Source organism: Drosophila willistoni, assembly GCF_018902025.1.
Source record: "Drosophila willistoni isolate 14030-0811.24 chromosome 2L unlocalized genomic scaffold, UCI_dwil_1.1 Seg72.1, whole genome shotgun sequence".
Taxonomy (NCBI): Eukaryota; Metazoa; Arthropoda; class Insecta; order Diptera; family Drosophilidae; genus Drosophila; species Drosophila willistoni.
The window spans coordinates 2,160,615-2,409,779 of record NW_025814049.1 but is presented as its reverse complement, the minus strand read 5'-3'; the positions used below and the strand labels follow the sequence as shown (position 1 = coordinate 2,409,779).

The window sequence follows — 249,165 nt, the reverse complement described above, 5'->3', positions numbered from 1 at the left end:
GCAGACGAAAATTTTGTTCCTTAACAAGAAGAAAACGATTTTCTTATCTCTTTATTTTACTTTTGAAAGCAATTTATATTTATCGATTCGTTTGACCTGACCATAAAAAGTGCAGAATCAGCATTCAAGTGCAATGATATGTAAGCCTTTTTCCGTATGCAGACATTGTCTGGCTGTCTGACAACTTGGGTCCTTGACAGCTATATCTGTCTACTACTTCTACAAATACATATATATAATATTCCCCAGCTGCCATTTGCCAACTTCAAACTCTACGCATAGACAATGTAAAAACGGAGAGAAGAAGCCTGGCACGAACAAGAAGAAATAAAAACAAGACAACAAATTATGCTAAGTATTGCAGTTAGACAGGATGAGGACGGTTTAAGGATGAGTAGCAGCAACAGCAGCTAGATAGATGGCTGCGAGCAGATGCTGATGGCTATTGGGGTTAGAGAGAAAGCTTTTTACACTGGATTAGTTGCAATGTTCCTTAAAGATGCGTTTCAATTAGCCAACAAGAAAGAAAGCATGTTGTATTTTGTACACATACATACATACATACCTGTTTTTCGGTTAAACCTGAGAATCAGTTGCCAACTTGGCAACTAACAAAACTCAAACTGGCAAGCTAAACCAGATGTTGCGGTCGATGGCCATTATTGAGCTTGTCAATGACAGCAGCAGGAGCAGCAGCAGCAGAAGCAGCGGCAGCGGACCCATAGAAAGCACAAGGAGTAGAAAGCCAGATGAAATAGTAGAAACTGAATGTGGTAGTATGTTGTTTGTAGTAGGAGGAGCAGTTGAAGTAAAAGCAGCCAAGGCAATTACAGTGGCAACAACAGAGACGTTCGTCGACGTCAACGACAACGACAACGACGACAACAGTTATTACAATTACACACAAACACACACACACACATGCACGCCTACGTTCACTTGCTCCTTAATCTGCTCAGGATAGGAGTGAAATGTGTGTGTCTTTGTAGTGGACAGGGACGGAATGAGATCTACTTGAATTCACTTCCCTTTGTCTCTTACGAAAATTAACCAGTAGCGAATCTAAGAAATGACAACTTTCCTTAATAAGGGTCCAAAGAACTTACTTTTTGAAAACTATAAAAAGAATCTTTTGAAAATTCGTCTAAATTAAACACAAAAACTATTAGCACACATCGTTTATAGCAGTCTTATACAGGACATTTTCTAAAACTGAATTCCTGAGTTTTTGCCTATTTCATCTTTTGGGTGATAAAATTACCCCCATTTCTAGAACTGCCTTTGAAGAAAACTAGTCACTAAGAATAAGATATCGAGCTTCACTAAGTCAAGTACTAACTTAAGTCCAAAACAGATAGTAAACTCATATTTAGAATACAAATTTATTGCCGTCAATGTTGATATATGATCGTTTCCGTTGGAACTTTCAAATATATTTGTTTACCTCAATAATATAATATATGTATGTATAAGCATATCACAAATCCTCATTTTTTAGTTCCAGATAGACCAACAAGAACTTTTAAAATAAAGTTAGAATTAATTGGTGACGACTGCTGCGACATGTAGTTAAAAACTATCCTTTTTTTGTCCTTAACAAATGCGTGTCGCTCAGGCATTAAATTGAGATATTGAGATTCAGCAATGAAAATGATTTCGAATGAAGAAAGAACGTGCTGAATTACTTTGCTATTATGAAATGACTCTTCTTAGTAGTATGTCCTTTTATACCCGCAAACCCTATAGTCCACCCCTGAAGTTAACATTGTGTTTGTGCTTGTTTGTGTGTGTGTGTGCGTGCGGTTACTTAATGCTGTTTGCCCTGGCAGAGGCCAGTTTGTGCGTGTTGTTGTCCGGCTAGTGAAACTTCCTCTCCCCTCTCTCTCCAGTTCGCTCTTTACCACACTTCTGTCTCCTTCTGTCTTTCTCGTGTCGTTGTTTGTGTTTTTCCCTCTGACTGTGTGTGTGTGTGTTCAGTTAACCATAATATTATTTGCACTTGCTTGGCCAACGCTTATCCCCAAGTTGTCGACCACACGCAAAATGGCCAAGTCAGCTCCAACTCTCTCTCTCTCTCTCTCCCTCTCTATGTCTTTCTCCCTTTTGCTTTGGGTCTTTTTTGTCGTTTCCTGCTAACAAACTCTAGTCATAACAATTCCCAGCCAAATGGCCGCGTTTATGGCTTTTCTGCTTCGAAAAGCCGCTTAACCAGTCTCATTCCCATTCAACTCGATTCATGCGGATTCAAGTCGATTCGCCATTATCCAGCATTCAATTACTTCATTTCAGCTTTATGCTTTTAATTAAAAATACTTACACCCCATAAAGTAACACCGAAACTCAGGTGAAACCTACAACTAATTGCGACTTATGTTAAGAAAAAAAAACAATGCCTGGTTAAAGGATAAAACCCACCTGTGCACACAGACCCATTAACATTTCTATTGTGATGGCCATGAAAAAATTCATTGCCTACATTTGTGGGGTTACATATGTTCGGAAAAGTATGCTATGAAAAATTCAAAGCCTGGCAAACCGTTTACACTTGCTTAATGGCGCTCTAACAAGTCTTTCCAATGGTTATTAGCCATGGCAATGGACACATAGTTTCTTTAGGAAATTGTTTTCTTTTTTTATTGAATTTCATTTATAGGGAAGTAAATTGAATTTGGTAAGAAGTTCCCATGTCTGAAAGAATGTGTAGACAGTGCTTAAAGTTTGTAAGTTTTTCAACAGACAATTTTACTTTTATACTTTCAAATCTAGCAATCGATTTAGGAAATTGGTTAATAAATAGAAAGATTTTGCTCATAAGCCCATTTATATTTTAAATTGTTAAGCGAATAGTTATATTTACAATTGTCACCTAAGTTTCTCGATTCCAGAAGACTCTGACTTTTCAACATTCAATGTTTTTATGGCGTTTTAAAATATGCCAAGTTTATGGAAAATTCGACCGATTGATTAGAAATTGCTTAATTTGGAGAATTTTAAAGACAGCACTAAACCTCAGTACAAAAAAAATGTTTCTCTGGGATGTCCTTGACGTCATTTACTCCTTGAAAGCATGTAAACCAGGTGAGATTTCAGAATGTAGAACATAAAGTTAGGTTGTTTTATTTTGCTCTCCTTTTTGATTTTGACAAGAGAAGTCTCGGCAAACATAGAGTCTATACTCTAAGCCCAAAAATTTCTAAACAAAACGTGACTCCTTGACGATCAACCAATTTGATAGACTTCGTTCTCAGAGTGTTTAACTAACCTCAGTATTTGGCCAAAAAGTTCAGCAGGAATTACTAAAGACATTTCATTTAAATTCTGTAGGGATTCCTAAGGACATTTCATACAAATTCAGCAGAATATCCTTCGGACATTTCCCAAAAAGTCACCAAGGTTTGTAGAACAATCTTTGTAAATTTTAGTGAAGTAAAAGTAATTAAAACCCAAATGTTTCAATCAAATAATTTTCCCTACAAGAATTAAACAATTTTTTATAAGATTTAAGACCATATAACATTATATTTTAATTTTCCAATAGATAGATTTAATTTAGTTTGCTTTAACCTAATTACTTTCCCGTTTTACTTACTTCTATACATATATTTTCAGTTGGTCCCCAAGTATTTACTTGCTCAATTTGCAATGCATGCAAATTTGTTCTCCTGTTTGCTATTTTTCCTACTTGCCACTTAACATATTTGCTAGCATTGGCTAGCACAGGGAGTTGACCAAATGGAACTGGACACATCGGTCTGACCACCAACCAACAACCACCGAGAGGACCACAGTTTGAGGTATCCCGTCAGGAGACTTTTAATTGAACTCTTGCAACAGCACCGCGGGGATCAATTGAGATTTATTGCCAGGACGTGTCACTTTTACAGTTCTCAATTTGCAGTTGTTGTGGTTATGTAAAAGAGAGAGTAAGAGAGAGAGAGAGAGAGAGAGAAAAACCGAAAGAGCAGCTAGCAATTAATGTATTTTTATTTAATTTGCTTAACTCCAAAAGGGAGGAGTCGGGGGTTAAGCAAACTCGTTAGGCTTGGGGCGAAAACTTTCTAATGCCATTTGCAATTCAATGGCCAAGTAATTAGGGCCAAGAAGAAAATTTGATGCCTGTTTATTTGGAGCTCTATTTTTAGGTTCATAAACTGGTCCTTAAAATTTACAAAATTATATATTTGGTATTCCGTTTTGGCCCTTAAATAAATTTATCTAAATTCCTGTTTATAAATGTTAATTTTTGTTAAATTTAATCAACTAATCGGTTATGGGAAATTTCATTATGAATTTTGTATACCAATTGGCATTTCCTTTTCCATACAACTTACAACTTTAATGACAATTTAAGCATCTTAATGACTTAATGGCTTTTGGCTTTGACTTTGCCTTGGACTTGGACTTGGCAGTTGTCTGTGTGCGTCTTGGACATGATTTTCGCCGCATCATTGGCAATGCAATTAACTCACCCATAAGCTGAATAGGTGGGGGATAATTAGGAGCAAAGTTTCACTTAGCTTAGTTCTCCTTTTAGCTGTTTTTTTTTTTGTGAGTGAATGAATGGTGTTAAATGATTTTCTATGACTGAGCGAGAAATATCATTAAAACTTTCCTATAATTGCATGACAAGGCAAGGATTTTGGACCACGGAAATCGAATTGGTATCTATGTAGCTACCTACATATATTTATAATGAGCCTGGACTTTGTGGTTTATCTGAATATTTGATTGAATGGATATTGCAATTGCAATTTCATGTTTTGTTGCTATAGGTAAAATTTTCAGCCTGAATAAACAGAATTTCAGTTAAGAAGAGGTTGCAAAGGGAAGGGGAGGCAAATGCCATACAATTGAATTTTGAGTTTTCCACTTGAATTGAGTTGAGAAGGAGCTCCAGCAGCAGTTCCAGCTTCAGCTTCAGGGCAGACAGTATTGTTTGTCCAGTTTTGTGGGGTTGCTTGGTTGGTTGGTGGCCACATTGACTGACATTTATCACTGGGAGGCTCATCAGATTGTTGTTGTTGCTGGTACTTCTGTTGTGCCGGAGAGAGAATTCATTTGCGTAATTAGTGGCCAAGAGGGCGTTTGGTAACCAGCAGCAACAACTGCAGTAATAGCAGCAATAGCAACATCAGCATTACCCAGAGCCTGACCGCAATGTAAGTGCTTTAAAATCACCGCAACAATGTCTATGACTACGTTTTCCCTAGATTTTACCCCCTTGTGTCAGCAGTTTTCGGTTTCTATTTCCCATCTATTTTCAGTTTTCCTACAAAGATTGTCCTTGCAGACATACACACACTCACACACACACACACACATGCGTTTTTGCAGATAAGGACATCAACGTCCTTGCCTCAAGACTTATTGTTAGTCGATTTTGCAACATATTTATGGCACTTGATTGAGACAATACTTAATTAGAGTAACAATTTTCCTTTTTGTATTCTTAAACAAAAGTTGCTTTGGTTTGGTAAAATCTTTTCCTAAAAATTTGAAAGAAAATCTATGATTTTTCTGGCAAATAAATAAACAAATATATTTATTTTTAAATCATGTATGTAAGTCAAAAATTCAATTTAGTTATTGAACTTTGTGGACAGATAAATAAATATATGTCTTAACCTTTTAATATTGTAAATGTAAATGTTTGTCCATTAGTCCAAATAAAGTCAAAGGTTAAAAATTTGGAGTCAAATTTATAAAAAGGAGATCAATATTCAGAAAGGAGTTAAATTTAAAAATCAGGTAGTCAATTTTCAGAGACTAACTAAAAAAAAAGATAACAAATAAAGAGAAAAAAGACTGAAAATAATGGCTTAATAATGTTGTTTCCATCTCTAAAAAAATGCTTATTGAAATGATTTTTCCCTTAGTTTTTCTGTGGATATGTAAAAGAAAAACGTTTAAAAAAATGTTAAGGAAAAGATAATGCCTTTAAAATAAATACAGGATGTTTTTAACAATTTAAATTTAATTATAAATAAAAAGATTTTCCAGTGAACCATCCGTTTAGTAGATGCCGGTTATAAGAATACTCAAGGGACCGGCAATATTGTTTCGTTACAACCGATTTCATATAATTTTGTATGAATTCAATAAAACCATCCTTCAATAAAAGCGGAATATCGTTGTAAATGGCAACGTCCAACCCGCATCTACTCTTATTTCAAAAGCCAGCAGAAAAAGGTTATCAGGTTGACATTTTAAGGACCAAGTTCCAAAGGCAATGACCATACAATATGTTCAATTCTAAAACAACTTGGGAATTACAACCAAATAGAGCCAAAGAAAATTGCAACCAAATAAAAAGAAAAATTAGCAAAGCTTGTAATACAAGACTCAGCATACTCTTAGGCACATAAAAATTAAAAGATTATCAGATATTCTACCATAGCAAACCTAGTTCAAACTCTTCTTTAAAACAAGTTTCGATTTCAATTTCAAAAATATAGCTATATAAATAGACATTCCAATTAAATATTTGTTAAATTATAACAATTTTATTGGTATAAAGACATATTTAACTAAAGCTAAAAGTGAATTTTATAATTTAAAAACTTTTGATCAAATTAAGCTGACTAATAAAAAAGAGTTATGCTGTCAAAAGAAGTTTAATACATTTTAGTCTAATATAGACCAGAGCACTAGTCGCCACAACTTTTGGCTTAATAAAAATATTATTGTAAAATAAAGTTGTTCTTTTTAATGAAATATTGTGGGAGTAAAACTGATATTTGTTTCATATTCGGGAAATTTTATTAAATTTGTTAATGAAAGACAAAATATTCTCTGAAATAAATGCATTTATACTCAACTAACTAAAGAGTTTTTGTAACTTGAAATCATTCTTAACTGAAGCATTTTCTATTCAAAACCAAGATAGTATATACTTCGCTTTAAATTAGTTGAAGAAGTTAAGAAGAAATGTCTGTATTTACTTTACCAAATAAAGGAAAACTATTTTAGATATCTCCTTTCTTTTGGCACATAAATTACAACCCCCAAATTATCTCTTTACCAATTAATTCAACTGAGTTTAGTTAAAGGGGCTTTAAAATATTGCAATTAAATTAGATAATGGAAAACTTTTAGCTAAGAGATAATTGAATCATTTGGCTTTAGTTAGCAAGCCGGAAAACTTGATTTAGCTGGAGCTGGGAGTCAAGGCAACGCCACGTGAAGGAACATTTTAACGCTAAAGCTACGTGATAAGTTACAAGGGCAAACTAGGCAGCGGCGCGACGATAACGCGGTTAAGGCGCCTAAAATGCGGCAATGCTAAAGAAAAAAGCGAAAGCAGCAGCAAAACTAACCAAAACACACACACACACATAAACGAAAATCAAAACAAAAACAAACGCACACACAACCAATTTACCGGCAAAATGCACGTGATGAGAGTGAGAGAGACCAAGGAAGAGAGAGAGAGAGCGTGCGACTCGTTCGTTAAATCAACGAACTGCAACTAAACGAAGGATATATGAACGACAGGACGAATGGCGCAGAATCCAACGAGTAGTATAAAAGCGTTGCCATCGAAAGCCAAGCAACGCATTTTCCTGTCGTCACTTGTGAGATAAAGACCCAAAAAAAAAAAGGAAGCCTGGAAGAGAACACCACAGAAGGACCAAAACGAAACGTGCGTCTCTTTCCCTCTCGCTCTTTGTGTTTGTGGTGATGTGAAAACAAAAGTGAAACTTTAAGGAGAAGAACCCAAAGTATATACAAAACTCGGAACCATCAAGTGCAGTTGTTTGACACCAAGTTTAAAAGGATTTTCTATTTTTGCGCCTTCTCCAAAGTGCTTTGTGTGTGTGTGTGTTAGTGTGCCAGTAAGTGTGTGTTTGGCAAGTGCAACGAAAAAGTTATCCACTTGAAGCGAATGCATATAATACTTAAAGATTTCAAGACATTTGATTGATTGTACATTGCAAGAGTTTATATATATATCATTTTGGCCATGCTTAGGGCCAGGCCGAAACGTATGCGCCATAAGCCCCTTTGGGCTTTAATATCCTTGACCGTATTGCTATTGGTTTTGCCGGATAAGAGTAATGCCAATACAGAAACCGTTGAGACAACAACAACCACAGCGGAGCCAGGTGAGTAATTTTTAGAAATGACCTTGTTCATAAACACACACACACACACAGAGAAACACACGACTTAACACACATACACAGACATACACAGCTGTAGGGAAAGAAGAAAAACCTAAAGGAAGCAGCGAAAAAGCGCCAAAGCAAATAAACTGCTAAAACAAATGAAATATTTTTACCCATTTCCTGACTAAGGGTATCATTATTTTCGCATCACATTCGCATTTCAGAGCATCTCAAGGAATAAAAGTGAAAATGAAAGCAATTAGTGTTTTATAAGCTGAATGTATGTACGGATGAGTTTTGTAAGGAATAACTTTTGGCTTTATGTATGTATTTGACTTAGCAATTGATTGATTCATATAAAAGTGGACCATGTCATAAGTCTTCAAAAAGTTATTGAAGCACTTGCCAGCGATTTTTTCGAAATTAAAAAGGAAAATTGGAGCAGGAGGGTTTTATTGAAAGTTCTACCACCCAATTTGTTTTTTTCTATTATGATTTTAAAGTAAGAATATAAGACTTAATATTGAAAACTCTAATGTTTTCAAAGCTAAACCAATCATGTCTTACTTTGAGTAATATTTATATCAATACTGGTTACTTATACACAATGCAGTTAATATTCCTGGGATGAATGTGACCATTTGCCCTGATATCCCCCTTCTGACACTTGAGCTATAGAAATATACAACAATTTTTAACAAATACAAAAAGAATAGAATAACAAGACCCTTGGAAGGTTCCCAGGTGTTAACCCTTATCAAAAAAATGTTAAAAACTGGCAGCCCTTAGAAACTACTTTATTTCAGACTGCGAACCCTATAAACTAAATGAAATTTAAACTTAAGCAAACATTTAACATTTATTAAAAAGGATGACTTAATTTCAATTAACTCTGATTAGTTTAAGTCTTTAAGTTTTAAGTGTATTTATGTTAGAAGAAGAAATAGTTTAGAGCTTTGTTTGTTATTGAAGGCTTTACTATACAAGGATGAAAACTCTATGTGATTTTTATGGCTTTAGTATACAAAGATGAAAACCTTTTGAATTTAGAAATTAGCTCTGATCATTTGGCTCCGTAAATCTCCATATCCCAAATCTCTGAACCAATGGCAAGTGTAGTCCAACTTCGTTATAAGAAACACCTCAGCTTCCGGCATCAAATGAAGAAGCTTAAGTCCAATCAAAACAAAAGAATACAAAACAGGAGAAAAGAAAAGGAAAAAAACGAAGCAAACAACAAGCAAAGGAAAAAAAAAGGTAGCCGGGTAATAAAAAAAAAAAGAAAAACGTGATAGACTAGAATTAGGGGTTGTATTGCCCAGGAGTCGTCAGTCGATTCGAGTCGAGTCGAATTGAATGGAGTCGAGTATCTGGAGGGGTTGGGTAGATATGCGTATAAAGTAATTAATTTCCATATCGTGAAATGGATAAATTGCGTCGCAAAATTCACCGAATGGCAAATTGCGTTTATTTTTTCCTCTTGTTTTTTTCGTTTTTTTTTTTTTTTGCTTTTGGCGTGTTTAATGTATGTATGAGAGATGAAAGAGTGAACTGAAAAATGACGCAGTTTTCAAGCCAAGTCAATTTGAAGAGGAGAATGCTGCAGGTAGCCAATGGCAGTTGCCACCAGGAGTACTGCAAATATTTGCTCAACACATATGAAGCGAAAGGAATTTAATTTACATGGGGCAAACCGAACGCAGAGCAAAAACGGAATGTAGAATTGCAGCCAAGTTTGGCTGAGTCTGTCATAAAATTTGACTTATGCGACAGAGAGAGAGAGACAGTTTGTGAGAAGAGAACTACTGATGAAATATGCAATAACACAAATGGCAACTAAAAGAAGAAAAAAAGAAAAAAAACTGTCGAGTACATACCATAAATCTTAAAGCTACAGCCAGAAATGTTCATGCTCTACTGATGATGATGATGACGATGGCGATCATGATGCGGGGAAGGCAGAAAAGTAGAAGTAAAAGATTATGTTGCATACCCCCAGGCGAAATGGTCTCACATGCGTTTTTGAGCTTAGAACAAAAGCCAAAGTCAGCACACATTGACACAGCCACAGCGGAGAGTAGAATAGAGAGAGAGAGAGAGAGAGGGAGGAAGAGGGAGGGAGAGAGCATTATGCATGCAAATGTTATAACTGACTAACAAACTGTCAAAATCGCAGTTACAGCTAGCACAAAAAATGAAAATGAAATGGAAATGGAAAGCGTATGACAAAAAAAAAAAGAAAGAAAGAAAAACCTCTCTTAGATATTATGCCATCTATAGTGTCATCCACACATACATATATTTATATATTTGTGTGTGAGGGTGTGTGTGTGTGCAAGTTAAAAGATAAAGATGACTTGGTCGTCACCTCCCCCTGCGATCCGTCTGTCGTCTTTTTTGCTCTGCGTGTTTTGCATAAATGCAGTTGAAACTGAAGCAAACTATGGGGAATATCAAGCAGATATGCCAGAAGAAACTGCTTCTCCTTTTTTTTTCTCTCGCTTTATGAATGATTTATAAACCAACGTTCAGCTGCCGCCACCGATGCCACCACTGCCTAGTTTGCCAGCGATTATCAGCAGCGGCTACTCTCTCCCTCCCTGCCCTTCTCTGATATAGATATGGGCAAAAACTAAACTAACTAACCGAAACATATAACGAGCGCAATGGCTTAAAATATCCTTAAGCAGCATTTCCATATAGGAGACCGTTGCTTTCAAATTGTTTCTCATCATATTTGTCCACTCACTCACTCACTCAATACATTTGTTCAATTATTAAGTTGCTGCTGCCAAAGGGTCCCAGTGTGACCCAATTCGGTTTAGTCAAAGGGCAGCTCTCTCTTGCTCTCTCTCTATTCTACCCTACAAATATAAGCTAACATCAAGCAGAGGTAAATTTTTCTTCAGGCAAATATATGATTAAAGTGCTTTGGGACTGTCTGGAATAAGACAAATTACTAACATAAAGTTAGTAAATAAAAACATATAGAAGGTTGACATATTCTTTACCAAAAACACAGATAAATATGACATTTAAGGCTAAGCTGCCATGAAGCTTAGATTTACTTGATATTTTGTATATGGGCGTAACGTACATAATCAATATAAATTAGTGTATTGTTAAGGATTTACCCTTTGGCGGTTGTAGGCAAATTTGATCCCAAAAGAATGCAATAAATACACTAAGCATTCATGTTTTTGTAACATATAAAGAAGTTTTTGAATTTCCTGTCGATTAAAACAAAAATCCTCAACGGAAACGTTGCTTGTAAATAATTTTTAAGTTACAAAGCATACCAAAAACTATAAATTATAACTTTTAACTGTTGCAAATAATGAAAACTTTTCCAGCCAATTTTGAGCGGCAAATTTCCCCCATTTCGTAGTCCTATATTGAATATATTACCTCTAGTTATCAATAAGTTTTTAAAAGTTGCAGTAATTATGAAATATCCGACTTATTTATCACAAAAGTATTTCGAAATACCTTATGACTTTGTTACCAACTGTTAAAATCAGGCATTAAGAGTTTATTTCATATTTCGTCAACGTTATCAACTGTGACTTTATCAACGTATTGAGTTTTAAGAATAATATAACATAAACCATATAATGACACTTCCAAAGAGAGAAAAAGTTTCAGCTTAAAAAACTTATCCCAAATTCACCATTAATACTTCCAATAGACAATAAATATTTGCTTGAAAAATCATTTTAAATAAAATACAACTTTTAAACACACACATTTCCTTCAAATATCTTTGTTTCATTTTACTTTCGTTTTACGAGCTTAACAATTATATTATTTTTGGTTCTCAAAGTGATGCCCATGTGAAATTCAAAAGATTTCGGTTCAACTAAAGGTAAAACTTTGAAATGTTTTAGGACAACAACCAGCAAGGTTTTCATTTCCAAAATGGCATATTTTTGACCTACAAAGAAAGAAAGAATCGTAAAAATAAATAAAATTATTTGATATTTTGATATATTCACTTACCTATGCAATTACGCTGACCCGCACTGAAGGGCAAATATGCAAAGGTATGACGATCATTTGAGTTCTCGTTGAGAAAACGTTCCGGTTGAAATTCATCTGGTTGAGACCAATACTTTGGGTTACGATGTATATCAAAGACATGCAAAGTTATTTGAGTGTAGGCGGGTAAAATTAAACCATTTGCCAACTCAGTTTCTCTTGTGGTCTGACGTCCCATAATCGGAACCGAGGGATACAGACGCAAATTCTCTTTGATAAAGCATTCCAAATATTTCATTTTGGACAATTGAGTTATGTCCAGATTACTAAAGTCATCTAAAGAGAGAAGCAAATATAATTAATTGTTGTATATTGAGTTGGAATAGTTCACTCCTACCCTCAATATACTCTTGAATTTCTTTGTAGCAAAGTTCCTGCTTCTCGGGGTATTGAGCCATGTTCATAAGACCAAATATTAGACCCATTGAAGTGGTATCAAAGCCCTCAAACATCAAAGTGTCCACCTCTTCACAGATGCCGGCATGATCTATGAAACCATCTTTCTCAGCCAAAAGTAAGGTATCCAACATGGCGAAACGTTGCTTCTTGTTGATAAAACTGCCAAATAGAGTATAAAAATATCAAAGAAGCTAACTTCGGCTATGCCGAAGTTTATATACCCTTGCAGTATACTTGGCAATAATATTTTTCCTTTTTGAAATTTCTTTCCCTGCAACTCAATTCATCAATACACAAACAAAATATTATTTCTCTTTTTACCACAAGTTTTTCTTCTTCCATCATTTTCTAAGCAAAGCACGGCACGCATACACATACAGTTCATGTAGCGTTGCGTCTGTGTGTGTATGCGTGTGCTCTGTTGATTTGATGATGGCAGTAGTAGGCAGCAAGCAGCGCTGCCGGCAGCGTTTGAACCGATTTATATTGACTGTAACTTGTGTTCTATTTATCGGATCAGATTCAAATTTTGGGATCTGAGATTTTATATCTATTACTATCATATTGGTAAATTTCATGGGGATACTCCAATTTTTGCAAAAATGTTTCTTCTAGAGCTATATGATATAGTGGTCCGATCCCAAAGATTTTCATACTTTATCTCACCCGGGTGAAAAAAAGCTCCCAAAAAAAATTTCATCCCGATAGCTCTTAAGATGGCTGAGTAAAACGCGTACGCACCGACGGACAGACGGACAGACGGTCAGACGGACAGACGGACATGGCTATATCGACTTAGCTTCTCATGCTGATCAAGAATATATATACTTTATGGGGTCGGAAACGTCTCCTTCTGTGCGTTACAAACATCTGACCAATTTTATAATACCCTCTGCAAGGGTATAAAAAATTATAGAAATCCAAAACTTTTTCAAATGACTTTCGCTCACATATCATCATCTGCTGTTTGTGTCTTTTTTCTTTCGGCCAGTTCGTCTTCAAAGAGTATACGCCTTTTGGCTATAATCTCACTGGAGAAATCATGAACTTCTTTCAAGTGCGATTCATAATCACTTGCCGCAAATAGATTATACAAGTGATTATTCCAATACAGCGGATTACTCAAACGTCTGATAAAGCATTTTTCAATCATTTTAAAGCTTTCACGATAACGGTCACCCTTCTCGGCCATATCATCCAATTTAATGCCCATTGCGGTTTCTAAAAATAGAAAATAATTTATTTATATACATACATTTAGTTTTAATACAACTCACCACAAACACTATTCAGGGTAAAACGTGGTATAAGGTCACTAAGAGATATCTCCGTTTCCTCCTGCCCAATAAATGGTTGCACAAATTTTATACTTTCCGATCTAAACACAAAGGAATTTGATAAGATAAAGTCTTAGCTTCTTAGTTAACTTACTTGAAAATCTCTTGAAATTGTCCCAATATATTGAAATGAAATGTGGGTGTTAACATCTTGCGACGCATATGCCATTTTTTACCTGAATTGGATAAGTTATATATTATTGAAAAGTTCTTAAGAAACGAAAACTCCTTTCTACATACCCGTTGAGGTCAATAGTCCAGTTTTAAGAGCTGGATGTATAAATTCATAAACCAATCCCTTGGTTATTAAATTCTGATCGTTAAGTATTAGTTCCGCATTTTCGGCATCAATAATATTATAAATTGGCACACCCATTCCATATTGTATGTAACTTTTTCCCAATGTCTTGGCCAAATTACGCGAATAGTTAAACACACCAGCTGGATATAAGAATATAAGTATTAAATTTATATCACTTAACGGTGTTTTCTTATCAACTTACCATCGTCTTTGCCATATAAATCCAAGCAGTTGCCAAATATCGTACGTCCGGGGGGTAAGGCGGCTATACTCTCTACAGTTTTGCCTGGCTTGGCTCGCACTCGTCGTGAACAGAATGAGAGTATAAAGTATTCATTATTAAGTTTATATAACCAATGTATAACAATGGCTAAAGCAGTGAACCACAAGCAAGCAATTATCATGATGTTTGCTCTAGCAAGTTGCCGTTGAAACTAAAATTTTGCTCTAGTACTATAGACCCCACCAAATAAGACCTTATCAATTACTTAGTATACATATGTATAGACAGAATACTCAACAACGAATAAAACATTGATAAGATTAATTCTCTTTTGCATTAGAGGCAAACTTTTTCAAAAGATTAAAAATGTTTGAAATCGCTGATGAAATTTAGTGAGCCAAACCAACAAATTGAAATACAAGAATTTGAGTAAAGTTTTTTAATCTATATTCTAAAAATATTTTAAATCTAATTTCTTTTCACTAGCTTAACTCGAATATTATTTTTGGTTCTCAAAGTGATACCAGCATGAAAACCAAAAGACTCCGGATCCATTATGGGTAAAATTTTAAAATGTTTGAGAACGACAACCAATAAAGTTTTCATTTCCAAGAAGGCATATTTTTGACCTACAACAAAAAAAGATAATAATTAGTTGACAGTCGTGCGGTTAGTGGAATTAACTTGCCTATGCAATTCCTTTGACCCGCACTGAAAGGCAAATAGGCATAAGTAGGACGATCCTTTGAGTTCTCCTTGTAAAAACGTTCGGGTTGAAATTCATCTGGTTGGGGCCAATATTTTGGATTGCGATGTATATCGAACACTTGCACACCGATTTGAGTATTTGTGGGTAAGATTAAACCATTTGCCAATTCAGTTTCACGTGTTGTCCTACGAACTATAATGGGCACGGGGGGGAATAGACGCAAAGTTTCCTTCAAGAAACATTCCATATATCTCAATTTGGACAACTGTATCATATCCAAGTTGCTCAAGTCATCTAGGGCCAGGAAAAGGTCTTTAAATTTGCAAGTATAGATATTTATAGTTTAAGTCGTACCCTCAATATTGTTCTGAATTTCCGCATGGCACAAGTCCTGCATCTCCGGATAGAGGGCCAAGTTCATCAGACTAAAAATAATACCATTTGATGTAGTATCATATCCTTCAAACATCAAAGTGTCCACTTCTTCGCAAATGCCTGAATGATCTATAAGACCATCTTTCTCAGCCAAAAGTAAAGTATCCAACATGGCGAAACGTGTCTTCTTGTTAATGTAGCTAAAATTGAATCGTCATTAAAATAAAAATGGATTTAATTGATATTTGCTTTACATATCATCATCTGCCGTCTGAGTTTTGAGTTTCTCGGCCAATATGTCCTCAAGGAGTATACGTCTTTTGGCAATAATCTCACTGGAAAAGTCATGAACCACTTTCAGAAAAGGTTCATTTTTACTGGCCACAAATAAATTATAGAAGCAATTATTCCAATATAAAGGATTACTCAGACGTTTGATAAACGATTTCTCAATCATTTCAAAACTTTCACGATAACGATCCCCCTTTCCGTGCATATCATCCAATTTAATACCCATGGCGGTTTCTAAAGAAAGCAAATATCTAGTTATAGATATATATGTCTATATAAACTTACTACAACTCACCACAAACACTATTCAGAGTGAAGCGAGGTATAAGCTTACTGAGAGAAATCTCCGATTCCTCCTGTCCAATGAATGGTTGAACAAATTTTATACTCTCCGATCTAAAAGAACACAGTAATTCGATAACATAATGTTTTTGTTTGGAAAGTTTAGTTAACTCACTTGAAAATCTCTTGAAATTGTTCCAATATATTGAAATGAAATGTCGGTGTTAACATCTTACGACGCATATGCCATTTTTTACCTATAGAATAAAAACTTATATACAATTTACTTTGAATAAGTTTTTGATTACTCACCAGTTGAGGTCAATATTCCAGTTTTAAGAGCTGGATGTAAAAAATCATAGATCAAACCCTTGCTTATCAGATTCTGATCGTTAAGCATTATCTCTGCATTTTCGGCATCAATTATTTGATAGGCTGGCACTCCCACATTATACTGTATATAACTTCTCTTCATGGTCTTGGCCAAATTACGAAAATAGTTGAAAACTTCTCCTAAAGTAAAACTCCAATTACTGCCGATTGTATAATTCCAAGGTGACTAAACTTACCATTGTCTTTGCCATATAGATCAAAGCAATTGCCAAATATCGTACATCCTGGGGCTACGGAAGCTATACTGTCCAATGATTTGCCCTCCTTGGCACGCACTCGCCGTGAAAAGAACGAGAGTATATAGTAATCCTCACTGACTCTATATATCCAATGTAGAATCACCGATAATGCGAGAATTGGCCATATATAACAAAAATCCATGATGTCTTTCCTCTACCAAGTTTTAACGTCAAATAAGAATTTGCAAGCAAAACATTTAGTATACATATACACTTAATACTTTTAAAAGGTAGATAGTAGGCAACAACTAATAAAAATATTGATAAGATTAGTCAAGTTTTTGTAGACTCTCTGGGAGAGAGAGAGAGAGAGGGAGAGATAGAAACTTGTACTATTTTTTTTTAATAGATTACAAATGTTTGATTCAGCTGATGAACTTGAATTGAAAAAATTGTAAAGAATTTAAATTAAAAAAATTTTACATATTCAAAATAGTTTTAAATAAATCACGTTTTTTTTCGAAAATTTCCATAAATTCAGATTAAATACTTAATATCTTCTTTACGCTTTTATAAAGCTACATATTTGTAAAGACGAAAAATTTAACTTAGAATACTTTTATAGTATTGATGACATTACTTGAACGAATTTAAAACTAATGTGATGAATGAATGAGAATGAAAACGTGAAACTCATCATTATAATTACATTTTCGCCGAATCGTCATTATGATAAGAGTAAAGCTTAGGTATTTTACTCTCTCTCTCTGTCTGCTGGAAGTCTCTGATGGATTGTAGAGATAAGAAATTTGTGAGGTAGGTCAGCATTGCAGCTGATTATATTGGCTCAACTCGTTTTTGGTTTATCAATTTGGCCAAATTTGTAGTAAGCATGACTTAGCTGATTTAAATGATTTACATAAGATTAAAATTGATTTGACGACTAGTACGTAAAATTTTAAATTATAAGTATTTGAATGTCTTATTTGCTAATTCAAAATTAAGCCAGCGAGGGGCCTGTAGCAATCCAAATACATAAATATAAGAAGGTAAATTTCCATTGTAAAGAAGAGAATATGAATAAAAATCGGTCAAATACGATTTATTAAAAAATAAGGTTTTTGTCTCTTAAAATTTATATCAACATAAATCTTTGCTTAATCTGTCGTACTTTGCCCAATTTTAACCGAATTCAGAAAGTTTTATATCAATTAAATCGCAGTTTCAACATGATTTTGGAAAAAAAATCATGATTTATATACAAAAATCACAATTTATGCCAGGATTTTTATGTAGATTGAAAAACATTATTCCAATTTGAAAATAAAGACATGAATTTATTAAATACCCAATAAATTGACTAAATTAGAGCATCATAAAATTAAGGTTTATTGGAATATTTTGATCTTTATTGGTATAAGATAAGAAAAGGAAAGTTCATATTTCGAAAATCGATTAATAATTGTCAAAATTACAAATTCGCAAAGTTAAAAGTTTTTAAGGATTTTCCGAAATTTTTGAATTAAATTTTGTTTTAATTTTCCTATTTTGCTAAGCTCTGTTTTTGCTTAACCTGCTTTATGGCTAATCCGGCACTGATTCAGATGTACACATGAAAGACTCTATTTAAAATCTAGTAAAAATTTTCTTTCGTGTTGTTTTTGAACGTAAAAGTTACCCAGCTGAACTTAAAATCATGTTAAAATATATAAAATCTGTGTTTTTTTATTAAGTAGAAGCACTCAAAAAGGTATAAATGAGTTCAAGAAAATGTCTCCCGCTTGAATAGTATTATTTATTTACGAATACAAGTTTATAGAAACTAGATAAGGGGAAAGAATTTGATATTCTAGACGGGAAATAAAACTTAGGCGGGAAATAGAACTTGAATATCTAAATTTTCTATAATTCAAACGGAAGAGATGGAATGGAAATGGAAAGATGGTCGTTAGATTTCCTAACAAACTAAAAAGCAATTACGCTTTTTTATATACAAATTAGCTAAATAAAAAAACAATCTTTCATTTTATAATGGACTTACTTTTATCTTTTGACCCAATTAATTAATAATTTTGAAATTAATGGCATACAAATGATATGAAAATATGTAAATAAAGACATATTGATAATTATTTAAAGCATTTTTGCCTACTTAAAATGCAATACTATGAAAAGCATTGACCTACTTTTTCATCATTCTAACTGCAATTATCAACTCTGGTCCTCTTTTTTTTTGTCGTTTTTGCTGTTTGTGTTGCAACTATGATATGGGTGCTGTTGCATTGTTCTAATCAAATAAGCGTAGGACTTTGGATGGCTCCAGTCCAGCTAATTGGCAACAATTACAAAGGGACAAAATGCAATTTGGCTAGATTTACAACAGTTGACCCAGTTTTTATGCACACACACACAAACACACACATACATAAAAGAAGAAAAGAGAAGAAGTTTTAGGGAGAAATGGGAAAATTTTATTGTTGCCAATGGCGTTGACTTGACTTTAGTTTACTTCACTTTGGATGCAACTTCAACTCGTCGATAACTCTGAGAAAACGAGGAAAATTCAATTGAAGAAAGAAAAGCTTCCTTCGTTTGAGTGTGTGGAAAATGTTTGTATGTGTGTAAGTGTGTGTGTGTGTGACGTTGTGCATATTGAAAAATTTTGCAATTTCGATGGCACTTGAAAGTTATTAAATTAGATGGCATTCTCCCATATATGTACATATAAAATATTTATAGCTAAAAGTTGTTGACGATGACTTTTTCTCTCTCTCTCTCTCACTCTGTCTCTTTTTCTCTCTGTTTGTAGATGCTTCGCCTGGTTGTCGTGCACCGGATGTACGCTTTACCATCAGCAAACCGGAAATGACCACCGAGCAGCCGTATGCGAAATTTGAGACCACTCAGGTATATCTGCCAGAGGATTTCACCACAGCCGATGTGGAATTTGTCGATTCGATTGGTGTAGCCCGACATCCCAGCGAGAATCATGCAGCAATTGTGAATCCCTATTCCATTGATTTGGGCGAAGGAGAGGGCGGTATGCATTCCGCTAGCCTGGTGGCCGATGACGATGTGGCCGATGATGAGGCCGACGATGACACAGATGATGGGGCCGATGATGAAGGTGGTCGACGCCACGTGGGGGAGGATGGCTCCTACAAGCGTCTCAATAGCAATCGCAAACAGGGCAAGAAGCGACGTTCCGGTTCCGGTCGTCGTCGCCGCATCGAAAATGAGAATGGACAAACTGGACGTGGTCGTGGCAGTCGTTATAAGCGTCATGCCATATTGCATGATGCGGAGGCTTCACCGGATACAGATCGTTGGTCTGGCAGTAAATTGGCTGCCGAGGGAGATGTCTACTATGTCCATATAGCAGATATACTGAAGAGTCGAGAACCGAATCGGGAGTTGCGTTCCAAGCTCCACAAATTGAAGCTGAAGGCCAGGATGGCCAAGTGCATGGCCAAGGAGGGAGCCACCATGGAAATGTGCCAGAAGCTAATAAAGACCAAGAAGCAGCCCAAGCCCAAGAAGGCAAAGGAAGATGAGATGAGGCAAGGGACGAAAGATAATGCTCATCATCAGACACATCATCGCCGCCGTGGTGACAGTCACGATGCAGAGCTCGACCAGCGTGACATCACTGCGCGTTGGCGTCGCAGCAGCAGCAGCAACAACAACAACAGCTCCATCTCTAGCCAGGCCAAAGGGGATCCCGGACAGCTGCTGCTGCAGGAGGAGGACGAGGAGGAGAATCATCAATATAATAATCAGTCGAGCAGTGCAGCAGTGGCCCTGCAACGTGTAAAGCGCAAGTCGGGCAAGACCACGGGTGCACTGAGCCGTCCGAAAGGCGGTGGCGATTCCAGTTCAAAGACCACCAGCCGCAAGGATAAGGGTAAGTTTGGCACTTACACGTAGCCGGCCAGACACTGGCAATGCCACAGTGCCCAATGCTTATAATGAATTGCCGCCGCTGTCGCTGTCTCGTTGTCTGTCTGTCCGTCTGTGTTGTGCAGAATGTAGAATGGATGGCCAAAAACAAATTTGGAGAGAAAAACAAAAAAAAAAACAATAGCCAAGACTTCGGTTCATTCATCGAAGCGGCAAGTAAGGGCTCTGGCAAATGCAGCACACGGCAATTGAAAAAAAAAAAAATGTATTTCCCATAATATATCTGAACAATAAAGTAAGACCTTTGAAAGTTTTCCTGATTATAGGTAACAATAATAACTATTGATAAAACTTTCAACAAAATAAGCAATTAAATTCAGTGAGAGGTTTCCTAAAAGTTATCCTTTTCTTATATAGTAATGAAAATTCGTTCGAACTCATCCTGTTTACTTTGTTAAACTAATTCCTTTTTATAAAACTAGGCAGAAAAATATCAAAAATCATACTTAAGGCCTCAATCCAATGATCAATTAACTTAGTTTCAGATCTCAAAACCTGAAAACCATATTCAATAAAGATCCTTTATTTGAATCTGTGGATAAAATTATTATATAGATTTCATTTTTTGAACAATTTAGCTTTGTTCTATCTGCGTCCATACCTAATAAGTCATAAATTTAATTGACACTATTATGTTTTTTTTATTTATTTTTAACTATAAAAAGATATAAAACTAATTAAAACATTCAAATTTTTTTAATGTTAAGAAAAGCTTTAGGAACTAAATATTTTCAATTCTATTATTTGATATTCATTAAGCCAAGTAGCATTATTATTATGGCAGATTTAGAGACCGCATTATCTATTGCCAGGGTCCTTAACGAAAAAAGAAACAAAAGAGCTTCAAGTTTAAATTTGATAAGGACACACAGACACAGAGCCAAAAAAAAAAAAAACACATATACCAGAACATGCAACATAAACATCGTTAAAGCTAATCGCAGTCGCTCATAATTGACATTGCCACAGCTCAGCTCAGCTCAGTTCCATCCATTCACTTGCCACCTGCCACCATTTGCCATCTGCTTAACACCTGCACCGCAGCAGATCCACCTTGCTCATTCCCCTCCTATCTACTGTCTCTATCTCTTTCTGTCTCTCTTTTTCTCACACTTTCTCCTATTACTACTACTTCAACTGGTTTTCCGTTTTTCCGAGAGTGGAGAGCCTTTTGGCATTTCATTTTCCTGTCGTCGTCGTCGTCGTCCTGGTGCTTTATTTGACTAGCACAAAAATTTATGATGCTGTGTTCCTCATCTTCATCTTCTTTGTGGCGGTCTTTGGTTTGGTTAACTGTCCTCCAAAGGAGTCCAACATTGGACCTGGTTGACCGCCTTTGTCACAAGGAAGCGGCCTTTTCAGGTTTTTCCCTTTTCCCTTTTTGGTTTTCTCCTTTTTTTTTCTCCTTTTTTGTGTGTGTAAGCTAACGCAGCCTTTTGTTTACTTTGTGAATGCTTTTCTTATGTTTTCTTCTTTTTTTTTTCTTCTTTCTATTAGCCAGTAGAGTGGGAGGTGGTTTCCTCTCTTTCGTCGTCCTGGCATAATATTATCTTTCATGTTATCTTTGCCTTTTCACTTCTCGCTTAGAAATGAAGTTGTATCCTGGCCCGAGTCTACCCCAGCCCCGCCAGTTAAGTGGTCGTCCTTGTTGGCGCTTTTAATGCATATCTAACAACCTTAAGTTGGGTTCCCATTGAAGTGCCTTTTTTGATGCACCCATTAACTGCTAACATCTAAGGGTATATCTGGCCGAGGTATTGAGGGTAAACTGATAAATTATTAGAGGCATTCCATAAGTCGTCACTCACCCACTCTGTCTCTCTCTCTGTCTGAATGTATGTTGTAGTTCTTTTCACTTTTGTTTGAGCCTTTCGACATTTGCTGCGGTTGAAGTTTGAGTCGGTTTTAATGTGTTTGCCCAAGTGGCGTTTCGCTTTTCACACTCTTCTCTCTCTCTCACACACGCATTCTCAAATCGTGTCTATCATTTCGTTGCATTTACATAAAGCTTACCCGCTTTTTCTATCTATCTATCTATCTATCTGTCTATCTATCTATCTCCCCCCTTTAACTTTTCTTGGCATTGTACATTGGCCCATTTCATGACAATCGACAACCTTTCTTTCTGTTTCGATTCTCTTCCTGTCGTCGTGTTACTCTTATAGGCATCTATGAGGAGGATGGCTATTCACCTGTGCACCCCGATGACCCTGAATTCGATGAGGATGAGGAGGAGGACGAGGAAGTGGATATATTGCAACAATTTACCGAAGTATCAGAGATACGTTTTCCTGGTGAAATTGGACCCATGGGGGATAGACGTTTGTGTAAAATACGCTGTGTCAAGGGCAAGTGGGTGGGTCCATTGTGCGCCACCAATGAAGAGGGTAAGTGAATGGGACATCGATGTCATCAGCACCACCACCACCACTACCAACAACCACCAAAAACAACCAACCACAAGCACAACCACCACTACCACCACAAATACAAGATATATATGCACCACAAAGGAATACATACCTACAATTAAGTCATTAACTAGTTGCCATATTAATACTGAATCAAAATAAACCACAAGAACAACAACATGTTGTTTCATTTCTCTCTCTATCTCTCTCTCTCGCCCATTGCCACCCACTTGCTCTTCCTGTCTCTCTCTCTCTCTCTCTTTTTGTGTACTTTCTCCTAGATGACAATGGAAATGTGAAATTTCAGCCTTTGTATAAAAGTTGCCATGTGAATCGCATACCATCACATCTGCTGCTCAGCTATCGGAATATCTCAGTGGTAAGCAACACAACGACATGCACATTTCACACACACATACACACATTTCAAGCACAACACATACATGTACATACATTATTTTGTACACTCGAAGAAAAGGCCAAGGCATATTGGTTAGTTTTTCGAGTGTTTTGTAGGGAAAGGGCTACAAGATGAATATAGAGCTTGAATCAACAACTAGTGAGAGCTACTAGGTCACTCTCTCTCTCTCTCTTTCTCTCTCTGTCTCTCCATATTTCTCTTCCCTGTCACTCTCGTCCTGCCTCTATCTATCTCTCTTTATCTGTCTATCTGTCTCTTTTTATCTATATTTAGTCGTAAAAATCCTATTCTCATATCTCACAGCCGCACTGCATGCTTTGGAACTTTGGAAGAATTCTTCTGTATCTTGTTTTCTGGTACTCAATCTCTCTCTCCCTTACAGACACCGATACCACCAAATCGCGGCTGGCGTAAAACTCGTTTATCCAAATCGACATTACTCTCAAATAGAGAAATTGTGAGTGGAAAACTGAAAACTGAATACAACAAACAACAACAACAACAACAAGAAGAACCGAGAATGCGTCTTGGTTTGCGTCTTGAATTTAGCAATGCACTTAGAAACACTCACACACACAGACAAACACAACCACAACCAAGCGTTTAGCGGGTCCAAATAGTGGGTCCTGGTTATGGCTTTTTTTTAGGCTTAAACACAACTACAGACAAGGAGACTTTCTTCTACATTTTTTTGTTTCCTCTTAAGTTCTATGATGGAAGAGTTGATTGATCTATATCCATGTCTATATCTTTCTTCCTTCCTTTTGTTTATTCATGCACTTGTCTACTTAAATGCACTGCATCCGCTACTTTCCTTCTACCTCAAAACTCAAAATACAACCAGAACGTTGGCTGGGATCTGCCGCATGGTCATTCCCTTCAGGCACGATGTGCGGAATTGGGCATCTATAAGCTATTGGGAGAATCCAGGGTACTTTGCTCGAATGGCTTGTGGGCTCCTCGGATGCCCAGCTGTGTGCCCACCACAGTGTTGACCAACTATTCGGAGGACAGTGCTCCCTCGATAAGGATTAAAGTGTTGAATGGTTCGCATTCGTTTGAACCGTCGGGAGTGATGGCTGTGCCGCCGCATACTACAGTATTGCTCGATTGCATGTATCCGAGGGTAAGAGGTACCCCCGAATGGAGTTGGACCAGCTGGTATATGCAGTATTCCACAGGTAATTGAAGTCTTAGCGATAGATAATTAACTTGACACTGCGTGACATTGTGCTATAATTGACAGGCTGGTCACCTGCTTTGGAAGAAAAAGCCGTACGCTATCGTTTGAGCATCAAGAACATCGAGAATAATGATTCTGGGACATTTACCTGCACTTCGCCGCGTGGTTTGACCAACAGTATTGCTGTCGTGGTGGCCACTTCGATTTGCCCGCAGCTACCAGAGCCGCTGTCGCCGCTAAAATTACGCCTTGAGGGCATTAAGCTTGGCCAGCGGGCCTATTATGATTGCCCCGAAGGCTTTCGGTTGGATGGCTCGTCGAATGCCACCTGCCTGGCCTCCGGCAATTGGTCATCGCCATCGCCAACATGCCATGCCATCCAATGTCCACGTTTGATGCTGGACGATCCACATCTCAGTTTGATTGAGTTAAATACATCGGCATGGGGGCGAGCGGTGTTCAAATGCCAATGGGGCTTCAAATTAACTGGACCGGCGCAGCTGGACTGTGAGCCGACGGGCGTCTGGAGTGGCCCCGTTCCACGTTGCAAGGGTGAGTTTGAAATGAATAAATCGACAACTGTGTGGTGAGTTGTGGTGAACTAAAATGTTGAGATCAGGTGATAAACAGTGTGGCTGCAGATTTCAGTAATTTAGCTACTTATTAGGTAAAAGTTGGTTCAGCTTAGCTTAAGCTAAAAGTATGTTCAGGGGCAGATTGCTATCATTACAATTTGTCGATTAATATTAAAGACATTTGCTACACTTTAGTTAATTTAGGTTATGTTTTTTTCTTGCCAGTTTCTTTTGCCAGTCTTTCAGTGGTGAATTATGGTAAGATGTGGTAAAGTAGAAATCCTTCTTTTCAACAGTGTGGCTGCACATTTTAACAATAAGAAAAGTCAGTAAGAGGAAAAATTAGGTAAAAGAAGTTAAATTTGCAGCTGTTTTGATTTGTTTACCTTAATTAACCTACTTTCCATTCTTAGCAGTTATTAAGAGGTGAGTTATGGTGAATTGGGGTGAACTAAAACAGTGTGGCTGCAGATTTCAGTAATTTAGCTACTTATTAGGCAAAAGTCCAACTGGTATAAATAGCTTAGCTTAAGCTAAAAGTAGGTTCAGGGCAGATTGCTATCATTACATTTTGTCTATTAATATTAAAGACATTCGCTACAATTTTGTTATTTTAGATTAGTTTTTCATTCAGTGGTGAATCATGGTAAGATCAGCTTTTCAACAGTGTGGCTGCACATTTTAACAATAAGAAAAGTCAATTAGAGGAAACATTAGGTAAAAGAAGTTAAATTTGCAGCTGTTTTGATTTGTTTACCTTAATTAACCTACTTGCCGTTCTTATCAGTTATTAAGAGGTGAGTTGTGGTGAATTGGGGTGAACTAAAACTGTGTGGCTGCAGATTTTACTAAATTTGTATGTTTGTGTTGCATTTTATTTTGCTTTTCATCTTACATACCCTTTTCAGGAGAATTGGGTCAGGATTTTTTCTGTTTATCCACCACATTGGGCTATATTTTCTTTACCTCTCTTTCAACAGTCATTCAGTGTGTGATGCCTGTGGCACCGCTTAATGGACGTATTGGTGGCACCAGCTTGAGCCAGCGACGTCTTACTGTTGGCGCTTTGGTCACCTTCAGTTGCAATGACGGCCACACTCTGGTCGGTGAGTCGAGCATCATATGCACGGAGAATGGATTTTGGTCGCATTCGCCACCATTTTGTAAGTAGACACAGCAATGTTAAGCTGTACAAAAAACAGAAAAAAAATATACTATATATTAACGCTGCAAAAAGTGGGCCCTAACTCTCAGACCTAAATGTATTAATGACTCTTGTGTTGTATTTCCGCCGATATATCAACGTTAACGAACAAAAATAAACCACACTCAAAAAATCGCAAATCAAAAATATCAACAAACTATACGAATCTGAATCGAATCGAATCATCACCATCATCCCATGCATGCCCATGTGACCCAAATGACCACCATCTTCACATCTTCATATCGATCTCTCAGGCAAATCACAGTGCCAGTATCCAGGTGATCCGCCCAATGGTTTAATTGCGCCACTGAAATTCAATTACGATGCCGGTGACTATTTGAGTGTGCAGTGTCGTCCCGGTTACGTCCAGACCAATGAGGATCTTCAGAAAACGGGTCCATTCGAACGGCCCAAATGTCAGCCAGATGGCAAATGGTCCGATCCATTGCCCAAATGCCGCAGCTATGAGGAAGTATAGGAGATCGAATTCTTAAATCTCATCCGAGATTGAAGTATAACTAAAAATCAAACCACACACATCCACACACACACGAATACAGACATACAAAAACACACACACACACACCACACGACATTTTTTAGAAAACCGAGTGATATTTAGATTAAAACAAAACTGAAGCAACCAAAAAATAAAAAAACACAAAACGAAAACTTAGTGAGAAGTATCAAAATTTCCAAAGAATTTAACATTTATTTCATTTCATTTGCGGCCCACAAAAAAAAAAATAAATCAAATAATAATAATAAATAAATAAATTGTTAAACATTTTGAAAGAAAAAATGTAATGTATTATATTTAAACTAAAAAAAGAAAAACTCAAATTGTTAAACTACTTTTTCACATCTATTTCCATTTTTTTCGCTTAAAATGTTTTTTTTTCTTATTTTTTATATACATATATACAATATATAATGTGTATACTATACATTTAATGGATCTCTATCTAAACTATTGTACTAACTAACTAACTTACTATATAAACTTTAAATTATACTCAACCAAAAGCTAATTACAGGTTACACAGTTGCATAAATGTAAAAAAAAAAACAAAAACAAAAAACTTAACCAACAAATATATATATATATATACAAAATATATGAGAAATTAGTTTCAAAAGATGTTTATGAGAAGACAGAAGAAGATGATGATATTGGTGAATGAGTTGGTTTTAGTTAGTTAGGATGGCAAATTGAAATGAAATGAAAGTCATATCCTTTTTGATTATACGAATTATAAGAGAACGTAATGTAATGTGACAGCAAATTTGTGTGTGTAAAGGAGAAATGAGATGAAATTTTAAATAAAACTCAAATATATATACACAATACATTTATATGCCAATGCATTTGTATATTTATTCTGACTTGTGTGTGTGTGTATTGTGTTAAATCTAATTTCAAATGGTTTTCTACGCTCTCTCTATCTCTCTCTCAAACTCTCTCTCTCTGTGTGTGTTTTTGAACTTAAATTGGTGAAAAGTGCTGTGCAAAATGTATGCCAAGGAAATGCTGCATATTTCATTATGCCAACCTACCAAATGTGGCATGTGGCATAGCGGATTTCTCCCACTCCCAGGTCCCCCTCTCTCTCTTTCTATCTCTCTCGCTCTCTCTCACTCTTTCACGGTATATAAAGTCAACCAGTTGCTAATGCTGATGGCAGCGCGGCAACGGGGCAAAAGTCACTGAATGAATGGGAGTGAAATGCAAAAATGTACAGAGAGCAGGAGTGATAGAGAGGGTTTGGTAGAAGGGGAGGGCCAACGCACATACCTTTACGCCCAGGGGTGCAGCTAAAACAACACCTGAAGGGGTCACCGTCACAACTTTAAACTTGTGAATGCAAAGGAACTCTCTGAAAACTGAAGTATATCTTCTTAAGCTAAATAATAGGTTTATGGCCTCAGCTGCTTTAGGGTCATAACTCTTATATACATTTTTTAATATCATCGTCAATTTTTAATAATTATAATGTTATAAAGATATTTTAGCCTTTATTTATCTTCTCAGTTTTATACAGGGGAAAAATCAAGGATCCCAAGAGGTAAGTTGTAAGGTTTAACTACATAATTAGACCATTGTTGGCGGAAATGTGGGCAGCTTTTCAAAAGCAATTAATATAATAGCAAATAATTAAGTTCTGAGTTGGAATAAACCAAAATTGTTATTAATTTTATATTTTTTCATTCAAAATACTTTTCAACTAATCGATGGTTCTAAATGGAAAAATTGAATAGAAATATCGGATATAAAATATAAAAATTAATATAAATTTTGTTTGTGTCTTGCCTTTTGCGTTCTTTTTTCAAGACTTTTACACTTAATAAGAAGACCTTAATTGGATATGAGAAGATGCTTAAAAAGGTTGTTTAAAATTATTATAAATTAAAAATTATAATCAAATTTTGTCAAACCTTTAATTTTCCTACCTGTTTTATCAGATGGTACAAAACTCTAATACTCCAAGAAGCAATTGGTCTTCTCTTAATCGATTTTTAGAAAGAAGTCACTTCTATATTCCTGCTGAATTAGAAGAAAGTTATATAAGTTAAAAATTGTATGAGTTAGAAGTTTGTCAACAACATGTTAATGGGAATGTACAACGGGAAAAGTTCTTAATCTTAGTTCAAGATTAAGAATATGGCTTCTGGTCCGAAATGGTTAATAAATTTGAAGTCAAAAATATAAATTTAGAGCTTCCTGGCTCGGAAAAAGGTTTGTTATATATCTAAAAACGGCCAGCACACAACTAATTATAAATTTTTTAATGTCCTATCTAATGTGTCCTGTTTTAAACACTTTAGACTTCGACACACTGATTACCATTAGTTTCTATCATAAAATCCAAAGACTTCTCAATACAAAAATTGGTTATAATTAAAGAATTTACAACGATGTGAAATAGCGTTAAAAACTTATATAAAAAGTTTAAGAAACTCTTTGAAACTTTATAAAAATTATAAGCTAGGTACCCAACATATCAACATTTTATTTTAGAGCAACTAAAGTATTCCTTTATCCCACATTTTAGCCCCTCTAAGCCACAAGATATGAGCTACGCCTATGCCTGCAATTCACCTGCTCATATACACAGAAGGGCAAAATTAATTTGTTTTGTTCTTTTACCTTTTTTGGTTTTTGTTTTTTTTTCCGCTGCTGCTGCTGCTGCCGCTGACTCGAAACGATTGAAGCTTCATTTCCCAGCCGCCAGCTCATTTTCCACACATGGCCACAAAAGAAGCCATTGTCGTTTATTCATTTTCCACACACACTGAGAGAGAAACACACACACACGCCCCCATTTAATGGCAATTTGTGTGATTGTGTGTGTGGCAACAGAAAAAGGTGTCTAAATTGAGATGCCACACCCCCTTCCGAAAAAAACCACTCTTCGCCCAACGCCCACATGTCGCAACATTAACTGCCGTGTGCGTAATTAAAATTAACTGCTGCTCCGTCTCCATCTAGACCAGAGAGTTGCCAACCGGTTTTCACTTGCCACTGTCGCAAATTGGTTTTGCTTGTTTGCTAGAAACGTTACCCGCCCCCAAAACAACCTCCCTCCCCACCCTTTTCCCTTAGCCAGCACTTAAGCTACTCAAACTCAAAAAACAGAGAAAAAAAACAAATATCATACATAAAACTCTAATTTCACTCCCATTTTCGAGAGCAAACTTGAAGACACACAAATTGAGGCAACCTAATTAGCCAGGATTAGCAGAAGCAGAACAAAGGAACAGGAGTGGCACAACACACACACTGACACACGCACACACTGCCAATTAGAAGCGTGTGTGAGTGTGCGAGATGCATTTCCATTTCCGATTGTTGTTTTTTTGCAACTTTTTTGCGCCACTTTTCATTAGCACCTCAAAAAGTTAGCCAGGCAAAAGCATTTCACCACCCAAAAACCTCCAAAAAAAAAAAGTCGGAACTAACCACATTCCCTAACCCTTTTTGTCCCTAGCCACGTTCAGCTCAAACATATCACAACTGCAATATTTTCACAAACCCGTAGACGCACGGTCCAAAACCAATGAACTATGCATGTCACGTAGCTCAAAGCAGCGTCAACCCGCTCTCACATAGAGTCATAAAAAATGAAAAAAAAAAAACCATAGAGATGCTTGGCCCGGGCTTGCACTCTTTGCCCTCTGGCCTGTGGTCTTCTGGTCTCCTGCTCTCTGCTGCTGCTGCTGCTCATGGATGTTAAATGCATGGCAAAGCTTTGGGGCTAACTACACTTGAACCCTCAACACCCACATTGCCTCCTTACATACACCTTCCCACACTCAGCAACTCAGCAGCTTCGTGACACGGCGGTTGTTATCCATAAAGTTATATCTATGCCATTTATTCCCACAATTTGCTAGCTTTAAACTTCTCATATTTGACAAATTTAAGCAAGCGAGAGAAGAGGAATAGGAGATGGAGAAAAGTTTCCTGGAAACACATTTGATTTGACATTTACATTCACGCCTCACAGCAAAAGTCTTTAGCTATCATCAATCACAAGATTTTTGGGGGCGCCTGTCGAATGCTCCGAGAAGATGAAACACAGATGCGAATAGAGTTAACCAAATGTCAAACAAGATAACTCAAAAACCTGAAACAGACGAGCAACAAAAATTCAAATTTTTTTCTTTTACGAACTAAAGTTATCCTGCAAAAAAAGAGATTTTTTCTTAAAGTTATTGTTTCGTAAAATAAAAAGTAGTTGAGCAGTGGAAAAAAACTCTCTCAATTGGGTAAATAATCAACTGGGTAAGTCTAAGGCTTTAGATAATACATAAGGTGTTCCTTTTTGGGGGCTGTTTATAATACATAATATTTCTTTAAATAAATTTGTATTTTAAAATATCTAGAAGGACCGACTTAATGAGTTCCCGCATCCTTTGCATAAGAATAGACGATTAAATTAAGCCACTTAAAAATCGGTTGAATATTGACCATAAAAAACAGATGGATAAAATAAATTTAAAATTCCTGAAAATTCTCAAAAACTCATATCTATGCAAAACTCTATTTCTGTAATTATTTTAAAAGAATTTTAAAGTTTTTACTTTTAGTTCTTATTATTCCTATGGAAAAGTTATCTTATAATTAATATTAAAACTATTCAATTTCAAAAGTAAAAAACGTTCTTCCAAAAACCTTTTCAAGTTTTGGAATATTTAAACAGATCAGTTTCTAATTTCTCTAATTTTTCAATTCATTTATACTCTATGTCATGTGCCAACAATAGCTAAAAATATATCTCTCAGTTCTTAAAGAGAATTTATACATAGAGAGAGCCAGAACTGAATATGTCAAAATAAAATCTGTCTCAATTTGTATGTCTAAACATGTATAACAAATAATGTCCATAGTCAATAGTCCTTGGGTCAGAGGGAGGTGTCTGTCGGGGTTAAGTAACATGACAGTTGGCCAATTATTAATGATGATGTCTGAACTGGGCACTGCCAGCCACGATGGGGCCTGTCTTTTCATATTTGATTAATGTCAAAGTTTATTTACTTTTTTTTCCTTAAACCCCTCCACTCCATCGATACATAATTCAATACGAAAAGCAGCAGCAGCAAAAATAACCAAAAAATCAGATGCATTCAGGAGTAAATATGAATGGCAAATGGAAATGCTTTAAAGTATTTTTTGGGCAATTTATATTCATTTGAATGGAACGAGAGGGAGTCAGACCAAGTTGATGGACATATGCAGAATGGCTTTCTGCAGGGAGAAGAGAGAGAGAGAAAGCACATGGAATGCCTTAATTACAGCTTCCCCATCATGAATTGCAGTCAGTTTGAGTTGCAATTCATAATTTGTTAGGCTGATTGGTTGAAATTGAAGAGTGGTCGGCCGACCACAGGACGTATGCTTAATGAAGGACACAACTTTGAGCTACGAGCTCGAGGCAGCTGACCATGACCGGCGGTTGGTGGCCTTAATTAAAATTTCACACCTTTTTTGTCAAAGGACACGGTTTCTGTTTCTGTTTCTGTTTCGGTTTCAGTCTCAGTTCACCTTCTAATTCTGTGTAAATATTAATAAGGCGAGTTTGGGGGCGGCCACAGAGAAAGAGAGAGAGAGAGAAAGAAAGTCAAGTCCTTGAACGGATTGCCAAGGCAACTGACATATATCCTCAGGGAGTATTTTATAATGCTCTAGGCTCTATTTAAACCAACAACCACACAGTCACACCCACACTCATAAAGAAATTGTTAGCATTTCCCTTGTGCTAAAAGAGATTTATATATTTTTTGTTTGAGCCAAAGGAAAAAAATTAACATTTAGATTAAACAGCGGCAAAGTGAAAAATAAAATTAACATTTTTACCATTTTGCCATAAATATTTATTTCATACAAAAAAAAAAGCTGCTTTCTTTCCCTGCAACAATTTCACTCCGTTTGCATTCTAAAAAAGAGAAAAAAACCTTAACCAGAAATGAAAAGAAAAGAAAAGCTTGAGCTCTGGCCAAGTATTTTGCATTTATTTTGCGCTATGTAACAAGTCCTTCAAGCAGAGCTGAAAGGATACACTTTTTTCTCCCTTCTCCTCCCCTCAATCTCGTATCGCTATCCTCTCTTCATCGTGGCATTGTCTGGACAGCAGCAGCTGCTGTTGCCAGAGAAAATTGATTTTATTATATGCTTTTTTTTTTTATTCCATTACTATTATTATTATTATTATCAATAATAGGTAGAAAGGGAGCAAGAAATTGAAAATCAATACAATTGGCTGGCACCTTGCCCAGATTCAAAACCAATCAGCTGCAAAACTGAATCTCAAACTAATAAGGATATATAATAAAAAAAAGTTCAACTTACCATTGAAGATATCCTTTGATTGCATTACAAAAACCTTTTAAAAATCAAAATATAAAAATTAATATTACAGAATTATAATCAATAAAAACCAAACTATTTGACTCAAGTAAGTTCTATTCTTAATTCTAGGTAGATCCAGAGATTATAATACCATGATTTTATAGATAGTTTTATAACTGTATCGATCTCTTTACTTTGTTAATATATAAGTTAACATAACATTCAATATTCTATTAGATAACATTTTAAGCATTGAACAAATTATATTCCATATCTAATCCTAAGTAAAAGGATACACCCAGTAAAGACATATACTAAGAAGTTCTAAGAATTTAATCATAATATGTTGAAAATACTTTAACCAAAGTAAATTCAAAGCTAAAAAACCAAACAAATGTTTACTTATCCACTTAGCCGTTTACACCTACTAAGACTACATTAATACCCTAAAACCAAATCGATTTTGGTCACTGTTCAAGAAAGGGAAACCCACTTATTTAGTTAGTCAGCCTGCTGCTGCCTTTTGACAGTCATCCCCAGTCACGCCATTGATATGCAAATGAACTCACTGAAATGTAGAACATAAACATCGACTACAGAATTTTCATTTTAGAAATTTTGCCAAGTTAATCGAATAAGACAGAAGGTAAATTTAATTTGCACAAAATATATACATATATATGCTAAGTGTAAGGCAAAAGTGACGAGGAAGGGTATGATATGGGAAGGGGTGGGGGTGTTGTATGCAGTTTCCGTTTCGATAAGCACAGCTGACTGAGTTTTATAAAATAAGAAAGGAAATAAAACACGAAGAACAAATTGATAACCCGCTGTGAGCACTTCATAAAAATGTTCCCAGCAACAAAATAAAGGGAAAAGGTGGAGTGGGGGGAACACAAAAAAAGTTTTTTACACCTTAGTCAGTCTGAAAAGCAATATAAATAATAAGCAGAAACAGCAGGCACAACAACAGCAACACCAATAACAACAAGCATGGTAATAAAATCCAAAGCTAAATTCAAGTTGAAGGCAAGTAATATAAAACTAAATACATAGTATCGAATTTTGAAATATCCTGTAAGCAAAAGGCAATAAATGTTTTGTTGACTGTGAAATTTCTTTCGAACTATTTAAAGGAATATTTACCTTAAAGATTTAAGGTAAAAAAAATGGCTCCTGTAAATTCACATCCCATTTACCTTCTGTAGACTTATATAACAGGCTTTTGTGTCTCTAATCTTGATCAGATTGTTGATTTGACTTATTGTTAGATAAACATTTTAATCGAAGTAAACATATCTTCTTAAGCAGATGGAAATGTAAGGTGGGCTTAAAATTAAGGCTTGAATAAGTAATGATATGACCACATGACCAGGTGAAATATACATTACTTATGAAAATTCAGGGTAATCATAACCCATTCAACATGTTCATGGTCTAGTAATCTAAGGTAAGGTTTGGTGTAATAGTTATTTTGATTTCCAAGGTACAGATACATATTGTACCAAAAAGTTCTTTCTACAAAGCTTTCAAAAAGTTATAATGTTAATGACAAGTATTGGCAAAGTTAAACGGAAAATTCTACAAAAATATATAATCAGTCTTTAATAAAAGGGTTCTTAAAGTATTTTTACCACTACCTAAGTTACCCCAGTGCCTTTACGGCACTATATCCATGCACTTGCTTCAGTTTTCTAGTTACTCTTGCATACTTTTAGGGGTTAACAATATACCTATCTGGTCGTTAAAGCAACAGGGTATAGAAAAGGACTCCAAGTACAAATGACAATTGACACGCGTTGCTAGCACTTGTTTGAGAGTGTGAGTTTCTACCTTTCTCTTTCCTAGTCTCCCTCTCTCTCTCTCTCTCTCACTCTCTCTTGGTCTTTGTTTCTCACTCTAACCTTACTTTTTGTTTGCACTTGGCGCAATTTATTTTATTGTTGTTGGGCAAACAACTTTCATAAGTTTCCAGCTGTTTCACAAACGGCACTCAATTTTGGTCGCCGCTAACTTTTCTCTGTCTGCTTTTTGTGGGGTTGCAGGGATGGGGTTTTTTTGGCTTTGGCTTTGGCTTTGCCGTTTTTCGAAAGTTATAAACTGAAATTTACATTATTAGTTGACAGTACAGTACCAAGTCCCAGTTTTCCCATTACCATAATCTCCCATTGCCATTGCTGTGGTTGACATTTCCACAAAATTTTTGCACAAAATATTCAAAAGCAGCCACCAAACAAACAACACAAAAAACAAAAAACCAAAATGAAGATGCCATTTCACCTAGTCCACAAATAGTTGCATGTGTATTTGTGCAAAGGATTTGCATACCGCCAAAGCGAATCAATTCAAAGCCAAATAGTCAATCATTTTTTGTGAAAATAAAACCAAATCAAAGGCTAGCCAAAACAGCAAACAAACAAACAAATAAACAACTCAACAACGAACAAAAAAAAACACAACAACAACAACAACAACAAACATTTGCAAATTGCAGCTGTTGGGTTTGGTTGGTCAGCAGCACCAAAATCCTTTGGACTGACCCCAAGCAGAATGATCATTTACATTTTTTCTTATTTCAACTTATTAACATTTAAATGAAAAGAGAGACACAAAATCACAGTAAGAAAATTTAAACTAAATTCAGAGAGAATTAAATAACGTAATTGTTTATTTAAATAAAGTGTTTAAGTCTACAATCATTGTTTTAAAGTTTAATCTAAATGATTTTTTGTCCAATAAATTGTTCGTCTTTTACATGAAGAGAAGAAATAACAGATGATCTTTTTGACCTATCAACGATCTAAACGATTTGGTATATATTGGGAAATTAAAGGTCTTAGCATACCTTTAGGCTTCATTTGAAAACTTCATTGTGAATAACATCTAAAGAACAATTTATCTATTAACGCAATTTAAGTTACAGGATCATAGAACAAATCCCTTACAATGCAATTCAGTGAATGATATTTTAAACAATAAATAAAGTCTAGCCTCAGCTCCATATAAACAAATACAAACACAAACACATACATAACAAAACATACACATACATAACTGTATATACTCGTATTCATACACTTGAAAAAACAATTAAGCCAGGCTATTGAATGGGTTATGCATGGTCGAATGGGGATTGTCGACATATTGAAGTTGGTTTTTAACTAGGCTCACTGTTGAACTATAAATATTTGGTGTGGCAAAAAAAAAAATGCAATATGAAAAATTAATAAACAGTCATCAAATGTGAAAAACGGAAATACCAAAAGCAGAACAGAAAGTGGCAGCTAGTCTCTGGTAACAGAAATCACTATGAACGTAAAGAAGAACAATGGCATTTTGGGATCAATAAATTTGCTGCGAATTTAAGCAAGCCAAAGAAGCTGGCTGAGAGAATACATTTCAATGTATGTAGTGAAAAGTCTGAAAGATTTTTCCCTTTAATTCGCCTCAGACGCAAGTCGAGTCAGTCATACGAAAAGATGCAATTACCCCCAAGGCAAACGCAAACGCAACCCAATCCAATCCAAACCTTAATACAAATCCCTAAAGTTCTCACCCAACAACAACAACAACATGTCTGGCTGTGACTCTTGTCCTGGTTCCCGGTTCTGTTGCCTGTGTTGGCTCTGTTGGCTGGCACTGGGTCTGGATTTGCTCGTAAATTGCCAGCTTGATATTAAATTACGTGTGACTTTCTACTTCCCGTTGCCATGTAATCCATTTCCGGTTCGTTGGTTGGATTTTACATTTACCCTTAATCTCCCTGCTAAGCGTCACAAATAAAAAATGGCCACCATTCGCCTCGCCACTCGCAATTCGCGCGGCATTCGCCACTCTGCAAAATATTTGCAATTAAAATGCAAACCCGCTACCGCTGCTGGCTCTGTTTGGTATCAGCTTCCAGCTTTCCTGCTGACCATTCATTTCGACTCCCTTTTGACCTAATTCACAGACTGAGCTTTTCAGGCGGTTGGTCAACACACACTAATGTGTGTGTGGCGGCCAGGATACTCAGCTAGTTGGTATCCACTTCACTTCTACTGCCATCCGATAATATCCAAATGATGTGCATTTTGTTGCCTTTTTAGTGGCAGCGGCTAATGCTAATGCTAATGCTAATGCAAATGCTTCAACTACTGCGGTTATCCAGCTAAAATGCACGTAATGGATTATGGGAGCGAAAGGGAAAATCCAGACAGCGATGCGGTTTTTCTGGTTAACCGCAAAAACTAGATGAGCAAAGATGAGCTCGAGCTTTACTTTTGATATGTCTGCATCCCTGCGGCCCTGAAAACTAGGCAACGAAATTACAACACCAAGTGCACTCGAAAAGTAGGCAACAAAATTGCAACTATTACACATGAAGTGAATTAATGGTCGAAAATTTATGAAGAAAGCGATGAAAACCTAATAGCAAACTGCTAGAAATGTAAAAACAAAAAATGCCCTGAAAAGTAGGCAATGAAATTAGGTCTACTGCAAGGAATATTGCTTAAGCGTCCCAACATATTAAAATATAATTTGTACTCAATGTATAACAGGAGTTATTTTATCCTATCCATCTTTTTCGATCTGTTAGTGGATAGTTAGATACCAGCTAGTTCAAAATTCAGTTTAAAAATATTATAAAGTGCCCTAAAAACTAGGCAACGAAAACACAATTCTGGCATATAGGATTAATAAATTATCAAAAATTTATGATTAACCCTCTTAAATCATTAATACTTTCCATTCTTTTAACAATTTGGGAAATATAGGTTGAAAAGTTTCCTTTCACTTAATACCAATTTTATGAAATTTCAAAAAAGTTTTAAAAACTTTATTTGTTAGATTATATGACAACCGGCTAAAAATTCACGAAGCTTGGATAGATAAGTTAAATGGATGAAACCAATGAAAAACCAGCACAAAAAATTTAAGTCCAGTATTAATAAAAACTAAACTAAAACTAAGCCAAGCAACAAAAAAGCAACTAGAATCCAGGTCCAAGAAGACAACGTGAAAAATAAAACTTAAAGCAAAAGGCAATACAAAAGGGAAGAGATTGAAATATGTTTATTTTAGATTTCAGTCTTTGTTTTATATTGTAATGGACGAACATTGTTTTAAATATAGAACTAACAACTTATTGCAAAATAAACTTGAAATTTTCACTGACTAGAGCTCAAGTAATGGATAATCAGATTTTAAATTTTTGCAGATTTTGTATTTTAGTTACTTCTAAGTTCATTAAAAAAAGGAAGGGGCAAAGATAGGCTGAGCCCATATTGAAATTATTTGCATGAAAGTTAAAGGAGAACTTAAAGTTCATTTTCTGCATGAATATTTTAACTGTGCCCTAGGGGGTTAGTCTGGTCATTGGTGGTCAACCAATTGCTGTCAGACTTTGGCCGGTAACCTAAAGCAAAATTGAATAATGCTGTTACCTCAACGCTTTACCTTTCAGCCCATCCACCCGCCCACCAGTTTTCTTTCTGCTAACCAAGGCTGTCTGCCACATTATCCCATGCCATGCCATGCGGACACCTTCTCTTTTAGATGATGGTCTGGTTTGGTTTGGGCGTGGTGAGGAGAGGTGCCTTCTTCTTCAGGCAAATGCTTTTAATTGAGTGGCCATCGTCCGCCTGTGTACGTGTGATTTCACAATGTTAAAGTGAGCGAAACTCTTCCATTAGCTTTATCACAGGACACCGAGCTGCTAAAAAGGACACTCAATTAAATCAGAAAATTGGCATAGTAGTGTTTAAACTGTTTCTAGCAACAATTGGCCAACATTTTGCATGTTAAGCAGGAATGAAATGTATGTCAACATCAGGATTAACCGGAACGAGCAGTAAAACAGAGGGACACAGAGAGACGAGAGTAAAGTGGAGAAAAAAAGAGAGAGAGAAAAGAGAGGTGGCTGTTCCAAGTGTCGCTCATTTCAAGTGCCGTGGCTTTTAAGTGCTTTAAATTGCCCTCACAGACACATGACTGTGTTGGTATATGAGATCCTTCGTCTGGTCCTTCATCTGCTCATGCAGCTGCTGCTGCTGTTGCTGATTTACGCCATGTGAAATATGACAGTTTTTGCGCTTTTATAGCTTTTAATTGTGGGGCCCAGAAGCATTATCAACCAACCAGCCCTACCAAGCTATCCTTTCCTGTTGCTGCTGCTGCTGCAAGGACTTCCTTTTGTCATCTGCAGCACAACAAAGCAGGTCGCATCAATTACATTAAGCATACGCCCTGTTTTACTCATCAGCTTGATGTTGCCACTGTTTATTTATGAAAACTTTCCATCAATCAAAAATTCAATTATTATTACTTCAACCACCTGAACAACCGCAAATCCACAAGGATAGACACACACACACACACACTCACACCTTTAACCATAGGAATTATAATAATATTTAATGTAATAGCATTGACCACGCTCAGTAGGTTAACGAAGAAAAAAATATAAATAATAATAATAAAAGCTGTTGTATTTGCAATTAATTACATGGCCATTAAAGGCTTAAACAAATTCCAGCCAATTCGATACAGCATTGGATTGCAGTCTCACACAAAGCTCACACATACATATTTCTGATTACCAATTGCTGCATTTAAATTTAAATTTATGCAAGAATATCAAATTTATTTGTAAAGGGATACAAAAACAAAAATTTACCATAGATAGCAATACATTGACTTAAAGGTATTTGAAGGCATATGCGTAGGCAAATAAATTAAAAAGGATATATAAAGGTAAGTAAAACTAATTTTAAACTAAGTGAACTATTTTTGACTACTTAGGAGGTTAGGCGGATCTATGGCTGCGAAATGGGGGAACTTTACCCCTTAAAATATGCAATGTGCTGAAAAAGTATTCATTATTTATAACAAATTTATAACTTTTCGTATGGCTCGCAAATTCATAACTTCACTCTATCAACAATGTTTGCTTCGTATATTGTTATTTACCTGCAGTACATTCCAAAATTTTTTTTAATGCTTCAAAAGACGCATTACTGGGCTGCTTGTTGCATACTTTTGGGGGTAAATATGCGTTTTCCACAACCCTAGACTGATATTATCTACACTACTGCTGATAAAGCTTCTAATTTAGGTCAAAAGCAAGCTTTATTTTCCTATTGTTCCTCTCATAATAGTTCAGTTACTTGCTTGAGGGTTGCATCTTTTACGAAATTACCTTTAATCTTAATACATCTCAAAGACAGATTTAGGGATACACATATCTGCAAAAATTGGAAATCGTGCTCAATTGACATTAATCAATAATTCATTTTTAGATAAATCTGAACATTTTGACAAAAAAAAAATTGTCTTTTAACAAAGTTTGCAACGAGGTTCATTCTTTAGCTAGCAAACAATCCAAATGTTTTTTATTTTTTAAGAAAATAGAGATTTTTGACTACCTATTGCATACTTTTGCGGACTAATTAGTTGAATATCACTTTCATAGATCCGCTACAAGGATTGCTTATTACTTGTGAGTTGCTTTATCACTTGTGCGGTTAATTAGCGGATCCTTGGGCCAAAGTTGCATTTAGAGCCTGTTCTTTGTGGCTTTTGAAAACTTTCATACTGAAAAGTTTTGCACTTTTTTCAAAGTTGTGCTCAAAGACAGCTCTGGTAAAACAGGAAATTTATTTTATTTGTGTCTATTTATAACTCTATTCCTAGGAAAACAAGATCCAATCAGTCTTTAAACCCCATATGTTATACAGCTTCCGATCATAAACCAGAGGAATAAATCCCAGTGGAAAATAAAATCTAAACTACGCCCCTACTGGCTTGCTAAGTAGAATTATGGCCTGAAAGCCTACTAAGTCGCATTACAAAGGCAAAATTCTGTGCATATACAATGGAGTACAGGGGTGGGAGGGGAAGGCGAATGAGGTGGAAGAGGTATAAAAGCTGCAACTAAAAGCAGGCATGCGATATGCATTAGCTTGAGCTCCATTTTAATACACACTGAGCAAATAATTCACACAATAAGCTGGCCAAGTTCTCCAAATGCCATTAGCCATAATTCATACGAAAAGCAGAATAGAGTAGACATAAAGATGAAAATAGAAATGGAGAAATGAGAGAAATAGATAGGATTCTAGATAGATAGATGGATACACAGACAAAGAGAAAGAGAGAGAGAAGGGGAGAAGGGGAGAGAGAGAACATATGTCTGCAGCAGGTAATCACATACACAAAGATATCTCGGGGACTGAAAATATGGCAAAGTTTCTGCAGTTTGTTGCAAGCGAAACACGTTTATAGCATTTTACCAATGGCCTGAGAGCGCTTTTCACTTTTATTGTGTGTGTGTGTGTGTCTGACTGTGCCCCACCAACAATATATCTGTCTGGGTCTGCTGCTTTCTGCTGTCGGCAAACATGAGAGGAGCATGCGATAAACGATGAGAAGGGGTACGGTGCAGGGGGAGAGGCAGTTGCAGCTGCATGCTTATACATTTATGCGCCTTGCTTTTTTCGTTCGTTCAGGGACGGATTAAATATGTATCGAAATCGAAACGAAAGGCATAAAGAAGCGTGAAAGAGATTTTCTACTCAATTTCTAGGTTCAAGTTAGTTGAAAGTCTTTTAATTGCATTTCAGAGGAGTTACTGGCAGTTAGAGTAGCTTAAAATCTCTCAAAGTTTCCTATCTTCTACTCTTTCTTCTGTTCGATGCGTTTTGTTTACGAATATGTTGGCAGAGAAAGTTTAAGTGAGAATGTCCAATATCCAAAGGAGGCTTTACCTTTGAGGCTTTTACTAATCCTTTGTTCAAAAGGCCCCTTGGAATAGCTCAAACCATCCCTGTCTTTATACCTTTTACCTGGGTTTTTTTCTCTTTTTTTGTTTTTATGACAGCTTCCGGCTGAAGTGGCAGGCTACATGTGTTCATGTCCTTTTACTGCTGCTGCTCCTTCTTCTGCTTCTTCATCTTTTGCTTCTCTTGGTGCATTTTGTGCCATCCTCTTGACTTTTCATACATCAAAGACTTTGCCACGACACTGAAATTTGTGTTCTCTTGTGCAAATCTTTTAATTATCAATTCCAAAAATAAAAAAAAGACTTATATGTATATATATATATTTGAATAAATATATTCACTGTCATATGCAAGGCATTGAAACGAAAATTGTATTCGAATTACGTATTCAAGTGGCCATTTGTATGACAAATTTGTTGATTTGTCTATTTTGGAATTCTTTCGGCATTTTATTGCCCAGTGAACATTTAAATGCCTGGCGACCGCAAAACAACACCAACAACAACAACAAAAAACAAGGACATTTGCATGTTGCCACACACTTATGTACATACAACAAAAAAAAGGGATAAAGAGTATAGAATGGAGTGGGGGGGTCACAGCCAAAATCCAAACACATTTTCCTCACATTTCCGTTTTGGGTCTGTGTGTGTGTTTCTATGTGCAAAATTTGCGCATTGTTTGGCTTTTAGCAGTAACAGCTTAGGCCAGGATTTAGCTTTGTCCCCTCTCCTCTTCTGGCCCCCTCATCCTCTCTCTATAACTATGTCCCTCTATCCCACTTGGCCCCTACCCCTCCCTGGCCTGGTGTCTACGTGTTTGTATGTAGTTGTTGGTTTGGAAAATTTTTGTTTGTGATTTATGGCATTAAATGCACAAAAATTGGATTTTATTTGAATTTAATGGGTTTTTAGTGTATTTTAATGTGTTGGCCTTTTGTGGCAATTTGCAGATTTACAGATTTCAATTCAATTCGATTCGATTCGAGTTGGTTTCTCTCTTCTCTTTTCTTTTTTTTTTGGTTTTTCTCTTTTGTTGTTTTTGACAAATTAAAGCCAGACAAATTGATATATGCAATTCATTAAACAGTTAAATTTCAAATTAATCAATAATTGTTTTCCAAATGAATTTAATTGACAGACATTATTATGAGACGGAACACATAAAATTTGTCTCCCTCTCGCCTCACTCAATGAGGAGACAATGAGAAAGGGGAAATGAGTTATAGACTGTTTTACCGTGATCCAATTGATTTGTATGCAAATTATCGTTTATCATGAAATGGAATATGAACGAACAGGGGCCAGCAATTTAATTGCTCAGTTTAACTATACAAATATTTATGAATCCTTTAAAGTATAAACGGATACTCTTAAAATTGGAATCCTTAACCAACTGGAACTGGTTTAGCGTTTCTATGAAGAATATTCTTCTGATAAGTGATGAAACGACTTTTCAAAGACCTTAATAAAGATTAGAAAAAGAATATTTAGAGCACTGACCTTTAAATGCGGTTTAATGTCCTTCTGTAACCTTTGCAAAAAAGGACTCTGGACCTGATCTTAAGACTAGAAACCGTAACAGGACTACAGAATTTTATCTAAAATTAAAGTGAAACTGCTTAAACTTCCCAAAATTTGATTAAAAACCAATTTTCAATAATTTATAGGGGTTTTTGGACGGATACTTTCCGCGGAGTAGCTAATACAATCTTATGATTGTGATCAACTTCTTCGCAGGACACTACTGAGTATCATTTTTAGTTATAAACTTAGTTGTGTCTCAAAATATAGAGAGAAAAAATAAATAATTGTCGGATTTTAGTTGATTTCACATATTAAATTTCGTTTAAAACTTTAATAACCCAAAAATTCAGAAACTATTTCAACATAGACAGACTGAAATGATTATGATATGGGGAAAAAAAACTGATCAAAAATATACACTTAAATTATTTTATGACTTTTTGAAATGATACAAATGATATTAAAATTATATGAAATCATAAATTTATTTATTTACTGTTATGTGTGGAAGACACACTATGTGAAAAACCCTTTCTCTATTATTCGCCTCACTTTTCTTTGGCTTTCTTTTGCTTTATTTTGCCTTATTTCACTCTTCTTCATATGGCCTTCAATAAACATAAAGTTCATAAACATCTCCCGAGGCAATGGTCTTGTCTCGTTTCTCATCATTTGCACAGGGAAGAGGGAGGGTGGGGAGAGAAACGAGAGGAAAATCATAATGGAACAGGAAAAGTGATGTCATAAAAATGTTTATCTCTTTTGCGCTGGAAATTGAGCAGCAGCAACAGCAGCAGCTAGAACCATATTGCATGGTCATTCTCATATACAATATTTATATATATGTACGTACTATATATAGAGAGATATATACAAAAATTGACAATGCTGCTTCTTGTGCCTTTTCTATGTGCAAGCAAGTGGAAAATGCCAAGAGAAAACGAAGCAAGAGATCAGAAAGAGGCACGGAGTGCAAGCCATAGAAAAGCCAAGCCCCGAGCCAAAAGTTGCACTGGCTCCTTCCTCATCGTTGAGAGTAAGAGGGAGGGATGGGGCAACAAAAACAAAAAAATGATTGCCAGCAACGACAGCAACAGCAGCAGCAGCAGCCATGACATCAAGTTAAACATTTAAACCTGGCCCAAAAACACACAACACACAATGCTAAAAACTGTTGCAGAAGCCACAACAAGTTGTCCAAAAAGGTACTCCAACCAACAACAACAAAAAAAATAAAAAAGAACGAAAATAAAATAAAATATATATCAAGTAGATAAAAACTGAAAAAGTGCCAACTGAAAACTATACTCCATACATGCACTATACACTGGCTTTATATATGTATGTGTCTGTAAGTTTGTCCATGAAACACACATTTTTCATGTTTTCATATTTTTTATAAGCCTTGTCAAGCTTTTATGCACAATTTGCCAACAACTTTTTCGGAGGGGGGGATATATAGAAAAGTTGCAGTAGAACAAAGACTCCCCACCGTCTCCCTCTCTCTCTCTCCCATTCGTGCGCTTGTTGTGTGGAGCTTGTGAAACCTGCTTAAGGTAATGAAATGTATATACTAACTTCAGATTATGATATTAACACTAGTTTCGTATCAAATTTCTAAGCAAAGATAGAAAGACAGTCAGATTATACTTTAGTTAAACAAAATTTCTGTTTTCTGATCTTATTAACTTTAAGCAGGAGGATCGATTATACAGGGCGAAATTTTTGTATTCCTTCCTAGGATATCCCCTTAGATTATTTACTCTAGAGGGACTTACAATCCATTATTTAATATCTGTAGTTCACACAACAAAAATATTAAAAACTAAAACAGTTGGTTGTGGTTCGATAAAGTAAAGAAAATAAAGATTACAATCCCTGACACGATTTCAATACATAAAATCCTTAAAAAAAAGTCTTTTTTAATAAATCTCGCTACATCACGAACCTCAAAGACTAAAACCAAACTAATTTTCCTAATAATTTCCTTGTGTTTGACTTTTTATTAAATTCATGTAAAATAAAACTCAAAGGTTGCAGTTGATAATGATTCATGCCTTTAGATGGATAAATGTATATATATTTAGGTTAGGGCAACGGGGCGGATGAACTTTGAGATCATCATAAAAACCCCTTTTTCTTCTAGCATACCTCTTCTTAAGCATATAAACATAAAATCGATAACAATTGCATCCCGTTTTTATTTTTTTAATCGTCTAGACAGGAATCTTAGGCATAGCGAGGTGGGGAATCTGTCGAGCCTAAGTCTAGTGCGATGGAAAGCCCTAATATTGAAAACGGAAACGATTGAAAGGTGATTTAGCACTAACTCATTAAGACTTGGTTGCACTTAACAATAGGAGAGGCGCGCCTTAATGTGGAGTTTGGCTCCCGTTTGTAAATACTTAATAATAGATTTTCTTTTAAACGCCTAGTTTTATGTCACCAGAGACTTTATCGGAAAATGGTTGTTGAAAATTAAGTAACAAATTAAGTACTTGGTGGTATGTTAGGCCGATTTCGACTTCAATTATGAGCTTATAGAGGAAATATAAATAACTATTATAATTTTTGGCAACCCCTAGATGACATTATGGCTACGCCTTGACTACAGTTAATGTTGTTGATTAAAAGGTATTACTAACCTCTTAAATTTCTTAAATTTGTTAACTCAAACTCTTCCTCGTTCATGTACATAGCTTACTTCAAAGTCCTTTAAACTTCTTGTGCTCCTCTCAACCTTAATCACGCTCAATTCCAGTGAATGAGAGTTGCGACAGACTCTCTCCGTATCATTTAAAGCCAATCAAAAAAGAGCGTAAATCTAAAATGAACTTAAATGATATAAATTTTCAGCATTTTAATGCTTTTCGATTGCAACAAAATAAATTGATTTTAAGTCTTTAACCATAAAAATAGCAATTGGGATTGCATGTGCAATTGCTTTTTATACACCAACACACCTGTTAAGGCCCACCTCTGCTTCCTATCTCCCTCTTTCTCGCTCTCTCTCCCTATCTTTGTTATCTTCTTCTCTATCTCCTTTCACTTTTTTGCACCCAAAGCAACAAATTTTCCTCGCTCAGTTGTTGGAAAATGCTTTTTAATGTGAAAAGTTTTTGCCGACAACATTGCACTATATAGTGTAGAAAATTGTTGCCAGAAGGTCATCACCTGGTTGCACCTCTGATTAAGTTGCCCCAAAACCGTAATAAAAGCGAAAAATAAAAAAAAAAATGAAAAGCAGAACCGGAAGAAGGGGGGAAAAAGTTTTCGCAAACAATGGCAATCAAGTGAAAGGCCAAATGCAATCAAATTGAGGAGAATAACAATAACAACAACAACAATTGCAGTAAATAGATGACAACAGCTGGCGAGGGGGAAGTAGAGAAGCCGTGGGGAGGGGAGGGGAAATAAAATTGTTCGCTGTGTGGAAAGGCAAACAAAATATTGAATATGATTTGCAAAACACACATGGGCCTAGTCCTTGTTACATCTTCATGTATTTCCTGTTCCATTCTCCTCCTGTTCACTCAATCAATAACATGAAAAGGAGCAGGAAGACAGAATTGAGAAGAAGGGGGGGTGGAGTGGGGAATGGGGGAAGCTGCTTACGTGACTACCAAAAGCCGAAGTAGATATAGACCGACGACAATCGGACTGACAAACTGACAGACAGACGGACATATATAGAAAACGAAATGTTGGCAACATCTGCTCGGAAATCGAAAGGAAAGTCTGGGCTAGCGAGCTAAGGGGGGGCGGGGGCGGGAAATGGAGAAAGCCGAAAGCAGGCTATGCAAATATGCTTTTTGTCGCCTGGTTTCTTCTCCCCTCTCGTTTTCTTTTTCAATGCTTACTTCCTACGCATATTTACATAAAAATGCACTTGATTCCTTCTTTACCCACATGTGTGTGTGTCTGTGTGTGTGTGTGTGTCTGCAAATATATCTCTATACAACTGTCAATGCGATTTACAATGAGCCCGACAATGACGAACCGCCCCCTCCATTTACATAGTCATCTTTCTTTGCCACGATATTTTTTACCTTTTCCCAAACCGGTTAAGCAGCCTAATCGGCTTTTGGTATGGCGAGGGTAACCCCAAAAAATACTAGAAAAGTAACACCTAAAGGACCACGAAGTTATAAATTGCATCCTTGTTGATCTAGGAATATAATGAAATCTATAAATTTGTGAATATTTGAACTTGTTAAAGACTATAAGCCAAAATAGTCCTTATTAGCAGTTTTAAATTTAGCCATGGAATTTTAAAGAAGTTAAAAGTAGAGTTCTGCCAATCATTTATAGCCTTCTGTTGACTGAGATTTTCTAGCACATTGGTCCAAATTATAATAAGTTGAATCATATATGTATATATATAATATATATGTGTATATAAAATAGCGAAATTTCATTCAAGTAATTGGCCAGTTAAATAAAGTAAAAACCATCAAAGGGAGTCTGAAGGTCTGAATTGATAATGAGTGCTTAGAGTTCTTTTACAAACATTTCAACATTTCATTCTTGAAAATCTACTAGAGTGAAGTCCTTCGACTCTGGATTTTTAAAACAACGAGATATGTTTTCTAAAATACAAAATATTATTCCAGCAAAATGTGCAGATATCGATGAAGTTTAATTAAACAGGACCTTCTCAGAAAAGTGTCCAAATGAGTTGTTTATTTATTTTTTTATTTATTTATCTACGTCAATTAACACAGCAGTCGACGAAAAAGCTTAAGCTGAACAGATAACAATTACTTGAAGAAAAGTAAGCTTAGCCGCAACCAAACCAAGTTAATCAAAATACTAAATATAAAATACGTTTTCCACATATGGAAAGGTATTTATGCTATGCATATCTCATTGATAAACAAAGAAAATATATATATATCACCTGAATTTGTATAAGGCTTAAATTTCTTCAACTCAATTGAATAATACTAAATAAGGTAACTCACCTTTTCATGGTCCTTAAAGCTAGCTAGCTTTCAACTCCATCTCTTACTCACACATTGCCATATGCCCACATTCATACATATGCATTTCACTTACTTTTAGCATCAACAAGAACAAAAAGAAAGAAAATAAACCAAAAAAAGGAGAGTAAACACAAGCACAAAACACAGTAACAACAACAAAGACACTTTCCATTTCATGCTGGCCTAAACTCAACATTTCCCTCTTCCTTTCCTTGCACCAAGAAAAAGGAGGAAGAAAAAAAGAGAAAATTCGGAAAAATTCACATTTCGTGTGAAACGATTTTCACGTTATTAGCACAAAATAAACGTTAATTGAATTAGTTTTATGTCAATGTGCATATTTTAAGGACAAAAATAAATAAAATAAACAATATTTTACAAAGGAAAAAAAAATAGAATGAAATTTGGAAAACAACGAGCGGGTGGAAAATGAATGAAGAACATTAAAACCAGATCATTGAGATCAAGGGCTTAAATAAAGGCATCGATTACTTTTAGAACTAACAAAAACGGATGATACTAGTAGTTGAAATCGAATGATTTAGGAATAAAAATTAATATAAATAAACATTGCCCTTATTAAATATTAAGCAATAGTCGAAGGTAGAAGCCTAATCCTATTTGGTTAGCCATTTCGCTACCTTTGTGTTTGCTTTACTTTGCTGTTAAAGCGTTTTAAGTAGCTAAGCTCTCTCTCTCTTTGGAAAAGGTCCTTGCATTCTTCTAATTAGTTTTCTGACCTCGTTGCTCAGCTTTCTGGTCGAAAGGAATGCCGAGAATCATGCCAGGTCAGTGGTTTAATTTTATGCTAAGCTTCTTGATCCATTTAATGTGGCTTTTGTTCCTTTGCCTTAATTACCAGACTCCAGTAATTTGACACTTTGACAGAACTTTAATTTGTTCACATTTAACCCCGAGCGATTTAAGTCAGTCCAAGAGCATCAATAATAAATGGCACATTTGTTGTTGTTTTTTTTTGTTCTTCGTTTTTTGGTTGTAAACCTTTCTGCTGGGCGAGAAAGGGGGGCCACTTATCTGTCACATGTCATCCCAGGCAACACCAACAAACATCATTTGTCAGTGGCCTCCCCTTCCTACCGACTCTCACTCCCCTCTCATTCATTTATTCGTTGGTTCGTTCGTTCGTTCACTCCTTCGCCTAGTTTATTTGCTTACAACATTTTGTTGTTTCCTCTGTTCTCTGGTCTGGCTCTTCCTCTCGTCACACTCAATTGTTAAAAATGACAACTAATTAATTTCTGTCTACCTCCCCCCCATAATAGGAGCACCACCAGCAGCAGCAAACAACTGACCCCAACCGATGTGGATGCAGTTTACGAGTTTCACCAGCATCCAAACAGGCACAAGGAAGTAACCAAAACCCAACCATACCGAACCCAACTAAAGTAAACCACTTAGTTTTTACCAAATACCCTTTACAAATACCAAATTTTTTGGGGTATATGATTTAAAAGATTTTGACTACTTCTATAGAAAGGTTTTTGCCTTAGAACCTAGAAAGGGAGCACATTTTTGTAGTAATATATTGTAAAATATTCAAGAAAAGTCTCCCTTGATAGGGCACAAGATCAGGAAATAAAATTTATAATGTAAAAACTGTTATAATCTTTTAACTATTATTTTAAATACTAAGTTATTTCAGTTAAGATCTTATTCTTTCTCTTCAAAACTATTAAATTTTACTTTATAATCATTATAGAGACTACGAGTTTTATTCAAATTATAATTTAGAAACTTTATCTAATATAAATTTTATAGTGGCTTTATCTAATATAAGTTTCATAGTAGCTTAAAAACCAGATATCCCCTATATATACATATGTATATCATATAAATAAATGGTATAGCTAACAGTTCAATTAAATAGGTTTGACTTCATTTTTAGACTTAAAACATATTATCTTTATAAAGAGGACTCAGATTTAAACCAAAAAAATTTTGTTAAGTAAAACGATAAATTATTTATAAAATACAACGATTTTTTTTCTTTGGGTTTGGTTTTTATATTTTTTTATTATATTTTCAAAAACATAGCTGAAAATTTACATTATTTTTGGCTTAAGCAAATAGTTTTGACCAACCAAACTCTAAAAAAAATTATTCACATCAATATTTTATGGCACTTGGTAACTTAAATAATAAAATACACTATTTCATTATTTAATATTTGGTATGACTACTCTTATTCTTAATTATTGTAAACATTCGAGTTGATAAGGAATCGTAATATTTTTCAAACCAATTCACTTGAGCGGCACTGTATCTTTATCTCTATACAGAGTTCAAAGGGAATACAGAGTAAACCAATAGATTAAAAGGTTCGTCCGGCTATCTACATATTCCGGGGTTCCCCATAAATACAGACATCTTTTTTCTTCGGTGTTAATAAAAAGAAGGAAAAACAAAATACATTAAATTATATTACATGGAGACAAAAAACGACTAGGACCAAATTTTACAACTGAAATTTGTAATTCAAATATTCAGTCATTGTCAAAAAAATTTACCACATGGAAATTTATTTTAAGAAGATCAAAAAACTTTAAATATAGTTTCAGAAAGTTTTATAAAACATAATTCATTATAACGAATAAAGTATACAGTATTTAATTTGTTTTTAGTAATTCCATTTAATCCCATCAGTTTAAGTAACTTTTCTTTCCAGGGTATACAATTATTCACACAATAAAAATTGCTCACGCAATATAAAAACTCTTTTGTTTAAGAGAAAACATCTCAATTAAAATTTGTGTAATTAAAAAAAAACATTTTGGTTTTTTGTTGGTAAAAATGTTAAAAATTTACAGAAAATATTTCATGTACTTTAACTTTAGGCGACTTCGACCATAGAGAGATGAAAAAGGATTAACAATTTGTGTGTAGGCTGGCTGGCTATTGAAGTCATGTGAAAAGGGAATTGTAAGGCTTTACAAATGACTTCATTACCCTGGCATTCATCAGGGTATATTAGTTAGACACACAAGGCACTTACAGGAGATAAGCAGCTCCCTTCTCTCTGGGAGCTCTAAATGGGAGTCAGTTCCAGAGATCTGTAGACAAATGCCATCATTAACTGCAGCCGATTTTATTGTTTCTCTGCAGTTCCTCTCACTTGCTTCTCTTCTTTATTTTTTTTTTTTTTTGTTGCTAATGATTTGGTTCTGGTGGTCAACTTAATGACAGGACTTTGGCAAACTGCATTTAGGAAGCAAGCGAAAATATGTGTGTGGTTCCTACTGGAAATGAAGCTTTTCCGCCTGCTTCATTCTTACTGGAACCATTTGATTTCCCCTTCCACTTCCCCTTCGCCTCATCCTCATTGCCCACTTGCCTTGAATTCTGTGCCTCTTCTAATGCTGCAATTTGTGTCCCGCTGAGCCTGTGGTTCTGGGCTCCATTTGCCTGGCTTGGGTTACTTTCAAACTTGCACACACACACACACACACAAATACACACACTCATACACTTAGTTGCTAGTTTTAGTGTGGTGGCCAAAAACTTTGCAGGACCAGGATAAGTTTTTGCTGCTGCAGTTGGCGACATTTTCGGTTGCCAAAAATAAAAATAAAAAAAGAAACCCCAAAAAAAAGAACTTAGCAAAGTGCCTCAACGTTCCGCTTTTGAGAGTAGAGTTCATTACGAATGCCGCGTGTTGACTTATGCATAATTACAATCCATCCACCCACGCCCACGCCCACGTCCACCCATATAACTCTTACCCTCATCAACGCCCACTAGTTTTCAACCCAAATTTTTCCTTTTTTCTTGGCTTGCCTCCATTTTCATCTTGGCTGCATTTCGTTTCGCTTGGGTCATATGATGCTCATTTGTGTGCATAAAGCACTGACCTGTTTCTAATGCAACAACAGCGCCAACAACAACAAAAACAACAACAACATGGCTCTCAGGCACTTTGGGTGCAGTCAACTGAGTCCTTTTCCTGGCTCACAAAACTGTAGCATACTTTTTTGCTCTATGCAGAGTGCTGATGCTGACAAGCTAAGAGTTTATTTTACGCACGCCTTGACCAGCAGCCCAAAAAACAAGGTGGGGGGCGGGCCACGGGAAGGGAGCGAAGGGCGGGAACTTGTGGAAAGTTCTATGAAAGTCAAGCGTATAAACAAGAGATTAAAATGTCATAAACAATGTCTTTTTTTCCTCTCTTTTGCCTTCTACTGGGGGGTGGGGGTGGTCTCTAAACAACTTAATGAAACCTGCCGGCCAGAAAGTGTTTCATATCTTTTCGTTTTGAATTTATATTTTTTTATACCAATTTCGGGTGAAGTTTTTACTGCCAGCCAGGCGAGTAGTTTGGCCCATTTGCCACCTCTTCACCATCTCCCTCTCAGTCAATACGAACTCAATAAATTTTCATAAAACTTTTTGATTTGTATTTATGACTTTTTCCACACAGAAAAATCCATGAAAATTCAATTAAAATTCAGTTACTCTGCCTAGAGTTGTTATAGGCCAAGTATAAGCCTTTTCTTATGGAATATGTAACTATTTTTCATCCAGTTTTATTTTAGTGCATAGAAGTAACTAATAAAAGGTATATATACCTCTTCAATAAGCAAAATCTTGAAAAGTTTGGAACTCCTTTTGTAGATTGACCATCGTCTTTATGGATCATGAACCATAACCATAAACTGATCTAGAAAATATTTTCGGGGAGTTCGAATTCAGTAATTTTCGAGGGGAGCATTTTGATACATTAAGCTTTCAGCAAAATTTCCCGACCACTTGGAAGATTAATTATTTGGAAGTATAAAGAGATGAAAATAGTTGAAAATTATTGCAAATATTCACATTTTAACATCATAGCATTTAGAAATCAAATAATGAATCTATAAATATAAATTTTATCCAATATACGCTTCAAGTTTTGCCTTCTATATTCTATATCTGCCAAAAAAGTCTGAAGAACTAGATCTTAATTAGCGGATCTTAACACTTCCAGTTCATAAATGTTTCAAAAATTCTTACAATTCCCAAGGACAGAAAAAAATTTTACAAAAATTGCTATGAATATTTAAAATATTCCATCAAGAATTATAATAAAATGGACTTAAAAAGGACTCAAGAAAATCTTCAAATATCTTCTGAAACAAATTCCCATTAAATGTTTAAACTTTAAACAATTGATAAGTATATCTCTTAGGTTGGTATTACAATTTATTACAATTTACATATGTTTCGGAAAATACAATTGTAACAAAAGAAAAACTTTATTGTATTTTATAAGGTAGTTTCTTTTTTTCTCGTAATCGAAAGGCCTGGCGAATTCAGGAATTTCTGGCTGATGATAAATTATCATACAAAGGCATAAATAATGCAAACAATAACGAAACTGTTGAACACTTAGATATAAGAGCTATATATATATATATATATCTAAAGATTGAACAATTTCCGGGCATACAAACACACTCACACACGCGCGCGCTTACAAACTATTTACAACAAACTGTGCGTAACTTTTCCATATGCAAAAAATACTGACGCTAAATGATAAAATAAAAGAAAAGTCGTTCAAGCGAAACAGAATTTCCATTGGCAAAGGTCAGATCCAAATTTTGGTTTTGTTATTTGTTGATGCTGAGTATTTGGACTGACTTTTGCAAAGGGAAATTATGCGGTGTAATTTCTAATTTCCTGGCTAAATAAGGGGGGAGTATAGGAAAATAAGGAATGGATAAAAAGCAAACATTGGAGGGAAAATAAAAATGTGTTTTGAATGGGGGCGGGTTTTAGACTAATCAGCGCTGGCATTAATTGTAATAGTCTTGCCCTTAGGATCATCGAAACGATCCATGGTATTGATATCCATCATCCAGCAGACGCCAACAAAGACAATGACCAACAGGAGGACAACTACCAGCAGACCCATCAGAATGCCGGGTGTGACAAATCCAACGCAGTCCCAGGAATCACCAAATACAAATTGCGTCTGGTAGCTGGAGTCGAATGGAGCCTGGAGTTGAATGGAAGTAAAACTCAAGGTGTTGTATTGATTATTGGTGGCAGCCGAAGCCAAGACCAGGCTAGCGCATGTGTAGGAGAAGCTAGTGGGAGCATTCACATCCGGACTACGGAAGACAACATTATCGTATTTCACATTGCTTATGCTATAATAGCCGCCACTAAGGGTAACATCGAATGTAATGGGTTTCTGTGCGTTTTGTGTTTCAATCGTAACAGAGAATTGGGTAGTGCTGGCATTTTGGACTTCAGCTTTGCCTTCCGGGAGTTGGCCAATTGATTCTCCGTTATATTTGACATCCGTGAAGAAAATCTGAAATTGATTTCCACCAAAGAAAATATTACCGTCCGCTGTGGCAGCAGTATCACGACGCGAGCGGCTCAATTGCTTTGGTTGCGGAGATGTACCGGCTGCAGCCAAATAGAGATAAGCCACTTTGCACTCCAATTGCTTGGTGATGGCAGCAATAGCAGCGTCTGCAATGAATCAGTTAGTACTGAAGAAATGCATTTGCCTTTGTAATACACTTACCATGTGACTCCAATTTAGCTTCACGTGTCTCCACATCAGCATCGGCATCATCAAAGGTTATAGTAACTGCCTTGCCAGCCGAGCATTTCAAAGGTTTAACCAATTGGCCACTGGCATTGATGGTGTTGTATTCTCTCTTGGTGGCCACCGAACGCAGAGCCTCTGTGGGATTCTCCACACTGGTGTAATAGGTCTTTGGGCTGACCCCCTTCAACTGGGCATAGCACGATTGTTGACCTTCGACACTTGAGCAAAGGAAATCCTTGTTGCTTAGCTAGAGAAGGATTAATTAAGGAAAATGATATAGAAAAATGATCTGAAAGTGATTCAAAGTCTTTTTATACCCAAGCAGTGACGTTATTATTTGCTATATCTTGGTCGGATTAGCATAAAGCTCAGTAGGACATATAATGGTACGATCAGACAGTTTTATGGTGCTCCAATGTGATCTAAAGCTAACTTTACCCAAATCCACATTCAAAATCGGAATAATCGGATCATTATATGGCTTCCCGGACAAATATCACTTCATGCAAGGTCACTGATCGACAATATATAAACGTAGGGAGCTTGGACGATTTCTCTAATGTCACTGCGTTGCAAGGCATGGGTATATAAAAACTTATTTATTATTTTCAAGTGCCTCTTACGCCATTTTCCTCAAAGGCCACAACCATGTGATCTTCCAGCAACGTCGACAGCTGATCAGCGAATTCAGTTTGGGACACTGTGCTCAGGGCAGGGTGTGACGCACTAGATAAAAAAAAAACACAAAGAAAAACATTAAGGATTACAAATGATTTCTATTTTGTTTTTTGAATGCCCACCTGTTGGCTCCCCATAGGAAGACGGGCGTTTGTTCGGCCAAGGCGACCCCCAAAATGACGCACAACGCAATCAGCGATTTTCCCAACATATTCGCTACGAGTTCTCTCGCTGGGCACGACAAGGCACTTTATAGCAAAATCAAAATTTAAATCAAATTAGCATAAACACAAAAGTGCACAAAATCAAATAAAAAGCAAAACGAACCAAAAATTGAACAGAAAACTACAAAAGAAAAATGGGAAAATTAGATATCTCCTCCAGTCCCAATTTCGTCTGTTCCAGTGTGAAAAAAAAACCTTATGACGGTACGGTCATGTGATTAGAGGTGGCACTCTCGGCTTATCGCGAGAAGCGCCCTCTGTCGTCGTTAAAATGATAACTAATCGATAAGTCTTGCAGAATCGATAGTTATTAAAAATAATGGGAGTAGGGTGCCGGTAAAACTGGAGCAAATAGGGGGAGCCCGATATTAAAAACAGTGGGAGTTTAAAATAGTGGGCAAAATACTGGGATGTGCGTAAACAATTGCAGGTAAAAAATTTGTTTTTCTTTTTACAATTACAATTACAATTACAATTATACAATTATAATAATTCTTTTGCTTCGAAATAGAAAACCACGCCCAGCCTAGACGCACAAATGTGATAACGTTCGAATATGCGTTTGAAGCGCCGTCCCTGGCAACGAAGAGTCCGGCGTGCCCTGGACCTGATAAAAATGCAAACACGCCGAAAATTTCAATTGTTGTCAGGTGAGGAATCTGACAGTCAGTGGTTCACGTTTTGAGATTAACAAATTGTCTGGATACTTCTAGTGATTGGAGGTCTGGTCTTGATGCTGTGGCTGGCTGGGATTTTGATGTCTAGCGATGATGATCAAGTGAAGGGCTACGGGGACGACCGAGCTTTATATGCTCCCTGCTTGGCCATAGATGCGGTCTACACTTGGGTCAATGGGTCGGAGGCGAAATTTATAGAGTCCATAAGGGGCTACGATCCAAACTATGATCCCTCCCGGTTCGACGATAAAAACGAATTACGATACTCATTGCGTTCCTTGGAAAAGTACGCCAATTGGATACGACATGTGTATATAGTGACCAATGGTCAGATACCAAATTGGCTGGACTTAAGTTATGACCGTGTGACCATAGTCCCACACGAAGTACTAGCTCCGGATGTGGACCAATTGCCCACATTCTCAAGCGCAGCCATAGAAACATTTCTGCATCGCATACCAAAGTTATCAAAACGATTTTTGTACTTAAACGATGATATATTCCTGGGAGCACCGCTCTATCCCGATGATCTGTACACAGAGGCGGAGGGAGTACGGGTCTATCAGGCCTGGATGGTGCCCGATTGTAGTTTAGATTGTCCCTGGACCTATATAGGAGATGGAGCCTGTGACAGGCACTGCAACATTGAGGCTTGTCAATTTGATGGAGGCGATTGCAGTGATGCAGAGACTCAGCCAGGTGGCCAGGAAGCTCCGTTGCCAACTACAAAACGGAGATTTCCAAGATATAGAGGTCTGCGTAAAATTTACAAAGGAAGTTCCTCGAACTTCAAGGATGTCATGCGCCATAGAAATGTGTCCACATTGAATGAACTTCGTCAGATTGTGGAGCATTTCAATAAGGATAAATTAAAGACCCTCTACAAAGAGTTGGAGGCCAGCTCGACTTCTCAACCCGACTATAAGTCATCAACTGATATCTACTCTCAGTCCCTAATAGCCACCAATATGCTGCTTAATCGTGTCTACGGCTTCAAGGCTCGTCACGTCCTGGCCCATGTGGGTTTTCTGCTCGATCGTGACATTATAGAGGCGATGCAACTGAGATTCAATAAGGAGTTAAGATTTACTGCCAGCCAGCGCTTTCGATCGCCCTTAGACTTGCAATATGCCTTTGCCTATTATTCCTTTGTCATGAGTGAAACGAAAACTTTGAGTGTGGAGGAGATATTCGATGAATTCGATACGGATGGTTCCGGTTCCTGGTCGGATCGAGAGGTGCGTACTTGTTTGACACGTTTATATCCGCCGCCCTTGGATTGGGCAGCTATGCGTTACTTTGAGGAGGTGGTACAGAATTGCTCACGCTCTTATCAGCAAGCTGATAACATAGTTCACTCCACACTTGTCTATGAACGTTATGAGGATTCAAATTTGGTAAGCTCGGCCTGAACTTTTCGCAGATCTTTTCTAATGTCCTTTCTTCCTTTTTCTTTAGCCTACCATCACTCGGTCTTTGGTGTCGCAGTGTGGCCTCTTGGCCGATGCTTTAAGTGCCAATTTCGCTATTCGACCCAGGTATCAATTTAATGTCAGCCCTAAACGTGCTTCCTCGAGTAACTTTATGATGCTCACCTCGAATCTGACTGAGGTTGTCGAATCTTTGGATCGTCTGCGTCGTAATCCCCGCAAATTTAATTGCATCAATGATAATCTGGACTTTAAACGCAACGAGGATAATGAATTGGTGCGTCATCTGCTGGAGGATTTCTATCTATCTTATTTTCCACGTCGCAGTAAATTCGAATTGCCTCCGCAGTTTCGAAATCGTTATGAATCCTGGCATGATTATCAACGCTGGCGTAGACGCAAACGTGCCGTCCTTGTGGTTGGCTATGGCATTACTATCCTTTTGATCATATTCTTGATGCGTTTCATGTGCTTGCATAAGGCTAAATTCGTTAGACGATGTGTCCAACGACTGTAACTTCGAGATTCCATTTGTGTATATCTTTTTTATATCCTATACATGTATATGTTTTTTCATTTTGCTTTGTGTGATAAGATGTAACTTTTGAGATGCATTAGATGCTAAGAGAGATTTTTAGTAGATAACTAAGATTAATCTTAAAAGAAACTGAGGCTATAACTTAATAAATAAACGGTTAGTATAGACAAAAAATAAAAAATATACATTAATTCACAATCCTTTTAATTATTCCCCATAAAATTTCCTTTAAAGTTGTTTTGAAAAAAAACTCGGTGCTATGAAACATGCTATTGATGTTTCAATTTTAGTAGCGGTAGCACTTGCTAATATTACAAAATTTATTTCAATTTTAGACGTTATACATACATATACTTACAAAATTAAAAGGAATTTATAGTTATTGCTGTCTGAGCCTGAGACAACACAAATAAAATATTAACATCAGAAAATAGTTCTTACAATGTACATTGGTTATTAAAAATCATTTAATTAAATCTTTTTTTAAAATGCAAAACTTAGATGTATTGCTCTTAGATCCTCTTGATGATTAGGGGTATTTATATTTTAAAATCATTTATATTTTTTACAAAACTTTTGTACATACTGGCAGCACTAAAGCTTTTTGTTTTTGTGTGTATTTTTATGTCCATTCAAAACGAAAAGCCAAATGTGGTCATTTAGTCATTTCAGTATATTTTGCATTGCGCAGGGATTTATTTAATTACAATTGGGTGGATATGTCCGATTTGATCAAATGATAGCGAAATCGCTTTGAAGTAATAACCAGAAAACTCGTAAAGTTTAAATTTTAAGTGGAAATTCATTTGGTATATATGTATGTATAAAAGATAGTTTTAATGCCAGATGTGATTCCATAGAAGAATTTTTTATACAAATTTCATCAACTATATATATTTATAGGAATCTACAGTAGCGGCCACGAATGTATGAGGTTTTTTTTTACTTTAGTTCTGATTTTTTCAGCTCCTAAGTAACTTAATGGAATAAGTTTAATAATTCCTGTACTTTGTTGGTTATTGTATTCAGATGATGAATCGTAAAAATTGTTTTTTAAGTTTATTCGATTTTTTTCACTAGTGCATTTAACAAAGAAATTTATTTTATAATTGATTTCATTTTGTAAACAGTTATTTTATTTTAAGTTTAGTCTCTGTTCTGAAAAATTATTAAGAATTCTACTTTGTAGAAAATAAGTTTTCAAATGTGTTGATTATTTTTTGTATTTTAATACTTAATTGTTATTGTTTATAACCTGTAGAAAATCGCTAAGGGTGATTATAATAGATTGTAAAGCAGAGAAAATTTTGGTCTAGAGATTTTTAATATTAATAATTTAGTATTAAAACTAGATTAGAAGTGGTACTCCTTTGTCTCATTTGATTCAGTCGGTCATTAAATGAATAAGTTAGTTCGATCACTAAGTTACAACTTGTATTCATTCAATTATTTTAGTTTTCATTCATTCATTCGTTTTATTATGAGACTAAATGTCTTAAATGTCGAATTAAATACATAAGAAGAGTACTAAGTTGATTATTATAAACCAAATGGTTTAACAAATTTCATAAAAAGATATGTTGAAATAGACTTAATGTAATAATTTCTAGAGGTAGATATATAAAGATTACATAAAGTAAGTCGAAATTTTCCCATATCGCGTCTCATATTACGTCTAAGTCTGTCAACCGTTTATCAAATTTGGTATTTTTTGTGTTTTGTTTGTTTTTTTTTATGACTTTTGGCTAGTGGCCAGACTTTCTGGAGCACTTAACAACCCACCGGGGGGAAATTTCTGTCTTTTTTTTCTCTTGTTGTTGTTGTTGTTGTTGCGGGTTTGGGGTACGATGATTACCGCAAATTGTGACCACCCGCTGAGCGGTGGGCGTTGCCAAAACAATTCAGTTTGTTGTGTGCCACAACGGAACTACGTCATCACATTTGTGCTTCTAGTTTTTTCTTCTATTATTTTTTTTATGCCAAATCAAGGGGCAGTGGGTGGATTTTGTAATTATGGACACACAAGCCACAAAAGCAACACTAACACTAAGGGCCACATTAGATGAGAGTTTGAAATTATAACCACAAGCAGAAAGGAAAGAAAAAAAACGAACCGTAGCAGAGCAAAGTTAGCACTTTACGTGGCCGGAAGTCAGGGGGCGGAACTAGAGCAAGTCCAGACTGAGGACGTCTGTCTGTCTATGGCTATTCCATTCGCTCTTTCTATCTCTCTCTCTCGCGTTTGCTCTTTCTCTCTTTGTTGTGGTGGGCGTTGCGGCTGGAAGAATCCCCAAAGAAACGTTTGGCCATATGATGATGATTTGCTTTTGCTTTTTGCGTGCTTTTGGTGCGGGGGAGAAACATCTTCTTTTTGTGTGTGTCCTTTTTTTATGATTTTTATTTTGCCAACTCACCAAATCACCGCACATACACACATATATACATGTGTGTGGGTGGCGGTGTGGGTGTGGCATTCGTGCCCGGATGCTGTGGCATAAATTGCGTCCGTCGTTTTGCCTTTTCAACTCAGCGGGGGGACACTTTTTGGAAACTGGAATATCAATTACTTAAACAGCAGCTAACGCTTCGACTCTGAAAAATTATCTAAACACTTTTATCAATTATCTAACGATTGTGATCTGAAACGTGTGTCCTTTAAATGTGATCACGTACCAAGTCTCTAGGTCTCGTAACTCATCCTAAATGATCTCTCCCGCGAAGTAGCCCACACACACTCTGCGGGTTCGTTTTCGTTTTTCCTCTCCTTTTCTTTTTGGATGAAACGTGCACTGAACGAAATTTGGTTTATTACCAGCCATCGAGTGTTATTTGTGGTCTCGGTTTTAGGTCTACCTCAAAGCCGGAAGTGTCATGATTAATTGTACGGGAACAATGTTTAATCCTCAATGCCGAAATTATGCAAAATGAGAGCTGTGTCTAAATGGGGGGTCTCAAAATTTGGTTTAATGTAGGGAAATCATATGCCCAATCAGCAGAAGTAGGAAAGGTAATAAAACTGTATACATCAATTCGCCAGTAGTGAGTGTAAAACCTTCTTAAGTAAAGCCATGTTTTAACAAATTATTTAATTAAAGTTTAAGTACCTAGCTAGATAAGCTGAATTGGGTGGATATATTTGAATATATCTTGGATATATTTGAGAATACAGATTTTTTAAAAGTAATTGCTGACATAGCACTTATTCTGGTATATAATGAGCTAATGCTAAGATTCAAGATTGGCCCATCGAAAAACGAAGAATATCGTCCAGAAACTGTTCCACCTAGATTTCGTCCCTGTGCAAATTGCCTAATTTTCTGGAAAACTATTTTCAAACATCGTAAAACAGACACTTCTGCGAATTTTTCAAAATTCTTGCGACAGAGTTGTTCTTTACAGAGTTTTTAATGTACGGAAGCGGAATTAATAAAAAAGTTGAACAATTTCCCGAAATAAAAAGACATGTTTTCAACTCTACTTCAAATGGCATTTGATTTTTCTCATATCTTTGAAATGGATCTTATTTTGAGACCAATTTTCTTACGATAACCCCCTAGCTATATATAAGGATCCACGGATCGTAGAATCTCAGAGTGTAGTCTTAGTAAAGGTCACAGTCATTTCAACCCGTAGGGATCCAAAAATCCATATTTATTCATTTGATCAATTTTCAAGATCAAATTCTAGTTCTGATTTTCTCGATTTTTCGGCTCATAAGTAACTTAATGGAATAATTGTTTCTATAATTTGTTAGTTATTGTATTGAGATGATGAACCATAAAAATTTACTTCTTAGTTTATTCCGTTTTGCCACAGGTGCATTTGAACAAAGAAAACTCAGGTTTTTGGGCATATATTTAAGACGTTTTTGCCAAAAACTTAAATATTACAGATTTGATTTCTTTGTAGAAGTAGAATCAAAACTAAGAAAAACTGCAGACCACAATTAATTTAGCCCTAACTGACGATTTGAAGCCAACTGAAAATCTGAATTTTGTATAGAATTTTTGGTCCTTTGGGCGAGGCCATTTCGCGACTCTAATTTGTACTAAAGTACTTTTTTCCTTAAACTACGAAAGAAAGTAAATTGAATTTTCCATCGAATGAAATATTTTTCTTTAAAATCGGATACAAATTAGATAGTTTTTTATCTATTCTAAATAAAGGACATATATAGAGATGAAAGTTTATCCAGACATAAGTATTCTAATTTAATTTATCTAAGATTTTTGATTTTTAATAAGGGCATATGATTCTAACTTTATATGAAAATATTTCATTCAGCTATATGTTTAGTTTTTAAAGCATCTGAATTTACAAACTCCTGATAATTGATTTCAATCTTTAAATACTTGTCAGATGAACTTTAATTCAAATTGCCACATCAGTGAAAAAAAAAACAATCTTAAACATATTTTTCAACGTTCATCATCGTTTGATGTGTCGTATATAGATTTCCGCCATATCCTGACTATGTTCTATCGCAAACTTTTTTTTCGTGACTTTCTCTAGTCTGTGAGGAACTTATTTAAATATTCATTTAAACGTCTTTTGAGTAAGTTTCTTTGCCGCCTTAGACTCAGACTCGTCGACACCCGGTTCTAATATTTTTCTAAGAAAAATCCATGTAATTGGTCTTTAAGTATTAGAAATATATTTGTATTTAATTAGCTTCGGTACACGAAATATTTTTGACATATTTGTTGATAAATGTCTTCCCCTTTGGCTGTCGGTCGCCTGTGAAAATCTCGTTAATAGAATATTTTCATTTATAAATTTAAATAATTTTGTTCTATACGATTTTCACTGCTTTTGGCGGCAAATCCAAACGATGAATCAAAGTGAATAATCATAATAATTATTTTCAAATTGTTTTCTTTGTTGTTGGGTATATTCAGAAGGTGGGGTGGCAATGGGTTGAGGTGGGGCATGGCGAGATGTGCTTTGGAAAATGCATGATAAATAAAAAAATTAAGACATTAAATCGTTCATTCGTTGGGCAATTTACATTCATTATTATTACCAGTATCATCAGCTCGATGTGTATGGGAAGGTACGTGCCCATAAGCCATGGGAATTGGAATACGATAAATGATGACACACACACAAGCTACACACAAACACACACACACACACATTTGGATATGAACACTGTCAGCGACATGAATGTACGTCTACACATGGGCGCAGGTAGCAAAAGGATCGCAACTGAAGGAAGGGAAAAAGTAAGATTATTAATGTTTCAGAATTTACGTTACTGAACTTGGTTACATCTTCAATCTTATCTACTCAAGTCAATTTTTAAAGATTTATTTTTATTTTATAAACAACAAAAAAAAAAAAGCTCGCTCAAAACACATCAGTCTATGAAGGTTTATGATAATAACTTTTAATATCTGAATATTGAGGCTAAGAGACAAAGTCCTATACTTCTTAAAAAGTAAATTTCAAAAAGCGTCTGTTTTTATCAAGAAAATTCTATATATTGATGAAACTTATCTAAGTAACTTTGTATCTGTGTAGAAAGTTGTACTTGAGTTCGATTAAATTCTTACCAAACCACATTAAATGTTACACCGTATTTAATATTTACTATACTTGGAAAATCATGAAACTGTATCAGACATATTTCCATAGAGCATTTAAAAGAAGTATTCGTGAACCTTTTCTTCTAGTTCTTCCATTGCAATATTTACCTAAGTAAACCATAAGCGTCATCTTCTAGAATCTAGCGTCTGATTAAATAGAAATTTGTTTTAATTCAAATTAAGAAAGGAACGATAGTTCTAGAGCTCCAATCAATTACACAAAACGTAAATTTGGGAGTTGTGAGACAGGCTTTAATTTCCATTAAGGGACCCTGAGGAGCGGTGAAACAATTTACAACATTTATATAATAGACATGGTATGGCTATTGCAATTCTGGAGTTCTTTAGCAAAGATGATAGAACTTGGTGGTTCTTCAAATAGCTATACAGACAACCGGCTCACCCTTTTATGTTGCCTTTAAAAAAAAATCTTTTTTTGGAAGATTGACCTTGAGCCGGCTAAATTACAAGGTTGATTTTAATTTCAAATAGCTCGTAATCTAACCAGATAACATTTATATAATATAATATTTAAAAGTTCAAGATGTTCTGTTGTTGATTTTAACAAAGTATGTTAAAGCTGGGAGTTAGGCTTTATGTATATTAAGGGAAAATGTGAGAGTTGTGAGATGAATTTTTTTTAAAATAACAAATTATTTGGGAGTTGTGAGGCAGATTTTTTATGTTTACAGACAAATAAGATCATTTTTGCGATACTTTATTTCAATTTAAGATAAATTTGGGAGTTGTGAGACACTAATCTTTATATTGTCAGATTGCTAAAGAGTTGTGCTACTTTTTATACCCTTGCAAAAAGGGTATATAATTCTGATCTTTAGAAGAAGTGGGCAACGCTAAGAAGGAAGCATCTCCGACTATGTAATGTGTATATTTTGTGACTTTTTTACTTTTAGAGAGTAACAAAGAAAATACTTGGAATCCTTTATTCCAATTTCGGAGTTGCTAGACAGTCGTTTTTAGATTATTTGGCAGTTTCATTTACATAAAGAAAAGAATCGTGACCTTTTGTGAATGGTTTATTTAAATTAAGTGCATATTTCGAAGTTGTGTATTATTCCATGTATATTTTACTTGGTCTAATATGTTCCTTTAATTTCACCCCAATTGCTCCTGCGACGCCTCTGTTGATGGTATTTTATGTAGACTTGGTTATGGACATGAGGCGACAGCCAGAACATTGCGTTACTTGCATTTCTTTTTGGAAATTAATAAAATCATAAAATTGTAATTAATTAATTCAACAACAGCAACAACAACAACAAGAGAAAACAAAAATAATGAATGAAAGGGAGAGACATAAGACAAACTGCATTGCCATGCCGACGGATCCCCAATCCCCGGTAGCTGATCGGCTGTCTGGGATATCTGAATATTGGAGGCCTTCTCTCTGATTATCGATTCAGGTGCGTGAGTGCATTTTTTGTTGTTGTTGTTGTTTTCTTACTTTTCTGCTTCAACAGAATTTCAAACACGACAAGCTTTGGGTGCCCGATGACAGATGGCATACCATGCCACATGAAGCTATAAACCCTCCCAACCCCCTCATCAACCATCCCTTGCCCTCTTCAATTTACTCATTTACAAATCATTTACATTACCATTTGATTGCCGCACTGATTGTCCATCTAGAAAATGGTTTCTTTCCTCTTGGATTTGACTTTGACTTGTGACAAGTGCAAAACTTTAATGGGGCCCCGGTCGCTTTGAAGACTCCGAAATGCATACATAGAAGAAGAAGTCTTTTCCAGAGTCCTTTGCGAGACATGTGTTTGCCTTTTTAAAACTTTTCAACAAAAATGGGCGTGCCCTTGGCCCTTTTTGACAAATTATGACAGGTCGAGAACAAAAATGTTTAGCCATTTGATTTATGTGAAATTGCTTGGCTTCCATTCTCAACTGCACAGAAACCACCACGCATCCTGGCAAACTGTTATACCGGCATCCTGGTTGGACTAGGACAACAGTTTTTCTGGCACTCGGTAAATTTATTCGCATTTCTCCCTTTTTTGATTTTTAATGATTTTAAAGTGATTTTTAACGTCGTGCTGCTGTCGGGCATTATGGTTGTTTAACTACTTAACGAAGGCTATATAAATCCGCATATAATTAATGGCAATATAATTTACAACAACACCAAAAAGGGAGGGGGGAAAGAAGCAAAGGAGGCGGAGCAGCAGCTAACGAAGAACTGGCAACCAGGATCATTGTCACATACACAGAGAGATTTTCTGATGGTGACTGATGGTAAAAGCAGTAGCAGAGAAGGGGATTGAGCAAAATGACAGCCACAACGAATTCGAAATGAGCTACTCGACGTATAATCAGGAGAAAATATCAATAGAGCTGCCTTAAAGTCACCCCATGAGATTATATTTGGTTTGCTTACTGATCTAGATCGCAGTTAGCCAAAGTGTTATACTTACAATAGTTCTTAAACCGTTTTATTTAATACAAACGAGACTTTATAGTGAAAAAATGATAATTTCTTTATTAATTCTTTTTTATATGCGATTTCTTTAATATATTTTATAAAACGATTCAATTTTCGTTTAAATAGATCAAGTTTAGTTAGCTTAAAAGTTGAGGAAAATATATCCTGATGATACTATATACATATAAGTAAAATCTTTACTGAAACTCAAAATATATCTCAGTTTGAAATTGCATTTAACCTCTATATAAATCTTTTTTCTTCTTTATAGAAAAGAATCTGGAGAATCTAGAAGAGTCCTGTAGAGTAAATAATCAAAAATCAATATATACACGATTTGCCTTCTTTTGTAACAAAAAAGGGTTCTAGAACTAATCCAAGCTTTGGCCAGTCTTATGGAGACTTTGAAGTGCATGTCGGAAAGTTCGACAAATGATGCTTTCACTAACAAACATTTAAAGACACATTTTTGATCACTCTAATCATGAATGTATGTATAAACTTCTTATGATTTTATGGTTGTCAAACAGACAAATCATACCATTATTCAAAACTCTCTCCTAATTTAAATGTTGAGTTTATAAAACTAAATTTAATTTAATTTATAATATGAGAAAACGATCGGTAGCCATTCTAAAGTTACATTTTGGGTGTAAGGTAGCTTCCAGAAAGTAGGATCTGGGATATAGGATGTATAATGTAGGATACAGGATGTAGGATCTCAGATGTAGGATCTGAGATGTAGGATCTAGGATGTAGGAACTAGTATCCAGTTCTCCATTTAAATTCGAGTTAAAAATGACATTTATGACCCCAATTTTATTCAGTATCTGGTTTCTCCCTATCAAAGAAGCAACCGAAAACCATGTTATAGAAAATCTATAACTACTAAATGAATTTCTGACTAACCATTATCTAAATATGATGCCAGTCTTAGATAAAAACCGCTTGAGTTTTAACTAAGATAAAATAAGTAATCACCCCTACAGAAATGTCTACAAATGTCTCTTTGATTTTCGTTTTATACAAATGTGGTTGATTTCCGAAACTCTCTTTTATTATAGTGTAGGTCATTCATTTGTATCCTCAAAGCCGAACCACAATGGATGACTGCTCTTTTGTCGCAGCAGCCTCAACACTTTGTACATTTGCCGCAATTCAGATTCAGATTGAGCCCCCTGCCCCTGCCCCTGCCCCTGCCTCACCAGCAGCAGCAGCAGCAGCAGCCGGCAACAAATTGCCTGCAAAGTGTTGCAATAATAAAAACTCATGCTCGGAGGCGTGTCCCAAAGAAAAAAAAAGGGAAATACAAAGCTGCAAACAGAATACATCGGAATACGTATGGAAGGGTGTATCCAGTGGCCCCGGGCTCCAGGGTGGGTTTTTAGCTACAATTAGGAACAGGGAAGGGGGACATAGTCAGGGGTACATGGAGGGTTTCAGCACACAAAAGTCAATTGTCATATAGAGTTGGCCAATAAGTTGGTAAATGTAATTAAAAAATTCACACACACACATTGAGAGAGAGAAAACGAGAGAAACTAGGGATCGAAATCAGGATCGACATCGATATTAGAAGAGGCGTGACACGTGAGACACCTGGAGTGATTGTTGTGCCCTCTGTCAAACACTCTCCCTTTCTTCCGTTCCTCCTTTCCTACTCTGACACTCTGCTTATTTGTGACAATTTGGTGCGTTAAATTAGAAAAATTAGTCACAGTGAAGTTACTTTTAGGGCCTCTTGGGTCGGTAGTAAATTGCCTAAATGGCCAGTTTAATTAGACCAATTGACATTGGAGTGGCCATGGTTCAAATGGGGTGTCAAGATTTATAACTAGAGCCTGGAAATAATTCAAGAAATATATATATATACATATATAGGTATATAATCGACTTTTACTTAAATTTCGTTTTGGTTTATTTACAAAAGAAAAGATAAAAACTAAATGTTTTCAACAGAAAAGTATTCAAAACTCAATAAATACTTCGAGCTAAATTAACACCCAAGGCCAAACTAATGGGAGGAGGAGCATTGCTACCCACACCACCGCCGCCACCTCCTCCCACTCCCACTCCACCACCATTTGAAGCTCCATTTCCAGTCGTGCCGCCGCCATTAAACTTTTCAAAACCGCTAATCATTTCCGTTGAGGTTAGCTTCTTACGCAGATCCGGTTTGGGACCGCTTAGGCACATTTTCTCCAGCTGCTGATGTTGGGAGCGAACCGCAAATCGATTGACATGCACGGGTATGGGCACTACAATTTTGGTGCCACTTGTCACACCATTCCGACCCAGGCCATGTGACGTTAGGCCGGCCTTAACACGTTTCCATTTAGCACGACGATTTTGAAACCAGATTTTCACCTAGCGAATTTAAAGAGTATTAAGAGAGAACCAAAAGTTAGAAAATTTCCAGGGGTAGCTACCTGTACTTCACTCAGTTTCAAACTGGTTGCTATTTGACTACGTTCGGTTAGGCTAAGATACTTTTTGGCATGAAATTCTCTTTCCAATTCCAGCAATTGTTCGGAGGTAAACGCTGTTCGTCGTCGTCGAGATTTGGAGCCACCATTCCCGCCCTGTGAGTCTTTGCCACCGTCTCGGCCACTGCCTCCGCCGCCGGAGTTATCATGTCGGGAATGAAGGCCACCCTCATCATCACTGCAATCTTCGCTATCCGAATTCGTATAGGCTGTAAGGAAAGAAATTTATGTAAATACAATAACCAAAGCTTAAGATACATTATAGACTAATAGACTAACAATCGCACTACCTATTATCTTTTGTTACACAATAAGTGATCAAAGTCATTAATTAATTTGCAATATTTTAAATTATTCTTAGCTTTAAATAGATCATATCTCAAATTTATGAAAAAGGTATTTTAATATACATATTCATTTTCTCGTACACTCGTTTTTAACCAGGCTCGATGACATTAATGGTTAGCCGAAAAGGTCACACTATTGATGACTCTATAGTTTTGAGAACTTTTATGCTTTCAATCTCAAGATTCATTTCAATCGTACTTCAATACTTTAATGCTTATACTAGTTGGGAATTACAACTAAATAAAGCGAATCCAAGAAACCGAGCTGATTTTGAAACCTTTGAAACTTTTTGAATTCTTACAAATTAAAGTTTGAAATCAAATATTGTATGGCATGATCTACATTTTGATGGGTGGTAATTAGTGATTTTAAGGGTGAAATCGGTCGACGTTAACCAAATGTTTTTAGTTCAAGAGGTAGAATAATGCTTTTGAGGATCAAAATTTTTCTATATTTCCTTTTGCCACTAATGAATGTTTAGAATTATAGCTTTTGACAGTTCTATCATAAAATTTTTTAAGAAGTTTTCGTTAAAAACCTCACGAAACGTAAAAAACATCAAAGACTTAAAGGTTGCCTACGTTTTTTTATTATACCTCATTGCATCAGGGACGGATTTTCCAAAAAAAAGTTGATCTGCCTAATCCGAAACAATCCGAATTATTATATATATTATAAATATACCCCTAAAATTAGAAGAATTTCTTAGAATCAACACCTGATAAACCTTTAACCATAAAGTTGGGAGAGTTTAGGATTTCCGTTCCTTTTTAATTGCTAATTTAATTGGGTAGTTTCCCACTTCCGCCTCATTCTAGATGCGGCACGGCTTAGAATAACAATAAAACTATTATCCTTTTAGCGGACCTTTACCTTTATAGTGCGGCTTAAGAACTTATTAAGAATTGTTAAGACAATTCAAAATACGTCCATATCTTAATAAATATTAGCCATTTTTTGTTTCTGATATTAATTCTGAATAATTAAAAATCATACCAGATCTACCTTACTTAGTTAAACAATTCAAAGTTAGTTCTAATATTTACCTAAGCAACGTACTTATAAAGATGATCTCAGGATCTCCTCTCGAGAAAAAACACATGTTCTATCATCTCCTTATTTTTTGCAAAACGGAATTTGTCGTTCTTGAAAATAAGTTATTTAGGTTGAGTGGAGATTTTTGAAACTATAACAAATTGAAATTGATGTCATTTGTTTTGTTGTTGTCTGAACTGTCACATCCTGTTGTCTCCTCTTATGTTAATGGCCATTAAGCATTCGGAAGGGGGGGCCCTAACAAGTTCCAATTGCCAACTTCTGGCGTAAATGGCCTGTGTCATAAGTTTTTGTATGTGGTTAAAGATACAAATATTTATTTATAACTGGGCAGGGACTACAAATGCAGAAGCAAACGAAAAAAAAAACGACACTTGAAACTTAATCTTTATGTTGTTAGTTGAGCGTGAAAGCTAAACGAGTCATTGGCATAAGATGTGTGAAACATGAATGAAGGAATGGGGACACAAGGGTAACTACCCCTCATCATCATCATCATCATCATCCACAGGGTCTGGGTTAAACTTGAGTTTCGGTTAAGCGATTTTTTAACACTTACACGCTTCAAATAAGGACTCTGCTGTCACTGATTTATATAGGAAAAGAACCTCACCCACTTCCCCATCCTTGGAGTGTGCGTTGCTCAGAGTTATGAATATATTAAATGGAAATTTGTTGCGCTTTTGATGGGCCAAAAATTGAATTAAATACACCCCCAAAAATACAAGACATTGGTATTCATTATACTGAGGACATGAAATGCCATGAGGATAGACTTGATGTTGTTCGCTGCGGTTAGCCTTAAATCGTAACGTTTGTCAAAATGTCAGCCCCATTTTGATGGCTATTATTGTTGTCTTCGGTCCAGATTGAGTTGAAGAGTTGAAAAGTTTTTGAAACAGAGTCACACTCACAAACACACTCACACACACACACACACACACACACAGTTCTTTTTGATTGACATCAAACATTGGGTCTTAATGCGTTTTATGCTAATTCCGATTATGACCAAGACCATTTTAATTACCGTGACACAAAACACTTTACCAGATACGAAAATTTGACAAAACTGGACAGGAATATGAGTAACTATAATGAACACCATCTCACAAGGGAGAGATTCGATTTCCTTTTTTAAATCTGCAACTAATTAAGTTTGTTCTTCTATTGAAATAATCAATAGTGAACTTTGAAATTGATAGTTGGGAAAATTTTGTTTAAAGTTCTTATAGAATTGAAGAAAAGGGTGAATTGAAAAGGCTTTAACAGAAGTCGTATTTCTTAGGCAGTCCTATTTAAAGGCAGTCTAAGAATTCTCTTTTTAAGACCGCTAAAAAAATGTTCTAGACTTTATATAACCATTTGTTAGAAACTAATTCAGAAATCCAGTTTATTAGATTTGCAATTAAATAACAAATATCACAAGATATGCATCAAAAACTCTAGGATATCTTTCTGAAAAATTCTTGGTATTCCTTTCCAATAAACCTGTCCTAAAAGGTTATACTGTATGTATATAATATCATATTCCATAGCAATAATATCTATGAGTTTTAATATCCATATAAAAAATGATTATTGCTGTTGAACTATTAAAATTGTCTAATATTATAAATCATACAAATTTCTGGCGATCCAGTGAAACTTAGTCCATATATAAAACATATTGCTATACAATATGAAATTTTTAGGCATTTGGTTTTTGTACTTTAATTTTGAATTTTCATATATTTTAATGTGTTAATGGCTTTGATTCGGTCATTGTATTAAGATAATGTGGCATAAATTTATTCAACTTAACTTTGGCCGTTTTCTTTTAAGGTGCGTTTTAACGTGAAGCCACAAATTTTCAAACCAAGCAAAACTTTATGCCAACTATTTTCATTTTGATGTTAAAGTACGATTTTTCTCGAACTATCAACTTTCGTAGTTTTAACAAAGTTTAAGAAAAACGATTTTTAAGAATAAAATTACTCAAAAATTTTTCAAATTTTTCATGATGCCAATTTAGTTTTTGAATAAATAAATTTTAGGTAGCGCATTTTTAAATCTGATCTCCTCTTTTTAAAACAGAAATTAAATCCAGAGATAATTAGGAATCAATGTTTTTTCCATAACTTAATTTCTTTTTTAGAAAAATCGAGTTCATTTAATAATTTCTATGTCTTAGAAAAACCTCTAAAGAGGCTTTCAAATTTTTCATGAATTTTTCTTTTTATTTATTGGTTACCTACCTCCATTGCGTGATTTGTCCATTTCGCTATTGTAATTTCTTGGGGACATGGTCAGACTTATGTCACTGCATGAATCTCCGCTGCATTCGTAATCCTCATCCATGCCCACGTCCAGAGCAGGTTCCATGGGACTGTGACTATTTGATTTGGAGGGTGAGGAGTGAGAGGCTTGACTATGACTGGCCTCCAAATGGGAATGACCCGGATGCTGATGCTGTTGATGTTGCTGCTGATGGTGATGCTCATCCTGGAGTCTGGCCGAAGCCATATGCTGCAGACGAGCTTGGACAGTTAAATTGTGAACGTATTCCTGATTCATAAGCTCTGCCAAGCGGCGATAGCTCAGATCCGTTGGAGCTGCACTCGAATTGAAGGGCAGGAAACGAGTATCCAAGGCATGAGGCTTGTCCAAGACTGTTTGTGGTGGCGCAGGTGGTGGTGCATGTGGTGGAGCCGGCACTGAGGCTCCATTTGGTGTGGGATAACAACCGCCGGCAATCAAATGGGTTAATCGCTCATGGTTCTGGGCAAAATAGCCATGCAGCCAGGGATTATACAAGGGGAATTGGGTTAAACCCAAGGCAGAACTGGCCACCATGGCCCGAGCATTGAGCTCCTGCTGCTCCTCGGCCGGAGATGGAGATGTCAGGGCAGGTGGCGAAGATGATGCAGATGATGATGTTGTCGCCGCCGTCGTCGTTGTCGTTTGATGGGCTATCAGACTCTCTATGGAGAAGGGTTTTGGAAATGGTTTACTAACCATTTTACTAGTATTATCCATAGTCAATGCTGGAAGCGCTGCTCCCACCGTTGCTATCGCCTCGGGGCGTTCCAGTTTTTCCATTTTCCAAATCGACAAAAGTTGATATCAAATTGTGTTGTTCCCAACGCGACGCAGAGAAACTAACGCAGTGAACCGTTCAAAGATCGGCGAGCAACTGAACGGAACATCACGTACACGTACTCGGACTGGGGCACCCAAGAGTCACCACCGAAAACAACCAAACGACTCATTGGCTCCGCCCTTAATTCAATATGGCGCATGACATGTTTTCCTCGAGCTCTGCCATTGGTTGACTTGGGCTAATTGCCGTCACAGCGAACCAGTTTTGTCCCCTGCCCTCGCCACCTGCTTCTCTCTCTCTCTCTTTAGTGGCTGCTCTTACCTAATTGAGTTCTGCTCGAGTCGCGCTATAATCAGACTACCCACAGACTATATAACCAGACCCAAGACCCATTGCCAGACCGCCCTGCCATTAACTATGTGTATATGGTAGTGGAGTGGTGGAAGCGACGTCTTTCCCCCTCCCCTTAGTATCTCGTGAGGCATATTAGTGACCAATTTAAATTCAAAATCATCAGTTTCAAGTGGGTGTGACGACAGTTGGTTAGCTTGTTCGTTCGTTCACTTGCTTTCCGTTAAGCATCATTAGGCAAAACACTAGAGAATGAAGGCTTAAATTCTATAATATTCTAGACCATGTGAACACCTCAGCACCTGCAGCAAATTTCTCAAGAAGTTCAAGTCGTTTAAGTTACTTGTTTAGTTAAATTTTTGGTTTTTTAAAGGTGTTATACGCTGTTCGATTTTGGAATAGTTAATACGTGTTTATTTTCACTTAAAGTTTAAGGGCAATCCACTGAATATTTTTCGAGATATACCTCAATTAGTAATGTCCTATCAGTTTGTATGTATTTTTGAAACTATAAACTCGTTTTCTAAACTGAAAGCAGTCAAAGTAAGTCATCTACATATATGCCATATTCTTAAACAATCTTTTTAAATAGTTAAGTTATAATTAGGTATATATGCGCATTTATATATGTATAATCTTCTCAAATACATACAGGTATGGATACCTAAGATATTGAATGACTCAGATTTAGAAAGCAAAAAGAATTATTACAATTTCTTTTTAAGAACGTACGACAAAAATTTGGGTGAAAAATTTATTGCATATTTTCAAACTAATAACATTTTCCCGAAAATTAAAACTTTCAATATTCGTTTTGATTCTTTACTTGCACTACTCTTTACTTTAAAAGAATCCATCATTCCTTGACATCGAATAAGCCCAAGCGGAAAAAGGGAATCACCGCCTTTTTAGAGATCCTGTGGAATATCATTTACAGGATGGGCACCTTAATATATTTATGTATTTGTTTGAAAAGCTTTTTTTTAGTTCTATTTGAATAACAATTACAATTAAATTTTAAAACGCTAATTATTTTTACAAAAATCTTTATAAAGATTTTCTTATAAGAAAATAAGCCAAGATTGAGCCTATAGCCAACTAATTTCTTGGAATAATTCATAAAATTCTAACTAATTAAACTAATTGCTTAGAATTGATTCATAAAATTCTAAGCAATTAGTTATCTAAATTTTTTTAAAGTTCATGTTAAAAGATTATAATAAATCTATAAATACTGAAATCTTTTAAAACCTTTATAGTTTTTGAAAACTTCAAACTAAAGATTAAAAGAGTGTGACTTAATTAATGTTTGGTTATGTCTTGGAAATATAATTGGAAAAGAAACTTAAAAAACTTGAAGCTTATTTCCGAAGATGTCAAAATTATTTTGTCTAGATATGAAATATTTAATTCACTTGTTTTGGAAATAGTATTAGAAAAGTTCGAAGAAACTCGAGCTAGATTTCAGAAAATGCAAAGTATTTTTTGTTGATTTACAATATAGATATCTTGTGTTGGAATTTACCATGTAGTTTTGTATTCTTGGTAATCTTGGCTAGATATCGCAACTTATCCATGATTTGTTATATATTTTATTGGAAAACTATTGATATTGGCTACAGCATTCGTAATAAGCTCAGAAATCCTCTAAGTCCACGTGAAATATTTAGTTTCTTTATAAGCAAATCGGAAATGCCATAAATTAATATTCATTTCATATATTTTTCACACTTCTTTTTCAAACACAGGTCAGGCCAGGTGCTTAGCTGATTGTATATTTGCATATGTATGGGTAATTGGCCATAATTGAGCGAATATTTTTTTTTGGGGGTTTGGCTTGGCCTTTTGTTAATAAAAACTTGTCTGATGGCCAATTAAATTAATAAATAATTTAATTTTGTTAGCAGTCACGTTTGAGTGTTTGAAATATTTTACGAGCAAATTACAAAGGAAAACATTTTGTTATTTTCGCTTGATTTTGTCTTTGGTTGATTCTCTTGGTTTTGTTTATAACAATTGCATAAATTACAATATAATTAAGCGCTTCGTTTGATAATTTTATGATGAAAAGCTAAACAAATATTTGAATTTGTTATTTCTTTTTTGGCTCGCTGTCAAACAATACACAATTGCAGATGCAGATAGAGATACCAAGAGTGTGTGTGTGTCTATATAGTATCTAAATATGACTATATATCTTGTTTTTATTCTGCTTTAGCCAGCGGAAAACGGGCAAATTAACGAAATGCAACGAAGCGTTTCATGTGCTCAAATAAATCAGAGCACTGTTGACACCCCGGGAATGGGGTTGGGCATTTTGGGGATGAGAATGAGAATGGAGATGGTTATAGCCCCCAGATACAGACTCCATTTCATTCCCTTTCTCTCTGTCTCTCTCACTCTCTTGAGTGTCTGTCTGCGCCAGCGCTTTTTTTACATTTCTTTTTTCGCCTTTGCAAGACAAGACACAAATCGAAATTATTTACTGACAAATTGTTGCAAATAATTGAAATATTTGGGCAAGCTGGCGAGATAATAAAATGCGCACAAAATGCTCCCCAGTAAAAATCAAAAAATAATTAAGACAACACATTTGTATATACTTTTTTTTTCTTCTCACTAATGAAAAATTCAAATTTGAAATTCGAAATTCATTGACATTTTAAATTGTTCTCTGCTTTCTCTGTCTCTTTTTCTATATGTACATATATATTGTGAAGTTTAACATATGTTCCTCTTGACCGCAAACACACGATGCCTGTCCAGTGTTTACCCAACAACAAACAATTTGACACGCCCACTCGAACCACTCGACCTATGGATAATTGTGTCATTTTGCTACCCTTTTTATTTCTAGCCCGTTTTTGTACTGTAATTAAGTGTATTGGCAGAGAAGGCAATTGTTTATACAATTCATAATTGGAAATTGGAAAGTAATTACAGTTTTCATTCCTAGTTAAGGGGTAAGCATGGTTTATTTAGTAATTAATGGGCTTTTATTTGCATATGGCCTGAAGTGGTCATCAAATAGTCTACGTTATACAACAAATAAATAATCAATACAATGGAAGATTGGTCAATGTTTAAATTAACGGACAGTTTTACCTTTGTTATGGAATTTTATCTTTTACTTTTTTGAGAGCATACTTGGGACTGGTGGCTAATTGAGCATAAAATATTGTAAATAATGTTTGTTCTATAGACAAATGTAATTAATTTCTGCAGTAATTAAAGTTTTTAAGTTTCTTATTCGATAACACTGGACCCCCTTTCAGCGCCTCTGACTACGATAGAAAAAAACATCGATAATCGTTGTTAATTATCGATGACAATATAGTCAAAACATCGATACATCGATAGTGCCGTCGCCTGGTCACTCTTTTCGTGAAGAATAATTGCGGTTCGCGTTTCCTGCATTTTGCTAAAAGGTAAATAATTCTTAAAATTCGTAAACCATCTCCCTATTAAATGTAATGAAACTGTCAAAGTTTGTGGGTTATAATACCCATTTATGTTGTGACAAAGTTCTTGGGCCTAAACTCTCTTGTAAAATAGACAAAAACTCTGATTGAAAAAATCAATTGGTAGCCGGAAAAAAATGACCTCCAGCTGTGTTTAATTTTTTCTAATAGTCGATGCGTGACTAACTTTTTCAATCATTTGCAGACTCATTATGCCCGAGTTGACTGAAATTAAGAGCGAGGCTGCTCCCTCCACCTCCGCTGAGGCCACTAAGTTGGCGGCAGAGGATGTTCGCGTTGAGGATGATGGCAGCGACAGCGATTCAGATGGCGGCATTCCTGCTCTGGAAGAGGCCGGTGGCGCCACCACACAGTTGGGTGGAGGTGCAACAGGCTTGCCCATCGACTTGGTATCGAAGGCCAAGCAGTCACGCGGTGAGAAAAAAGCCCGCAAAATCATGCTGAAATTGGGCCTGAAGCAGATCCAAGGTGTTAACCGGGTTACCATTCGCAAATCGAAGAACATTCTGTTTGTGATCAACAACCCCGATGTGTACAAGAATCCCCATAGCGATACCTACATTGTCTTCGGTGAGGCTAAAATCGAAGATTTGTCGCAACAGGCCCAGGTGGCTGCCGCCGAGAAATTCAAGGCACCCGAAACAACTGGTGCTGTGGATAGTGCAAGCGGTGCTAGCACTTCAGTGGCTCCCATAGCCGAGGAGGATGAGGAAGAAGTCGATGACACTGGCGTGGATGAGAAGGACATTGAGTTGGTCATCACACAGGCGAATACAACGCGGGCAAAGGCCATTAAGGCTCTCAAGAACAACAATAATGACATAGTCAATGCCATTATGGAGCTGACCATGCTCTAGAGTGTGGAGTCGCCCCCCAGGTCAATGGGAATTTGATTTCGTTACATTAAACACACCCGCCTTTCGAGAGAGACACCCAAGAAAAACAGCAAACAACAAAACAAAAAATGTGGTAGCACCTACCAGAAACAAAAAATTATCTTCATCATAATTGTACACATATATTATTTGGTGGTTCTACTAAACTATAACAACCAGTCAAACATTTAATTATATTTTACTTTTTTTGGAAAAGAATAAAGTGGATTTCCTTTAAATGGATTTTTTTAGTGATCATTTATTATGAATTTTTTTTTTTTGTCAATCAATTCGTTTTGGGACTAGCATAAACACTTTTACTACATTAAATTTGGCTAAGAGCTTAATTTATAGTCGATTTGTTAGATAGGAAAGTTACTCTCCAAAAAGGGGTTCAAATGTCATGGAAACTTCTCGATCTTTATGTAATTTAACAAACATAACTCTTATCAAGGCATACATACAAGCCTTTACATGCGTGTGTGCATATGTATGTTTGTAGATCGGTCTATTCAAATTATATAGAAACTTCTAGCAAAATATTAAACATAAGTTTGTTGCACAAAAATGAGTCATTAATGATTAAAAATTTCAACCTTGGCTTTAACTGGTTTTAGGTTCAATTTCAGATGAATTATGGGAACAAATATTTTGAAAATATTTAATGCAATTGTATATTCTATACTTTTGCTTTTTAGTTCATTAGTAATTTGTCCTCCAAGCTTCTAAATTTGCATAATCTTATGGATTTCTTTCTTATATCTTTTCAATTTAAAAGACTAAGACTTAAAAAGTTTACTAGTTTTAGTGCGGACAAAAAATATATTATATTTCATTCAAGAGTTCAGACATCACAAATAAACGTTATTTTCGTTTTTATATATATAAAAGGATTTCCATATAATCTGCTAAGATCCCGTATGCACTTAAATGTGCTTAAGATGGAGATTATATAAATTGAAGTAGATTTCCATTGTTTTTAGGAAACCTATGTTAGAAGATTCATCTTGCTGAATTAAGACCAACATTGGAGCTAACCTAAGGGGAAAGATCAAGGAGTCACACTTAATCTTGGCCGAAAAGAATTACAATGCGAAGTATTTGTAAGTAATAACTTTCAACTTATTCAGCAAATATTACCATATTTTTCTTTAGCTACATTAAAGTAAATGCTCTATGTTAGCAGCAACTAAAATAAGATTGTTCTTAGTCTTTCAAATTTCAAAGCTATCGAACTTTTTAAGCTGAGGTCGCTTTTTGTTTTTAAAGGAGACCTTAAATATTGACATTTTAGAATAATTATGGAATATAAATAATTTTATATATGTTAAATATTGTCTTATAATTTTGAATATTATAATAGAACAAAACTTGAAAATAGTGTAAAATTCTAAGAATATGTTGGAAACCGTGGACGTAGTCAAGTTGAATTTAAGCTCTAAAGTTGTTTAACAAAAAAATTTTGGATTAGAAAAAACCAAATTCTTGAAGAGATTCTCGTAGGAATTTGACTTAGGATTTGCTCTGCCAAGTAAGAAAATAATCTTAGGAGGAGGGTGTAAGTACATAGTTATTGTTTCGGAGACGCTGGCACACTAAGGAGAAGAGATTCAAATTCATTTAGTTGCTACTGTTCCTGCTCTTAGGTTCCGGCTCTAGTTTGAGAACCCTAGCTTGACTTCTGGCCTGCAGACGTATATCTGCTGGTGATTGCATCCAAGGCTCGCCATCGGCCTGCATGGGAACGGTGGCATTGACTTGCAAACGTATCTGTTTGGCCTGACCAATGCGCACTGGTTTACTTATATTGCACTGTAATTGGGCTATGTGAAAGGAGGAGACAATGCCAAAGACTTCCATAACACCATCCGAAATGGAATTTTGCCAACGTACTTCGCCCTCGGCGGAGTTGCTTAGTTCGCAGAGTTTGCATCCTGCCCCCCAGGAGTCGATGTTGAGAAAGACCAAAGCCTGCAGCTCGGGCAAATCGATGAGCTTGTTATCCAAATGTAAGATGAGCTTTTGGTTAATCCTTTCGCAATCTGGCTGCATCACTTGCTGGGTGCCAAAGCAGAAGTACAACATCTAAAGAAGGGAAACAACAGGAATACAATAAAGAATAACTTAGAGGGGATTGAGATTACTCTCTACCTTATTGAAAATCCGACTGCTAAGCAGATAGAAACGCGATTCCCGCGTCTTATGGAAATTATAGGTAATATAAGCATCGACTCCCACACTAAAATAGTTGTAGACATGGATGGTCTTTGTCGGATGCCTCTGGATGGGCAGACGATAGTGTAATTTTTCGATTTGCAAATCATAACGATCCAAATTTATGGAACGAGCACGGCGAATGCTGCGCAATATCTGTACAGGATCAAGATCCGAAGGAGGCTCCGGGCCCCAGCCCAAGACGCGTGACAAGTCATTGCCAGTGCCCAGCGGCATGATGGCCACCGATGGTTGCGGTTTGATTTGCAGGGCATATATTGTATTCATTACCCAACCGATGGTACCATCGCCACCGGCCACTAGTATACGACAGGGACGCGGACTAGTCTTGGCCACCCATTGCAAAGCATCCTGGGGCCCGCGTGAGCCCAGTTCCATGACCTGCAAGGGATTGAGATAACCCCTTAGCAGCGACAGGACATTAGCTCCCGTACTGCTGCCAGATTTAGTATTCGCTATCACCAGCAGCGGCTCCCAGTTCTCTATATCCGGCGGATGTATAGCAGCCAAATGCAAACGCATCGATTCTCGTGTCCGCGCTGCCACAATGGAATATGGTGGGAAAATCATGTCCTTGAATTCACCCAAATCACAAGATGTGGACAAATCCAACTTTTTAAAGCAATTGTTGTGATAGCAACGCTGACACCAGGCACATCGCCAGCCATCTAGCCCAGGCTCTGGATCCGTATCCGTGCAGGTGGCCGTATGATGATCCACTTCCTCGCCACATGTCGAACAATTGACATTCATTGGCAAATTGCCATGCACCCATAAGTGTTGAACGGACTTTGCATTGCGCAAGCATTTGTCCTTGCAGCGAAAATCCCGATCGGCCTGACGTTGACATTGTGGTGTTGAGTGGGTGCACAGGCCGCAGCAATCGCAAAACAATCCGGCCGATGGAGTCAACAAAATCTCACATACATTGCAGAAGCAGGCCTAAGAGGGGCATGAAGGGAAAGAGTGATTATAAGTTTGCGTGGGTGGGCAACAAGTGATTAAAAGCTCTTCCTTCTCCTCCTTCGCATTTTTGGCTCACCTGTTCCAGTATTCTTATCGATTTCCAACTGTGACGTGATTTTCGGGAAATGCAAACGACAGCATCATCGGAGAGAATGATGCGACAGAATGCAAAGATTACACTCAATGCCACCAGGGAGCCAATTAGTGCCTCAACGCTTAGATCGATTTTGGCTATGTCCATTATCTTTTAATTTTATTTACATTTTCACGTTTTATTTTATTAGTTGTTGTTGTTGTTTTAGATTCCGCAAATACCGATGTCTTTCAGTGATGCTCAGTTGGGTTTTTTTATGGTTTCGGCGTAATTTCATGATGATTTTATATTCATACATATGTACATATTGGAATCTCTCTCGGGATGAATGATTTTGGTCCTAAAATATTCTGTGGGCATATCATTTAGTTGGCTCTTTAAATTTAACCAAAAGTAAACATGACGTATCTAATATAGAGATTTATATCTAAACATTTTTGGTTTGAGCTGGAATTTGGTCTTTTGCTTTTCTTGGTGACGGTGATAAAGACTCTGAAGTTGGATTTTTAAAATTTAAACAAATGAGCGAAAAAAATTTAAAAAGAAAAATAGTTAGCCTTTTTCAAGCTAGTTTCTGACCAGCGCTGTTCAAATCCCGCCACATATCCAACGATAAGTCGATAGACACCGCCTTACCATCTCTATCCTAAGCGCACGTGGAATATTGCGCTCACGTTTTTAGTTGTTTAATTTTAAATTTTTGACATTTAATTTAATATAAAATGGGCCGAAAAGCTGAATATAGTGAGAAGGAAAAGAAGGGACCTGGACGCAAAGCCCGTAAGCAAGGTCCACCAACTTTTCGCAAGCCGACTTTTGGTAAGTTCTCAAGATATTTTCAAAATATTTGACCAGATAAAAAATGTTCTTGTTGTTGTAGCTCCACAGGAGGAGGAGGATAAAAAGTTGACGCATCGTCAGAAGCAACGTTTTGTGAAGCGTGAGCAAAAGAAAGTAGTGCAAAAGGCCAGGCTGCAAGAGAAGAGGGCAAAAGGACAACAGCCACAGTCTCGCGGGCAAAAGAAATACAATAGTGACAGTGAACCAGAAGATGAGGAAATCGAGGAGCAGGTGGCTTCCTCAGATGAGGAAGTGCCACAGTTGGTACCGGCTACAGGTTATACGGATGACAATGATGATTGGCTGAAACCCAAAAAGAAGCAACAAAAAAAGGCAGCAGAACCGGAATCTGAAGAGGAGTCCGACGAAGAAGAAGATGAGAAGGAGTCCGGAGAAGAGGAGGGGTCTGAGGAGGAAGCTGTAGAGGGATCCGAGCAAGAAGAATCCGAAGATGAGTCTGATGATGCCCAAGTCGGTAATCTTGATGATCTCGATGACGATGAAGATGATGATGCAAACTCCGATGATGATTTTGATGTGTCAGGAGATGAAGAAGCTGACAGCAATGACGATGATGATGAAGAGGATGAGGATGACGATAAACTGCCCATAGAGCGAGCAAACAAAAAGCTAAAGAAACGCCAAGCTGAAGAGGATAAACTGGCTGACGATGAGTTCCAAATGACAGTTGATCAACAGGAGATCTTTCAGTTACCCTCGCCAGAAGACGACGAGGAGAAGGATCTTACTATCCAGGAAGTCATGCAGCGAATTAAAGATGTCACTTTGGTTTTATCAGATTTTAAAAAATATCGTCAAGCCGATCGCGCGAGAAGTGAATATATTGATCTCCTACGACACGATCTTTGCCTCTACTATAGCTACAATGAATTCCTAATGGAGAAGCTAATGGATATGTTCCCATTAAACGAACTAATGGAATATTTAGAAGCATCCGAAGTGGCTCGTCCTTTGACCATACGCACGAATTCTTTGAAGACGCGTCGTCGTGATCTGGCTGGAGCTTTGATCAATCGGGGCGTGAATCTAGATCCCTTGGGCAAATGGACTAAAGTCGGTCTGGTGGTGTTCAATTCTCAAGTGCCTCTGGGCGCTACTCCTGAGTATTTGGCTGGTCATTATATGATTCAAGGAGCATCTTCCATGTTGCCCGTAATGGCCTTGGCTCCCCAGGAAAATGAACGTATATTGGATATGTGTTCGGCTCCAGGAGGCAAGGGATCACATATTGCAGCCATTATGAAGAATACTGGAGTTCTGTTTGCCAACGATTCGAATCGCGACCGTATTAAGGCCATTGTGGCCAATTTCCATCGTTTGGGCATTGTCAATGCGGTTGTCAGCTGTGAGGATGGTACTAAATTCCGTAATATAATGACCGGATTCGATCGAGTCCTGCTGGACGCGCCGTGCACAGGAACCGGTGTGGTATCCAAAGATCCCAGTGTCAAGACTACCAAATCGGATGTCGATGTTCAGCGTTGTTACAATCTCCAGAGGAAGCTATTGCTCACTGCCATCGATTGCGTCGATGCCAAATCATCTAGTGGTGGCTATATAGTTTACTCCACCTGCTCGGTTCTGCCCGAAGAAAATGAATGGGTCATCGATTATGCGTTGAAGAAGAGGAATGTCAAATTGGTTCCTACTGGACTGGACTTTGGTGTGGAGGGATTTGTCAACTTCCGGCAACATCGATTCCATCCAAGCTTAAATCTTACCAGACGTTATTATCCTCATACACATAATATGGATGGTTTCTATGTGGCCAAATTGAAGAAGTTCTCCAATACCATACCCATAACCAAGGAGCAGCAGGAGGAAGATGAAAAGCAATTAGATCAGGCCATCGAAAATGAGACAGAAGAAAACAAATCAGAGGAGAAGGAGGTCAAAGAAAAGGCGGAGCTTCCAGAGGGAGAAGTTTCCCAGAAGGGAGGCAAACGAGCCGGCAAACCTCTCCTTACCGAAGTGGAATTGGACTTGAAGAAGAAGAAGTTGGAACAGAGTAAATCGAAATATGTGGCCAAGGTGTTTGAGAAACCCGTCAAGGTAAATAAGAAACCGAAACCGGATGCAGAACAAAAGGATGAAAATGAACCACAAACGAAGAAGGCCAAGAAGCAACAACAAGCTGAGAAAAACGATAAAAAGCCCCAACAAGCAGAGAAGAATGATAAAAAACCACAACAAGCTGAGAAGAACAACAAGAAGCCACCTCAAGCAGACAAAAAGGCAAAAAAACAATTAACGGAACAGGAAAAGAAGCCAATAAACGGTGAAACAACGTCACAGAAAACTCAATTAAATGGCCAAAAGAAAGTACAGAAAAAGGCTCAAGAAACAACACAAACAAATGGCATAGAAAAACTTCAAAAACAGCAGCAAAAACCACCGGCAAAAGTCAACAAAAATGAGGGGAAACAATCGCAAAAGTTAGCAAAGGCTCCACGTGTGCCCATTGATGAAGTGCCTCTGCTGGAGGGCAAACCCATCAAGAAGGAAAATAAACTTAAGCAAAAATCCAAACAATTGGGACAATTGAAAAAATCAAAAACCGGCGCCAATGCCAGTAAAAAGTAAAAATTTAAAAAGTAAAAAAGAAAATGTTAAAAACCAACAATTTTGTTTAAGTAGATTTTAAGATCACAGTGTGAAGAACGAAACGATCATCATATTAAATGATTTTTACTGTATTTTATGCAAAACAAAACAAAAAAAAAGAACTTAGCTACAACTAATGTGTAAATTTGAAATTATAAAATTTGTTTATAACTAAACATTTAGGCATATTCAATAAATTGCATAAACAAGCAGAACAAAATGCAAAACCAAAAGAAAAAAATGTATTTGGATTGAAATAGAGTCTAAGGAGAGAAGACCTTCATCCTCTTAATGATTCATGATAAGTTTACGAGGGTTATGCTTTAATTTGAGGAATTGATGAATGAATCGTTTGACTATAGAGCATGTAAATGGGCTATAGCTTTACCTATGTATATATGTTCCGGCCATTCCCCTTGCTTAAAGCTCCAAAGCAATGAGATCAAAGCTTCTCTCCCCCAGATAACATTCAATCATTTGTTTGTTTTATTTGCAGTTTAAAAAGTGGAATAATCATGACAGGTTTATTAATAATTCTAAGCGGGTTTCTAGTGACCAACGTAGTAATGGGAATCAATGAAATGGATATAAATCGTTTGACAGCTTTGGAGATACATAAAAATTTAAATGCAACAATATCACCGTGCTCTAATTTCTGGTCCTATGCCTGTGGCTCATTTTCCCAGCATTCGAAATACATTGACAATTTTCAACGAGTGGAGTTCAAGTATGCCCAAAAGATGGAGGAATTCTTTGAAGCCAACAATCTCAAGGATTTTGAAATCGAAGCACCATATTTAGTTGGCCAAATGAGAAGCTATTACAAGGCTTGTGTAAATGCTCCGAAAATGAATTACCAGCCAACTGAACTGATGAATATTTTAACTCCAACCACAAATAGTTGGGAATGGTATGTAGCAAAGTTGCGAAAATATGGCTTAAATGATGTCTTTCTACATGAACAAGTTGATGTGGCTTATAATGATTCATCAAAGCAAATAATACAACTAAAGATGTCCGAGGCAAATACTTTTAATCCGAGATTGCTCTTGGAGCTAGGCAAAGATGCAGAAGAAAGGCAAACAATTATGAATCTCTTGAATGCCACTAGAAACCTAGAAGAAAAATGTTACGAAGATAGGGATACATATTCTTGGTCCCTAGAGGAGTTAATAAAAGAAATACCCCAAATTAATTGGCAAATATATTTTCAAGAACTCCTTGACCTCAAGGAAACTGATCTCAAACGTTTTAATCTACGCTTTGAAGTCAGTCAGTTGGAGTGTTTGAAGGAATTGGGAAATCTTTTAAAAACTAAATCATTGGATACAATTTTGCCATATCTAAGACTACGTTTAATGATGCATCTAAGGAAATATCAAGCCAACCTAAATTGTGTACATCATATGAGAGCTTTGCTGCCTCTTGGAATGACTTACATTTACAATAAATATATATATCAAAATCGTATTGAAGATACTCAAAAGATGGAGGAGATATTTGCAATTTTAAGAGGAACCTTTAGCAAATATGTAGAAGCCAATCGCTTGCAGTTAAAATCAGAGGAATTAACTTATGTGAGAGATAAGCTGAATGCCATGAAATTAAAATTGGGCAATTTGCCTGAAGAGAAGTCATCAGAATATTACAATGAACACTATAGAAGAGCCAACTTTAGCGATTTTGATTTTATAAAGAATCTGGAACAGGCTTTGGCTTTGCGTACCTATCTGCAACATGCTCCCCTCTTGGTCAATGAATCTCGCCTCCAACTCTATCAATATTATGTCAACGATGATGTGACAAAGGCACGTACTTCTCCTTATTATGAGAATGAAAGGAATACTCTAATTGTGCCATTGATATTCTTGCAATGGCCTCTATTCGATCATCGACAGCATCCAATTTTTGTACAAAGTTTAATGGGTTTTATTCTCGGACACGAGCTAAGTCATGCCTTTGAACAGGAAGGCATACTCTACGATTCGTTGGGCAACGAATCCCCTATGGGTTGGCAAATAAGGCAAAGTGAGTTGTTTCAAAACTCTTTGCAATGTGCAGCTGGAACACCATTTGCATCACTAAAGGAACGACTGGCGGATCTGAATGGCTTGCAGTTGGCATATGATAGCTTCTTTGGTCTACACCATGACTCCCAGCTCTTTGAATATCGTCCGTATGAATTTGAAAGTGAATTTTTAGCACCACAATTGTTCTATTTGAGTTTTGCGCAATTCTTTTGCGGTTCATTGCCTCCAGTCCTGGGCCATGATATGGACGATGTGCGTGTCAATGTGAGCGTGAAAAATATTCAGCAATTTGCCAAGGATTTTAAGTGTCCACTGCAAAAGAAGCATCACGAGCAGGAGCAGCAGCAGCAGCAGCTGAACTACTGTCAAATGTGGCGCCCATCTCAAGTGTAATGAATTGCATAAAAAGTTGTGCAATCTATTCAAGGTTAGACTAGAAGAATGTCTCTTAAAAAGTAAAATTTGTATTCAATATGAAACTAAATTCTAAAAATTAAAATAAGAAAATGCAAAAGATACATTTACTACTAAGTACAATGATTTCTAAAAATATTATAAATTTTTAATCCTTCAAATGGTCCATACAAACTTGAAGAATTTTAAAAATTGTAATTGTTCTCGAAACGAAAATTCCAAAATTAATAACAAAAAATTTAAAAATCATCAAAATTGTAAAAAATTGATAAATTTAAAATTTAAAACTGATTACTAATTGTAAGTGTTAAAAATCGAATAATAAATTTATTACTTCTTGTGTTTGTCAAAAACTAAATATATAGTTTTGTTCGACGTGCAAAACTGATTTGAATAAAATATGCAGAATTAAAAAGAATAATATTAATAAGAACAAAATTATGGGATTAAAAAATATAATTCTTATTTAAAAAAAAAAAGTGAAAACAAAACTTGATAGGATAATTCCTTGGATTATGTCGGATAAAAAAAACGAATATATTGAGGGCGTACATTTTATTATACATATTTGAAATTCTAAATAATTTAAGGAGTGTTCCAAAATATGTGACTTATTTGAAAATGGTAAAACAATTTTAAACCTTATGCATAAAACTTTTGCAGATTGTTGTTAAAAGATTTTTAACTTGGCCTTTGTCAAATCAAGTTCAGTTTAAGTTGCATTTCTGTATCAGTTCTTATATGCCCTTTTTGGCGGGCTACCAACATTTGTGTGGTCTAGGTTTCAGATTGTTCGTGAAGAGTAGACAAAACCCATTTAACGGCCCATTCAATTTGATTGTCAATTGCAGTTGACAGGTAAGTGCAACCAGCACAACGTCAATTGAATGCTAATATCAAAAGGAAAAAAAAAAAAAGAAATCTCAAAACAAAAAAAAATAAAGAGTGCAAAAGATAGAGAGAGAGAGAGAGAGACAGAGAAGAACCAAACACAAATGCCGGTCTCAGTGAAAGCTTCTCCACTCACACATAAAATGTTCTCCGAATTCGCTCTCTAGCGGCACACCCACACATTGAAGCTCTGAGAAGCTTTCACCCACAGAGCCACAAGTTGTTGTGCCCTTTGATAATACACAGTGGTTGAAAAGTCTAATATCTTTAACTAGTTGATCAAGTATCAACTAGGAACTAGCTCAGTAATGAATGTAAGGATAAAGGTCAGCTCTTATTTAACCCTTTAAGATCTCACATCAAAATGAAATATCGAATGGTAAAATATATATAATTTAGCCTATTATATGAATGATATTCCAGCTACGTTTTGGCTAAGAAATTCTGTGTTTTGTTCATTAGCATGAATCAAATTTGGCATATTAACCTTATATATATAATAAAACATGTTTTTAACTAGTTTACCTTTTTTTTCTTCTTTTAGCTCAGCGTTAAACAAAAAAGATATATATATATAACAATACATTTATTTTTAGAAACCAAAATTGGTGTTCAAAAGTTTTCATTTATGGAATTAATAATACTTTACGAAATTTAATTTGTAGGCAGGTTAAATACAGTGATTATGAATATCAAAATGTTCTGATTAGTATGATTTTTAGGATTTTAAAATATTAAAATTATAAGCTACATATAACGATAGCGATTATTATCAGTATGTGTGTAATGAAAATTGTAATTCTTTTGCTTTTCGTTCATATGGCATACCCTGCGTATACGTAATGGTGGAACAAGTTACTGTAACCGATGTAAAATCTATATTGCGATACTTGGTGATTTTATTGTTAGTAAGGATTTTCAATATATTATATAATATAATATATAATTTTAATAACTTATTCTATCATTTTATCTTTTTAAAGTTGGTATAGGATGCCGAAACGTCCTTCCTTTAAGTATCCTGGAAACTTTTTTTTGAGCATCCTTAAAACTTTTTATTAAAACTTTGGTTAAATCTACCTTTAAACTTTCTTTATAATTTGCTTTCAAACCTTCGATTAAATCTTTTATTAAAGACTTTATGCTCTGACATTTAGCATATCTGATTTCCCATCTTCCACAGTTTTCGATTCACACAAAAAAATCTCATATGTTCTCAGATTCACTAAAACTTCTAAGAAATTATTCAAATATACATATATCTTAAGAAATCACTTTCACTTCATATTTTCTTCCTTATTTGACAATTTTCTTTCTTGCATTTCTTTTAATTAAATTCTTCTAAATTAAAGCTTTCCCAATAACTTTTGCCCCACAGTGCTTCACTCAGGTATCCTGCTTGTTGCTTTTGCTCTTTGCCTTGGGTCAGGTTAGTGTGTAGGTTTCTGTGGTCTGCCATTTTGCTCTCACTTTGTATGGCTGAACCTCTGACTGAGAGTGACTTTGTGTGTGTGAGAGAATGTGTGTTTGAGTGTGTGGGTGTGTGGCCGTATTGGTGTGCTTTTCATTTTAGCGCCGGCGGCGGCATGCAAAAGTCTAGGGCAAAGCTCTCTTCTTGTTCTCATTCTCGGCACAGTTTGGCGCTGTCCATGGGGGGAGATTGTTGCGTTGTCGTCGCAGTCATCGCAGTCGTCGTCCAAAGTCGTAGTCATCGTCGTCATTCGAAGTCGTTTGTCGCAGTCTCAGTCGGAGTCACAAATTTTGTTATCGTCTAACGTAGAACACACGGTTAACAACGGCAACGCGTCGTCAAAATACGTTGATTTAATCAAACAAACAAAAAAAAAAAAAAAACGGGAAGAAATCTTTATATTATTGTGACAGCATCCGTCTTGAAACGCCTACGAACCACGAGGACGGGGGTAGACCATAGAAGGCCCTTAGGCCAAAAACGAGTCAGACCATCTTAATCTACCATAAATATATTGGTTTTTGTATGGTTTTTTACTAGAATTATTCTCAAATCTAAACACAAAAGTGGTGAATGTGTCATGATCTTATAAAAAAAAAAAAAACCATCAAGTGTGTGTGTGTGTCTGTGTTAAGTAATATAAAAAGAACAACAAAGAATAAAAAATAAAAATGTTGCAAAACAAATGATAAAGGCGATAAACAATTTAAAGCTTTGAAGAGCATGTGAGTGTTAGTTGCTAATTTTTTTGAAAATATTTAACTGATAAATGCACCCGCTCTATATAGTCGGTATCTACATACATACATATATATTGTATGGTATATAGACAGTGTATCTGATAGATACAAATTGAAAGAAAATGCCTCACACTCAACACATAACCAATTGAGTAAATATGATTTATAAAGAGCTGGCCGAATTAAAGGCGATGATCACTTAGCACTGATTTAATACCCATTAGCATACACAAAAGGCCCACCCCAAGCTCTAAATTGAAGAATAAAGACTTTTTAAATTTAGAGTCTGAGATAAGAAAACAAGAAAATTGCCAACACCCACTGACACCCCCTCTAACCCACCCACGCTTTTTTCCATCTGTCTCCTCTTCTGTCCTTGTTTAATTATGCATCTTAATAAGTATTGCATTTCCAATTGTTAAACCCCGCCCCAATCACAATCTTCTTCTTCTTCTTCTGTTGTATGCACCCACATCTTCTGTTGACCCAGTATAAACATTGTAACATTTTCACCAGAATGGAAAATAAACATTTAAATAATAAAACACAGAAACAGAATAAAAAAAAAAAAATGAACGAGTAAAAATAACAACAAGAATTGACTCTATGTTTAAGGAAAAGCAAACGCAAGCAGCGGCAGCACAAATTGTTTATGGCTCTTGAATTTGAATTGTTAAGTAAATAAAATAAAAAAAAAAAAACACCAACAAAAAAATAAGCAAAAATTTAATTATATTTGAGTGTATGAAAAAAGAAAAATAAATGGGGAAAACAAACTACATTGTAGAAACAAAAAATGGGTTCTACTTAGCCCCCTTCTTCCCCCTCATGCCACTGTTATGAGTTATCAGAAGTTGCCTACATTCTGCTGCCAATTGGCCACTTCAGTAGCGCTAAATGAATGCGAGTGCCTACCACTTGGAAATGCAGTTTCTATGTTTTCTAGTTCCTTTTTTCTAGTTTTTTTTTTCGTTAGCTAATTGCGTTTTCTAATAATATAAATAGGTATGTGACTATATTGAGTCTAAGTAGCTAGTGTTCTGTGTAAGCACTTTTATTTTTAATTGAAACAAATAAATAAATGCACTTGACTAGTTAGTTTATATATAGAAATGTCGCAGGAATCTTTTATCTTTGAAAACGTAAGTCGATTAACTACATATATATGTCAACCATGTATTCACTGGGGGCCAACAGAGTTAACTATAAACATTAAAGTAGAACTAAAAGTTCCAGATGATCAATTTATGTCAACTTTTGAAATAGACAAGGAATGTGTATCAACACATATGTACAACGTATTTTAGACTAATATATCGCTTATAACTCCAAAGTTATATTTTACAATTGTTATGAAATATTATAAAAAATATGTTATGGTTAATTTGTACAAATTTTTTGATTGCTAAGTATATCTTAAACATGACATTTCACATATTCAATCAATTGCATTTGATATACATACATAAAAGGTTTTACCTCGAAGCTGCTAAGGTCCCCTTTAGTAACATCATACCTATATTTCTGGTTGAAATCAAGACGCCGGCTTCAGCTTCCCAATCTTCTAGGACGGACATCCAGCAGATCGTTTGCATACGCACAGGTTCTCCAGTCTATGGAGCAGCGCATCTATCATGGTGCTTCAAATGACATTCGCGAGTGAATTCCACGTCAGTCTATAAAAATCAGCTAATCATCTTCGGTTTTCTGTTATTACTTAAGCTCATAATTAGTAATTACTAATAATTAAAAAAAAATACTAAAACAATGTGGGTAGAGTGGCGCTGGGCAGTCAAAGTTTGATGGAAAAAAAACAGCAAAATCCGAAAACATATGGCCCTCTAGATCGCCTAACGGTGGGCTATATTTGATTGCTCAAGTTGGAAGTGGGGATCTAAGAGAAAAATTTTCTTCCACAATACGGATATTTTAACTCTGAAACTGGTCAGGTTTCACTATCCAAAAAGGAATAGCCTGCAAAATGCTCGATTCTCCCCCTTAAAACACTTTAAAATAATGATCAGATATGTAATATCTAAAATTATTACTTAAGAAGCATTTTCTATCGTCTTGCATGATTCAAAAATATTGTAACTTTTTATGGTAAGCCTTTAGTGTCATTGGTTTCATCTACTTGCGAAATGATTTATAAAGTTTTTTCACTTCTTAGAAGTAAAAATGTTTAGGTTATAGAGAGGTTTATGGTGGAAAGGAGACTAACTAGAATTTTCAAAGCTTTCATACTTTTGTTTTTCATTTGTTATGAAGCAAAATTTAGTAACTTTAGAGACAGTAAGGTAATATGGCAAGGTTAAGTTAAAGATACATTTATACCTAATCTGGTTGTGAATTTTTTGGTTTTTCCAAATGTGGAATATTTATTTCATATAAAATATACCAGCAAAACCTCAGTAAAAACGTAGACAATCTTTTAAGTGGTTGCCAATTTAGTTGTTGTAATTAGGAAAGCAAAATTTTTAACAAATCATTTATTAAATAATGTGTAAATATATATCGAAGTAATTTTTCTTTTTGTATTGATGAGGCAAGGACATTAACAGCTTAGCTTCATATAAACGACTGAAATAAAAAAGAGACTTAAAACCACTTGATGTAATCGAGAAATTGAAGTAGTCTCGAGGGGATAAGTTCATGTCCTCAAAGGAGTTTGCAATGATGTTTGAGTGCTGGGCAGTGGCATATGAGGAGTGGCACCTGTTCTAGCTCTTTTCTCTATATTTCTTTTACTTAAAGTAATATATATTTTGAGGAAACTGTTATAGCATTTGCTTGCCATTATATCTTCTTTTTTTCTATAAATTCCAATTTGTTAAAATGTTCAATAAATTAAGATTAAACTTAAAAGTCTTCACATATAACAAATAAAACTAACTCATAAGAAAGCAAATTGGTTTTTAACAATTCATTATTTAGATTATATAGTAGAGTATCATAAACATCCATTAATTATCTCAGTCAGATCCGCCTTGATATATAAAAATGAACTACGTCATTTTATACACGCAATTTGTAGTTTTGTTTTTCTCAAGTGAAATAAAATACTTTCTTGGAAATCTGTCTACCAAGTGGACTACTATAATCTGATAAAAGAAAGAACATCTGAAGAAGCAAGAAAGGTTCTTTGAAGGACGAAATGCAAATGGAATTTTAAAAGTTGAACTCCTTATACACATCAACTCTTTAGTCTTTGATGGAACGCACCATTGAATGCCCCTTCATAAGATATTTTTATTTTAAGCATACTCTTAAAATTAAACCCCTTCCTAAGCAGCCTTCGAGCGCTCCTGACTGCCGCCTGTTGCAAATGAAAAGTAAATACAAAAGAAAAACTTTAAAAAACAAAACTGAAACTCATGAATTTGAGATATATCATGTATATTGTATATCTACATACAAAAGTATATATATATATGTATTTATCTACCAACCTGCCTACCTCTACATTCATTCATACATACATATTGTTTATGTCTGTCTGGTGGGCATTATTATTATGCATGTGGCCTGTGTTTTCCCCTATGCCAGATGCTTATCCAGTTCCTGTTTCTGTTTCTGGTTCTGGCTCCTGATCCTTGGCCTGATGTGGCACGTGTGTGTGTGTGTGTGTGTGTGTATTTGTTCTGTGTGTGTAGGCAATAAAATGCCCGCAGCTTTTGCTTCAAAAAAAAAAAAAAAAACTTGCAAATGAAAATGAAATTATCTGTGCGGCGCGCATAAAGCAAACTTTACAGAAATGTTACGCCCTCGTAACGCCCCTACCAAGCGCAGCTTCCCCAACCCACCCTACCCCATCCCTGACATCTTGGTGTAACCTTTATGCTAAGTTCAAAGCATATTTGAAGGAGATTTTCTTCTTGTTTCATTCGTTGTTGTTGTTCAAAGCAATAAAATTAGTCCATATGAAATGAAGTCAAAAGTTGTCTGGCAACGCGGCGTATACATGCTATTGATATTGCGTATACGTCGTGTGGCCGTACGGTCCAGAAGCAACTGGATTTTCAATTTTGTAAACTTTTACTTGTAGTTTCGGTTTGTTTGTTTGGCTTTACATTGTTTGGCTTTGCTTTTTGATTCTCTCTACGTGTATTTGTATGTGATGAACAACTAGTGGGCGATTGAGGCAGGGGCACGGCCATCAATTGATGGGTAACTGAGCGACTGGTTGACCGACCGACCGACTGACTCACTGACTGACTGACTTTTCGCTTATTTATTTGCTTTTCCAGCAAAAACAGAAAAAAACAAAATGAGAATGTAAAAATAAGAAGAGAAAATAATGAAAACCATAAATATCGTTCATAGCGCCTGAATGCGTTTGGCATTTTGTTGCTTGATTTGTTCAACAGCTACCCGTACCCTCCCCACCCATCCTCCCCCTACACCCAACTCTATCTGACTCCTCTGTATGTGCCTGTAACTGGGTTTCTCTGTACGCTTCGCTGACTGTGAGCATTCATTCATAAAGTTTATATTATATAGTAATATCTTTGCCTTTCTCTCTTTGTCTCTCACTCTTTATCTCAATCGTTTTCGATATGTTTTTATTCGCAATTTTTACGTGCTTTTTATCACGCTTACTTGACATATGGCATTGGCTTAAAGACATTTAATTGATATGGTCATGATATCAGTTATTAGAAGCAACACTGACAGAAAAATTAACAACGATATTTTTACTTTTTATAAACCATTAAGTGAACAAATGAACGGTAAATAACAGCAGTTAATGTGTATTGGATGAACCTTAAGAAATTTAAAATTTTTCGGTAACAATTTGTATAATTTTTTCGTTTCTGATAAACATATTTTAATTTGGATTAAAGTTACTGAAAATTTTATGTTATCAAATCTTTTATTTTCAGCTAATATTAATTTGAATTAAATAAAAAAAGGTTAAATTTATAAAGAAGGTTAACAGTTTTATTCCCTTATATATTCTTTTAGATATGTATAAATAACAAACCAAATCTTATTTAAGAACAAGTTTGACACCTCGAGATAAATTTTGTATGGAATGTTTAATAGAAAATTATAAAGAAATATGAAAAGACTATCTAAAGAATTCAAATTAATTGAGATTATATTCTTTAACGAAATCTGATCAAATTTGATTACTTCTCTCGCTTCCAAATCGTTTCTATATCAAGTTACTAACATTATAATACCTAAATAAATTCAAAAATTTGCCAATTTTCCATGTCAAAAACCCAAATTTACAGAACAAAATAATTTATGAATATATTTCTTCACCCATATTTTTGCCTCTTCCTAAAAAAAAAAAATCTGTTGTATTTTAATACCTTCTTAAAAACTTGCCAGTACATTTACGCAACAAAGTTGAACAAAAAGTTTAAATTTTCCAATTAATAATAGTCTGTAATTTCATTTCAGTAGGGGGAAAAAGTTATACATTATGTGATTCAAAAACATATTGAAAACTGGACTAGCCTTAAAAAATAAAATTTAAGTCAACCTCTTGAAAATGTAGTTTCCCTTTTAGAAGGATATATATATATAGAGATGTCCTGGAAATTTCAACTGTTACTGTTTTTCCTAGTTTTGCCACACCTACAAATTCGCCTAGTTCAAGGTGCACTAAATTGAAACAATTTTTGAAAAATAGTCACACTATATAATTATAATATAAGACAATAAATAAAAATCAAAAATTGGTAAACACAAATGAAAAGATTTCTGCATAAACTCAAGCGATATTAAAAACGAATGATTTTTGCGAAATTAGTAAAGCAAAATCATCATCAATGTCCTTGAAATGTTTATCTAATATTTTAATGTCTATTGTAAATATTTACCATTTATAAATTCCTCTTTAAAAGCTCAAAACGTTTGAAATTAGGTCAATCAGTGGAAGCACTTTAAAGATAAGATAGGTATCTAGTTTTGATAATGCTTGAAACTTATTCAACATTTCTGATAGAACAGAACGGTTTCCTTTCAATCTTGGTCATCTATCAATCTAACTGCCTTTAACTGTTGTTTTACTTGAGATTGATATGATGTATATTTCTTAAAGTGTATTTCTAGTTCTTTATCGTAATGCACATTTCCGATATCTTTGACAGATAGAGGCATGTGCCTGTCACAATGATACTTGACGCGAGGATTGTGGGAATTTTTGTGGGGTGGGGGAAGGGGGAGAACTTTTGGCGGCAATGTCTGTCTTCATTTATATTTGTTGTGGCGCATTCATTGCACATGCTTGCCGCCAATTTATTTTCCATTTGTTTTGACACTTAATAAATCATTAAATAGTTTCTGGGCAAATAAAATATCACACATACGCCCGATTGGCTCCCGATTGGAAAAATATAAATTTCTATACATTTCTTTTTTCCCCTTTTTTTTCCTTTGGATTCGTTCATTTGCTTATTTACATTGGCAATACACAACATTCAGACATTTTCTCCGTTGGGGCGTATTCAAGATTTTCAGATTTCAGTTTTTATTTATTTATTTTATGGTCTCGCTAATTGTGCGCATTTAAAGGCCAAATTAGTCGCTACAGTTGAGAAATGCTTATGGCTGCTGATAATCATCTTAACCATCATCATCATCATCCTACTAGCTGCCAAGCTGCGCTCCATCTCCTTTGTCACACACGACCGTTCAAATAATGCGCTTGTTTGCCCTCTCATAAATAAATCGGAGTTAAGCTCTTTTATTTTTGATGTTTTTTGGCTACTTTCTACTGTATGTGGCAGCAGGGGCCAGATGGCTTTTGTGATTGTATGGTTTCTCAAATATTTAAGCAACGCGTGCCGCCTACATGCGTCTATAGCTACACACACACACACACACACACTAGCACAATCAAAGACCCATATATAAATTTTAAATTTTTGCCGGATTCTGGACAGTTCGAATAGACGGAAATTCCGTTTAGCTAAATCTATTTATGGCCTTGGCAAGATCAAAGACGTTGCATTGCATGGTCAAGCATTTGCGCAAATGCATTTTAATTTCTCATAATTAACGTTTGAATTTTAAACGGAATATGTCTAACATTACCCATCATCACCATCACCATCAACATCAACATCATCAGGAGCAGAAGACCCCGGGATTGGAAGCTTCTCTTCATCAAGCTGCAAGTTTATCTTTTCCGTTTGACATTGACAAAGCTTCTTCAACTCTGTGTTTTAGGGGCCACGAGCTTGCCTGTTATTTGTTCATTAATAAATAACTTGACACTCTTTGTTTTAATCACGGTCTCTCTGCCACTCCACTCATTCCAGACAGCCAAAATTTCATTATCATGTACTCGTTGCTGTTACCAGTTGCCAGGTGTATAACCTAGGTTACGTTTACCTTACCTTTACCTTACCTTACCTTACTCTACCTTTACCTCAACATTCAACCACATCCCATGTTTGGCGTATACATCTCATTCATTTGCTCATCTGTTTGCCCATCTGTGTGTATCTCAAGCTTTGTTTTATCTCAATCAGCAGATGAAATTATCGCCCCCTTAGGAAGAAACAACAAAAAAAACAACAACTCTCTATCTATCTTCATATATCTGTGTACTTCAATTAAGTTTATGCCTGATGAAATGCATGAAAAAATTACACAAAGGAAAAAAATCTGTCTTAAAGGAACTTTTTTGTGCCAGAATTTAATATCAGAATTAGAATTTCATTTCAGTATTTATAAGCCATAATTCGGTAAAGTCTTTCACATCGAATAAATCGTTGAAGATTTAAATATTTAATACCATTAGATCGAAAATATTAATAAACATTTTTTAAATTTTTGTAAGTTGTTTTAATATTTTTTGGTTGATTAGCAGATTTTTTTTTAAAAGTCGATGTTAACGGTCTTTGAGTCTTACCTACAGAAAATCCTAGTAAATAAATTCTCAAAAAATAAAAGTGAAATTTTAATTCAAGCCTTGATCCTTTCTAAGATACTTCTCAGATTAGTCAGGACAAATATATCAAATGATTATTAACCTACTCTTTGTCTGTTAAAAGATGCTTAGTTAGATCTCTAGAGTCTATATAAAGGAACAAAAGTATTAGTTTCCATTTATTTGGTTATAAATTTAAGAGCAATACTCTAGATATTTAATTACTATTGAAATTCTTAAAGGTCATTCAAGTTGTACGTAAACGTTCAATTTCTTTTAAACTTTACAATCACCAAAGTTTGATCAATCTTAGTAAATAAAATTAGAAATTAAAAGTAATTAAATATAAAAATCAGAACATTTTTAAGCATTTTTAAATGTTTAATTCTTTAATATAGAAAAAAAACGTTTTGTTCTATTTCTAAAATTTATGAATCCTCTTAAATTGGTTCTATTTTAATAAAAGATAATTTTAATTCATTCATTTGTTCTCCTCGTGCTAATATATATACATTTGATTTATGAGATTAAGATACAAAGAATTTAATTCCATTTAATGCAAAAAGATTTTGTGAATTTTGAAATATATGTATATGCATATAAGTTGTTTAAAAATAGGATTTTCTCATTGTCATTATGTGAAGCAATTATTAGGATGAACTTTTAAGTCATAAGCTAAAAATTCCATCTTGGTAAAATGTTTGATTGTTTGTTTTATAAATTTTTGTATCACTATCAATTTCATTCAAGTATTCCGCCATATGGTTAAATTATTTATCAAGCTCACGTTTGCAAGATTTTAATCACATTCATTAGAACAAAATTGCAATTTAAAGATTATGGCCAGCTAATGTGTAACTAATGATGGGGAGTAGATAGAGACCAGTTTTGCTGAAAATCCAAACAAAATGCATTAACATTTTTCAAATGAATGAGAGAGAGCGAGTGTGTGTGCGAAAGGTAAAGAGCAAGGCCAGGTGTTTGTAATGGCCACAATGTATAAGGGGGAGACAGAGAGAGACAGAGAGAGAGGTTCAAAAGGGGAAAACTAGGTGGTAAAAGTAAAACAATTCTCCAGCTAGGGTATGGGTATATAAAGAGTGCAATTAGCTAGCATTTGCCATATGATTAGAATTACACATATCATTTCGGTTCAGTTCATTTCAGTTGAGTTCATAATTGCAGCCACGCCCTATAGAAAAAAAAAAAACTGCTCTGAGGCGGCAGTTTCCCCCTATAAAGATTGCCTATTTACTTATCTATATATTATCTGAACCACTCCGTGCCACGTGATTTATATATGATTTCGTATTATTTGTAGAGATTTTTATAGCATTTAACAAAAAGTCCGAAAAAAAAATAAAAATTGCCCCTGCACATAGAAATATATGCTGATGATTTCGGTCCGTGACTTACTTTTTATCTGAGATAATAGTCAGCAGATTATAATCAGCATTCTATTATGTATATATATATATGTATATGTATATATTTTTCGGTTAGTTGATATACATATTTCTTTTTTCTTGCAATATTTACAGAGATTCTCTCAATTGTTTAATTGCGCAGCAAAAAGTTCAAGACCAAAGCCGCAAACCCCACGCCTCGTTGACAGTTTAAACAAAACACGAATAAGAAAAAGAAGAAGAAGAAGGTGCCAGAGGTGAACGAGACACCTAAAAGCTGCCCCTGGGTGAAAGTCATAAAAAAGTGCAACATTGTTGTACATATGGCTACATAGTAAGTGCTACTACTACTATTTGCTAATACCACTAAAAACAGAAACTAAAATAAACCCACCAAAGGAAAAAGAGAGGTGCATTAGAGATAGGGACCACAGAGTGTGACAGAGAAAGGTAAAGAAATAATTGCATTTCTGCAACCAAAACCACCCACATCGACGGCGCCATGTCCGATGACGATTTACGCGCTCTGGTGGAAAGTCTGGATGACGCCTCACCGGAGCATATTGCCAATGCCATAGCCAACTTTTCACTGGACATGCTGGAGAGGGCCAGTACACTAATTGGAACCCAGCATCACCATCGACAGCAACACCAGCAGCAACAACAACTACAACAACAACAACAGCAAAATCAACAGCCGCCGCACAGTGGGGCGCTCATCATCAATCGCACACTGGAACAACAATGCAGACAGCAAACTGAGTTCGAGGCCAGCCAGCAAGGGGTGAGTATATGAAGGAGGGCAATGTGCAAAATCCATATTTCGACACAAACACACAAAACTTTCCACTTAAATGAGAAACTTTTAGCATAATCCGCAAATGAATTTTCCATAGAATTTCACCAGGAAAATAAATAAATAATGCCAAACTTTACTTAATGTCATTATTTCTATATATAGATATTTTTTTTTTGTCGATATAAATATCGCATGTTTATTTGCATTTTATAAATATACGAAATCCATGAATGAAACTCAATTAGTTGTAGATTTTAGCAAGTTTTTTGTTTATATATTTTCATTTGTCATAACCCTGAGGTTAAACAGCAAAAAATTGTCAACTAAATGCCAACCAAGTTGTTATTATTCGCGTGGCTTTCAACAAAAAAAAAAAAAACTTTTTATCAGAGGCGTGTATACTAAAAGGGGATTTAAAGGAGAAAGATTGGCATTAAAATTTAATCTTAATCCTTAAGTGAAAAGAAGGAAAATCTTCTTCTTTAGTTAAATTCATTTTGACAGATTCTTTTGTTTAAAACTCATTTGCATAAATGTAAATTGTTGATGGGATTCGAATTGAAATTGCCTAAATTATAAACCTAAGACATTTGTATAGATTTGTATTTTCTTTTGTAGTAGTTACAAATTTTTAAAGTGGACCTTCTTTTCAACTTTATAAAAGAACTTGATATTGAACTGAATAAATTAATATTTAAATGCAAGTCTATCAGAAATTAAGCCTAAAAGTTATGTGTTTTATGTTATGCTATTAAAATTGATTTTTACGCTAAAACTAGTTGCGAATTATAACTAGTTGAAGCGAAAATCATAGCTTAGAACTTGAAAGGTAATTTTATCAAGAAATAAAAGTCTGTCAAATTCCGTTATTTACGAAAAAATAAAAAAAATCTCAGAAATTTTCGTTTTTTGGATTTTAAAGCGTTTGCGAACTGTCCCAAAACTAGTTGAGAATTATAACTAGTTGATGCAAAAAGCATAGTTTGGGATTTCAAAGGTAATTTTATCAAGAAAAAAGAATAAATTCGAGATTTTTGCTTTTTGGATTCTAAAGCGTTTGCAAACTGTCCTTAAGAACAAAAAGCAACTTTGATAGAACAGATTTTAATAATTTGAAGAATGCTATCAACATTTTCAAAAAATTTTGAATACAACAGCAATAACAAGCAGGCTGCAAAGGATCATAAAGGACAGTTCATCAGTCCTTGACTGCTCTCACCTATAAAAATTAAAATACAATCGAATTCTAATGAATTTTTTTCAAAATAAAGGAAACAACTTATATCTTATTGGATAATTTCATTTTTAGTCAATTTATGAAAACAACTACGCATAGAAAAACACTCCACATGGCCTCTAGTTCGTAAGAAATCTAAATTGTTTGTTTATATTTGTGACTCATATGCTTGTCAAGTAGTTGTGTCTAGACCAAGTCTTATATGTCTTTGAGGGAATTTCGAGGCACGTGTAGTCATAAGAGAATGTAGCCTTTTTGCTTCACCAGTTTTGAAATATACAAAAAATATGATGGAATAAAATGTAAGAATTGCGATTGGAAATATCCAGTCATTTCCTTTCCTGTGTTCAGCTAAGACTTCTCGGTAAATGGTTTATCAAAAAGTATATTATTATTATTATTGACAACCATAAATTGATAAGCCCCAAGATCTTGTAATTTATTAGGTTACAAATTTTTAAAATCAATCAAAAATTGATTAATAAAGAAAAAGTTAAAAAGTTTGATGTAAGAAAATTTAAAAATTCATTGCAAATTGTTTAGAAAACAAAGTCAAATTTTATTTGTTTATGATTTGTGATTTCTTTTAATTGACTCAAATTTTACCATTCCTTTCACTTGCCACATCCATGACAAAAAATATGTAAATGATGATTTGTGTATTATATAATTTATGAATTTTGAAACGAAATATGTTGTGAAGGCCATTGCTTATCATTTAATGCTTGCGGACAAGCCTCTAAAAATTTGACAGAGAGAGAGAAAGAGAGAGACAATTGAGCTATATAACCTAAAGGAAAAATGTCAAACTGATAAGAGGCAAAAATTGTAGATAGAAAATCAAATGATAGACACAGACATTTAATATGGCCAATATGTGTATTAAATAGATTTGTGCAATTTATTTTGATTTTGATTTCCATGCCGTTAAAAGACTTGGCAAATAAAATAGATGGCCAATGCCAGTAGGTCGTATACTTAATATTAATATATATGATAATTTATAGCAGGCAAATAAAGACTGTATGTATGGAAGACCTAACAGAACGGAAGAGGAGGTGGAAAGTATGTATATAGACGGCAAATTTGTTTAGTTTTTCGTACACGTAAATAGATTCAATTGATAATGCTCGTATGTATATGTATGTACACTGTATATTTACCACATCCACAAGAGAAATCGTTTGCTTATTTATATACAAGAAAACTAAAAGATGTGAGGAAGAAATTCTCTGAGAAAATGAATTCTGGAAATTTCGTATACCCTATCAAAAGTGAAAGATGCTATTATGAAAGGTCAGGGCTTTTGAGTTTTTATGTATAGTCATCTCTATCTATTCGTCATATCAATCAAAATGAAATTCGCTTTTATGACAGCCATAAACGTCTTTCAGACAGCTGGAACTTTTCCACTTTTAATGTGAATAATTTCTGTTAAATAAACACAAGTCTTTATCTCATTTTCTACTTTTCGGTAATTTCGGTATACTCAAAATACCAGTTGCCACAAAGCTGCCTCACCTCATTTGATTCGGTTCTCTGTTGGCCACGAACAAATGCCGGAACATTGGCCATTCTACCCTGCTTTGAGGAGTTCAAGGGGGTTCATTATGATACCACAGGTAAGTAAGATTAACCTCTCTCTCTCTCTCTAGTCTAGTTTTCATTCATATAGTATTTTTGCTTTCTTTAGAGAATGCCACCCGCATGTGCTTTTCGAATGGCACATGGGACCATTATTCCAATTACGATCGTTGCCATCAGCAATCGGGCTCAGTTCCTATAGTGCCAGATTTTTCACCCAGTGTCGATCTGCCAGCCATTATCTATGCCTGTGGTTATTTTATAAGTTTTGCCACTCTTGTGGTGGCTCTCATTATATTTTTAAGCTTTAAGTAAGTTTAGAGAGTGAAATTCTTTTACTGGCCTTATTTAATTCTCCATTTTGTTCTCTTAGAGATTTGCGTTGTCTGAGAAATACGATACATGCGAATCTGTTTCTAACCTATATAACCTCAGCTCTATTGTGGATTCTCACATTGTTTCTGCAAGTGGTAAGTTCAAACTGTAAATGATTTAAGTAATTTAATTAACGTTGCCCCTTAAAGTATGCAATGGTCAGTTGTAAAAAGATAATTTAACCACTTTTTGCTACATGACTTACCGAAAATTCTTTATTGCCTGCATATAACATACTTTAGGGGGTAAAGGTACTTTAATTTTAAGTTACGAGACCAGCAAAATTCATTTATTTATGTATTTACTTCAAAGATTACCACCGAATCTAGTCAGGCTGGCTGCATTACTTTGGTCATAATGTTTCAATATTTCTATTTGACCAATTTCTTTTGGATGTTTGTGGAAGGTAAGCAAAAAAAATTTAATTGATAAACTTTACCAATTATAATTATTTATCTTTTATATTCTAGGTCTATATCTGTATACATTGGTAGTGCAAACATTTTCCAGCGATAACATAAGTTTCATAATCTATGCTCTTATTGGCTGGGGCTGTCCGGCATTATGCATTCTGATATGGTCCATAGCCAAGGCGTTTGCTTCACATCTCGAAAATGAGCATTTCAATGGGGTAAGCTGTTACATGGAAATATATTGAACATAAATATTGAACGTGATATATTTTAGTTGGAAATTGAATGCCCTTGGATGCGCGAATCTCATATTGATTGGATATTCAAAGGTCCCGCTTCAGTGGCCTTGCTTATCAATCTAGTTTTCCTTATACGCATTATGTGGGTAAGTTAAGAAGTTCCAATTATTAAAAGTTCATACTTCTAAAGATTCTTAAAGATATGCATTTTAATTTATAATAAATAATAGTTTGGGTTTGGGATTCAGTGATCAAAATTTACTCGACTTGCTGCTGTAATTTAGTTTTCTTTACCAACTAATTGTAAACTAATGTCCAATCACTAATAGATTTTTAAATATTTCCTTTAAGTTATGCAATAATCAAGTAAAGAATTGAGTTTTTTAAAACAATATACAATGACATTTTAAATTGTACCTGAAAAAAAGTCGAAATTTGTTCCATTCAATGTTTCATTTTAAAGGCTAAAAGACTTTAAATTCGAATTTCGAGCTTAACACACGAGAATGTAAAACTTTATTAAGGATTAATTGTATAACTAATTTTTCTCTATTTATGAATTTATATACATACATCAATTTAATGAATACTTGATTCAATATACAGCTTAAGAAACTTCTCCAATATGTTTTTAAACGTTTAAATGCATTTAAATTAAGAGTAAGATAACATTATTGGAAGAGTAGATAACAGTATTAAAATTTTTAATTTAAGAAACGTTCTCATGAGAATTGGTTATCATTTGAGCTACTGAAATTTTTTGTTCAGCTTAATCAGTTCAGCAACTAATAAATATGTTTTCCTTAAATGCTTAACCCCAAATGAACTAGATCGAAGCCATCTAGAAACAACTTATTAATAGCGTCATTATTAAAAACACTTTGTTGCAGGTTTTAATAACCAAACTACGTTCCGCTCACACGCTCGAGACGCGACAATATTATAAGGCCTCCAAGGCATTGTTGGTCTTGATTCCATTATTTGGCATAACATATTTGTTAGTTTTAACTGGGCCCGAACAGGGCATAAGTCGCAATCTCTTTGAGGCCATTAGAGCCTTCTTGATAAGCACACAGGTAAGTAGACATTTTTGTAAACTATATAACATTTCTCTTTAAATTTGTATGCGATCCTTGACTTTTTCAGGGCTTCTTTGTGGCCTTGTTCTATTGCTTCCTCAATTCGGAGGTGCGTCAGACACTAAGACATCGTTTTGTACGCTGGCGCGAGAGTCGAAATATACATCGCAGCAGCTCCATGAAGAATCGCAGGTGGGAAATCTATATATAAATGTTATAAATTAATATTTGTTTTAAATTAAGGCATCAACATTTAAATGTTGTCAATTTGTTTGTCACTCACATCATTTGAATGGGGCTTCTAAATGTTGTGGCTTTCGCTTAAAAGAGAGAGACAGAGAGATGAAAATTTGTAAACTAAATTATATATACATATATACAATAAATTTACCCTTTCAGGCAACGCACATCCAAAGACTACTCGCTGCGGTCGCGAACCGAAAGTCTACGGTGCGTATCACATTCGAAAAAGAATAGAAAACCTATAGATACATATATATAAATAGATAGATGTAGGATAGTTTCATTTAAATGTTGCTTCTATCGCCTAAAACACTTCATTTGTTTGCAATCATTGTCCCATATCTACTACCTTGCACTTTTCTATTTACTTTTGATCTTTCAAACATTTCTTTTGCCATTTTTTAAAAATTTTCTTTGGTTCTTTTGTTCTTATTGTAGACTGACTTCCACAAGTCCCGTGCCCATTGGACACTATGAATGACTCCAAATGCCATAAATCTACACCTACACCAACAATATGTACACACACACACACACACAATACCAGAGAGATTTCCTTTTATACTATTATATATAGATTATTAAACCCCCCCAACCCCCATGTCCTGTAAATATATCTGCATGTTTTTTATGTCTTTAAGTCTACCAAAATGTAAAGTAAAGTAAAGTATTATTTTTTATACCAAAAACACGAAAAAGAACAAAGAAATTCCCCAAAAACAACGTGAAATTGTTTTCTTTTACATCTTCCGCTTCTCTTGCAGCACCGAGGAGTGTGTAATCTGCCTGAAACCTTCACCACATACACGTCTTGGCTCACTCAAACGATATCACAGTATTGATCTCTCGGATATTGTTTAAACACTGTCAAATTCATAGCGCCGAAGACGTTCAGCGAACTGACCGAATACAAAGCCCTCGGCATCGTATGTGCGATATAGTCGATACCACTGCTCATTCACATAACGATTCTGAAAAATGGGCTGGCAATGTTTTGGAAAATAATCAATTGATCCTTGCAGTGCCCTTAGCAAATCAAATTCACACGGCGAGTGTAAGATTTTCAAATTGCCTCCTTCGGCAAAGTTGTCATCTGGTTCCATTGGCAAAGGATTTTCAAGTTGTCTGGCTATATGTCTAAGCGGAGATGGCGCCACTTCTTTAGCCACGGGTCTGTTTTGGCTTGATTCCGTTTTTATCTAAAAAAAACAAAAACATAGAAATTAATTTGCTAGCCATTTGGTTAAAATTAATAATATTTACTTGCCATTACAATAAACAGTAGAAGTAATGCTTTTGTCATAACTTATTATCCTTAAAATGGGGAAAAGAAAAAGACATCTAAAGAAAGTCTTGCTTAGTTTTGGACTTGTTTTTGTTTCTTTTATTAGTTTGGTTGTTTTGTTTTGTTTTTTAAAGTGACTTTGAGTTACAAGAAAAAGGTTGAAAACTAAAACTAAATTTTTGATTTTTTGTTTTTTGATATTCTCACTTAAGTACTTAAACAATTTTCAGGATATTCGAACATAAAATGTAACATTTTTTGTTTTGTTTGTTGTCGTCTCTGATTAGTTTTTCTTTAATTTTTAGCTACTAAATTTGCTAAAGTGCCAATGCGTGCAAAAATTTTCATTATAATTCTAATACTAAGATTAATTTTGTATTATTTTTGTTTTTGTTTTGTTATTTGTTTAAGGTCACCTTGTTTGTATCACTGAAAATGTAATTTAAAATTAAACTTAAGGCAACAAAATATCAATTAGACAATTAGAAAAGAGAGCAAGAATAAGAAACTAAATCATTATCAACATTCATGGCGAATAAAAATTCTTCTTCTCGAAAAAAAATATTGAAAAAATATGCATTAAATGAAAATAAAACCTTTTCGATAAAAGATCAATCAGTTCTCTAAAATCTACCTGTATATATATATATATAAATATTAAATATGATGTATATAAACCTAATTGGGTGTGTTCTTGTATGAAATCTACATTAAAACTAAAACTATGAACTGCTATCGGTTTTAATCACTCTACGTCCATTTGATCATCTTCTCATCGAGGATTTGTTTCCCTTTGGGGGGATGGATATTTGGGTAATGATTTGTTAATGGTTAATGGATTAGAGGATCACATAACCTCGTACGGTTCGTGTGCGCAATAATTCGTAATTAATTGTACTAAGTTTTTTGTATCAAAATAAAAAGAAATTCGAGTTATGGTTAAGAGCTGTGTCATGCGAAACCATTTGGAACAGTCAATCGCCTGGTATATTTATGTATATATCGTGTGTGTCAGTGTGTGTGTTTTTTACTTCACCTATTCGTGGACGCCTTTTTTGCCATTTTCAAATATCATAAAAAATAACAATTATACTAATAACTAACTAACGCTCATTTGGGTTTTATTTTTTTTTTTTTTGGGAAGGGGAGCGAGAGGTCATTTTTTTGTTCTTCTTTTTTTTTGCAGGTTTAGGAAGGCGGCGACAATGAGCCTGCTTAAATATAATATCAAATGCATTCGCCTGGATTCTGCGCACAATATTTTGGAAATAGAGCCTCAGCTTTAATGCCCAATTCGACCAGACGATTGCGAAATATTGAGATTCGTCGAAATACTTCCGGCGGTACTATATCAAAATCATGATCATCATTCGGATCGGACCATAAACGTTCGGCCAGACCACCAGTTCGAGGCCACAGTCGATTATCCAATTGATGCTCATCGACTTGTTCTGTCCACATGCAAGCCTCGCCTCCAAGAATCTGTAAAGTGAAGTTGAAAATGTTGTATCAGTATCAGCAAGAAAGTATCAGCAGAGGAGCTGAACACGCTTATTTTCAATACAGGTAACTTATTACTATATGGTATTCAGGATCATTGGTCTATAGGACTTTAAAACAACAACTTGTTTGGCATCTCTCAACTATTAAATGACCAAAATATTGAAATATTGCTATTAATTAAATAGTAGTTTCAGAATCAGCAGATTGCAAATAATATATCAAGACATGGAAAAACTTTCTAATCACAAAACAGAAACCAAACGGAACTCATTGTTCTACCTGTTTTCGCCTCTTCTTGTCCAGACGCATGCGTTCCCATGGCCGATGTTTGTAGATATTCTGCCAGGTGCGATATGGTGAACAAGCCGCATCTCCTGTGGCACGCCAACTACCGAAACCGCAATCCAAATACCAGGCATCCACATGAGAGAATATCACATTGTAACCATTATCGAGTAGATTGTGATTCTCTTGCCACGTGCCGCTCCAGACTTGAACAGTGAATTGACTATTTGGAAGACATTTGGTATTGGTCAAGGCGCTCGACCATACGGCCAAATATTTAGGCACTTGGCCACCATTGGCTAACTTTAATCTGGCCATGGTCTGTAGCATAAAATCACACCAAAGTCCACGTAAATCCGTATCATTGAAATACTGAGCCCAACAATCTAGGTTCACCTCGTCGCCGCCCAAATGGAAAAAATCCGTTGTGGGCCCAGTTAGCTGCAGCAGCTCCTCGTAGAGTCGCTGTAGTATGAGGTAGGTGTGGTTATTCTTCGGATTCAATTGTCCGCATGGCGGTTCACCGCAATAGAAACTCCATGGCTGTTGATTAATGCACAAGGCCAATTCGCCGAGTCCCCGTTTGGGGCCCCAATCCCAACCATTGCCCGCATGGGCAGGAGCATCAATTTCCGGGATTACTTGTACACCATAGATTTTGGCAAATTCTGTTATCTCTCTCACATCTTGCTCCGTATACGTTTCACTCTCCGAATAGGCACCATATTCCGCCATCTCGGGATAGTAACGGGAAATGTAAGGAAAACTCTGAGCATCTGTCAAATGCCAATGGAAACGATTCAATTTAGCCAAACCCATGGCCGAAATGGTACGCTTAATCGATTCCACTGAGAAGAAATGCCGCGAAGTGTCCAACATAAGGCCACGATAACGAAATTTTGGTGCATCACTTATAACACTCTTGGCATAGGTGTGCAACAGATGATCCTCATCATCGTACCAGATGATCTGCTGCAATGTAGAAAGGCCATGACGTGCTCCGAAATAGCTATGCGCTGTTATATGAGCCAAAAGTCGTCGCTTTTCCACTATAAAATTAAAACTCATTAACTCATTTATGGTTTTTGGTTCATTACATGGACTTACATGTAGTTTTCAGTTGATAACTTTCATCATTATCCATATTAAAGTTAATATCCCCTGATTTTTGTACGCTTATTTTGATTTCCAAGCTGTCCACATCGCCCGCTTGTTTTTCCAAGCTAAATGTATAGCCAAAAATTGAGGATCTCTGATTTTCCCCATCTAATTGGGAGCGCCGTATTACAGATTCCCCACTGGCAGGCACTGTATCAGCAGCAGCGCCGCCAGCACCACCAGCAACAGCAGCAGCTGATATACTTGAGGCAGAGTTACTAATATCTAATCTCTGAATTTGTCTTAAGTCCTTGACAAACCAATCGAAGGCCACTTGCAAAAGTTTATGCACCTCGCGGTGCGGTGTATCCAAATTGAGTTGGACATCATCCGTTGTGAAGCGTAGAGTATGAGAACTCAGCAGTGATTTAATAGTAGGATGAGGCCAAATATTAATATCCCCACAGGTCATGGAGCATGAGATGAATGATATACGTTTCTGTCCCTTGCCATTGCCATTAGCATTGGGATTAAACGGCAGACGAATGCAACGATCGTTCTCACATTTGTAGGTCCAAGTTTTCTCAATGGGTCTAGAAGGTTAACAAACGTTATTAAAACTTAATTTTAAAAAGCTGTTAATTCGAGTTACTCACATGGCAAATGCTGCACCATCTTTATGGCCATGTCTCGGCTTCTCTAAAGCGTCATTGTAGGCTTGGGTCTTGATCACTCCCTGATTCCAATATAAAACTGTTAGAATGAAAATCGCTCCAGAGACCAGAACCAATAAAAAGCGCCGCAAACAGACGGCCAGTGACATCTTATTGTCATCTGGTTCCATTGGCAAAGGATTTTCAAGTTCTCTGGCTATATGTCTAAGCGGTGATGGCGCCACTTCTTTAGCCACGGGTCCGTTTTGGCTTGATTCCGTGTTTATCTATAAAAAAAAAAAAGCAAACATAGAAATTAATTTGCTAGCCATTTGGTTAAAATTAATGTATTACTTGCCATTACAATAAGCAGTAGAATGGTTTTGTCATAACTTATTATCCTTAAAATGGGGCTAAGAAAAAGACATCTAAAGAAAGTTTTGGACTTGTTTTTGTTTCTTTTATTAGTTTGGTTGTTTTGTTTTGTTTTTTAAAGTGACTTTGAGTTACAAGAAAAAGGTTGAAAACTAAAACTAAATTTTTGATTTTTTGAATTTTTGTTTTTTGATATTCTCACTTAAGTACTTAAACAATTTTCAGGATATTCGAACATAAAATGTAACATTTTTTGTTTTGTTTGTTGTCGTCTCTGATTAGTTTTTCTTTAATTTTTAGCTACTAAATTTGCTAAAGTGCCAATGCGTGCAAAAATTTTCATTATAATTCTAATACTAAGATTAATTTTGTATTATTTTTGTTTTTGTTTTGTTATTTGTTTAAGGTCACCTTGTTTGTATCACTGAAAATGTAATTTAAAATTAAACTTAAGGCAACAAAATATCAATTAGACAATTAGAAAAGAGAGCAAGAATAAGAAACTAAATCATTATCAACATTCATGTCGAATAAAGCTTCTTCTCGAAAAAAATATTGAAAAAATATGCATTAAATGAAAATAAAACCTCTTTAATAGGGATGTCTCTCGATTTTGTTTTTTTTTTTTTGTTGATCTCTATGGTTCGATAAAAGATCAATTAGTTCTCTAAAATCTACCTGTATATATATATATATAAATATTAAATATGATGTATATAAACCTAATTGGGTGTGTTCTTGTATGAAATCTACATTAAAACTAAAACTATGAACTGCTATCGGTTTTAATCACTCTACGTCCATTTGATCATCTTCTCATCGAGGATTTGTTTCCCTTTGGGGGGATGGATATTTGGGTAATGATTTGTTAATGGTTAATGGATTAGAGGATCACATAACCTCGTACGGTTCGTGTGCGCAATAATTCGTAATTAATTGTACTAAGTTTTTTGTATCAAAATAAAAAGAAATTCGAGTTATGGTTAAGAGCTGTGTCATGCGAAACCATTTGGAACAGTCAGTCGCCTGCTATATTTATGTATATATCGTGTGTGTCAGTGTGTGTGTTTTTTACTTCACCTATTCGTGGACGCCTTTTTTGCCATTTTCAAATATCATAAAAAATAACAATTATACTAATAACTAACTAACGCTCATTTGGGTTTTATTTTTTTTTTTGGGAAGGGGAGCGGGAGGTCATTTTTTTGTTCTTTTTTTTTTTGCAGGTTTAGGAAGGCGGCGACAATGAGCCTGCTTAAATATAATATCAAATGCATTCGCCTGGATTCTGCGCACAATATTTTGGAAATAGAGCCTCAGCTTTAATGCCCAATTCGACCAGACGATTGCGAAATATTGAGATTCGTCGAAATACTTCCGGCGGTACTATATCAAAATCATGATCATCATTCGGATCGGACCATAAACGTTCGGCCAGACCACCAGTTCGAGGCCACAGTCGATTATCCAATTGATGCTCATCGACTTGTTCTGTCCACATGCAAGCCTCGCCTCCAAGAATCTGTTAAGTGAAGTTGGAAATGTTGTATCAGTATCAGGAAGAAAACATATAAAATACTACTTGTAGATTTGTTATTAGATTAACAGAGCTATTTAATAAAGACCCTAATGTTCTCAAAAATCTTGAAAATATATTGAATTCTCCAAGTTGTTAGAAAACATGCACACCATAAACCTTTTTCTAAACCTTTCTCTAATAAAAGTGCTAGTGTCTAGAATTTTGAGATTAATTAATTTAAGATTCACGTTTTGAATCGGCAATAAGGAGCTGAACACGCTTAATTTCAATACAGGTAACTATTACTATATGGTATTCGGAGGCATTGGTCATAAGATAATGCTAAATTCTGGCTCCTAAATTTGACATTATAAAGCCTAAAATTGAACTACTTTTGATGGACTTTAAAAAACAACAACTTGCTTGACATCTCTCAACTATTAAAAGACCAAAATATTGAAATATTGCTATTAATTAAATAGTAGTTTTAGAATCAGCAGATAGCAAATAATATATCAAGACATTGTTGAACTCATTGTTCTACCTGTTTTCGCCTCTTCTTGTCCAGACGCATGCGTTCCCATGGCCGATGTTTGTAGATATTCTGCCAGGTGCGATATGGTGAACAAGCCGCATCTCCTGTGGCACGCCAACTACCGAAACCGCAATCCAAATACCAGGCATCCACATGAGAGAATATCACATTGTAACCATTATCGAGTAGATCGTAATTCTCTTGCCACGTGCTGCCGCCCCAGACTTGAACAGTGAATTGACTATTTGGAAGACATTTGGTATTGGTCAAGGCGCTCGACCATACGGCCAAATATTTAGGCACTTGGCCACCATTAGCTAACTTTAATCTGGCCATGGTCTGTAGCATAAAATCACACCAAAGTCCACGTAAATCCGTATCATTGAAATACTGAGCCCAACAATCTAGGTTCACCTCGTCGCCGCCCAAATGGAAAAAATCCGTTGTGGGCCCAGTTAGCTGCAGCAGCTCCTCGTAGAGTCGCTGTAGTATGAGGTAGGTGTGGTTATTCTTCGGATTCAATTGTCCGCATGGCGGTTCACCGCAATAGAAACTCCATGGCTGTTGATTAATGCACAAGGCCAATTCGCCGAGTCCCCGTTTGGGGCCCCAATCCCAACCATTGCCCGCATGGGCAGGAGCATCAATTTCCGGGATTACTTGTACACCATAGATTTTGGCAAATTCTGTTATCTCTCTCACATCTTGCTCCGTATACGTTTCACTCTCCGAATAGGCACCATATTCCGCCATCTCGGGATAGTAACGGGAAATGTAAGGAAAACTCTGAGCATCTGTCAAATGCCAATGGAAACGATTCAATTTAGCCAAACCCATGGCCGAAATGGTACGCTTAATCGATTCCACTGAGAAGAAATGCCGCGAAGTGTCCAACATAAGGCCACGATAACGAAATTTTGGTGCATCACTTATAACACTCTTGGCATAGGTGTGCAACAGATGATCCTCATCATCGTACCAGATGATCTGCTGCAATGTAGAAAGGCCATGACGTGCTCCGAAATAGCTATGCGCTGTTATATGAACCAAAAGTCGTCGCTTTTCCACTATAAAATTAAAACTCATTAACTCATTTATGGTTTTTGGTTCATTACATGGACTTACATGTAGTTTTCAGTTGATAACTTTCATCATTATCCATATTAAAGTTAATATCCCCTGATTTTTGTACGCTTATTTTGATTTCCAAGCTGTCCACATCGCCCGCTTGTTTGTCCAAGCTAAATGTATAGCCAAAAATTGAGGATCTCTGATTTTCCCCATCTAATTGGGAGCGCCGTATTACAGATTCCCCACTGGCAGGCACTGTATCAGCAGCAGCGCCGCCAGCACCACCAGCAACAGCAGCAGCTGATATACTTGAGGCAGAGTTACTAATATCTAATCTCTGAATTTGTCTTAAGTCCTTGACAAACCAATCGAAGGCCACTTGCAAAAGTTTATGCACCTCGCGGTGCGGTGTATCCAAATTGAGTTGGACATCATCCGTTGTGAAGCGTAGAGTATGAGAACTCAGCAGTGATTTAATAGTAGGATGAGGCCAAATATTAATATCCCCACAGGTCATGGAGCATGAGATGAATGATATACGTTTCTGTCCCTTCCCATTGCCATTAGCATTGGGATTAAAGCCCAGACGAATGCAACGATCGTTCTCACATTTGTAGGTCCAAGTTTTCTCAATGGGTCTAGAAGGTTAACAAACGTTATTAAAACTTAATTTTAACCAGAGGGCCGGGGCTAACTTCGACCGCGTCAAAGTTTGTATACCCTTGCAACATTTTTGGTAACTCTTTCCTTACCTATAGCCATCAAAGTGGAAAAACGTTTTATCTAAAAAGGCTAATGTTTGCGACAGAACGGCCAGCAATCGTAGCATAGGAAATAACGAAGTTATTGGACAAAGTCACTGTTTTCCACCGATCGTTCCTATGGGAGCTATATGATATAGTTACCCGATCCTTATCAAATTTGGCACAGTCATTAACAGATATATTAAACTAACAAATGTTTAATTTGAAAGCAATCGCGTCAAAAGTAACGAAGTTATTCACCAAAGTCACTGTTTTCGAAAGATCGTTCCTATGGGAGCTATATGATATAGTCACCCGATCTTGATCAAATTTGGCATAGTCGTTTATATGTGTAATTAACTCACCAGTATTAAAATTCACGACAATCGCTCAGAAAATAACGAAGTTATTAAGAAAAGTCACTGTCCGTGACTTTGCCATTTGTATGGGAGCTATATGATATAGTGATCCGATCCGGCTGAATCCGAGATATACAATGCCTGCAGTATATACAAGCCTACATGCAAAATTTCAGCTCTGTAGCTCTTACGGTCTAGGAGGAGTTTACGTTGATCCAGACGGACGGACGGACGGACGGACGGACGGACGGACGGACGGACGGACGGACATGGCTATTTGAACTCGTCTCGTCGTGCTGATCAAGAATATATATACTTTATATGGTCGGAGATGCTTCCTTCTATGCGTTGCACACTTTTGACCAAAATTAATATACCCTTTTTGCAAGGGTATAAAAAGCTTTTTATTCGAGTTACTCACATGGCAAATGCTGCACCATCTTTATGGCCATGTCTCGGCTTCTCTAAAGCGTCATTGTAGGCTTGGGTCTTGATCACTCCCTGATTCCAATATAAAACTGTTAGAATGAAAATCGCTCCAGAGACCAAAACCAATAAAAAGCGCCGCAAAGAGACGGCCAGTGACATCTTATAGAGATAACGTAGCCTGCAAATAGAGAAGAGAAAATCGAATAGTTAATAAAAAGGTACAAACAAACACAACCACCTCCAATGGTTGACATCATCCATTGAACTCCTTGGGGGATAAATTGAACAATAATAATAATGAACGCAAAGAAGCCCTTTCTCTTTTCTCTTCGTATTTTCTTGCCCCACATTGAACTTTAATCAATGCTCGCGACTTGGGCTTGACGTGCGATAAAATCAAAAGGAAAGACCCTTAGGGAATGGGGCCATTTAAACATGGGAATAGCGGAAAGTTGTTTACTCAAGAACCCAACCCCAACCTTAACCGCCCAGCTATCTTCCCCGTTACATTGATAGGACACGCAAACAATTTACTAGGACGCAGCACATCTAACGAAATCTATAGTTACCAAAAACATATCAGTTAAAATACTAAGCTCATTGTCGATTTAGGAAAGTTTACTATATTTGATACCCCGCACACTTCTTGGGAGATGTGGAGTGAGAAAATTATGAGGTAAATTTCGTAAACTCCTCTGTGCAACAGTTTCTTCAATGGGTGTGTTTTTTGAATAGATAGAATAACATTTTAATGGGCAACTGAAATGGAGAAATCCACGATTTGACTGCCTTAAGGATTTTTCATTATTGAATTAACAAATTAACAAAATTTTACGAAATTTCTTTACTCAAGCTTGACCTATATTTCACAGAAAAAAGTCGAGAATATCCTTTATATGGCTTAATAGTTTTATAGACAGACATAAATACATTTATATACATAAGTGTTATAGGCTAATAGAATATTCTGGTTTCTCTTTAAATATTATACAAAAATATACTTATAACGAGTACCTAAAGCCCTTAAATAGTCCAAAGAAGTTCGAAGTTCAAAGCTGATCGACAGACTAATAACTACATGTTTAATATTCTACAAAAATTTGAATTATTAATTCTAAGAAGCCTAAATTGAATATTTTAGGTGAGAAAAAATTAATTTCAAACCTTTAGTATTCCGGCTTAGGGTTAATAAGATATATGAATAAAAATCACAAGGAAAATTTTTGGTTTTCCAAATACATATGTATATGTAAGTTTTGATATTCTTCAGAGATCAGTGAAAAAAACAGATGGAAAATAAATAACAACGAGAAAATAAGTTATACTGTAGTTTTTCTCTGTGCAAATTTTGCCTATGCAATTCAATTGAATTACAATTACTTAAAACAGGAAAACAGTTTCATTTGTTTTTTCTCTCATTTAGTTTTGTTTTGGGGCAAGACCTTGTGACCTAGCTGGTGACTGGCACCATGCAGTGACTCTCTGGGCTAGCTAGACTAAGTTGGTTGTGTGTGTGTGTGTAGGTGTTTTTTAGGGCACACCTTGGTGTATAACCTTTGCGTGCGTTGCCACATGAATCGATGAAGTGGAACTTAAATTTTTCATAAAGCCACAAAAAAGAAAAAGAAAAAAATAAACGCAAAAAATGAGCATATGACGGAGTATGAAATAAATGCAGAAAACATGCAAACATTCACACACCCACCACCCACACCCATACACACACACACACACATAGACACACATTTGTTGCGCTTGGACGTGTTATGACCCATAGAAATATCTTTGTACCCCTCTGCATTACCTTGAGCATAATAAATCAACAGGCTTTGCATAATTAATGCTTTAAAAATAAGGCGAACAAGATGGTAAAAAAGGATTGCAAAGGTTGTTGGTAGCATGGTGACAGCCTCATTAGTTCCTCTACCCAGGACTAATTGCAGATGACTGTGGCAGTGGTTCAAAGGAAGCATAATTCAAAGCATGTAAGAAATTATTTGTAACATTTATTTAAAAAAAACTTAAACTAAAAAAAGGAATTTTCTATTCAGTTGAAATGTAGTATTGATCATTTAAAATTTAATTTGCATTATGTGAATTTCAGGACACAGTGCGTTTGTCGAATGTCATGAGAAGGCAAAAAAAAAAGTGTAGCATACATTTGTGAGCTATGGTTTTGGTTTACATTTCGTTTGGTTTTTGGCTTACCCGCAGCAACGCTTGCGCATTGTGGCCGCACTCAATGACCAGCAGCGCCAAAAACTATCCATCATTTTGAAGAAAGGGAAACCCACACACACACACACACACACAAACACACACACGCACAGCAGACAGACAGGCAGGCAGACTGACAGAAACAGAGACTGAGTCAGGGGACCTCTAATGAGTCAGTCACGTTGACTGCCAACTGTTGAAAGGCGGCACGGGCAGCAGCCGTGGCATCATCATCATCCTCATCATTCTCATCGTCTTCATCTGTTCGTTCGTTTTGTTCGCTGTGAATTGACAAATATTTCCCTTTTGTCTTTTCAGTGTCTAACACAAAAGTGACAAGAACTTAAATTGTGGCAACTGTTTTGCCGCTGCTGTGTTGTTGCCCATGGACAAGCGCAATGAACGTGCCTCTTTAGCTACAGGGCGCGCGCAACACTCGAGGTGTAGTAAGTAACTAGTGTGGAAGAGAAAAAACCATTGCCAACTAAGCCTGGCCAAACCTAGGCACGGATTTTCCAAGATGGTCGACAGTTGGCATGGCCCAAAAAATGTAACAACAACAACAACAATAGTAAACGGAAAACGCAAACTAAAAACCCACAGAGAAACAAAAATATACATACACACACACAGAAGAGGGGGAAAAAAAATGGCGTGCAACTATTTACATATGTTCTTGAACCAGTCGGCCGACCTGTCGCCCCCTTATCCACCATCATATTACCTTTTTGCCTGCGATTGTGTGCAGCTGCCTAAGAAGCTGAGAAGCTACCCAAGCTTCACTCACACTCACAGTTGAAAATATTAGTCATGGTCACATATATAAAATAAAAAGAATGTGACATTTGGTTGCAGCAATTTACCTGTAAATTGCTTATGCATTTCAATTAGATTGTGGCCCAACAGCTGCCAATTAGACAATAGAAATTACATATAATTTGCGTAATGTGTGGCAATAAAACGTGCCCACCATTAGATACATTCACACTTGATGAAAAATTTTCAAATAATTTGTAAATTTATATGCTAATATATCATAAAGATTGTATCTCAACAAAGATTAATCGCTTGAAATGGAAAGCAAAAGACTCATGAAGTAATAAACTTTAAACATTTTTATTCAAGCACAAAAATATACATGCAAAGAGATGATGAAATGGGCCAAAACAACATTGTTCTTTATTTATTATATATTTCAGTGCTCTATAAGAATAAAAATACTAATAATGTTCACTTTAATGCTGAATCTGTGTTATAATCAGAGATCCCAGAGATCTTCTTAATGTTCGGGATCAAAAATTATGTGAAAGGATATGACTTTGATCTAAAATGACTACAAGTCTGCTTAAGCGAAAGATTGAGTTGATTGAATTTTTCATAATTTATTTCTTTATCTTTTTTCCGAGCAAATATTCTCTGTATATCTTCTTACATTCGTTCAAACCGCTCATTAATGCTAAAGGACTGACTGGTAGTTATTATGAAATTTTTTATTGTCCAATTTAATATTGCTTTAAGAAGTTGTCGGAAAATGCTTAAGGCCGTATAGTGGGATCTTAAATCCACCTTCTCAGCTTCTTCCATGTACATATGTTGAATAATGCACCATCTCCATATCTTCGGCTAGAAAAGCAAGTCCTTCACGATAACAGGTATTTTATCGAAGCAGCCTACTTTCTGGCTTTAGAGTTATCAACTGTAAGTGAGTTTTTAAGGTTTTTACAGCTATGCAAGAATTAAAAGCCTTTATTTTACTTCTTATTTCTTTACTTTTTATTCAAAAGGTAAAGAAGACGCAATTTCATACTTTCCACAAACAATTTTTAAAGACCTTTGTTCGGTTTCAGTCATGGCGCTAGATGTATACGGAAGAATGCCAACTTTTTCTACCTTCCTATAGTTCCATTCAGGACTTTCTCATTGTTATCCATTTTGATAAGCAATTTTTCCCTAGGATTATTTTAAAGACAAAAAAAATCGGGTTTGTCTGCATTTCAAAATCATTGCTAAAATGACTTCATCTGTGACTAGTTAATATTAATTTTAGAGCATCAAAGATTAATTTGAAACAGTTCCAAAAGGGGGAAGCGTGTGTGCTTCCTAAAGAAAATTGGACCCACTTAATAACCCCAAAATGATTTAAAGCCAAATAAATTGCTTTCTAATCGTAAATAAGACCAGGCATGATTATACATATATGCTTCACATAAATTTATTTAATTAATGATTGGATTAGTGTAATCAATAAAGTAGACTAAAGATTCTACCAATCACTTTCACTTTAAATTAGATTAAGTAACCTAAGTAGTTTCAAGAAATACCTTTAGGATGTGTATCAATGAGTTATAAGTGGTCTGTAGACCATTTATCAACCACTTAAAGCAAGGCAAAATGTTTTTTTTAGTTTGTTTTGTCTTTGCTTAAGTCTGTCAACTATCATATTTCGATCTCAATTATAGCCTGGTATAAGCATTATAAAGGTACGCAACTGTTTGGACTTTGAGTCGCATTATTATTTATGGTCGTATGCCGTGAAAAATGTCAGTTGGCGACAAGTGTTGTTCAAATGGCATGCACGGTTGCCACAACAACAACAACAACAACAACGGCAACAAAAGCAACAAAGGCGGCGAACAACAACAACAATGGATAATGGCAAGCCATATGAATATAGTAAAGCATTTGGCGCTCAATTTGATGTGAAACGTGCAGGAACCGTACACACTCACACACACACACATACACACACACAAACACAAAGAGAGATGGCAAAAAAGAGGAAGCTCAATACAAATGGTTGAAAAAAACAAAAAAAGAAAAAAAAAAAGAGAAAAGGGAAAACAGTATTCAAAAGCAACAGCAAAATGGCGACGCAACTTGTAGCAGGCGAACAGAAATGGCAGCAGCAGCAACAAGGAGACAGAGGCCGAAGGACTCTTCGTTTTGCCTTCGCCATCGTCGGTTGCCTAAGCAACTTCGTGGCACAACATAAAACACACAGAGCAACACACACACAAAAGGATAAGCCAAGCAACCAGGAACATTCAGGGCAGGCCCAAACGAGTCGTCAGTCAGTCAGTTTAGACAGTCGGTTGGTTGGTTGGTTGGCTCGTTGCTTACATTTTGGTTGATTCAGTCAGCAAAGTCAGCAAGCCGGGCCAAGATTCAGTTGCATTAAGGCAACGCATTTGCCAGGACGCACAGGATAACGGAAATAGCCACCAAAAAAAAAAAAACCGAAGGCTCTGTTAGTTAGTTAGTCAGTTAGTTTTGGCCATCGATCGTTTCGTTTCGGCTAGAACTAAGCCAATTCAGACAAGTTCATTTGTCCTTGCCTGTCCAGACTACACACTACATTGTGTGGCTCTCGAGTGTGCGTGTGTGTTTGCCTTCGTGTCTCTCTGTGTGTGTGTGAGTCTAGGTGTGCGTGTTAATGGCATTGTAATGCTAATCGTTATGCAATCGCCTTGATTTTAAATATAGTGTATAGTGTTTATATAAATATATATATAATGTCTTTGAAACGTTATGCAATATTAGCTGCAGTCAGTCAAATGCAACATCATCAACAACAACAACAGCAACAAAATGCCATACAATCTGCAACAGCAATATCCGGAATGTCCGGAACATCGGCAACGTCTAGCACAGCATCGTCAACATCAACGACAGCTTCTACTCTATCTTCATCTATTAGTTCGCCCAGCAGTGAAGAGCATTTCTCTAGCTCTTCATCATTTACCACCTATTATTCTAGTGGTTTGGGTCTCTATCATCAGCAGCGCGGTCTAGCCAATGGTGCAACATCGAATGGTGGTGCAATTGCTGGTGGCGGCGGTCATGCTACTGGCGGTAGTCAATCCTATGCTCATGTCGTCAATGGCAATGTAAATTTGCTGCTCGGCGGGTAAGTCAATCAAACTCGTTCTCTTTCACTCACTCCCCTGTCTCACTCACACACACACACACACACTATAAATATCTTATTCATTTACCTGGATGTGTCATAAATGTGTCACGTTTGTGTTAGCTCAAACAAAAAAATTTTCCTATTATAAAAGCGCCGAGAAAAGTTCATGAATTTTCAAATTTTCCACCAAAAATTGTTGCCTACATTTTGGGGGAAGGAATAAAAGCAGCTGCAGCTCACCGAATTGATAGAGTTGCCTAAGAAATGTAGCATGCTTTTTGGGGCCTGCCCTAAAGGTAATTCAATTGAATTTATTTGCTTATTCTTTTTAGTTTGTAGCTCTTTTTTAACCAAAAATTAAAGATTTAAAACAGCTGAGGTGCAAGAGATTTTTAATTTTGATCTAAGTAGTTTAGTTTTCTATGTGAAGTTAGAAATAATTCTAATTTCCAATAAATTATAAGAAGGGAAATTGAAAAAAGAGTTTAGTAAAGTTTATAAAGTTTATTTTAGATTTATTTACCTCTAATCATAACAATTCTTGAAGACATTTGAGCAACCCTTTTAAAATGTTACTAATCAATCAATTTATCTAACAATAAGAAACTAACATTACAAGTTTTGGTAAATTCTTTTGTTTATTTTTTAGTTGGCACTTCATGAGCAAGAATTACTTGAGATAATTATAATTACTCAGTTTGTAATTTGTCGAAGCAACTGAGAGAGAAAATAATAACCAAATGTTTTGTTTCTACATTGTCATTATTGATATTTGATATCTAACATCTTTCTGTTTCATACATTTTGTTCAATGCTTTTTAATTAGAAAGCAAAAAATAATCAACTGTTCAGATTAGTTGGTTTGTCCAGTCAAGTTTGATTTTTATAGACAGCTCAATTAAGTTCATTTTAGTTATCTGATCTGACCTACTAATCAATTTTGAGAAAAATATAAATCCTTGTCTTGCCTTCCTTGTGGCCACTTTGTGTTAACTAAAATTGACAGATTTTCTTCTTTTCTTTTTTCTTTTATGGCAGAGAAACTCTTGTAGCCATTTTTTATTCAAATTAATATAAAATTTTTTCTTCAAACATCACTTTTGATGGCAGCAAGTGAAATTTTATGGCATGTGTGTCAGAATTGAATGTGATAAAAGGACATAAATTAAAATGTAACTGCTTTTTGAGGGGGCGTTGTGGAGGCGATGAAGGTAGTCGGTAATTGCCTTAATTTTCCTATATATGTGTGTGTGTGTGTATTACCTTTTCCATCATCATTTCGCATTAGCCACTAGATCTAGATCATTTCTTTGCCGCTTGATTTATGAGTCAAGCAAAAGCAGCAAATTAATAAGCATCAAAAATTCAAGAGACATAAGACAAGTGGGTGGAAAAAAGGAGAATAGCAAGTTGATGTCTCAGTTCTCGTACTTGTCTCTCTTGTCTTATATTTTCTTTTCTTTCCTTTTTTAACAAAATAATTATAATTGCTAGATGCTTTGCCTCCTTCCCTCTTTTTGTCTCTCTGTCACTGTTCTCAGTCATTCTAGTTGTCTGTCAGTGTGTTGGGTTATTAAAATTTATTTTTATGCAACACGAGCTTTGGTTAAAAAAAAAAAAAAATGAATAAACCCCGAATTGGGTTAACAAAAATAACATCAAAATTGTCAACAAAAGTTTCCCCTTTTTATGCTCTTAGATAGAAGGCGGAACAAGCGACGCAGTAAGCGGCACGCTCTACCAAAAACTTTATTTTAACTACATTTTTATCGATTCCACTGAATATGGCTGGGCCAGTTCATTGGGAAACAAAAAGGCAGAAGAAAAGAGAAGCAAACGCGCTACACATGCCGCTGATAGTCCTACATTTTATATGTAGGGGGCCTATATATATATATATATGTATAATGTATATAATGAACTGTTGACATGCAAGAAATTGCGTGAACTAAGGAAAAAAATGAATCGACAGACAGCCTGAAAGTTGAAGAAGGGGCGCCAAGTAAGGAATGAGAACTTAGACAGACCACAGGGCAGTGAAACTGGTCAAGTGCCTGCATTCTCTATAGTAAACGAACTGACGTCATTGACTTGTGACTTGTAACACAGATTTCATAGCCAGAAATTGAGGCTATCTTCTGAAAAAAACGCTACTTAAGGGAATTACATTGAATGGTTTTCGCACACACACACACACACACCATTAAGAATCACAGAGTTGATAAGAAAACATGCCAATTGGGAGAAGGTTTGGCCGCCAGTTGAATTATGTCAGGTAAAATTGACTTAGGTAAGGTAAAGTCTGCCGTTTTGTAAAATCTAAAAAAAATCCACATTTAAACAATATAAAAAAATTTGATTTAAATGCTTTATAATCTAAAGTTTTCATGTTTAGGGGACATTTTCCTAATGTAAGAACGATAAGAAAAATGACAAATTGAATAAGCTTAAAGCAAATATTGTTAATTGGTTCATAAAAAAAGAATATTTATTGCGAAGATAACTTAAGTTCCATAAATAGAAACTTCTAAAACTTTCATTATGGCGTTTTTTGCAAACAAAAAGGAAAACCCCTTTCAATTTGCTAAAAGACCTGTCATATTCGATTTGCTATTTATGATTAACACTAACCAACAGTGTTGACTAACAACTAGAAAAATGTACAACGGTTTCCTAAATGTGATAAATGATTCGTCAAGTGATTTTTTTATATAGTGCTTATTGTATGAATTAAAATATAATTCTTTAGCCACGCATATTGGGTTTCTTCTTATTCTGTCTATTTATCGGTAGTCTTTATGTACATTATGAAGTACATTACGATTATTATATTGTTATACTTTTGCTATAATATCTTCTATTTATACATATAAGAAGAAAATAGTGTTAGTCTGATTTTAGAGATATTTTTTGTATAAATAAGGTCCAGGAAGGAGATTCCTTACTAGAGCTTTCTCTTTATCTAAAGTTTGTATGGCTAAACATAAGTGTTGGTCAACAACCCAAACAATATACTTTAGATTGGTTAAAGTGCTAGGTAACTCATATGTAACTAGTTAAATTCATCCAAGTCATATCTATGAGTAAACTTTTCGAGATATAATCCTCTTTATATAGTCCGAATTTTTTTAGAATTGGAATATTTTCAGAAATATGATTCTATGCCTTATATGTTTAGTAATCTTTTTTGGTAACTTTAATTATTTCAGCTTTAATAGTTACTCCAAATATGCAATTATTTCGCACTTAAAATTTAATCCAAATAATGAGAAGCTTATGTTGAAACAATTGTTTATCCAGTGCAACAGTTGAAATTAAACAAAACATACCTAGAAAAAAAAATAATTGAAATCCAAGTCAACAATAACAAAAACAGTTGTTCATTTGTTTTAAATGGGGAAAAATGGCAGAAATTTATTATTTTGAGAAAGTGTAAATAGTGAATTTTGCGCAAAATTATAATTAAAAGTAACATGATGAATGAACACCAGAGTGACAGAGCAAGAGAGAGAGACAGAGATGAAAGTAGAGGAAAGAGAGAAGCAAAAAGGAATTCATTTTGTCATTTGTAATTTGTACAAGAGAAAATTGTATTAATAAAAGAGCCAAAATGGTCATCATCTATTATGGCACAACCTCTACACTTTTTGGCCCAGCATTTCCCCATCTCCATTTCCATCTGTCATGTAATCAATTCCCAATTCGAATATTCATTGTTAATGCTATTACTATTATTATTATTCTTGTTGTTGTTGTTGTTGCAGTGCCATGTTATCCTTGATAACAACAATATTGTGTGTGGTCTGCTATTGTTGCCATCGTAATATTAAAAAGCGTACTGAAGCCGCCTACAGACAGCAGCAACATCAATGGATGGAAAATGATCCAAATATGGAGATATATAGCGTCGAACAGGTGAGTTAACCCCTACAAAATACTATATACTCTTGATTTCGAACTTTAATTTTAATAGTCAATTAAAGAACTTTTGATAGAAAAGGGAGAAAGTAACCAAAACGATGTCAGTTGTGGATGTTGGGGTGGGAGAAAGAGTGGTGGGTGGTGGGATAATGGATATTTATATGGAGCATTTAACAGGTGCCACAACAACTGCTGCTGTCCCCAAAGTAAAAGGGCGCGACAATTGTGCTTTGGCTTTTGTCTGACTTTCATTGTGGTTTGTTGGTCCTTTGGGGAAAAGCAAAGCGAAATGAGGAGGAAAAACAACAAGAAAGGGAAAAGCTACACATTTTCCACGTAAATCAATGTTAGCCACTGGCCTGGCCAAATGTCAAATGTCCTGGCTGAGTGGTGAGGTTAGAGAGGGAGCGCGAGCCTGCTTTTTCTTCTGTCTACAAATAAATTTATGATGTGTGCAATTTAAACTTTTTTATTTGTTACGAATAAATTTCACTTCACTTGGCGGCGTCGGCGGCTTTGGCTTAGGCTTCGGCTAGTGACAACTTGCCGGCTGCCATCTCAGCTAATGGAGTAAATGAGTTTTTCCTGAACGACTTTTGCAGCTTAAAGAGAAAGGAAAATGTAACAAATACTTTAACTTCTTTAAGAGAAAGTTGCTTAGGATTTAAGTCTACCGTTTTAAGGTTTCCATTCATATTTTAAGAATAAATTAATAAACATTTCAATTTCTTCTTGAACTGAGTAAGGACTTTTTGAGAGTAAATCTAGGTACAGATTTTAAGATTTGGATAATAAAGTTTATTGTCCGTCTGTATATGAATTTTTTCACATTTTCCCTCCTGATAATTCGCAATTTTTATAGGTTGCCGAAAAGTTATAGCAATGAATACTTTTCCAACGTATTGCATACTTTAAGGGTCAACGTTTTCACCATTTCAAAAACCTAGATATGCTACGCTACGATATTTAGATGGTCTGAAATATCTTAGTTTAGTTGGTAGACAATTTGATTAAGTTCTTAACACTTAACACTTCTTACCATAACTAATCTTAACCTAAATTGTGAACATTTTTTCTTTCTAGTGCTATGAGACATCCGGACTATTTCTGGGCGATTCCACAGATGGTTTAGCCGCAATGCCGGCTCTGCATCATGAACCGCCGCCCTCGTATGATGCAGTTGTCTTACATGAGCAACAGTTGCAGCAGCAGCATCAGCAACAGATGGAGCAACAGCAACTTCAAATGCAACTACAGCAGCAGCAACAACTTTTAATGCAACGCATATCACCGCCGCCGGGTTATAGATCCTCCTTGGATATAAGCAGCCTGCAGCAACAGCAACAACAACAACTGTTGGCAACAGGAGGAGGCGGAGGAGCAAGTGGTGGCAGTAGTGGTTGTTGTCGCGGTACACCCGATGGCAGTGTCGATGCAATGGCAATGGCCGGCAGCAGCAGCAGGGGAGGAGGAGCTGGCGGAGGATCATTGATTAATAAGCAACTGGAAAGAGCCTTGAATGCCCAATCCTGTTGCTCTCTGCAGCGTGCAGAAGTTGAGAATATGTGGAATGCAGCTGCAGCAGCTGTGGCAGCACGAAGCAGTGGCAATTGCATGGAAATGGAGACATTCGCGGGAGGTACATCATCATCATCATCGACTGCTACTCCTTCTGCCATGATGGCGGCTCGTAAACAGGGACTCAATAGTTTTGGGCGTCGTTATCTCCAGCAATCTCATCAACATAATCATTATCGTCGCGGTTGCCCTCTTTGTGGAAAATTTCGGTATGATAATATGGACTTTGGAGATGGAGATGAGCACATGACTATGTCAGCTTTGTCGGTGGAAAGTGGCTTAAATCTGGCCACAACAACGAGCGAAGAAATGCAGCTGCAACAGGAAACTGAAAAGGACGTCGAGCAACATGAGCAGGAGCAAGAGCAACATCCGGAGGTTGAACGGGACAACGACTTGGCTAATGGTAATGTCACTGTAGAGACAAGCGAGTTGGTTGAACGAGATGAAAATGATAATGCTGCAACGCAAATGCATCAGGAGAATGACACGGAGGCGCTGCAAGAGGAAACTCTGGAAGCGGCAGCAACAACATCTTCTTCATCGACTGCACAAAATCTGGATCATATCAATGACAATGGCATCATCAGTTTGGATATGAGTAAAATCATTGATAGATCTGGTCTGCCCACCTATGAGGGTGCCATTAAACTGGAATCCAGTGGCTATGTCTGAGGGCAATGTATCAAAACGAAAGAAGGAAGTCTATCTCATATAGAGATGCAGAGACATGGCTGACCTTTTTTTTTTTGAAATATCAAAAATAGATAACGCTAAAATAGTTTGTTCCTGCATCTCTAGGGCATAACTTTTTTTCTCGCTCTCTTTCTCACAAAATGTGCTTTATTTAGATTGTAAGAGACTCTGAAAATGTTAACCCTCCAGTAACCCCATCCCCCCCAAATGCATATCTCTGTAAATGTTACGTTCGAAAAAAAAAAAAATAAATTGAAAAAAAATACGATTCCGAAAATATTTAAAATGCTTATTGTTGGCCCTTTTTACATTCAAAGACTTTCTTTTAGCAACCTTCACCTTAATATGTTTTAATGCATCAATGGTCGACAAGCCAAATTGATTTTGTATTAAAAACGAAAGGCTCCCAAAGAAAATGATTGACAGGTAAGTAAAGAGAGGGGAAAAAAGAGGTGAACAATAAGGCAAACACTATCCTCCATGCCGGATTTGGATATAGATTTTTGGGAAGAGGGAATATCAGTCATTTAAGGCGGGGATATAAATCTCTTCTAGGACCAACTACTGATTCTCCTTCGTGCATAATTCATAGCCTGTGGGACAAATCCCACAATTCTGAAGCAAACTTCAGAAGAAAATCTCATTTCAAAGCTAATTGTGGTGGCGTTCAAATCAGAGCCAGTCTTTAATCCATTTTGATTTTGATTTTAAGGTGCAAAATGACTTTTGTGCCAATTAAAAGCAAGAAATCGAAATCTGTGGTCAAAAAAACCGATACCTATTTTAGTTTGGGCATAACCGACTGTTCTAAAAGGCAGTTTGAAAGTTCATTCGATGTACTTTTTTATTTTGTAAACAGTTTAATTTATTTATTTTGTAAACATTTTCCTTTAAGTTAGCTTTACTTGATGTACATTTAGTTTTATATTTTTCTTGTATTCAACATCCAAAAGACAAGCTCACAAATCAAAATAATAAAAAAAAAAAATTGCTAGTTTTTTCCTTTTGTTTTTTTTTTTGGATTTTATTGTGGTCCGTTTTCAATAAATAACTTACTTTTGACTAAAAATTACGTTTAAAAAAATATTTTATAAAATATATGGTCTCAAACTAAGATATTTTTTTTATTTGTTAACCTTTTTTGAGGCTAAAGGGTATCATTAATGACATTTAGATACCCTTAAGTTTAGGATGTTATGTTGAAGAAAAGTGAAAATTTGAATTTGTATAAGCCATAAGCAATTGGGTATACTCTTTGATTTCTTAGGCATGGCTAAAGGGTATGGAAAAACCAACTAAAATGAATTACACTGCAAATTCACACAAACACACACACACACACTTACAGTCACTCAAAAATTGTCTCACACCAAAAAAGCAACCGCAAAACTCATCACCGCCCTCCTCTCCCACATCCTTCAATATCACACCACCCTCTATCCATTTCCTGGCAGCAGCAGCAGCAGCCAAGCGTGTGGTCAAAGAATGTCGAACCCTTTTTATGTCCTTGTTGTTGTTGTTTTTGTCCTCGTCATACATTACACGATTTTGTATCCTCTCATCATTTTGCACAATTTCACTTGAAAAAAATAACCTTTTTACCTTAGCTCACAAACAGGGAGGGGGTGGAGGAGGAGGTGGTAAAGGATACCGAAAGGTAATTATATTTGGATGCGGTTATAAAATATATAGACACAACAAAAAAACACACACTTTACCGTCGACTTAGCTGCATTTTGTTGATGCAACAAATTGTTCAAACAAAGGTGTAATTTTTTTTCTGCTTTTAGCTTTTTTTAGCACGACCACATGGCGTATGAGTAATTAAATGGCCTTTCTAATTTTATTTCTACTGTTTTTGGTATTTATTTTTGTTTTATTTGGTTTTTTCTTTTTGCTTCGAGCCACGCGTAGCTGATAATTGCAACTGATGCACAACAAGTGAGGCACAGGCGGCAGCGGCATATAACATGCCTCTCTAAGTGGCAACCACAGCTGAGTGAGAGGGAGACGGAGAGGAAGAGCCCATTCTAGAGAGCAGTAAAATTGGAGCAAAATGCTGAAAATGAGACTAAACTGAGCAGTGGCGCGGCGTCACATAGACGCCGCCGCCGCCAGCCCCAATATAAAGTGGGTGGAGAAATGCCTGACCCTAGACGGGTTATCGGCAATTCCCCTCACCTCACCCCACCACGCACAGTCGTCTTCCATCAGTTTGCGCCTCTTCGATTTATTAATAAAACAGCCCCTGTCAGCTGAAAGATATGGTGGATATAGGTGAAACAAATGTGACTGTGTCTGTGTGTGTTTGGCGGGTTGGGTGTGTGTGGGGGCTATGCAGGTGCCCCTCAAAAGTCTATTGTCCCTTCACCAGAAATGTGTCTCTTCTGTTATAATTGCCAACAATTGGTTGATTAATTATTTTCAGTTATTATTACCCCATTGGGGGTAGTTTAGCATCTATATTTAGATAAAACTAAAGATAGCATCATCATCTCTTCTCTATGCATTTCATATTTGACCCAAAAAAGAAAAAACAAATGAGCAGAGGAAAAAAATATAATGCAAAACAGTCAAAAGTGTCTGTGTGTGGCGGGAAATGATCGCCAATTTCTTCTGTGGAATAGGCAAACGTAATACCCTCTAAAAGCATATAGAATTTAAATTTTTTAAAAATGATATTTCATTATTTATTATTCTTTTAGGTATTTATTTAAGGGTTTGTTTGGTAGTTTCTCAGGTTATTTATTTATAATTGTTTAAAAATATGTTCAAAGTGAGCCAAAGGTATACGTAACTAAAATAGTTGCTATCTTATCTTGTAATATTTGTTATCAATTTAACTTTCACTTTATTATAGAAAATATTAGGTCGGTTTTTATCGTTGGGTTTTTTTTTTAAGAATTGAAATTAATATCTGGTACTGTTTTATTTTCGTTATCCGTTTCAGAAATAGCTTAATTTCCAAAAATATCAAAATCTATTTTGTATATTAAACAAAATGCATTCAACAACGATTCGAAAACAAGAACAAAACTGGAAAAAACTTTTAGGGACTGTAAACAAAATATTGAAAAATATCAGAAGAAAAAATTATTTCTATTGTGAGTTTTTATAGTTAGAAAAAGTTATTTATTAGGAGTTCATTCCTTAACTAGCAATTTTTTGAGAGGAAAAGTTAAACGCCTACAAAAATATTAATTTATATAATATATTATATAGATGTATATTTAGATGTAATTTTGAATAATTTTAAACATAATTTTAAGCATTTTAGCAAAAATTAAAAAAGTTTTTTGAAAAATCTAAATTTTGGTGCTCGAAAAACGTTTTTTTTTCCTGAATAAATAAATAATAAAGCTAAATGAGAATTATGATAATTTTTGAACTTAGTGAACACAAATTTCTCTAGAAAATAACATAAGAACCTTTGCCAAAAACGATTTTAAGTGTTTATATTTCAAAAATATCTTGGTAGAAAATCTAAAAATTCGAAAAAGTTTAAAATCATTTAATAGTATGTTTTGTAAATTGTAATAAACCCATTTTTAAGCCGCTCCGTTAAAAAAATCTTTCATCTCACTAAAAGTCGCTAGTTTGATGTACTTTATCCAAAGTATTTTGGATTATCTTACAACAAAAGCGACCTAAAAAAGCTTAGAACGCATTTTATGACAAAATTTTTCATAACAATTTTAATTCTATTGTTTTTTCAAAATTTAATATCAAATGACTTCCGTCTTTGCGATCATGCCATTCGAAAAATATATAAATAATCAACTTTAAACGGCGATAACTAGCGAAACTGAACGATTGAGTGTGTGTGTTTGAGTCTGTGTGTGTGTGTGCATTAAGTGTGCCTAGACATGACGCAAGTGGTCCACAAAAAGAGGAGATAAAGAAGGCAAAATGGGAAAAAAAAAACTGAAAGTAAAAGTGCAAATAGCCAAAAAGATGCCAACGCACGAACAACACGAATCAAAAGAGCATTTTAAGTACACACAGAGACATAGGAGAGACTGTGCGACATGAGAAAGATAAAGATAGAGAAAGAGAGACAGGAAAAGACTTGGAAAGGAGGAGGAGCAGGAGGAGGTCAATGAGCAGAAAGAGGGGATAGATGACTTACCCGCACTACAGATTGAAATGCTCTTTGCATGTCCTGAATTCGTCAAATGCCAAAAAGCCCGTGTGTGTCCCCAGTGGGGCTAGCCAGAATTAGATGACGATGATGCAGTTGATGAAGAAGAAGAAGCAGAAGCTGCTGGAGGCTACGGCGGTGTAGGTGTGGAGCAGGAGGAGACAGTATTTCGCTTGATTTCAACGGGGTGGTGGGCGGCAGCACAATTTGTTGTTTTTATTACATTTTAAGTTGAATGTTCAATAAATTTTCTTTTCTACTCATAAAAAAACCAACAAAACACAATCCGAGCTTGTTAAAATTGTTGATGGAGTGGTAGGCAGCGAGACGGTGCTTTTCGAGGGGGAGGAAATGGAATGGAGCGAGGTTATGCTATTTGTTTTTTTTTCTTTTTGCGAATTTTATTGCTGCTGCTGCTGCTACAGTTATTGCACTTGTTATATTGCGGTGTGTTGCACGAGTTTAAAAACTATTTAGATTATTCAAGTTAATTTATATTCGGCTTTTACACTCAGTTTAGATTTATGTTTTTATTTTAATGTAGACCGTTCACACACATACAAACACACACGCACATACTTTTGGTGCTGCTTCCCTCTCGCTTGCACGCTGCAGCTTAGCAGGGCTGCTTTGTACTATCGAGAACATGCGAGTATCAGAAATATATCGATACGCTGGGTTAGCGGTTCTATTCAAAATTTGAATTCAAGCGTTCAATTTATGCAAATTTTTAGTGAAGAAATATTCCTACTAACAAATGTTTTGATTTCTGTTTAAAAAATTACATTTTATCTGTAAAAATCTTTATTCGCAATAGCTTAGAATTAGAAAACGATAATATTCAAAAAGATATCTCACAATTTAGCTTATAGTTTCATTAAATCAAACTTATATACATATATAGGGGGGGACAATTTAGTTTACTTTATTATGTTCAATTGTGTTTATGTTTACTTTACATAATTAAAGTTAAAACCAAATTTATAGATATTAGTGTTTAAAATGTTCACAAAAATTGACAATTCCTGATATGTTTTGCTCTGGCCGGGAAAGTTAAATGTTTAAGGTTTTTGTATATGATTGATTTCATCGATCATACAATTGCGCTATTGTATAATTACCCTAAATCTATGATGTATTTACAATATTTACTTTTCTAGAAGCGTGTTGTGTTTGTGTATATGTAATGAAGTTAATGACTATAAATGCAGGATTAATTACCCAGACGATAGACTAATTCCTCTTCTTGAATAGGATCAGCTTGACGCACAGCCATGGCAGTTTCAACCAAATAATATAAACACTTGTATTTATCACGATCCTCACGACTGAGCCCTGAACAAACAGATTATATAGCTTGATATATACGTATATAAAAAGTGTACTTCCTCTTACCACTGGCTGTTGGCTGCGGAGCCGGCGACTGAGTGTTCGAATGTTCTAACATTGTTACGTTAAAGGATTCATTTTCAGGTTGGGCGGCACTATCACCGCTTGGTGCATCATCTGTGGTTATAACAGTGGCCTCGGCTCCCACAGCCAATTGTTCTTCATTGTCTGTAAGGTATGTTCAATTAAATTAACAATTCTATGCAGTTCTTTTTGTCCAAACTCACCATCTTTCTTAATATTTTCTTGCTTAACAGACCGATGGGCTGCAGTTTTTATGGCATTGGCATTGGTTTTATTACTGGAGCTGGCGTTGGTTGTGGTCACCTCTTCAGTGCTGAAAACGGTCCCGCAAATATTAAGCAAAGTTTACGTACATTAAACAAAAAGGAAAGGAAAGGCAAAGGTTAACAAAAAAAAAAAGAAAGAAGAAAAAAAGGAAACCAAATTTAAACAAGAAGTATTTACTGTCTATAGTCTTCAAAAACTTACTTCATTACAGATTGCCAATCCAAAGAGGTCTCGAATCGTACTTCCTCTTCGCTGCTCTGTTGCTCACAGGAATCATAACCCTGACCACTGCTTTCATCGCCCTCATCGGATCTGAGAATTAAATGAGAGCCATCAGTATAATTTCAAAATTAACTATTATGCGAGGAGGAACTCTTTATTCTAGATTCTAAGATCTTTGAGTTTTAAAATATTTCTTAATAGAATCGACCCGTAATATTGGCTGAATTTGTATGTTTTATATAATGGGCATGTCAAAAAGGACTTTGAAAATATTTTAAATTACCCAATTGATAAAAAATTCGTCTTAGGTCTCTGACTTTGGATAGACATACTCTACGGAGAATCACTTGACAGAATAGGGGTTATATACAAAATCAAATTGAAAACTTTGGATAGTACCTAGTTTCTGCTGGGTTATTTTGTTTGCACAATTTGTTAGCCTGCTTCTTGTTGCGCTGCTGCACCTGTTGCTTGCATTTCTTATTCGGATTTATTTGTCTGGATTGCTTTCCCCCCTGGCGAGCATCATCATCTTTGGCTTGAGACTTGCGTCCACGTTTACGTGGATTCTGATCATCATCGAATTCAGGTGGCAAACTATCATTCAAATTGCAAGGCAATATGGGTGAAGTGGAAGAGCTACTGCCACTGCTAGCGCTCTTGTTCGTTTGAGATGAACTCGAACGAAGTGCCTCCGCCTTGCGCATTTGATAGGATTGTATTTTGTCAATCATGGTGGCTTGAAGCGATGAGTGGAGACTTTGAAAACCCGTGGGATTATTGGCAATTGCTTGCTGCCAGCTTTTTGATAGGGTTTAAGGGCAGTAAAGTAAGATTTAACCTGATGTTAACTTATTCGAGCTACCTGTAAATGACGCTTTCATCGAATTCTTGCTCTATTTTCATCATTTGACCATTGGGTCCCTGGACATATTGATCGAAATTGGTCAAAACATTGGCGATACCCTCATGAACCTCGGCTGCACTATCCACTTCCTCTGTGGCGCCCACAACCTGAAAAAATAATTAATATAATCTTTGCTAAAAAAACAAAACTAAACCCTAAGGCTCCTTACCACCTCTGATGCTGGACTGCTAGTGATGGGATGGGTAGCGCTACCACTAGCAGTAGAGCCAACTGCAGCTTTTCCACTTCCAGATGATTCATTTAAGCCCGTTGCACTCGATCCAGATGTGTTGGGGCTCATCTTTTTGCCCCGACGTGAGATGGTAAAATGTAAAGGATCATTGCCCTCACGGCGTATCATCTCGGGTAGGATACGTCGACGGGCATTGATGAACCAATTGCAGACCTGCAGCACTGTTAAATTGGCCTCCTGGGACAAGGTGAACTTCTCCGCATCACTGGGATAGGCATTATAGCGATGTTCGTAGAGCCAACGCTTAAGAATTTTCACAGATTGCTTGGGCAAATTGCCGCGACGTTTGCGCATGGAACCATTTATATCCATTTGATTATCGGAATCGACAACCATCATATCATGATAGTTTTGCATTTCATTTCCTGCAGACATCATCAATTGCTCTGAATCATCTTCGGCAGTTTCATCCGCCGATTGCATTGTCATAGAGTCCTGTTCATGGTCGATTGAATAGCCCGCCTTGCGACCTATAGGAAAAGAAAAAAAAATTAAATTCATACCCTCGAGAGATTCCTTGGGGTAAATCAGACCTTCCCGTAGACTGGCCTGCACATTGGGGTCCTGCATCATTTCCTGAATATTTTGACGCACTTGGCGATCCAGCACCAAATTAACTTCTTCCTGCTCCGGTGAAATCATGACTCGGGGTGATACACGGACTAAATCTATTCACAGACAAGTAGACCGAAAAAAAACCGTTTTTTTTTTTTGCTTTTTTTTCACACGACTATTTTTATTTTTGACTTTTGTTTGAGAATTTTATTTAGCTGTGTTCACAGCACGGGCTTTGATGTTCAACTGTTTGAAGGCTCGTTAGTTCCTGTGGGACTAACAGTTCATGGCCTACTATAAATTTTTTTAAATTTCCTATGTCATTGCACTAGTAATTTATGGTCTCTCGACTAAATTAGAAATGAACTAAAATTATTTGAAATATTCTGCTAATTAATCACAGTGTGTCTATCGATAGCGTATTTTAATCGATATCCCGTATTGTTGTTGTTATCGCTGCCCGTCATGACAAAAAAAAAAAAATGTCAAAAATGACACATAAAATGTCAAAGTCAAATTTAAATTTAACGTTTGCCGGCTGTCATATGATTAATTTTATATGATTTTCGTGAACTTTCACTTGCACCGAACACATTTTAGAGCATTGCTAATTTTCTCATTGCACTGGAAACTTTAAATTAAACGTAATTTTAATTCGAAATTGCACACACACGCTCACATATGCGAAGCAGAAAAATAAACCTTTGTGGTGCCAGACTGGGTAAGGTTTCAGTGGCGCCATCTGTGGTTATGACAGCTCGAGTCCGGCAACACTCTCTTTTTACTGAACCTTAGGACTTCCGTCTCACTTTGTAAGCGCCCTCTATTGTTGCCAAAATCGATTATTTATCGAAATTGAAAATAAATTATCGCAGCTTGTAATACGCGCCAAACGTGAAATTATACAGAAATGTTTAGTCGTGAGCGTCTTGAAATTGATTTCAGTTTCTGCTGCTTCATTTGAATTATTGAAATCTGAAACTCTCATCTTGGATTAGTTGCTTGTTGGCTTTGTAAGCGATCGTTCGTCTACCTAGCTGGAGTAAAATATTTTAATGACTGAACTGAAAAGACCAATTCTCTTCTACGATGATCGTAGTCCGCCTGTGCGTAGTTGTTTGATGCTTATCAAAATGCTAAATATTGATGTGGAATTGCGATTTGTTGATCTCTTTAAAGGCGCTCAATTCGACAAAGACTTCTTAGCGGTGAGTCTGAGTGAAAAGTTTAAAAATTTCTATGAAAATGCTAATAATTTTGGAGTTTTCTTTAGCTGAATCCCCAGCACAGTGTACCTACGCTAGTCGATAATGATCTGATATTAACTGATAGTCATGTAATAATGATTCATCTGGCCGAGCAGTATGACAAGGCAGAAACATTGTGGCCCAAGGCCTATAAACAGCGTATTCAAGTTCTAAATCGTCTGTTCTTTGAATGTTCTTTTCTATTTCGTCGTGATAGTGATTTAATGGTAAGTGTTAATATAATTTTTTTAACTTTTGAGAGTAACTCTTTGTATTTTAGTCAGAGATAATGAGAAAGGGTCTTGATCAAGTCGATGTAGCGTATCATGAACGCAAATTGAAAGAAGCTTATCAGGCCATGGAACATTATTTAGAGAAACAATCTAATATGGCAGGGGATCAGGTAAAAATGCATTGTTCCCCCCGTTTTTCTTTCGATTTTTTCTTTATGTGCACAAGATTTAATTACGATTTGCCATTTGTTTATGTGTCTATTTTTCTTTTTTCGTATTTAGCTAACACTCGCCGACATTTCCATGGTGACCACATTGAGCACCGTATCTGAGCTCATGTTTCCTGTGTTGGCATCGCAGTGGTCGCATTTGCATTGTTGGTTTGCCACAATGCAGCAATTGGATGCCTATCAAGTGAATCGCTTGGGTCTATCGAAATTGCGACACACAATGCAGCAAACTGGACATTTTCTGTTCCCCCAACAAGAAGATTAATACAATAAAAGATTCAATTTCAGATGGAATTTTTTTAAAGATGTTTTTTTTTTGTATCCCCTCACACATTTTTTGTGTAAATTGTGTTTTTGGGAGTGGGGGTTTGGCTTTGGGTTGGGTAGAGTTAATTGCATGTTTGCCTTCTGTTTATGAAAAGGGATATGTTACGACCACTTACGATCCTTTGAGATACAGAGGGAGAGACAGAGAGAGTCAGTTCAAAGCAATTTAACGCGATGAATTTACCTGGTTTACCTGGTTCGCTGTTTGCACTTGGCAAATATTTGTTATGGTTGTGGTCCTGCCTAATGACAGCTTGTCCCTCTATCCTTGGGCTAATGACCACGCGAAAAATTTGACTAGGGTCTAAGTACCTGCCATTAATCATTAATTGCTTTCCACTTCTACTCATCCTATTTCACCCTTTCTCTCACTCTGTCTAACTCTCACTTTCCCCTTCATCACTGACTTTATTCTTTATTTAATTCGAATAAGACAGATTGCAGTTTTGACTTTTCTCTGTCATTTAAGTTGCAACATCATCATGTATTAACGTTGCTCTCGCATCCGGAATGAAATCTTCTCTAAGCACGCAGCAAAACTTTTCCTTCTCTCTCGACCATCAAGTTTTTCAATTTCAACCAACATTTATCTGCCCTTTTGCCGTGACAGCACAAGGTGGACGAAGATGTGTCTGTGTGTGTGCGTGTGTGTATGGGTGGGTGTGGCTAAAGTGTGGTGAGTGGGTGGTTGGTTGGTTGGTAAGTGAATAAAGTGTATGAAGGAATGTTCCTTCTGACACATACGATTGTACAAAAAAATATGGTCAGATTTCTCTTTTAAAGGGGTTACGCCGGTTTGTTTTTCAACCGTGAGAAAGTTCAATGATGAATTGCATGTCGAAAAATCTCCATACGACATAGTTTTTCCATAGATAGTTTCTATGAATTTATAGAGCTTTCGCAAACTTTAAATTACTTACTACAGATTGAGTTTGACAACTCTGGAAAAACAAAGAATATTTTATATTTTAGATTTGAAAACAAAGCACACAATTTATAATATCAAACAACTGTACGGACGTTTGGGCTATATATATTCCTTATCAGCATCAGTATTGATATTCCTTATTTCTTATCAACATCAGTATCGATAAAGAATATATATAGTCGATCAACATCAGTATTGATGAATAATAATGATACTTTATGGGACCAAAAATACTTTCTTTTTGCCGACTTTAATATCACATTTAAGCAATAAATATTGAAGATGCATTTCATAATTTTCTAATAATTTGGGTTATTTCATAAAAACTGTCTATATTGAATGCAGAAATTTCGATTTAAATTTAAAAGAAACTTTACATCTTTAAAAGGTAATTTTAAACTACAGGGAAACGCGCGAAGCGCTAAAACAAACTTTATATATCATAATTGGTTAAATGGCTTAAGTTAAGTATTTGCTGTGTTTTACATGTTTTAATTGAATAGATTAAGAAATTTTATTTATTTATTAATAAATAAATTAAATCGAGTAATAATTACTAAACCTAATGATTGTTTTCATTAGCACTAGCTGTTAGGTCCTTCGACTCGTAAATTTGTTGCCATATTTTTATTAAAGATGAAGTTGTACATTTTTAGGATATTGTCTACTGAAGGATTATTTAAAAGGTCGGAAAGCGTTAGGGTTCAAAAATGGAAAGAGTTAAGAAGTAAAATAGATTATAAATACTATTTATTAAATAGATAAACTTGTTTGCTTATTCTTGATCAGCATGAGAAGCTGAGTCGATATAGCCATGTCCGTCTGTCCGTCTGTCCGTCCGTCCGTCCAGCCGTCTTAAGAGCTATCGGTCTGAAATTTTTTTTTCGGGGTTTTTTATTACCCGGGAAAAATAAAGTATGAAAACCATAAGGATCGGACCACTATATCATATAGCTCTAGAAGAACTAGAAGAAACATTTTCATAAAAATCGGAGTATGCTATGAAATTTACATATGTGATAATATTGGATATAAAACCCCAGATCCCAAAATATGAATGTGATCGGATAAATATAACAAACACAGACGCAACGCACTGTATGTGTATGCGTGCGTTGCTTTGCTTTGGGAATAAGGGAAGAAGAAGAACAAATTGTAAAATAGAGAGTAAAATTGTTTTGTTTGTATATTGATGAATTGAGTTGCAGAAAACAAATTTTGAACATGTAAAATTATTGTTACCAAGGACTGCAGGGGTATATAAACTTCGGCATAGCCGATGTTAGCTTCTTTGATATTTTTATTTTTCATTTGTTATAGTTTCCAATGAAGTAGACTAATTTTAATTGTGTATATCTAAAAATTTGTTCGCATAAAATTATGCGAAGTTTTTAAGTTCTTGGCTTTTCAATATATTTCAACCTCCATCGAGAGTCTCCTTCGAGGGCTACACAAGTAAAAGTTTCAGTCATTACAGATTAAAACTTTTTAACATATGTATTATTATTATTATTGACACCATGACATCTAGTGTGTACGACTTGGAGTTTTTAACAGTTTGTGGGAGTTTTAAAATGTCTGTACATATGTCAAGCCACTTAGTTTAGTCTTATATTTATTTTTCCATCTCAAAAGTGTTTCTTTTACTGTAGTTTTGCTTTCGTTGCAAAATTCTCACCGACAAAAAATCTAATGAGATGATAGCGCTGTTTTTGTGTGTTAATGTCTTTTCTTTTTCTTGTATCTGACTTATGTCCTGATAAGAGGATTATTCTTGTTTTCAATTTTGACTTGGTTGTTTCTATATACATGTGCATATATATACTGAATCGCATTTTTCGTTGTTCTTCTCGCTGCAGGGTATCTTATAGAATAAATTGTTCTTTATTAGCTTGTCAATGTTTACTTTACTTTTTATATTTGTGACGAATATATTTGTCTTGTTATATGATTTGACTGTTATCCTTGTTATGTGTACATGTTATATGAATATCCTTGTGGCATTCTCCTTTGATCCAGTTCCAGAGTTTTGAGTCATTGTCCTTGTATATCCTCCAAATTAGTATTTTCTTTTCCGCGCGGAAAACTCCTCGCTCGTATTTAGAACTCTTCTAATAAAACTCTTTATGGTTATGATCATGTTTTTTGGTTGTTTTGAGTAGTAATTAATCAGTCTTTTAAAGGCTGTAATCTTTTTATGCCAGTTTAATCCGCCTGTCCATTCTGTCCTCCACTTTCATTTCCATCGTGAGTTTTATGTCCCTTTGATACAAATTTAGCGTCATCAAATTATTTTTAGTGTTTCCTTCCCTCCCACTTACATATATCCTAAGTGGTATAGCCCAAGTCTTCAAAGTCATTGTCTCCTTAATTCCACTGGCTCTAAGAAAAACTAAAAATATTGTTAATTATTGTATCATTTTTTATATATAACTTTTAATGATTACGATCTATGCTTAGAATTAAGTTCCTTTGATTTTAAATAATTTCTCTTTTAATACAATTATTAGGAAATATTTTTCATTTTCTTATGATGAAATTGACCTAAATAACAAAATATACCAATCTAAGGTTTTTGAAACAATTTTTTTTGAATGCCCACTAGCTTCGATTTGAAATTCTATTCATTATTATTCAGACTCCTACACATACACACATATCTATATATATCTGAATCTATTTGGTATTCACACTCAACATTGGCCAATGCCACGATTGAATATATATATTTTTTAAAGTTATTCTGTGGTTTCTTGTGGTTCTTTTTTGTTTGAATTTCATCTTTGTTTACGTTTAGTTTCGCCGCCGCGTCCCAAGAGTTTCGGTTTTTGTTGATGGAATTAAATTGAATTAAAAAATTTAACAACAAAAAAGTCTATAGATAAAATTTGATTTTCAATTTTTATCACTTGCTTTGCAATCATATGATGAGAAGGAGATGGGGGAAACAAATGTGCATAAATTAGGCACAGGAAGGAAAAATTTTCGAACAATTGAAATGTCAAAGGCCCAAAAATTTCAAAAAGGAGGTGCCCACCATTTGTCAAGAGGCGCCATAATTAAGCAAAGATAATTGCTGGCAATTAGCATAGGCACACGTAGAGGAGTAACATAGGTTCCAGGAGGTGTGCCAGGACCCCTTAATATGTGTGTGTGCCTTGGCCCTAGCAGCATACATTACCAGTTGCAAATCGAGTTATAATGACAAACGACAAAGTCGTTTCTAAACTTTTATTTTCTTTTTGTCAATACCCTGTGGATAGAGAGCTTAAGGGTATATTAGTACAAATGACATTCGAATCCAAGGCATTCACAACATAAAAATATTTTTATTTGATGCCTAAAAGTATGCCTGAGTTTTCAATTTCTTTACGCAAACTATGAAACTGAGGCGAAACACTTAAAGGGTATCCATTACGTCGACTCCCTGTCAAATTGAGTATAATGTTTTCATGTTTTCGTTTCAGCTGAGAAAAATACTTTGTTCAAATTGATTTAAGGAGCAAAAATTGTTGCTTTGAAGTGGCAATTTGGCAATGAAATGCGAGGAAAGAAAACTTTTTATTTTTTCTCAAGACACATACATCCCATAGATGAATGAAAATCTTATTACATGCCATTGCCATTTGAAAGCTTTAAAGTGTTAGCCAATAAGGGCGAAATTCAATTAGAACAAACGATGCGAATGTCTGGAAAATATTGTAAAAGTTTCCCATTTCGAGGTCGAACTTTTTGCCTAGTTTCTCAATCAATACGTTTAAGCCAATTTTTAAGAAGGAAAGCCACAGTCCGAGTCTGAATTATTGATTAAACTGTTTGTGTGGGGTTTTCTTTTTTTTTTCGGTGGACTTGTCTTGTCCGTCTTCCGCTTTTTTTTTTACTTTTTTTGCACCTTTACCTGTTTCAGGCTGACTGAACAATAAATATTTCCCAAACCAAGTTAAGGGACGCAGACTTGAAGGACCTTTTTGTTGTGGTTAAGTGCTTGGCTCTGGTATTTAACTTATCTTTTTTGCGGTCTAGCTGAATTTCTAATTAACCTTTTCTTTTCTGTCAGTTAAATGAAAGAAAAGGAAACCAAATCAAGCAAATATCTAACTGAAATTACAAGTTCAAAAGATTTTTTTCTTACCACGGCAAATGTTTAAACAAAAACCAAAGAAAAAAAAAAATATTTAAGTAAATGCAAATTATATGCAAAAGTTAAACTTTTTATTGAGACCTCTTTTCATTGGATACCCTCTACACAAGAACGGCTATATTAGTTGGTCAATCATTTTCTTTAAACTTAAGTTAGTTTTTAGAGTTCTTACCAAAATCTGCTGATGATAGACTTAATACTTCTTGAAATAGCTAGACAACCTGCTCATCTGTTTGTGTTGTTTTGAAGACACATATTTACTCAATCTATTTATAATTTGTTTTTGCAATATAGTTTTTCGCATAAATTTATTGTATTTTCAAAAAATAGTTCATACAAAATTGAAGGAAACGGATATACATATTCATAATTTTGTATTTCAACCAGTTTTAATTTTATGTTTATGAAAAATATCCTGTTCTATAAGGAATGAAACATACTTTCATATCTAAAGAATATGGAAAATGTCGCTTATATGTTTTAGTATCCTAAAATGGCGTCAAAGTTAAAAAAGTTCAACAAATTATATAAAAATCCAAAGTTTTTTTTAACCTTTGTCAGCTTTTGATAAACAGAAAAAGTGGATACGATTTTTTGATGCGGTTCTATTTCCCCTATAATTTAAAAAGGAAGTTTTACCTAGATCAGAATCTTTGGAGATTTCTTGATAATTTTAACTATAAAATGTTTCTTAGTTTGACCATTAAAATAAGTGAGCATAAGTGAGCCATGTAAAAACATGTATAGCTTAAATTTCTTGAAGAATTTCTTCATATCCTCGTTTTGATTTTACTGAAGAGGGAGCTAAATTTAGTTTCAGAAAATTAATTTTCAAGATTCATTGTGTCATTTTTTAAGCTAACTCTTTAAGAATTTCATGTATTAGCACGATGTTTTGTTCAATTTTCTTAGGCTGCGAATGTACTTATGGATGTATTCATGTTATACAACCAACTAATTTGCAGAATTTAAAGCCTATTTTACAATTCAACGCGTTTTGCCTTTAAGAATGGAAACCTTACATCCATTGTCAAGGGAAAATTGTATTTGCCTGATCAATGCATAGAGTAAACGTTCCATTTACTTCGCATTTTCTATTCAGTTTGTTGTTAGCGAATTTTCTGACAGTTCCAAAGTCAAGATGTAGAAAATTGTCAATTCCATTTAATTGGCAAAGATAAGCGGCAAAATGTGTCTAGAAATATTGTGCGCGACTTATAAATATCTAAATAGTCGTATCGCGAGAGAGGGAAAGCAAAATGTTTATTTTTATGGCAAAATGACGACATTGGCAGAAGGCAGAATAAAGATATTTTCCAATTAAATGTCTCGGCCATAAATAAATAAATATGTCTATCTTTTCTCCCATGCTATTTATAGTTCAACTATTTAAATTGTTTATGATAAATAAATAAGACAAAAAACAAAAATAAGCAACAGTGTTAACTATATTGAAATTGCAGTTAAAGTTGAACATTTTGAAAATGAAAATGGCAGACGCCTTGCTTGACTTAATTTCCGTTTCCGTTGGCATTTTCCTTCTGTTAAACCGAATGATGGGGTGGGGAAATGTCCGCAAACAATTGCCATGAGCCTTATTTTTGCTTGACTTCATTTTCTAAGGGAATTGCGGTCCATTTTGCTTTTCTTTTTTCCTTTTTTTTTATTCCTTTAGTCTAGGCCTAGGCCCTATGATACTGATGTTGACGATGATGATGATGATGATTGTGGGCCTTTATGTCGGTTGGGTTTGGAGTGGAGTTTTGTTTGTTTGTTTGCTTGATTTATGTGAAAATAATCCTCAGCATCAAGTGGCAAGCGGCAAGTAGCCAGGCGGCATGCCTTTGCCACTTTTGTTTGAGTGCCAAATCAAATTTTCCTAGATAAACATGAAAAAAGTGTTGGCAACTCATATGCAATTTTCCGCAAAAAGAAAAATTATGATAATGATGGAGAGCATGAAGAAAATTGCTTTGTGGCCTTTTCACTGTTCTAACTTTGTTTTCTTCATTCACTTTCTCTTGTTTGTGAAGAGAAGAAAAAAAACACACACACACATAGACGCATATCAATTGAATTGCCAGACATGGCTTAAAACAGGACACAGACTTCTCTTGGGATTGTCCCTTGAAGAAGTGAATTGGAAAGATCTAACCAAAAAGTAGCTGAAAATAGGTAAAGCAACGCCTTAAGGTATAAAAGTGACAAAACAAGTGAAGCGATTTATTTGACTGACTATATGAGATATTTGTTTGAAATTTTGTATATATTTAAAGACTTCAAAGGAATCCCTTAATAAGTTGAATAAAGAATATAGAGGTAACTGAAAAAGTGGCTTCAATAAATCATTTAAACGCAAACTTTTCGAAGTTTTCCTTAAAAAAACTGAATAACAAATTAAAAAACAGGTATTAAAAAAAATACATATTTCTTGTATTTATGTTTTAAAATTAGTGAGAATAGGGAAAGAACTTTTTAATTAACAACACAAATATTTGATTATTTTTGTTGAAAAATAGGCCAGAAAAAAGTTTAAAATTAATTTTGATTTGGCTCTAGAGTCTATAATGTAAAAAAAAAATCTTTAAAATTTATTTTTCATATTGCATTAGAAAATAAATCAAAAATTTTTAGTTCTTTCATTTAAAATAGAAAGAATATTGAAAATATTGGAAAATTTACGTGGATATAGTCCTAAGAAGTCTCACACTAATAAAGGACTAAGGAATTCTAATAGCTACCCTCTCAACCTGCTGCATTTGAGGGCCTTTGTCAAATCACAAAAAAGTGACCACTAACGGTCTTATGGAATTCTGGGTCTGTAGCCCCATCTTTAATACTTAAAGGTACTCGCAGTTGAATGCAATTATGATAATACAATTGTCAGCCATCTGCAGGGCATATTAATTAAATTTCATTCAAAAGCAAGTTACCCAAAGGCGAATTTAATTCACTTAACGATTGGCGGTCGATAAAAAAAAAATATATATATATATATATATGTATAAGAAAAAAAGAAAGAAATGTAAAAACGTTTATTAATTAACGAATGGCCCTAAACACTCGTCTTAGGCCCGCGGCTGCCCAGTAAAAATAAATTCAACACGCCATGAGGCGGGAATGTGTGAAGAAAAAAACAAAAAAAAAACCAAAGCACAAAGAAACAACTAAGAAAACGCCTGGAAAATCTCATTTGCTGTGCTGACGCAGCGCAACTATTTCGGTTTTTTTCCTCCTCCTCACCGTCTTCCCTCTTGCTCTCTGTTCAGTCCACCTGTCAGAAGCGACCCAAAAATAGGTGAGAGAGAGAGAACGAGAATGCGAAGAGACAACCCAGAACACAATTTCGCCTGGCCATATACGTAAATGTAGGAAATTTTCATCTAGTTATCGAAATTGTATCCGCTCTAGCAGAGAAAATGTTATCGCTGCATTCGTTTAGTAGATCACTCGCCTCATGATTGGCCTCGAGACAAGGTCAAAAATGATTTCATTATACGTTTATTTATAGTTTCTTGTGTTTTTATGTTTCATCTGATTTGTTCCATGCTTTTTCCACGCTAAGGGCATGAACTTTGCTCTGCCTTTTGCCGCAGGCATTCATGTTTTTGCTTAGCCAGTGCCATATTTTAAAGTGCTTTTCAATAACACAAAGAGCATAATTCATATTAATTGTCAGACCAAATTCATATATAAACAAAGTGTATATCCATATATTGACCTTGCGCATTTCAAATCTATTTCATGATGTTTCTTTGCCAATTATGTTTTTCGTTTCGAATTTTAAAATGAAATTTACCATAATATATTACTAATTATAATTGTCAAATTAATTAGTATGTGTGCGTGTAAAATTTTGATTTTCACTGGAATTCGGCCTAGTTTGTCTGTTGGTTAGAGGTTCTACCTTTTCTTAACACTAAATGAAATATCTCTTGTTTTTATATTTTTCCCTTTTCTTTGAACTAAATGAGACCAAGAAAACATTTGGAAAACTTAAAGACATCACAATGTGTCACAAGTGATTTAGCACCTGACACTGATTAGTAAAGTTGCCGTCGATTTGTAAAATGTTTATTACTGAACAACAAAAATTAATCAAAACTGGGCTTAAGTCGGCTTGAGATCAATAAATTTTACTAATTTATAAGATTTTAAATCATAGGCAGCACAAAAGGTAAGCAGATTGTCTGTATAGCCATTTCAAGAACCACCAATTTCTATCATCAGCAGACTTCGCTAAAGAATCCACAGTTGTAATAGCCATAGGATATTTTCAACGCTTAAAGTAGTTGGGAATTCAAACTACATGAAGCGACAAAAAAACGGCAAAGCTTGCAGCTGCAGATTCCATCTTTCTTATGTGCATATCTTATAAATTAGTAAGATTTATTGACCTGGGCTTAAGCCCAGTTTTGTTTAGCTTCAAAAAATGTCGAAATCTAGACAAACACAAAAATTAATATAAAATCCCTTGTTTAGTTTGATTTGATTTAAAATTACCCTTCATTTATAGATTATGATGGTATTTTGGCACCTTGAATGTTATCTTCTCTAAAAGTTAATCAATTTATAACATTTGAAATAATTAGTCAAGTCTTTTCTATATGCTAAGAACTTCAATATATTTCTTCCTTTCAAAACTTGTGAATTTATTTTGAAGTATACATATGTATATTCATTATCAGATGCTAAAAACTTCAGTTTTTGAAATAATTTTTGAATTATAGTAGGCACGATTTTGCTATTACAAATATGTTAAAATTTTAAGTAGTTTTGAAATTTTGACTTGTGAAAAATTTGCTTAAATCTCTGTGCTCAAAAAAAGGTGGAATTATAATGCCGAAACTCTAAAACCTATATTTTATGGCTAAAACAGTACAAAAAAAAACACAAAAAAAAATCACAATTTATGGTTAAAAATGTCGAAAAATTGAAAAGAAAACTAGAGTTAAATTTAAATTCAGTTTATTATTTAGTTGCCATTGATAAAATGCAGTTTAAACTGGTTAGAAATTTAAATAAAATTTTCGAAATAGATTTTTCTAATTCAATTTAAAATTATATCAATATTTCCGGCAAGTCATGAATATAATATGAATTTCTTCTCGACGATTCCGGAATTTATTTCTATATGAAATATGTACAAATTGCAAAATTTTAACAATTTGCTTAATTGTTTGTTTAATAAATCGATGTTTACTTTAGAAATGTTGACATTGTGCTTGAATGTGACTTAATCGAATATAATCTACATACATATATGTGTATGTAAATACTATATTCAATTATTCAATGCCATTTTTAATTATGATTCAATGCAGGCGAAAATTCATAATGGAAATTACAAGCAACAAACTGAAAAATTTTGATTTTGAAATCATTTTCACAAGCAACATTGTCCGAAAAGTGGAATTTTATTTATGATAACATACGAAAGACATGTAAAAATTTACTTTAAGGCGCGCGTCTATATTCACCAGCGAATTTATAATTATTAAACAATTTTTCAGAGTGGTTATTTTTTCTATTTTTTTCCTAAATTTGTTGTTTTTTTTTTTTTGTGGGTCTGCGTTTGTGATGATGATCTAAAATTAAAACGCACGACTCATGCGAGGCAAAGTCGGAGAAGCCGAAAAAATGTATAGAATACGCCCACACAACAAAGGAAAAACATCGAGAAATAATCTCTCACATTGAGGCGACTCCGAATTCGGATATATTTTTGGAACAATATACATGAATACCGAAAGATTGTGCTCTTGCGCTTTAAAAGACGCATACGCCCCGTGGCCAGGCATCAGTTAAGGCTTGCTCGAGCTTTGGTGAAGATCCTTTTTAACGTGAAAACAAAAAGTACCACAAAAAACTATCTAAACATGTCTCTTGAACGTGCTGTTCGTGCCAAGGTGGGAATAAATACCAAGAAAAGTGAAAAAATAGATAAATAAAATAAAAATTGATTTGAAAAAAAACTCAAAAAGTGAATTTAAAAGTGCTTGGAAAAGTGTTTTTTTTCTAACAAAATGTTTGTTTGTTTTTATTCTCTCGGATATTCATATAGATTGCCGGCAAGCGCAATCCCGAGATGGACAAAGAGGCCCAGGAATGGATTGAGGCAATTATTGCTGAGAAATTCCCCGCTGGCCAGCAGTATGAGGATGTGTTGAAGGATGGCCAAGTTCTGTGCAAACTGATCAACATTCTGTCGCCCAATGCTGTGCCCAAGGTCAACTCATCTGGTGGCCAATTCAAGTTCATGGAGAACATCAACAACTTCCAGAAGGCTCTGAAGGAATATGGTGTACCCGATATCGATGTCTTCCAGACTGTCGATCTCTATGAGAAGAAGGATATTGCCAATGTTACCAACACCATTTTCGCTTTGGGACGTGCTGTAAGTTCTCTATAGAAATTTCTCGTAGGTTTTTGTTGGTGTTTATTAGTGAAATTCTCTTTGATAGACCTACAAGCACGATGACTTCAAGGGTCCCTTCTTGGGCCCCAAGCCCGCTGATGAGTGCAAGCGTGATTTCACCGAAGAGCAACTGAAGGCTGGCCAGACCATTGTTGGTCTTCAGGCCGGTTCCAACAAGGGTGCCACCCAGGCTGGTCAGAACTTGGGCGCTGGCCGCAAAATCTTGCTGGGCAAGTAAATTTGCTAAAAGTATTTTTTGGAGTTGGAGTTTAAATATTATTTCATCACTTTTATATCTCTAATTTACTTTTGTAAGTTTAAATCATATTAAAAAAAAAAAACCAAAGAAAAAAAAACACAATTCCTCAAAACACTCACACAAAAACCAAACACACAAACAACACACACCAAAAAAAAAAGCAAGGCAAAGTCTGGTAGAAACGCCTTAAAATTAAGTATATATATTTAGCTAAGTTTATTTATTATATCAAAAAAAATAAAGTAAATTTGAAAAAAAAAAATCAAAAAATCATCGACATCAAATTTCGATTCTCCAGCTTTTAATCACCTCTATAACCTTCAGAGCTTTTTCTCTTGTTGGCTTTTGTGTGGGTGTTTTTCGTTTTCTTAATTTTTTTTATATATCTATTTGTCTATACATATCTATACCATAGTGAAACTGTGTTGAATGTTTACAACTGTGTGCAAATTGTATTCCAACGAAGCGTGTCGAGGTCAAATGGAAATTTTTATGAAAATATCAAGAAAAACCTCAATCGCCCCTTGGCAGCTGCTTGAAATTCTTTCAGCCAAATGCAGGTGTGATAGATATTTTTGGCAAAAAAAAAAGTATTTTTCTTAGATATAGATTGTATATGGTATATCTACATGATAGTCAGCAGACAACTTAAGAGATTGGTTACGCCTTTTATTTTTCGAGAAATTTCTCATACAAATTTCCTTTAATTTTGCGTTGTACTTTTGGCTAGCAATTCAATTGCTTAGACACTCAATTAGTTTTTTTTAATTGCAGCCAAAAAATTTCCATAGAAAAGCGTGCCAAAATTGTTTATACAAATGTCGTAGTTGCCTACTCACTCTCTTGTCCTCTTGTCCAACGAAATGAATGTTCTACAATTGATAATGAATTGGTCAATTTAAATTATAAAGCAAAATGGTATGCCTTGTTGGTATTTTCAACAAAAATTTTACAGTTTTTTCCTTTTATATAGTTGGTACATATTTTGAGCAATTAGTCAAATGAATCTTATCATCAATTGCAGCAATTAAGAATAAGGGTTTAGTTGTTACACATTGCGTATACGTTATATTCGACAAACAGATGGGTCGCCAGGAGACGATAAAGGTAACCTTTTTCTATTATTTGTTTAATGTTTCTATCCAACATTAAGTAGATGTAAAAGTTATAAAGTATTTTTATGTGTGTCACAGAAATCTTTAGACATTTTAAGGCAGACTGTTTTTGAAATCTACCAAATGAAATGTCGGTGTCACAGAAATCACGGCGATTTCAGATATTTTATTTTTTAAATATCAACTGTAAACAGGTAAGATGAAAGGTTAATAAATCAAAGGACAAATCATGGCTAGTTAATTGGAAGGTTCCAGTAAACTCCCTATCATTTGAATAGAACATTTCCATATGATTAATTGAGAAATTAATTATAAAAGGCTTGGAAATTGGAAACAGGTTTTACTTTAAAGTTAACTTACTTCACTACTGAATTAAATAACAAAATCGTAAGTAAACTGTCTGTAAAGACTTTTTACTAACGATGATTTTTCTTAAGAATTCGCCGTCAATTACGACGCTGATGGTAGGAAGCAATAAATATTACGAAGAAAAAAAAGGGAGAATAATTTCTTTATGTGTAGACTCTCAGCAAAGCATCGAAGAATAGGAATAGGAGAGTAGGAATACTGTCGTTCCCTCTCGCTTGCACCCTTACGTTCAAATGGAACAGGACACTTCTTCATGCATGCTAGCCAGTAACATCGATTTATAAGACGCTATCATGTCAGAAATATTAAGCGTCAAACCGAGAATAGAACCAATGATTGTATACCCTTCATTGTCAGTCATCGACTACTAAATCTAATTGTGTGCCACAGCTCTAAAGACGCCATTTAAGTGAACGACCTTCAAACATTAAATGTCTCATCTAGCAGTTACGGACACAAAACCATTTCGTGAATATTCAAGTTTTATATGAATACTTCAACAAATTGAGAGACGACTGCAATGAAGCAATGCCAATTTTTATTATTTCCTCTCTGCAAGGGTATAAAAACTTTAAAGAAGTGCAACAATGAATTATGCTTAACCTAAATAGAAGCCAATAAACCAACAAATGTTGTTTTAAGAAAATACTTTTAGTAATTTGGAAACAAGACAATTTATATCAGGCAAAGATTGTATATTTCTTGATAAAAATATGCGTTGGTGTGACAAAAAGCTAAACAATTCCCCAATGCCCTTTGCTCAAAGAGTATAACAAAAAAACAACAAACCAAACTAAAAACAAGCAAATAAATATTCAACTTGACACTGAAATTGTGAAAGATATATATCCACAAATATATATACAGCAATTTCATATGTATTTTCAGTTTTGAATATATCTTATGGGACCATTAAGAGACCAATTTTTGATCCGCTATGTGGCACATTTAATAGATAGGAAGTCCCATGTTATTCGAGGCATTTTTCTTTTTTAATTAATGATCTTGATATTTTTTTGTCATATTTATTTATTTTATATATTATAGTACAATACTTGTTGGAAATGAGTGCAAGTTTTCTTTTTTTTTGTTTTTTATATCTGAATGAAAAAGTAAAAGGTCGATCCTCTTTACTGACGACTTCTAGGAGTTGTAAGAGCTTCAAGTTTTGCCTCCAGTTGTTGCATAATATTTCTTTGATTTTGTACATTGGCCTGCAACTTTGAGACTTTCTCCACGGTATCATCAAAGTCGACCATAAGACTATGGTATCGAAGTAGACCGCCCTGCAAAAATAGAAAGAGTGTGTGTGTGTGTTGGTGTGTACATATTTTGAATTGACTTACCTGAAAGGTTAAATTACGCACTTGTTTACGTGTATTATCTCGTTGCATTTTAAGATGAAATATTTTTTCACGTAATTCCAATTGGTATTTATATTTTGCATCGTATGTTGCATTGACCATCTGCAATTGTTCGGACAATTCAACGCATCGCTCTCGTATATGGGCTAGCGAATGCAATTCATGGTAGAAATGACTATGCATAGAATTCAGACTTGATGATTTCTCTAAAGATTAGAAAGGAATTCTTTATTAAAAATATGTTTGTTTTGCTTTGAAGAATCTTCGATAAAATAATTGCAAATCTTTACAAAGAAACCTATGTACATCTAGTTAGTTTGAAATGTAGTTCTAAATGCCTGTATACATATATAATGCATAAACGTCACCTTGTTTAAACGTTATGACTATAAACTACAGTCAAATCTGAATCATGTAAATAATAACTATTAGTACACCAAATTTGATAAGAATCTTGTAATGATGAATCTTGTAATCCATTGATTTATAAGAAGCAAACGTTTTATGCTGAAAAATTTAACGATAAGTGCTTTAAAGAGTGAGCAGGATGGCAAGATTGAGAGTGACTGGAATGATTATAGCACTAACCATAGAACAGGGGTAGGCACAAAGAGAGCCAGATCAAACTGTCAATGTATGCGTGCGCTTGCTTGTGTGCGTAAGCTGCTTTACACTGCGCGAATCGTATGTGAAGAAACGAATAAAAAAATTAAACTGCAAGTGAAACTGCGGAATTTTCCCACAACATTTTTTTACCGAATCGCCTTAAAAAACAAAGTACAGTCATGAGTCTTCGATTCCTTTTACCTTAATGTCATAAAAATGAATGCATATTTTGTATCGGCTATTATATGTATATATTTTTCATACTATACATATACATGTATATCTTACATTTATATTACATTATGCATGTTCGCTTATATTATAATATACTTTTTACCCTATAGTTGCCATGTACGAAAGTGAAGCATTAATTTTTCTGCGTGTAGCTGCGTAACAAAGCGACATAGTACTGCTTTCGTCAAAAGTCTGTGCGACACTAGCTGTTTTTTTACGCTTTGAACTTGTACTTCGTGCTCACATCGGCATGCACACAGACGGCCACACGAGCAATTGCCGAGCAAAAGTGCCCGCACGGGCTATGGGCGCCTACCTCTGCCATAGAACACATAGATGGGACAAACTCATGATTTTTTGATTGCAAACGCTAGCCTAGTCATGGAACCCCAGAGAACTTCGGGAAAACCCGAACGCTCTCACTCTCAATGAGAGCGTAAAATGGGGAGAGGGCAAAGCAGCTACGAAAAAATTTCAGTCTAGCACAGACTACCGAACGACGAAGGCAGGCCTACGTCGCTTGTGATTTCGTTCTGTCTATGTATGTGTACACTCGTCGGTACATGCTCAGGCTTCGTAGTGTGTGTGTGACGTGAAGTTGTACAACATCGCATTTCAATAGCTCGCTCGACCAAAATTTTTCATTTTCGACAAAACAGCGGCAATGCGAATAGGATATGCCCCTGTCGAAAGAATATCAAGAAATATTGGCATCAGCTACGTATGTATCCCGGTGGCTGTGCCGATAGAGTGTTTGCTTGGCAATAGGAATGTCGCTGGTTCGAATCCCAACTCGATTATCGTTAACGAAGTTTTTTTTTTGTCTATTTTTTTTATTTATATAAAAATAAAAAAATAAAAATAAACAAAAGGTTGGTTGTTTTTTTTTTGTTTTATTTTTTATTTTGTTCCTTTTTGATTTTTTTTTTATTTATTTTCATTTTGTTTTTTTTCCTTTTGTTTATTTTTATTTTTTTATTTTTATATAAATAAAAAAAATAGACAAAAAAAAAACTTCGTTAACGATAATCGAGTTGGGATTCGAACCAGCGACATTCCTATTGCCAAGCAAACACTCTATCGGCACAGCCACCGGGATACATACGTAGCTGATGCCAATATTTCTTGATATTCTTTCGACAGGGGCATATCCTATTCGCATTGCCGCTGTTTTGTCGAAAATGAAAAATTTTGGTCGAGCGAGCTATTGAAATGCGATGTTGTACAACTTCACGTCACACACACACTACGAAGCCTGAGCATGTACCGACGAGTGTACACATACATAGACAGAACGAAATCACAAGCGACGTAGGCCTGCCTTCGTCGTTCGGTAGTCTGTGCTAGACTGAAATTTTTTCGTAGCTGCTTTGCCCTCTCCCCATTTTACGCTCTCATTGAGAGTGAGAGCGTTCGGGTTTTCCCGAAGTTCTCTGGGGTTCCATGACTAGGCTAGCGTTTGCAATCAAAAAATCATGAGTTTGTCCCATCTATGTGTTCTATGGTTAGTGATTATAGTAAATGAAATATGAATCACTTAATCTATTTATAAATATATGTAAGTGCTTTAGAATCAAATAAAAAAAATAGGTGAGTTATACGTAGAAAACGTTTTATGATGAAAAATTGATCGAATCGATGAAAAATTGATTGAATCGATGAAAAATTGATCGATCGATCTGCAGAGTGAGCAAGATGGCGAGATTGTTAGTAACTGTTTTTTGGTAAATGATACAATCAAAGCAAACATTCAGACGACTTCCGACAGATCTTACCTTCGAGTTTCTTTTCCAGACTTATGCATTGATTTTGCACAAGAAGAAAAGTGTCCATGTTAACCTCTTCATTAATAGTTGCCAGATGACCAATTTTCTATCAAAAAAAAAAGACATTAGACTTCTTGATTATAACTATTAATGGGCTCACCTCATCGTAACGTGCCAAATTATGATTTTTGGCAATGAGATGCAAACGCAAATCGCTTACTTCATTCCGCTTGTTATTCAACAAACTCATTTCACGTTCAACAAACTTTGTGAGTAGTTCCGAGTCCTTAGTTACAATAGTTTTATATATCAAATTCGATAGACGTTCATCCAAATACATGGAAACAGTTTCAGCACTATGTAACTCCGATAAGACATCGACTAAAAGAGAGCTACACTGACTTTTCGTCTCAGCTACACGTTTTCGCAACAAATCTAAGCGTAGAAGGGTCTGGAAATAACGATGCCTGTTCATTATTTCGGTGTAGAAACTACGATCCTCGATATGATGAAGCATGTTATTTCGTCTACAGTATTCCACGGTTTTTAGATTCAATGCAGTATTACGATATTTCTCTACTAAATGTTGTTCCACAACCTTTTCCAGCTCTTGGTAAAGCTTCACAATGTCAAGACGTTGAGTGAGCAGGGCTTTGGAGATAGCCGTATCGGCTTCATTCACAACAGATTTCAGAAGAATATGCAGAAAATCGGAAACAATTTGTTCACTGACTTGTCCAACATCGAGATTACCACTTGGTATTGAGGAGTAATCTCTTACAACCGTTTGCGCTAAATTAAAATTAAGTAAGTTCGGGTCGTATTCGTCAGACTGGTTGTTTGTCCTTCTTCGTGGTGTTGGCAAATCGTCCATGGGCAGATCACTCAGGGATAGAGTCACATAACTATCACTATCATCTGCGATATACTGCTCAACTTCCTCATTCAAACTCTCGATATAAGTTTCTGAAGAGCTGTGAAGAGATTCTCCTGTTAGTGGGTCAACAAAATGACCAGTGTCCACAGATTTGGTGCTTATGAAGCTTTGACTACGTCTTTCGATTTCATCTTCTTCAACGCTAAGGGATAATTCGGATACATTGGGCATATCTTCGAGGGCTGCGAATATGGTATCGGCAAAAGAAAGTCTGGTAAGATTTTCGCCGTTCTCAGATTCGCTTGTGGTTTCTGATGTCGATATCTCATCTTCCAACTCATCTAGAAGTAATTGATCGTAATCTTCACATAGTATACTTGATTCCGTTCGTCTACTTAATCTTTCCGATTCTCTTTCTTGTTTATTTAAATCTTTCATTTCTTTGTATTCGGAATCACGTTTTAGCATCTCTTCTAATCTACGCTCAATTCGCTCTAGATTGAGTTGTTTTTTCATTTGTCGTGCCTCTTTCTTACGATTTTTGATATCCTCAATTGTGGCTATCGAGATATCGCGTTTAACAATCTTCTCTATATTCACATCTTTACCCCCTATGTATGGCAATAACTTAACCTCATTCGCTATAGTCGTTCTTTTCCACTTTTTCTCTGTGTCTTCTTGATCCGATGGAGTTTTATCTAAGTCTCTTGGTATTTGCTCCTTCTCCTGCTCTACTTTGTCATTCAGTGGAACAGAAGATTCTTGTACATAAACTCCTTCTTCATACGGTTCCTTTGGATCCTCTATTACTAAATCCATTGTTTTTATTTTATATATTTTTTTTTTGTTTTTTTTTTTTTTTGTTTTGTGTTCTTGGGTTTTGTGTGTATTCGTGTTGCGAGTATAGTTTACATTAAATGTTGAGTTAGTTGTGTTAGTTGATGTGGCTGGTGGATACAAACAAAGTTTACATAGCTTACTTGATAAAAAAATGTTATATGTCCTTTATTTAAAATCGACTACAGATTACGTGACTCAAAGTAGGCAACACGCGCCGAAAGGCTTTTCAAACTTTCTCTTAATTTAGCTACACTAACACGTTTCTCTTCCACTCTCTGTAGAGTCACATCATAGTCGGTCATTAGGGCTGGCATCGATAGGATGCCCCCCTTGATAGAAAGTTCCTTATGTCGTTGTTGTATGCGTGTTCTTTGCATTTTTGCTTCATAAAGACTTTCACGTAGTTCCATTTGTCGATCCTGCTTTGTCCGCAGGATGGCTTTCTTTTCCTCTAGCATATCAGCAAGGACCAGAGCCTTTTCGTGAGTGTGTTCTATCTGATGAATATCCACTTGATGGGTGTTCAGTAGCTTCTTCAAGTCAACATTTTTTTCTGTGGAAAATCGTTTTGAAAGAAAATAAATCAATTGATAAGATATGTCAGCTCAAAAAACAATTTTGAGGTTATGTTGTCGAAATAAAGTTTGAGGTCATGCTGTAGTGGCCTTAGTAAACGTAAATGAAGAAATACATATATACTATAATTTTTAACTTCAGTTAAGAAGGTTAGACATTAAAATGTTCAGTAAAGTATTTTGCAAAGACAACTTTGAGGTTATGTCAAAGAAAACTCGGAGGTTATGCACTTAAAAAGGCAAACTGGAGGTCAGTTGTGCAGCTTTAAGGTTATATCAAAAGAAAAATTGTAGGTTATGTTATATAAAGTGAACTTCAATTGTAGGTTATGTGCTTAAATATGTTCTACAGTTTTTTCAAAAGGCTCTATTACTTAAATTTTTAAGAAGTACGGTAGTGGCACTTGGGAAAGAGCTAATCAAAGGTTAACTGTTAAAATTTGTGGTACAGTATTTTCAAAAGGCAATTTTGAGGTTATGTATTGAATTTTGTGGACATGGTTGCAGCACTTATCTCACCTTCAATTTTCTTATCCAATGCCACCACCTGATTCTGTATGGCAACAAAGTCACTGATCAATAGGTCCTCCGTTACTTTTTCTAATTGATGAATTTTCTAAGGATTATATTATAAATTAACCATGTTAACCATAATTTTATTGATACTCACATCTGTTATGCGACCTAGAGAATGTTTCCTGGTGATGAGAAACAGACGAGCATCACTGATCTCATTTCTCTTATGCTCCATCGCTTTCAATTCACGTTCGACTATGCGCTTGAGAGAATCGGAATTATTTCGTATCAGATGATGACGCATTGTATGTTCCAAATGGAGTTCACTGTGCTTAACAATAGTTGTGGCATATTGCAAATCCATAAGGACACTACACATAAGTTCGGCATTCTTGCGTTTGGCTTCAGCATTTCGTTTTTTAACATAATCCAAATGATTTAATACCTGTTTATAACGTCGACGCTCATAATACTCAGCCGCAGGCGGTAGGGTATGGAAGACACGTTGGATTCGCTGACGTTTATAATATTCACAAGTTCGGGCATTCAAATAGAAGTTTACTGATTTCTCAATCTCGTAGGTTTCTATAGATTCCAATATGCCTTCAATTAGTTTTTGTTTATCACAATTTGATCGGAGCATATTATCGGCAGTGAGTAATTCTGATTTCGTTACCACTTCATTAATCAGTTCCTCGAGAAAATCGTTAGTAATTTGATGCACTTCATTTTTAATACTTTTTGTTAGTTTATCCTCCGAACTGCTGCCCTCATCCTCTCCCATGTAGCGAAATCCTTGCTGGAAATTGACAAATGAGTCACCGTCACGCTCCCCGTCTTCAGTTTTGACGATTTCTTTGGGTGCCTCGTCACTATCATCAAAGTCTAACATGCCCGATGATGACTCGCTCAGTGCCATTTCTTCTTCTACTTTCTCGACAGGTACATCGCCTGCGCTCGATTCTGAACTAATCAATATTTCGCCAGTCAAAGGATTCACAAACCTTCCCACATCATCTTTAAATGAAATCTTAGAGGAAATGGCTGTTAAAACGTTCGCTGTCATTGGAGCTTCGTCTGATTCGGATATATCAGACATTTCAGGCATTTCAAAATCATTAAGAAAATCTGTTTTCATTTGTACAGTATCTATATCATCTGCAGATAGCTGTTCCCATAGATCTTGGTCTGATCCCCCTGATGAAGCATATGCACTTAAGAAACCTTCAGAGTTTTCATCAAAATCGGCACCAAACTGTTCCACCACAGTGTCCAAAACGTTACGCTCCAGCAAACTCTTATGTCGATATGAGGGGCGGTTACGTTCATCGAAATCGGAACCAATAATACTAATAACATCACTACGATCATCATCGTCCCTATTTTCCTCGAGTAGCTCTCTTACTTCAGCTACCACATCGAAAGCCACCACCGAACTTCTTCTCTGTCCAAAACGCTTGCTGGCACGTTCTTTGCGTTTTTGTCGATCACGTTGTTTCTTCTCCTCGTCCGTTAATTGTTTCGACTTGCGGGTCTCGACAACCTCATCTAACATTTCGTCTTCTTCTAGCTCTTCTTGGGTTTTTTCGATGGGCATCTCAGCAGCCTGTTCTTCAGCAAGTGACGCTTTCTTTGATTTACCTTTAGATTCAGCATCACCCTGATCTTGTACTACACTTAGTTTATCGCCAGATTCTTTTTGTTTGTTACTTTTTTGAGTTAGTTGTTCTTGGGACACTCCATTTGGCTCAGCAGAGCTGGGAGCTCCACTTAGTCTATGACTGGATGGTTCTTTTTGTTCGGCTGAAGGCTCAGCTGTCTTGATTTCCTCTTGGGACTGCTTAGGTTCTGCTTCTTGATTTTCATTCACTTGTTCTTTATCTGGTTCTAGATTCTGTTCTTCAGTTGCCTCTTCAGCAACTGTGTCTATTGGAACATCCGAAGCTGCGACATCCGGCAATTCTTCCTTGGACGCAGACATTTCTACTTGAATTATGCGTAATTAGTGTGTATTGTGTATTAATGTATAAGTGTTTCTTGTGCGGAGAGTGTGGTGTGTTTGAGTTAAAATAAATGAAATGAATGTGCCTAAAATTGTTGATAATATTCCCCATGTTAACATTTTTGGCTTGTCAAATTGAAATATTTTTATCAGACAGCACAAATGTAGGCAATACAAATATTAATTGCGCAAATACACTCACTGCGAATTGAATATAATAACTTTAGAAGACAGATTAAACTCCATGCCCAATTCCATTAAATGGATTTCTCTTTTCTTTCATATACAAGAAATATTTATGTTTATTTAAGGTATTAGATAGATGATTCGTAGTAGGCAAATCGAGTGGACATGCTTTTTAAAACTTCCTTTAATTTAGTTATACAATTTCGTTTCTCTTCTACTTTTTCCACAGTTGCGTCATAGTCACGCAGCAAAGCTGGCATCGATAGTATCCCACCTCTAAAGGATAACTCATTCTGCTTTTGATGTAAGCTGGACCTTTGCATTTTTGCTTCATAGAGCTTCTGACGTAGTAAACCTTGCTGTCGCTTTAGATCCAACAGAATGGCTTTCCTATGCTCTAGCTGCTCGGCCAAGACTTCACTCTTTTCGAGATTATGTGATCTCTCATGTAAATGGACATTATATGTATTTAGCAGTTTCTTCAAATCGACATTACGTTCTGGACAAAAAACAAACAAAAGTTTAGCTGAAATCTCAGTAGGAAATTTGAGGTATCTCTTATTTACCTTCAAGTTTTTTATCTAAAGCCATTACATCATTCTGTATGGCTATAAAGTCACGAATGCACAGGTCATCCGATATTCTATCTAGATTTCCGATTTTCTGAAAAAGTATATTTTATAAACCTCATTTTCTTTATATTTTTTATAGAGTCTCTCACTTCTTTTATGCGGCCTAGAGTATGCTTGCGAGTTATGAGAAATAGACGAGTATCGCTTATTTCATTTCTCTTGTTTTGCATCTTTCTCAGTTCACAATCTAGAATTTTACGTAGATATTCCGAATTATTGCGGACCAAATATTGACGCATTGTTTTCTCCAAATGGCGTTCCACATGTTCGACAATTGTTTCCACAAATTGCAAATCCATTAGGACACTGCACATAAGGTGAGCAATATTGCGTTTAGACTCAGCATTATGTTTTTTTACTTTATCCAAATGATATAATGCTTGTGTATAGCGTCGATATTCCTGAAGCTCTTCCTCTGGCGATTGCTCGCTGATATTACGAAATTTTTTCTGACGCTTATGAAACTCAACTGTACGAGTATTTAGATAGCCATTGGAATATTTTTCATCCCAATAGCTATCCACAGATTCGGTTAGACTATTTATTAGCTTCTCTTTGTCACATTTGTTTCTCAGTTCATTATCCGTTTGTATTGTCTCCGATTTCATGTGTATCTCATCTAAAAGATTGTTAAGAAAGTCACAAATTATTATGGTTGCCTCTTGTTTTTGTTGAAGATTTTGAAGATAATTTTCCGATTGTCCGGTTGTCTCTACAACATGATAACCTTGTTGAAACTCTACTAGAATATTTTCAAGAGCATCATCATCAGCACTAACTTTATAGCCCTTAGTGTCGACGTCAGCATAATGGTAGTCGTCCAAATCTTCATCATCCGAGAACTCTGTCATAGTCGAGGGATCACTACTACTACTAATACTTGTTAATTGCTCTTCTTCGGGTTGTGTCAACTCCGACTCTGCCATTAATTCGCTTGATGACTCGGAACTGGATAATACTTCGCCAGTGAGGGGATCAACAAATTTTCCCACATCCTCATAGTTACTCATTGTGCTATCTTTTCGCACACTTGGCGATACATGTTCTTGTACGGCGAAATCTTCAAATGGTGGAAAGACAAAATTATTCAAGAAATCTGTTTTCATTTTTATGGAATCATGCGATGGGTCTACGTTGAGTGAGGCATATGATTCTGAGTCATCATCAAACAACGCATTGTTATCAAAATCGAATTCGTCGTCGTCATCGTCGTCAACGTCTAACTCCTGGATAATGGCATCTTCATAGTCACGATCTAAAATACGTTTGTGACGCGGTCGATATTCGTTGCGGCGTTCTGCTTCATATTTATCTCTACTATCAATACTTCTTATGGTATCTTTTCGTTCATCATCATCATTATTATCTTCCTCTACCTCAAGATCTTGGGCGGTTTCTACTGTGTTTTCAAAGACCACACTTGATACAGATTTGGTTAGGCGTCGGTGGTGACTGCGCTGCTTCTCTGGCTGTAGTGATGATCTTGTACTACTTGAACTATTTGCAGTGGTGGGATCTACCTCTTTGGTGACAGTTGCATTTTGTTCATCAGGAGCAATTACAATAACATCAAATTTATCCACATCCACGCGTTTTTCTGGCACTTCGTTTGTCGCCATTTCAATTTCAGACTGTTTTGTCTGCTCTATATGACATTCTGTTCTGTCTGTTTAGATGACATTTCCACATTTTCATTGACATTTTCCTGTAGCTCTTCATTTGTTTTCTCTGCTAATATCGCCTTAATAGCTAGTGATTCTTCTGTTCCAACGCTTTGATAATCTGAAGAAACTGCTGAAAATTCTTCCGATGAAGCCATGGCTCTCTTTTTTTTTGAGTTTTTTTAGTTTTACAGTTTTTTTTTTATTTTTTTGTTTTTTTATTGTTTTTTTTTGTTTTTTTATTTTTATTTTTTTGTAGTGTTTTACATGTGTGTGTTGTTGTTTTTTATGTACTTTATATGTGTTTAGTTTGGGTTTGACACTTATAGCAAATATATTAAATATTTGAACCAAGCTGTCTAAAAGTAGGCAACACTTTTTATAGACTTGCAGAGAATGGGTAAGAACCTATGAAATTTAAGTGCAAATTCGTACGAACCCAAACAAAATTACACATTTTATGACTTATAATATTAATAATAGGGTTTCATATTAATTTTGAGTTGATGACGCTTTTCTTCTCATATTAATTAAATTTATAATTAAAGGCTTTAACGTGATATACTTAAATTATGAAAATATTGTGAATTAAATGATTTTTGATTATATTTTATTTGGCATTTACAAGTGCAATTTATATTATATTGGTAAGAAAAACGGTTTAAGGTTGAAATAAAATAAAAAAACCTTTACTCATCCTTTAAATGTATTTTGCTAAATTTTGTTTACATCAATTTTTGGGGCATCTTTTGCTGTAGCACCTGTGGCTTTAAATTTGATAGATGGCTAAACTTTATGACATTGATTAATTTTTAATAAATATGACAAAATTGTTTCTGTTTTTGAGTAGCAACAGTTGTCTGATTAACATAAACAGAAACCATTGAACCCCACTAAGTCAAGTTATGACCCAAAACGAAGTTTTTATACACTTTACATATATTAGATTTGTCCACTAAGATATATCTAATACGTTTTAGAATTTTACCATCTTGCAAAGGGTTCTCCATATGTATTTTCTTGCAGATTTTTATCACAAACTTTGCGTCTGTAAACAGAATTTTCCCACATATATGACAAAAACTTTTTTTTGGGGTCGTAAACACAAGGTTTTTTGTTTTGTTCCTAAGAGAAAGAACACTTTTAAACTTATTCTATGACACAAACTTATAATTTCAGTCAAACTCTTGTAATTGAAAACGTGAGTAGATAACCAAAGTGTGGTATATAATAAAATTAATAAAACTTGGGATAGAAAAGGATTTAACCAATTTTCCGCTATAGAATTTAACTTGACCAGTTAAAGACTGGAATATTCCTTTTTATTTAAAAACCAAAAACTACTTTTCGCTTTAAAGTCATACACTTCCCATATCAGAAGAGTTTTACTAGATTTTAAAATGTTATAAAAGTGTTTAATCTAGAAAAAAATTAAAATTTATTAACTACTTGCTTTGTGTAGGAAGTTATTTAATATTTAATGTATGTACTTTTTGTTATGACTTACATATATGCCTGATTAAAATTTATCAACCTGTTTGACGCAAACTTTTACTTAAAATCAATATGCCCCTATTTCCATTTATTTGATTTCCTCTCAGGGCACTTTACTGCATTGTTCGATTTGCATAGTAAAAGAAAACAAAAAAGATTTCCACTGCGGCATTTTGAAGTGAGTTTTTTGTTTGAAAATTTATTATCAATCGACAACTTTAAGGTGAGTTGAATGGTGAATTCGGTTAAATTATGCATAAGGCTTTTTGCTCTTACTTTTTGCTCTTACTTTTTGCTCTCGCTTTTTTGGCGCTTTGATGTTTGAGGACATTTGGGAATCAATATTGAATAAGCCAAAATCCTTTTTACTCTTTTGCACTTCAATCATTTGCTCACTCCTTAAAGCTCTTCTCCGCATTTTTTTTTTCTCTCTTGCTAAATTTAAACCCAAAATGTTTATTGACTTTTAATAACAGTGGTAGAGCGTAGCAGATAAAGTAAAAAAGGAGCTAAAGGACATCTGCCCTTTACCACTTAGTCCACATGCAGCTCACGTTCTTGTGAACTAAACTTTGGGACTCGACAAAGACATTTATCATTCAGTAGCCTCAAAAGACAAAAAGAAAAAAAAAACAAGATGAGAATCCTTGAATCCTTTTTTGTGTCGGTTTTCGGTTGATTTAGCCGAAAGTCTTAAATGGAATTTACTTGGCTTAGCTCAGCCGGCGTTGAGTTGTTGCAATTCATTTATTTATTTTTATTTATATTCTGTTTTGTCATAAGCCAATTGACGCCACTTATAAACTTATTTACTTATTTACATTCTACGAATTGCCATCGATAATTACAAATTGCGCTGTGTCTGAGCTGCGTTGGGATGGGATGGGATGCAATGTGATAGAATGGAGCAGCTTATCAGCATTTAGCATGAATCGTGCATTATGCAAGTCGAAAATCGCACAAATTGCGCAGTCTGAAAATTGGAAACGAAAGATTCAAAGATTTATTTAGATTATTTCTTTGAAAATGCTACTACAAAAATGGGTATATTCACTTTGTTTATCAATTTATAAACATTTTGGCTTAGTTAAAGTTTTTTCTTTTTACTTTGGAGTCCTTGATTATTGCTGGATCAAGTGGAAGAATTTTAGAAAGGCTCAGCTTTGAAAATGTCAATAAAATTTTTCATATTTTTCTTAAATAATTCATTTAAAAACTTGAAACGATGGTTTAGTGATTTTTCAGATTTTCAATATCGTTTCATTACTATAAAATGTTAAAATTTTGCAATTGAATGAAATTATAAAAATATTTTTCCTAGAAATGTTGTTTGTGGATTCTTATCTTAGCTCTAAAAGGATATAATCTTTTTTTAAAAAAAAAACTTTAAAAATAATATCGAAATCTTATAAGTAAAATTTATAGTGTATAATTATCTTCGGTTTTGTCTCTTGTTACCCTAGGCCCTATTTTGCTCATGCTTATGTTTTCGTCTGCAATTTTTTTATTTTCGCCTTCATTATCAGTCACAATTTGATATTTTAATTACATTTAGACGTGGGAGAGCAAGACTGACAGAGATAGCTATATAGAGAGCTAGAGCAAGAGGTGATAATTATTTTGCCATATGAAAAAAATAAATGAAAGGTTTCATAGAAAGTCTCTATCGACTGGCCCAGTCAGTCTATAAAAGTCAGTCGTATAGAAAAGATCGAGAAAAAGCAAATTTAGAATAATTTCATAATGCGTAGCATAATATGGTTGCTAGGTATCTGGGCGGTTTTGGGACTAGTCCAAGCCAAACCACTGACTCTGGCGGAAACTGAAAACGATGCGACCAGCAGCAGCAGCAGCAGCAGTTCCAGCAGCGAGGAACAGGAGGAGCAAAAGGCAGGGAGTTTAATTGTAAGTTCTGAAGGCAGCAGCAGCAGCAGCAGCGAGGAAGATCGCCCAAAACGTACGCCACCAGATCCATGGCATGGTGAGGGGCGGCCTCTTCTATATGATTTGGACCCTGAGCATCATAGAGGCAAGCGCAGTCCAAAAGCAGATAGTTCTAGTTCCTCTTCGGAGGAGGATACAGCCAAGGAAAAGATTAAAGAGGAACAGGAGGAGCAAAAGGCAGGGAGTTTAATTGTAAGTTCTGAAGGCAGCAGCAGCGAGGAAGATCGCCCAAAACGTTCTATACCAGATCCAGATCAATATGATACACCTGTGACCGCTTATGGTGAGGGGCTGCATCATCCAGATCAATTGGCCCATGAGCATCACAGAGGCAAACGCAGTCCAAAAGCAGATAGTTCTAGTTCCTCTTCGGAGGAGGATCCAGCCAAGGAAAATACCAAAAAGAAAGTTGATACTTCAGCTGAAGATTCTTCCTCATCGGAAGAGCATAAAAAGCTGAAAATTGCCGAACAAAGAACTGAAACAAACGCAGTTCGACGCAAAAGACAGTTGGTTGTGTCGAAGGAAGACGATAAACCTAGTGTGGAAATCGAAAGCACTGAATTTGGCACAGATGATGCAGAACCAGAGAGAGGCAACTTCGAGGTGGATGAGGTTCTAGATTTGGCGGCGAAAACAAGTTCAGACAAGGACAAGGCCAGCATTGAGGATTATGCCCAGGGCTGTGAGGTGATGGAGGTGTCTTCCAAAGAGGCTAACGAGACAACCTATGTGGAATAAAATACTAGAAAACTTTTGAATAAAACTAAAGCAAAAAATAACAAACAAAAAAATTAAAAAACAAAACACAAAACAACATGACATTTGACATTTTTTTTTTCACTGAAATAGATATACATATATATGGGTAGGCAGGAGCGGTTTAAAGGGTAATGGAGTGACTTCATCTTAGCAAATTTTAGCTTTAATTGTCTTCATAGAAAACAAAAAGTTTTTGTCTGAAAATTGTTTTTAAAAATTCTTAATTTCCCATGGCATTTCTGTTAATAAATTTATATCTCTTTATTTATTTGGTTATTTGTTTATTGCAAATTTCACTTTTATTGGGCTACTGACCTCTTTAAACCGTGTCTGGCCAATGTGTGTGCATTCGTGTGTGCGTGTGTGTGTGTGTTGCCTTATCAGCTGCTTTTTGGGATTTCGCCTGAAAATGATGTTCTATAGCCATGTCATCGGGCCTGATAAGTGTAGCCTCTTGTCTGGACGTTTTGTTTTTTTTTTATGCCCCCTTCTTCGCTTCACCTTTTCTTATTCTTTTGCTTTGATTCATGTCAGTTGCATGGCAATTTATTTATGGGAAAACTTTGCTCCGTTTTTATAAAAAGCAAAAAAGGTAATTACCATTATACTCAGTGTTAACCTAATGCCATGCGTTAAAAGCAAAGTAATTGCACTTATTATGTGATATTGATTAAAAATATTTCATTTAATTCGTTTTAATTAAAACATACAAACAAAAAGGTTAAAGAACACTATTTGTTGATTAAATTTCATTGATATTACGTAATTACGACTTAAAAGTCGATTGATCCTAAAAGTTTAGGGTGATTGTTTATTGATTGCTTTATTGGTCAGCAAATTCTTGTAAGAAGTCGTCGTATAATCAAGAACGAATCTTTAAACAAATCCTCTACGTCATCGATTCTGTGATTTTTGAACAATTTACCAATGGGAAAGTATCTACAAAACTTTTCAGAAAGAAACAAGATATTTTTAAAATATGTTTTGAATTCTTAAACTTTTTCTTTTATCCTCCTTAGAAAAGCAATAAAAATCTACAATGTTGGCCGTTACTTTGAGTATCTCATTTTAGTTAGTACTTTCCTCTAACCAATACACCATTTTTATTACCCATTTCCACCAAACATTAGGTCTGGCCATATAATTATGAGACGCAGCTTCATTTGCTTTTGACACCTTTTCGTGTTGTTTGGGCTGTAGCAGATGACAGGTGATAAGGCACGTGCAAGTGTTTGTTTTCGATTTGTATAGTTGGATATTTAGAGTATGTGTAAGATGTGAATACGAACTATATACGTACATACATACATATATAAGTGTATAGACATTGATTTGGCAGGCAAAGATCTTCCTTACGCAGTGATGAGAGAAAATGCCAACAAGTGACAGAGAGAGAGAGAGAGAGAGAGAGAAAAATTATAAAAAAACTGCAAAAAAATAGAAAACAACCAAATTTTTTTTTTGGTTTTTCTGGGATAGAAACGTGAATGCAACGAGGCAAAAGAACTTCTCGAAAAAAAATGTATTTTAGTTGGCCCAGACAAGTGCAGTTGAATGCGTGGAATTGAAAGAAGAAGAAGAAACAAAATTTAAGTTATTTCAAGCCCTTTGCAAGAGGCTAAACTAAATTACATTTGTAAAAAAACAAATAAATTTCATAATTATTTAATAAAACTTGCAACTAAAAAAGTTTAAAGTTGATAGATTTTTTATGAATTTTAATCGATTTTCAATTGAATTTTTAAATTGTGCAATGATTATATAATATAACGGGAGTTTTGAGTGTCTTAAAGTGTTAAAGAAAAACAAAAAAAAAAACAAGAAAAAAGTGTTAAAGACTTTATATAAAAAGCCGGCAAAATAAATAAACAAAAGTAATATTTATAATTTTTGACAGCCAAAAAAACTTTTGAAAATTTTGCCCCCAAGAAAAAGAGAGAGAGAGACGAGATAAAACTTAAAACCAAAAGACTAAAAGAGATTGTCACACAAAGAGAAACATTTGCTTTGATTGTATTTGTTTTTGTTTTATAAATAAAACTTTTGCTCTTTAACAAAACAAAATGCCCGAACAACTCGGTTTACTCTGGTCAATGCCGGAGACAAAGAAGAAGGCACCGATTATTAAGGTATCCTGCGGCATTGGCGACACAGATGGCTTCCCTGCCTTCGATGTCGATTCGGATGCCTATGCCTCCAAGGATGATACCAAATGGGGTTTTCTAATAACTGGCGGCTCCGAATTTCACATGCCACTCACAGTGTTTCAGGTAAGTTTTGGAAGGTCGGCGGGGGGCTTAGGTCAAATGGTAATGTTTTCCTATTTTCTCTGATTGCCTCCACTGTATGCATATACATACATATGTATGCGGTGGCAGCTGCTGCAATTGAGTTTCGTCATTGTTGTCGGCCAATCTCAGAGGGCAATGTGTGTGTGTGTGTGTGTGTTGTGGTTGCTTCTGGCTCTTGGTCCAACGCCAATGAATTTGAATTCGAATTATGCCCTCACGACGTAGTCAAATCTAACGAAATGAATATTTTTATTGTTCTGTTCCGTTTTCTTGTTTTGCTTTTCTTTTCGTCTTGCAACAATTGCCGCTGTCTGTCTGCTGTGTTTTCATCTTGTCTTCTATTTCTTTCGTTGTTCTTTGTAGTTAGTCACAGGCGTTTCCAGCAAAAATAAAAGAGGGGACACCATCTGTAGGCAGTTGGAATTCTAATTCGTATTCTTAAATCATACTAGATTATGCGGGATTAAATTGACTCCTAAGTTTACACAGAGGCAGCATTGTTTTACTAGAGTCATTAAGGAAAATGTTTTAAAACTTGTTATTTACTGAGTTTATACTAGTTTTTTTATAGGATTTTTTACTCCTATAACATGTTTGAAAGGCAATAAGCACAAACAGCTTTAATAAGACTTATTATGAATATTTGCTTATATGCAACGTCAACTTAAAAGCGGAAAAAGTTTAGAAAAAATTTCATATTATTCAAAATTCCATAGACTAAATCTCTTTCTAGCTCATAATAATCATCCTTTCGCAGTTTTGGCTTGATTAACAAATTTACTGATATCTTATCCTAATCTTATAAATATATATTTCGCAGACTTATGTAGGTCTGTTTATAATATAAAAGTCTAAATTTAGGTATCCGATTTTCATGGCGATTTCTAGATTTGTAGATTATTTTGTACGTAAATTATTTACCTAGTTTGGTGATAATTGCATTAAAGTTGTTCTAAATTTTGCAGGAGCAAAATAATTTTTCGACAGATTGTTCCTATAAAAACTATATACTTAGTTAATTCGATCTTGATGAAATTTGGCATGGTCATTAAAAGGTATATTAAACTGACAAATACTAAGTTTTAAAATATAAGCTTACCAAATAACGAAGTTATTGGCAAAATTCACTCTTCTTGTAGTGATCCGATCCAGCTAAATCCGAGGTATGGCTATATGTATATTGCCGTTTTTAAGGGAGCTATACGATTTAATGATCCGATCCAGCTAATTCCGAGATATGGGTATATGAACTTGTGTTGATCAAGAATATATATACTTTATATGGTCAGTGATACGTGTATACTTTTCACATTTCTAACCAAGATTAATATCCATATACACGTATCTCCGACCATATAAAGTATGTACACGCTGGTATTTGGTATCAAAACGTTTAACATTTCAACAATTGATTTTCTCGTTAATTGTAAAATGGAACTTCGGTCGCTTAAAAAGATTTGCATAGACTTTTCTCGAGATGGAAACCCCTTATGGTGTCTACACCCATGTCCATAGCGAGTTGTATTGCGAGTGAATGTACAATATTTGGGTTAGACGTTCATATATGTATGTATATATAGTATAGTTTAGTTTAGTATATAAAATGTCTATGACTTTAGGAACTTTTGCTGTTCAAACATTTTACTTTTTGACGTTTGTGCTCAAAATAATAGAACATTTTGAGAGCATATACAGTAAGCTCATATGTATATATATAAACAGTATATACAGTCTTGATATATAGGCACTTGTCAGTTGTATCCGTTTCTCGAAAGATTCTCAACAATTGCGTTGCGAAGCTCGTCGAGTTTGGGTCAGTGAGAAAGAAAAAATATATCAAAACTTACCCATTCCAAATGTTTTTTTTTCCCCCAAATACTTACTAGGTATCACCGGATGGTTTAGCCGATAAAGCAGGCATACGTCTAGGAGATATCATATTAGAGATAAACGAAGAGGACGCAACTCAGTTGAGTTTATCAGAAGCCCAGGAGAGAATCAACGCCTCACCCAAGAAGATACATTTTCTGCTGCGCAAGTAGGTGGAAATTATTTGAAACCAAAAATTATTCTCTAACAAATGAAATTTTATATAGCATGGATGAGGAAGCTGATCCTTCAGGCATGTTTGAGCCAGGAGAGGAAAAATCTATTGTGATGCGAGTGCCGAAACCTTTGCCACCTCCAAGTGGTAAGTGATGCACAAACCTTTAAAATTTGTTCCACCCTCTGGTCCTTTTGTTTTCACTTGGCTTTCAATTGCAATCTGTATACATATATACATATATATATATTTGTAGACTTCCATCCCACACCCTTGCTTGGCTCACGTTGTTGGCATCCGATCATGTGGCAAGAACCGCCAGAGCCACCAAAGCCAAAGAAAAAGAAAACTAAAACCCAACTCGATGAAGAGGGCAACGAGGTGGTCATAGAATTGAGCGAAGATGAGTCCTCCGATGAGGAAGAGCAGGTTAGAACAAACAACATAAACATTTATCTAATGCCAACAACTTAGCAAGCAATGACAGTGAATAATAACCCTTTCCCCTTCCTCATTCTCTCTGATGTGATTAGGAGCTGCCCCATCATCGCATTATACGTAATATAAAACGTTTCTTTGCGGAAGTTGGTGATAATCAGGAATTGCGTAGCAGCACCATTGAGAATATGTTGATGGCTTTGCCCAGTGCATCGAAGGCCAAGTGAAGAGCGTAAAAACCTTAATCCCTTAATAAAATAAACTACTGTACCATGTTTATGTTTCAATAAAAAAACAAAAATAAAACAAAAGAACCCCAAAAAAAAACACAAATATCAAGTTGAAAACCATTTTTAGGTCGCCTTATGGCCAACTCTATTGAGTTGAGTCTATGGGAAATGCAATGTAAATTATCAGCCATAGCGGAAATACCAAAAATTCTAGCCTCAACATTGGCCACAGTGTCACAAAGCTATGAGAATGTGCAACGAAAGTGTTCTTATGATGAAGACGCTCTTGACTATGAATTGATTAAAGAAGAAGATGAGGAGGACGAGGAGGATGACGAGAAGCATGACCTGGTGGATGATGAATCAGAAAGTGACACTGACACTGACATTGAGAACAAAATGAATGAGGTGGAGCAATCAAAGCTGCTAGTGAAGGATGTCACACCAGAATCGGATTATGCATCGGAAGCCAATTACGCGACAAATGAGCCAAGTGATGAGTCTAACGATGATGAGGATAATGTCGAGGATGAGGATGAGGATGAAGATGAAGATGATGGTAAGGCGGTTTATTTTCTAAAGCTGCCTGCAGCATCTTCTCAAGCAGATGAGGAGAACGAAACCGACACCGATACCGACAATTCCTCAACTGACAGCGATTTTTTGAGCACCACTTATACCTGGAATCTGCGCAATGCGCCAAAGTTGCGTATAAACGATGATAATAATGATGACGACAGTGATAATGATGATGATGAGGCCAAGGAGGTGGAGCACAACGAGTTGAAAAGGCAAGAGCAGTACCAGCACCAGGAACTTTATGAGAAGCCAGCAATTCGACCTGCTACACCCACGCCAACACCTACACCTCAGGCCAACCCTATGGCTGAGTTACAAACACAAAAGGTAAAGTCAATCAGCAGGTGTAAGCAGCAGCAGCAACAACAACAGCATAAGAGTCTCTGCTTTCTTCCTCTCTCTCTCTCCCCATTAGCTGCTTTTCAAATTGGATAAACTGGAGCGTTCTTGGCCCTGGGCAGATCGAGAGAAAATCATCTACAAGTAAGTTATACTAAAATTTCGTATATATATTTGTTTTTTCTTGCAGATTTCTTAAAGACATTGAGATAAAGCATGCAGTACCTAAGACTTACCTTTATTGATAATGAGAAGTTGGCTTTATTAGGTCTTATACTAGCAGCAGTATAGAAGATTATATATAGTATTTGTAAGATTGATTTCTATATACATAGCTAAACTAGATTTAACACTGATTTATTGAGTAGAGTCGAAAAGAAAACGTTATATTGTAAGAAGAATACAAATTTCCTGTCATTTCCATGACGCAATCAGTAGTATAAAATATTATATTATATCACAAATTGCGCAGAAATACAATGTTAGAAAATTTCTTTACACATGTTTGCACTTAAGTATATTCCGCATCAAGAAACGCCTAAAAAGAAAAATATTCTATGTGGAGGGGTCTTGGGGGTTACAATACAAATGTAGACTATTTATGGATTCAATTTGCTTTGAAGGAATAATTTTCAAAAGATTTGTTTGGCCTAATTTTGTTGCAAATCTGCTGCAAACCCAGAAGTATCTAAGAAAATGAAATTTTGAAGATTTTTGTCCCACAGTCATTTGATTTGCAAGTTTTCAAAAGCAATTACCATCAAAATCTTAAGACAGATTTCCCCTTATTGAAACTGATGCAACAAGGTACTTACCTACTTGACAATAAAACTCATAGATACAATTACTTGAATTTTCTAACAAACATCCATCAGTTAGTAATTAACTTTAATTAACAACACTCGAACTGAAATGTAATTTAAATCTGATATTAATTTTTGTTTTTGCAGACAATCCACTTGCCATTTAGTGCCCCGGAAACCTTTGGGTCTGGTTGGTCAACGTATGCAATTGTTGCTGAAGGATAAGACCCAGCAATAGATTGATGGGAGGGGGGAGAAAAAAAAACAGAATACAGGGTGCACTTGGCATCAGTTTTCAACCCCAAACCAACTTTTAATTGAGTTTATTATGCAAATTTTTGTGGAGCGACATCAACAGCAAACTCTCGCCTAACTTTCATTTACACTCTTCCTATCAACACTCAATTTTTTAATTAAACTCAACACCTACACACACACACACACGCCCATTTTGACACATACACACACACACACACAGTGATTTTCCCATCCCATACTTAGTCCTTTTTCTAGCCCATGTCTGTGCATTAAAATGTACTTTTTTCTTTTTTTTTGTTTTTTGTTTTTTAAATTGCACTTTATGACTTTCTAGTAGGTCAACTGGAAATTTGTTTGAAACATTTTTCTTTAACACTTTTTTTTTGTATATTTTATTATTTTTTTTCTAATAAAACTTTAAATAAACAACAAAAAAATATATATGAAAATTCAATTAAATTTTTATTTATTTTTTGCCATCTTTTTAGTCTTTTGTTTTGGAAAAACTCTTTGACATTCAAGTTGAAGAATTTTGTTGTAATCAGAGGCGTAGTCAACAAAAGGACATTACTAGGGAACTCGTATATATTTAACTTTATTTTGAATCAAATCTCAAATTTCAAAAATATTTTATAAGTTTTTTCACTTTAATCTAAATTTGTCTGTTTTAGTTGGGTAAATGGTTTTTTAAAGCCCTTTCTTAGGATAAAGTCTGTCTGTTTTTATGCAAGGTGCTCTCTTAGTTTTGAAGCTACTTGAACAAAATTCCGAATTGTCCAATTGTCCAACTATTACATATAGAAATCGGCTAACAACAAACTGTATTTGAGTGCTTTAGAGGCCAAAACAGAGAGAAACGTCCACATACCTTTTATACCCTAAATTAGCTTCTAAGATATACTCTATATATGTTATAAAAATTTTTGGCAAATATATCAAGCGCTATATAGAACATATTTGCTTGGTGGAAATCAAATTTAAAATTTGTTTAAACGCATTGTAATATGGAAATATCTAATCCGGGACCAAAGTCCTCTAAATCATTTTTAAGTTACATATATCTCATTAGTTTATCTTTAAAAATATTTCTACTATATAATTTTGACTACGCCCATGATGTGTGCTATAAACAGCAAAGAATTCCTGTGCTTCCATACTGAAGTTCTAAGTATAGAGTTCTTTTGTAGGTAGTTAAGAGCTTACATCTTTTCAAACTCATATGAATGAATGCTGGCTGCTTTTTCATCTTCTGTTTTTGCTGCAAAATGCATTCTCCATTTAATGGGCGGGTAGGTAAAGAGACAGAGAGGATGTGTAGGAGCATAGAGGATGGCGTCAGGACTTGGGTAGTACACGTAAATTGCTTCTCCACTCTCAGCCACACTTAATTAAGCAACTCATCAGACTGGTTTGATGAACAAAGTTTTTGAGAGTAACATCCTAGGAGGAAGTATCTATTTGCACTACTTTTGCTCTACACTCGTACTCACTCACACTGAACTGCGATATAAATGCCATTAAAGCCACATCAAAAAGGGGCAGAGAGAGAGACTGTGGGAAGTGTGGCATGGACAATTCCACCATACATATTGTATATAGTAAATGTCAACAGAATGTTGACAACATTTTGCCATTTATTGGTCTCCATTTGTTGTCCGTTGGCGGTTTTTGTCGTTGTTGTGGTTACTCTTGTTCTGTAACAAAATTAGCCAAGTGCCTGCCACAAGTGGGTTCAACCATTTTGTTTTACAACCTGCAGCACATACATAGTGATAAAAGCCAATTCCTAAAAATGAAAGGAAATGAATTATTTGCTTTGAAATATTATTCTCCTAACAAAACATAAGGTTATTTTCTTGAAGATTTGTTTTCAATTTCATCAATAACTTCTCCAGAACAAAGAATTTGAAATCGGGACTAATAAAAAAATTGTTAAATGAACTCGTTTTTTAAAGTACTCATCTCCAAATGAATGTCTAAATAAATTTTCTTTTCAAAAACGAGTTTTGTTTCAGAAAGAATCTTTGCCATTGCACTAAAAGTTCCATAAGGAAAACATAAAAATAAAATTGCCAAAAATAAACGAGTGTAAAATTTGGTCTATAAGTCAAATATAGGACACATTCGCTTTATGGAACTACATATTTATAATAGCTCGCTCACATGATGAATGGATATGACGTATCTTAAAGGTTAAGATTTTGCAAAAATATACAAATGGTCATTAAGTTGCTTTTTATATTATTTTTCAACATTATGAAATCGTTGGTTAAATTTTAAGATTTAAAATTGCTGGAGAAAAATGAACAACTCTTAAATCGAGAAAATTTTGTATTTTATATATATTTTGTCGTTAAAGGACGAATTGACGAATATTTCTGAGAATTTTTTAACATTCTGTTCTATGGATTTACATTATAAATATTTCCTTCTTCAGAATAATGACTAAATTAAATTCACGAAACATGACTATTCATTATTCTTAATGATTTTAATGTTTACGAAAAGGTTTCCAATTTTTCGCAAATGTGTTTTACCTATAAACAACTTAAAGTTGTATTTTTTTCACTATATGATTTCTCCGAACTCCTCTAAAGATTTTCGTTGTAAATGATAAAGTCAAGAAAAGTGCTCAAATATTTTGATATTCTCTTTTCACTGCAAAAAAGATCAAGCTGGTTCTTCATGGCGCCAAGTTTCTTTTTTAGAATTCGGTTGTAAATGATATAATACGTTTTATAAATAAACTTAACCGAGATTTTTAAACTAACCCAAATAGTTTGCTTAGCTAATTTTCATGTAATAAATTGCCACTTACCATTGGGACTGTGGGTGTTTGTGTTGGTTGCCTTTCAACACTTAGCTGAAAAAAAAACGCGTACATGTACATACACACACTCTGAAGTGTCACTTCTCTGGCTCACTTCAAAAATGGCATTCATTATGTAGAAAAATGTGAGGCACGAGGCACGCGAAGCGCTTTGTTCAGTCAAAAAAACAAAATCATTAAATAAACGCTCCACAAAAAGAAAACAAAAAAGAAAAGTTGACTAATTAACAACACAGTAAAATGTTACATATACATAGATATATATACATACATACATGTGCATGTATGTATATAGAATGGTAGGTATATAGATTTATTTTTCACACACAAGTTCAATTTTCATTTGTTTTTTTTGTTTTTCACATTGATCTAGAAAAAGCATTTTTTTTTGTATATGTATAAATTGTTTTGGGGGGAAAGCTCAGCTTGCATTTGATCTCTTCTTATAGACACTTAACGACAAACAACAATGATAAGAATGATATTTGATATCCACATAAATTCTAGTGATGAAAAACATTTTTAAAAACTAAAATTTAAATAGAAAACTTAACACATGTTGTTGAGGTACATATACATAAATATAAATATATATGAAAGAAAAGTTAGCTCTACTTATAACATCTAATATTTCTCTCTTTAACCCTTGCAGAGGAAAACTATTTAGGAAAAAATTAATTAGATATAGTCTGTGGTCCAGTGAATTTTACAAGTTTCTTAAAGAAAAACATTATATATATATAGTTATAGTAAGTATGATTATCCATAATAAACCACTTTATCTTAGAGAAAAAAGAAAGATAAACTCTTATTTATTTTTCCTGTATATAGTTTATAGATCAAACTTATCACATGGCAAAAAAAAAAAAACAATTAGTTAGTTTTATTTTATTTTTTGAATGTGTCATTAAAGGGTATAAAAATATGTCGAGTATATTAAGCTTAAGAAACGACTGCAAGGGTAGAGGAAATTGATTTTTTCTTATTTATTTTTGTTGTTGTTGTTAATGCTGGTGGGGCGGGTGCTTTGATTTTGACTTTAGTTTTGGTTTTACTTTCACTTCACTTATTGGCTATTGAGATTTATAAAGCCTCATCGGCAATATGTTGCTGATCGGATGAGTTGGAATTATCCAAGCTAACAATGACATTGCCCAGGCCACACTGACTTTCAGATATTTCAGCTCGAGTGCTGCTGCTGGTTGTGGTGATTTCTGTAAAATCCTCTTTTATGGTGGTCATTAAAGTCGTTGGCTTAATGTTGCTGCTGTTACTGTTGTTGCTGTTGTTGCTGTTGTTGTCGTCGTCATCAGCAGTAGCAGTAAGAGCAACAGCAGCAGCAGCAGCGCCACCAACACTTGGCAATTGCTGGCCCTGTGGACCCTGTTGCCTATCCTCCATAAGAGGTTGCCGTTGGCGTGAATGGTCAATGGTTTGTCGTCGAGTGGGCAGGAAATGCATTTTGTTGCGCCAACCATCGATAAGACTCAAGGAACGGGATGTTGCCGATGTCGACAAACTTTGACTGCGTCCTCTTTGCTGTGTAATGGCCTGTTGCTGCTGCTGTTGTTGTTGTTGTTGGTAATGTTGCTGCTGCTGCTGTGGTCCTGAGGATGCACGTCTTTTGCCTTTGCCCTTGCCCTTGCCCATATCCTTTAGTCATACTTTCTCCTCACCCGGCATTGGTGGTCCGCAGCGTACAAACTACAATCAAAAGAACTGAGAATTTGCTATCATGGTGGTTGGCAGGTTTTTGGCAAACGGTGCGCTGGCTGTGTTATAATTTTGTTTCATTAATTTTTATTTCTTTTTCGACCAATTCATGGGTGAGTAAGTGCGTGAGTGAGTCAGTGATTGAGTGTGAGTGTGAGTGAAAGTGAGTGGAGCAATTGGAGAGAGTGTTATGTTACTCATACGCGCCGTAACCCAAAACAAAAAAATATTATAATAAATAAAATTAGCAAGCAAGCAAAAAGGAAGCTAGTGCAGCTCACACAATATACAATAAATCTTACCGAGACCTGAGTGGCTGTATAGGAGTTTGTCCTTGGCCTATTGCTGAAGCAGAGCATACGCCATTTGCGTTTCACTTGGGCAATAACCTCACCATTGAAGAAACAGAACAACGTGGCCACACACAGACCCTGTAACGAAAAAAGGAAAAAAAAAAAATAATAAATACAGCATAAACAGAAGGAGCAAAACTTGTAATACAATTTCGTTATGATATTTCTGTATTTCTGTATTTTTTGTTGCTTATTTCATAACCTGTAAAGACATTACAAAGGGTATAATAGACAAAATGAAACCTTAGAAACATCTTGCAGGGGATCAGTTTAAAAATGTTTCTAAAAGCAAACTTCAATTTCCTTTCTTTTTTATATTTTTTACAAAGTGTTGAATAGTTACCTAATAAGTTTGAAATTACATTTGTAAAAAAAATAAAGTTTGATTTAGATTTTTGTTGTATTCCTAAGCTTTTCTTCATATTGGCAAGTTTGGATATGAGAATTATTTGGACCGACTATTGAGACCAATTGATAAAGTCGCCCGACTTAGATGAAACTTGTTACAAATTTTGATGAGTAAATTAATCAAAGAGTTTAAATTTTACGCAAATTGCTGTGAAAATAACAGATATAGACAAAAATTATAGATAGCCGTCTAAATTATATTTGTAGTCTATTATTTCTGCGCGAGTTATTTCATATAGGGATTCGATCTTGATAGTATTTGCCACAATTTGAAAGCATAAAGTTGTCAAACTAAAACTCTATTGTTGTCGAATGACTCCAATGAAAGCTATATAGTATATACTATAGTGGATTCATCCGACTTCAGAATTTCAAAAAGTTTAACTAGAAGTTGTTTCAACATCACACAGGTTCTAGTTTGCTGGGTATGTTTGTAGTCTACTGCATATTTTCTTGTGGAAAATTTCTATAATTTCCTTTTGCCAACTGGCCACTTCAAGCATAGTCAATTGTAATAACAACCAACACAGGCTTTTGCCCATTTGTCTTTACCATCTTTTTTTCTTCATTTTGTTCCTTTTTCGTTTCTGGCTACCAACTGGCTGAAGACCGATTTCTACTTCCCATTTATATATATGTAAATATTTAATGTATATAGTTCTTCAGTGTACGTGACAGGATTTTCTTCGTGTCGTATTGTAAAGGAAAGGGCTTCATTTGATTGGCAATCAGCTGCTGTCGCAGTTCATTCACAAAACTTCAGTTGGATTGATGGTTTTGGTATTTCTATTTTTTCTCTTGCTTGAGGTAGTGCTGAGCTGTTGATGGTTTCTGTGGTATTTTGCTAGGCGCTATCTTAGATAAGAAACTTGTTTCATATTCATGTTATTTTGTTGTGTGTTGTGTTTGTGTGGGTGTGTATGCAAGTTTTGCCTTTACATTGGATTTACATTGTTGCCCTTTTTACGGTTAGAATTTATCAAGCTTTTTTCTTTCTCCTCATTTCTCATTCCCACTCGCTTGCATTCATTCCGTTTTGTGTGGCTTTTGTTATAATATATTCTCTTTAATACCCTTGCCCATGAAACGGGCATATTCCTGCTGTTATCGAGCTGCTGTTATCTGATAAATGACTATGACTTGAATGGCTCTAATATATGACTTTAGTTGACGCAGACGTGATAAGTGAACAATAAATAAGTCTTTAAAAAAGAACACAAACAGTTAGAGCTCTTTTAAAATTGCGAAATAGGCTTTGAGTGTATTGATTTGATTATTTTCTGGAATTTTTAAGTGCAATTATGGAATTTAATGAAGTGCAATAGAATCTCTAATAGGGAAAATGGAAATCCGAGGTATGGATAAGGAAAACTCAGTTATTTCAGAATACATTTGAACTCTACATGCGTAGGGAAAAATGAGTTTCCCGTGTAGTCAATTGCGCTTAGAATTCGAATTTCGAGAAGGAATTAAGTAAAAAAGACACTCTATACAAAAAAAAGTAGGTCATTATCTAGGAAAATTCTTTAAAGTTGTAGAAAAGTTTCTTAGTTACTTGACGAGGAATCAAACAAACAATAGTAACACAAAGTCTCATTATATAGCCAAAATGAGATACGACTACGCAAAGTAGTTCTTGTAGTTCTCAACTGCTTGAAAGTCCTGGTAGGTTCTTTAACTAGCTTAACATCTGCCAAATTTATGGTGATTATAAGTCCTAAGGCCACAACTTAATAACTAATTTTGGATTCCCTGTCATTATGTGGCATGCTTAAGCTAGTGCATAAGCTATTCGTCATGTCCGAAGTAAAGTGCTATTCCATTTTGGGCCCTAGTTTAATCCCGTACGGATGCTGCTGTGAGCAACCGCTGTGAGCTTATTTTCTCCGCATTTTACTGGCAACAGTTATTAGTCAGCGGGTGTTGGGCCAAACAGGGGGAGGGCGGAATGGGCGTACATATCTTTAGCTGCTAAGAGCATTAGAGAAGAGTTGCTGCCGTTGCTAGTTGTTGTTAGTGTTGCTCTCTTTCATCCATTCTCTGTTTTATCTCTGGGCATCTTTTATAATTGCCATAATTCCGAAGCTTGTCAAAAACGACATGCTAATTATTTTACTAGAATTAAAAGCCAACTCAAATAAATCATAAAACAAAACAAAGCCCAAAAAAAAAAAACTATAGAATGGCCAGAAAAGTGAAACTGTTGGTAAAACCAATTAGCAAAGTAAATGACAAAACTGTAAAATAAAATCAAGTTCACCCTTATTTCTTCTATGTACATATATTATGAATGACAGCTGTCTATAGACAAGTTTCAGAGTTTAATTTTATTTAAATGTTGCTACGAAAATTGTTTTGGGTCTCGATTTAATTGTTTTTGTTGTGATTGTTCTTGGCACCATAATACAACAAATTCTTATACACAAACTTTTTAATGCAGGGATGGATTGAGTGGGACGAAATAGTTTTGCCAACTAAAAAAACTTATCGTGTTAGTGGAAATTTAAGAACTAATTACATTATCATAGGAATTGCTTAGTAAATTTTAATCTGTTTTTAATTATTGTGAAATATGCAGTTTTTTAAGTTAAGATCTTTTATATGTTTGCATTGAAATGAATTTTATAGAATTTTATAAGATGTTTCCTGCTATTATAATGAATTGTTTCGGCTTTATATTATAAATAAATTCGATTTGTTTCTTTTTTATCTTAATACGTAATTTGTTTTAAACTATTTAGAATACTCGATGAAGTCTTATATAGTCTTCTTTTTTCGCTTTCTTATTTTCATATCTAGTAAATATGCAACTATTTCTTAATGATGATTTATGATGAGGGCCCATGACAAAATCCTTAAGTAATTTACCTTGTGTACTTATAAGTAGGATATAAAAAAGAAGGACCTTTATCTTAGCAAAACTCTCATCGAAATCATTTGACCTAATTTACATTAAACTTGATTTCACATTTCAATTCTAAAAATTCCTGTTCAAAAGCTAAATATTAGATAAACCCTCAATTGACTAGTTCCGCTCCTGCTTGCCGTATAATACTAAGCAGCTTTTGTTCTCTCTCTCTCTCTCTCTCTCTCTCTTTCTCTCTCTTTCTTTGTGTGTGTGTGAGAAGAAGCCAAGCTTAATGCAATTTTATATACTTTTATGGCACTTGGCAAAGTTGAGCGCCAAAAATCTTCAGGAAAATCCTAAATTATATGCAGTAAACTTTGCAATTTGTAAAAAAACAAAACAAAACAAAAACATCAACAACGGCACAAGAACAATAACAACGCCAACCGGAAAAAGTTTTTCTTTTTGACTGTCAACTGGCTTTAAGAAAACAAATCTTCCAAACAGAAGAATGAAAGGAAAAAGGATTTTACGGTTTTCTGCTTTTGTCAGAGCCATGGTAGCAGAGGCAAATGTAACGGTAACAATATTTCTATATACGCTTGTCAACTGCAGCTTAGCCACCACACCCACTGGCCTCCCAAGGCCCTTTCATGTTAAGCAGACAGTCAATCGCATATGATGATGGCTGATGAGCTTTGCATTTACAATATGAAATTCCCCATGAAACGAGGTTAACCCCGGGCATCAGATGAAGTCAGATATGGCAAAAGGAATAATTGTGGCTAACAAACGAATTTCAATTTTGATTACAAAATCTGTAACTTGTCTTGTAAATGGCAAGCAACTCTTTCCCAATAGCCTATAACAGAACAAATTAATTCATTAACTTTAAATTATGACTAATTTAGCCCTAACTAACATAACGTTTATCTTTTAATGCAAATTAGACTATGTGTTTATCACAAATTGTTTATACATCTCTCAAAAATTAAAACATTCTTTAGGGAACACGAAATATTTTCTAAATTAATAAAATTATTCTACAATTTTAACTAAATGTCTCAACAATTTTGGAAATAAATAGAATTATATTATGAATTATAAATCATAAATAAATATTATAAATCACAATAATATAAATTTGATGAGCTAAGTCATATAGGAATTTGTTGTCTAACCTTCAACCTAATCGGTTGAAACTTTCAGTTTAACAAAAAAATTTATCCAGGTAAATCAGTTGAAATATTAATTATTGAATGAAAAGGTAAAATATGTATTTCAATAATTTATTCTATTTTTTGTGAACTTTGACTTGAATATAATTTACTTGTTCTATTAGTTTTTTAAATTTTATTTTTGTGTTTATTCCAAAGCTTCAATTCAAATAACATTTTTCAATACTGTTCGTTTCAAGATGACAGAGATGGCGTTAACCAACACTTTTCTGTAATCCCTATACTACAACAGTTTACATCAAGACTCGAATTAGTTATTTTGGATAGTTATTTGAATTAAAAAGGATTTATTATTATTATTATCATTAAAGTGTAGGATAAAGTTGTTTGTAAACTATCAACCTAACTATATTTTACAAGCATCGGCTTAGACGAAAACTACATCCATACACTAGTCTGGGATTCGAACCCTGATCCTCGTAAAAACAATTTGATTTAGTTTTGCTTAATAATGTTATTTATAAATAAAAACTTCATCAATTTTATACATAAGAGGTCGAATATAAGGTCGAATCTATACATTTTATTAAATAGAATCTAAAAAAAAGACCTTTTGTATAGAAATTGCAGCATTGAATTGAATACTTGAATAAGAATCTTATTCAAAGTCTTATTCAACTGATGATTATTGTATCATTATCATTATTGACTAACAAGCATTTGTCCTGATTAAGTACATTGGGACAAGGTAAAATCACTACCCATACATGGTAAAATCTTTCCGCTCACTTCTCACTTATTTTCGAATCATTTTTAAATCGTGTTTTTTCTCCTATAAATAAAAGTTTAATTCATTTTGTTTACTGTTTTTTAACTTATCACGGTGCTTAACTTGACATCCTTTTCGCAAATTCTAATAAAAATCTTCCATTATTATTTGGAAATCATGTAATTTTTGTGTTTGGAATGTTTATTTTTATTATTCTGTTCACTTTGAATTATGCATATCGTTTTTATGACCTTCGACACACCATCACGAAACTCAATTTCTCTAAGTGTATTTTAAGCACCATTGAGGGGTTAAGCTTGAATTGTTTTTATATATGATTTATATGGAATTCGTTTATCTGGCTCTTGATTTTGATTTAAAGTTTAATACACCAAACGCTGATTTATCCAAAACAGTTAGTGTGTTTTGTTGTGTGTGTGTGTGTGTGTGTGTGTGGGAGTGGGGTGTGCGGGGATGTGTGTAGGATTGAGCAATTTAATATGTTTGCCCGGCAACAAAAATACCGATGCCACATGCCGCGTGTCTACATTCATACATATATGCTGCATGCCGCAATGGCTTATTGATTTTAATGAGCTATGCAGCCAGTGGGAGCAAAATAAATATGAGGCGAAAAAAAAAAAATGAAATGGAAAAATGTCAGAAATTTTAATATGCTATTTTGCTGGCTAATAAACCAAAGCAGAAAAGCTCCAACGAGGGAGTTTTAAATCGCTTTAAACACAACAAAAAATATATTTGCCACAAAAACGAGCAAGCACGAAGCATAAACTAAAAACATAACTTTATTTTATTTTTGTTTCTTTTTCTGTTTTTTTTTTGTGTTTTTGGGTTTACAAAACATTTTACTTACTTGAAACGAGGCCGTAAAAGCTGAAATGATTTCGTATGTATTCTCCCAGGGATGTCCGGGCGCAGGACGAAATGGTGTAACAATATACTGAAGGCCAAGCAGCGGCACCAACAGCAATGTGGCACTAAGATAAAGAGAAACAGAGAGAGAGAGAGAGAGAGAGAGAGTGAGAGAGACAGCGAGGGGAGGGATAATGGGGGAGTTAGATGGGATTGTAATCATACTTAAAATGCAAGTCAACGCGGCGTATGCGTAATTTAAAATGTAAAATTAAGGCTAAAACTTTCAAGTGGCAAACGAATAAACAAAAGGCAAAGGCATAAAATATAATTACGCATACGCCCCCGAGGGTCTGGTTTTTCTTCCTTTCAGTTTCACTTTCAGTTTCAGTTTATTGTTATATTGAATTTGCTTTGAAGAGAGTGGACAAAAAAACAAAACCTAAAAGAAGAAAAAAAAACCAAATAAAACTCACCGAAATGCCTGCAGGATTGTCCGTGATGGTCCACAGCTGCCTTGTATACTGGCCGGAGCATTCAACTTTAACAGTACCACACGTACAATATTGCAAAGGAACAACAGATTGAGGAACATCGAAATGCAGACAGGAACGACCAGAATGTTGTCATAATCGGTGGGATTCATCCAACAACTAACGGATGGTAGAACGTGGACATCGTTGAATGAATATGAATTGCAAATAAGCTTGTCGTCTCAATTCACTTACTGCATATTCTGTTCGATGGTGCCACCCAAGCCACGGGCCAGACTATACACCGATATGACAATGGCCGGTGAGCCCCAACCAAAAGCTATTAGCCATTTGACCAGTTTCTTCTCCGATATGAATGCAGCCACCAACACCGTATGCAGATAGAAACCCTCGCACAACATCCACGAATAGTTTGAGAGCAGAAAATAGTGCAACGTAATATGCAACGCCACACATCGCATCTAAAATGCGAAAGAGAGAAAGTGGGAGAGTGTGGGGAGGGGAATCGATTAGGTTTATCTGTCAACTAACTAACTGAAATTGTGTTTGTGTTTGCCTACCGGACTATGGTGCAATAGCTCTGAATTGGGCATGACCAACGAATACCAAATTAGCCAAAGCGAATTGTTTGCCGCAAATGAGGCAAATAAATTCATATGCAACGTGATGCGGGCACATTTCAATGATCTGCAATTAGAAAAATATATACCCAAAGTAATGACTTAATTAAAACAGTTGTAATAAAGAAATTAAAAATTACATCATTTTGGAGGTTTATATGTCCAACTGATTAAAATTTGATAGAAACCACTTCCATGTCAAATTTAGTAGAGAGAATCAAGCAAACAAAAAGGTTTTCTCATAACATCTAAACATTCTTTTAACTCTAATTGTAAGTCGAAGTTCTACTAACTGTGCCTTCCATGCACCTTTTTGTGTCCTTTGCTGATAATCTGCTCAATTTTCTTACCCTCTACTTAAAACATATATCCTTTCCTATTTATCTCATAGGCAGTCCTCGGTAGATGAGTTGTCTAAGTGGCACAGTCATTTAGTAACTGAACTACGAGGATCCGGGTTCGAATCCCAGGCTAGTGTATGGATGTAGTTTTCGTCTAAGCCGAAGGCCTTAGTTGCCAGTGCTTGTAAAATATAGTTAGGTTGATAGTTTACAACTATATCCTATACTTTAATAATAATAAATTATCTCATAGATAGCTTTAGCTTATATGTTTTTATCTGTTTGTCTGTATTTCCATGTGAGTTTTTTTAAGAACTGTGGCTACGTACATATATTATATCTCAACAAAACTTGATGATACGCTACAAGACACAACCAAACATCAGTTGAGTTAAGTACGAGAATTGAGGCAAATTTGCTCTCAAAAGTATGCAACAAACAGTTCAAAAAGTTTACTATTTAAACATAGAAGCACTAACCATAGGGTTTTCCCGAAGTTCTCTGGGGTTCCATGACCAGGCTAGCGTTTGCAATCAAAAAATCATGAGTTTGTCCCATCTATGTGTTCTATGGTTAGTGATAGAAGTTTTGAAATAGATTGTGTTCAAACCAAAATTCATCATAGCAATCATTGCTTATAAAACTTATAAATTTTTTGGAAATAATGAATACTCATCATGCCTATTTCATACTTTTAGGGGCAAAGTTAACCGATATCACAGTCCTAGATGTTAGTTTGGATATTAAAACTAAACAATCTTTTCCTTTTTCTAGCAAACCTTGATACTTTAGCCATGATTTGTAATAAACACCAAGTTTCATTTCACTTAAATTGATTGAGATTGATTAGATTGATCAAAAATTTATATATAAACTTTCAGAGGTCATAAACGTCTTTTTCTCAACAAACATTTGACGAATTTTTTAAAACACTCTGCAAGGGCATAAAAATTTCATTGAAATCGTGAATATTTTTTAAATATTTGTTTAAGCTCTCAAAAATAATTCACTATAATTGTTTAAAAATAAATTTGAATGTATATTTTTTTTAAATTTAAAAATAAAACTAAAATAGAGCAATGTCTCATAAGTAATTATATTTTCTTTGAGCTTAAAAATATAATTCTGTGTTAACTTTAAATTTGAGTTATCGGCAATTTTAATTTCGTTTAAGAAATTGATTACGAGATCTAAGACCATTGAAATGCGAGTAATTTGACTATAAACGTTTAATAGACTGAACGCTTCTCGTATTGAGCAATAAAGTTTCGAATATTTGCAATTTCTAGAGCATTTGTTTATTGTCTGTCTTTTTATTTGCTTTTTATACACTTGCAAAAGGTACTATGGGCCTCCTCAAACGGTCCCAAGAATGAGTAGACATTAAATGGAATGCATTTTACGTAATTTTACAAAATCGATTTGACAAGTTGTTGGCAATGAATTTGTTTAAATATAAAATTTTAGAAATTTTCCATAGACCAAAACCATTTGCAAGGGTATACAACTATCAGCATATCGAAAGTTAGTTTGGTTCTTTGGGGTTTCTACAAATATTGACATTAATTTTGCATTCTTGCACGATGACAATCAGTGAAAGAGACAGCGAGATACAGATAGACAGAGCGAGAGACATAGAGATGTTAAAGTTCATTTCATGTCCCAGGAAATTGTTTTTACCAGAATCTTCTTGCTGATTTCCATATCGATTGAATATAAGGAAAATTGAATTTATTTTAAATTTAATTTACAGTTCGAAACTTTTCTCGTCGTTCTGCAACCTTTTTATCCCCCTTCTCTTATATACATTTAATTAAAATTCCTCTACATTTGGTCACATTGCATTGTGATTAAAGTTTTAATTATCATGAAATTCTCACACGTCTCCGACCCTCTGGCAAATATTTTATTTGCCTTTTACAAAACACTTTTCCTAGATATATATATGTATATAGAGATGTTTGTATCTTCTCTCTTGCTCTTTATACAAACAAACTGTACAAACTAATTGCAGTGCAGATACTCGGGGAAATTAATCGATATCCTGCCAGAGCCGTCTAAATGCCAGAGATGTGAGCTAAAAAGAAAACTGTATTTTCCTCATTTCCTACCTAGCTACCTACCCCCTTTCAGGGGTAAGTGCGAGTCTTTGTGTGTGTATTTTGCTTGATTAAGCGCATTTGTTTAACAAATAAAAGTCACTTTTTTGGCGCCACTCTCACAGCTGCAGCATCAGCAGCATGGATGCTGGTTATTGGTGGTCGGTAATAATCGCTTTGAGTGGTTTTTCATGCTCAACTTACTTGAAATAACCCAATATGGCCAATGACAGGAGAATGGCCAACAATGAAATGCCATAGCCAATCTCATAGATCAGATTCACACTGTGCTTAAACTGGCAAAAGAGGATTAATTAACTATTGAAATTAATTTGTATCCATTCATACTTACCTCTAAATCGTCGAGATTAACGCAGGTTGTATAGTTCGACCAGGTTTTGTTGGTCAAAGGATGTTTAAACCATTCACCATGTTGATCGCACTCCTTGTGGGCATATCCTGAAATCAAAAAGGTATTGATTAAGCGAGGCTTATTAGTCAAATGAGCCAGTAAATAAGCCATTTCTATACACTGCTGGTCAAAATAATAGGTCTAGGCTTGGCTATTGTACACAAAAATTATTCTAAGGCAAGCTTTGCATAGGAAAAGTTCTTCCAATTCGTTTCAAAGCTGTTTTGTTCATTTTTACTACGAAATTAGTGTTGAGAAATTAAAAAATGTGTTAGTGTTAGAATTCCTACACGATGCTACACTGTTTATTCTCAAAATAATGTCAAAATTAAAGTAAATGTTTATAACAAAGTTTCCTACAACTTAGTAGAGCGAACTTCGAAGACCAATATCCGTTTTGAAATCTATCACTTTTCTTTCTAAGGACATAAGTTCGCATTGTGTTTTCAATTTCAAGTGTAACAGGAAACTTTAACAACTAGTTTCCTGATTCCTATTGCTTTGTCCAGCATTGTGTGAGATTCAATTCAATTGTTGAATATTTACTTGGTTGACTTATTTCTCATATCACAAATTGAAGAATGTTTTGTTCTGGTGTAGGAATTTCATTTTGCTTGAGGTTACATTTTTCGTTTTTTTTTTTTTTCGTTTAGCTATATTCAAACATTTATCGCCATTTGGCACGCAGGAGGAAAATCACGTATACGCTCTCTCTGTGGTAGATAAGTAAGGCAAAAAACAGCGGAGAGCAGAAAAAAAACACACACACACACACACACCAGCCACATCCGTCGACCGGAAGTGCCATAAAAGTTAATGGCGAAGCCACAGTGAGGAGAAAACCAGCATATAATCTTGTTGTTGTCCCCCAACCTTCACCATTCCGCTCTCGACTATCCCGGGCCAGCTGAAAGTAGAACTCGAACTCCAAAAACTTCCCTTTCTTCTCCTCCCGCTCCTTCTCCATGGTACTCCTATTACTTTTTTTTTTGGTTACTTCCTTCTTACATTTTGCTGTCATATTTGGTTATAGCTGCAAAAGTCATTGAACTTTTTTTTCTTCTTTCTCTCTTCTATGGGTCGTAGATGGTGATGGGGGGCGGAACATTTGTTTGGGGTGTGGTGTCTCAGGGGTTTGCATGCAAATTGTAATGATTTATGCCATAAATTGGCTCTACAATAATATTTGTATACATTTCGAATTCTAGCCAAAAGGTAATTTACCTTTACATGTAATTCTTTCTTACGGTATTTTTTTCGTTTCGTTTTGTTCATAAATTTAATGCTCGAGTTAATTTTTTTTTTGTATATTTTCCATAAGGTTTGCATAATTAATTGATTGACTGAGAGCAAAGATATACCTTATTATTGTTTGAGTGTTGTTGTTATTGTTGTTCATTAAAATTAAAATAAAATTGTTTGGTTAATTCATGAGGCTTTCAGACCCAATTTGCTGTGTGTGTGTGTATGTGGTTGCGTATGTGGCCTCCCCTCTCCCTTGGTAATTGAAAATTAATTGCCATATACATGTATGTTTATAGGCAAAAAGCGTTTAATTTGTTTTATAGTTAAATAGTTAAATAGATTTCCGGTTAATTTTTTTTTTATATTTAAATATATTAATTATAGATGCTGTCAAACAAAATGCATCAATTAAGTATATGAAATTTACAAAATAAAATAATATTAAATTGTAGGCAGGTTTTTAAGTTTTGCTTAAAGATCACAATTTGAAAAAAGTAAAGACATGAATTTGATTAATCGTTCAAAAAGTTAAAAAGTTTAAGATCTGCAAAATTGAGGTTCTTTAAGGATTATTCAGAAATTTAGCATATTCTATTTTCCTCAGACTGTATTTTGGACAATTTCTTATTGATCTCAAAATGTTATGATCATAAGTAAATGGTAAATTGAATAGTAATTATTTTGAGCCGATGTTTCATTAATCTCACTTCAAATGGTGAAAAGTAAAATATTGGTAAAACATTAGGAAATGTTAAAACAATTCATTTAAGTTTAATTTTAAAGTGTAAACTGAATTTTTAGTTTAAATTCAGAGCTTAATTTTCGAATTAATATAAATTAAGCACTATCTATTTAAATAAGTTTTCAAAAATTTAAGAATATCTTTTAACACAAATAATTTAACTGACAGATCCTATTTTGTACTATTAATATTCTGCAAAGCTATTAAATTTATTATTTTAGTTTGTTCATTTAATAGTACTGATTGGCATTATCCTTTAATCCATATAAAGCTCAGCATAAAATAATATATAAAAGTAAATAAAGCAGACAAACTAATATTAAAAAGAAACATAGTAATTTATTGCAAGTGTGTAAAGTTCTGACTAAAGCAAACAACACTACTAATTCTACTATACGATGTAAGTCGTCAGTAAATTATTAATTTATTGATTTTTGCTTTGATTTTCAGCTTGGCTAATATCTTGCGATTTACATGGCCCTTTAAAAGGAAGATATAAAAGAAAGGGAGAAAGATTTTCTAAGGCTTGCAGATAAAATTTGAATATTTATGGCAACATCTGAATGTGTGTTTATGTGTGTGTGTGTTGGAAAAGCTTGTTTATTCCACACTCTCGCATTTTCTCTTTTTCTTTTTTTTTTTTGGTTGTGCACCCCTGCAACATGTTTCCGATTGATTGGCTGTGTTTGTTATAAATATTCAAAAAGAAGTATCAGCAGCCCAAAAGTATGCTACATAAATTGGGGATAAGGTTATGAAATCAAAGGTAAAGAACTCAGCCAATTAGCATGTGTGAGAGAGAGAGTAAAAGCTTCATTACGATGGATATATCGAAATATATATAGAAACATTATTTCCGCTGGGCAACAAGTGAGTGTGTGTGGCTCGCTCGTTTGTGTGTGTACGTAGAGGGGTGTGGTTTTATTTATTTAAATACATACATAGATATATATATCCTGCAGACAACAACAAGCAAAATGAACTTTTATTCTTGTCAAATGCAGATATATCCAGACAGAGATACAGAGTCAAAACGGATGTGAAAGTTGCTTTGTGTATTTTCTCGCTGCTTTTTTTTTAGCTCTCTAGTTGTGCGTTTTACTTACTCAGTGGATCGAAGCCAGTGATAAAGTCCGGACACCGTTCGTAGGCAGTAGTGCCAGCGGCCGTATCCGGCCAACAGAGCCAATCATCAAAGGTACCCGCACAATGTGGCACAGAATCTGAGCACCAAAAAGAAAACAAGTGGAAACATTCAACGCACATTTTCGTGGAAAGCGAGACAGAGTGAGGAAAATCATTTACTCTCACCTGAGATTTGACTGGCATTGAGTCGGGCCTGACAGGCTTGACGTAGTGCATCAAAATCGGGTCCACTTTCGGATACTGCCACGGCGCTGGCTCCTTCTGCCGTTTCACCCGAATCGCTGCTTCTATTACTATGCTCACTCATCGTGTTTCGTCTATTTAGTTGCCAGCTGCATTCAAATTCAAGTTATTTCAGCTGTAACAGAAAATTTTGCAATTATTTTTGCGAGGCTTTTAATAAATTTCAATGCATTTATTTATATGAGGGTGTGTGTGAGTGTGTGTGTGTGTGCGTGTGTGTTTATAACTCGCGCTTCATTGCATTTCTCCCGTTTCTGTTTGTGTTTTACAGCTGGTTTGCAATGAGAATTTAATTGGTTTTACGGCTTTTACATTTCAGTTCATTTTTATTTTAATGCCCGCCATTTTATGTATGTGTATGGTAAAAATTGAAATGGCTATCCCGAAAAGTATACCCTTGATAAATGTATTTGGTGCACAGGCACAGGGTCAGGCTATATAGCCTAGCTATATATCACGCGAAGGAATATAAATTCCGGCAGCTTAAAGAAATTGAGCTTTGGCTGGTCGAATTCGATTGTACCCTTTAATTAACAAGAGATTGGGGAATAAATATTATTTAAAAACCTTTTTAAAAAGTATTAATCTTATAGAAACTTCTGTTTTTTTCTTCCTCAGTATCAATATACCGCTTTCTCCTTGTAATCTTTTAGTAGATTTAGATTTAAAAATCTGTCTCTCTATTACTGAGGACTAGGATTAGATCATCTAAAAATCCATCGAAAATATAACTTAGTGTTCTGAACTTAAAAGTAGAAAGTTATAAAACTAAATTATAGATATCTGAATATCAAATCGTTTTAAATGTTTGCTATGTCTTTTCAAATGTTTTTCCCATTTGTTTAAATTGTTTAATCATATAAAATTCATTGATCGATCTAGTATTAATATAGCAATCTATTGGTATAGTAATCTCAATAGTTTATTATCTGTGTACTTCAATCTATTTCTATCAGATCTTTGATAAGAAGATGTAAGCTTATGGAAACTCTGATATCGTCTGTATGTCTGATATCATCTGATATCGTCTGTATGTTAAACTAACAGATAATTTTTCTTCTGAAATCAATTAACGCTCGAAATATAGTGTTTCTCTAACGATCCTTTATCGAAAATATATGATTTTATCTGTCGGAAATACAACGATCTTATAATACATTTGTCTAACATCAGCTATTTTCTGTTGATATAATGAAGAATGTTTCTGTGAACATTTCAGTTTTTGATGACGTATAATGTTAAATGATAGTAAAATCTCTTGATTCGCTTAATAACTTCTTGATTAGTTCTATAAACTGATTACTACATTTTGTTATTTCTTTGTCACCTTTGATGCTGATAAAAGGTCTCACAATTTCACAAAATTTCGTTTACAGGGTATATGGGCTTTTTTTTTTATTTGTGGTACACTGTCGACAATTAAATATCGATCAGATTGCAATATTTAATTAATGAACAATAAAACCATTGACAAATAAAAGCAAATAAATCTCAGCAAATGCTTTAAAGGGTCTCATGACCTTTTCAAGAAAAAACAAACAAGTGTCCATTTGCTGCAGACTTGACTTGTGTTTTTAAGAGATTGCTAAAATAACTTATGCAAGAGCATAAAGGAGGATTGAAGCATAAAGAGATATGCACAGAAAAGTTGTAAAAATATACAAAAAAAAAAACATGTTGCACTAAACTTAGTATGTCAAACTGAAAGTAGATTAAATGGATAAAACAAATAAACTCTATATACATAGATCTTCTTGTGTGTGTGTGTGTACTTTTATGACAAAACTTGCATAAATTTTCTTACACAAAGTTGCATTTTTTTTTTGTTGTATTTCTCGTTTTGTGAAAAGAGTTGTAAAATCCTTTGTTTATTTTTTTTCTCAAAATAAAACAAATGCACAGCTATTGAAGAGAATTTTTATGCATTCAACCTTAACAACATGCCCCCCAAAAGTATGCAAAAGGCAAATGTTTGTACAGGTTTTTGCGAGCAATCGATGAGCATTGAAATGGAAAGCATCATCAAATCGATGACCGGTGAAGAATCTACCGCAATGAAGAGACCGAGTGAGAGACTGAAATTTTGTGATTTGCCAAAGTGACAGAGAATAGCAGAGTAAACACACAGACAACATGAAAAGGGGTGAGGGGGGGTAAAATCGGGCGAATTGCTTTGGCAATCAGCAGTATTTTGGCCTTCCCCAGTTTCCAGTTGTTGTAATCTCATCGTTTAGGCAAATTGCTGTTCCTGATGCACTTAAAACAGATGCAAGCCGAATTGAATTGGTAATGGAAATGTTTCTTTGGATTAAAATTGCAGATGAAGAGCTACATGCTTCGGTTGGATAACCTTGTCAATGGTTTTTATGTTGAACGATAATACTACAACTACACAGAGAGAGAGAGAGTGGGAGAGAGACAAATTTGGTTATTAACTTGGTCCTTTTGCTCGTAAAAATAACACTCGAACGAGCAAAAAGGAACCACTTAAATTTTTACGAGGCCCAAGGCACAATGACGGGGCGACTCTTGTTGATATCACAAAAGGGCGACAAACTTGCCCATAAATCTTTTGCCATTGAACTTACTTGCAGCCCACGGCCACAGGAGGTGAAATGAGTTATCAATTTCACAGCTTCGCCAAGATCTTAAGGTTGAAAAGTCAAAAAAAAAAAAAACGAAAACGAATCTATTCAAGAACTTAAATGAAGTGAAACCACTGCTTGAATAGCCTCTAAAGAATACTTTTTAGCTTCTGCGCCTAACCTATGGTCTTTCTCTTTCTATCTCTCTTTCTCTCTATGCCCTCTATATATACATATATATATGTTTTGTGGGCGTGGCTGTGTGATAATAAAAATATTTTTACGACAATGCGCGAAACTCACGCAAAACGTTGGCAATAACAGAAATTAGCAATAAAAATGTGTGGGCGAGAAAAAAAAAGTGCCTAGGCGAAAAGTAAGTAAAAGCAAGGAGATGGAGACGGTTGAACCCAGCTGCTAATGCTTTTCGGTTTGGTACTAGAATCGTAAATTGCATTTGATAAAAGTAACACGAAGAAGCAAAGGAAAACTTCAATAAAATGCCAAGAAAACATATAAAAAGTCTCATTCCCTCTCTCTCTAGCACTCTATGCTTACCTCACACACTCCAGAAAAATGTAAGAAACATGTGTTGAACTCATAGTGGTGGTTGACACGTTTTCCATTAAACTATCATGAGAACAAGAACAAACGCAAAGCCAAAAAAAAAACCCCAGGATACAATAATGAAAAGGTAAGAAAAATCTGCCTGAATGCTTCGTGAGCCTAAGATTTCCGCTCCACGATCCACATGACGTATGAGTAATGAAAATTTTTCACTTCTCTAATTCCAAGTGCTCGTTGACTGGCTCCTTTAGTGTGTGCCTGTCAGCACTCTCTTAACATTTCATGTACCTATAGTTTATCATTGCAAAGTGTTTTTCATTTTCAGTTTTTAAACAGAATTTATTAGACACATAAATCATAAAGACCTCACAAACGCAAAATACACACACATAAGTTCACTCTGTCGTTGGCAGCTTTGTCTCCCTCCTCAAACTCTCTCTTTCGCTCTATCTCTAGAGGGCACTCAATTTGATTTATGCTCAACAGCATTTGATTCAATGGAATAAACTGGCAAATAACAAATAAAAAGGCATCCAAAAAAGATCCCTAATAATTGATGCGGGGATGAAAGTAATTAATGTTTCATTTTGAAAACAACATACAACTAAAAAAAAAATTATGAAAATATACATACATATGTGTATATAAAAGAAAAATCAAAACAAAGTCCAAAGCTTACTTTAAATACCAGCAGAAATTGTGTTCAAAATCCATGAAATCTATCATACCCAGTGCCAGTTAAATGGTCTAAAAGGGCATATGAGCTAGATTTGAAAACTATAATCTAATTTTATTTTTCAACTATCCTTTAAGATATCCATTACCATAAATTCTTATCTACAGCAATGTGATAAATGTTTCGTTTATATATATTCAGTAGGGAATGCTCGATTACACATTGCCACATATAACAATGCTTCAGGTGCTCTCATATCCTGTCAGCAATCCCGACAGATGAGACCACAGAAACAGAGAAGGGTCTCAGTGGTTTTTCCCGCTTGAAAGTGCTGAAACTGCAGGCGGCAAAAGAAAAAGGCTAAAAGAATTGTGCGCAAATTTATGAGGTCCTTATGCATTTTTAAAAACCTTAATAAATGCCTGGAGTATTTTGCTCCTTAACATAATTGAACCCTGAAGGTAACTTGGCACCTGTAGCTTCTGGGTAAAAACAACATTAATTTTGACAGTGATTACAAATATTCTGCTAAAGGGTATCAAAACAGTCGTTACTCAAATAACACTGTTGAATTTGTTGTATTTATTATTTATTTTTGGGAACGCATTTGTTAACACAAAAGCTTTTACGATTTTTGTATATTTTTTATCAATTCTTTTCTTTATTTTTTTTTTTTTTTAAAACATTGTCAACACGAAAAAATATTATTGCTGGCTAAATTTTTGTACTTCATTTTTTTCATCATGCCCTAGAGTGTGTATAAATATGTGTGTGTGTGTTCGTATGTGAGTGATTCGTTGAGAAAAAAGTGGGATTTCCCAAGCTAGATTTTTATGGATTGAAACGTTGATTGAGTTTTTTACAATTCCACATTTTCTCGGTATTCTTTTCTTTTTTTTTATGGAACAAAAAAAAAATCAATAGAATTGGCAATTTATGTCATTTGTGACATGTTGGGAAATGCAATAGGCAAACCATATGGTGTCTGCTAACATTGCTTTATACTCGCGAAATCCGATTTGAATGCAATAAGCCTGCAAACAAATGGTTTTAGTGAGTTGATTTGTATATTTGAACATCAATTTCTATAGATGGATTTTATTTAGTGTTTAAATGTGGCTAATAATGACAAGTTTTGGCATCAATGGTAAGCTCTTAAGCCAATATTTTATCAATGACAGATCAATAATATAAATGGCCATTAGCAATTGTAATTTGTGAAATCGAAAACATTTTATTTTAGTTCAAGCCCATTAAAATACAGATATTATATACATATTAATGGGATTTTTAATTGGAAATAAATTGTCTCATTTATTTATTGCTTATTAAAGTTAATTTAACTGCCTTTTGCCTGTGTATATTTTAATTTTATATTTAAAGTATCTTCGTCTTTCTCGTATTGCCAATTTTAGCTGTTATTTCAAAATTTAGCGGGCCTTAACTGAATTTAGCGGTTTCTGGTGACACGCGATCAGAGCTACTTGCATGATGTGGCAACACTGTTATTTTTTTCTTTTTGGGTAAAGTTTGTTGCGCAAAGCAAAATGATTGTTGATTTTTGTTATTTCGTTTGTGTGCAAAGAATACATAATGTGTAAATAAGTTAAATGTGCATTAAGTAAATACAGTTATATTATTCTATTTGCAAAACGAATCAGTTTGATGTGCGCTGAAATGCAGAGAAACATTTTTTAAGGCTCCGCTGGCCATAGTGTGTGAAAGAGAAAGTGAATAAAGATGCAGTGCAATGCAATGTATGTACATACATAGACATATGTATGTGTGGGTAAATTAAATTGGCATTAAGTTCATATAATAAGTGCTAGTGCTTTTTCTATTCTCAAATGAAATGGGTTTAAAATTTGCTCAAATGCAACAAGAAAATATCTTAGGGCTCCGCTGGCATAAGTATGCACATACATACATATGTGTGAAAGAGAAGGGCAACGCTGTCTTATGTGTGTGCGTTTGTCCAAATTATTCGCTGGTGTTACATGTGTGTTCTTTCCTTTTTTTTGTAATTTTTGTTTTCTGTGCTTTTGCTTATTAAAATACAAGAAATTTCTAGTGAGAAAGTGTAGGAGAAAGAGCAAGAGACTAAGAAGAGAGCAAACGAAAGAATAATTCCAAAATAAAATGGTAAGGTGAGTGCAATTTAAGCTATTCTATTTTAAACTATTCTTTTAATGTTGAATGATAAAACTGTTATTGATTTACTCTTGGTAATTCTAAATAAGGTGTAAGTATGTACATTTGCATATGTGAGTGTCCATGTCCTGCTTGCGTATCTGAAAATACCCGTAAGTATCAAATAACCCCGCAGACAACGTCTCGCATTAAGTTAGGCAATATTATTCACCTAATTTGGCAGACAATAATTTTGCAAAAATTCTGAGCCATTGAAACATGTTTGTCAGAAGCAAAATAACTCAAAAAACGATCGTCACAATATTCACACCGTCACTAAGGACAAATGAGTGACAAAGTCGCCCGTGTGTCGTGATTGATCCTCTGCTAAATGTCGCCGCAAATTCGTTTGTCGTCGGCGATTCTTCGGCGATTTCCCAAAAGCTTTAAGCATCGAAATAAAACTGAACAAACTGAGTGAATTGACTCATTCAAAAAAAGACAAGTTATTTAAAGCATTGATTAACTGTGGTTGTTAGAATTAATATCTTTTATTTTTATCTCTTTTTATTATCCTTTTTTGGACTTTCTAATTTGAATATATACATACATAGGAATATACAATGTAACATTATTTTTCTGAAGATTATCAGGTATATATTTCAAATAATGTTACCAATACATGCAAAATTAAAATTTTCGCAGTCAAGTCATAAAATTCAAAAAATCCAAACCTCGGATTTAAATACAATATTATTCACTGAATAAATCAAATAGTTATCAACCCATTTGAGTTTATTTTTATTATAAAAAGAATGGCTACTTGTCGGTTGACTTGACTAAGTGAAATTGTTTAAAGTCGACGTGTGACTGCTGATTTATATGTAAGTACATACAAATATGTTTCTGTGTTTCTCCCTCTCTTTCTCTCTCTCTCTCTCTCTCTCTGTCTCGGTTTCTCCTTTTGTTAAAAGTAGCTTCATATATCAAATAAAATACCCAAAAAAGCAAATATGAAATAACTCAACAGGCGAAAGCCGTGCCCCTCTAGCAACAACAACAACACTGTAACGAGGACATATGTTATGCTCTTTTATGGCCCAGAGAAAAAAACAAAAAACGCTCGAGGATTATGCCCGTAAGGACGATAAGAAGCAGAGCAAGATTGATAGAATGAATATGTGCAAAAAGAAGAAGACGAAACCGATTATAAAGCAAGATAAAAACAAAAAGAGAAAGGTGCATCGAAGCCTGATGAAATCCTAATGGAATAATTTTGTAAGAAACTTTATACCAAAAAAAGGTCAAAGGTAAGTCCAAAAAAGGTCAAGGGTATACATGTGGTCAGTAAAGGCTGCAGGTTGCAGCAGCACACAAAAAAATGCCTGCAGTCAACTGCGGCAGCTTTGTGCCACATTTTTGCTTTGTGTGGCAAGATTTTCTTTTACAAAGGACCAACATTGTTTTCGCCTATGCTGGGCCCAAGGTTCATTGCTTCTCACTTAACTAAACCTAAGCCACGCACCCACTCAACGGCTAGTAGACGAGAAGACGACCCACCAACAACAAAAACAACAAACCACATCTTGGGTTTAAAATGAAATACGTGCCACACGTGTTAAATGCGAATTTCTTAGCTCAACAATTGCAACATTTGCATATGTGAAATGGAATGAGACAGACTAAGAGGAGTGAGTAGGAGGAAGTGCGAGATTCAGTCAGTTTTGGGTTTTACATTGTTATTTGTCTTAACTGGGCTGATGTTTGTCGTGTTGTTTTTTTTTTTTGGTTTGTTCTTTTCAAATGTCTCTTGCGGTCTGTCGTGCAGCTGTTCGCTCCGCTCAGCTCAACTTAACTCAAAGGCAAAGCCAGCGCATTCCTTGATATCCTTTTCACGAAGAGCAAAAGAAACCAGAGAACGCAAAAAGAAAAAAAAAGTGTCACAATCTTGGCAACAAGACAAGCTCTCTTGACTACCTTTTTGCCCAACCCACGCACACACACACACACACACACACACAACCGCTCGGGCTAAGCTTCTGCCACTGAAATCCAACAGTTATTCATCCTGATACCCTGTGACAAAGGTTCATATACTCTTGATGTATGTTGTCATGTGAAAAGCTTTGTAATTCACTATGATGAGTTTCTATAAGGATCTCCTAAAAGGTAAGAATATTCACAGTAATTTATTTTAGTTGAACTCCTTTACTAACATTTTTTACAGTCTACTCTTAGATTAAGCAATTCTGCTACATCAAATTTCTTAGGTCCTTCATTAAAAACCTTGAATTTACTATTGCTTTGACGAAACTATTTAACTATTTATTAAAAATCAAATCAAATTATCCATTACCAAGGAAAGACTATGATTACTTTATATGTACTATAAATTTTGTCTTAAAGTTTCCAACAAAATATTTCAATAGGGTTTCAAAAGACAAAATTTTCAGCCCTCTTCAACATTAAGAAACATTTATTTTGTACTTTTCTCCTTTCCTTAAGTCCCAATTATCAAATTTCTCCCCATTCTTCCATTAATTGACATCTTCCTTGGTATTCCATTTCAAACCCTTCCAGGATATCTTTATAGTCGTCTATAGATTTCCTTTTCTAAACGTTTTTAGCTTTTTTTCCATTGTATTTAACTTTGTCATTCGCTGCTTATTTGTTGTTGGCTTTCGCTTATGTACTTTGATTTCAACAACTTTTTTTTTATTTTGTTTTTCGTGTTTTTGGCTTTTTGTTTTCTTATTCCCTCTCACTTTCTGTGATGCTTTTTGTTTCAAGAACTTTTCTTAAGCTGCGAATTGTTTTTCACTTGCCTAGGTAACGCCCTTCAACAAAAAGAACGAAAAAAAACAGTTCTCTAAATTTGTTTATGCTCAGCAATTTGAAAACTTGTTAGATACAACAAAAATATATATTCTTTTTATATATAATCTTGAGGTTGTTTTCTCTTAAATTGAATTGAAATGCTCTTGAGAAAGTAAACTAATTGATTTCGACTTGTTCTCTCGCAAATTGGTTGGAACTTTACTTATGTAGCTCACGCTTTTAGCCAGCCAGGACTTCCGAGTCGCGTTCAGCAAAACGTTTCCAATTCATATCAATAACATTATGGCCATGGACGAGGAGGTGAAAGGTGGTGGAGTGGTGGATCAACGGGGTTTGGGGATGATTTAGGTCGAATTCCCACGCACTTTTTATCAGCAATTTTCGGCACGTTTCATTGAGTTTTGTTTAAAATGTGTTTACAATTGACTTGGCTGACTTGGAAGAGGCCACAAATTGCTTTCCTCCCCGCTGTATTCCCTTCCCCCAATTTTCGGGGCGGTGGTAACACCTTGAACCCAACGAACAGTCCATAATGTCAATTGGCAGGCAGTTTGATTTTCATATTTCATTTCATTTTGCAATTTTCTTTGCCATTCATATGGAAATGCTTTTGCCTGGTCCCGTCTCGGTCGCCTCGCCCCTTCTCGCTGCTCAATTGCCTATCATGTGGAACTCGGTTGGGTTGGGTTTCTCTTGGCTGCCTTTTGTGCTTTTAGATGATGTCAAAGTGTCGTCGTCGTCGTCGTCTATATAGAAGCATAATGACTGAACAATAGAGTCGGAGTCAGTTGTCGTCGCCTTTCAAATGGGGCAAAGAATAGGCAGATGGCGATTGATTCAATAGATACATTTGGTCAATTCTTTCTTTTTGTATGTTATTTTGCATAAAAGTTAAACGAAATGTTTACTTGCGCATGGTTTTTTGTTCAACAATTAAACTATCTTTCACTTGAACTGAAACTAAATTAAAACTTCCCATGTCCAGCAAAAGTTTTTAATTAAAATCAAAAGTTTCTTCAGCAACAAAACTTGTTTGGTGGAGTGTATCGAGTGGAGAACATAATCGAACTGTGAATCTAATCACAATCAATAAGTTGAAATCCAAACTACGTCAGTTAAAATCAGGAGCGGTTTAACCCCACAAAAAACTGGCCAGGGGGCAAAGTATCGTTCCAACTAACTCTGCGGGTCTATGTAGCCCTCAAGGCTTCTCCAACAAAAGTTTAAATTAAAACCAGAATTCGTTTTAAAATAGAAATAGATAGAGGTACCAAAAGCCCTTGGTTATCATTTTCTACCGAAATACGCTACACATTAAATCCAAAAAGAAAATGATAAAGGTTGATAGCTCGCAAGCATCGAGTGTTGGGTTAAGATTAAAGAGTAATTAAAATGTAAAACTTAAATAACGAATTGATAATTCAATAACCAAAAAGCATGGACATGGCCAGAATATTGTTTAAGGGGGAGCAGGAATAAAATTATTTCTGGACAGCAAATATCAAGGAAGCTAAGTATATATATCTTTTAATATATCATTTCACAGAAGAACACTTTCAACTCCTGTAATTTTTATACCATGCATAAAGTGAAATTATATGTTTTCCATTATTTTGTTGAATTTACTTATTTAACTTTAACGTATACTTAGGTATTAATCATGCGACGAAAAGTTTTTGCCACCCTCGTGATTTTGTAACATTTTTGTATAATCATAAAATATGTTCTATTTATGTCCGTAAAAATTGGCAGAATATAATAGAGTTGATTTTATAATCTGCGGCTTACGATGAATTTTGCACTATTCTTAAATAAAACAACAATTCAAATTATATAATATGCATTTCCTGGTCTTAAGAGCTTTAGTTTCGCCAAATTAATGCAAATTAACTTGAGATAAAGCAAATCTCCCGATCCTATATAAGTGGAAATTTTATGACCATGATCCATACAGTTAACTTTCACCATGTTGTCAGCTAACGGTGTTGCACTTGCTTTTGGCCTGGTAATTGTCTTGTCTGGGAATGGCTTCTTTTTCGCTGAAGCCGTCATTGGAGGGGAATTCGCTCGTGCAGGACAATTTCCCCATATGGCTGCCTTGCTTGTGAATGGCGTTCTTCAATGTGGTGGTTCCTTGATCTCACAGTCAGTTGTCCTTACCGCTGCCCACTGCTTTGTGGGGCAACATATCATTACGATGAAAGTTATTATCGGCACCTCCGATTTAAGTTATGGCTACGGACAAACCTTTAATGTTAAAAAATTCATTATTCATCCAAACTTCAACTACGAGAGCAGGGACTACGATATTGGATTGCTTTGGCTAAATGGACAAGTTGAATTTAATGAATATGTACAAACAATTGCAATGGGCTATCCCGGTGTCGACAACCCAGCAAATTTCGCCACTATCTGCGGTTTCGGTGGCATAGATCAGTTCGAAAATAAGCAAAGTCGTCTGATATATGCCGATATTCAGCTATGGAGTCGTAATTATTGCAATAATTACAATCTTCCTTTCATAACGGACCGCATGATTTGTGCAGGAGATCCGCGTGGACGAGGCACGTGTCAAGGAGATTCGGGTGGACCTTTAATTGTAAATGGCATACTAATGGGAGTTGCATCGTGGATTTTCGGATGTGGCGCAGTGTATCGGCCGTCCGTTTTTACATCGGTGACTCATGTTCGTGGGTGGATAGATCAAAATCTTAATGTCTAAAACAAAAACGTTCTTCTTAGCAGATTCCTCATAAACTCACAATAATTATCAAATTATTTTGTTTTTGTATCCAACTCGTTCGCTTTCTTTAAGTGAAAGTTCATCGAACTTTTCGAACTTATCGAACTTTGCAAATAACGTATTTTCGTTCACACGATTGAATTTTTCTTAATACATAATACATAATACATCAATCTATCTACCAAATTTGCTGCCTCTAGCTCATATAGCCTTTGATGTCTAGGTGATCAGGTAGACGGACCAATCGCCATTGCTCGGCCATAAATATCATGGTTTTGAACCATTCTTAATTAGAATTACGGTTATTATTAGAAAATTGTGTTTCCTGTTTGTAAAAGAATTAGTTTCGCAAATTAAATGCGTTTTAACACAGTTATATAATTTAAATCTGTCGATTCTATATAAGTGGCGTTCTATTTGATGTGATTCTTTCAGTCAACTTTTACCATGTTGTCAATTAAAAGTGTGGTTCCTGCTTTTTGTCTCCTGCTCATTATCAGTAGTAGTGAATTGGTGTTTGCTGCTGCCCTAGATATTAAGCAAGTTGGTATCATTGGCGGTCAAAATGCTAGTGCAGGACAGATTCCCTATCACGTTTGTTTGCAAATGAATGGCTTTGTAGGCGGGTGCCGATGTAGCGGTTCCTTGATCACAGAGACACTTGTCCTTACCGCTGCCCACTGCCTTCAGGGGGAAGCCGTCACCAAGTTTAAGGTTATTGCTGGTGTCATTGACTTAAACGAGGCTAACAATGGACAAACTTTTGATGCTAAAAAATTCATCATTCATCCAAGATTTAACATGGAGACATTGGATTACGATATTGCATTGCTTCGCCTAAGTAAACCAGCTTTATTGAATGCGAATGTCCAAACGATTGCCATGGTTGCTGCCGATTACAAGTATCCAGAAGGTGCGGAAGCACTTACCAGCGGATTCGGTGAAATCAACCCAAATGGCGATACGCAAAGTCATCTAAAATTCGCACATATTGAACTATGGGGTCCAAAAATTTGCACTTTCAAGTATTTTCCTGAAATAACGGAACGTATGATTTGCGCAGGGGATCCGCTTGGACAAAAGGGTCCATGCAGAGGTGATTCCGGTGGCCCTTTAACTATCAATGGCACTCTTTTTGCGGTCTATTCATTTGGATTTGGGTGTGGCATACCATTTTATCCGTCCGTCTTTTCATATGTGCCTCGCTTTCGTCAGTGGATAGATGCAAATATGTCGATCTAGGTTTACAAACTATATATATTTATTTTTATCTTAGTTTATAATGATTACATTTGATGATGTTAAATAGAAACCAGCTATGTACATTTGTCTAGATTCCTCTTTTTCTTTTGGTATACTTTAAATCATTAAATGGCCACTATGCAAAGTAATGTGTTATTTGGATATCACATTATTTACCTGTGACAATTTGCTATGGATTTTATCTATGAAATTCACATTAAAGTATTATGTGATAATTTTCACTCGCTTTAACACTATTATTTGAGATTGTTAGTAATCTGTAAAACAATTTTAGTTTTACTTGTACTTTTCTTTAGGAAAAATCAATGCAGTCGTATCTCACTATGTCGACGCCTAATAAAGATGCAACTTTACTTTGCCTGCTAGTTGCTCTACTAAGTAATAGCATCTGCTCTGTTGCCACTTTTGATGCTAGTATGTTGCGTACCATTGGTGGTCAAATTTCAGGACCAGGACAGGTTCCGTATGTAGTGGCCTTGACCCTGAATGGATTTCGTCATTGTGGCGGTGCTTTGATCTCAGAGACAATCGTCCTAACTGCTGCTCATTGCACTTGGGGCTATCAACCAAGCCAAATGAATGTTATTGCAGGCATAAACGATCTGAATAGTCTCGTTGGACAAGTTCTCGATGTTGCTGAACTTATTAACCATTCACAGTTCATACCTGGGCAGTGGGATTACGACATTGCATTGGTTCGTTTGAGTAGCCCTGTAAAGTTCGACGGTAAGGTGCAAAAGATTCCATTGGCAGATTCCGATTCCGAATATCCGGGAAATAAGGTGGGAACTGTGAGCGGATTTGGTGCCATAAATAAGAAGCTCGATGTGCAAACATTCCTGAGATCCGCCCAGGTTCCAATTTGGGGTCGGTTATATTGTAATAAGATAATTCCTGACATTATGGATCGAAAGCTTTGCGCAGGAAATAGGAGTGGATTGGTGGGTGCATGCCAAGGAGATTCTGGTGGTCCCCTGTCCGTGGATGGCAAACTCTTTGGCGTTGTATCTTGGGGATATAATTGTGGCACAGCTGGTGAGCCATCCGTCTACTCTTATGTACCTGCCTATCGTTCATGGATCTATCTAAATTCTCAAGTATAAAAAGTGATTAAATAACAAAATTTCTAAACAGGAACCAAAGAGAAGATAGAAATAATAAAAATCAGGAAAACAAATAATATGCCAGATATGTATATCTCTTTTGAATTTACAAACTGTTTTTCTGTGAGTAAGCTCAAAGCGTCTGCCCTACTCTATTGACTGTCGAGCTTTCTATTAGGTAAATTTATAGTTACTCAATTCATCAATACAGAAACAAAACCATCAAAGGTACTCAGAATCGATTTATATTGACTATGTATATAGTGGTCCGATCCACACGATTTTTATATTTCACCTCAAACAGACTACAAATATGTGCCTTAAATACCAAGTTTAATTCCAATGGCTTTTAAATTGGCGGCGTAGAGTGTATACGAACCGACCGACGGACGAACAGACGGACATGGCTTTATCGACTCAGTTTCTCATGCTGATCAATATTTCTGATTAATTGTCACTCAAAGAATGTCTCTTTATTTGATTTCTCTCGTAATTCAAGATTGTCTGTCTCTTTGTGAAAGAGCCGTTATCTTTATCTTAAGATCTATGTATTGCACAGGAGATCTTATTGGAGTTTATCATAAGGGGTAATAAGTACCCCGAAGTATAAACTTGGCTCTGATATTACTACAATATCTATTTATGGTGTCGAGAATTTTATAATACACTCTGCAAGGGTATACAAAATTATAAGATAAGATATTACTTTATCAACAAACATTCAATTTAGCAAACGGTGGACTTTCTATCGACCTTATCATAAGTTAGACACTTCATAGCACTGCACGCTAGAACAAGTTGTGAATTATTTCTCTATTATCACGACGAAAACGCACACCAAAAATTGACCCCATCCTCTAACAAACTGTTGCCAAACTTCGAACGATGGCTTCAGGTAAAACATATTAACAACGAATTAGGAAGTCATCGCGGAGCCCTAAGGTAACAAAAGTCAAAAGGGCAACATCCACTTCCTTAGAGAGGGAGAGAGAGAGAGAGACAGCGGAATCAAGAACTTTAACTTTGTTGTTTGTTGCATGTTTATTTACTTGGCATCTTTTTCTCTCTCTTCATCTTTTTCGACAGATGCCACTCGGCTGCTAATGAAATTTCACTTATTGTAGTTAATTAATTTAGTTTGTGTGTGTAGTGTCTGTAATTTGGTTTCACTTCTTCTTCTTCTTGAAGATATTTTGCCCTGCGGTTGACAACAATATGGGCAACAAAAAAGGATGAAGCGACAGCTATATGAACATTGAGCATAAATCTGCCTTGCCGCACCACACGAAACAAATGACTCTCAAACTGCCCTCCATCCACAACTTGTTGTCCTCTTTCCTTCTCACAGTGTATCTGACAGATACAATCGCAAGTCCATTACAAGCCCCAACTGTCTGTCGGTATTACAATGTAAAAGTATAAGACTCTGCGTGTTGGTAGGTGGGTGTATGGGTGTCTGTGTTTGTTGTGTGTGTTGTATGTTGCGCTCTGCTGCTCTTTAATCCAGCTGGTTGACCACTATTGTGTCCCACTATCTCTTATCTGATTTGCCTTTTGCCCGCTGCAGGCCAATTTCAAAGGAAATCTTTTTTTGTTCCATTCGTTTCATTTTTGTTTTCGTGTTATTGCAAATGTTTGTGCTGTTTGTTATGGTATATTCTCTCTGTGTGTGTGTGTTTGTGTGTGTTATCGTTACTCTGATTGCTCGTTGCCTTTTTGCCAATTAAAACCATGTTGCCCTTTTGCCGTATAATTCAATAAAAGTGTGCCAAATGTATTGAATTGCCATACCGAAAATTTGGCACAAATCCAAAAAGAAATTGCAAAGAATGTAACTTTGTTTAATGCCGAAACTTTGATACTCTTGCAGTTCCTTGAAATTGAATCACAAAATGTATAAGTAGAATTTAAATAGAAAATTTAAAGAGGTTAAAAATAAAGGCAGTGATGGGGAATGCTTTTACCAAGTTTTTAGCAAAAAGTCAAGATTGATATATTTAAAAAGAAATCTGAAATGTCGTAAGAACACGAAAAAGAAAAATCAAAATTCCTCTAAAAAATCTTCTTCCGCCTATAATAACAACAAATTATAGTCGTCCATTCTCTTCTATATTGACAGATATAAGCTGAAACATGGAATTACTAAAAACTAGTTTTGCACAGGCGAAACAGACATACAAGGTATTAGAGCAACTAAAAAACTGACTCTTCTTTGTCGCATTTGTTAAGCTTCTTTCATCTTTCAAACGGATTTGCTTACTAAAACCAATACAAATGACGAAAAAAAGGATTATTTAGAAATCGTATTAAAAAGGTGCAGTTTGGGGCATCTTGTTTGATGAACAAGACAGCGAAAAAAAGTTGGCTAAATGTTGAAAAATGTGTGTTAAAGACTGAACGAGACTAATTTTCATGCTCCTTCAGACTCTTGAGAGGCTAATGCATCGTGTAATAGCTTTTTAAATAAACGCCACTATAAACTTAATATATTGATTGTCCTTGACTGTGTAGGAAAGTAATTTTATTTTATTAAAAAACCGAATTCTTAGTATTGTAAATTCTAAAAATGAGTCAGGAGACCTTTGTTTCTTACGCAGTTTTCTACTAATCGTTTCTTCTTTAAAAGTTGTTTGAAATCTTGTTTCCAAGTCCCATCAACCACCGTAGTCCAGCAACCGTTTTTTTATCCCAAAGCACCAAACAAAACATTGTTATTTAAAGGTCTGCTAATTATTTTGAAACGCTTTCAAAACAAAGAAGAGAGTATACATTATGTGTTATTGCTTCTGCTATATGGAGAATGGCCTTTTGGGTGGTTGGCTTAACTCCGAGTAGAGTCTGTGTGGGCTGTAGATTTTGCAGGATTATTTATGGCAAGTTTGTATAACTTTCGGTTTGATAAGCATCAGGAGAACTATCCTAGATTTTTTTTTTTCTACCCGTGTGCTGCATAATTTAACATGAGTTTTGCATATTGCAACATTCATGGCCATGCGGCATGTGCGGCATAATGAATGCATGGAATGCAAAGTATGAAGTGGCTTTCAGTTAATTTGCTATTTGAATTTGATTTGAGCATGACAACAACAACAACAACAGCAACACAAAAAAATGTTATTTAATTTTCATCACATCAATTATTTTCAATTAATTTCAGACCAACAAAGTAAAAAATAAAGGGAGAAACACAACAACTGTAACAGACAGCCCTACAGAAAATTCCACAAAAACACATAAAATTATCCTTCATTTTTCAAATACCTAGACATTTATGTACTTAACACACTTCACACTCAATTGCCTTAACAACTCTTAGCCATGGAGAGAAAGAGAGAGAGAGTGAGCGGTGGGCAGGATATGGAAGAAACGGAAACCTTGAGGCTCTACCAAATGTTGATAAAGTAGAGAGAAAAAGTATGAGTAGGAGACGAAGATGCCTCGAAAGGAAGCTTGCTTGAAATGAATTTTTAGACAGTGAATTATGTTGATGTTGCCTCAGCCTACCTCCTCCTACTTCCTTTGGGATGTTCTCCTTTTTCAAGCTTTTTCTATATGCTTTGGGGCGGTATCTTAATTACCTGCAATTTTGTAGCCACAAAAAAGACGGCCCAAACAACAAAAAAAAAAAAACGTGGGAAATTGTTGGAAAAAGGCGGCAGACAAAAGGCTTTTTGATAAGCACACGCAAAGGGCTTCTCGTTCTTCGTTTCTATTAAGCGTTTTAATTTCAATGGGGCTGAAGGGACGTTGTCATGCCTTCTCCCCCACCCACACCCACACAACGGTCGCCTTTCGTCCTGTTAAAAGGATATGCTTAATGTATGGATTTTTATTTTTCGTGTTTCATTTTGGGAGGGTTTTCTTTTCAGGGTAATAAAAAGTCTGCAAACTGCCCGCCGCAATGCTTATAATATGCAATAACTTGGCATAAATTACGCGCCACTCCGCCCCGCAAATCTTCTCATTGCCCTCTGCCCACTTGGTGTAATTGCTATTTATGCATATTTAATCAACTGGCCGGACGTGTATGTGGTTAAGGCAAAAGCTGAGCCAAGGATTTAATTAAAATAAACGAAACAAACCGAAACGAAACGAAACGAGAAAAAGGGTAAAGGAAGTAGGAAAACTCAACCATATTCTTCTGATTAAAATGGCCTGTCAAGAGTTTCTCCTTTTGGCAAAGGGAAAATCTTATGCTCAGTCACGAATTACAATTACATATAACTTCAATTCGAACGATGAGTAAGTGAGGGGGAAAGGAACAGAGTCAGCGTATACTGAAGTACTAGTCGTATAATGACCCATAAATAAACCAAGTTAAATAGGGCCACAGAGCTGATTTGATTGCCATTGCATGCCAAAACACAACAAAAGAAAAGAAAAAATACAGAAAAACGATTCCAATTCCCAATAAATAGACAAGCCATGTGAAGATAGACATTTGTGTGAATACAACAAACAATTGAACAACTATCAGGAGAGCCAGCTGAAGGCCGGGAGACAGACAGACAGATAGACAGTCATACTGATTGTAATACAAATAACAGGATATTATATACATATCCTACGAATGAGCTGTGATATATATACCCCCATTGCTAACTATATTTAACTAAACTCATTAGCCAAGCGGCAAGATAAGGGTCAAATGGTCATAGAAGAAAATTACACTTGAAATACATAAATATTCCATGAAGCGCCATCTTCATCTATTATTTGTATAATTATAGGCAATTAAAATATATTAACGCAACACTTGGTAAACCAAAGTAGAAAATTTGTTGTTAAAAATTTAATTTTAGCAATTTCAGAGGAGTCCACAGAAAAAAGAAACTAAAAGAAATAGAAATATACCTATGTAAGTCTGTCCTTCTTTGGCTAGAGCTAAAAACTATTTCTTGGTAAGTGAGAGATAATTAGTGAGTTGGCTTTTCTATGATTGAATGCATTGAAAATTCCAAAAATTCCTACTTTAGATAGAACTTTTGATGATTGATGATGATTGATAACAATCCATTTAACTACAAGACTAATAGACATAATTGCGCCCATTTTACATATATATGTATGTAGGTACAGTTTACATGACAAGAATTAGTCAATAACATTACGGTACAAAATTTCCTTTTTGCTTTTAAATTTAAAAACTTTACCCCAAGCCTGAGAAGCCATAGGAAAATTTCATTTTCATTTCACATTGCCCTTTTTACAAATTATATTAAATCCAATTCAACAAGAAATGTCTATCATTAAAATCTTTCATACTCCATTAGGAAGAAACCATTTTATGCATTATGACTTTCCATTTGGCATTTCATTTTTCTTGCGGTGTAGTAAAACTTTAACCACTGCAAGCACATTAAGTGCAGCTGTCTCTATCTTTGGCCTCTTGTCAATATAAATATATATGTATACATACATATATTAACATGGTTAGGGCCAGTTGCTGTTGCTCTTACTTACATTTTTAATTCATTTCATTCAAGCAAAAATAGCTACGAAATGCCAAATGGCATTAGCCAAGTCAGAAAAAAAGATGGCAAAGTGCTGACTGAATGTGAATCTGGTTCGTATCCTACTGCTTTGCATTCGAGTGGGAAGACCCAACAACCAAAATTGGGCTGTGGCTGGTCTTGTGTGACTTTTGGGACATTTTTTTTGGGGGGAGGGGGGGTTGTTAATTGAAAGAGAATTTCTTACACATTTTATATAGGTTTATTTTTTGGGGAGTACGGGGCGGGCTTTAATTAATTCGAATGCAACATTTGTTGCTGAAAGTTTTTCGTCCTTGGGTGTGTGTTTGTGTGTCGTTGTGGTTGTTGTTGTGGTCGAGCAGGACTAATTAGCGCCTTGTCACACAGAGAAAGACCAAAAACAGAAACTGAAACTCATTTGCTCAGTTAACATGCGGGCGGCTTTTTTTGTGTTTCTTCCTCGCAGCTTCAACAAAGAGGCTAACTAATGAAGTTAAAATGTGATTTGTACATATATAAAAAAAGGCTCCGAATCGGTTCAAAGTTATGTCATTTAACACTGATCGAATTTCTCAAGAGATCTTTATTTTAAATATTTTTGGATTGTTTATAAAAAAGTGATAGAAATATTCTGATAATACGTGTTTTTGTTTTATTATTGTGATTTCCTGTTTTTATCGAACGAAAGTTTCTCAAAATTCAGTTACTATCGACAACACATTTTAATATTATTTTATTGTTTTAATAAATTCTCCAATTCTTTTTTATAATATTTGCCCCACTGTGCCATAGCAACACATAGCAAAGAGTGGCAAGGCAAAGGCGACAATTTGACAATCTTTTGACTGTTGAGTGCCAGCAATTGCATGATTTTAATTAAGTTTTTCTCTCGCCGTTTTCTTTAATTACTCATCATAGGCAAATTGAGGGCACAATTATGCCACAAATTGTGCTCAATTCACATTTTGAGGCGTTTGTATCGTGGGCGTAGATGGATTTTGTGGGTGCCGCCGTTTTGTCTTTCATACAAGTCAGTTCTTCTTTTGTTTTTATAATGCAATTTTCATGTTTTCACTGCAATTTTCACCAACGCACATCAACAGAAAAAAAAAACAAACAGAAGAAGTCGCATAAGAAGAAGCTGTCGAAGCTATCTCACACTTTGTATGCGTGCCTGCTTCTACATGTGTGTGTGTGGTGCTTCTTGGAACATTGCCACATGTGCCAGCACTGCCACCATCTATTGTCGCCACATAAATATTACACATACGTCGCATTGCAGCCACCGCTGCGGGGCAATGACAAAGTCAGACTAACCTGATTTATACAAAACTCAAGTGAAAGGTAAGAACCCCGCAGCCAAGTTGACAAATGTCTACATTAACATTGCCCACACAAGCACCCTTCCAACTGCCGCCATAAGGAAAACAAAGCGAGGTAAATATGTTTACTACTGTTTATGAATGAAGATTGCCCGACTACACCTCAAAGGCACGTAGAACTCTTGCCAAGAGTCATGAGTAATTGGAATGCAAATAGAAATGATAAAGTTTATGATTTCGGCGAAAAACTATGAAACTATAGGTAAAGCCATATAACTAGAGTTGTTATTCATAACGAAGGACTTCTAGAAACAGCTGCTTCATTAAAAAACAGATTTAGCCTTTTGCAAGGAGTATGAAGGAATGTTCTTAGATATAATCATCAACCTTCACCTGCCGCAACAAATTCGCCGGTAAATCGAATTTTCAGTCTGCTTAACGGAAGTTGCACGAATATTAATCACAAGTGATTGAAGGAAAATGGAAATAATCGATTAATCGGACGATATTTTTATACCCTTGCAAAAAGGGTATATTAATTTTGGTCAAAAGTGTGCAACCCATAGAAGGAAGCATCTCTGACCATATAAAGTATATATATTCTTGATCAGCACGACGAGACGAGTTCAAATCGCCATGTCCGTCCGTCCGTCCGTCCGTCCGTCCGTCCGTCCGTCTGGATCAACGCAAACTCCTCCTAGACCGTTGAAGCTACAGAGTTGAAATTATGCATGTAGGCTTGTATATACTGCAGGCGTTGTATATCTCGAATTCAGCCGGATCGGATCACTGTATCATATAGCTCCCATACAAATGGCAAAGTCACGAACAGTGATTTTTCCTTATAACTTCGTTATTTTCTGAGCTATGATCATGAAATTTAATATTGTTGAGTTAATTACACATATAAACGACTATGCCAAATTTGATCAAGATCGGGTGACTATATCATATAGCTCCCATAGGAACGATCTTTCGAAAACAGTGACTTTTGTCAATAACTTCGTTACTTTTGACGCGATTGCTTTCAAATTAAACATTTGTTAGTTTAATATCTCTATTAATGACTGTGCCAAATTTGATAAGGATCGGGTAACTATATCATATAGCTCCCATAGGAACAATCGGTGGAAAACAGTGACTTTGATCAATATCTTCGTTATTTCCTATGCTAAGATTGTAGGCCGTTCTTTCGGACACATTAGCCCTTTTAGCTTAAACGTTTTTCCACTTTGATGGCTATAAAGGTAAGGAAAGAGTTACCAAAAAAATTGCAAGGGTATACAAACTTTGACGCGGTCGAAGTTAGCCCCGGTCCTCTGGTTAAGTTTGTCTTGAGTTTGAAAGCAACAGCAAGTAGAAAAGACTTACACTAGAATCTATATTATGCATTTCTATTTGGGAATTAAGAAAGTGTTGTATGTATAAGTGGGAAGTGGCTAATCTGTTCCTCTGCTAAAAAAGCTAAAATTTATTAAGTTGAGTTCGTCCAGAATTTGAGAAGTAATAATAATTTTGTGGGCTCATATAGTACAGCAAATTTAACTTAGCCAGTAGAAACGTTTTTTAGGCTTTCATTTGTTTTCTATAGTTATTTATAGCTAAAACTGAGTTAGCAGAATCTTGAAAATTAATTTTTTTCATAGCGTAGGTCTAAAAATGTTGTATACCACGAGGCGATTATTTGAAATATTAATCGTTTAACGATTTAATTAATCGATAGTTATATTTCGATACAAACAAATCGCGAGCTTGAGTAAAACAATCGATTATTACGGATCATATGATTACTCGTGTAATCACTAGACCTAACTTACTCAAACTATTTCATTGCAAAATGAAATCGAGTTTCAGTACTCAACAGACTTATATTGTTGATATGCCGAACCATCCACCAACTTTTTTCTCCTACGAAGACAAGCAGAGAATATAAAAGACTACGACAATATTTTTACCAATGAAAATGCAAGTGAAAGTGGGCTAACATTCTTTGCCATTTCTTAGCCTGGCTACCAAAACACCAACAACGCATCTTGCGGAGCAAAAGTTACCCTTAAAGAAAAACTAATTTAAGTTTTTTGGAAAGTTTTTGTGCCAAAAAGTGACAGACCCTTTTTTTAAACACGTTGCTTTTGGTGTGTTATTAAAGGCTTAAGGATGATGTCTGTTAGACAAGCCACATTTACTTTCACAATATTCGTCTTCAGAATTCAGAACATATGATTTGAGAATGTGAATGCTACTTACAGGTTATCGTATTTCTACGTATAACTTGAGAAATATATAAAGCAATCGATAATTTTCAATAATCTGAATGTATCTAATTTAAGTCTAATAATAAAAAAAATTTTCAATAATCTGAATGTATCTAATTTAAGTCTAATAATAAAAACTGTCAAATTCAACCCTTTTTCCTGTTTTCATCATAAACCGTGTCTCTTTTTTTTACGATTTTTAGGGAAATTAAATTTTATGACTTAACTTTATTATCAAATTAATCGATTACGTATCGGTTCGGGGTAAATTTAAACGCACATGCATTTTATTAGATCGTTAAGAGAGCATTCTAAGAAAACTTGTCCTTTTGAAAAGTATTTGTGAATACTTGAAAAGAATTTAAATTTAATTTCAGCTAAAAAGTTTTTCGCCAAAAAGAAAATCACTTATCTGAAAATGAATCCCGCAAACAACTTTAACTGTCTTTTACAGCTCTCTGCACCCACGCAGACAGAGAAAGACAGAGAAAGAGTGAGATGCACGCATCATTTAATCGCAATTTATTTACAACCAAAAACTATTTTGCGGTTGTGGTTCACGCGTCTGTGGTTCGCTTCGATGGAATGATGGAACCTGCCCCCCTGATGGGTGACGACGTGACGGGAGACGTGGCCTAGAGTCAGCCAAAGACTGGCAACGACAAATATTTATGGCAAAAAAGAACACTTTTTTTTTTTGGGTGCCATTTTGATGTGCAGCTGTCAACGATTTGGTTTCTTTACTATAAAACATACAAAACGTACATTTCGGTGTTTTCTTTTCGTTTCATGAAGATTTTCTTTTGACACTTGTCTTCCGGTTTTGATAAAGGCCGCCGTTGCCGGCGCTGTGATGTGTCAATCAAACCTCTGAGTTGAAGTCAAAGGGCTTTATGCCAGTCCATAGCATTTCATGGCATGGAGTGGCGTCGGCATCTTCATGTTGCAGTTAATGGCAACAAGTTTTCTGACAAGGCGAGCCATGATATAGAGCAAGGCAATTTGCGCGTGATTTATGATACTAACTGGCATCAAGGGCAAGATGCCCTAGAGGGGGGTTTGGATGGCCAATGTAACCTTATCTAAAAAGCATATCAATGTTGCCGCTTCTTCAGATCAGAGACGAGAGCGAGAGACCGGGAGTAAACGGAAGTGACCACCCGTTAAATACAAGTTGGCAGCAACAGGTGTTACCTATCTGTATATCCATGTCGGTTGCTTAATTTATGGACAAGTCGAACCATGAACAGGACACAGGAACATGAACCGAAACCAAAGTCAGAGCCAGAGCCAGAGCTCGAGCTCTGCTAGAGTCTGTCCAGGTGATTGCAAAATGTTGCAATTGATTAATGTCAGCGTGTGCCTTCAATTTAAGTTTTGGTTTTGCTTTGCTGCCTTTGCCAGTTCTTTGACTATTCTGGGCGTGTGTGCGCTTGTGTGGCATGCAGCATGTGGCATGTGAATGTTGCTGCTTCATTAGTGTTGACAGCAAAGCACAAAGCTGTGATGATGTGATGTGCCCTTGCTCGTCTCTCTTCACCGCATCATCATCCTTAGCTTTTTTTTTTGGAAGGATATTTTATCATTGGCAAATGTTTGTGGAAATAGTTCCAAGTTCTTTAAAACTGCAGAGAGTAAACTTCGTTACACTTTTAGCCATCAATTTATCTTTAGTTTCTTGCGTTTCGTTTCGTTCCGTTTTTATTTTTTCTAACAAGCTTTCAATTACGAATTAAATTGATTTAGTTTCATGGGCGTAGTAACTCTAATTGATTTTAAAATAAAATAAATAATTAATTTAGACCCAACAATTTCTCTTGGTTTGACAAAGTTGTTTGCCTTTCTGATAATGATTAAATGACATAAAATTTGTATATTGCCTTATCTGTTTGATTGATAAGAACTTAAAAAGTCTTTTCCTTTCCAAATTCAAAATTGTATGATTGTGAGATCAAATGGAATACCCCTTTTATCTCCTGCCACCCATGGACACAAAGACAAAAGAGTCGGAATAAAAAAAGAAGTCAGCTAAGAGAAGCAAAAAATCACGATTCAACCGATTAAGGCAAGGCCTGGCTGGCAGCTGGTTTTTGTTTTTTTCTTACTTTGAAATGTTTAACCAGCAGACAAATAAGTTGATTGTTTTGCGGGACGTAAATGATACTGACAGGCCCCATGGATCTATCGTATGTTGTTGTTGCTTTGCTAGATTCAAGCTGTCCAACTGTCCGTCCATTCAACCATCCGAGTAGCAGCTAGCAAAGGCGAAACTTAATTTCTACATTTGCTGTAAGCTCTGATAAAAGAAAGGAATGAGAGAGAGAAAGATGCAGTTGAGTGGGTAAAACTGGTAGCCAAAGACTCGAGGAGAGCATTCTGATGATGCCACTAACTGGCTGACTGACTGACTGACTGACTGACTGACTAACTGACTGACTGAATAAGTGAATGAATGCCTGTGGACGACGACTATGTGACTCTTCTCTTTGCAGCACGCATCTGGTCCCATTAGTCGCCTTTTAGTGCTTGTTAAATTCCAATTAACAACTTTTTGTAGCTGCTGCTGTTAGACAGAGTTGCCCTTGTTGCTGTTCCTTTTAAGGTGACACGCAACCACCCCCTTCTCCCAATTCTCTGCCCCTTTCGTTTCGTTTCTTGCCATAGAAGTCGTCTTCACATTAATTGAACTGACAAGTTTTTTTTGTTTTTGTGTCTTTGACAAATCTTCCCAGTTGATGACTCACTGGCCACAAATCAAATATAATTTGCAATTGGCTTAAAATGCATTGTAACTCTTTATGGCTAACCCGGCCAATAACAATTCATTTTAATTTATCCCCATTAGCTTATGACCAGGCTGGGATTCGCATTTCGCATACGTTTCTATAGTTTTGTTCAATCGTTCATTCATTGTCTATTCTCAATTCATAGGAATAATGAAAATTAATTGAAAAACCAATCATTTTTTTTGTTGTTTAGATTTTCTTTGTATCGTGTCTGTGTGTGTGTGTGTGTGTGAAAATTACTTGTGTGTCTGTCTGTCTGTCCGTACGTCAGTCAGTAGTCTGTATGTCTATCTTGTGTGCTTGTCTGTCTTCTCTTCACTTTGATTTTTGTTTTTTGGTGGGGGGCGTTTTATGTTTCAATTTTTTTTGCCTAAAATAGCTCAAAAATAGCTGAAAATTGCAATTAATTATAAATGTTAAATACAATAATAAACAATTGATATAAGAAATGAATTAGCTGTTGATTGTATATCTGCCGCTGTTGGGGAACACAGGGAGAGATATGGAGAGAGAGGGAGGGGGAGGGATGCCTATTCAATTATTAAAAAATTTAACGAGTTAAATGAAATTTTGCAATTGATAAAAACATAATCGTTAACCCATGATCGGTGTGCATACAAATTGCCATAAAGTTATTGACTTTTAACTGGTTTAGTGCCACAGTCGATTAGCAGTTGATATTTACAAACGATTAAGGCAACATCAGTTGACTTTTAAGGGCCGATTTTAGAGCTCTCATCAAGTAGGATGTAGAAACCGTTTCAGCAGTTAATCACACGGAAGTGAATTAAGAGTGAGTTTTTTTGACAAGGGAAGGTTTAACATTTTGGGAAAGAAATCATCATCATATTGACTTCGATATTTTTATCAGAAAACACTTCCTGTTTTATTTTATTTATAATGTATGGGGGTGTGAATTATTAAAATAATGACGTTAATTTAGAGTATAAGCCTTGCAAGATAACAACACAATATTAGTTAATTGATTCTAAAATTGTAATTTTTTTTTTAATTTTTTTAAATTTTAATTTTTAGAAATTTAATTTAAAAATTCGTCGACCAAAATTATAATATTAAAACAATGATATTTAACAATTTCTTCTATATACATATGCCTATAGACATTTTGGTTTTAAAGCTGTGGTAGAAACAGCTTGAATCGAATGCTAGTATCATCCTTTGAGAAATATTCAACTCCGGGTGTACATTTATATGAGAAAATAAGGAAATCTAAGCCTCAAAGCATACATATACTTAAATTCTATATATCTCGTTTTAAAAATAGTATTGAACCTGTAAAATAAAAAATGATTTGCCTCTTATTTAAGCTATTCGAGGCAAGAGAAAAATCGCAAAAAATTATTTATGCAAATCTAAGAACAATACTAAGACTAAGAAATGCCCAAAATTACGTAGTCAGAATTTGAGATAAAGGGAAATATCCCCACAATCAACAGACTCAAAAGTAAACACTTTAAAAACAAATTGTGAATTCCATATTCGAAAGTGTTTTGTGAGAAATAGAAAACGGGAAGATAAAAATTATCTCAAAACAAACATAATAACTAATCAACTTAGATACAAATTTATAAACTTTTATGAAATAGTTCTAGCATATAAGTTAGTGTTAAAATAATATATATGTTTGCACATACATTTATCGTTCTATATTTGCAACGAAATGTGTGCGAAAAGCCGCGCCTGCCAACTGTTTGTTTGTTTCAATAATGGGATATGTCAATCAAAAATTTTAATTCTCGATAAATTGAATTCTTTTTTTTTTTTTATTGGGGAGGATGGAAATGTTAATTAACAATTATATATAATTGCATGGTCTCTTCGATGACGATGACAGAAGAACAAAGAAATGCCAAAGGCAAAAAGCCGAAACCAAAAATATAATTTTTGTTAGTTTTCCCAGCAGTTCCAGCAGTTTCTATACATAGAGAGAGAGAGATACGGCTAAATCATGTAAATCAGCTATATATCTTAGTCAACGACATTATTTACCTAATGCGGATGCATTTTAGTGACCACGTGAAGAGAAAATTAGCAACAACAACAATAGCAACATGTGGCAATAAAAGCAAAATGCATTTAACCCACTCATATATACACACACACACACACATAGACACAAACACCTACTAAGACAGATTTTCCTGGCAACAATTTATTGTTTAAACTAAAAGTAAATTCATTTTAGCTGATAAATATATATACAAATATATATATAGTTTATTCTATGTATGTGTGTGCGTGTGTGTCTCTATGTGTACCTACTACTTACTTGAAGCACAAGAAGAATAAGAACATTCTGATAGGTGCAGTTACTTATTTTCGAGTCGAGTTGAGCGCCACGTAATCGCTTAATGGCAAATAGACAATATATATATACAAACAGATACATATGTATATATAATGTATATATAGAGTTGGGTGAACAGTCAGCCGGGCTATGTTTGCTCGTTAGTAGGCTCAACTTGTAACATTGACAAATTATATTAGATATATCATGATCATCGGGCATAATGATGATAATGTCGCCTTGTCGGCCATATCATGAAAATCATTTTGTTCAACAATTAAAGACATTTTGGCTGGAGATCGAAAGATTTATGACTTTAAAGCGTGCGTCAGCCAGGAAAAAAAAAACAACAAAATACAAAATGTTGGCAAATGCTGCTACTAAAGAGTGAGTAAATCGCGGAGTGTGGTAATTGGGGGAGAAAAGTCCAAAAAGTTAACTTTGATTTATGCAACTGAGATTTGGCCAAGCAGAAGACACCAATAGGCAAAATTCCGATGACTTAAAACTTAATTCCAACGACTTTAAGATACTCTCTGACAATTTTGAATTCTTGGATTAAGAGTTCCATCATTTCTTGACTAGTTTTCCTTTCTCAATATTAGTAGTGTCTTATATATATCTCTTTGTGCTTGAAAAAGTTATGAATATCGATTTTAAAACAAGTTAGATTTTATATTTTTATTGACTATTTACAAGATGATCAAAAGTTAATTCCTGTTGCGACAGTTTTCATATGCCCGTTTACCTCATTGCCTGATGTAGAGTATAAAATGAAAGAAAAGGCCAAACAAAGCCAATTTACACTTTGCATAATCCTTTTGAAGACATTTCCTTTTCTTTTTCTTCTTTATCCTCTTGGCCATTAACATAATGGCCAAGAAATCGAAGCAGTTTTTTTCTCTTTTTTTTCCAGAAGTGTTGAAATTTTTTATAACAAGTGTAGATAAACTCAATTTGAAGCGGTGGAGAATGAAGTGAAGAGGACAGAGGTGGGTGTTGCGTGGGAGGACAATCATAATTTCCTTTTTTTTGTCGTTGTTGTTTTCATGTGTGAAATGAATGTTGTCGATGAGTGGGGAGTGGAAGGGGCTCGTAAGTTAACTTACCACAAAAGAAAAAGGTGTTGCTTTTGTTGCTAATTGAATTAGTTGTTAATTTATGATTATGTTTTCACTGGGAATTTATGTCGGATTAAGGGCTTTGACACTACAAATGGTTGTGGGCTGGGTGGGAGGGCTGAGGCATGAGGGTTTTGGGGTTGGGGGTTCACTTGATTAAATGCCTTTGCCACACACACGCACTTGCCACTTGCCACTGTGCCACTCAGCGATAACAATGCGGTGGAAATAAAGTCGTGTTTCTTTATGCGTTCCTCCACCGCCTCTTTTATTTTTTGCTCGTTTTCGTTTTTAATGGCCACTCTTCATCGCGTTAATAATAAACTGTAGTTGCAGTATTTATTTTGATTTCTTTTCGCACAACAACAAACACTCAAAACAGATGTGCCCCGGCATCCATCCATCCAACCATTCATTCATTCATCTAACCAACCACACACACTCTCACACACACACACTGAGATTCCACTTTTCTATATATCCGCATTCGCGCGTGGCGTTCTGAATACGCGGCAGTTGAACAGCAACTGAAATCCAAGCTAAATCCGTCTTGCCACACACAGAAACCAGAAGAAGTCAACATTTTTTAGTTGCCCAGCCACAATGTTGCCAGTCAGGAATGTTGTTAGCAACATTTTGGTAAATCTCTTATCACAGTACATTGGTTTGATTTGCAATAAGTGCGCAAAAAAGTAAACTACTTAGAAAAAATAGAAATTTGTCGTAGCCACGCCTTCTTATAACGTTTAAATAAACCTACACAGATATATAAGTTCTTAAGCAATAAGAATTTGCCGTTTATTTTGTTTAAAGACAGAGCAAGTCAATTTGTTGCTCACACAATTGTACCAAGGTTCTGCTTTAAGGAAAATCTGTAATATTATAAGCACTTCAGTTAATCTGTTGATTCATATGGAATGTATAGACATTCTTGACGTTGTAATGGTGATTGAATTAGGCATTCGACACATACAAATTCATTATCTGATAAAAACATCCTAAATCTTTAAACTAAAACAAAATCCTTAAAATCAGTTCTCTCTAATATTTGTTTTCTGCTCAAACGTTCACTTTCAAAGTCTCAAGTAGCAGATGGATTACTAAACAAACATCATAAACAAGGAAATTTTATCAACAAAATTTGGCTTTTTATCACAAGCTTGTTGCCCACTGTGCAAAGATGTGAAGTTCGAATGTTTTTCCAGCCTGGAGCTTTTTGTTCAAAGCTCTTTCTATTCGAGTCATATTTTCCATTGGGTTACCAGTGATTTCGGCAACATGTTGCTAAGTAAACTGATAAGGAATTTGAATTGTCGTTCAGCTTGTACAATTATTTATAGCTCGAAGCGCCGTTCATAAATCACAAAAATACATAATCTTTTCTAATTATTGCCGAATAATATTGTTGTAGATTGAAAAAAGTCCAACAAAAAAGGGTCGCCTTGTGAATTACGCAAATTGCTGGCGTCTAAAAAACAATAATTGACACTTGTTGCTGTTGATTAACTAAGACGTGGTTTCTTGGAGGATTGTGTCCCAGGTTGAAGAAGAAAAGCTTTCCCCAATTGGCGGAATGGGGCGCCTAGATTGTATGATGATGAATGAGAGACTGTTCGTCTGAATGTTTGAACAAGAATAGATTGACAAGATAAATAATGGTTTCTTCACTATCACTTGACTCGCAATTATCAATGATAAGTTATCAAATCATCAACTCATGTCTGTTCTGATAAGTTTTGTCATTAGACAAGTCTACAAAGATTCCAAACGATCAACAACAAACTAACTACTTGACTTGATTTGTAGTTTTTTGCTTTAGGCAAACATTCTTAAGAAACCTGTAGGTCTGTGTAATTGATAACAATAACAAATAGAAAAAGGTTGGGCAGCAGTTTGTTGTTTTTTTTATCAAAATATAATATTATATCTGCGAAATCAAAGAAAAGTATTTTGCAAAGTCCAAAAGCTTTGACCATAAAACAAAATTTCCCCTTTTGTTAATAACTTAGGCCACGGTATAGGTGAAGGCAAAGCCAGCTTCGGATTCCTTATAGATGTCATCACTGTTGAAAAGCACCAACAAAGGACCCGGGTTGTTGCCTGGATAAAATAGATATAGAAAGCTTTTCAGTAATGGTATCTCAATTAAAAGCTTTAACACTCAAAAAACAGTTAAGATTAGGTTTTGAAGAGTTTGATTAAAGTTTTAACTATCCAAATATATAGTAATATCGTTTTCGAAATGGAATTAACTAAAACAAGATCTTAATAAAATTCTTAATTGTCCAACATTTAAAGAAATCACCAAGCAATTTAGCATGATTTTACAACCAATCATGCAATCATTGTTGGCTAAAAAGTTTAAAAAATCTTTGGAATTAAATTAGAAATATATTTTCAACTTATTATTAAGGGAAAATATTATGTGATTTGAGCTTTTGTTAAGAGATTCAAATTATTAGAGCTTCCAAGCACAAATTTTCTTCGAGTGTATATTTTTTCTGTGGACTAAGCTTTTGTCACTTTTACTTACTCTTGATGACCACATCCTTATCGGTGGCGCCACAGAAGTAAGTGGCATGTGTATTGCTATCTACGAGAGTGGCCTGTGGCACCATAAGGAAATCAGCATCCAGATCATTTGAGCTGCCGCTTCTATAGCAGGATTCGTCGGTAAGGAAATTGCTAGCAGATGTCTCGGCACCCACATTAAAGAAATACGAGCGAATGCTATAAAAAAACGAAAAAGTTCTTAGGTTTTTCTCTACAGATTAGCCCTTGAATCGACTCACGTCAATAGCGAGGTAGTCTCTACGCGACGGAAACAGATGGCATAGTTCATGCGAGAGGGATAGATACCAGCTCCATCATTGTAGTTAAAGGACTTGACCACACCCTTGGCTTGGGGGAAGTACTGCAGACAGCCGGGAGGAGCCACAAAGAAGCCATCCTTGATAGTGCTAGCTCTCGATTCTATTGTGATCTCTGCCTGATCCTCCATATCAAGAGAACGCACTGAAGCACCTGCTGGACACTCCAATTGGGTGACAGTCATGTCCCAGGAGGGAGTTGGCAAACCCGTGGCTCCAGCGCGATTAGCCAAAACCAAAAGGAGATCAACTGTCGAGACACCATCGGTGGCATTGAAGGGCACATAGATGTGTTGCCAGGTTTCCACGCCGCAGAGACGCAATCCATTGACCTCAAAGTAATCCGAGGTGCATTCAGCATAGCTCAGACCAGTCGTTTCGTCCTTTTCGAGTGTCGGTTGGGCCAGAGTCATGGCAAAATCGATGCGCAATTGGCAGACATATTTGCTATAGGCTCCGATATGATATTCACATTCACGCGGTGGACTCGAGGGCACCACCAGATTGATGTTCTTGTAGGATGTTGTTCCTCCACACACGGGTTTGGCCACGGAGGCAGCCTGCAAACTGCCCACTCCTAGGCCAAGAAGCACCAACAAAACACTTGCAATGTAGCCGTTCATTATTCAACTGAGCCAATCCATTCCAAACAGCGACCTTTATAACTGCAACGAACTATCGTCAGCAAATAATTAGCATTGTTCTAACATGATCGATAAGGGTCGATCGGCCACATTCAGATGTGCGGGGGGTCGTTTTAGTCTTCAAAGCTTTCTTATCACTTTTCACTTAGGCAACAGAAAGTCGTCGTGTAAGTCTATAAATAATAGATATCTAACAAAAAAAAAAACAGAAGCGCCTTTTGTTTTACCTTCTTCAAAGATAAATAACCATAAATAGAAATATACAGAAAGATAAATTATTTTATTATCATACAAAATAGTTGAAAACTTTATAGTATATCTCTTTATTATCAATATATGATACAGAAAGATTTTCTATGAAAGCATGCGCAAATAACATTCTAAAATTCCCTAGATTTATATATACATACATATATGTATTTTAATTAAGTCTTTGGGTATTTCACTTTGCAGTTGGTACGTATTACCTGAAAAAACTTTACGAGATGTACTTGAAAAGTAATGAATCTGATCGATATACTGAAATGGTAGCGATTGCCACATTTTTCATAGCGCACGTTGAGCAGACTATTGCATACTTTAGGGGACACTAATCGTTGTTCACCATATTTTTTTAACCATTTTTAGATGCGTTACACTTTTTTCAGGATTGTATTTTTGTTTATTTAACTGCAATAACAATTAGTAGTTAAATGGCTTAAAAGATCATTACCTTATCTTTACCTTTGACTTCTCAATCTCTGTGTCAATCTTTTTCTTTCTCTCTCTCTCTCTCTCTCTCTCTCTCTCTCTCTCTGTCTCTCTGGTAAGTAAGTCTTAGTAAGTTACTTAATTTGAAGTTCTGTTATCACGTTTTGAACCCATTGAAAGACTACTTTTTATTAGTCTTAATTTTGTTTTTGTTGGTTTTCTGATGTAGTGAATCTAATTTTTATATCATACCAAACTTCTTTAAATTTTTATAACTACTACTAAAGTATTTATTTCAATTGAAGTAAACGAATTGCTAATATTTTCTCTTCTAAAAAAATAAATATCTTGCAGATGTGGTCAGACCCCAATTAATGATCCGTATAGAAAATATGTAACTTTGAGTTATTCTATTATTAATTGTTAAAATTCGTATACACCGAATTGATCAACTTTGTTTAAAAGTTCATGAAATATTCACAAAATATGTAAACAAAAAATCACAAACTTGCCCTTGAGTAAATACGTTTGTTTGCTTAAGGGCGTGTCACTAAGTTTAGTTTTGAGAAATTGCCCCTCTCCTCAACTCCGCCTATGGCCTAAGCAAATAAAGTTTACCCTAATGATTGCATTTTCGCAATCAATCAAGAAGAAGTAGAATAACAACAACAGCAACAACAAAGAAAACTCGACAAACCTTCAATAATTAATTTGATATCAAACTTAATTGTCTTTTTTTTTTTTTGTTTTTTTGGCTTGCACTTATCAAAGTTGGTGTTTTGTTTTACCCACTTAAAATTGTGCAATTTTATAGGGTAAAAGAATGTATCTCTCAGCCTCACCCCTTTTCACTTTTTTTTTCTTCTCTTTTTTTGGGTTATTTGTCATCATCAATATTCTCAAAAGTTAAACTATTTAGAGTGTGGGTAAATATAACCCAGTTTCGGGGTAGAGCAATTGACAAATTCATCTCTTTAGAGCAATCATCGTTGTGGTTCAATGGACTTTTGGACAAACACACACAACTTGCCGCCGCGGCACTCGTTAGAATAGAATTGACTTTGAATATTCATATGATTATGTTGAGATTTTAGTTGGTAATGGTTTTCTGGTTTTGGGTTTGGTTCTGTCTTCATTCTTTCTGCTTACCAAATATTTACACGCATTAACTACTAACATGAAAATCACATCAACGACGTTGACTCGCTGCTCTCCCTGCTGCTGATTGAGAGACGAGAGCGCAGTATAAAAGTCGCAGTCTTAAGTCAGAAATTTCTCATAGTTAATGTGAAAGTGTGGGCGTTCAGTTCAAGAATAATGCAGTCTATCGTCATATTAATATTTTCAAGCTTTTGCCTGGCCTTTGCCCATACACAATTGGTGGCTGAGGCGAATGAATCGACGGAATTTACTCTTCGAAATGGAACTATAACTGCTTCTGCACGTCAGGCTCGTCGTCGGTCAACTCTGATTGATAGTTGCATCACAAATAGTGGCGAAACAGGCACTTGCCTCACACGTTTCAAGTGCATGCGTCAAGGCGGCACTGTCAATGGCTACTGTGGCAGTTATGGTGTTTGCTGTGAAAGTGAGTAACAACAACAACAAGAACGACAGAATGTGAAAGTCGTTATGCAATCCAGATACCAAGCCAACGAAAGCAAATTCATTTAAAACAATTTTATAGTGCTTAACTGAAAGGATTAAAAGTGATAAATTTTCGGTTATGAAAACGATTAAAAAAAAAAATAAATATAAAAGAATCGCACAGTGGTTTCTGTTGATAAAATAAATTATTGAGTGAAATTAAACAAAAAGTGTTGTTAGATTTAATTTTAGAGTTCATTATAGTTTAAACCTCTTTAGATTAAAAATACAAATATGAGTACCATATTTTATTGCGTAGAAAAGGTTAGAAGGGTTTGATTTTGATTGCTATAAAGACGACGAGTGTTTGCCTACAGAAGCCTTTTTTAAAGTCCTCTACTTTAGCCAAACTGAAAAAGAAAACATAAAACAGCTGCCAACTACGAAAGAAATCTTAAAAATCATAACAGTAACCCAAATTGAAGCGAAAAACTTTTTTAATATTTCCTTTTAAGTTAATTAATAGATAAGTCTATGAAGCTTAAATTTACCATGTTTTTGATATGTTGTATATATTATTTTTATGAGATAAAAACTTTGAAAGTTTTAAATGTTGCAAAAATCATTAAGAAGCCTTTGTAAATATACAAACCACATAAATTGGTTACAGTGACAAATCCATGAAGAGTAATTCAATTGTTGACTTCCTCGCCAAAACGAGCTCCTAAAACATTGACTAAAATCTTCACATAGATTTGGGATACAAATATGCCAACAAGATAAGAAATAATGAATAAAACTCAATGTTAGGCAACTTGATGTTAATAAATCTTACTTCTGTAGAATGTTTCTATCGGTAGGGAGCACACAAAGTAAACAACTTGTCTGTATAGTTATTTTAAGAGGCACCATTAAGTTCTATAAACAGATTATTTTGCTAAAGACTTCAGATTTGAGGTGGTAATTTCAATGTTGCGAAAAAATGGCAAGCAGCAGAGTTTAATTAAAACTGGTCACATTTAAAAGAGGTCCAATTCTAGTTTAATGAGAAAATAGTAATATTGAATGGCATTCATTTTAAATCCACATCTAAGAAGCAACAAGTTAAGAGAGTTGCCCGCGAAATATCGATATAAGGAGATTAAGACTCAACAAACACTGTGCGAATTATTCAATAAACTTTGATATAGAATATCTGCTTTGATTGGAATATCTTTGATGAGATTAAATGGAAACTATTCGATTAATGAGGGTCGCTCTCTCTCTCTCTCTCTTAGCGAACTTGCAATGCGGCGCTGTGTCACGACAGAAACGCACTTTGATACGAAATCCGGCTGTCTTGAATGTGGACACATGCACTTATACCATTGAGCCATATAGCTCAAATGTCCAACAGTTGCGTATTGATTTTGAGCAATTTGAATTGAGTCAACCCACTGTCAGTACGGCAGATAGTTCCATGCTGGAGTGCCTGGATTATTTCGATGCTGGTGGCTTTAAGTTCTGTGGCCTTAATACTGGACAGCATTTCTATTTGCCCTTTAATGTGGCCGCTGGCATGGATCAGATTACGTTAATCTTTTCGGTGGGCACACGTCAGACAGCGCCAAGTTGGCGTTTGATTGTCACCCAATTGGAAGCACCAATGGCCAGCAGTAAACGTAAGAGCTCTGTGAGTGGCGTAAGTACAAATACTTTGCAGGACTTGCGTAACATTTTCGCTTCGCATCATGCCGATTATGATTTGCTGGCACCGGCTGGATGTCAGCAATATTATACCGAATCAACGGGTACTATACGTAGCTTCAATTATCAAGCCTCATTGGATTATAATTATATGCCCAGTCTTAGCTATACCATATGCATTAAATCAGTGCCCACAACTAGTGTTATTGAGTAAGTAGTCTTCAGAAGTGGATTGAAATAGAGTCAGATGTTTCATATAAACGTTTCCCTCTTTAGATATACCTTCAAAAAGTTCTCCATGTCTGTACAAACGGGCGATGCCGAGGGCTATGATGAGTCGTGTCATGCCACAGTTTTGACTACTGGAAGGCAGGAGGATTATCTATTGATACCGCAAGGTCTATTGGCCAAAGATACTTCATATCAGCCCACTTACTATTGTGGACTCAATAATGATCTGGTTGTATATGGTAAAAATTCAAACCTTTTATCATTTATGAAACTTAAAGTTAATTGTTTTTACACTTTTAGCTCGTCCACCTTATATGATACATTTTAATAGCGATGATGTTACCTATGATCGCACTCTGGAGACAGGTTTTACCATGACTTATCTTTTAAGGTCAACAATTCTTTAGACTAAGAAATAAAATTCAATTCAATTTTTGTATGTTAGATTTTAAGTTAATAATTTGCCATAGAATTTAATAAAATTAAAGTCATATCTTTAAGAGACTTTGCTTAGAGAGAGATATAAAGGGAGAGAGAAGTGGGATGAAAGTTCGTAGAACTCATTAGGTTGCGTCCAAGTGTGTGTGTTTGTGTGTGCGGTCAGCGACATGATTATCCTTTTAGTTGCGTAATTAGTGGGATTAAAGTCAAACAACACATTAGCACAGCAACAAAATAAAACATAAAACGCACCATTACCGGCATTGAACGGCAATTGGTAAAGTCCCCTCACACCTTCTTCCCTTTGTTTTCTTTTACTCATCACAGACGGCTCACCCCCTTATCTACTTTTCTACCATCGTTCCGCACTCTTCCGAATCGCCTTTCACTTTGACAAGGTGTTAGATTTTAGAACCTGCTAATTGATATCTTACTTGGAATTTGAAATTCTTTTCTACTAAACTGTGTAGCGTGTCCACTGCGAAAGATGCTAATACGTGAAGAGGGGAGGTAGGAGAAGTTCTAATAGTAAAATGAATCAATTAGTCAACGTTGATTTTCCATTGGTTAAACGATGTCTCTTACTCTCCCACTCTTTCCTTTATTAATGGCTCGATGAAGATGTTAGCGCCTTTTTGTTGCTTGTTACCACCAAAACTAAAAGCAAATAAATTAACAGTCACAGCCAATGTGCACTGGGCATAGCGAGCGAAATTTAAGTAAATTTAAAGTGAATGTTAAGAAAAATGGCACATGATTCAAATGGGCGTGGCATAAAGGGCTAAGTGTGAATGGGTTTTGTTTTGGAGTGAAATAAGAGGAGAATAGACATTGGCTCTTAATGTTAAAAGTTAGGTCTCTTTTATTTTATTTGTTTATCTGTAAATCAATTCTTGACTGAATATTTGATTAGGCTTAATATTGTGTTGGCTTAAAAGTTGGGCTAAATATTCTATAGAAGTTGTCTTTTTGAACATATTATGTTCATTTTAACTTAATCTCCGGGATGAAATAAATGCAAAGAAATACAGATAAAAAGTATTTCCCTGGTAATTGCTCGTTATTATTTATGATTTGACGCAGTCCTCGGTAGATGAGTTGTCTAAGTGGCCCAGTCATTTAGTCAACTGAACAACGAGGATCCGGGTTCGAATCCCAGGCTAGTGTATGGATGTAGTTTTCGTCTAAGCCGAAGGCCTTAGTTGCCAGTGCTTGTAAAATATAGTTAGGTTGATAGTTTATAACTATATCCTATACTTTAATAATAATAATAATAATAATAATATTTATGATTTGAATTGGCTTATTATTAATATTGAAATATTCTAAAAAGTAGCATAAAATCATACGTTGAGGCTATAGTTGCTGCATAAAAGTATTTTACAAAGACCTTAAAAAGACCTGGAGAAAGGAAGAGCCAAAGTCGCCTAGCCTGATGACATATCTATCTAAATTTCCGTCTTTTAGAATGCCACGAAAAAAAAGTGGTAAGAAATCTATGCCCATAATCGGCATATACTCCCTTTTTATGGTCAAGTTATAGCCTCGAGCTGTTATCCTTTTCTGCTAGCCGCTTTTCCCTGACCTAAACAAGGCAATAAAACAAAGTTGCATGGCCATAGCTTTAAGCCATCCACAGGTACAAAACAGCTAAATGTTGCTCATAAATTAACAGGCAACTAAACTGCAAAAGCGAGTGCAGAAAGCAACGAAAGCAAAAAACAAAAAACAAAAAAAAAACAATGAAGGAAAAACAAAAGAATGAGAAAAAAAACTCCAAGAGGTGGTGGTGGAGGACTGAAGGCTAAGGCTAAAGATCGACGACGTCGACGGCGAGGACAGGCAAAAGGGCAACAGGCAGAGGACTCATAGCAGCAGCTGCAGTGAAAATAACGAAAATGCATTTTCAGAAAGTAAAAAAAAAGGAGTGAAAAACGAACTGAAAAGGCAACGAAGGCAAAAGGCAAGGGCCCACTCAGTAGACTGGCCACTAGCTGGACTGTGTCCCTCTTAGTTTCCCTTGCCCTCTCGCTCTGTCTCTATCTCTGTGTGTGTGTGTGTGTTTAAGTAATGATTTTGCAAAATATGCGCAAAAGTGCCAACACCAACACCCCGCAATATGGTGCCCTAAATGGACTGTAACCGGAAGTGTGAATAGCATGCAGCTGGGGACATCAACAGAGTGAGAGAGAGAGAGAAAGATGACCAAAGATGCCAAAAATAAGTAGAAAGAAATTGGCCAAAACTTGGCGTTAGGAGTCAAACTTTAAAGCCATTAAAGCCAACAGATCATATGCCAGGCGGCTAATAAGCGTACATGGACACTCACTCACAAGGCAGAGAGACCGAACACCCTCTTTTTGACACACAAATGCATGCCAATTTGTCATGGTCACAGGGACAGACCATTAAGTGTGTGCGTGTGTGTGTGTGTGTTTGTGGAAAAGTGGAGCAGAGTGGAACCGAATGGACCGAATCTCACATTGTTGTTGTCTTATCAACACATTGTCGAGAAGGCCCTTTCGAAATGAAACGATAATATTGAAGTTCTTTGTGCAACACTTCCTAGCACATATGTAGTATCCCCCACCCCATCTCCACCTCACCCCGTCAGGTTGCACCGTAATCATCATGATCATCATCATCAATGTGCGTGCGTTCGCTCTTTTGCGTAACATTTCTAAAGACAAAAAAACAATAAAATCGAAATACAATTGCCAATTGCATAGCCATCCACCCACTCACCCATTCATCTATACACCCACCCACCGATCCATCGAGTTTGCTGTGTGTGCATTTTTGTTGATTTTCATGGCATATTTTACAGTGCATGTAAACACCCCACCACCCACATTTACACCCACACAAAGGAAGGAGAAGAAATAAAATTGAAATGAAATATGCAAACATGAAAAATATGCGCACAGCCCGAAAATATGCTACAAAAAAATTGCCAGCTCACATACAGTCAAACAAATGCAACCAAGCCCAAGCCCAAGCCCCGGACCAGCCAGCAGGCAAGGCAAATACACACACACACACACACACACACACACTGCATATTGGCCACTCGGCTGCGATTTATTGCATTATCAATAAAGTGAATAAATTTTGAGGTTATTGTGGCGTGATAACGGCCATTTTTGTATATCTTTGTGCCCAAGAGAGACAGCGGGAGTGAGTGAGAGTGAGAAAGAGTGAGTGGGCTGGTGCCTGGGTTGGTAATGCCGTGTAAATTGCGCTGTTAATTAAAAAAAATCACACCATTCCATCTCCCGAATGGTCATCAGCATGGTCATGGCCATGCATTTTGCATACCAACAATTAACTGATTAAATGCTTAAGCTGATTGGGTAGAGGCTTAAAGATCGATACAGCCAACCCCGCGCCGCCACCGCATCAGATATTGGAAACACGGTCTGCTAAATCTACGGATTTGTCAATAGTATTAGCAATGATAAACTACCATAAACTATCATCTATCATTTCTCAATATTTGTGTTTTATTTAGTCCAATAGTCAGTCGCCTGACTAATACAATAATCATTAATATCGCAAAAGTGTTTAACACTTTCCTAAATACTATGCTAATAAACAGCGGTAACGTTTTGATTTATTGAACATTTCTAGTTAATTCATTTGTGCATTCAATTGTGGATGCATAAATTAGGTTTAGATTTAGGTTTGATTTAGCTTTTTTCTATGAGAGTACAAATAATTACCATAAAGCGGGCACCTATTTTACTATAGTTATACTATAGAACACCTTCTATGGCCGTAATTCATATCTGATTTTTTTGGTTTTTCTAGAAGAAACTTTAGTTTTTTGTATACTATTTCGAAAAACAAAGCTTATCGGTGATAAAAGTCCATGAACAGACAACATTGTTACTTGTATTTAAGTTTAATATGATTAAACTTAGATTAGTATTTGATTAACCCTAGAGTAAAAGTGTTTCTATTTTCACTTATACATATATATTTTATAAAATAAATCTCATTCAATTTACATAAAAAACAGTGCAATTGGTTTCCAAAGTCAGTCTCAAAAAGAGAAACTACAAAAATTTACGAATAACTGATCATTGCTCTAAAACTTTCTTATAAGTAGTGGAAAATTTTTTAAAAACAGAATTTTAATGACTTCACTTGGTTGGTTTGTTGTCAATTGTTACAATCTTTTTAGCAGATAATCGAAAATATTCATTTTAAAAATATTCCACTCGAATACTTTTTTTTTGTAGCTTTCCCTTTTTATCTGATTTCTCACGGTTTTTACAAAGTTTGGCTCCCGCACTTTTCTTTCAATATATTTATGTCAGTTAAACTGAGACAGAGGGAGGCAGGAACTGTTGTGACAGATGAACAGATGGACGGACAGACAGACAGTCATCACACTTCATATTGGTCTGCTAATTCATGCAAATAAACCTGGCGACACGGCAACCGTTTGAACTATTGAAATTCTTGCCATCTCTCTGGTTTTATTCAAATTTCCAAAAGGGTGGAGGATGATGATGATGATGAAAGGGCAGTTCAAGGGGAGGTAAATTATGCAAAATGCTGCTGTTGCTGTTGTTGTTGTTGTTGCTGACACACAAATATTCTAACACCTTTTGTATCTGTGTGTGTGTCTATATCTCCATGTGTGTTTGTGTGTATATATGTTGATTGTTTGTTTCTCTTGTATGGGTTTATAATATGTTAATCGCTGCCGTTTGCATGTTTGCATATTGAATAATTACCGTTATGTGTGTGTGTGTGTATGTGTGTGTGTTCATGTGTGCTGAGTGAGTTATTGTTAGTATTTGTATTTGTTATTTATTGTCAATAAGTTGACTCCATTGTTTAGCCATGACAAAATGTCAGCAGATCAGCAAAAACCTAAACCAAAAAAAAAAACGAAAATAGAAAAAATGCCAAAGGGCCAATCGACATGGTCAACCACAAGTAACAACACACACAGTTGCACTTTTGTGTTTCTTTTTGTTACTGCGCTTTTTTTTGGTTTTTTGTTTTTGGCGCCTGGGGAATTGAAATTTTAATATTGCATGAATATCAAACCCATTTTTTGATTGGGAAATAGCAATTAAACTTAATTTTTAAAATTGAGTTTTAATTCGATTCACGCTTATGTTCACCATCAAATTAAAAATCGGAGAAGTTTAAAATTTTAAGCTCTAGCAAACTTTTGTGCGAAAAATATGCAACTTTAAATAAATTTAAGTCAAATGAGTTTTCTCTGATTTGTTGCTTTTCTGTGAGATCTTTCAAAAATGATAAAAAACTGTTTTCAAACTCTTTTTAAATAACCATTTGAGTTTGTGTTTAAACTCAATGTTTTTTTAATTCAGATTTTTAAAGAATATATCCATCCATTTCTGGTCTTTACTTGTTTTTTACCAATTCAGAGAGGTAAAACTACTTAAAGTTGTAATTTAATTTACAATTTTAGGAACCTTTTGATGTGATATTAAGCTTAATGGGTTATTTAACAACATTATTGATTAAAAGTTCTTCAGTTTGAAAAAAAGTATTCCCCAAACTTCCATGAAATCCAGCATGAAGTGTTTTAAAAGCAACAAAGAAATAAACCTTTATAAAAAAATTGAATCGTTTGAGGCATTAAACATATTATTTACCATATTATAAAGTGACATTTTTTTGAACAATTACTTCTTGATAATTTATTTAAGTTAAGAACAAGCACTTTGCAAATTTATGTAAGTAAAGAAGATTCATAGTTAAGAAGAAACATGAAGAACTTTTCAACTTAAATTAATTTCCCAAGTGATCCACACTTTTGTCACTTTTAATGATATAATTACATAAAATACATGATAAGTGTCTTCCCGCACTTCCAAGTGTTAAAGTGTTATGAATGAAAATATACTTTACTTATATTTAGCCAAAAGCCTCAGCTATGAGTGTACCCATTACAATTTTATCATTTAAAAAACAAATAAATAAATCAATAAAGAGTTTTAAAGCAGGCATTTTAATCTTATATTGTCTATGGTATATTGTACATAACATGTGTATAAATTCGAGAAAAAATATATCAACTTTGGACATATAGAAAAACCCTCAAACTTTTAAGAAAGGTCATGTCCTCTGTCTCTCCTAATAATTAACCTTTCTTGTTCTTTTTATGTCCAAATTTTTGAAATAGATTTTTTTTTGTACTCTGCATTTCAACACATGATTGTCTTCTAGTTAGATCTCGTTCAGGTTTTTGTTTTTTGTTAAATATTTCAAAACGGTCGAAACAATTCTCCAGTTCTTTTTCTTATAAATTAATTTAAATATCCTTGTATTTTGATTTAAAAAGTGAAATATTTAAAATGTTTAATTAATTTTGGAATTTCGAGAGGTTTTTGTATCTTTTTATTTTTTAAGCAAACACAAAAAAAAACTTTAGACAAGCTAACGTAACGTAACGAATATTCTAAAGAGTCAAGACAAAAGCATTAAAGTCCCATTCAGAACTTCCGCCCTTCAGCTGGAAAAAAGTATGTTTCGCTCTCTGAAAAGTAGAAGCAAAAATGAGCAGCGTTTTAATAAATTTGTAAACAGATTTGTTAATTTCAGCATAAAATTTTGATGAGAATTTGGCCATATTGTGCAGCTACGTTTTGCCTATCTACCCATCTCTTTTTAGCATTTGTTGATGTGTGTGTATGGGTGTGTGTGTGTGTGTGTATGTGTATGTGTTGGTGTGCGTGGTGTTAAGTATGCGTGTTCAACACAAATAACGATAAAAACACAAAGTTAACTGGCACACACAGCCAACAGACCGAAAGAGAGAGTGAGCCAACGCGAACGCAGGCAAATGTTGCCGTGTGGCCTTAAAGCCAACAACAACAACAACGACAGCATCACCAGGAACAACAACAACAACAACAATGTTGATGACAACAAAGGCGTAAGAATTTAATGAAAATCATCAAGGGGTCTGGGGGAAATGTAACCAAGTTTATGATGAGCCACGAGAAATTAAGACTACAAATGTTTGTTTGGCTTAAATGAGTTTGTTGCCTGCCTGCCTGACTGCCTGTCGCTTGTTGTTGTTGTTGTTGTTGTTGTTGCTTCTGTTGCTGTTACTTTTTAAATGCCAACAAGACACAGTTTTCAGCTTACATAATGAATGAAGCTAAAGCTAAAACTGAACCTAGAAGGTTGTTGGTGGTTGGTTGGCTCGGTCCGTGTGCTTTTTATCGTCATGTTAATTATTAGTTAGAATTCGAAATGAGATTTTCTCAACTTAAATGGTCAGCTTGGCATCAAAAGCAGCAGCAGCAGCAGCAGCCGGCTAATAATCATTATGAGACAACAAAAAACACAGCCAACAGACTAATGTAAGCCGTGTCAATGAGGCCGAAAAAGTTGCCACAATAAGCATAATGTCGTCGCTGCCCCTCATCATACTACACTTTTGACTGATATTTGTCTCTCTTACTCTTACATCTGTCTCACTTTTTCTAAATTACATTTGCAACAATTTGTTGCAATTAGGACGAGCTTGCAACCAACACTCAAAAGGTTGTCTTTGACTTTGAGTCGTTGTTGTTCTGAAAGCAAAGTGCTAAAAGTGATTCGCAGCTGCCATTAAAAATGATGTGGCTAAAGAGCAGGGAGACTTACATGGCTGCAAATAGTTTGGGGAAAGTTTCAAAGTAGGAAAAATCAAAGAAATACATTACAACTGCAGCCTAAAAGTATGCCATGACAAAAAGTGAAAAAAACACCTTTGCAAAAATAAGCAGAAATGAGGCAAAACCTCAATTACAGCTGACTGAGATACAGAAGTAACTTTACTTAAAAAGAGTAAAATGAAAACTAGACTCAAAATAAAAAAAGAATATATCTTATTCTTCAATCTGTTTTATTCTTATATATGAAACTTAAAGTCAAGAATAAGTAATATTAAAAAATTCTGTTCACCTCATTTTTACCCCTTGAAAGCCAACCGATTTTTATTTCAAAACATTTCATTCATTTCAAAAATTTGGCACTCGTCTTTAATATCTTTTAAATTCTTTAAAGATTCTTTCAAATGTTTACTCACTTTTCACATTGTTATTTCTTTCGTATATTATTTTTTTTTTCTCCATAAAATTCTTGTTAAGAAAGATTTGCCAAAATATTCCAGGATGGGCAATTTAAATTATTTGCTTTTAGTTGCTTCATTTGGCATTCGCTTTTCTTTCAGCCACTTTTCGTTCTTCGGTAGTCTCTAAGGGGGGGAACCACAAAATGCGCCATTTTGCTGGCAACGCTCAAATGTAGGCAACGAAATTTAAATAAATTTCAGCTAATTTGTAAAATGAGTAAAAGTTTGTTTTTACTTCCTTTTTTTTTCGTTTTAACATACCAACGATTTAAATATGCTGAGCTATTAAATTTACTTGGCCGCCAAGGCTGACAGTTTATTTTTTTTCTCTTCTAACCCCATTTCAATTTGTTTCGTGCTGTTTGGCTTGTTAGCCGCCCGCTGGCAAAGTTCTTGGCCCTTCTTCCCCTACCGAAAAAAAAAAATAGGAAAATATTCATCAATGTTGCTGCTGCTGGCCGACGAGAGGTAACTGTCAACGTTGCGGCATGTTTCCGCTTTGCCACAGAGATTACAGTTTCTCCTTCTCATTTTGTTTTTTTTTTTACAATTTTCACAATTTTTGTGTGAGTTTAGAAAAAAGGACATTGTGGCCCAGGCATGCTCGCCTTTCTTATATATTTTGTTTGCGGTGTTAAATGGCAAACGGAGATTAATGTTTCACTGCGACTAATAAGCCCCAGTCAATGGTTATCAGAGAGGGGCGCGTACGACTAAGACCCGTTGGCTTTCATTTTGCCTATGCGTTTTTCAATTAACTTAATGTTCATGAAATGTATAAGCAACCAAAAAGACAAACAAACCACAAAACTGCGTGGTCTCAAACACACACAAAGTTTCTCAATGTGAAGCAGGCGAACCGTTTAGCGAATATCCTGTAAACTGAAACTTATATTCAAGGGAAAGAGAGAGAAAGGGAGAGGTGGCAAAGTAAAAGGAAAATAGTGGAAAAGTAAGGTTGTTTCTTTAAGGAGTCTATATATCTCCGTGTCTATATATCTATGTGTATCTAAGATTGCATCTTTAGAATAAATAACGCAAAATCAGAAGGGGTCTCAAAATTGAGTTCAAATTAACAATTGAGAATCGTAAAGGTAACCTTGAAAGGCTCAGAACAAATAACTCTTACCGGGAAAGATGCTGAAAAATTGTTAGCCTCAGGATTACTTGTACTTATATCAAAAACCAGAAGAACCGGACTCAAAAATGTTCCTTACGCACAGCTTATACAACCATTCGAATATTATCAAATAGGGTACCAAAAAACGGAACAAAAAATGCGTGGAAAATTTATGACATCTTTTTTTTTATGGCCAGCAGCGTCGAGTTTCAGTTTCGATATGTGATATGCGCACGATTGGCCAACCCCCCGGAGTCGCAAAGAGACAGAGAGTGGGGAGAAGAAGAAGAGAATCGAATCGAAGTGTATGCTGTCAATTCAATCAAATGTTTCATACATCAATGGACATGGCCAAGAAGCATGGCCATGAAGGGGGTAGCAGCTTAACCCTTTAGTTACAAAAAGCAACAACAACAACAAGTCGAAGCATAGAAGTAAAAATACTAACCAAACACGAACGATGCCACTAAGCGACAGTAAAGTGCAAAAATTCGTGCACTAGAGTGCATGAAATGCCGATGAAATTCATAAAAAGCAGCTCACGTTTTATTGAAATAAAATATTTATGTAATGGACAGTGAACTGTTTGCGTAAGGAGAAGTATGAGGGGTATGAGGCGAATCATAGAAAGTAGCGGCAGGTGTGGGCGGGGCGGGAGACAAAAAAGGGAAATTCATGCATAGCTTCATAGGTAAGAGGTAAAACAGAGGCTAAAGGTTAGTCAGAGAACGAACATAGTAGCAATAGCTACCGACATGCAGATGTATCTCTCTTATCATGTGAGGAAAATAATGTTCTCACTTACAATTTCACTTGGCGAAAATGCTACGAAATCTGCATGGAATTGGAGTTCCTAAATGACTAAGGTAATACTTAAATTAGGTAAAAATAGTGGAGGTGAAAATTATAGAGTAGTGTGAGCTACTAAAAGTGGAAGACTTCTTAATTTAAATATGAATCAGTTAGAAAACCCTTTAGAAGAAAGATCTAACCGATGATGCGTATGTACATATCTTAACATGGATTGAGTAATCAACTTGGTTTCGCTTTAATGTAAAGGATCATTTAAGAATTTAAGAGTTAAATGAAATTCTGATCCACTAAGGATATAAAGCTTTAGTATTTTTATATTAATTGTACGTTATTTCAGTTTCAAGCAAATATTAATTTCAATTTTAAAATAGAGCTTCCAAACATTTTGGTTTCTCTTTGTGGGAAAAGTGAACTTTTTGCCAACCATAAAAATTCCAGAACCATTCTTTTATTTTTGCCCTTTTTATTTTCTTCTTTTTTTTTGGGAGTGCGTGGGCTGTACCTGTATACAGTTAAGTGGTGGAAGTGGTGGAGGCACACAGTCTGCCTTTTTGCCACAAAATATGTTCAGCAGTTGTTGTTGTAGTTGTTGTTGGTGGTGGTGGTGTGGCTGCTGTTGCTGCGGTCACATTTGAAGTCGTAAATTTGTCGCACGTAAAGGTTTAAGCAGCTATGTTATGGGTCTCACTCACTACCCCCACATCCTCTTCAGTAACTCTCTCTCTCTCTCTTTCTCTACCTCTCTCTCTCTCTCTCTCTTTTTCAGAGTTGTGACTAAAAGGTTCATCAGATAAAGTCCTCCCACAAAAAAAGAAAGAAATTATGCTTCTTCTTACTGTTGTTTCTTCTCAATGTTGAATGTTGGCATGTTTCTTAGCCATCTTCATGGTCGTCGTCGTCGTCTCGACAGAGTCAAAAATTCATTGAATTGCGGCCGTTGCATTATTAATAAGTCGAAAAATTGTTGTTGCCCCGTTCTGACCTGGCCTGGTCTTGCTTGTAGACGGGGGTCGGCGGTGGCAAGCAAGGTTTGGAAGGATATAAAGACTGGAATATTGCAACGCAATTGAAACGTGCGACGGTCACATTTACAGTTTCAGTCAGTCCTCTTGCATTTATTTCAATTTACTCCCTTCTTATCTCACTCTCTCATTCGATTTGCTGTTTGTCTCTTGACTGAACCACTTTTGGCACAATTCTTTTGTCTTGAGAAACTTATGACGCCTTTTGTTTAACAGTTTCTTGTCTGCAATTTGCCTGCCACGCGATACATTTGGTGTTATTCAATGGAAGGAAGGGTATAAGGAGTTGCTATTTTCAAGTTGTTTAATTAGCTCTACTTTACCTTACTCAGTTTTATGTGAAAAATTGGTAAATAAAGATCAATGTTAATCCAAAAATAGCCATCTACAATTTAAAAGAATAAGTATTCCAATTTGGTTTCCTTTGAAATGTTAGTTTAGTTTTGTGGTTTTTCATTTTTTACAGTGCATTGAAAATATTTGAAAAACATCTTGTTTAATGCAATTGCAGCAGCTGCAAGTCTATTTCTCTGATTTGTGAAATTCCAATATAATAATTGTTTTTGTCTTTATTTACAAATAGATTTTTCCGTTTTTCTTGTAAACATTCCACAATTTGATGTTGAAAATTCCTTTTTGGTTCATGGATGTGAACTATTTTGTTGGACACACGTTAGTGTGTCTGTGTGTGTGCGTGTGCGTGTGTGTGTGTTGCCCTGCTGCCATTCGCATTGATTGATATTTCATTACACATCCAATGCAATCCATGCGTGTGGGACCATCATTTGAGGGCAGTTGAGGGGCCACTGGGCTCTTTGGTCAGTGTCGTCTTGTGCATGCATGTTTACCACTTCCGGTTTCCGCAGTAGCCACAGAGAAAGAGAAAGAGATATACACAGAGAACGAGAGAGTATGGAATGAGAGATGCAACTGCAGTTCACATGGTCAAATTGTGACAATGGAACAACTGCATTTTTGGCCATTTCCGTCCCACACCCACACGCACACACACAAACATGGAACACCCATGTCAATGTGGACAAGTTCACTTTAAGCAACGACCAGCAGAAGTAGCACCAGGCTCGGTCTCTATGTCTCTCTATCTCTCTGTCTCTCTCTTTCTCTTTTCTGGGGTCCTTTGACATGCTCTCAATTGCAATTTCGTTTCCGAAAATGTAAGAAATGACTGGCAGTAGCAGCTCCCAATGAAAATTGTTCAAATGTGTTATACAGGCATTTTAGCAGTAGGCTTTAAAGTAACAATTTTTCACTCCACTCTTTGTGGTGTGTATATGAGTGGGTGTTTGTGAGTGTGTGTGTGTGTGTGGGCAAATATGCAATATCCTGTTGGCAGGAGTAGCAACTACATATGTGCAACTGCGAGATCCCCCAAAAAGTCCATGTTTGTCATTTTGGAGGTTGTTAATTTTAAACTAAAATCGATTTTTCATTCTCAGCTGGAAAATATTGAAAATCCACATACATATGTACATCTCTAGAGTGTGTGTGTGTGTGTGTGTGTGTGTCTTTGTGAGTGTAAGTGGGTGTGAGTGGGTGTCTGACTGTGTGTGCATTGGCATGTTTAACCTCGTTTGCACTAGACACTTGTCTAATGTTTTATTGCTGCCTCTGTTTCGGTTGCAGCTGCAACAACCTCTTTCTCTTCTGCTTCGTTTTTCTGTTGCAATTGCATAAGACTTAAATTAATTAATTTCCCACACACACTGTAAAGTAGACAGAGACAGAGTGAGAAAGAAAGGCAGAGTCAGTTAGAGAGAGAGAAAAAGAGATTCTGAAGCTTTTGGCAAGTGTCTGCCTAATGAGTAGCACTTCTTTCGCCTTTCGCCTGCGGCAGCCGATAAAAACTCTACCGAAAATACGAATGCCAATTCTGACTGCAACTTCTGACTTCTTGTGGCCAGAGAAAAAGTCAGCGACATACACAGAGATGGAGTGACCGAGATACAGTGACAGAGAATGAGAGAAATGCCCCTTTAGAGCAATTTGTGGCAATCAGCAAATGGCCAAGCGAGTTAGCTTGGCAAAATGTGGCCAAGGCGACACTTTCGTTGCGTTTTTCTGTAATTAAATTAGTGCCACCAGTGAGCATTAGTTACACTTTTCCACACAAGCTGGCAACCTCAGACATACACACACAGTTGCCACACATCCCACAGCATCTCCGCAGCAGCAGAAGCAGCATCAGCCATTCTCCATTTAAACTTACATACATTCTGTGCATCCTGCTGCCACCTCATTGTCAGACAAACTGATTCCTTTCCTTTTGCTGTTTTGTATGAATTTTAAATGCTGCCTTGATTTGCTTAAGCTTACAGTAAAGCCTCGCTAAGCCGATTTCAAACGTTTGTATACAAAGCTTTGACTTTGAAATCCTTTAACTCGCTTATAAGGATTATTTATGCACAGTTTATCCTATATATTTTAGTCTCTCAGTTAAGATATTTTAAGGTGATGTTAATTTTTTATAGGATTTGATATGCACACAATACTGAGAAAACTAATACAAAATTATAAAACTCTTAAAATTAAGCTTACAAAATGTTAATGTTTTTATTAAGATTGTTGACAATTTATATCATAGAATTGATTAAAATAAATTTATTATTCAAATTAAGATCATCACGTCGGGGTCACCAAGGTATTATTCTCAAATTTAAGGACACCATACTGGGCATTGTCAAAGTTGATATTCTTTAAACTGCGTCGCGGTCACCTAAATCTTGCCTAAAAATCAGCTAGAAACAGCCTTATTAGTCTTATTCTTTACATCACGTCGGGGTCACCTTATTGTTTTTGCTCAGTTATTGCCAAAAAAATAACTAGAAACATAAGAGGCTAGCTCTAACAAGGGGAACTTCAGGTATGCGAATCACCGATTCTACAACATATCCAAAATTCATCCGAATCGGTGATTCGCATACCTGAAGTTCCCCTTCCCCATTCAAGAAGGCAAACAACATGTACAAAATTTGAGAAGAAGTTGAAGCAAAGTTCTCCAGAAACCGCAAAAGTCTCTAAAACGACTTGAAGCAAACAACCGATTCTACAACATATCCAAAATTCATCCGAATCGGTGATTCGCATACCTGAAGTTCCCCTTGTAAGTCTTTAGTATGAGATACTACTGTTTGCTTCAAGTCGTTTTAGAGACTTTTGCGGTTTCTGGAGAACTTTGCTTCAACTTCTTCTCAAATTTTGTACATGTTGTTTGCCTTCTTGAATGCAGCTAGAGGCATAGGCATAGAGATCAAGGACTGCTCGGAGTTTATGTTTTTTGGTTATTAAAATAGTTGCTACGGCTTCCTTGCTATTCTTCTTCCTCGTCCGCTCTCTCCTTCTCTTTGTTTCACTGTTGTGTTTCTTTTGTAGCCAGCCTTTCTGTGATATTCTGACAATGCCATGTGTATACATTTTTCTAAGCTCAATTTCATTTCGTTTGGCTCTGACCTTCTCTCTCCCTCTCTTTCTATATGAATGTGTGGTGTGGGGGTTTGGGCGGGGGAGGTGTTCTATGTGGTTCTGTTCAGCCTGTCCTGTGAAACTATTTTCGAAGATTTACGACGAAATTGTTTCAAACTTTTTGATTTCGTCGCACGTTGCGAGCTGCTGCTGCTCGATTTGTTTGCTTGGTTTTCCCTCGTTTCTTTTTTTTTTTTTTTTTTTGTTGAAAAGGCTTCCCGCATGGAGAGTCCGAGGGTCGAGTCCGGTCCGAACTGGACTCGACTGAACTGAAGCTACGCGAATTGTCGGAAAAAAAGGATTAGGAAGTACGTGCATGTAACCGTTGTGCATTCTCCTGGCAGTACTGGTTCCAGGGCCATTTGTTTTACGCTACGGCCCAAGCAATTTAAAGTGCCCTGAAGCGTGCCACACTCACACACACACACATGAGAGGGAGAGAAAGAGACACATACACACACATGAGTGTCGTTTGTCCGTCCTTGATGCCAACTTAATTACACGTAGACCCTCACAACTGAACACTTATTTTCACTTTTGCCCTTCTTCACCCTCCTTCTTATCCGCTGTTTTCGTCTGATTCATTTTTTTGCTTTATTCCTTTTGTTTGAGCTCTTTAAATCTGATGCCCGATTATTATCTGCTATTTGCATTTTGGTAAGAGTCTCCATATACATCGTTGTTTTCTTTTTTCTTCATCCATTTCTATTTCGAGTGCATTTTAATACGCTTAAGTGCACTGCGCCCCTAAAACTATGCAATGAAAAATAGTTCAACAACTTTATTATGAAATTTTTGCAAGTCGTCCTCGTTGTAGTCGTCGTAGAGTCAAAGCTCAGCTCAAGCTAGAACAGAAGAAAAAAATAAATAAAAATAGCTTTTATCCTAGTATGCATATACATGTGTATGTCTGTGTGTATACAGATATGTATGTGTGTGTGTGTGTGTAAAAGTCGACTGAAGCGCTTGGCAAATAGAAAACAACAGAAGGAAAAAGAACCAAAAACAGACACAGACCAAGAGACTGAGAGACAGAAACAAGACAAACTGACAAGTGTGCTTAGTGGGCCATGCAAAGTCTTTTTGTTGTTCTTGTTGTGTCTGAGCTGTATGTGTGTGTGTGTCTCAGTGTGTGTAATTATTAAGAATGCAACCATGTTCCATGTATGAAAAAGGGCATATGTAAGTTGAGAGCGAAACATGACAGAAACTACATACAAAACTGTAGTCGGTAGTCGGCAGTCGGCAGTCGGTAGTGAGATACAAATGGTGTATCCGTTTAATATCTGAATAAGTAATGATATAATATGGATAACTATCCTTCTGCTCAAGAGAAATGAAAGGATAAAGATATTTTTTTGATATTCGTTTTAAGACATTTAGCTCTTTGTGTTATTTCACACTCTAGAACATGGTTTCTAAATTGTTTAGTCTTGTCTGTTGATGAAAGTGTTGCTAACGTTGATTACCTCTGATCAATCTATCAATGCAATTTTAGGTCTTGTATAAGAATCAGCAAAACATATTTCAATTGATGTTATTACAGAATATTGTCATTATCAAAATTAATTTTATAGCATTTACCATAAATGTTTGCTTTACTTTTGATATTTTCAACTTTATTTTAAAGTATATTTTGAAAACTAACAAATTTTAAAACATTATAGAAAAAGCTCTAAAAAACATACTTTTATAATGAAATTAAGATATGATTGAGACTCATGCATGAGACAAATATATAATATGACTTTGTCTCATTCAGGAGTCTTGGATCAATAATTTTAGTCACTAGTGTTTTGGTATAAATATAAATTCCTTTAAAAAGAGCTTTACCCTGAAGGGAAACAAACGTCTATCAAACCAATTAATGGTCATAACTATTGTTAATACCTGTCTCTCTCCCTCTCTATTTTGAGACAGCACTTATCTTTATCTTGAGATCTATGGAATGTACAGCGGATGTTATTCGAGTTTAGAATAAGGAATGCTTTAACCATGGGCGGATCTAGGACTGTTTTGGGAGAAATTTGCTCCTTTAAGTATGCAATAGCCTGGAAGAGTTCAATATTTGCAAAAAGTTTATAACTTTTCGTATGCCTTGTAACTTAAAAATTGTGCTTGATTTTCTAATTTTACCATCCGCAGAATTTTCCAAAACTCGTTTATATGTATGTTTAAACCAGAGGGCCGGGGCTAACTTCAACCGCGTCAAAGTTTGTATACCCTTGCAACTTTTTTGGTAACTCTTTCCTTTTCAAAGTGGAAAAACGTTTTATCTAAAAAGGCTAATGTTTGCGAAAGAACGGCCTACAATCTTAGCATAGGAAATAACGAAGATATTGATCCAAGTCCCTGTTTTCCACCAAACGTTCCTATGGGAGCTATATGATATAGTTACCCGATCCTTATCAAATTTGGCACAGTCATTAACAAATATACTAAACTAACAAATATTTAATTTGAAAGCAATCGCGTCAAAAGTAACGAAGTTATTGAAGAAAGTCACTGTTTTCGACCGATCGTTCCTATGGGAGCTATATGATATAGTCACCCGATCTTGATCAAATTTGGCATAGTCGTTTATATGTATAATAAACTCACCAATATTAAATTTCACGACAATAGCTCAGAAAATAGCGAAGTTATTGAGAAAAGTCCCTGTTCGTGACATTGCGGTTTGTATGGGAGCAATATGATATAGTGGTCCGATCCGGCTGAATCCGAGATATACGACGCCTGCAGTATATACAAGCCTACATGCAAAATTTCAGCTCTGTAGCTCTTTCGGTCTAGGAAGAGTTTGCGTTGATCCAGACGGACGGACATTTGAACTCGTCTCGTCGTGCTGATCAAGAATATATATACTTTATATGGTCGGAGATGCTTCCTTCTATGCGTTGCACACTTTTGACCAAAATTAATATACCCTTTTTGCAAGGGTATAATAAAATATTGGCATTGAATAATAAATACTTTGAGAATCACAAACCACAATAACACTATTATGAAGCATAGAACGGATCCTGAAAATACTTTAAGGAACTCCAATCAAAAATCAAGATAAGTATTGTTTTTGGCATTTTTTAAGTATAATGATTTATCAAATTGATAGGATCTTCTCAGACCTATCAAACTTTATTTCCCCTTGTCTTTAAATATGACATTGGTTCTGCACTTCTTTCTTTTGTTTAATTTCACGGTTTTTCCCCACAAAAATACACATATCACCTATATGACAAATACTTTTTTAGCCAAGAAGATATCCTTTAAGAGATATCTTAAACTATAGGCAATATTTGCAAACAATTAGTAGGTGACTGGCTCTGAGTTTTGTCGTTTATAAGTTTTAACGGCCTGTTTAATAAAAATGTCTCCATATTTTAAGGCCTGTTTCACATCAAATTAAAAACATGTGACTAGTTCTGAAATGTAATTAATCGCATTATTTATATCTTAAGTGACCTTGCTTACCCAAGAAAAAGTAAAGTCAAATTAGCTCATACAAAAGCTTTAAAAATAAATGGAAATGAAATTGTGCGACTTTTCAAATTAAATATTTGCACCGATAACTTTTTGTGTCATGTCTAATGGATGATATATATATATATAGAAAATTTATCAAATTGTCTGTTCGATTTAGCTAAAATGTAGTTGAAACCAAAGAGAGTAAAGGCCCAAAGCAATAGCGCAACGTTAATGTGGTTCTAGATGAATATCTGTTACAGTGTGTGTGTGTGTGTGTGTGTGGGTGTTGTGGGTGGGTGTGCCGTTTGAAATTGAGAACGAGGAGATGGGGGGTGATGCCTGCTGCCAAGTTGGTTGCATGCGCTTAATGCAAATCCTTGAAACCACTTGCGGCCCACTCGAAATTTTTAATTTTTCCCACAAAAGCCGCACTCGACAGAACTCGAGGCGCATCAACATCAACCAACGAAACCTACCACGGTATATGTGTGACTGTGCGTTTGGGTGTGTGCGAGTGGGTGTGGCACTGCCGCCGTTGCAACTTGCAACTGTTGCAATGGGCATGAAACAGAAACACTTTGGGCCTGCCATGCACCTAGGCGGAATTACAAGTGTGCGCCATGTTCGTTTGCATTTGTTTGCCTCTATCTGCGACTCTCTCTCTCTACTTATATATATGTACATATATCTATAGATATGTGTAACTGTATATAGACTTTTATGGGCGTGTGTCTGTAATGCATTCCGTTTGCCACAGTAACAGAGATAACACTGAGTTGGCCAGGTTCAACAGAAAAATATATAAAGAGACTAACCATAAAATCCGAACCAAAGTGACTAACAAATGCTCTTGGTTTAAGATCTTATTCACTTCTAAAATGAATAAGATTGCCATTTGTTAAGAAAGTCAGTTGGAAATCGTATCTTTTTTGCTAGGAATTTCAACGAAGTTTGTATAGGAAATCTTTAAAAAATTTGTTATGAATGATTTTGTTTTATCCTTAAAAAAAGGGTTAACATATAATTGCTAACGTTATAAAATTGTTCAAACGGCAAACTTGCCACTTAAAACTATTATAAACAAATACTGTCTATGAATCCTCCAAAATTAAGGACTATTTTGAGTTATGTTGTGTGTTTCATTCGTTTTCATTGAGTTAGTTGGTCTATATACAAAATAAATAAATTTAAATGTATTAAAGTCCATGAATTTGAAGTTATTTTGCTGACTCTTTTATAAGTTTAACTTTCAATGGACCTTAATACACCAGGAACCATTTATTGTGACTGGAAATTTATAATTTTCATACTTTATTTACGTAAAGCTAATAATAATTATTATAATAAACCAAAAAGTAAAAAACAGTTTAAGGAATGTTAATTTTCTCCATTTAAAGAGTATTCAAAAATCAAATGAAAATATGTGAACAATTTTCAACTTACTTTTGAATGCTGTTGTAGATTCTGACTAACTGTGCATAGTGCAGGCGTGGCACTCCTTTCTCTATGGGTATGTGTGTGAGTGTGTTGGTGTGTGAGATTGTGGGCAACTCACTCATAACGCGCTTGGCGCTCATTGCATTCGTGAACTTTATTAATAATGGCGCCAAACACACAACATGAAGGCCTTACCACAAACCCAACAGAAGCAGCATCAGCATCAAGTCTAACTGTCTGACGGCCTTTATTCGTGTGTGTGTGTGTTTATGTGTGTGAAAATCGGCGAGAAAAATTGCAGCAAAAAAAAGGTATGCCAAGTTGAAACATACATATAACAAACAAACAAAAAATAAAAAAAAAAGTGGTGCAAAAATAAGAGCAGAAAAGAAATGTGCTCTGCAAATTATTATATTTCTCGGCTTTATTTTTTTGTGATGCCAACGGGCAAGAGGAAAGCTAAAGAAGGGTGGCAGAGGAGAATGAGGCTAGCCCACATGAGCCTGTTTAATATGTGTGTGT

At 35.4% G+C, this 249,165-nt stretch overlaps 26 protein-coding genes across 36 annotated transcripts; 14 read left to right on the top strand and 12 right to left on the bottom strand.

Moving 5' to 3' along the window:
• The first annotated feature begins 7,587 nt into the window (after positions 1-7,587).
• On the top strand, positions 7,588-26,894 carry LOC6646191 (locomotion-related protein Hikaru genki). Of its 3 annotated transcripts, XM_002068759.4 has the most exons (9): positions 7,588-8,105; positions 19,445-20,539; positions 22,761-22,982; positions 23,288-23,385; positions 23,810-23,884; positions 24,272-24,608; positions 24,674-25,162; positions 26,166-26,348; positions 26,647-26,894. In XM_002068759.4, exons 1-9 carry the CDS (start codon positions 7,964-7,966, stop codon positions 26,868-26,870), a joined length of 2,865 nt encoding a protein of 954 aa, XP_002068795.1. In that variant the 5' UTR covers positions 7,588-7,963; the 3' UTR covers positions 26,871-26,894. The 3 variants fall into 3 exon arrangements, with proteins under 3 accessions (XP_002068795.1, XP_015033166.1, XP_046866293.1); XM_015177680.3 differs by lacking the exon at positions 23,810-23,884; XM_047010337.1 differs by lacking the exon at positions 23,810-23,884 and having other exon boundaries at positions 26,166-26,712.
• LOC26529268 lies at positions 11,841-16,888 on the bottom strand. The gene is made up of 16 exons (XM_015177698.2): positions 16,633-16,888; positions 16,376-16,576; positions 16,239-16,320; positions 16,077-16,177; positions 15,745-16,015; positions 15,470-15,690; positions 15,095-15,409; positions 14,882-15,035; positions 14,386-14,597; positions 14,123-14,323; positions 13,977-14,058; positions 13,823-13,923; positions 13,496-13,766; positions 12,484-12,704; positions 12,108-12,422; positions 11,841-12,042 (listed from the first exon to the last, which is right to left on the bottom strand). The coding sequence occupies exons 1-16, from the start codon at positions 16,835-16,837 to the stop codon at positions 11,882-11,884; spliced, it is 3,114 nt and encodes a 1,037-aa protein (XP_015033184.2). The 5' UTR covers positions 16,838-16,888; the 3' UTR covers positions 11,841-11,881.
• Positions 26,895-53,693: 26,799 nt separating the features above from the next.
• LOC6646193 (V-type proton ATPase subunit S1) lies at positions 53,694-56,177 on the bottom strand. The gene is made up of 5 exons (XM_002068761.4): positions 56,083-56,177; positions 55,878-56,003; positions 55,701-55,803; positions 55,051-55,324; positions 53,694-54,995 (listed from the first exon to the last, which is right to left on the bottom strand). Exons 2-5 carry the CDS (start codon positions 55,964-55,966, stop codon positions 54,292-54,294), a joined length of 1,170 nt encoding a protein of 389 aa, XP_002068797.1. The 5' UTR covers positions 55,967-56,003; positions 56,083-56,177; the 3' UTR covers positions 53,694-54,291.
• Positions 56,178-56,358: 181 nt separating this feature from the next.
• LOC6646162 (N-acetylglucosamine-1-phosphotransferase subunits alpha/beta) lies at positions 56,359-58,802 on the top strand. The gene is made up of 4 exons (XM_002068762.4): positions 56,359-56,409; positions 56,491-56,629; positions 56,693-58,053; positions 58,115-58,802. Exons 2-4 carry the CDS (start codon positions 56,536-56,538, stop codon positions 58,601-58,603), a joined length of 1,944 nt encoding a protein of 647 aa, XP_002068798.1. The 5' UTR covers positions 56,359-56,409; positions 56,491-56,535; the 3' UTR covers positions 58,604-58,802.
• Positions 58,803-68,614: 9,812 nt separating this feature from the next.
• Positions 68,615-73,741, bottom strand: LOC6646163 (homeobox protein unplugged). Its single transcript, XM_002068763.3, has 3 exons — positions 72,792-73,741; positions 69,094-69,359; positions 68,615-69,031 (listed from the first exon to the last, which is right to left on the bottom strand). Exons 1-3 carry the CDS (start codon positions 73,633-73,635, stop codon positions 68,639-68,641), a joined length of 1,503 nt encoding a protein of 500 aa, XP_002068799.1. The 5' UTR covers positions 73,636-73,741; the 3' UTR covers positions 68,615-68,638.
• A 3,593-nt stretch (positions 73,742-77,334) lies between these two features.
• On the top strand, positions 77,335-78,587 carry LOC6646164 (nascent polypeptide-associated complex subunit alpha). Its single transcript, XM_002068764.4, has 2 exons — positions 77,335-77,415; positions 77,654-78,587. The coding sequence occupies exon 2, from the start codon at positions 77,661-77,663 to the stop codon at positions 78,324-78,326; it is 666 nt and encodes a 221-aa protein (XP_002068800.1). The 5' UTR covers positions 77,335-77,415; positions 77,654-77,660; the 3' UTR covers positions 78,327-78,587.
• A 1,089-nt stretch (positions 78,588-79,676) lies between these two features.
• On the bottom strand, positions 79,677-81,936 carry LOC6646165 (diacylglycerol kinase epsilon). Its single transcript, XM_002068765.4, has 3 exons — positions 81,622-81,936; positions 80,496-81,521; positions 79,677-80,429 (listed from the first exon to the last, which is right to left on the bottom strand). Exons 1-3 carry the CDS (start codon positions 81,784-81,786, stop codon positions 79,965-79,967), a joined length of 1,656 nt encoding a protein of 551 aa, XP_002068801.1. The 5' UTR covers positions 81,787-81,936; the 3' UTR covers positions 79,677-79,964.
• Positions 81,937-82,266: 330 nt separating this feature from the next.
• On the top strand, positions 82,267-85,223 carry LOC6646166 (25S rRNA (cytosine-C(5))-methyltransferase nop2). The gene is made up of 2 exons (XM_002068766.4): positions 82,267-82,458; positions 82,520-85,223. Exons 1-2 carry the CDS (start codon positions 82,362-82,364, stop codon positions 85,081-85,083), a joined length of 2,661 nt encoding a protein of 886 aa, XP_002068802.3. The 5' UTR covers positions 82,267-82,361; the 3' UTR covers positions 85,084-85,223.
• Positions 85,224-85,668: 445 nt separating this feature from the next.
• On the top strand, positions 85,669-87,589 carry LOC6646167 (phosphate-regulating neutral endopeptidase PHEX). Its single transcript, XM_002068767.4, has one exon. It carries the CDS (start codon positions 85,671-85,673, stop codon positions 87,525-87,527), a length of 1,857 nt encoding a protein of 618 aa, XP_002068803.3. The 5' UTR covers positions 85,669-85,670; the 3' UTR covers positions 87,528-87,589.
• A 3,029-nt stretch (positions 87,590-90,618) lies between these two features.
• On the top strand, positions 90,619-106,777 carry LOC6646168 (diuretic hormone receptor). Of its 4 annotated transcripts, none has more exons than XM_023177795.2 (13): positions 90,619-90,635; positions 100,083-100,281; positions 100,347-100,731; positions 103,485-103,605; positions 103,677-103,878; positions 103,941-104,037; positions 104,255-104,348; positions 104,413-104,573; positions 104,630-104,740; positions 105,485-105,670; positions 105,741-105,865; positions 106,073-106,123; positions 106,681-106,777. In XM_023177795.2, exons 3-13 carry the CDS (start codon positions 100,450-100,452, stop codon positions 106,775-106,777), a joined length of 1,527 nt encoding a protein of 508 aa, XP_023033563.1. In that variant the 5' UTR covers positions 90,619-90,635; positions 100,083-100,281; positions 100,347-100,449. The 4 variants fall into 4 exon arrangements, with proteins under 4 accessions (XP_023033563.1, XP_023033565.1, XP_023033564.1 ...); XM_023177797.2 differs by lacking the exon at positions 106,681-106,777 and adding an exon at positions 106,355-106,626; XM_023177796.2 differs by lacking the exon at positions 106,073-106,123.
• On the bottom strand, positions 106,568-107,237 carry LOC26529898. The gene is made up of 2 exons (XM_015177721.3): positions 107,184-107,237; positions 106,568-107,115 (listed from the first exon to the last, which is right to left on the bottom strand). The coding sequence occupies exons 1-2, from the start codon at positions 107,217-107,219 to the stop codon at positions 106,774-106,776; spliced, it is 378 nt and encodes a 125-aa protein (XP_015033207.2). The 5' UTR covers positions 107,220-107,237; the 3' UTR covers positions 106,568-106,773.
• Positions 107,238-108,288: 1,051 nt separating this feature from the next.
• LOC6646169 (probable beta-hexosaminidase fdl) lies at positions 108,289-111,485 on the bottom strand. The gene is made up of 5 exons (XM_023177782.2): positions 111,099-111,485; positions 110,744-111,027; positions 110,097-110,680; positions 108,984-110,038; positions 108,289-108,683 (listed from the first exon to the last, which is right to left on the bottom strand). Exons 1-5 carry the CDS (start codon positions 111,099-111,101, stop codon positions 108,429-108,431), a joined length of 2,181 nt encoding a protein of 726 aa, XP_023033550.2. The 5' UTR covers positions 111,102-111,485; the 3' UTR covers positions 108,289-108,428.
• Positions 111,486-112,092: 607 nt separating this feature from the next.
• LOC26529037 (probable beta-hexosaminidase fdl) lies at positions 112,093-132,798 on the bottom strand. Its single transcript, XM_023177834.2, has 5 exons — positions 132,223-132,798; positions 115,764-115,949; positions 114,295-114,878; positions 113,179-114,236; positions 112,093-112,637 (listed from the first exon to the last, which is right to left on the bottom strand). The coding sequence occupies exons 2-5, from the start codon at positions 115,928-115,930 to the stop codon at positions 112,383-112,385; spliced, it is 2,064 nt and encodes a 687-aa protein (XP_023033602.1). The 5' UTR covers positions 115,931-115,949; positions 132,223-132,798; the 3' UTR covers positions 112,093-112,382.
• On the top strand, positions 121,088-128,320 carry LOC6646183 (AF4/FMR2 family member lilli). The gene is made up of 3 exons (XM_002068770.4): positions 121,088-121,895; positions 125,663-125,813; positions 126,903-128,320. Exons 1-3 carry the CDS (start codon positions 121,501-121,503, stop codon positions 128,070-128,072), a joined length of 1,716 nt encoding a protein of 571 aa, XP_002068806.3. The 5' UTR covers positions 121,088-121,500; the 3' UTR covers positions 128,073-128,320.
• Positions 132,799-133,133: 335 nt separating the features above from the next.
• On the bottom strand, positions 133,134-136,540 carry LOC6646184. 3 transcript variants are annotated; one of them, XM_023177832.2, is made up of 8 exons: positions 135,830-136,540; positions 135,213-135,766; positions 135,002-135,150; positions 134,536-134,937; positions 134,116-134,226; positions 133,851-133,960; positions 133,630-133,791; positions 133,134-133,569 (listed from the first exon to the last, which is right to left on the bottom strand). In XM_023177832.2, exons 1-8 carry the CDS (start codon positions 135,936-135,938, stop codon positions 133,448-133,450), a joined length of 1,719 nt encoding a protein of 572 aa, XP_023033600.1. In that variant the 5' UTR covers positions 135,939-136,540; the 3' UTR covers positions 133,134-133,447. The 3 variants fall into 3 exon arrangements, with proteins under 3 accessions (XP_023033600.1, XP_023033599.1, XP_023033601.1); XM_023177831.2 differs by having other exon boundaries at positions 133,851-133,972; positions 135,830-136,539; XM_023177833.2 differs by lacking the exon at positions 134,536-134,937 and having other exon boundaries at positions 133,851-133,972; positions 135,830-136,539.
• A 221-nt stretch (positions 136,541-136,761) lies between these two features.
• On the top strand, positions 136,762-137,855 carry LOC6646185 (glutathione S-transferase E14). 2 transcript variants are annotated; one of them, XM_002068772.4, is made up of 4 exons: positions 136,763-137,059; positions 137,125-137,325; positions 137,379-137,501; positions 137,614-137,855. In XM_002068772.4, the coding sequence occupies exons 1-4, from the start codon at positions 136,907-136,909 to the stop codon at positions 137,824-137,826; spliced, it is 690 nt and encodes a 229-aa protein (XP_002068808.1). In that variant the 5' UTR covers positions 136,763-136,906; the 3' UTR covers positions 137,827-137,855. The 2 variants fall into 2 exon arrangements, with proteins under 2 accessions (XP_046866346.1, XP_002068808.1); XM_047010390.1 differs by lacking the exon at positions 137,379-137,501 and having other exon boundaries at positions 136,762-137,059.
• Positions 137,856-148,767: 10,912 nt separating this feature from the next.
• On the top strand, positions 148,768-149,721 carry LOC6646186 (muscle-specific protein 20). The gene is made up of 3 exons (XM_002068773.4): positions 148,768-148,866; positions 149,022-149,354; positions 149,422-149,721. Exons 1-3 carry the CDS (start codon positions 148,837-148,839, stop codon positions 149,611-149,613), a joined length of 555 nt encoding a protein of 184 aa, XP_002068809.1. The 5' UTR covers positions 148,768-148,836; the 3' UTR covers positions 149,614-149,721.
• A 2,421-nt stretch (positions 149,722-152,142) lies between these two features.
• On the bottom strand, positions 152,143-156,905 carry LOC111519065. Its single transcript, XM_023177863.2, has 4 exons — positions 155,249-156,905; positions 155,098-155,194; positions 152,465-152,688; positions 152,143-152,404 (listed from the first exon to the last, which is right to left on the bottom strand). The coding sequence occupies exons 1-4, from the start codon at positions 156,782-156,784 to the stop codon at positions 152,249-152,251; spliced, it is 2,013 nt and encodes a 670-aa protein (XP_023033631.1). The 5' UTR covers positions 156,785-156,905; the 3' UTR covers positions 152,143-152,248.
• Positions 156,906-156,945: 40 nt separating this feature from the next.
• Positions 156,946-162,361, bottom strand: LOC6646187. Its single transcript, XM_047010425.1, has 6 exons — positions 160,806-162,361; positions 160,651-160,747; positions 160,223-160,583; positions 158,051-159,896; positions 157,900-157,996; positions 156,946-157,358 (listed from the first exon to the last, which is right to left on the bottom strand). The coding sequence occupies exons 1-6, from the start codon at positions 162,333-162,335 to the stop codon at positions 156,985-156,987; spliced, it is 4,305 nt and encodes a 1,434-aa protein (XP_046866381.1). The 5' UTR covers positions 162,336-162,361; the 3' UTR covers positions 156,946-156,984.
• Positions 162,362-165,572: 3,211 nt separating this feature from the next.
• LOC6646217 (suppressor protein SRP40) lies at positions 165,573-166,632 on the top strand. 2 transcript variants are annotated; one of them, XM_015177681.3, is made up of 2 exons: positions 165,583-165,743; positions 165,975-166,632. In XM_015177681.3, the coding sequence occupies exons 1-2, from the start codon at positions 165,615-165,617 to the stop codon at positions 166,554-166,556; spliced, it is 711 nt and encodes a 236-aa protein (XP_015033167.1). In that variant the 5' UTR covers positions 165,583-165,614; the 3' UTR covers positions 166,557-166,632. The 2 variants fall into 2 exon arrangements, with proteins under 2 accessions (XP_002068812.1, XP_015033167.1); XM_002068776.4 differs by having other exon boundaries at positions 165,573-166,632.
• A 1,966-nt stretch (positions 166,633-168,598) lies between these two features.
• LOC6646218 (PDZ and LIM domain protein 7) lies at positions 168,599-173,703 on the top strand. 2 transcript variants are annotated; one of them, XM_023177809.2, is made up of 6 exons: positions 168,599-168,847; positions 170,755-170,906; positions 170,965-171,059; positions 171,708-172,486; positions 172,575-172,642; positions 173,449-173,703. In XM_023177809.2, the coding sequence occupies exons 1-6, from the start codon at positions 168,641-168,643 to the stop codon at positions 173,537-173,539; spliced, it is 1,392 nt and encodes a 463-aa protein (XP_023033577.1). In that variant the 5' UTR covers positions 168,599-168,640; the 3' UTR covers positions 173,540-173,703. The 2 variants fall into 2 exon arrangements, with proteins under 2 accessions (XP_023033577.1, XP_002068813.1); XM_002068777.4 differs by lacking the exons at positions 171,708-172,486; positions 172,575-172,642; positions 173,449-173,703 and adding exons at positions 171,169-171,341; positions 171,446-171,652 and having other exon boundaries at positions 168,626-168,847.
• Positions 173,704-177,190: 3,487 nt separating this feature from the next.
• On the bottom strand, positions 177,191-221,591 carry LOC6646221 (calcitonin gene-related peptide type 1 receptor). The gene is given in 11 exon segments (XM_023177829.2): positions 177,191-178,093; positions 178,405-178,533; positions 184,533-184,656; positions 185,008-185,184; positions 185,260-185,486; positions 185,586-185,712; positions 188,290-188,381; positions 188,438-188,544; positions 191,591-191,707; positions 191,796-191,988; positions 221,033-221,591. Coding segments are annotated over 10 exon segments (1,863 nt in total). The 5' UTR covers positions 191,938-191,988; positions 221,033-221,591; the 3' UTR covers positions 177,191-177,472.
• Positions 203,841-204,745, top strand: LOC26529531 (vitellin-degrading protease). The gene has a single exon (XM_015177709.3). It carries the CDS (start codon positions 203,860-203,862, stop codon positions 204,652-204,654), a length of 795 nt encoding a protein of 264 aa, XP_015033195.1. The 5' UTR covers positions 203,841-203,859; the 3' UTR covers positions 204,655-204,745.
• Positions 204,967-205,857, top strand: LOC6646222 (trypsin-1). The gene has a single exon (XM_002068781.4). The coding sequence runs from the start codon at positions 204,981-204,983 to the stop codon at positions 205,776-205,778; it is 798 nt and encodes a 265-aa protein (XP_002068817.3). The 5' UTR covers positions 204,967-204,980; the 3' UTR covers positions 205,779-205,857.
• Positions 221,592-222,925: 1,334 nt separating the features above from the next.
• LOC6646223 lies at positions 222,926-224,559 on the bottom strand. Its single transcript, XM_002068782.4, has 3 exons — positions 223,837-224,559; positions 223,578-223,774; positions 222,926-223,144 (listed from the first exon to the last, which is right to left on the bottom strand). The coding sequence occupies exons 1-3, from the start codon at positions 224,535-224,537 to the stop codon at positions 223,050-223,052; spliced, it is 993 nt and encodes a 330-aa protein (XP_002068818.1). The 5' UTR covers positions 224,538-224,559; the 3' UTR covers positions 222,926-223,049.
• Positions 224,560-226,347: 1,788 nt separating this feature from the next.
• Positions 226,348-229,212, top strand: LOC6646277. Its single transcript, XM_002068783.4, has 4 exons — positions 226,348-226,836; positions 228,113-228,731; positions 228,798-228,991; positions 229,053-229,212. The coding sequence occupies exons 1-4, from the start codon at positions 226,566-226,568 to the stop codon at positions 229,157-229,159; spliced, it is 1,191 nt and encodes a 396-aa protein (XP_002068819.2). The 5' UTR covers positions 226,348-226,565; the 3' UTR covers positions 229,160-229,212.
• The last annotated feature ends 19,953 nt before the right edge of the window (positions 229,213-249,165 follow it).

What these genes read in the sequence shown, in the direction of transcription:
- LOC6646184 (XM_023177831.2), bottom strand. Translation starts at nt 135,938, where the DNA reads ATGATTTCACCGGAGCAGGAAGAAGTTAATTTGGTGCTGGATCGCCAA. An exon ending in GATTGGCAATCTGTAATGAA is followed by an intron (nt 133,973 to 134,115) that starts GTAAGTTTTTGA and finishes TAATATTTGCGG; the next exon opens with GACCGTTTTCAGCACTGAAG. An exon ending in TCCGCAGCCAACAGCCAGTG is followed by an intron (nt 133,570 to 133,629) that starts GTAAGAGGAAGT and finishes CTGTTTGTTCAG; the next exon opens with GGCTCAGTCGTGAGGATCGT.
- LOC6646187 (XM_047010425.1), bottom strand. Translation starts at nt 162,335, where the DNA reads ATGGCGACAAACGAAGTGCCAGAAAAACGCGTGGATGTGGATAAATTT. An exon ending in CGATTTGCCTACTACGAATC is followed by an intron (nt 159,897 to 160,222) that starts ATCTATCTAATA and finishes TACACACTAATT; the next exon opens with ACGCATAATTCAAGTAGAAA. An exon ending in CTCTAGGTCGCATAACAGAT is followed by an intron (nt 157,997 to 158,050) that starts GTGAGTATCAAT and finishes TATAATCCTTAG; the next exon opens with AAAATTCATCAATTAGAAAA.
- LOC26529531 (XM_015177709.3), top strand. Translation starts at nt 203,860, where the DNA reads ATGTTGTCAATTAAAAGTGTGGTTCCTGCTTTTTGTCTCCTGCTCATT.
- LOC6646162 (XM_002068762.4), top strand. Translation starts at nt 56,536, where the DNA reads ATGCGTTTGAAGCGCCGTCCCTGGCAACGAAGAGTCCGGCGTGCCCTG. An exon ending in AAAATTTCAATTGTTGTCAG is followed by an intron (nt 56,630 to 56,692) that starts GTGAGGAATCTG and finishes GGATACTTCTAG; the next exon opens with TGATTGGAGGTCTGGTCTTG. An exon ending in GTTATGAGGATTCAAATTTG is followed by an intron (nt 58,054 to 58,114) that starts GTAAGCTCGGCC and finishes CTTTTTCTTTAG; the next exon opens with CCTACCATCACTCGGTCTTT.
- LOC6646165 (XM_002068765.4), bottom strand. Translation starts at nt 81,786, where the DNA reads ATGGACATAGCCAAAATCGATCTAAGCGTTGAGGCACTAATTGGCTCC. An exon ending in CGATAAGAATACTGGAACAG is followed by an intron (nt 81,522 to 81,621) that starts GTGAGCCAAAAA and finishes TGCCCCTCTTAG; the next exon opens with GCCTGCTTCTGCAATGTATG. An exon ending in GCAGTCGGATTTTCAATAAG is followed by an intron (nt 80,430 to 80,495) that starts GTAGAGAGTAAT and finishes TCCCTTCTTTAG; the next exon opens with ATGTTGTACTTCTGCTTTGG.
- LOC6646164 (XM_002068764.4), top strand. Translation starts at nt 77,661, where the DNA reads ATGCCCGAGTTGACTGAAATTAAGAGCGAGGCTGCTCCCTCCACCTCC.
- LOC6646163 (XM_002068763.3), bottom strand. Translation starts at nt 73,635, where the DNA reads ATGGAAAAACTGGAACGCCCCGAGGCGATAGCAACGGTGGGAGCAGCG. An exon ending in GGACAAATCACGCAATGGAG is followed by an intron (nt 69,360 to 72,791) that starts GTAGGTAACCAA and finishes CTTTCCTTACAG; the next exon opens with CCTATACGAATTCGGATAGC. An exon ending in TGAAACTGAGTGAAGTACAG is followed by an intron (nt 69,032 to 69,093) that starts GTAGCTACCCCT and finishes TAAATTCGCTAG; the next exon opens with GTGAAAATCTGGTTTCAAAA.
- LOC6646193 (XM_002068761.4), bottom strand. Translation starts at nt 55,966, where the DNA reads ATGTTGGGAAAATCGCTGATTGCGTTGTGCGTCATTTTGGGGGTCGCC. An exon ending in TGGCCTTTGAGGAAAATGGC is followed by an intron (nt 55,325 to 55,700) that starts GTAAGAGGCACT and finishes ATCCTTCTCTAG; the next exon opens with CTAAGCAACAAGGATTTCCT. An exon ending in AGCTAAATTGGAGTCACATG is followed by an intron (nt 54,996 to 55,050) that starts GTAAGTGTATTA and finishes GATTCATTGCAG; the next exon opens with ACGCTGCTATTGCTGCCATC.
- LOC6646166 (XM_002068766.4), top strand. Translation starts at nt 82,362, where the DNA reads ATGGGCCGAAAAGCTGAATATAGTGAGAAGGAAAAGAAGGGACCTGGA. An exon ending in TTTTCGCAAGCCGACTTTTG is followed by an intron (nt 82,459 to 82,519) that starts GTAAGTTCTCAA and finishes TTGTTGTTGTAG; the next exon opens with CTCCACAGGAGGAGGAGGAT.
- LOC6646218 (XM_023177809.2), top strand. Translation starts at nt 168,641, where the DNA reads ATGCCCGAACAACTCGGTTTACTCTGGTCAATGCCGGAGACAAAGAAG. An exon ending in ATACATTTTCTGCTGCGCAA is followed by an intron (nt 170,907 to 170,964) that starts GTAGGTGGAAAT and finishes AATTTTATATAG; the next exon opens with CATGGATGAGGAAGCTGATC. An exon ending in ACCTTTGCCACCTCCAAGTG is followed by an intron (nt 171,060 to 171,707) that starts GTAAGTGATGCA and finishes AACCATTTTTAG; the next exon opens with GTCGCCTTATGGCCAACTCT.
- LOC6646217 (XM_002068776.4), top strand. Translation starts at nt 165,615, where the DNA reads ATGCGTAGCATAATATGGTTGCTAGGTATCTGGGCGGTTTTGGGACTA.
- LOC26529898 (XM_015177721.3), bottom strand. Translation starts at nt 107,219, where the DNA reads ATGACAAAAGCATTACTTCTACTGTTTATTGTAATG. An exon ending in TTCTACTGTTTATTGTAATG is followed by an intron (nt 107,116 to 107,183) that starts GCAAGTAAATAT and finishes TGTTTTTTTTAG; the next exon opens with ATAAAAACGGAATCAAGCCA.
- LOC6646186 (XM_002068773.4), top strand. Translation starts at nt 148,837, where the DNA reads ATGTCTCTTGAACGTGCTGTTCGTGCCAAG. An exon ending in AACGTGCTGTTCGTGCCAAG is followed by an intron (nt 148,867 to 149,021) that starts GTGGGAATAAAT and finishes ATATTCATATAG; the next exon opens with ATTGCCGGCAAGCGCAATCC. An exon ending in TTTTCGCTTTGGGACGTGCT is followed by an intron (nt 149,355 to 149,421) that starts GTAAGTTCTCTA and finishes TCTCTTTGATAG; the next exon opens with ACCTACAAGCACGATGACTT.
- LOC6646167 (XM_002068767.4), top strand. Translation starts at nt 85,671, where the DNA reads ATGGGAATCAATGAAATGGATATAAATCGTTTGACAGCTTTGGAGATA.
- LOC6646185 (XM_002068772.4), top strand. Translation starts at nt 136,907, where the DNA reads ATGACTGAACTGAAAAGACCAATTCTCTTCTACGATGATCGTAGTCCG. An exon ending in GTCGTGATAGTGATTTAATG is followed by an intron (nt 137,326 to 137,378) that starts GTAAGTGTTAAT and finishes TTTGTATTTTAG; the next exon opens with TCAGAGATAATGAGAAAGGG. An exon ending in CTAATATGGCAGGGGATCAG is followed by an intron (nt 137,502 to 137,613) that starts GTAAAAATGCAT and finishes TTTCGTATTTAG; the next exon opens with CTAACACTCGCCGACATTTC.
- LOC111519065 (XM_023177863.2), bottom strand. Translation starts at nt 156,784, where the DNA reads ATGGATTTAGTAATAGAGGATCCAAAGGAACCGTATGAAGAAGGAGTT. An exon ending in TCTGGAAAAGAAACTCGAAG is followed by an intron (nt 152,689 to 155,097) that starts GTAAGATCTGTC and finishes TCTAATCTTTAG; the next exon opens with AGAAATCATCAAGTCTGAAT. An exon ending in TGCGTAATTTAACCTTTCAG is followed by an intron (nt 152,405 to 152,464) that starts GTAAGTCAATTC and finishes CTATTTTTGCAG; the next exon opens with GGCGGTCTACTTCGATACCA.
- LOC6646169 (XM_023177782.2), bottom strand. An exon ending in TTATCAACTGAAAACTACAT is followed by an intron (nt 110,039 to 110,096) that starts GTAAGTCCATGT and finishes TTAATTTTATAG; the next exon opens with TGGAAAAGCGACGACTTTTG. An exon ending in ACAAGAAGAGGCGAAAACAG is followed by an intron (nt 108,684 to 108,983) that starts GTAGAACAATGA and finishes TTCACTTTACAG; the next exon opens with ATTCTTGGAGGCGAGGCTTG.
- LOC6646223 (XM_002068782.4), bottom strand. Translation starts at nt 224,537, where the DNA reads ATGAACGGCTACATTGCAAGTGTTTTGTTGGTGCTTCTTGGCCTAGGA. An exon ending in GAGACTACCTCGCTATTGAC is followed by an intron (nt 223,775 to 223,836) that starts GTGAGTCGATTC and finishes GTTTTTTTATAG; the next exon opens with CATTCGCTCGTATTTCTTTA. An exon ending in TAAGGATGTGGTCATCAAGA is followed by an intron (nt 223,145 to 223,577) that starts GTAAGTAAAAGT and finishes TATTTTATCCAG; the next exon opens with GCAACAACCCGGGTCCTTTG.
- LOC6646222 (XM_002068781.4), top strand. Translation starts at nt 204,981, where the DNA reads ATGCAGTCGTATCTCACTATGTCGACGCCTAATAAAGATGCAACTTTA.
- LOC26529037 (XM_023177834.2), bottom strand. Translation starts at nt 115,930, where the DNA reads ATGTCACTGGCCGTCTCTTTGCGGCGCTTTTTATTGGTTTTGGTCTCT. An exon ending in TTATCAACTGAAAACTACAT is followed by an intron (nt 114,237 to 114,294) that starts GTAAGTCCATGT and finishes TTAATTTTATAG; the next exon opens with TGGAAAAGCGACGACTTTTG. An exon ending in ACAAGAAGAGGCGAAAACAG is followed by an intron (nt 112,638 to 113,178) that starts GTAGAACAATGA and finishes TTCACTTAACAG; the next exon opens with ATTCTTGGAGGCGAGGCTTG.
- LOC26529268 (XM_015177698.2), bottom strand. Translation starts at nt 16,837, where the DNA reads ATGGATTTTTGTTATATATGGCCAATTCTCGCATTATCGGTGATTCTA. An exon ending in TGGAATATTGACCTCAACTG is followed by an intron (nt 16,321 to 16,375) that starts GTGAGTAATCAA and finishes TTTATTCTATAG; the next exon opens with GTAAAAAATGGCATATGCGT. An exon ending in CGAGTTAAGCTAGTGAAAAG is followed by an intron (nt 14,598 to 14,881) that starts AAATTAGATTTA and finishes GCAACTTGCTAG; the next exon opens with AGCAAACATCATGATAATTG.
- LOC6646277 (XM_002068783.4), top strand. Translation starts at nt 226,566, where the DNA reads ATGCAGTCTATCGTCATATTAATATTTTCAAGCTTTTGCCTGGCCTTT. An exon ending in CCCACAACTAGTGTTATTGA is followed by an intron (nt 228,732 to 228,797) that starts GTAAGTAGTCTT and finishes TTCCCTCTTTAG; the next exon opens with ATATACCTTCAAAAAGTTCT. An exon ending in TAATGATCTGGTTGTATATG is followed by an intron (nt 228,992 to 229,052) that starts GTAAAAATTCAA and finishes TTACACTTTTAG; the next exon opens with CTCGTCCACCTTATATGATA.
- LOC6646183 (XM_002068770.4), top strand. Translation starts at nt 121,501, where the DNA reads ATGTCTTTGAAACGTTATGCAATATTAGCTGCAGTCAGTCAAATGCAA. An exon ending in GTAAATTTGCTGCTCGGCGG is followed by an intron (nt 121,896 to 125,662) that starts GTAAGTCAATCA and finishes TTGTTGTTGCAG; the next exon opens with TGCCATGTTATCCTTGATAA. An exon ending in AGATATATAGCGTCGAACAG is followed by an intron (nt 125,814 to 126,902) that starts GTGAGTTAACCC and finishes TTTTCTTTCTAG; the next exon opens with TGCTATGAGACATCCGGACT.
- LOC6646168 (XM_023177795.2), top strand. Translation starts at nt 100,450, where the DNA reads ATGTCCGATGACGATTTACGCGCTCTGGTGGAAAGTCTGGATGACGCC. An exon ending in TCACATTGTTTCTGCAAGTG is followed by an intron (nt 104,038 to 104,254) that starts GTAAGTTCAAAC and finishes TTTACTTCAAAG; the next exon opens with ATTACCACCGAATCTAGTCA. An exon ending in CTTTTGGATGTTTGTGGAAG is followed by an intron (nt 104,349 to 104,412) that starts GTAAGCAAAAAA and finishes TTTATATTCTAG; the next exon opens with GTCTATATCTGTATACATTG.
- LOC6646191 (XM_002068759.4), top strand. Translation starts at nt 7,964, where the DNA reads ATGCTTAGGGCCAGGCCGAAACGTATGCGCCATAAGCCCCTTTGGGCT. An exon ending in GCTATCGGAATATCTCAGTG is followed by an intron (nt 23,386 to 23,809) that starts GTAAGCAACACA and finishes TCTCCCTTACAG; the next exon opens with ACACCGATACCACCAAATCG. An exon ending in TACTCTCAAATAGAGAAATT is followed by an intron (nt 23,885 to 24,271) that starts GTGAGTGGAAAA and finishes AAATACAACCAG; the next exon opens with AACGTTGGCTGGGATCTGCC.